The 288,358-nt window shown below is 36.7% G+C and overlaps 14 protein-coding genes and 2 non-coding genes across 18 annotated transcripts in view; 1 reads left to right on the top strand and 15 right to left on the bottom strand.

The window, feature by feature from the left end:
- Window positions 1-7,432, bottom strand: part of LOC149089819 (chymotrypsin-like elastase family member 1) — a 10,406-nt gene extending 2,974 nt beyond the window's left edge. Inside the window, exons 1-7 of the mRNA XM_089249491.1 lie at window positions 7,236-7,432; window positions 6,243-6,397; window positions 5,748-5,988; window positions 5,399-5,509; window positions 4,209-4,431; window positions 3,963-4,086; window positions 1,622-1,784 (exon numbers count right to left, since the gene is read on the bottom strand). Of these exons, the coding sequence (XP_089105617.1) occupies window positions 1,622-1,784; window positions 3,963-4,086; window positions 4,209-4,431; window positions 5,399-5,509; window positions 5,748-5,988; window positions 6,243-6,397; window positions 7,236-7,302 (1,084 nt within the window). The 5' untranslated portion in view covers window positions 7,303-7,432. The remainder of the gene's footprint in view (window positions 1-1,621; window positions 1,785-3,962; window positions 4,087-4,208; window positions 4,432-5,398; window positions 5,510-5,747; window positions 5,989-6,242; window positions 6,398-7,235) is intronic.
- A 9,490-nt stretch (window positions 7,433-16,922) lies between these two features.
- On the bottom strand, window positions 16,923-92,231 carry LOC149089817 (transmembrane protease serine 9-like). The gene is made up of 25 exons (XM_089234764.1): window positions 92,079-92,231; window positions 90,145-90,299; window positions 88,567-88,810; window positions 87,461-87,571; window positions 86,292-86,511; window positions 85,094-85,217; window positions 83,237-83,399; window positions 79,750-79,877; window positions 78,034-78,217; window positions 61,202-61,356; window positions 60,770-61,010; window positions 60,411-60,521; window positions 57,421-57,643; window positions 57,189-57,312; window positions 55,707-55,869; window positions 54,926-55,053; window positions 54,603-54,786; window positions 28,737-28,891; window positions 28,336-28,576; window positions 26,204-26,314; window positions 23,938-24,160; window positions 22,516-22,639; window positions 19,902-20,064; window positions 17,258-17,385; window positions 16,923-17,151 (listed from the first exon to the last, which is right to left on the bottom strand). The coding sequence occupies exons 1-25, from the start codon at window positions 92,137-92,139 to the stop codon at window positions 16,966-16,968; spliced, it is 4,050 nt and encodes a 1,349-aa protein (XP_089090890.1). The 5' UTR covers window positions 92,140-92,231; the 3' UTR covers window positions 16,923-16,965.
- On the bottom strand, window positions 35,971-49,514 carry LOC149089818 (chymotrypsin-like elastase family member 2B). Of its 2 annotated transcripts, XM_089249311.1 has the most exons (9): window positions 49,384-49,514; window positions 43,446-43,600; window positions 43,022-43,262; window positions 42,702-42,812; window positions 40,549-40,771; window positions 39,572-39,692; window positions 37,679-37,835; window positions 36,568-36,695; window positions 35,971-36,192 (listed from the first exon to the last, which is right to left on the bottom strand). In XM_089249311.1, the coding sequence occupies exons 1-9, from the start codon at window positions 49,445-49,447 to the stop codon at window positions 36,007-36,009; spliced, it is 1,386 nt and encodes a 461-aa protein (XP_089105437.1). In that variant the 5' UTR covers window positions 49,448-49,514; the 3' UTR covers window positions 35,971-36,006. The 2 variants fall into 2 exon arrangements, with proteins under 2 accessions (XP_089105437.1, XP_089105497.1); XM_089249371.1 differs by lacking the exon at window positions 35,971-36,192 and having other exon boundaries at window positions 36,572-36,695; window positions 37,632-37,835.
- A 7,834-nt stretch (window positions 92,232-100,065) lies between the features above and the next one.
- Window positions 100,066-109,332, bottom strand: LOC149089816 (chymotrypsin-like elastase family member 2A). Its single transcript, XM_089249120.1, has 9 exons — window positions 109,219-109,332; window positions 106,546-106,703; window positions 104,498-104,738; window positions 102,961-103,071; window positions 102,533-102,752; window positions 101,719-101,842; window positions 101,455-101,617; window positions 101,173-101,306; window positions 100,066-100,288 (listed from the first exon to the last, which is right to left on the bottom strand). The coding sequence occupies exons 1-9, from the start codon at window positions 109,289-109,291 to the stop codon at window positions 100,100-100,102; spliced, it is 1,413 nt and encodes a 470-aa protein (XP_089105246.1). The 5' UTR covers window positions 109,292-109,332; the 3' UTR covers window positions 100,066-100,099.
- Window positions 109,333-117,320: 7,988 nt separating this feature from the next.
- Window positions 117,321-127,327, bottom strand: LOC149089815 (chymotrypsin-like elastase family member 2A). Its single transcript, XM_089248734.1, has 9 exons — window positions 127,220-127,327; window positions 125,982-126,139; window positions 123,956-124,196; window positions 122,430-122,540; window positions 121,995-122,214; window positions 121,367-121,490; window positions 121,100-121,262; window positions 120,818-120,951; window positions 117,321-119,554 (listed from the first exon to the last, which is right to left on the bottom strand). Exons 1-9 carry the CDS (start codon window positions 127,290-127,292, stop codon window positions 119,366-119,368), a joined length of 1,413 nt encoding a protein of 470 aa, XP_089104860.1. The 5' UTR covers window positions 127,293-127,327; the 3' UTR covers window positions 117,321-119,365.
- Window positions 127,328-132,019: 4,692 nt separating this feature from the next.
- On the bottom strand, window positions 132,020-141,790 carry LOC149089814 (chymotrypsinogen A-like). The gene is made up of 9 exons (XM_089249226.1): window positions 141,607-141,790; window positions 140,648-140,802; window positions 139,088-139,328; window positions 135,686-135,796; window positions 135,203-135,422; window positions 134,851-134,974; window positions 133,254-133,416; window positions 132,986-133,113; window positions 132,020-132,867 (listed from the first exon to the last, which is right to left on the bottom strand). Exons 1-9 carry the CDS (start codon window positions 141,656-141,658, stop codon window positions 132,682-132,684), a joined length of 1,380 nt encoding a protein of 459 aa, XP_089105352.1. The 5' UTR covers window positions 141,659-141,790; the 3' UTR covers window positions 132,020-132,681.
- Window positions 141,791-148,792: 7,002 nt separating this feature from the next.
- On the bottom strand, window positions 148,793-161,443 carry LOC149089813 (chymotrypsinogen A-like). Its single transcript, XM_089248828.1, has 9 exons — window positions 161,275-161,443; window positions 159,566-159,720; window positions 158,353-158,593; window positions 155,901-156,011; window positions 155,428-155,647; window positions 155,066-155,189; window positions 153,640-153,802; window positions 150,599-150,726; window positions 148,793-149,355 (listed from the first exon to the last, which is right to left on the bottom strand). Exons 1-9 carry the CDS (start codon window positions 161,324-161,326, stop codon window positions 149,170-149,172), a joined length of 1,380 nt encoding a protein of 459 aa, XP_089104954.1. The 5' UTR covers window positions 161,327-161,443; the 3' UTR covers window positions 148,793-149,169.
- Window positions 161,444-163,868: 2,425 nt separating this feature from the next.
- LOC149089812 (chymotrypsinogen A-like) lies at window positions 163,869-181,435 on the bottom strand. The gene is made up of 9 exons (XM_089249005.1): window positions 181,220-181,435; window positions 179,645-179,799; window positions 175,774-176,014; window positions 172,730-172,840; window positions 170,889-171,108; window positions 170,502-170,625; window positions 166,971-167,133; window positions 165,832-165,959; window positions 163,869-164,641 (listed from the first exon to the last, which is right to left on the bottom strand). Exons 1-9 carry the CDS (start codon window positions 181,269-181,271, stop codon window positions 164,456-164,458), a joined length of 1,380 nt encoding a protein of 459 aa, XP_089105131.1. The 5' UTR covers window positions 181,272-181,435; the 3' UTR covers window positions 163,869-164,455.
- Window positions 181,436-186,947: 5,512 nt separating this feature from the next.
- LOC149089811 (chymotrypsinogen A-like) lies at window positions 186,948-206,496 on the bottom strand. The gene is made up of 9 exons (XM_089248891.1): window positions 206,338-206,496; window positions 204,053-204,207; window positions 200,225-200,465; window positions 196,900-197,010; window positions 192,434-192,653; window positions 192,155-192,278; window positions 189,885-190,047; window positions 188,851-188,978; window positions 186,948-187,674 (listed from the first exon to the last, which is right to left on the bottom strand). The coding sequence occupies exons 1-9, from the start codon at window positions 206,387-206,389 to the stop codon at window positions 187,489-187,491; spliced, it is 1,380 nt and encodes a 459-aa protein (XP_089105017.1). The 5' UTR covers window positions 206,390-206,496; the 3' UTR covers window positions 186,948-187,488.
- A 4,595-nt stretch (window positions 206,497-211,091) lies between these two features.
- On the bottom strand, window positions 211,092-220,080 carry LOC149089810 (chymotrypsin-like elastase family member 1). The gene is made up of 9 exons (XM_089248623.1): window positions 219,930-220,080; window positions 217,600-217,754; window positions 216,291-216,531; window positions 215,199-215,309; window positions 214,174-214,393; window positions 213,690-213,813; window positions 212,583-212,745; window positions 211,481-211,608; window positions 211,092-211,363 (listed from the first exon to the last, which is right to left on the bottom strand). Exons 1-9 carry the CDS (start codon window positions 219,994-219,996, stop codon window positions 211,178-211,180), a joined length of 1,395 nt encoding a protein of 464 aa, XP_089104749.1. The 5' UTR covers window positions 219,997-220,080; the 3' UTR covers window positions 211,092-211,177.
- A 4,033-nt stretch (window positions 220,081-224,113) lies between these two features.
- Window positions 224,114-242,025, bottom strand: LOC149089807 (chymotrypsin-like protease CTRL-1). Its single transcript, XM_089248505.1, has 9 exons — window positions 241,888-242,025; window positions 241,610-241,755; window positions 232,238-232,475; window positions 231,940-232,053; window positions 231,619-231,841; window positions 228,557-228,680; window positions 226,935-227,097; window positions 224,507-224,634; window positions 224,114-224,400 (listed from the first exon to the last, which is right to left on the bottom strand). The coding sequence occupies exons 1-9, from the start codon at window positions 241,943-241,945 to the stop codon at window positions 224,215-224,217; spliced, it is 1,380 nt and encodes a 459-aa protein (XP_089104631.1). The 5' UTR covers window positions 241,946-242,025; the 3' UTR covers window positions 224,114-224,214.
- On the bottom strand, window positions 228,274-228,345 carry TRNAA-GGC (transfer RNA alanine (anticodon GGC)). Its single transcript has one exon. It is a non-coding gene; the product is annotated as a tRNA-Ala (tRNA).
- Window positions 228,380-228,451, top strand: TRNAA-GGC (transfer RNA alanine (anticodon GGC)). Its single transcript has one exon. It is a non-coding gene; the product is annotated as a tRNA-Ala (tRNA).
- Window positions 242,026-250,231: 8,206 nt separating the features above from the next.
- Window positions 250,232-260,169, bottom strand: LOC149089806 (chymotrypsin-like protease CTRL-1). The gene is made up of 9 exons (XM_089248382.1): window positions 260,037-260,169; window positions 259,754-259,899; window positions 256,765-257,002; window positions 256,467-256,580; window positions 256,146-256,368; window positions 253,158-253,281; window positions 252,194-252,356; window positions 250,572-250,699; window positions 250,232-250,465 (listed from the first exon to the last, which is right to left on the bottom strand). The coding sequence occupies exons 1-9, from the start codon at window positions 260,092-260,094 to the stop codon at window positions 250,280-250,282; spliced, it is 1,380 nt and encodes a 459-aa protein (XP_089104508.1). The 5' UTR covers window positions 260,095-260,169; the 3' UTR covers window positions 250,232-250,279.
- A 2,536-nt stretch (window positions 260,170-262,705) lies between these two features.
- On the bottom strand, window positions 262,706-272,632 carry LOC149089805 (chymotrypsin-like elastase family member 1). 2 transcript variants are annotated; one of them, XM_089248275.1, is made up of 9 exons: window positions 272,545-272,632; window positions 272,263-272,411; window positions 270,015-270,252; window positions 269,718-269,831; window positions 269,370-269,592; window positions 266,332-266,455; window positions 265,427-265,589; window positions 263,039-263,166; window positions 262,706-262,932 (listed from the first exon to the last, which is right to left on the bottom strand). In XM_089248275.1, the coding sequence occupies exons 1-9, from the start codon at window positions 272,600-272,602 to the stop codon at window positions 262,747-262,749; spliced, it is 1,383 nt and encodes a 460-aa protein (XP_089104401.1). In that variant the 5' UTR covers window positions 272,603-272,632; the 3' UTR covers window positions 262,706-262,746. The 2 variants fall into 2 exon arrangements, with proteins under 2 accessions (XP_089104401.1, XP_089104408.1); XM_089248282.1 differs by having other exon boundaries at window positions 269,718-269,828.
- A 944-nt stretch (window positions 272,633-273,576) lies between these two features.
- On the bottom strand, window positions 273,577-287,544 carry LOC149089804 (chymotrypsinogen 2-like). Its single transcript, XM_089235407.1, has 9 exons — window positions 287,419-287,544; window positions 283,936-284,084; window positions 283,583-283,823; window positions 281,291-281,401; window positions 280,110-280,332; window positions 279,888-280,011; window positions 278,917-279,079; window positions 275,039-275,166; window positions 273,577-273,821 (listed from the first exon to the last, which is right to left on the bottom strand). The coding sequence occupies exons 1-9, from the start codon at window positions 287,474-287,476 to the stop codon at window positions 273,636-273,638; spliced, it is 1,383 nt and encodes a 460-aa protein (XP_089091533.1). The 5' UTR covers window positions 287,477-287,544; the 3' UTR covers window positions 273,577-273,635.
- Between the last annotated feature and the right edge of the window lie 814 nt (window positions 287,545-288,358).

Raw genomic sequence — 288,358 nt, 5'->3', positions numbered from 1 at the left:
TTAATAATACGTAATCATAATTATCATAATACGATATACCAATACGAGCTTAGGATTATACATAACCACGTATAATTGTCTCACGAAGACGAAGATAGTTTCCTCTAGATTTTTACTCGCCGCATTTATTCTTCGAATTTATCACCCTGAGCTGTAGTCTGATCGCCCCCCGCTCCCCTGTGAATACGCGTCTGTCTCGAAGTCACTCTTTGCGTCACTCAAATGCTTGCACACTGTTTTGTCATTCGCGTGCTTGTACACTGTTTTGTCATTTACATACTTGCGCACTGTTTTGTCATTCACATGCTTGCACACTGTTTTGGCATGCACATGATGGCAAACGAGCTAGTCTATTGCTGTCTAAGTCACTCTTTCGGTCACTCACATCCCCGTGCACCATTTTTGTCACAAACTCTCTAGGTCATTCTTTTTGCCGCTCACTGACCTAATCCCTTGCCCTCTTGGTCATTATTTTGATCACTTACATGTAAGAGCTACAAAGCAACAAATTGCAGCGCAATACAACTCAGCATCATCGGAAAGTATATCGGTGCGCTCTACAAGACACATTTTAAAACGAATCGGTTTTATTAGCCGGCGACTAACAAGGGGCCACTTAAATTTCGCTGCAACACCGAAGAAAACGGACACTTGATAAATGGAAGAAGGTTTTTCTGGTCTGAAAAGTTAATAGTCCTTCTCCAGGACGCTAATGGCAGGGTCCGTGTGTGGCGCAAGCAGCACGAAGCCATGGATCAGGCATGCCCCATGACAACTGTTCGAGTGGGTGGTGCAATCACTGTCTGGGGAGCATTTTCCTGGTATAGTCTTGGCTCCCTATTTCCATTGGAAAGAGGTCGTCCGAGTATTACGTCACTAAATTTTTATCATTCGAAAATATAATTTTTATGTGATGCTCATCCCCATCAATAAAATCAGCTTCTCTAAATTAGAAGATCCCATTGACCGATTCAACAACTGGGATATCTACAGCATTTCATGCCAATACGGTCAAACTAAATGCGTCCTTAAATACCGTTTGAACGAGCATAAAAGTTATGAGACTAACCGCTCATCCATGGCCCAGCATTGCTTGTCCTTTGACCATAAAGTCGAGTTTCCATTAGCCAAAATAATTCCAAAATGTTCCTCACACCGTTTCACTTAGACTTCTACAAATCATTCCACATCTACAAAAACTCAAACCAACTAATCAACCACCAAACTAGCACACCACCCTTCTCAGAAATCTGGCAACAGTTTCTACAAAAATTATTTTTTCTTCATCAGCATCACTATCACATTCTCGTCTGTGATTGGCTCCACCATTTTTCTTTCATCCTCTTTTCTCATGTTGCCGGTCACTTCATTTCGACTCTTTGTCTTGAACAGCGAGTGACTCCTATTATAAAGGAGCATTTCCCTTTCTACTATTTGTCTTTACTACTAAAGAAGGAACATCATTCAGTTCCGAAACACGTTTAGTTGTTGTTCTCTTGCAATTTTGGGTATGTTCTAACTATATAGTTAGAACAGAGTTTATATAGCTAGTGTAACAAGTCTGAAATTGGTTCCATTTAGAAATGGTGATCGATTCCCGATAGGCCTACCCAACACTTACCTCTGGTCTCGCCCCATCCAGTTGCTTGGCATTGCGTACCGATTTCTTCAGTGTAATTTTCAGGAGCTAGACATGCTGGCCTCACACCATCCGTTATTTCTACTGGTGCGTTGAGTTTCATCAGAGCTATGTCGTGATTCAAATCGATATTTTTTCCAATGAGCTGTGAAATGAAAGAATTTGGAAATACAAAAAAAATAATTGTTTAATATCCCACGTTTTGCAGAAAGTCTAATATTCAGCGGAGTGAAATTTATTTTACAAGATATACGGAAGACTGGATGTTGTGAAGATATTTATTATTTGAGATGTTAATTTTTTTCCCCTTCCTTACTTAAAAAGAAAATAAAAAAATTAACATCTCAAATAATAAATATCTTCACAACATCCAGTCTTCCGTATATCTTGTATTAACAAGTGAAGAGCGACATTCATGTCATATGAAATTTATTTTGTTGAAATTCTCCGTGCTTAAATGTAAAATATTCGAATATGCATCACAATCAAGACTATTTCACCACACATCAACTCCGTCCATATCGCTGTACTACAATGTACTACCGTTAGCGAGTTGGGCTAGAAATGAAGGCTCCATCTATCTTTGGAGCCAAGAGGCACCCAGTCCACATCGCCTTACGGCAATATCGGCCATTGCCCTTACGGATATCGGTACCTCGGTACACGTTTTATTCAATACATATAAAAATAAATCACTAGAATTACGGAAAGTGATGATCGATCAAATATTAATACTTGTATAACGATTCATTAAAATCACGTGAATTGGTTCATTTAAAGTGCACGACAGCAGAGCGTCCTTTATGCTGATTGAATTCTTAATTTTCTTATTGCTAATTTTAATCTAATTTAAAATCATCTGCGTGCGTACGTGCGTGTGTGTGTGTCTCAACTGTAAGTGATTATTTGATAGTCAGAATCTGTCAGGAACCATCATTAGGATGTAGCTTTAACAAAAATCATATTCCTAAGCTGGATCGTAACGACGTTGATGTACATTTCTTTGTCTCAACCAGCTTTTTTTATTCACTCCAAATCATGATTACAGCAGTCTGGATCTTCATCGTGTCATGGGCGGCGGCGCACGACTCATCTCTGATGTCATTGTAGATGCTGGAGATCACGTATGAGGGGGGCGAATAGTGTGGGTCTACATACGAGCTAAGAAAGTGTTAATTTGCGCACCGCCTTTTCTTGTTGTGAAGCCCATGAAGATTTTTCCATCATATGGTAGATGAGGTCTCAACTGTTTTTGCGTTTATTTGGCTTCTCAACGAGCGTTGTTTCCACAAGCATAAAAACGAAAGGATCTGAAAGCTTCTACCGCGGGACAAAATATAAATATTGCGTGTTTGTACACTGTTGCATAATGGAAACGTGAACATTTAGCTCCACAGACGCACCGATATTTGTTAGACTTATGGAGTCTGAACAGATATTCCGTAAAAGGCCCGTGCTCTCTTAAAACTATGATCTTCCCTTTTTGCCTTCTTAGTCCAATTATCTCTTCTTTCGATCTTGTACTCCTCGTTTTTGCGGTATTCAGATCCCAACCTGCCTGCCAAACCGAAATCAAATCCACCTTAACAATTTGCTTCCCAAAGCTATGTGGCAGTGGTAGTTCCTCCAGCCTGTCTTGAAATGAAACTGCTGCTTGTGCCAATGTATCGCCTTGTTCATTCCCGTGAATTCCAGCATATGCCTTCATCCATTTGAGCGACTGTTGACAGACAAGGTTACACAGATGTGACGTACATATTGATGTGAGGAGCGTTGGTTCAATATTACCCACAAGCTGGAGACACTATCCGTGAAAACTTCAGTTGTTTCCTGGATTCCACAGCTTGATCTACCGGTGGTCGCCTCAAGCCCGTTAGGAAGAATATATTATTATGTTACTCTTCCTATGGTACGAACCTGGGACCTAACGAAAACGTCCACGGTGGTAGACCAGCATCTTTCCACCACGTCACTTAGGCATGCAGCTAGGACTGGACAAATGTTAAAAAATGCACATGCTCGATTTGAAATAATACATGCTGGGCAGTATATTGTATACGCTAGTGTAGGTCACATGTGGGTGAAAACATTACATGCCCCGTCAAAATTTTCACATGTCTTGTGCATTTTGCACAGCATATTTGTCCAGCACTGATTGCAATGTTCATCGTATAATATAGTCGGTCGAAATTATACTGTACAAAACAAATCAATTTTTTTTATGAGTAAGGATTTGAGCTGTACAACATCAATCTCATAAGATAATCCATTTGTTGTTTCTTTATTTTTCAAGAGTTCTAACGACATTAGAAAACATACTCACATCATCACCTGTGTATCCAGGATACACCACGAGTCTCTCAACCAAACGGACTTGCTCATATCTGTCCTTTTGGAATTTGTGATGATTCCCCAAATGTATCCTCCAATATCTTGCCATAGCACCCCTGGTCGAAGAGAATCGAGATTTATTTCATTTCTATCAACAGATTAAAAATATTTTTCAAGAAATAAGTAAAATAATTTTTGGCGAACAAAAATGAAACAAATAACGAATGAATTTTTTTACGTCTGGAGACAGTGAGCGGCTGTCATCACCCACTGTGGATTGATTAATGTAGCGCCACAATGGTGACTATTAGGGTAATACAGTTCCATTTGCATGTCCGCTTGCCACGGCCAACTGTGTGGTCGGGCTTCGATACCACCGACTACTCGATCTGCACCGGTGTCAGAAAGTTCGATCGGTTGTATAGGGCCTGTGCCGCAAGTGTAGCTTGGTAATGGTCGGTCTAAATGAGAAGAAAATAAAACGAAAAGATTTTTTGAGACTCAAACGAACTACAGTGAAACCTCGCTACAATTATACTTGATATAACGATAAATCCCTCTACAACGATTTTTTTAAATATTGTTTAGAAAGAAATACAGTTCTATAGTAATACAATCTGTAGTCTCATGTTAAACTCCTCTCCATAAAACGATATCCTTTACGATAATAAATCTCTCTAACAATATGTTTGATATTTAAAAAAAAAAAACCCGCTATAACGATATTTTTAAATAATTTGTTTAAAATCGTTTTGAATTCGAATTTAAATTAGTCAATTGTTTTCGTTCTTCTGAATAATGTGTCTTATTACATCGGTATTTTGGACCACAGAATCATTGACAGCGCCAAGAAAATAATTATTATTTCTACTTTCTTGGTATCACAAGACAGTGAAACGCGGTAAACAACTTTGTGAGACAAATGCATCTACCGTGTTTCCCCGAAAATAAGCCCTAGCTAAAATCGCCAATGAAACGCATTTAGTATGTCGTTGCAACACATGGCGGATGTACTGAACTATATAAAATGATAAAATTTTTATTATATTATTTATCATTAAACAAAAATACAGTGAAACCTCCCTTAACTCTCGGACACTCTCGATAGCGGACAATAAAATCAGGCAAAGTCTAATCTCTTTTCTAAACTCTAATTTGTGAATTTTTATTCATAAATCGAGAATTTATCAATAGTAAAATAAAATTCCCCAAGAAAAAGAATTTCCGAAACCTGAATATAGGAGGACGGATTTTTCGAAACGTAGGAGGACGTTTGAAATTGTATCAAAAAATAGGGCTTTTGATATCCGTACTTCTAAATAAGTATGAATTCGGTTTGAATGAGAATTCAATTCCCATTTGTAAAGAATAGCAGTCAGTGCGGTAAAAGATATTGAAAAAAAAAAACACCACTGAGAATATACTCACTGCAACCAGCTTCATCAGATCCATCGAGACAATCATCTCTGCCGTTGCATTTTTGTTCTGCAGTGTAACATCTGTTGTTCGAACATTTGTACTGGCCCCGTGGACAAACCTCTGTTCATGTTGAGAAAATTCGAATTCAAAATAAAATCATATAAATAAATAAATATAACTGCAACCAAGTACAATTAATAGTATTGTTCGTGTCTTTGCGTTATTGAATCGTTTTGATAATTATGTTGATTGCATGAAATCGAATTTTAGACGTACGTACTATAGCAAAAATATATGCCATTTGGTATAAAACTATAAAAATTTAAGCTATTTGGAAATAAGTTGTGATGAAAATAACCTGATGGCAGAATAGCCTCATATCGAGCTCGGAAGCCTCTTCTCTGTATTTGCCTGTCGGTCCTGAAACTGAGATGCATTCCGTTCTTTGTGGAAACCACGGGGAATGGCGGAGGAACGGTGCCACAATAAACACCGAGATCTTCACCTTTATCTGATGGGCCATCCTTTATATAAACTTTATCCGCCCCACATGTATTATATGGTTCTATATCCATATCGATGAACGTCAACTTTATAATCTGGTTTTATAGATTTGAATACTATGAATTAGATATCATTAAATTATAATAACTATATCCTATTGGAGCAGAAAAATTGATAATCATCCTCATATCACATACATATTTAACTATGCTTGAAAAAAAAGAAGAAAAATCCTCCAGACATTAGAATTGTGGTACGAAAAATTTAATAATTATCCGAAAATCAGGATAATACTCAACTTTACATATGACACTTCACCTCCCGATATCATTAAAATCATGGTACTTACGTATCCCGGAGGAGCTTTGATGGTGTAGTCACACCAAGCGTGATTCTGATACTCCCCTTTCTCATAAAATGATGACGTTACTTCTCCCACAGGTTGCTTTGCAGCATCAAATACCATCGGGTAAGGATCATTATAAATACACCCAGGTGCTTCAACTGAAATTTCATAATCATTTGAAACGAAATTTAACGATTCGAACGATATACAACATAAAAGGTACGAATACCACAAATCTTTATTTTGATAATATTCACCGATTACTTCAATTTTCTGTGATTTTCAAAAAGTTTATTATCATGATTTCAACTGAACACTGAAAATAGTACTTGTTTGTAACGCAAACTTCTCCCAAGTAATTCATTATGTATTTTCACGATCGTACAACAATAAACAATGATACGTTCCCAAATGATGCGACAGTAAATACTCATAAGGGAACATACAGTAAAAAAAATAAGAGAGGGAAGGTACTCCTTTCTCAGATAATTTTCAACACATCTAAGAAAGAGGCTTCCTGGATATTAACTCCTTAAATGCGTTGCTTTGCATATAGGTCTCTGTATCGTAACTGGTCTCTGTATCGGTCTGTGTGTATAAAAAACGGGTCTCTGTATAGTTTTTTTCCTTCAAACTTTAGGGGAGACACAATAAAAGTCATCGCTAAATTAGAAAGAAACATCTTTTTTTCCATAAATTGCAACTGTGCAAAAGTGCATATAGCAATCACTTCCTTGGTTTTTTTGCAAGAATATACTTTGGTAACGTGTAATGGAAGCTATACGGAACTTATTCAGAGAAAAAACCAATTTCGCATAAATGTAACATGGACTCGCATAATTCGTCCGAATTTTTCGATTGGATAACACATTCCCGTCAGTTAAAATTACAAAATGTTTCATTCAACGTTCGCAATAATAACTAATTTGTTATTAATTATCACTGCGTTTGCATAAACTGCTTCATTATGATTCAATACAGTATATTATATCTTACCGCGAGAGGCATATGCTGGATTCCATGCAAAGAGGAATACCACTATCGTTGGCAATAGTGGCGACATGGTGATTAGAATGAACCAGACAGATCAGATTCCGAGGTCCACTGGCGGTTTTCGTCGTGTTAGGATCCTTAATAATACTCTTTTCGAAGGCTAATGTGCCCCTACTGCTGATTATTATTTTGTTGAGAGCGAGAGTGAAAAGGTTGGTATAGGAAAATCAGATGCGTGGGAAACAACCTAATGTTAGATTGTCTTATCATGTCGCTAAATTGATACCTTAGACAGTTTCCGTCGTCGTGGAGAGTATCTTGAGAAGAATTGTGGCAGATTGCGTATGATTTTCTAAAGGAACATTTTTTTGCCATTTGCGTTCTTATTTGTTATATTCTATTATTTATTTTTAATTTGCGTATGTAAAAAATATGGCCATCCAGTCACGAAAACATAACACCCAGAATGCCTGCATAGCAGAAAAACATGATATCAATAGTTGGTGATTATTTATATAAGAGAATGCTTATAACACCTTAACACTTACATCATTCCGAAGACTACCGAGAAAGGCATGACACAACAGTAAATGTGGATTTATTTTCGGACTGAAATAAGTCCCATAAGATTTCGGGTTGTCTGTTTTGAACTATTGTTTGGGAGTTTTCGGGGACATGGGGCCCCGGGACCTCCAACCCCGTGAAAAAATATTATGTTAATATTTTTCAAATTTATATTGCGTAATATCATTGATTTCAAAATTTCAGAATGCAATTTTCCACACGACAATCGAGTGACACCCCCCCTCTTCCTTCTCGGGGGGTCCCGTTAAGTTATAACTATGTGACTAGGGTTGTCAGACACCCCGTATATAAGGGATTCAATCAAGTAAGCGGAACATCATTAATAGCGAAAATGTTAAAGTTCGTAAGTTTGATAAATATGGAAGAAATCACAAGCGACCATAACTTCAATTCAGACACATATAAGCATTGCCCAACGTGGTTTGTGCACTTCACGTATTTTGCCATTGAAAATATAGGGTGGGCAAAAAAGTCTGTGAAAATTTTAAAAATTCATAAAAACCGGAAAAATAATCGAAATGAAAAACGGTTTGCAGGGTTAGAATCACTAGGTCACGGGAATAAGGCAGCGAGAAAAATAACTCAAAAACTGCCTGTATGTGGCACGGACATACACAAGTCAAAGAAATGATACTCAAATAAGGAACAGCATGCCTCCAAATCATTTATTACATTTATGTGTTCCACATGACCACCACCACAGGGAATAGCACATTGCAGGCGAGTCGCAAATCCAGCATCGGCAGAGTACCACTGGTCCACATACACGGTTTACAATGGTGAACTGCTTGTGGATTAGGAGCGCAAGTTCTTATAACTGTCTCATTTGCATATTTCCACCGAAGTCGCTCGTACCAGCGCCACCTATCGGCTGTTTTTTTAGTTATTTTAACCAACTGCTTTAGTGTGTGCCCCTACTGCTCCACTGGAATTAACAAGAAACATTTTTACGTATATTTTTCTTCTGCGATTAGGTTATAGCGCAGAGGATAACCCCCGCCCCTTTAAATTACAAATACAAGTAACTGAATTGGATAGAATGGTGTTGTTTGCATGATAGGTTACATCGGGTTGAACGGATAATTTTCTGATTGGGCAGTTGTGACAAGTGGAGTCCTCACAAAAGTGCCCTTGGTCCCCATAGACTTTATCAGCATTCGACGGGATTGTTAGAAAATTCGCAGAAGACGTGAAGTTACTGAGGCTAGTCGGAAACCCAAGCGAGAGGGAGGCGCTCCAGACGAACTTGCATATGATTGTAGCATGTGCTAATGAAAGAGCAGGACTTTTAGCATAGATGAGTGAATGGCCGCTCATTTTGTTTGGGAATTCTCATTGATAAACTGCTTTGGTTTTCTTGAACAATGTTCAGCGGTGGTTGCAAAAGCTAATAGAAAATGTTCGGTTTTATTTTTAACAAGGTCTATTTCCGTTTTCAAAAGTGATCCTTTTACTTTTCCGTATCTTAGGTCGTTCAGGGCTGGACTATGGTATACGGTTTTTTTTTTGGATACCATACCTACAGAACGATATAGAGGTCACCCCTACAGATGGCATGTTTGAAGAGGGGTGGAGCAGAGAAGAACCACGTGTGCTGTTGTTGATACACAAAGTCTGAGCTATGAGGACATACTTAATTTCTTCAGTATGTTTACATTGGGGGAACACTACTGTCTCTGGGGGAGATATGACGGAAGTGTCAAAAAATTTAAATGGATGGATGAAATGACCATGAGTTATTAAGAGGCCCTCCTCACATGGGGAAACTAGAGTCCTTCGACTGATAACAGAAACCGTAGTTAGAAGGCGAACACGTATATCGCTATGGAAACCCTCACACGACGAAATTGGCATATTGGTGATGAATTTTCCAACGCGACTCAGTCACTTGGCGATTGGCATGTTAGTCGCATGCTCACTTTTGTTCCGAAACCGCCTAGCATTCCTCCATATTTTAGTCATTCGAGTTGGGTGAAGATGGGTGGCCCAGCGTTAAATTTAAAATCCGTTTCGAATATTGAAAAACATCCTGAATAAATAATTATTAGTTCGAAAGATATTAAAAAAAAAAGAGATCACCGAAAAATTATTCATTGAAACTGCGACAGAATTTCAGCTCACAGGTAAATATATAATTTATTTTTTTAAATAATGAAATCGGGGCATAAATGTTTTATAATGAAATCAGGGCATAAATGTTTTATAATGAAATCAGGGCATAAATGTTTTATAATGAAATCAGGGGCATCGGAAGTGTTTCGAAACTGTGGGTGCTCGTCCTTAGTTTTAAATTCAGAAATTAAATTTAGTTTTAAACTTTAATTTCTGAATGAATTGTGGGTTTGCACGGATCCATGCCACACGTTACCGTGGGTACCTGAGCACACACGGCACCCACGGCTCCGACGCCACGGAATGAAATGGTAAACCAGGCCCGTCATTTCATGGGCCTGTGATAAATACAGTGCTGTCTTAACATATGGCGTCACGAAAATTAGATCTGGTAAAAACTTTCAGGAGTAACCAAGTTCATTTTCCAAGTAGGGCCTCAGAAAAAAATACACCGCTCTGGGGCCCATGATTTTCTTACGACAACCCTGGGGAATCTAGAAATTTTCAAAATACGGTCTACTGCATCTCAAAAACAGGGGACCGACGCAAAATATTTGTTCGGGATTTAGGCAGTCGCCGAATAGGCTTATTTCCGATTGGCACATAAAAATCGATAAGGTGAAGTAGATCGCAGTCATCGATTGCATTATTTACAATTTTACACAGAAAGCGAAGGTAACTTCTTCTTGTTCGGCATTATAAAGATTAAAAATGAAAAAAACATCGCAGGTTAGTTGTATTTAGGCCATTAATGTACACGTGGGAATTGCCTGTAAAACATGTAACGTAGAAATCTGTTCTGGACTCTTTCTAGAATCAGTGAGTCTAAATTGTTGTGAGAACTCCACATAATAGCGCAATATTTCAGTTTTAAGAGCATATAAGTCCTGAAAAGTGTCACAATCGTTGTTGCTCCTCACATCAAATTCTAGCAGTTTTAAGCATTTATTGATGAGATGATATATGTGATTGGTGAATACAAACTTGGAGTCTGAGAAAACACCAAAGATAGAGTTCTCGGACACATTGAAAGAAGAAAGAGTTTATAAAGTAGTGTCGAAGTGATTTATTTTGTCGAATGCCTTAGTGAAATCCATGTAAATGACATCTGCCTGCTTATTGGCGTCGATTGACTTAGCAAGATCGTAAGTGAGATGGACGAGATTTGTTTCAGTGAAGTAATTCGGCTAAATACCATGTTGAGAAGGATACGGTTGTACAATTTGCAATATACGATGCGCTCGAAGAGTTTAGAGACGGCGGATAATATAGAAATGGGTTTATAATTGGTGACTTCGGATACTTGACCACTTTTCAAAATCGGAATGACATTTGCGAGCTTCCAAGAAGATGGGAAAACATTTTTACGCAAGGAAAGATTAAAGAGAATTACGAGAGGTTCAGAAAAAATTATTCCACGTGCTTTGGTTATGTAGGCTGGAATACCGTCTGGGTCTATAGATTTGACAGATTCCATATGTCTTATAGCGCCAGTAGCATCACTTTCAGTTATTTCACCAATGCCAAAAATATCAAGTCTGTTACCTATCTGAGATGTGCACTTCTGCAGCCTTCCCAAGACATACATCACCTGAGAAGAGAATACACACTGGAAGTGCTCGGTGAATTTGTTTGCAATTTCATCATCCTACGAGAAAGTCATTCCTTCATAATTGAAGTTTCTCGGTGCAAGTTTTTGTCTTTGGGATTCGATGAGGTTCCAAAATGTAGAAGGATGCATATGAATATCACCTTGAATGCGGCGATTGTACGAGTCCTGGGCATTTCGTATCAGGGATTTAACGAGTGTACGTTGGCCATGAAAAGTGTTAAGACGCAAGTTACTAGATAGAAGTTTATTTCTAATTGCGTTTTTTTTTGCGTATTGCCTTGATTACGGAAAATAAGGAAAAGATTTTCGGGGCCACTTTTCCGAGGGACAAGAGTCAAATGCATCGAGAATTAAACTATAGAAACTAGTAAGAGCATCTTCTACGTATAGTGAGCTCGAAAGCAAGACGAGCCATTTTGATCCAGAAGATTATATAATAAGAGGAAGTCAGCGTTATGAAAGTTGTATCCACTGCTGATGTACTTTCTTGCGACAAATCGGGAACTTTTTTTTACACAAAAAATGTTGATCTCGAAACTGAGATGGTGGAGGTCGTCTCGAATGAATGCATCATCACATGACGCCACCACTATGTTGAGACGAAGAAGCTTCGCAAGGCATAGATCTAATGTCCAATAGAATTCGGGGAAGATATTAGTTGCTGAAAATGATGGTAATCAAAAAATGATAAAAATTAAGTTCAATGTCTCACAGGGAGCAATGTTGAGGCACGCTTCTGACCCAATTTATGAACGAAAGATTAAAATCACCAACTGTTATGCAGTCAGATTCATAGAATTCACGATTCTGGCCAATAAAAGAGAAACATGTCCGATACAACTCCGCGGAAGAGCCGGGAGGAATATGTATCACGCCGATGATGACATGGGCATTGACATTTCAAATTTCGACAAACACACACTCTTCAAGTGTCTCATCATGCATTATCCTTTTCGCACATAGAGAATTCTTGACTGCAATAAGAAATCCTCCTCCTGTTGATTTGTTTGTTAGCAAAAGGTTTCTGTTTGCTTAAACACAATGTATCTATTGTCAAAACGTTCCAAGTAAGAAATGTCATCTTGAAGCCATGCTTCGTTTAAGTAGATTATGTCATAGTTATTTGCTGAGGAATTTAGCCATAAATCGCAATATTTTGTTCGCAAACCATACCACATACATTTTGATAGTGAACTGTGTGCAGTGCCGTAGTTCCACAATATTTCAGTCATTACTGGAGACTCCTCGTTGGCGGACAAATGGGAGGTACGGGAGGACCATTCCCTTACCAGGCATAATATTAGCATAGGCTATGAAAAAAAAAAAGACGTGTGAAGATGGTGATCATGTTGAATAATGTTAAAAATTTTACAAAAATCAGATATGACCGATTAGAAATATATATTTATTTATGTATTTATTTATACAAGGTGCGCTCAAAAATTTCTGCGAATGTTCTCAGAAAATAAAGGAAACAGAAGATACAAACAACACACTCGTGTACAACATTAAGAGAATTAGCACATTATGCCGAAATTAGTACATTATGCGTCCCATACGTGTTCTATAGCGTTTAAGTCAGGAGATTTGGCTGGCCAATCCATAAGCCGAATATTCTCACTTTCCAGATAATCGTTTACCAGGTGAGCCCGATGTGGACGGGCGTTGTCGTCCATGAACAGGAACCGAGGGCCAACCGCGTCCGTGAAAAGTCGAACACAGGGCTCTAAGATGTCTTCTCTATACGAGTATCTCCTAGCACCTAGCAGTCACGGACCCTCTGCCAAACACATGGGGGGCGGGTTGTGCGGCCGTCGAACATGATGCCTGCCCAGACCATGACACCTCTATCACCATAGTGGTCCATTTCCCTGATGTGGGAAGGATGGTATTGGGTACCCAGTCAAGTGGTTACGACGGAAAATGCCGTTCTAACCACTGGGTTGCGAGGTGCGATAATGGTCCATATGCAACGTAATAATATAATGGCATATAATGGCAATATATGCACGTTGCCATAATGGTGGTGCCTATGACGGCATTTGCAGATGCGCAGACTTTTCAGTCTTTTTCACATAGATATGACGAAATAATTTGTCATACATGTGTTGCCATCTGTACAGCCATCCTTCTATGTACTTTATTATCTCATCACTAGATGCAGTTGAACAATTATATTTCAAGGTCTGAGATTATTATTAATATTATCTTTGTCAAGTTTTAAAAAGCTGCATCCCCATCGCTATTTTTTTTTTTTTTTTCGATTTCTGATTCCCTTGCGAAGAGGCATCTGTTTTATTACTTATACATCTTATAGCAAAGGATCAACCATTATGGTTCGACATAAATCCATCAACAGCATTTCTTTTAGTCAAAAGACAATATGATCCCCACCCCCCTTTTAGGGTGTCATATTACGTTTAGACACATTCGAGCTATAAATAAACATGCTATAAAAATATTTTAATATTTAAAACTTCCAAGAAAAGGGAAAAAAGGGGAAAACAACGCGCATCTTCAAATAAAAGTGGGCACTGAGGTTAACGCTCGGAGAAATTAATTGGACAGTTGACTGGGTACCAGGCTCTCTCCAGATGAGTGTACGTCGAGAATCAGTGTCCAGGCTGGATCTCGACTCATCTGTGGAGGGCACGGTGCTCCACTGAAGTCTGGTTCAAGGCTGACATTTTCTGCATTATGCTAAGCGCATGCCCGTGTGCTGCAGTTAGCGGGACGCAAACAGCAGGTATTCTGGCATAAAACCCTCTCTGAAGCCTTCGGGCAACAGTAAATCGTGAAACTCGAGTTCCAGTGGCAGCATGCAGCTCACTTGAGAGCTCTGATGCTGTAGCAGTCCTGTGGTGCCGCCCTCGAAGTGCCAAATGACGATCCTCATTGGTCGAGTGGTGGTCGCCGCTGTGGTGGTCGAGTGGTTATAGTGACGGACTCGCGATGCGAGGATCCGGGTTCGGACCCCCCAAGGGTGGTCGGCTGAAGTTGGTTTTCTGTGGTTCTCAACTTCGAAGCGCAAATGCGAGCCGATCTCCCAGTTAAAAAGTCTCGCCACAGAGAGCAACAGTCCTACAACGATAAATCATTCAATCATAACACTTCACACATAGTTTGAAAAACTGGTGGCAGATGGCAGCACTACACATAACAAGCATTACAGAGAAACACAAAAAACTTCACGTCAGGTTTCACTACACGTACACTCACATTCCTGCATGTACCGATTCGTTGGGGGTTCCGCGAGGGGGGGGGTGTGGGCGGGGGTGTGGGCGGGGTGCATATGTGGTGTAGCAGTAGTAGGTAGGGCCTCCAAAAAATGGCTCGGGGATCCATGATGGTCTTAAGTCAGCCACCTCGTTGGGCAATTTGCCTGTTGTAGCGTTGTATTTGTATTGGTCGTCGTGGCTCTTCGACCAACTTGTCCAGGTCTTCTCGATATGGATCCAGTGTCCGGAAACTGTTTCTACAAATTGCAGACGACACTGGACATAAAATCGAGCTCTGTAGACACCTGCATTTGTGATTGCCCTGCCTCCAATCTACCGACGATTCTTCATCTGATTCCGTCATCCATACGTTTGTTGCTACTCATTTTACCTGATATCTCATAAAATTTGCCAAACTCTCGCGAAAAACGCAGCGAATGTCACCGGGAACTACGAGTACACGAATTGTGGAAAACGCCTCATGCCCTTATCATCCTCTCCGTGGACACAGCTCCTCCCACAATCACGTGTACGTATTCGACACTGAATATTTGCATACTTCTTCGGTGGCGTTATTAGTGCCTTTGGTTCAGTAATTTCTTGAAAATAGACACAAATGTGCAAATTCTTTTAATTTTGCACACGATTGTATCTCTATTGGCCTTCAAAGTAATCTCAATCAGCTACAATACTCATATTGACAACGGATGTGAAGCTGATGAAAACGTTAAACAAAATATTTCTTTGGAATCTCCTGGAGCAACGATGTCACTCTTTCGTGGACGTCCAATTTGTCTACAAAGTGTAGGACTTCCATGAGTCGGGGGAACAAAAAGAAGTATGCAAGGGCCTTGCTACTTCCCAGTTTATCCGTTATCATTATTAAAATCAGCCGCCGACCATCCGATGCTAGGGAGCGCTCATTTATATGTCTGTCAAAGCGCATGCGTGTGCGCACATTTCTAACCCTCACTGATCTTTAAATATTGGACCATTCACCAATCTTTTTGAGCGCACATTGCTTATATATACAGTCGTAACGATCTTCTCCGTCCCGTCGAAAACGGTCGCTATTTTGGCAGGGTCGTTATATCGAAGGGAAACACAAGATGGAGATCGATGACGATTTTTGCTCATCATCCATCTCTACTGCCGCCGCCTAGAGGCCATTAGCTGAAGTTGAAGAGACTGCAATGTTTTTACTCATCAAGCCCTGCTACTATGCGTGTTTCAAGGTTTCAAGGAAAACAAATCGTCTCTCTGGTGTAATGATCAGTGTGCTTGCCCTGTATGCAAAAGGTCCCGAGTTCAATTCCCGGTGGAGTAGAAGCATTGCAGTCGGCGAACCGTAGTCCTAGAGGTACAATTCTGATTAGAAAAAGTATCCATATAACGTGTAGTACTCAGATATGTCCTTCATATTGCAAGGGATTATATAGTTATCAAAATATATTAAAAAAAAAATTTAGTCCGCCTCCGTGCACTCAAAAATCCAGTTAGAAAGATGTTGCCTCGCCTCTCCCGATGCTATCAAAAGGAACTCCACGCTTCTAAGTGCAATTCACTGAGATATTCGAATTCGAAAAACTGTGTAAAATTGGGGGAAAAAAACAGCACATTAAATGCGGTGTAAGTGTTGTAAAACATACAACACGCATTTAATGCGTTCACCGTTCTACCCGGTGCAATGCGGGTAGAACGGTGTTTCTACATTTAGGGAACTGCTGTTTCCCGACCACTTTACGATAAACTTTTTCCACAAAATGCATTGAAATTTCCCAATACCTTTGATTTTTATGAATTATCAAACTATTCGTGTGGAACCTTATAGATTTGGCCAAATATTTGGAATTCTAGTGCTATAGGAAATAATATTGAATTACATCCAAGTTAAGTTCTGCTTGACGTCTAGCCATACGGAAATGTAATAACTGAACTCGTTTGTATTGATTATTTTTGTTACTAAAATTATAAAAAATGTTTCAGGAAATAATTTTCTAGAACACTGAGGTAAACCGTACAAGGCTTTTCACGACAATTGGTAATTTTATCCTTTGCCTCATGATTTAACACTATAATAACCTCTGAAAATGTTTTTTTTCTTCGAGATGTAAATAATCATTTCTTAAAATAATCATGCGAAGCATTGTCCATATCACTAGCGAGACTTCATAAAAGTTTTATTGAATCATTTCAAATTTACATTTCAACTGAACTTTTCAATCATATGATTAATCCACGAAATTTTATTGGACACCCGGTTATAGACAGACATCGTTCCTCCAACCGAACAGAGTCCTGACATGAAATTTGTTTTCGTCACGAAACTTGCAACTCCAAGCACATGCCATTTATCATTAATTTTGCATTCCAAAGGTCCACCGCTATCACCCTTCAGAAGAAAAAAAAAATTACTCAGAAAACACGAAAAAACAAGAAAATAAAGTAAAAAGGGGGAAAAAAAGATTGAAAGTATTATTTAAAGTTCTGATACTAACGTGGCATACTCCTTGAAGACCCCTTCGGCTGTCCAAACAGATCGAGTATTGCCTCCTACCCGAAGGACAACTTTGCTCCGTTTGTACGTACATCTCGGCTTGCTTCAAAGCATCATCACTTCCTGACCCTTAACAATTTAACAAAATAAAAAAAAATTCATAGAAGTCAGTACACGCAGTGGAATAACGTAAATTAGTAATATAGGAAATGTGGGGCATGATCCCTTAGAGCAGTGGTTCTCAACCTGGGGCCATATGGTACTTTGGAACATTCTGGGGAGGGGGGGGGGTCACTATTGACAATCAGGTGAAAAGAGAACCCCGAATGAAATTTAAGCACTCACAGAGAGCTTTTAAAAATAAATAAATCTGTCGAGAGAAGTAAGTTTTAAAGACTAGTATAAAAAAATGTGACTAGTTTCAGAATCACACAGAAGCCTATAGAACCTGGAACCATCTGAACGCATGGGGCCAATCCAGACTTTACCTGAGGTCATCACGCCCATAGAGTGCCAACATGATGTGTGTGAGATCTGATACTAAAATCTTCACAAGAAAGTGGGCAAATATATCAACTGTTACTTCCCGCTAAGTATGGAATACCATAACACCACTTAGCCAGATTACTTCAGACATTGAGACGGCCCGAATAGAGCACTCACAAGATGGAACTGAACTCCAGCTTAGGGTAGAAACGGATGATCATCGGAAGGGGCGATTTATTGTGCAAAATCGGTGATAAAGATTTGTTGTAATGATTTTGTACATTCATCTCATCTGTAATAATCATCATTACTACTTGTTATTTAATAAATTTCCTGACGCACCTATCCTTCAAGAACGTTTTGATATCTCTCGGGGATGTGAAGCGAGGGTGTGTCCTGTCCTTTAATGTCCAAAGTGTAGTCTCTTTGGATTAACAAGTATTTTACAGGACAAATCAGTTTTATACGTTTATATGCGTCTTTTGGGAAAGGTGATCGGCCCCGTCTGGCGCCGCTTCTGGTCAAGAAGTTCAGATCAAATTTATTTTTAAAATTATTGTTCATTATAAATTTGTTTTCGATAAGTACAATTCAACAAGTGGAAACGACTTCGCACCTGGATGGGGGAGGGTTGGATAAGACAGAGGGATCACGGGGCTAATATATGGTCCAAAGGGGCCATGGGCTATAAACGTTAAGAAACGCTGCTTTAGGGGAGCATAGGATAACATAAAGGGATGAAAATAACAGAAAAATACTTATAGAAGTAATGTTGAATAAATTATTGAATGTTAAATTTATAAATTATTGCGAAATTTGTTATTAACTCCTGATCGGTCTTTGAATAAAGAATTCACTTTATCAAAAGCAGTTATTATACAGGATGGGCAAAAAGTCCCCAAAACCTTTACAAATGAATAAAAACCGGAAAAATAACCAAAATAAAAAACAGTTTGCAGGGTTAGCATCGCTAAAGTCACGTAGATTTTTTTAAGACAGTAAAAAAAAACTCAAAAACAAAAGCAGCCGATGGGTTGTGCTGGTACGAGCGACTTCGTTGGAAATATGCAAATGAGACGGTTATAAGAACTTGCGCTCCTAATCCACAATCAGTTCACCGTTGTAAACCATGTATGTAGATCTGCTATACTCTGCCGTTGCTGGATTTGTAAATCGCCTGCAATGTGTCAACCCCTGTGGTGATGGCCATGCTGAACACATACTGCTGTAATAAACGATTTGGAGGCATTCTGTTCGTTATTTGCGTATCTTTTCTTTGACTTGTGTACGTCAGCGCCACCTATCAGCTGTTTTTTGAGGGTTTTTTCCTGTCAAAAAAATCCCCGTGACCTAGCGATGCTAACCGTGCAAATAGTTTTTAATTTACGTTTTTTTTTCTGGTTTTTATGAATTTTTAAAGTATTTACGGACTTTTTGCCCACCCGTATTATTAAATAATATAAAGTTTAATGTTTTCTATTTCCGGACCATTACTTCCGTATGCTGAATTTCTATTCACGACAGGCATCCTCATCCCATGGCTCGAAGGCCAAAATGTGACCCTCCGAGCTTTTCGGTGCAAGAAATCCAATAACATAATTCCGGGGCTGTGTGGGAACCTTCTTTCAATCTCTTCTTTGTGCGAAACGTTAGTAAAGCTTCAGGCGGGGATTCACGGCTGAAGTAAAACAACTGCATCAATTATGAATTGCATATCAACTACATATCATTATGAAAGAGCCAGTAACAGGAAAATTCAGAAATGAGCTGTATTTTATGACTCTGATTTGCATATTTCGTGTGATTAGCTCTGATGCATCCCCCCTATCGAAAAAAAATTTAACTAATATTTTTTTCCCCGTCCTAAAGAAGAATCTCCGCCTTGTGCGAATGCGCTGATTTTAATCGATTTTTGAACCATTTACAATTTTATAGGATACCTGGTACTATATTAAAAGATAGATGAAAAGTTTATCAGTTTTCGAGTTTTACTGATGTGAACGAATATCCTGTAGGAAAAGTTCGTCGTTGGTGTCTGGAGATACAGCCGTTGCGGTTGACAGTAATTAACATCGAATGTGTCTAGCTAACACTAATTCAATATGTACGTACTTACTTCTATCTCGAGAAGGTAATTGATTACCGATATTCGTACTCACCTCTGCTCTCTCCCCATCCGGTCGCTTGACATTTCGTTCCGACTTCTTCGGTGTAATTTTCAGGAGCCAAACATGCTGGTCTCACACCGTCTGTGATCTCCACGGGTGCGTTAAGTTTCATAAGAGCGATGTCGTGATCAAAATTTATATGTTTCCCGATGATCTATCAAAGAAAACATTCAAATTATAATTAAAGTAAAAATGAGGAGCCGGATGCACACCTGCAACGCTACACTGACTAAAATTGCGGAAAACTGGTTTTGAGGTCTAACCAGGCCTCCACACGGGTTGCTAAGTTAATCTGTAACGTCATTAAGACAATCTAACACGTTTGCCACATTTTGAACTACAGCATCCTATTTCGTTTCTTCTTGTTTTGGCACAGAATCTTCCTGGTTCGCTCACCATTACCGCATGGTGATTGGATGTGGGGACGTAGGAATCGCCAATTCTGAGCCCGATCATTTCTTTTTCTCACAACGATGATACTAGAACGAGCAGGGATTTTTTTTCATTGAAAAATCTGAGGTAAAATGGACTACTTGCTGACGCCACCTTCTATCTCTAGGAAGTGCTGAACCAGGACAGCACGGGCTATTTTAATGGTCGATTTTGCGTAGTTGCACTTATAAACAGTTTTTACGCAGGTCCAAATCGTGTATTGCGGTGGAATATGATCCGGCCCAAGATTCATCGAAATCAAAATCGTTCGTGAAGCTACGGTTCAAACACCGCATTTTTTTTGGAAAATCTGCCCAAGGACTCATATTTCCAAATACGTTTTTGATCTCTTTTTCAGTGGTTTCATTTATTTCAATTTCTTTTTCTAAAAAACAGTGGGTACAACTAATGAAAACGAAAACCAATAATATAACTACTATGCAACATGAACATATCCCAAATAAAAATATTGAAACCTCCCGAGAAAATTCTGCGTACGCCTATGCTTCACACACACACAATTTAATACGCTATTAACAGTTTCCCACAATAACGATTGAAACAAAACCAGCAGCTTTTTTTGAACGGTATTCTTAAATATGAAACAAGTAATTGAAATAAACGTCACGGAACTATTTTGACGGGGGTGGGTGCACGCAAATTTACCGCACATTTTTTTTTTAAATATTGAAATGTGACAGAATTTTTGCATCCAACTGTGTGGGTGTTTTTGTTCTAACTGTACTAAAAGAGTTTTTTTTTTTTTTTTTTCAATATTTTAATATGAACTGCTCGTAGGAATTATACACGGTGCCCTGTAAGTGCTAATGCGGCTATTATCTCATCAACCGTTCGTCGTAGAGGCATGGTTACAATTTGAAAAGATGCTCGATAGGAGTTCAAAAATTACCCTGTGCCAGTTTTGGCAGTGAAAATACACAAAACGAAAAACAATAAACGTTTATACGGTCTTCCTTGTCCTCTAACTTCCAATAAGAAAGTAGTTGCCCTGTCTCTCCTGAAGAAAAAAAAGAAAAAAATTTCAAGTTTCCAAGTGGAATATTCGTCGCGATATTCGAGTTAAACAATCGGAAAAAGTTAGACAGGATAACATGAATGAGGGAAAGAAGCGTTGTCCGCTAGTTATGCTGTTCTTTCATAACTTTTCCCTAATTCAAATATCTTAGCGAATTTTGAAATTTGAAACATGACATTTTTTCTTCCTGTTGGTCTCAGAAGATACAAGGCAACAACTTCCTAATTGGAAGTTAGAGAACAGGGAGACCGTATAAAAATTTAGAGAGATTTCTTTTTATATGTGCACTTTATTTTTACTCTCAAAACTACTTCGCCCGCACACCGGTCATATATCGCTATACGGAAATTCCCAACCAGTGGAGTTGGGTGGAAAATGAAGACTCCATCCATCCGTGGTTGCCCCAGTCGGTAAAGAACTTGCTTATGACGTTCTATGCTTGGATTCGAACCCATGGACCTTGATGGTAACCTTCATAGTGGACGACGCGCATCTTATCACTGCGCGTCTCGGGCTACTCTCAAAACTGGTGTATATTAATTTTTGAACGCTTTTTGAGAATTTTTTAAGCGACACACACCTCTATATATACGCTTCATGAGATAATGGCCGCATTATTACTTACACGACACCTTGTATACGCAAATGTTTTCCCTTAGAATGCTCTTTTCTCAAAACTATGTTGTTGTTGTTGTTGTTTTTTTGCCAGATAAAGAACATTTCTTCAAGTACCACATTTTCAAAGTCCTTGAAAACTTGTGTACATCTTAGAACTGAAGTTATACGTGCTTTATAGCGAGGGAATTTTACTAATATTAAAATGATCAAAAAAATGAAGTTAAAATTATAAAGAAAAAACAGGACTGCAAAAAAGCTCCTGCAAAATTTGATGAAAATGTTCACAGATTTTCAAAAAAAAAGACGGAATATACTTAACAGAAAATGTTTCAATGCTTCTTAACGGCAGGGGGATTTTCTCATATAAAGGATAAGAAGCCACAATCGTACATAAAATTTCTTAATCAAATATTTCATGCACGTTTTCAATGAATAATAAATTTTTAACAAATTATTAAAAAATCAAATTATGTATAAAAAATAATTATTCTAGCAATTTCAAAGAGAATTTGTACTTACGTCTTCACCAGTGTACCCAGGATACAAGATAATCCTTTCAACCAATCGTATTTGTTCGTATCTGTCTTTTTTGAATTTGTGGTGATTTCCCAAATGTATCCTCCAATTTTTGGCCAAAGCAGCGCTGATCAAAAAAAATCAAGACTCATCTTGGAGTTCCCGTCATAAAAATGTGGTAAGTGTCTCTAAATAATGAGCACATCAAACACACAAGGACTCTCATGTTTTTGTTCATTTACTCTGCGTCTAAAATTATTTCATAACATAGTAGCTGCTGCATATTAGACTCCCAAATAATGTTATTATTCGGGTATTGTTATCGGTTTCACTACAGGCGGAATGAACCAATGTCATATTCGGGGGGGGGGGATTCTCCAGAACATCAATTGTATGTTAACAATTGTTTATTTGTTTTTGTCAAGTCCCCCCCCCCCCCGTATTTTGAAGGTAATGTTGAACCGGACTCATTTTTTGTCTATAATTTATGGTTATCAGTTTGCAAAACTATGTAGGAGATCAGAAGGCTCCAATGTTGTATTCAGTTCACCATGTCCAAACGGGCAGCAATAGCCTATACGATCCATCTACGTGTGGAGCTAGTTTTGTAATGATTTTACATTAGGGAAAGAATTTTACATTAGCGCAATTGAAAAAAAAGGGTATCTTTCTTCACTTCATGGTCAGTTTCTTTTAACTTACTACATTCATGGTTCCTCGGCCGTAAAACGTTTACAAAGTAATCTATAGAACGCACCGTGCATTAAGAAAAGTATCGTAATTCGTGATACAGATTAGACAAACTCTTCATAAATTCTGAATTAAAAAGGATTATATCTGGGGATCTCATTTTTTAAGATTGTTTATTACACTCGTAAAAGTTTTATAAAAAAAACCTCCCCAGAATTTTTATAATGTAATGCCGGCCTTATAACAATTAAAAATATGCACGATTTAACATTCTGGAGTATGTTATGGGGGAAAGAAAATCGGAGTTTTGGGGAAATCCAAATGGGATATATGGCTATCATTTTCAACGACTGAGATTCTTTTCGGATATGGATATCATAAACCCAGAGTTTAAATGCGATCACATTAAGCGACGTGCACTCTATTACTTACTTTTCTTAAAATTAAATCATAAAGAAGTGACTTTCAAGTCGCGTTCACATGTGCAAATATTGCGATAGCGTTGGGAGTTCTAGCACCCGCTTGACGACCTTTTCCCTTCGAAAAGAAAGGAATTGAGAGCGGTCATTGGTGAAAATTTTTGAAGCGGGTTTTAAACCCGCTTCAAAAATTTCCCATGTGAACGGGGCTTTATTGTGGAGGCTTTTATACACCAATATGTATTAGAAGAGAAAAAAAAAATTTTTTTTTCTGTATTCAAAACGAAAAGAAAACTAAACTTGCAAGTATTTTTACCCGGAGAGACAATGAGCTGCTGTCATGACCCACTGCGGATTGAGCAATGTACCTCCACATTGATGGCTATTGGGATAGTACAATTCCGTTTGCATGTCAGCTTGCCATGGCCAACTGTGTGGTCGAGCTTCGATACCACCGACTACACGATCAACTCCGATGTCAGAAAGTTCGATGGGTTGTATGGAGCCTGTGCCACAAGTATAGCTCGGTAATGGTCGGTCTAAATGTAAACAAAAAAATTATATTCAGACTCAAAAACGAACTATAATTGTAGTTTTTTTGTTTTTTCTTAGTTACGAACATGAACAATGGGATGGATCGGATGGACCATGAACTTTTAGTACACCGCCAATCAACTGCTTTTACAAGGGGACACCAGTATCGATTGGTGAGGGACAATGCAAGGTTATGGTGTCGCAGGGAATTTTTCTCTAATAGGGTTGTTAATAAATGGAATAGCTTACCCCCGGAGGTAGTAAATTGTAACACAATTGACACGTTTAAAAAGAAATACGATAAACATGTTGGGGTAAATCGAGAAGCTATCCATTCTTAGAATAAGACAACCATAAGTATTCTTTATGGGCATTGTATAATATTTTATCATGTGTATATATTGTTTATAATTTGTGTTAATTGCATTTTTAATGGGGTTGCTGTATTTTTGAAACATATGACATCCATATTTTTTTATGGGCATCTTTTTATCAGCCACCTCGTTGGGCATTTTGCCTGTTGTGGCGTTGTATTTGTATTTGTATTTGTATAAACTTCGGCTCGCTTAGAGGTTCTATCCACCCTGCCGCATAAATTCCGGTGATTCACTTCAGAGCATAAAAATTCCGAACGCATTGAGTTCAATTATTGTATTAACAACTTGAAGTAGTTTGTCAGATAAATACCGCGATGTTTGAATTGCTAGAAAAACATGTTTCTTTTTATCTCGATTGTACGACTTTTTGATCTTATAATAGGAATCATGGTAAGTATTAATTAGTTGACATGTTCTGTATTCAAACATTCAAACACCGCAGGGATAGATGCCTTTGTCGTACAAACGTTTAATTTTTTCCGCTACAGTCGTGGCTGTTTTAGAAAAATTTACGTTCTTGTTATTTGTGTCAATTGAGATAGATTGAATCTCTCTTCAAAACAGCATCGGAGACCACACTCATGTGTTGGTAGTTTGCTGTGAAGAAAATCTCTCCGGTGACCATATATGGGGCATCCAAATGCCTGTCTAGTAGTTATCTTCTTCGACACACAAACGTAATAGTTTTGCGTTTTTTTATTGAAAATGTTGGATCACATTTACATTGGATCACTCAAATTACATTCGTTGAAACATTAATTTTGGTGGCTGTTCTAAGTAGGATTACCACATTCGAAATATAAGAAAGGTGGAAACCTGCGTACGCACCCTTCATAAAGTAACTTTTATCAATTTTCGCAACAGATGATGCCACTATACTCACCAAATAAAGGGAATCATTACAATGATTCCCTTTATTTGGTGTTATTTATTTAGTTTCCCTACTAAAACAGGACCGCGAAAAAAAATCGGAAAAAAGAGCAAATACCCACCACCCTTCGCTTATAATTTATTTTTCCTACCGGTGAGTTATATTTTTTTGTGACCTTCTCCTGGAACGGCGTGGGAACCTTTCTTTTGGTTGCATTCATTGGCATTTATGAAAGCTTTTATAGCCTTGTATGGGAGAAGCACTATTTTACGAACCACAGGCAGTCTGCTACTTTTATATTGACCGCCGAAGCTCAGCCGTATTTCAAGTCGGCTTGTGTGATGTTTGACGTAGGCACTTTGCAGTTTGTGTCGATTCCTGGGGCTACCTGGACCACGGAAAAATAGCATCAGACCTGCTTAGAGACAACTTAGGTACTTATATCCTGGAAATTTCGGTGACGATTAGTCAAATCGTGTAAACGTGTGGAAAGAAAAATCACACAAAAACTCTCATATCAAAGAGGAGTTATATGTTTCGGAGTGAAAAAAAAAAAATTCCCTAAGAACAAATTTCGGAAACCTGTATAAGAGGATAAGAGGACGGATTTTTCGAAACGTAAGAGGACCCTTGAAATTGTACCAAAAAATAGGACTTTTGATGCCCCTACTTCTAAATAAGTATGAATTTAGTTTGAATGAGAGAGAGAGAGAGAGAGAGAATTCAATTCCCATTTGCAAAGACAAATTGCAGTCAGTAGGGTAAAATTTATTGAAAATAAAACCACACAGAATACTCACTGCAACCAGCTTCATCAGATCCATCGAGACAATCATCTTTGCCGTTGCATTTTTGCTCTGCAGTGTAACATCTGTTGTTTGAACATTTGTACTGACCTCGTGGACAAATCTCTGTTCATGTTGAGATAATTCGAGAAAAAAATATTTTGTATAAATAAATCGCACACAACGTATCAACTCTTTACCAAGTGCAATATATAATATTGGTCGTGAGGATTTCTTCATAAAGAGTGCCACGACACCTGAAGTCGATTTTCAAAAAATGACATTAGGAAAGATTTCATTCAATTGAAAATCAAATGCAAATAATTTCCTACCAATCATATATAATTTGTTGTTTGAAAACAAAAGCAAGAAGTAATAAATTATATAACGTAAATACATATCCAGGAAAAAAAAGCGTAATTTTTGTAACGTAATTTTAAACGAAAATTTCTCAGATTTTGAGCTCATTCGTGATATTAAAAAACAAAAAAAAAATACAACTACCACCTACTACACCAAAAGTTTTGCAGAAATGCTTGTTCAACATTTTCAGTTAAATAAATATCCAATTTTGCAATTGATCAATGAGAAGTATTTTTAGAACACGTTGAATGCAGATTTTTGAAATTTAATTTTTTTTTCCAGGCATTAAAAATCCATAACATTCTATTGAACAGTCAGATATTCAAGTACGAGACTCATTTTACTGAACACATGTGGAATATACATTTCTGAAAAATTTCAGACTTCTTGGGGCAGTAGCTTGTTTTGTTTGTTCTTCATTTTAATCTTATGGGATGAGATCAAAAGCTGAAATCTGAGAAAATCGCATTCAAAGTATTCTTTTCTTGTATACATTTACACTATTACTCATTAATTCTTTCTATTATTTTGAAAGAGTAAATTGACCGACTGTGCATGGGACAGGAAATCTCTTGCAATTGATTTGAAAATTAATGAAATATTTTCAAAATCATTCGGAATCCTGACAACCCTTAAATCACTTTGATAATAATACATTGTTGAACCTATGGAATGAATTTTTAGACGTATGGGAGTAACAATATATGCATTTAACAAACATAAAATTCAAAATTATTTGGAAATTGCAATTGAAAACAATGAAAAGCAATGAAAATGTCTGTTCTGTGAATCGCTGCTAGTTTGAAAATATAATCTTATGTCGCATTTTTAACTTTATTTTTCCAAAACTATTTTTAAAAATTGATTCCATTGTGCTCTTCATCCGCTTGCAATTGCTTGCATAATATAATGCTGGATGTATCTTAGCACAATATGCAGAATGCATAGGAAAGCCCTTTTATCCTGAAGCAATTCGTGAACTGTTGATCCTAGAAGCATGCTTCTCCACCTAGAAAACTTATCCAAAAATAAATAAAATGAATGTGGACCTTAAAAACGTCATTCACATATTGCGAAGGGCTGTATAGTTATAAAATAAAAATAAAAATATAAAACTTTTTTATTAGGTCACCCTGCCCTAAAAATCCTACGCTTTTAAGTACAATATTTGTAAAAGTCGCTGAAAATGAAAGAACCATTTTAACTAACCGTCAAGCTGTTATTCTACACTTCATATGATTTAACTTTTCTCATTTTCAGGATTTTTTTTTAATAACGTGATCAGCACATATTCCCAAGAGATATTTACGATCTGTCGAGGGAACTTGTTACTGTGTTAGTAGACATCCATGCCTGAACCGGGATTCGATCCCAGACATCGACAGTCAGAAGCTAGCTCCCTAACCACTGGACTGCCATGCGGCCAAATTGAAATATTCGGATATAGTTCAAATATCCTAATATATATTATACTCGCAATACATTGGGTGCTGGAGAGACAGGGCAACAGCATATAAAGATGGGTGTTTTTAGGATAAGATGACCAAATAAAAAGTTGATTATTTTTATTAATTAATTTTAATGCCTTGCAATATGAATGATGTAAACCAAATATACGCGTTATTTTTATACTTTTTCCAAATTGAAAGTATGCTCCTAGGATCAAAGGTTTGCGAGTTATTGCAGGATTAAGACCTGCAATACACTTTCATGCGCACAATGTATGTGTGCTAATTGATTTAAATTGGATAAATGTAATTTTTTTTCAGACTGGAAAATATCACCTGTTGGAAGAACAGCCTCATATCGAGCTCGGAAGCCTCTCTTCTGAATTTGGCCGTCTGTCCTGAGACTGAGGTGCATTCCGTTCTTGGTAGAAACTATCGGATACGGTGGAGGTTCGTAGCCACAATAAGCACCGAGGTTTTCACCTGATTGTGATGGGCCATCCATTATGTAAACTTTATCTGCACCACATCTACCATATACTTCCAAATCCATATCAATGAACGTCAACTTTATAACCTGTGAATGCAAATTTCATAACTACATATAAGCTGTTATTTAAATGCAACTACCTCCTACTGGAGTAAAAAAGTTTATAATCATGCAAAAATCACGATGATATTCACCTATACATGCCAGGAGATCTTACTTCAGAAATTTACATAATCGTGGTACTTACGAATCCCGGAGGAGCCTTGATTGTGTAGTCACAGTAAGCATAGTTCGGATACTGTCCTTTCTCATATAACGGTGACGTTATTTCTCCCACAGGTTGCTTTGCAGCGTCAAATACCATCGGGTAAGGATCATTATAAATACACCCAGGTACTTTAACTGGAGTTTCATGATGATTTGAAACGAAATTATATAAAATTAAACGATTCCAAGGATATACAACATAAAAGGTACGAGTACCACGAATGTTTATTTTGATAATATTCACCGATTACTTCAGTTTTCTATGAATTTCAAAAAGTTCATTACCGTGATTTCAACTGAACACTGAAAATAGTACTTGTTTGTAACGCAAACTTTTCCCAAGTAATTCATTATGTATTTTCACCGTCATACGACAATAAACAATGATATGTTCCCAAATAATGCGACAATAAATTACTCTATAAAGTGGGGGAAAAGTACCCCTTCCTTTCTCAGCCCATTTTCAACACATTTAAGAGGCTTTATGGATATTAACTCCCTAAATGCGTTTCTTTGAATATAGTGCAAAGCATTTCCTAAACTCGTGCATTAATAATTTTACGCATATTGAATTGAAAAAAAATGTAAGAAAAGGAAGTATGGCGTATAACACTCACTTGCACATTGTGTTTTGCTATTTTAATAAATATTGGTTTGCGTTTAACCCGTCCGTAGGGGTGTTCATTTTTCCAGTTAGGCACGCTGACCGAAGACTGTACACTGTTTCACAGTACTTGTGTGGACGAAAGTGAAAAACATCAGCTCAGTTATGATAACGTGAACATAAATAAACAAAGCCCAAAATATTTGCTCGTAATGCGAATCATCACTCGTTAATCAAATCAAAATTTGTTGGAAATTTTTGCTTTTCATGCGAATTGCTCGTCAACCGAACCGCTCGTTAACTGAAGTTCCACTGTATTGTGTAAAGGTTATTACTTTATTGATATAAATTACAATACTTGAAAAAAATAATCTCAACTTATGTTTCTGGTATTTTCAATTGAAGGAACCTGCCTCTAACACTGTGGCACTGAAGCGTTCGGCAAAACGACTGTCGTTTTTGTTTTCATCAAACTTTAGGGGAGACGCAATAAAAATCATCGCTAAATTAGGAGAAAAACATCTTTTTTTTCATAGATTGTAACTGCAAAAGTGCATATAGCAATCACTTCCTTGGCTTTTATGCAAGAATATATTTTGGTAACGTGTAATGGAAGGCATACTTATTCAGTGAAAAAAAACCAATTTCCATAAATTTAACATAGACTGTTATTCACTCGAACGCTTCGATTAGATTCCCGTAAGTTAAAATTACAAAATTTTTCATTTAACGCTCGCAATAATAACTAATTTGTTATTAATTATCGCTGCGATATTGCATAAACTGTTTCATTATAATTCAATACCGTACTAGTATTATATCTTACCGTGTTGGGCATATGCTGAATTCCATGCAAAGAAGAATACCACTATCGTTGGCAGTAGTGGCAACATGGTGATTAGAATGAACCACACAGATCAGATTCCAGAGGTCCACTGGCGGTTTTCGTCGTGTTGGGATTCTTAATAATACTCTTTTCGAAGGCTAATGTGCCCCTACTGCTGATTATTATTTTGTTGAGATCGAGAGTAAAAAGGTTGGTATAGGAAAATCAGATGCGTGGGAAACAACCTAATGTTAGATTGTCTTATCATATCACTAAATTGATACCTTATACAGTTTCCGTCGTCATGGAGAGTATCTTGAGAAGAATTGTGGAAGATTGCATATGATTTTCTAAAAGAAATTTTGCAATTTGTGTTCTTATTTGTTATATTCTATTATTTATTTTTAATTTGCGTTTGTAAACCAAAAATGTATGGCCATCCAGTCACAAAAACATAACACCCAGAATGCCTGCATAGCAGAAAAACATGATATCAATTGTTGGTGATTATTTATATAAGAGAATGCTTATAACACCTTAACACTTACATCATTCCGAAGACTACCGAAAAAGGTATGATACAACAGTAAATGTGGATTTATTTTCGGACTAAAATAAGTCCCATAAGATTCAGGGTTGTCTGTTTTGAACTATTGTTTGGGAGTTTTCGGGGACATGGGGCCCCGGGACCTGCAACCCCGTGAAAAAATATTATGTTAATATTTTTCAAATTTATATTACGTAATATCCATTGATTTCAAAATTTCAGAATGCAATTTTCTACACGAAAACCGAGTGACACCCCAACCTCTTACTCAGGGGGTCCCGATAAGGTATAACTATGTATATAAGGGATTCAATTAAGTAACGGACCACGATTAATGCATAATAGCCAAAATGTTCGGAAGTTTGATAAATATTGAAGAAATCACATACGACCGTAACTTTAATTCAGCCACATATAAACACTGCCCAACGGGATTCGTGCACTACACGTATTTTGCCATAGAAAGTACAGGGTGGGGAAAAAAGTCCGTAGAAACTTTAAAAATTCATAAAAACCGGGAAAATAACCGAAATAGAAAACGATTTGCAGGGTTGCATCGCTAGATCACGGGAATTTTTTTAAGAAAGGGGAAAAACCTCTTAAAAACAGCCGATAGTTGGCACTGACGTACACAAGTCAAATACGCAAATAACGATTAGAATGCCCCAAATCGTTCATTACAGCATTATGAGTTCCACGTGACCACCACCGCAGGTGATAACGCATTGCGGGCGATACACAAATCCAGCGACGGTAAAGTGCAGCAAGTCAACCTACACAGTTTACATCGTTGAACTATTTGTGGATTAGGAGCGGAAGTTCTTATATTCATCTTATTTGGTTATTTCCACCGAAGTCGGTCGTACCAGTGCCACCTATCGGCTGTTATTGAGTTATTTCTGTTCCCGTTTTAGAAAAATTCTTGTGGTCTAGCGATACTGACCCTGCAAATTGTTTTCCTTTTCCGTTATTTTTCCGGTTTTTATTAATTTTTAAAGTTTATACGGACTTTTTGCTGACCCTGTACATTAAAATAAGCGTTAAGAAGATGAAATTGTAAAATATTTTAACTTTTTAAATGTTTTACGTACATATTACCGATCAAATTTAACATCCTTGACTAAACTTAGGAAAAATGCTGGTTGAATGTGAATAATTCACGTTTCTAGTAAAAGCGATATATACAGTTGGCCCCTCGCATTCGCGGGGTTTTTTTCCTTTATGGAAATTATTTTTGCAACACTCAGAAATCATCATTGATGTGTTTTGTTTACAAAACTTGAGTTGTGCATGTTTAGAATGGCTCGCTAATGACATTACTGGCATCACTAGAGCCGTGGCAACTCCCAAGAGAGAAACGGTCACCTCGGGTTGGATTAACCACTTTGGCCACAATGTGCGCCAAAGGACACAACCAATTCTACAGAGCCAACTGAAGAGACATTGTCACGTTAGCGAAACAAGTGGGTGGAGAATGGTTCAATGATATAGATATAGAAGTCGAACAGCTAATTAATAGCAGTTCAGAGGTATTGATCGAAGAACAATTAATGTAGTTGACTGCTCCTGAAACTGAAGCGGTACCAGATGAAGAAGATCAAGTTACAAAAAGTAGAAGACAAGTTCACCGTGAGTAACATAGCGGAAGGGCTTCGCACTCTCAAATCAGCAATAGATTGTTTTCATGGTATAGATCCCTCTATGGTACGCTCTTCACATGTAGAAAAATTAGAAGAGGATGCCTTATCATCATATCCCAATGTTCTTTCAGAAAACATCGCCAACAATTTCTGCACCCTCTTTTACATTCCCTTATACTTCTGCGTTGCACTGCTCTTCTCATGCTGTTCAATAAACGAGATATACAAGAAAAAACTATGGTTTCGGTTATTCGCGGATTTCCCGTATTCGCGGTCCCCCCGGAACGTAACCCCTGCGAATACGGGGGGCCGACTGTATAACCGAATGTGATATATTATGACCACCAACTGCTTTAGCGTGTGTCTCTACTGCCCCACTGGAATTGGCAAGACACATTTTTACGTATGTTTTGCTGCTGCGGTTGGGATATAATGCAGAGGATAAACCATGCATTATATCCCAACCGCAGCAGCAAAACAGGGCAGGTGTGACAAGTGGAGTCCCTCACGAAAGTGTCCTTGGTCCCTATAGACTTTAGTAGCATTCTATGGGATTGTTAGAAAACTCGTAGAAGACGTGAAGCTACTGAGGCTAGTCATAAATCCAAGTGAGTTGGAGTTTCTCCAGACGAATTTTCATATGATTGCAGCATATGCTAATTAAGGAGAATGACTTTTAGCGTAGATGAGTGAATGGCTACTCATTTTCTTTATGAATTCTCATTGATATGCTGCTTTGGTTTTCCTGAACAACGTTCCAACACAGCGGTGGTTGGAAAAGCTAATACAAAATATTCGGTTTTATTCTTGATAAGGTTTATTTCTGTTTTCAAAAGTGATCCTTTCACTTTTCCAGCACTTAGGACCGTATCCAGAAGACGAACACGTATATCGTCGCTATGGAAGCCCTCACACGACGAAATTGGCGTATTGGTGACGAATTATCCAACGCGACTCAGTCACTTGGCGATTGGCATGTTAGTCGCATGATCATTTTTGTTGTGGAACCGCCTAGTATTCCTTCATATTTTCGTCTTTTGAGTTTGGACGATGACACAGCGTAAAATTTAAAATCTGTTTCGGAACTTGAAAAGCATCCAGAATAAGTAATTATTAGTTGAAAGGATATTCAAAAAAACGATATTCAAATCACCGAAAAAGCATTTAATAAAATTGCGAAAGAATTCAGCAAAAGTAAATATAGATTCTTTATTTAAACTGATAGTATTTGGGGAGGGGGCAGCAATAGCCCACTGACCCCCCCCCCAAATGGCTTGATAAACATAGTACTATCTAATCATATGGGCCCACTTGGGCACGGTCCCCTCGGAGGGGTATTTTGAATGAAAATGGGGCGTCACGAAAATTAGATCTGGTAAAAATTTCAGGAATAACCAAGTGAATTTGCCAAGTCGGGCCTCAGAAAAAAACCACATGGTTTGGGGGCCCATGATACACTTACGACGACCCTGGGTAAGCACCTCTAGGAATTTTCAAAATACGATCTACTACATCTGAAAAAGAGGGGACCACGGCAAAATATTTGTTCGGGGTTTAGGCAGGCGTAAAGTCCGCCGAACAGGCCAGTTTCCGATTTGCATAGAGAAATCAATAAGGTGAAGAAAATCGCAATCATCGATTACATTATTAACAATTTTATACAGAAAACTCGAAGGTTTCGAATCCTGGGTTCGAATCATGCAATCTTCGAACTACTTTGTTGGAATTGTGGTATGAAATACAACTTGGGATAATTTCAAATTCAAGGTAGCTGGTGAACCACATGATAGAGTTCTCGGACACATTGAGAGAACGGAGTTTATAGTAGTGTCTACTGATTTATTTTGTCGAAAGCTTTAGTGAAGTCCACGTAAATGACATCTGCCTGCTTGTTGGCGTCGATTGACTTGGCAAGATCGTGAGTGACTTGACCACTTCTTTTTTTGGACGGAATGACATTTGCGAGCTTCCAAGAAGATGGGAAAACATTTTTGCGCAAGGAAAGATGAAAGAGAATTACGAGAGGTTCAGAAAAAAATATTTCTACATGCTTTGATTATGTAGCCTGGAATACCATCTGGACCTATACATTTGACAAATTTGATATTGTTACGAACTATAAACAATAGATGGCGCAATTCTTTATCGCAATCTTCTGTCGGCAATGAGAGTTGACACCGGTTTCGGTTAACCATACGGATGTGCGATTGGTGGAGAATTGGCAGAGGTCGTGTAGAGAAAATTCCAGAGATTTACCCCCCAGACAGTGGCGCCACGAACCTGGTACTAGAAAATAGAAAGTTGTGGAATGTTTTTTTTCACGAAGTTTCTGCCAGGGTTATAAATAGTGTGGCGCTCACAAGATGGCAGGTTCGAATAGCGACAGACTCGATGAAAGGTCAGTTGTGATTGAACGTTGAGAGAAAGTTGTTTAGCTCTCTGATTAGCTTGTAAATACGTGTAAATTGCTGATCTGTAAATAAATCTGTGTTTGTCCGTCGAACCGCTTCTTATTTTGCAATCTCGAAGTCTTGTGGAAAATTATCCGGAACAATATGTCTTATAACGCGGTAGCATCACTTTCAGTTATTTCACCAATGTCAAAAATATCAAGCCTATTACCTATCTGAGATGTTCACTTCTGCAGTCTTCCCAAGATGTACCCTGAATCTGAGAAGAGAATACAGACTGGAAGTACTCGGTGAATTTGTTTGCAACCTCGTCATCGTCCGAGATACTCATTTCTTCATAATTGAAGTTTCTCAGTGTAAGTTTTCGTCGTTGGGATTCAATGAGGTTCCAAAATGTAGAAGGGTGCGTATGAATATTATCTTCAATGCGGCGATTTTACGAGTCACGGGCATTTCGGATCAGGGATTTTTAATGAGTCTACGTTGGTCATGAAAAGTGTTAAGATGCAATTGCCCATTACTGGATAGAAGTTTATTCCTAATCGAGTTTTTCTTGCGTATTGTCTTGACTATATTAGTGTCGAACCAATGAGGAAAATATTTTTGGAGCCACTTTTCCGAGGGACAGTAGTCAAATGCATTGAAAATTAAACTATAGAAACAAGTGAGAGCATCGTCTATGTTATAGTGAGCTCGAAAGTCAAGACCAGTTCTGTTTGATCCAAAAGATCAAACAGACTGGTCTTGCAAAGTTCCAGCCCGGAATGATTTTTGTTTCACAATATAAATTTACTGTAAATGGACCCAACAGAAGCATCCAGCCTAGGGACTCCGTCGAACATCGAGTTTCAATTCAATGTAATTTTCATTTCGTTTTGATATTTCACTTATTGCAGAATCATTATTCATGTTTATCCTTCATCAGTTTTCGGTAAAATAACTATACTTTTACGGTGTGAATCGGAAATTGAACTGTTACCCCATAATCGGATACTTCGCTTAATCGAATATTGTGTGCTGGAACCGTTCATATCTGTTTAAGCGGAGCTGACTGTATGCAGTTTTTCATTCTTCGAATCCTTATTGATGAAATTATATTAATGCTGTTTTTGACGTCCTAGTCATGAACTACGGATTCAGGTTTGTATACAGAAAAACAGACATGTGAAACATTGTCGAGCACTAATGAAGATTTGTTCATATTTTATTCCAATCTTACATTTCAGCTGAATTTCTCAATAACACGATTAATCCACGAAATTTTATTGGATACCCGGCTGTACACAGACATCGTTCCTCCAACCGAACAGAGCCCCTCCAGGCCAGTTACTCGCGTCACGAAACTTGCAATTCCAAGCACGTGCCATTTATCATTGATTTTGCACGCCAGAGGTCCACCGCTGTCACCCTTTAAAACAAAAAGAAAAAAAATATGATGAGATAATGGAAGACATACATACGTAGAACAACAAGCACAAAAAAAGACCGAATAATTCTGTGGTGTTTGGTCAGAACATATCTCCAAAAAATCGCTTTTTGATCTAAAAGTAGTTCTTGCTAATTATAACTAATTAGAAGTGAGATAAATGCCCAAATACGTGTCGTACGGCTGAACAACATGCTGATGTATGATATTTTCATTTATATTTGTGTGTGTGCTTTATTTTTAGTTTTTAAATGATAATGAAAATACTTATAACTGGAAAATGTGTGATTTTGGAGTTATCACGTTCTGACCAAACACCACAGAATTGAAAATGACATTCAAGATCCTGACACTAACGTGGCATATACCTTGATGACCTCTCCGACTTTCCAGACATATCATAGTTTGCCTAGTACCCGAAGGACATATTTGTTCGGTCTGGACGTACATCTCGGCTTGCTTCAAAGCATCGTTGCTTCCTGATCCTGTGCCAATTAATGAAATAAAATTAATATACAGTGAAACATCTCCTTTAACGGCCACCTACGAACAATAGCAATCTCTGAACAACGGCCACATTTTGTTGGAACCGAACGCGTCTCATAAACTTAATATTACAGGTAACCTCCGAACAACGACCACTTGGGCCACAGAGTCGGAAGAAAAAATTCGCATATCGTTTTCAGAAAAAATCATTTTCAAGCTAATTTTGACCCGAACTATATTGGGGGGGGGGGGAGGAGACTATGTGCGCTTTCTTTTTCTGAGTATAAATGCTAGATGGGAACATGAAGGCAGTAGAAAGGGGAAAAAGAGTAGCTGAAATGGTCTATAGTTGTTATCCATGGAATGATTAAGTGATCTGTAAATGTGCCATGATTCACTTGAGTGATCTGGAATAGCTTACTATTCTAGAATAGCGTTTATAGCAAAGCAATATAGTAAGGGATGTGTCACCCCTTTGAAGTTGCTCTTACCGCCTTGTCTCACTGGGCATGGTCTAAGATAAGTCTAATAACTAAAGCGCGACCTTGAAATACCAGAGTAGCCAATGCCAATTAATCGGTTCTGTCAGGGCGATGACATCAGCTGGTACCGACTCCGGTGAGTCACGAAACAGCCCTTGTTATACAGCACTGCTGTGGATGTGATTGATGAAATGTGAAAAATAACATATTTGCATAGTTGAAAGTATTTTTATAGAGAGGTTAATATTGATTTCTCACGATAATATACAATTGACTAGAGTATCAACTGTAATTTACAACTGAAATATGTCATATAAAAAATAAATGAAATCTTGAGTGCAGCTGGGGTACTCCACTACCTGCCCCACGCGTGAGCATTCGTGTCTAATCAAGTCCCTCCCGGATTAATCTGTTCCGGATATGACTAAACTAATCCAATATGTCTGTACGTACTTAGACTAATCTTGATATGGAAATAGATCCTCGATATTTGTACTCGCCTCTGGTCTGTCCCCATCCGGTTGCTTGGCATTTCGTGCCGATATCTTCGGTGTAATTTTCAGGAGGGAGACATGCTGGCCTCACGCCGTCCGTGATCTCGACGGGTGCATTAAGTTTCACAAGAGCGGTGTCATGAGCCCAATTTATTTCTTTCATCTATCAAACGAAATATCCGAATTATAAATTTGAAAAAAAATAAGAAAAATAAAACTTAAGATTCATTCAAATCAAAATCAAACTCGTTCGCAAAAAACTGCGGTCCTTATTAAAAGAAAAAACACAAACACATATCGTATTTTTCGAAAAACCCAAACAGACCCTTAAATTTTATTGCTTTCTTGAGATTATTGGCGATTTTGTTGTTTTTAGTTTTATTTCATTTCTTTCTGAATATATACATTTCGATTGTAAACATTAACGCGAAAAAAAAAACATGTGTTATATAAATGATAAACATGGCCGATTCAAAAATGAAAATATTTGTATAAATAGATTTATTTTTCGTTATTTCAAAGGGTTTTTGACAAGAACATTTTTTTAGAAAAAATACCAGGCATACCTCGGTACTTTAGAATGTAATACCCTAACTTTTTTTTCCTCAATCAAATAACACTGGCGCATTCTTGAACTGAGTACATGGTGTGGAACTGATATAATTCGAATTAAATCGAATTTTAATACAGTAAGGATTTTAGAAATATATCCTTTGCTTTCCAATTCAATTTAATGTTCAAATTACTTATTACATTTTAATTTCCTCTCTAATGGTTGAGATATTTCGGAGCTTGATTAAGATATGTCATATACGAAATGTCTCTTTTCTCAGAATTCCCTGTGAATTCCTTCAACTTTTGGTCATCTTTTTCTTTATTCTGTGGTTTACCGATGTTTTCCAGAACATAACATGTGGCCAATATTAAAAATAAACTACAATCAACAAAATCGGATTTTTTTTTTGTTGTGGCTCCAAGCAAGAGAAGCATTGATTTCGTTTCCAGCTCTACACACACACAAGATTTGGCTTTCGTCTTCCCACGGGCTGCTTGAGTTTTACCGGATCTTGGACGACTTCATCAGCTACCACTCAGAAAAAAAAATATGTGGGTGTGTGGGGATCAACTTTCTCTACAGACGGAATTATTAAAAGCAGGAATGTTGCAATCCCTGTGATTTGTGGAAAACATTTTGAAGATCCATGAATTTCTCTGGAATCATTTTCCATTATTTTGGAATATCAATGTAGCTTGGTAACATTTTTCTCCATGTCCAAACGAGATTCATACTATTGTTCAACTCAATAAAAAAGTTTGGTTGACTTGTAGATACGTTGACAGTATGAAATAAAGTATTCTTGAACTAAATCTTCGCATTTCTCGTGCAGAAGCTACGGGGCATGTTTAGATAAAACATTCCGCCGTTGAAGCTCCAAAAAAAAAAAAAAGAGCATCGTTTATTCTAATTCAACCTGAAATATTTTGCACAATGTTTAAAAGCATTCAGAAGAAAACAAATACAGATATTACAAATGAAGTAGTTTTTTCGCGATCACGTTCACGTTTCATGCGAATACTAACTGCAATAACTACGAGATTGACATAGTAACCGTGGGAGAGCGCAATTCATTTTTATATAATAACTTTTAAGAGTTTTTGTGAAAATCAAGTTATCTGGATGAATGGTGCAATTACTTTTTTTTAAATTCGAACTTTCTTCGCTGTCCCCTCGAGCTTTGAATTTGCCGAGTTTGACTGTATATATGCGAAAAATAATAACTACTTAAAAAAGAACGTTTACACAACTCGAAGCAAGGTTTGATTTTCAAACTTATAAAAAAAAGTACCACTAGTTATTCTTTAAAGTTTCAAAAGAGAGAATTTAGGAATTTAACTTACATCGTCACCAGTATATCCGTAATAGAAGACGATCCTTTCAACCGATCGTATTTGTTCGTAGCTGTCTTTTTTGAATTTGTGGTGATTTCCCAAATGTATCCTCATACTTTTAGCATCAACGCTGGTCAAAGAAAATACAAATATATTTTGTTTTCCTCGAAATATAAAAGTGCATTAAGCATTTCTAAATAAGGAACATTTTTCCAGGGTGCTCATGTTTTTGTTCATTCATTTTGAGTTGAAAATTATTTCCTTATATATGATGAAATCTCTACATATATATGTAAAATATCTCAGTGGCTCTTAAATTGAGCGTAACGGCTCCTAGGGGTGTCACCAAACTTTGTCAGCGGGATCGTGGTGAGCTGGCAATAATGATGCATGTGCCTGATCGATGCTTTGAAGGATTTTGTGTTAGTATATCCTGAGGAGTAGCGGATGAGATGCAACCGTTGAACGTCGAATAACGAAATTGAACCGCGGTAGCAAAAGTTTGATAACCATTTGTATATCTCATGGAACGAAGACACATTATTATTTGAAGAGTAGTTCATATGCAGGGCGATCCAAAAGTCAGTTTTTACTTTAAATTTCAATAATTCACTGAGTAATACGTAGAGGGATAGAAATCGACGCATATTCACGGGGGCGATTCTTCGACCATGCGACACGTAAGGCTACACGGGGTGCCGCTGAGAAGAAGCGCCTAATATCCGTGCAGAAAGGACTATTATTCCCAATGTGGCAGTCCGTCTTAAAGGGTTAAAATTATTTTTGTAATTATTTATTTGTATAATATCTTGGAATTATTTGTTAAGGTTTCAACGATATCCTATGTCGTTTCAGTATGTGAAAATTTTTTTTATCCTTCTACATAAATTATTTTTATTATTATTTACTTATTGTTGTGATTATTATTTATTTATTCTTGTGATAATAAGTTGTGTGCGTATGTCAAAAGCTGAAAATATATGTACCCCTTGGCACAATGAGCTGCTGTCATGATCCACTGCGGATTTAGCAATGTACCTCCACAATTATGACTGTTAGGATAGTATCCTGTAAATTGCAAGTCCGCTTGCCATGGCCAACTGTGTGGTCGAGCTTCGATACCACCGACTATACGATCCACGCTAGTGTCAGAAAGTTCGATCGGTTGTATAGGGCCTGTGCCGCAAGTGTAGCTCGGTAATGGTCGGTCTAAACGTAAAGAAAAGACAAAACATAGATATTCAGTCTTAAACGAAATAGTTGTAACTTTTATTATTTCTGTCTCTCTCATACTTTAAATAATCATAATATAAATATTAGAACTGTGATTTCCACGTCGAATAAAAATGTAAGGAAACTGCAGAAATATAGTTCCATAACTATTCAATTAATCACCACAATGTTAATTTATAGATTATATTAGTAAGTTAGTTGATAAATTAAAATTTTAAAGCAAGTGGCTACGTTAAAATGACGAGATTTTTGAAAATTGTCGCGAATGTGTTTTTGTCAATTTACTTGAAAGAATATTTTACACAGGATCCGAAACTACTTTAATCTTATACATGCAACAAGTCATGGCTAATTTAAAACATTTGGAACAATGATTTCAGAGGAAACAAACAATTTCCAAACGCGTTTTTTTTTTAAATTCATTTTTGCGTTATTTTATTCCACAAAAAACCAAATTTCTCAAACACTCATGAAATTTTTCCACAGTGTTTCGAATGAAATCTAACACAATTGACCCGTTTGAAAAGGGTGTGAAACTTCCATATTTGGTATGGGCAACTTTTTTCCAGCTACCTCGTTGGGCATTTTCCCTGTTGTGGTGATGTATTTGTATTTGTGTTGGCTGTGAAATAAACCAGAATCTTGGATATATGTTCAGAATGAAATATTTTACAGCTGTTTCGATAAAAATAGTTGCATTTTTTGTCAAAATTCACATTTTGTTTCATGAATTTTGTGTATTTTGAAATTTTTAGTCCATTGCACAGACGGCAGTCATAGCAATATACAGTACCAAAACTATTAGAATATACGCAGTAGTTTCCGGTGTACAATGTCTGTCGTGAGTATTGAAAATACGAACATAAATATCTGGAAAAGTTATAGAAATATTTCAGATATTTCACTGGATTTCCTTGTTTCATGGAGTATTTAACATCACACATGTTTTGTAAAAAAACCACACTGTTTCAAAAAAAGAAGTGACCCGCGCGTATATTCAGTTGTCTTAAATCACAGACCTGAAAAAACCTCAAGGAATTTTTTTATTTGCACTGAGCTAAATGTATTTCATTATAAAAATGAAATGTACGGGTTGTGTTGAAATCCTTTAATTTTTCTGAAGTTACTTCACTCCTCAAGAGCCGCTGTGGTGATCGAGGGGTTACAGTGATGGACTCGCATATAGCGGTGTCCCGGGTTCGAGCCCCACCGTCGCCACAGTGGTGGTCGGCTGAAGTTGGCTTTCAGTGGTTCACAACTTCGAGGCGCAAGTGCGAGCCAATGTCCCCGTTAAAATGTCTCGCCGCAGAGAGCAACAGGTTTACAAATATTCAATCATTCTACTTCACTTCTGAAATATTGCAGCACTGAAAAATCAGTGAGAACACTGCATACGCATTCAGACTGTTATGTACACACACACTTACACTTCCAGCACAACTCCCTGGGTAGTAAATTGCCTATGGCGATAACCATGAGTTGCGTTAGGTTTGAAAGAAAGGAAGAACTCCTCAAGAGAGCACCGTTTTTTTAATATACGGGTCGTTTCGATCTTAGTTATGGATTGAGTTAAGTTAATTATAGTTACGCGTTTTTTCTATTCAAATTGATTTGAATTCAATTATTTTCCTTAAAAAAAATTGTTCTCGATGGATCTTTAAAGTTGAGAGAAATACGATGTTGATGGGTATTCACCATTCCTACGGACTCTCAATCAAGGTGTAAAGAAAGTACACGTCTGCAATCATTCAGTACTATAATCACTGTAAATTACTGTAAGACTCATTACTGTAATTGCAAGTACCGCATTCCTTATTCCTTATAAGGAACTTATAAGGAACTATTATTACTTATAAAGTAAGTACTCTGTAATTGCTATAAGTGTAGATTCATAAAAAATACTCACTGCAATCTTCTTCATCAGATCCATCGAGACAATCATCCTTGCCGTTGCACTTTTGCTCTGCAGTGTAACATCTGTTGTTCGGGCATTTGTTCTGACCACGTGGACAAATCTCTGTTCATGTTGAAAAATTTGAAGCCAAAGTAAATTTGTGTTACGTAAGTCAACGTATCACGTCAAAAAGTACAAGAGATAATCTTGATCGTATCCATTTCTTCATTAAATCATTTTGATAATAATGTTGAACACACGAAATTTAATTTTAGAAAAAATATATTAAATATAAAAAAAATACGTTATTTAGGAATTGTAAGGAAAATAACCTGTCGGCAGAACAACCTCATATCGAGCTCGAAAACCTCTCTTCTGTATTTGCTTGTCGGTCCTGAAACTGAGGTGCATTCCGTTCTTGGTTGAAACTATGGGAAACGGTGGAGGTTCATAGCCACAATAAACACCGATATTTTTACCTTTTTGTGACGGGCCATCTATTATGAAAACTTTATCCGCACCACATTTATTATATGCTTCCAAATCCATGTCAAGAAACGTCAACTTTATAACCTGTTTTCAAAAATCTCAAAAACTACATATGAGAGAGAGAGATATTATATTAAATTACAACTACAACTTACTGGAGCAAAAAAAAAATAAAAAATAATAATAATAATCCAGGAATCTTGAATATATTCAACTTCAAGTGCCAAAATAATTTTCTTCAGATATTTATAAAAACTTGATACTTACGTATCCCGGAGGAGCCTTGATGGTGTAGTCACAGTAAGCAGAGTTTGGATACTGTCCTTTCTCGTAAAGGGCCGACTTTACCTCTCCCGTTGGTTGTTTCGCGGCATCAAACACCATCGGGTAAGTATCACTATAGAAACACCCAGGTACTTCCTCTGAAATTTTGTATTCATTTAAAACAAAATTAAACACTCTACAAAAAGAAATATTAATCATCATGATCATATACGAATATCACTACGAAGAGTTTTTCATTTCGATTTCTTATGATCTAAAAAAAGTTACTCAGAATGAGTTCACCCCGAAAATAGGAGTTGTTGGAACTTTCCCAAGGAATGCATTATGTATTTCCACGATTATACAGCAATCAATATTTAAAATTTTCTTGTGTGATAAATGTGATAAATACAGTGGGGAACCAGGTTATACGAGTAATATGTAATATTCATCTCCACAAATAACCAGTCTTTCGATGAATCTTGTATTGACAAGTGGGGAAGACGTTTCTATATGCAGGTTATACGACTTCCCACAGGCCGAGTCAAAACGTCGCATAAATGCAAAAGTCGCACAACTAAGACTGTTGTATGAAAATGACTTCCCAACATTACACACAACAAAACATTATAAAATCCAATGCCTTCAATTGCATCACCAACTGCATTATAACAAAATCGTTTTAATCATATTTGTGGGGAATAAATTGAATTTTAAAATCGCATTTCAAATCACTTGGAGAATAGAATTGGCACAAAATTACCTTTACTTATTTCAATAACTATTCCTTTCAAAATAATAGAAAGGAACGTTAGTTCATATACCGTTTAACACATCCAGCGAGCATAGCACCACATAGAAAGAAAATTCCACTGAAAATGATTGAAAGAACTCATACTATGTGTATGGGTATCGTATGTGTCTCATATTGTCAGACCTTTACCCAGTGCCGTCTGAATGCATGGGCACAGACCGGGGCCTCAAGTGCATAAAGGCCTACTTAATTCTAGTGATAATGAGATTCGGTTATATGATTTTCTAAAGAAACCATGGAAATGCACAAGCGGGTACTTTAAGCTATGTAGGGACCCCCTAATATGCCCGATGGCCCATGGTGTTGTTATGACGGCCTTGCCTGTACCCTCCACATACAATGGACTTTTCCAACTTCATCCATTTCAGTTTCAAGTCATACCCATTCCAAAAAAAAAAGGGAAAATTGTTAGCGCCATCTGCTGTTAACTAAAAACACTAATTTCTGATTTGATGCATATTTTAGCAATATGTTTATCTGTTCTTTTGGATGTATTCATTATTTCAAGATATCATTTTTACAAAATATATTACTCTTAAATTCAAATATGGAGAAATTTAAAGCAGTCTAATTTTAGTTAATATGTTGTTTTCCAAATTTTGCTCTAATTATAAATTTCCATTAAAATTTGTATCGTTAACGATGTATATGCCTGCTTATAGCTTGAATGGCGGCTGGGGGACGATTGGCCGCTTGTTCCGAGAGGAAAAATTTGTTTTGTTGTAATCCAGCTTCAATTTCGCTAATTCTATGTGGCAAAATAAATTTGTTTCGTGAAATCTATCTCTGATATTAGATACCACTTTTTTTATACCATATACGTATAAATATTGATCATATTTTTAGCGCATTTTAATCTTTTTCTTTACTGAAAAATCAGTTGATAATATTAATTAATTAACTTATTTCATTAATTTATAGAATAATTGATTATTTTGATAGGCAGTGCGAACTTATAATAATCGGATGTAGTGAAATATCGGTTAATAGGATGTTTCTTTGTATTCTTTTGCAATGTATTCTGTAGTGTTTATTTATTGTTTCGAATGTGAAGAAACCAGAGCTGAACAAATCTATTGTCCGAGGCTTGTGAAAATTTTATTTTTCCACCTATAGTTTTAGCATCGGGAAAGTTTTGGAATGATTTCCAGGAAACCTAATTTCTACTTGGATGGATTTTTCAAAAATATTTTCTCCCCTGCTTTTCGATTTTTGGCGTTATTGTATTGTACCGTTTTCTCATTTTCGTTAGCAGACCTGTTCAAATACTAACGATGTGGACATTCCAACCCTCACAACACCTTTCAAACAATGAAAGTCCGTTTCTTTGGGGCTCTCTGCGTCTGCGTATTCTTAGAAAAAAAGTAATACGCAGTGTGGACTTGAGTCTCCTTTCTAAGTGGTTCTCATCCAGTTCAACGACTATGCTCATATACGTCACCAATCACCCTAAAATTTATGGCTTTTTCGCTGACATTATGCAGGAAGACCTGTTTCAACAACGCGTTTTCGCTCTGCAGAGAAATTGTGCATATTTATAGGGTACAAATGAGTTCATAAAAAAGTTTATCGTTCAAATCGAAGTAATTACGTCGAATAATTGAGGTTTTGGGTGAAATAAATGAATTACTTCAACAATAAAATGCGTAGGAACCGACTGTGACCGAAGCCCAACGTTGCATAAATACGAAAGTAGTTTAACCGAGAGACGTATAATCGAGATTCCACTTTAGTTAACGTTTTTTTCCATAAGATGAAGAGAGATGTGTTTCATTTCTCTGCGCAGAACACATTAGGGGAAGAAACTTCAGGATACTAGACACTGATACTAGAAACTTTATAAATACAGACACTTTCTGGATACTAGACACATTCTGGATACTAGACACTTTCTGGATACTAGACTCATTCTGGATACTAGACACTTTTTGGTTACTAGACACTTTCTGGTTACTAGACACTTTCTGGTTACTAGACATCTTCTGGATACTAGACGCATTCTAAATACAGACACTTTTTAAATACTGCCACTTTCTGAATTCTAGACACTGATACTAGCCACTTTCTAAACACTAAGCCTCTTTCTAAATACTAGGCTCCTTTCTCAATACTAACCACTTTCTGGATACTAGACACCCTTCTAAAGACACTTTTTGGATACTAGGCTCCTTTCTCAATACTAACCACTTTCTGGATACTAGACACCCTTCTAAAGACACTTTTTGGATACTAGACACCCTTCTAAAGACACTTTTTGGATACTAGACACCCTTCTAAAGACACTTTTTGGATACTAGACACCCCTTCTAAAGACACTTTTTGGATACTAGACACCCCTTCTAAAGACACTTTTTGGATACTATACACCCTTCTAAAGACACTTTTTGGGTACTAGACACCCTTCTAAAGACACTTTTTGGATACTAGACACCCTTCTGAAGACACTTTCTAAAAGACATTTTTATTCAAAAAAATTTTCAAAAAATTCTCAAAATCTTTTAAAAAACACTTTCTAGAACCGGGCAAATTCTGAAAGACACTACCTAGATCAGGAACTTTTTTTTTGATGATAGGTAATTTTTGGATACTAGACACTTTTTGAATATCAGACGCTTTCTGGATACCAGTTAAATTGTGGAAGACGCCATCTGGATCAGGCATTCTTTGGTTGCCCACATTCTCAAAGCTCTCCCACTTCAACTTGCCAGCTTCTTCCTCTTCTTTCTTGCCCACAAGTCTTTTCCACATTTCTTTCGGAATCCCAGGCTGCGGTCTCCGGCCCTTATGTGCCACTGGGCGCACGTGCAATTTTTGTCCCTAGTCATTGGATTCAGTCACCCATTTTTGTCAAATGGCTTGTATGTTGCATTGGTTGATGGCTGTCTTCCTGGGGAGAACGACGCGAGTAATTCGAAACTTGCGGGCACGGGGCAAGGGGAGCCACCACTATAAATCTTTGCTAACTTTTCCGACACAACTCTGCTTCTTTTGAGGGAACGGAAGTAAGGTGCTTTGCATCAGTCCGGGGTTGTGAGCGGTTCTATCTATCTATCTGGTTGCCCAACACTTTCTGAATTCTAGGCACTTTCAAAAAGACACTTCTTGGATACTAGACTAGTGGTATTATTTAGCAGACACTTCTTGGATACTAGAAAGTTCCTGATACCAGGCTAGTGGTGTTATTTAGCAGACACTGTGTGAATGACACTTTCTGGATCCTTGACACTTTCTGGATTCCAGCACTTTATGGATACCTGATACTTTCTGGACACTAGGCACTTTCTGGATACCAGATACTTTCTGGATACTAGATACTTTCTGGATACTAGATACTTTTTGGATACTAGATACTTTTTGGATACTAGATACTTTCTGGATACTAGACACCCTTCTAAAGACACTTTTTGGATACTAGGCTCCTTTCTCAATACTAACCACTTTCTGGATACTAGACACCCTTCTAAAGACACTTTTTGGATACTAGACACCCTTCTAAAGACACTTTTTGGATACTAGACACCCTTCTAAAGACACTTTTTGGATACTAGACACCCCTTCTAAAGACACTTTTTGGATACTAGACACCCCTTCTAAAGACACTTTTTGGATACTATACACCCTTCTAAAGACACTTTTTGGGTACTAGACACCCTTCTAAAGACACTTTTTGGATACTAGACACCCTTCTGAAGACACTTTCTAAAAGACATTTTTATTCAAAAAAATTTTCAAAAAATTCTCAAAATCTTTTAAAAAACACTTTCTAGAACCGGGCAAATTCTGAAAGACACTACCTAGATCAGGAACTTTTTTTTTGATGATAGGTAATTTTTGGATACTAGACACTTTTTGAATATCAGACGCTTTCTGGATACCAGTTAAATTGTGGAAGACGCCATCTGGATCAGGCATTCTTTGGTTGCCCACATTCTCAAAGCTCTCCCACTTCAACTTGCCAGCTTCTTCCTCTTCTTTCTTGCCCACAAGTCTTTTCCACATTTCTTTCGGAATCCCAGGCTGCGGTCTCCGGCCCTTATGTGCCACTGGGCGCACGTGCAATTTTTGTCCCTAGTCATTGGATTCAGTCACCCATTTTTGTCAAATGGCTTGTATGTTGCATTGGTTGATGGCTGTCTTCCTGGGGAGAACGACGCGAGTAATTCGAAACTTGCGGGCACGGGGCAAGGGGAGCCACCACTATAAATCTTTGCTAACTTTTCCGACACAACTCTGCTTCTTTTGAGGGAACGGAAGTAAGGTGCTTTGCATCAGTCCGGGGTTGTGAGCGGTTCTATCTATCTATCTGGTTGCCCAACACTTTCTGAATTCTAGGCACTTTCAAAAAGACACTTCTTGGATACTAGACTAGTGGTATTATTTAGCAGACACTTCTTGGATACTAGAAAGTTCCTGATACCAGGCTAGTGGTGTTATTTAGCAGACACTGTGTGAATGACACTTTCTGGATCCTTGACACTTTCTGGATTCCAGCACTTTATGGATACCTGATACTTTCTGGACACTAGGCACTTTCTGGATACCAGATACTTTCTGGATACTAGATACTTTCTGGATACTAGATACTTTTTGGATACTAGATACTTTTTGGATACTAGATACTTTTTGGATACTAGGCACTTTCTGAAAAACACTTTCGGAATGCGAGCCAGTTTCTGGGAGACGCTTTCGAATTCCCGAGAACTTCTGAAAGAAGTTTGATCCTCCGTCGAAAATTCAATCCCGGTTCACTTGTTGCAAAGCGCCCCCCCCCCCCCGCACATGTTGTAAAGCAGTACACTCGACCTGACTATAACAGGTCTGGCTCCTGGAGGAGACTTCTGACTTTATCTTTTTTAAGTCTCGGCATTGATCTCCACAATGACTTTTTACTTGACTTTATGAAAATGATTAAAACTATTTCTTATCTTAGACTATGCCTTCACCATTCCTTCACCGAAATATGGACTTGATCATTGCGTAATGAAGTAAACAAACTCCCTTTGGTTTTAAACGCAAGAAAATGTTTTATTTAATGTTTGCAATAACTCAGATTTTCCATGATTTTCATCTCAGCCATAGCACAAACTATAATATTTTAATGAGAGTTAACATAGTAGTATATCTTACCTTGAGCAAATGTCGTATCCCATGCAAAGAGAAAGGCCACTATAGTTGGTAATAGCGGCAACATGGTGATTGGAATGAACCAGCCAAATCCGATTCCAGCGATCTACTGGTGTTTTTGTTGTAATGGTATCTTTACTAATACTCTTCAAAGGCTAATAGCTGATTATGATTATGTTGAGAGAGGAAAATAAAAAAGGTTGGTACACAAAGCAGATGCGTGGGAAACAACCTAATGTTAGATTGTCTTATCATATCGATAAATTGGTACTTTGTGCTGGTTCTATCTCGTTATGGTGATTATATAAAGAAGAATTGTGACAGATTGCCTATGATTATGTTGTTTTATTTTTCAATTTGTATTCTTTTCTTCCCATTCATTGCATTCAGTTATTTCTTCTAAATTTGCTTTTGAAAATCGAAAGCATGATAATTGAATCATAGCAATGGAACACTTGAAATATCTCTGCAGTACTACTTATCAATACATGCACCTCAAAAATATTCCTCTGTCGAATTCTTAACGAATCGGTACACGCAGGTACGTGTTGTGTGTGTGTGTGTGTGTATTAGGGTAGCCCTTAGCTGTATGTAATTTTCCAAACGTTACAATTTTGCTGCTCCCACACCCTAAACCTGTTCCAATCAACAAAGAAACGATGTGTGCAAAATTTCAGCCCAATTGGACAACTGCGAGGTGGCCCTAAAATACCTTGATGTTAGAATATAGAAAGCAAAGTTAATTACCTATACGCAATGCTTAATTCTGTTCAAAGCGGTATACTCTCCCTATCTTCACCATTTTTTTTCCTCTTAAAGAAATTTTTGAGGTAACGTCAAAGCAATCCCCGTCATTGTTTAAAAACTTTCTAAAGAAAATTTCCGTAAAAAAAGGAACTTTTTTAAATGCTTGTTTACGTGTCTAAAATTAAATGATGTCTAAAGCATTGATGAATTAGTTCGAACTATACTATATTTTCCGATATTTTTCTGTTTTAAAGAAATGCGCATAAATATTGGTTGAAGTAGAGAAACTTTGTGCTGCCACCTATTAAAGAAAAACAACACTATTTGTCTTAAAATCTCCAAGTAAAATTGACTGTTGGCTATGACGATTAGAACCGAAGTTACGCCCACTTTAGTGTTCTGTTCTTACATGCAAGTTATTAATACTCCAAATGCGTTCTAAGAAGAATATTACTTTCGACATTTTACTTGAGTTTGAAGGAGGATTTCAAAAAATGTATCAATTGTATCATTACAAAAATTTTAATGATATTTTGTCATATATTGTTAAGGTTATGAACTAAAATCTAGGCATGTCGCATGTATTTGTCTAATTGCAATATTTTATGCACAATAAGTTGAATAAAATTTAAAGAAAATTCGCACGTGCATCAACATATTTGTCTGTAACTTATGAGCATAACATACAGGGCGTTCATAATTAAAGTACCCTATTTCAAAGTAGCCTACAGGTGAAACCAGTCATCAGAAAAGTGTGAAAGTTTGTGGAGGACTTCATGAAGTGATGGGAATTTGTTTCAGGGGTAAAAATAGTTGCACATGTCGCCACCAGAGAGCGATTCAATTTGAATACCTGTAGAAAACATCTAAGTTTATGAGATGTTTTACAGCGACTGTTAAAAAACCTAGAAAAGCGGAGATCTTGTTTCTCAATGTGTTTTCTGTTCACAATTACGAGAGGTTTACGATATCGCGCTTTCTTGGTCAAATTAATTTACCGGAACAGCAATTCCGCAGTAACTGCTCTACGGAAATATCGGACTCAGAAGAGGATTCGAAGAGGACCAAAATGAATGTCAAAAACCTTCGGAGTATGATAACGAACTTTGAAACCACATGATTGTTGGATGTTCGTCCTAGAAGAGGAAGAAAGTCCGTTTCTATAGGCATAGTATAGGAGGTTTCGCTTCAGGTGGAAGAGGACAGAGCTTCAAATTCTCATGGTAGCACTAATGTAGCACAGGCGTTGGATAGGTCACGTTCTACTGTCCATAAAATCAAGCGGATCCTCCGATATTATGCGTACAAAATTTCACTTGTACAGCGGTTGCTTCCACATGAATATGACGCTCGACTCCGGTTCTTACTACAGTTTCTAGCTCGCGTTGAGGTCGTTTCAGAATGATCTGGACAGACAAAGCGCATTTTCACTTCGATGGTGCTGTCAATACTCACAACTACCGAATTCGGGAACCAGAAAATCCGCACGCTATCTAAGAGGTTCCGTTGCATTCACCTAAAGTGACGGTATGGTGTGGATTTACTGTATTATTTATTCTCCGTCCCTACTTCTACGATGAATTACGTTCTACAGGTCCAGTGATATGTTCGATCACCGGGAAGCGATGTGCATTGCTGTTACAGAACGAAATTGTTCCGGCTCTGCAAGCACGTCACTGCCTTGCAGGCACAATCTTTATGCAAAACGGAGCTCCTCCACACATTGCAGTGTGTGTTAAGAATGTTCTTAAACACATTTTACAGAGAAACGTGTTATCAGCTGGCTCTTCTCTAATTTATGGCCTCCCCGATCCCCGGACCTTAATCCATGCGACTTTTGGCTTTGGGGGCATTTGCAACTTCTGGTAATTCGTGACAATCCAAGAACTTTACCTGACCTTAAAGGCAGCGTTTCATGCCACGTGCTGAACATTTCCCCGCCCACACTTCAGTCAGTTGTGGAACATGCCATCTTGCGGTTTCACATGGTATCTGAAAATGATGGCCATCATACGCAATATCTTTTGTTGCAGTAACAATTGTAAAAGTGTTTAATAATTGAATAAAACGCCCTGTGGTGGTGACATGTGCAACTAATTATTTTCCCCCTGAAACAAATTCCCATCATTGCATGAAGTTCTTCACAAAATTTGACAGTTTTCTGATGACTGGTTGTAGCCTGTAGGCTGTATTATAATAGGGTCTTTTAATTACGGACGCCCTGTACAATCCTTCAAATTTGAGTTCATGATCTTAGTCATCATTAGCTGAATGTATTGTACGAATAACAAAACATTTAATTCATCGAATTTTTTTACAATCGTGTTTTGAATATTACGTGCCTATCGCTTATTATTTGACATGAAACCCAAAATTTGTTACTGTATTCACCATTTTAAGACACTTTGTATCAAAAATGTTATAAAAATTCCCTCCAGTACCATTTTATAGGAAAGTGGCAAGAAATGTAGTCGGATACCTTAAGAGAGGGTCAGAGAGATGACTTTTAAAACATCAGGGAAATAGATAATTTCTGGCTACCATGCCGAGGTGAACTCTGAAAAAGAAAAAAAAACAACAGTTCTTCTTGTCCTCGCGTCGAACCCAGGTACTCTGACAAATCCGACAAGTGCGCTACCCCATATACGCCAAAAGATCATCTCTCTTCCGCGACTTCCCGCCCCCTCCCCCTTTTTTTTTGCATTCGAAACAGTAAATTCTTTGCACAAACAGAAAAATTATGGATACACTCCGCCTATAGAGATAATAAGACTAATTATTTAGACTACACAAAGGGCTCCGCGAGTTGTTGAGAACCCTAACGTATTCATGTTGTCTGTGTCACGATTGTCTCGTGTTAGACTGGTGCTGCCATGTGTTGTTGTTTTTTTGTCTTAGACTAAATTGAATTTTTGAAATCAAGTATCAAAATTAATCTCATGAATTAAAAATTGTAATAATCATGACTCTAATTATCATAATTATAGTCATATAAATATATATGCAGCTCACATATTTGTGAAACATTTTCGTTTCCTGGTAAGTTACATTTTGACATCTAGTACCCATCGTTTGCAGGAATTAACGAATTTTCAGCAATTTTAACTATATTTAGCAATTTCACTCGCCTTTGACAATGCTTTGGCTTTCATTGGAAACTTTACCAACCAGGATTCCTCGAAAGACTGGTTATATTTTTAGAGATGATGATTACAACTAAGAAAAAATTCATCTCTGCCCTCCCCCTACATTAGTCTTGCCGGATGAGTGCTCTACTTCTCTGGTGCCCGTGGGAGCAGAGATGAATTTTCTTCCTTGTAATCGCCATCTTTAAAAATACAACCAGTGTTTCGAGGAATCTTCTATTAACAAGTGGAGAGGGCATTTCTACATACTTTACCAACCATTGACAATTTTCTCGGCTGTAACTGATAACTTTATTTGCCTTTAAAAACTTTTTTGGGATTCAAATAGCACTAAAACAATCACTTCTAGATGGCTTACTTAAAGTTTTTAGCGAAATTGGCTATTTTTATGAAAGGAATTTTGTCAGACCAAGTCTCTGTAGTGATTTAGGTATATTAATACTTTTCTACCTGAACAACTTTCACAGGCTGGAGGTTGTGCACTCCTGGTCTAGAGTCTTTAGCTCAGGACAAAATTCTGAAGTGATCTCTCACTGTCCCAAAATGCCTCTAAAATCTCTGAATATATTCGGCAATTATTTATTGTTTTTATTTATAACGCACAGTTTTTCAATTTCATTCTTGTGCTCCTTAAAGAATTGCTATTGGAATATAATTTATGTCAAAAACTCCAGCGAATCTGACAAAATCAGTGCCAGATTTGGAATTAGAGCACACCAAAATCATCTTAAAATCAGTGAAATATCTTTGGCAATGGTTTACTATTTTTGTTTATATTTTTTTAATTATGGAATTTATTTTTGTTAATTATGGAAACATCGTATCAATTTCAAGTTCGTTTTGTATTAAAGTTGCTTGGTGTAGCTTCTATGACTCCGATTGGGTGATGCACATTTGTATCTGACAGCTGAACAGAACATGATTGCACATGGATTAGGGGATTAGTTAATCAGTTTGAATGTTCTACAGTATACGCCACCCGTTTTATATCATTCATTTTTCATGATTCGTTTTATATACAGTCGATCCCACTTATACATTTTATTACCAGCTTATTACGTTTCCAAAAAATCGTCATGGAAAAACGTTATAAGCGGGAAAAAGCTTTAAACGGGAAATCTTAATGTGAATTAGTTAAAGTTGAGACTACGAAAATAAGCCGTTCTAAGCGGGAAAACGCTGTAAGTGGGAACGTAGTAAGCGATATCGACTGTATAACAGGAAAAGTGTTCTATCGAATTTCAACGCAGTAACAAAAGGCCTCTTATATATTGCCTATAAATTCGATTTATTCAAAAAATCCATTCCATTACATAGAATATAAATCTCAACTGAATTTTTCAATCATATGATTAATCCAGGAAATTTTGTTGGCAACCCTGTTATACACGGACATCGTTCCTCCAACGGCGCATAATCCAGATATGAAGTTCGTCTGGGACACGAAACTTGCAACTCCGAGAACCTGCCATTTGTCGTTGATTTTACATGACACTGGTCCACCGCTGTCACCCTATAGAGACAAAACGACGGCATAAATTGAAGCGATGATGACGGGGCACAAAAGATAAATGAAAAATTTAGATACTGGATCTATAAGAAAATAACACTTGTGAAAAAAAAGAAAATAACCAAAAAAGAAAAACACTCACGTGACATACTCCCTGTATACCTCTCCGGCTATCCAAACAGATCGAGTATTGCCTTCTACCTGAAGGACACTTTTGTTCTGACTGTACGTACATCTCGGCTTGCTTCAAAGCATCGTCATTCCCGGTACCTTTCATAAAATATTTAACACACAAGCAATAAAAGAAAACACACATGAAAACATAATCGATTACTTTAAAAATCGTCAACGAATAAAGGAAATACTAAAAAAATCTTAATGCATTTCGACACGCTATGGGTATCGTCTTCAGAGGATAAGAGTGACTCTTACACTCTTACCAGTCCAATCATAAGCGAAAAGACTTTGGAATTCACATGTGCTTCTGGGTGTGAAATCTTTCAAGCATTGCACGCGTATATTTTAGAGAAATTTGGTGTTTCCTTGGCGAATACTTGTACAAATAAACAACAGATTATTTGCTTCAAATATGTTAAATAAGTAAAACTTATCCAAAAAAAAGTTGAATACCTAATCGATAATTAATTTTAGTTGGAATGAATTATTTTTAAATTTAGCTTGATTCTTTTTATTATCTAGAGAATGTAAGTAAGTAATATTTTCCTTACAATCAAATTATACGCTTCAAGGAAAAATTTTTTAACGAATGTTAAAATTCGTAAACTCGGAAATTCCTTTACAAAAAAATTTCATTACAACGAAGTGATTTCTTCGATCCATTGGAGTCCGTTATAAAGGGATTCAACTATACATAGTTAGAAATGTATAGAAATTCATCTCGAAACGAGAATACTCGTACTTACCTCTGCTCTCTCCCCATCCTGTTGCTTGGCATTTCGTTCCGATTTCTTCTGTGTAATTCTCAGGAGGTAGACATGCTGGTCTCACACCATCGGTTATCTCTACTGGTGCGTTGAGTTTCATCAGAGCAATGTCGTGATTGAAATTTATGGTTTTCCCGACGAGCTTTCGAAATAATGAAACAAAAATTATATTATTTCAACACATGATGCAATGTTGGAAACAAGACTGTCTAATGACATGACGTTAATTCGATTAACCAGAATTAGATGATGTGCTGAACAATAGTCGATTGTTTCTTTTGAATCAATCAGTGCACTTCAAACACAACAAACAAGAACCAACTGTAGCAACAAAGACAAATAGTTAATTATATTTAACTCGGTCGTTGGATATTCTTTATTCTGTTAGTATTACACAAATTATTAAAACATTTCCTTATAATTTTTTTACGACTAAATTATTATTTAGACCAGGTGTGCACAACTTTTTCAGTCCGTGGGTCAAATATACGGTATTTCGGCCGCCACTCTCGGACCAGAAAAATATATAGAATGACCACAAGACCCGTATTTTACGGGATATTACGTTAATTTCGAAAATCTCAAATTTTTAAGGGAGAGGATGTTTAGTTTTCTTTTTTAATTTCCAACCAGGCTTACTTGAATTTTCGAAATCAAGAATTAAGATTACTTTCATGTCTTGTAAATGATATTATGATTATTATGACTGTTATAATTAAATATGACTATATAAATATATATTTTTCTCTCATTTTTTATACGTTTTATTATTTTTTTTTTGATGAATGACAATTTTTCCTGCCTTTGAAAATTCATTCGGTATCAAATGCCACATTACTTGCCTTCGATTTTTTTATTGACAATTTCTTTTGCCCTCTAATTAGATTTTGACAATATTTGTGACAGTTGGTAACTTTACTAAAATCTGACATGTTTTTGTTTTGTAATTGACAACTTCACTTGCCTCTACAATATTTTAGCGATAACGGACGATATTCCGCGTGAATCCCGATTTCCCATATTTCTATGAATAAGATGATATAATCACCGTATTTATCGCGTTTTGTTTTGTGAGTATTGATACTTCACTACCAGAATATACATTATTTTACGGGTCAGATGGAACCCATGGCGGGCGACAGGTTGTGCACCCTTAATTAAGAGTCTTTTCCGTGAATTTATTACAAATATATGCTCTTGATGATTTCATATCTTACTTCAATAATTACCACATATGTTAAAACCCGAAAAGTTATTATAATGGCTTTTCTTAATCGAAAGAAATGTCTGTAGGTCATAGTAACTGGGAAAAACTCAGATATTTCTATGATATAAATTTCTAATAAACACACATGAAAGATAAGTTATTTAGTACTATATAGCTCTATATAATAGATATAGGACTCTTTCCTTTCATGGCATCATTTTTATTATTTCCAAATTCATTCGAAGTGAACTTACATCGTCACCAGTGTATCCGGGGTAGAGGATGATCCTTTCAACCAAACGAACTTGTTCGTATTTGTCCTTCTTGAACTTGTGGTGATTGCCTAAATGTATCCTCCAATTTCGAGCAAGAGGGTACCTGATTAAGAAAAATTAAAAACTTTTTGGCATTTTATTCGACTGAAAGCAAAGATCATTAACGAGAAAAATATTCTTATATACGTTGAATGGCTAGATATGTTTTTACCCCATGAGACAATGGGCTGCTGTCATGACCCACTGTGGATTTATCAATGTACCACCGCACTGGTGACTGTTAGGATAGAAAAGCGACGTTTGCATATCAGCTTGCCATGGCCAACTGTGTGGTCGAGCTTCGATACCACCAACAACACGATCCGCACCAGTGTCAGAAAGTTCGATCGGTTGTATAGAGCCTGTGCCGCAAGTGTAGCTTGGTAATGGACGGTCTAAAATACCAAATACATATATATACAACTCGAGTGTATATTTAAAATATAATATTCAACAATTTATCCTTTATAACACTAGAAAGACGGATCGGGGGACTATACCTTGAAAGACTGGAGGGGCCAGTGTGACCCTATAGCTTTTGCCGGAAATTTTTGAATATTTTAATATTTTATAAAACATGTTATGGCACAATAGAGTTATAACACAAAGACATGAGGGTTAAACTGTTGTCTATTCATATATTTTTATTTAGATTTTAAAGCATTCTGTGCAAGCCTCTCTTGATGCACATTAGTTTGAAGGGAACTCAGACCTGGAAGATTTCTATTTTCAACCCGATATATAGAATTTCTGTTTTGCATCGTTTCCACTTTTGAATAGAATCAAAAAGTGTACATTATTCTTTTTGTTTTTCATAATTCACATGAAAAAAAGGCAAAATCAAAAGCATTTTGGCAAGGATCTTTCCAAAGAACTTCAACATATCTTGCCAATTTCAAAAAAAAAAAACAAAAACTCACATAACCCCAGTGATGTGAAATAAGCATCCGTAAGCAATCAATTTCTCGTAAAATATTTTGGAATCCTTGACCTTCTATTGACGAAGAAGACCACACTATGTTTCGTACACTTTCATGTATAGCAGTTTCTTCGCTATGAACCGACAGGAATGATATTATTGAGAACTCGAGTATTTATGGACATCAGTTGACGTCTGGGTGCAGTTATAGGTTGTTTTTTCTGATTCAGAGAGTGTGGTTTACGTTATTATTTCCAGCAGCATTTATTTTGAATTAGCTGAACCACCATTGGCTTCATTCTGATTTCACACGTCTATTTATCAATACTCTTGCTTGCTTCGTAAATGTTTTCCCTGGGTAGTTTCCATTCTTCCTCTGTATTCCCATCATCACCACCACTGGTTCTGGATTTTTCTTCAAGCAAGACTTATGAAGAAATTTCTCTCCGGTGAATATATGTCTTCTTATCATTTCTAGAGCAGCCATAATTACGTGCATATTTCTACTTTGCAGAACCAGCAATTGATCGGACAAAATAACGAAAATACTTGATAAAAAAATCTGAGACTCCTAATGCCCGACATCTGTAGAGAACGAAAGTGAAATAAGTCTCACGAATGGGGATTACACAGTATTAGATGCACAGAGAGACTTGTAGAATTTTCATTGTGTACAAAAATCAATTGTGACAATTTTGATAGACGGTGAACGTGTTCTAAAATATATGGGATTGCCGATGTGACCAATATCCCCCTTTCTAGATACGATATATTGGTTCGTATCTCCGTTGTTAAGAAATATAATGAAAAAGTTTTGATATATATAATAAGAGCGCTATGAATCAAGTAAAGTCCCGAAAGTTCAAAGTCCTCGGTTAAATCTTGAGATACGGGAGCAGGAAGAGTGCGTAGGGTACACAAACTCCGTCCGCCTTTCTACTGTTAATTTCTCATTCTGCTTTTTGAACAGTAGAACTAGCACGTACCAGAGAACCTCATACAGTTTCAACTTGTTGCCTATACCAGTGATGCACTATTTTTTCAGACCGGGGCCAGATATGGGATATTTCTGCTGCTTGCAGGCCAGAAACACTTGTATACGTATAGGAAGACCTGCATCTTTCGAGACAATCTCATTATTTTGGAACTGTTGTTTTTTTATATAAAATGATTTTTCCCTATATTATCAACAACGTTTACTTGGATTTTTGAAATTAGGATTATTTTAGTACCTATAAATAGTATTATAATAATTAATCACTCTATCATAATTAATTATAATCATATAAATATATTCATGTCATATTTGTCAAACATGCTCTTTTTTGGGGAACAACATCTTTTCCCATTGTGACTTGCTACCCTCGATTTTCCACATTCATCCTTTCAGCAGCATTGCTTGCCTTAGACAATTTCTTTTTGGCTGTAATTGATGATTTTACTCACCTTTGACAATCTTTTTTGGATGTAATTAACAAATTTACATGTCTTTAACAATTTATTGTTTTCGCAATTAATTGGCGATATCACCGTATGGATGTACATTTCCCGTATTTTTATGCACGAAATATGATCAGCACAGACATTTATCGTGTTCTGTGCGTTGATATTTTTTTACTGGAACACATTTCCGGCTCGCGGGCCACAAAGTGGTTCAATCCAGCCCGCAAGCCGGAGGTTTTGCACCTCTGACCTACACTACAGTTTTAAAAAAATCTGTTTTCTTGTAACTCTTTTGATTTGCCGCTGTGGTGGTCGAGTGGTCATAGTGACGGACTCGGGTTCGAGCCCCACCAACGCCACAGTGGTGGTCGGCTGAAGTTGGTTTTCTGTGGTTCCTAACTTCGAGGCGCAAATGCGAGCCGATCTCCCTGTTAAAAAGTCTCGCCACAGAGAGCAACAGGCCTACAAACAGTACAAATATTCAGTCACCACACATCACTCACTTCCTAGATATAGATGGCAGCACTGAAAAATCATGCACAACACTAGATACGCACTAAGACTGTTAGGTACACAGATTTACACTTCCGGCACAACTCACTAGGCAGTAAATTGCCTATGGCGATAGACCTGAGTAGTGCTCGGTTTGAGAAAAAAAAAAAAAAGCGCTTTTGATTCACAAGAATCGTCACGGATAATGGTTTGAATACGGATTAGGGGTTTTCACGATAAATATCGCTGGTTTTTGTTGCTAACAGATTGAAAAGTATTCAAGATGAAAATGATAAGAGATTGCTTACTGCAACCGGCTTCATCGGATCCGTCCAGACAATCATCTTTTCCGTTGCATTTTTGTTCCGCCGTATAACATCTGTTGTTCGAACATTTGTACTGGCCACGTGGACAAATTTCTGCTCAATACCGATAAAGAAAAATCATCAAAAACTGTTTTGTCACCATAAGTGTCATAAATAAAATTTTTCTTTTTCAAATTAAAGTATTGAAAATAATTAAAATATACTCAAAACTGCATAGTGTGTTAACTAATTCATTCAAATACTCTATAGAAATTGATTAAAAATAATAATTTTGCAAAGATGCAATACAAAATGCACCTTTTACAATCGAATATTGATTTCATAAATAAATGATGTTTCACCTGATGGTAGTACAGCCTCATACCGAGCATGGAAACCTCTTCTCTGTATTGTGCTATCAGTCCTGAAACTGAGATGCATTCCGTTCGTTGTTGAAACCACCGGGAAAGGTGGGGGATCATAGCCACAAAAAGCAGCAATGTCTTTACCTTCTTGTGAAGGACCATCGATCACATACAACTTGTCTGGTCCGCATTTGCCTGCTACTTGCATATCCATATGTAATAACGTAAGCTTTATGACCTGTAAGTTTTCATTATTAGAAGACAAAAAGAAATATGTATTAAGTTATTTAAATTGTAGTTGACGTTTACAATGCGTAAGAGAATGATTGAATAATTGAATTGTGTATTGTATTTTTTATTAACAACAATAAACCCATATAAATTTAATCAATTGTTTTTGTTTCAAATATATTTCCTGATCATACTCACATATCCTGGAGGAGCCTTGATTGTGTAATCACAATATGCATAATTCGGATACAGCCCCTTTTCAAAATCAGGTGAGTATATGTCTCCTACAGGTTGCTTTGCAGCATCAAACACCATCGGGTAAGGATCATTGTAGATACATCCTGGATTTTTAACTGAAATTTTATTTAATATTCTGATTACTTATGTTCTTGGATGGTGGTCAAATAAAATATACAGTTGAAAATTCCTTATTATGTTCCATTCCCATGTATTCCGCATGAAAATAGAGATTTCGTTGTGTGTGTGTGTGTGTGTGTGTGTGTGTGTGTGTGCGTGCGTGCGTGTGTGTGTGACCCATATAGTGCTGTTGGAGAAATATCCCGCCCGACATGATGTTTTTTGTTAACCGGCGTTCCGAGATATATACAAGTGATTCAAAAAACATCACCAAAATGAAATGACAATCCAGGTATAAGATAGGAATCCAAAATCACACACAGGAACATGGGTGAGTAAACGCCATCCAGAGCCGCTACATGGAATTGTTGCGTTACACACTTTTCAAGCAATCCCTAACACTGCATGCATAAGTCGCAATTCTGATAAAATAGTTAAGTTAGGGGCAACACATACACTCAGGACACACATTCCAGCATGTGCCGATTTGTTAGAAATTTTGCATGTTGTTCGTTAGAAATTTTACATGTTGTTCGTTAGAAATTCATGCTTTTGATACTATCACTTTTGACCGTACTTGAATATCGTACACATTCCTGTGGAACTTCTAACGAATCGATGCATGTCAGAATGTGTGCTCTGAGTGTATGTGCGTCCCCACCAACGTATTTTTGTTGTCAGAATTGCAACTCCATACTTTCCGAGGCCAGGGGTGGATTTAAAATTCAGTGATGCAATAACTCCCCGTATCTGCTTCGGATGACGTTTGCAGACCTATGTTCCTATGCGGTTTTGGGTTGTTATCGTATGCCTGGATTGGCAATGTTTATCTGAATCACTCTGTATATATACACTCTGTATATACACTCTGTATATACACTCTGTATATATACGGACGGTATTCGGGGACACTCTGTATATATACAGAGTGTCCCCGAACTCATGGGCCAATACTTCTACTGCTGCAACTGTTCATGAAACACCTAGCACGTTCGAAAGGGTACCCCAATCACTTGCTAGACGCTGCCAGTTTTGTATCGGTGTTTGTGGTGGCACATTTGAGCACTTACTGTAATTATTACTGTGAATAAAAAGTTTTCTTTCATTTCCTCACCATTTCGTGTTTTTCCGCTAACGATTTTCATTTCCGACCCGACATTGCTATACAAACAATGGTTTTTTTGGGTATTTTACCTTCCCTTAAAGTTTGACCCACCATGAGTTCAGGGACACCCTGTATACATATATATAGGGAAGACACAGGGAAACGTTTCTGTTAATCAGAAACGTTGTTGCTATTTCAACCATTATCTGTGGTGTTTCCCCCATGAAGAACCCAGAGATATCTCTCTCTCTCTCTCTCTCTCTCTCTTTGTTTCTTCAAATAATTTCTCCACTTCGTTTCGACTGAATATTTCAAATTACGTTCGTATTTTCTTTTTGCACTAAGCTACTTTGCTTTCAAATTTCATCTTCGTTGCTTTTTCAGCACACTATATATTCAGGCTGCTGTAGGCGCTACTATTGGTATGTTATTATGTATTTTTTGTTTTAAAAAATTATTTTATCTGATTTAAAATATATATATATATATATATATAACAAAAATTTCTCTTAATATTTCTAGTTTCAGATACATTGCTGATTTAATAATCTTCAATTACAACAACTTTCACGAAATCAACCAGCATGTCTATCCTAGCACATTAAATCTTAAAAAAAACTAATCACAACAATAATCAAACTGATTTCCTTTACTTAAAAATAAATATTACTAACAATATGGTCTTTACTGGTATCCACGACAAAAGAAAAGACTTTAATTTCAAAGTTAATTTTCTAACCAATCACAATTTAAATATCAGCAAATAGGTTTTCAAAAATATTGTGTTTTCTCAATTCCTCGCATCAAACATATATTTAATAATGCCAACGATTTTCAAAATTCATTAAATTATCTCAAAAAAATATTAATATCAACGGGTTTCCTCCTTACACCTTGGACTTGCTTCCTCCTCACACTAATAACTATAACTGTTCACTTTGAATACAACCCGCCACACCACACATATGACTAACACATGGTATGTACTTGCAACTTCTGTATCTATTTTATATATTTTTATATTGACTGCTACTTTGCTTTCTTTCAAATTGACAAAAACATTTGTTTTGCTTCTATTTGGATTTTTGAATTCAATGGTACTTCAGCAAAATGTCGGGGGATCGAGCATATATTTAGGATATGGAGGCCAAATGCTCTCAGAAACGTTTCAAGTTAAGCCAATGTCAGGGTGTCCCCCCTCCCCCTTGATGAGAGCCCTAAACATTGGCTATAACTTTTTTCATTTTTGAATTCCTATTTGAATTTTCACATTTTTTTGCTGTATCTTTCCAGTTCACTTAGCTTTTTTGCAGTATCTCATTTAAAATATAGAACTTTTACAATACATATATGTATATATATATATCTCACTTCCTTAAAACCTTCTAATTCCAGTGATGAGGAGCCCAGATGTGTTTTGTGGTCTTTTTTACAGTAAAATATGATTTCCATCCCCACAGCTTATCAGATCAACTGTCGATGGGCGGAGTCAGCTTTTGTTCAAAGTTTAATAACACAAGGAGCAGAGACCGTGTTTTATTTTCCCTTCGGAGTTGTATACCACTGCTCAAACGTACATGCACTTCGCCTCTGCAGAATGTATCAGGGGGTAGTATCGGAATATGCGTACAGTATACATAATAGAAAAAGGCAGAGTATTTCTCTTCCTTAATTTTAATTATTCTCGGAGTTGGTGGGAAAGTCTTCGCATCTGTACAAAATCGAAGAAAATATTATTCTTGAAAAAAAGATGTGACATTTTACAGAAGGTTTAGTGATTTCCACTGAGGCAGTTAAAAGGCGGATCTGGGAACTTAAAAAAAAAACTTGAAGAGTTAAATGATTGTAACAAGTCCCCGATATAAAAGTGCATTGTATATATATGTATAATGCACCTTTACATTGATAATTTATACCACTCGTACTCGATTGCACAAATTGAATAATAAATGCACATTTAATGTCATTTCATTTTTCTAATAGAGTACGGTTTGGTTTATTAGCAAATGAACACACACAATACATGGATACAAATATATATATATATATTCTTAATGAAAGTCTTCTTAACTCGCTTTTGGTATTAAGTATTGTTAATGCCTACAATTATTCATTCCATCGAAAATTTTCGCACCAACTCACAAAGCTTGATTATCACATTATTTTACAGTTAACTGGCATTGATTAAAGTCAACAACAAAAATTGAAAAAAAAAACCCCTTGAACTCACCTCTTTGGGCAGGTATCAAATCACATGAGAGGAAAAATAACAGAGCCGTTACGATACGCGGCAACATGGTGATTAGAAGGAACCAGTCAGATTCGTTTCCAGGATATCTACTAGTGTTTTACCGCGTGAGTATCCTTACTAATACTCTTTGAAAGCTAATCACTGATTATGATTATGTTGAAGGAAAAAAAGGAGGGTACAGTAAACGCAGATGCGTGGGAAACAACCTAATGTTAGATAATGTTAGATTCTCTTATCATATATCACTGCATTTGTACCTAATACAGGTTCTATCGTTATGGTGATTATATCTAAGTAGAAAAGATTGTTACACAGAATTCATATTATTTAGCATAGAGTTTTCTAAATACTTGTTATCTCCGTTATGTGTTAGATATTTCTATCTCGTTCTCCGTGTTGAGAATTACGCTTAATCTATCGTTACTGCAATAATACTTAACATTCAATGTTTCTAAGTTCAATATTCGTTGAGAAATTAGAACTCAGAAAACGGAGAAAAGAGTTGGGGTGGGGCGGGGCAAGCAGCATAAATGCGAGGCCGCTGTGGTGGTCGAGTGGTCATAGTGATGGACTCGCATCGCGAGATCTCGGGTTCGAATCCCACCGTCACCGCAGTGGCAGTCGGCTGAAGTTGGTTTTCTGCGGTTCCCAACTTCGAGGTGCGAATGCAAGTCGATCTCCCCATTAAAAAGTCTCGCCGCAGAGAGCAACAGGCCTACAACGGTAAAATCTTCAAACATTACACTTCACTCGTTCAGTTCGAAAAAATATATGGTAGATGGCAGCACTATAACAAGCATTACACAGAAACAAGCTCTCCCTTAGGTTCGCAACGGGGACACGCACATTCCAACACGTACCAATTCGTTAGAAGTTCCGCAGAGGAATATGGACGAGGTACATGTGTGTGGGGGGTTTACTAGTAGTAGTAGCATAAATACGGGTAAAATGGGTATAAGGGTAAGTGATTTGTTGTACGCTGCAAGCTATGCACCCTGTATATCGGCTAATAAGCGTTAACCAGTGCACATTCTCATGGCATGTGTCCTTGCTTAAATCGGCGAAAATAAAGAATGACATCACTGAGAAATTTCAAATTTTATAACTTTGTTTACAATTTTTTGAAAAGCACTGAGAGAGAGGGAGAGAGAAGAACAACGAACTCATAAAATAATTATTTTTTGTAAATTGGATGCAAATAATTTTATTATAAGTTGGAAGAAAAACAATGCAAATCATGATCGAATAAAAACGGTGTAATTTTTCTCTCAAATATTTTATTTGCTGTGGATATGTTCTCAAGTACACATGGAGACATTGCACGTTTCCAAACCACACAAAAGGGAAACAAATTTTTTTGCACGTTTTCATTTCCTATTTTATTTTTTATTTTGCTACACAATTTAGTCACTGTTCACCACCACCACCAAACCAGAACATGGCTCCCACTCTGTCCCAAGATAGGGATATAGTCACTGTTCACCGCTTGTTTTAAATGAAACCAGTTGATTGGTTGAGGAAGCTCGAGACACAAGACTCTCGGTTCGTTTCACTGTGACACTTCATCACCCGATCACTACAACCCATGTCTGCGTGTTAATGTCATCCTCGTTAACCAGTGCACATTCGATTTGCTCGTCACACTCATTGAGGGATCGCATTTACAATCAGAATGGGTTGTGGTCGTAGCGCGTGTTAATGCCATCCTTAATAACATTAACGATGGCATTAACACGCGCTACCACCACAACCCATTCTGATTGTAAATGCGATCCCTCAATGAGTGTGACGAGCAAATCGACTTCAAATGACGGAAGCCAAACTAGGGGGCAAACTGGGATGATGTAATTCAAGATAGCGGCTAAAATTGAATTATTCGTTGATTGATGCTTTTGGCACCAATTTTAATGTTTTGAGTGTATTGATTTGAAAAAGAAATAATTAATAACAGGTTTAGGTGATATCAAAAGGTTTTAATTGAAGTTTACATCACCAAACAATGTAATTTAATATCAATGAAACTTTCTCCATCAGAAGCAACACATTGTATTTGATAATAACAATTCTCTTTATATTGTAATTGCAAATGTGACTAGCACCCATGCGTGCGTGTTGATACCATCCTTCATCGCCCATCCACCATATCCCTTTCATGAGTGTAGATGTCATCCTTAAATCCGAGTGACGAACAAAATGACTCCAACAGAGAAACGAGACTTATGCTCACTTTCACTGTTTCTTTGTCAATGTTGCACTTGATCCGTTGACCACTAGAACCCATGTGTGCGTGTTTATACCATCCTTCATCGCCCATCCACCATATCCCTTTCATGAGTGTACATATCATCCTTAAATCCGCGTGACGAACAAAATGACTCCAACAGAGAAACGAGACTTATGCCCACTTTCACTGTTTCTTTCTCAATGTTCCACTTTATCGGTTGATGACTAGTACCCATGTGTGCGTGTTGATACCATCCTTCATCGCCCATCCACCATATCCCTTTCATGAGTGTAGATGTCATCCTTAAATCCGCGTGACGAACAAAATGACTCCAACAGAGAAACGAGACTTATGCCCACTTTCACTGTTTCTTTGTCAATGTTCCACTTTATCGGTTGATGACTAGTACCCATGTGTGCGTGTTGATACCATCCTTCATCGCCCATCCACCATATCCCTTTCATGAGTGTAGATGTCATCCTTAAATCCGCGTGACGAACAAAATGACTCCAACAGAGAAACGAGACTTTTGCTCACTTTCACTGTTTCTTTGTCAATGTTGCACTTGATCCGTTGACCACTAGAACCCATGTGTGCGTGTTTATACCATCCTTCATCGCCCATCCACCATATCCCTTTCATGAGTGTACATATCATCCTTAAATCCGCGTGACGAACAAAATGACTCCAACAGAGAAACGAGACTTATGCCCACTTTCACTGTTTCTTTGTCAATGTTCCACTTTATCGGTTGATGACTAGTACCCATGTGTGCGTGTTGATACCATCCTTCATCGCCCATCCACCATATCCCTTTCATGAGTGTAGATGTCATCCTTAAATCCGAGTGACGAACAAAATGACTCCAACAGAGAAACGAGACTTTTGCTCACTTTCACTGTTTCTTTGTCAATGTTGCACTTGATCCGTTGACCACTAGAACCCATGTGTGCGTGTTGATACCATCCTTCATCGCCCATCCACCATATCCCTTTCATGAGTGTAGATGTCATCCTTAAATCCGAGTGACGAACAAAATGACTCCAACAGAGAAACGAGACTTATGCTCACTTTCACTGTTTCTTTGTCAATGTTGCACTTGATCCGTTGACCACTAGAACCCATGTGTGCGTGTTTATACCATCCTTCATCGCCCATCCACCATATCCCTTTCATGAGTGTACATATCATCCTTAAATCCGCGTGACGAACAAAATGACTCCAACAGAGAAACGAGACTTATGCCCACTTTCACTGTTTCTTTGTCAATGTTCCACTTTATCGGTTGATGACTAGTACCCATGTGTGCGTGTTGATACCATCCTTCATCGCCCATCCACCATATCCCTTTCATGAGTGTAGATGTCATCCTTAAATCCGAGTGACGAACAAAATGACTCCAACAGAGAAACGAGACTTTTGCTCACTTTCACTGTTTCTTTGTCAATGTTGCACTTGATCCGTTGACCACTAGAACCCATGTGTGCGTGTTGATACCATCCTTCATCGCCCATCCACCATATCCCTTTCATGAGTGTAGATGTCATCCTTAAATCCGAGTGACGAACAAAATGACTCCAACAGAGAAACGAGACTTATGCTCACTTTCACTGTTTCTTTGTCAATGTTGCACTTGATCCGTTGACCACTAGAACCCATGTGTGCGTGTTTATACCATCCTTCATCGCCCATCCACCATATCCCTTTCATGAGTGTACATATCATCCTTAAATCCGCGTGACGAACAAAATGACTCCAACAGAGAAACGAGACTTATGCTCACTTTCACTGTTTCTTTGTCAATGTTGCACTTGATCCGTTGACCACTAGAACCCATGTGTGCGTGTTTATACCATCCTTCATCGCCCATCCACCATATCCCTTTCATGAGTGTACATATCATCCTTAAATCCGCGTGACGAACAAAATGACTCCAACAGAGAAACGAGACTTATGCCCACTTTCACTGTTTCTTTGTCAATGTTCCACTTTATCGGTTGATGACTAGTACCCATGTGTGCGTGTTGATACCATCCTTCATCGCCCATCCACCATATCCCTTTCATGAGTGTAGATGTCATCCTTAAATCCGCGTGACGAACAAAATGACTCCAACAGAGAAACGAGACTTATGCCCACTTTCACTGTTTCTTTGTCAATGTTCCACTTTATCGGTTGATGACTAGTACCCATGTGTGCGTGTTGATACCATCCTTCATCGCCCATCCACCATATCCCTTTCATGAGTGTAGATGTCATCCTTAAATCCGAGTGACGAACAAAATGACTCCAACAGAGAAACGAGACTTATGCTCACTTTCACTGTTTCTTTGTCAATGTTGCACTTGATCCGTTGACCACTAGAACCCATGTGTGCGTATTTATACCATCCTTCATCGCCCATCCACCATATCCCTTTCATGAGTGTACATATCATCCTTAAATCCGCGTGACGAACAAAATGACTCCAACAGAGAAACGAGACTTATGCCCACTTTCACTGTTTCTTTGTCAATGTTCCACTTTATCGGTTGATGACTAGTACCCATGTGTGCGTGTTGATACCATCCTTCATCGCCCATCCACCATATCCCTTTCATGAGTGTAGATGTCATCCTTAAATCCGAGTGACGAACAAAATGACTCCAACAGAGAAACGAGACTTTTGCTCACTTTCACTGTTTCTTTGTCAATGTTGCACTTGATCCGTTGACCACTAGAACCCATGTGTGCGTGTTGATACCATCCTTCATCGCCCATCCACCATATCCCTTTCATGAGTGTAGATGTCATCCTTAAATCCGAGTGACGAACAAAATGACTCCAACAGAGAAACGAGACTTATGCTCACTTTCACTGTTTCTTTGTCAATGTTGCACTTGATCCGTTGACCACTAGAACCCATGTGTGCGTGTTGATACCATCCTTCATCGCCCATCCACCATATCCCTTTCATGAGTGTACATATCATCCTTAAATCCGCGTGACGAACAAAATGACTCCAACAGAGAAACGAGACTTATGCCCACTTTCACTGTTTCTTTGTCAATGTTCCACTTTATCGGTTGATGACTAGTATCCATGTGTGCGTGTTGATACCATCCTTCATCGCCCATCCACCATATCCCTTTCATGAGTGTAGATGTCATCCTTAAATCCGAGTGACGAACAAAATGACTCCAACAGAGAAACGAGACTTATGCTCACTTTCACTGTTTCTTTGTCAATGTTGCACTTGATCCGTTGACCACTAGAACCCATGTGTGCGTGTTTATACCATCCTTCATCGCCCATCCACCATATCCCTTTCATGAGTGTACATATCATCCTTAAATCCGCGTGACGAACAAAATGACTCCAACAGAGAAACGAGACTTATGCCCACTTTCACTGTTTCTTTGTCAATGTTCCACTTTATCGGTTGATGACTAGTACCCATGTGTGCGTGTTGATACCATCCTTCATCGCCCATCCACCATATCCCTTTCATGAGTGTACATATCATCCTTAAATCCGCGTGACGAACAAAATGACTCCAACAGAGAAACGAGACTTATGCTCACTTTCACTGTTTCTTTGTCAATGTTCCACTTTATCGGTTGATGACTAGCACCCATGTGTGCGTGTTGATACCATGCTTCATCGCCCAACCACCATAGCCCTTTCATAAGTGTAGATTTCAGCTTTCATCAGTGTGACGAACATGGTGGCTCGAAAACCTAAGCGAAAATCACGCTCGGTTTACTGTTCACTCACACATTGGATCGCCCAACTACTACAACACATTTGTGCGTGTTGATACCATCCCTTATCGCCCTACCACCAGAACCCTCTTTCACGAGTGTAGATGCCATCCTTCAGTCAATGTGACGGAGTTGAGAAATGAGACTCTTTTACTCATTTTCAGCTTTTGTTTTTCACTGTTTACCTTCACAATTGATCGTCTGACTACTAACCCACTCTTGTGTGTGAACTTTGAATTCCACGTCTCCCATCCAACCACCCTTGTTTTCAGTTTTCAAACTGACTCTTCAGGAACTCGGTGAACATATATTCCAGGTGTTAAAAAAACCATTTGTTTTTATACTTTTTTTATTCATTGTTATAAATGAATGCTCTGTTTCTCTGTTTGAGAGAGCTGTGATTTGTCTAAACAAAGAAAAAAAGAACAATGATAAGTTTAACAATGCCGTTGAGATTTTGCTCTGTTGTAGTTTGCGGCAATTGAACACAGGGGAGTCCGTCGACGAACACTGTCATTGACGAAAGCAATTGAGTGATTGATTTTTCCAAAAAACTAGAATCTCCTACTGTGGAACATGACATTACATGATCTGAAATGACATGCACCTCATTTGCTTTATCTAACCGCTCAAAAATTTTCTCCTTTTCATATTTCACTGCTTGCCAATTAAAGGGTTATACCTATAATTGAAGATACACTTCGTCACCAGTATAGTTTAGAAAAATTACTATCGGTTCTACGTGTCTCATTTGTTCATTCGGATCCTTGCAGTATGTCTTGATTTCCGAGCGAGATCCTCCAATCACCTACCCTTGCATGCCTGTGTTGAATAGCGGACTTTTAAAGATAATTTACATTATCACCCATAAAATTTCAAATCAAGAAGATTGGAGGCATAATTGTGTGTAATACATAATTGTTCGTGATGCTTCAGAGCATTTTATGGTCACTGAAAACTCGACCGCGTTGTCCAATTACTTTATTTTGATAATTACCGAAATTAAGAAAACTGTGACATCGAAAGATATTATCGAAAATGGTTGGAATCTTCCCAAAATGTTGGTCATAATTTATTGTAGAGATAAACATAAAGCTCTTCTGATTGTTATTTATATAATTTCTTCAAAAGTTATATACAGTATATAGAATAGTATTTTTAATGATCTTTCTATTAGAACATATGGTTCTCACCATGTTAAAAGATGTAAGACCCCTTAATCGGGCTCGAGTGACAGTATAATTCTAGTGATCATTGATGCTGAAATTCACCTCACGACACGGCTGTTTTATGCTAATGCTTGTATTCATATCAACGAAAATGTTCGTTAGCCGAATCCGTGTTTGTCAGCAGAGGCAGAATAAGAATGAAAAATATTTATATCGTAAATCACAGGAGGTGTGCAGACATGGATAGCTTATCTGATTCACACAATTGTTTTTTTTATAAAATCGAAAAACCTTGCACCCGGTAAAATCTGCACTGATTTCATTGAAAAGAAAACCATATTTACCACACAATTTTTTTCCTCAGATTCATCACATTTAGCTCTTGAACTGTAGCAGTTATTGTTTACAGTACTTCAGATAACATCCTGGACAAGTACCTGTATGGAACTACGTACACAACACATAGGTTGCATGACAACATAATTCAATAGTAATCTTAACATACACACATGTATTCACAAATATTTAACCAGGTATTTTAAATAGTCTTAATGATTCTCCAATGACGGGTGAGAACTAGAATAGATACCCTCTTGAAAAATCCTATTCTCTACCCTTGATGGACTTTAAAATATATTGAATTATCTAACCTTCTGGTCGGGCAGCTTCGTATTCTGCTGGAAACCTCTCCTACTGATTATAGTTCGTTAGTCCTAAACTTGAACGCATCGCATTTCCACACGAAACTATCGCGTGATCCAGTAGAGTAGTACCACAGTACGAGTCAAGATCGGTGCCTCTGTCATTCGGGTCATTGTGAATGTACATCTTATCGTGGGTACACCGGAAGCTCGGTTGGAATTCCATTCCTTTGAAAGTCAACTTCATAATCTGTGAAAAATTGCCACATCAAATTATTCAAATTGCAATTTGAAATTCAACATAGAAATATGCTTTCTTTATCACACCAACATATCTTTATCATAGCCTCACGTAGCTTGGCGTTTGTTGAATACTAGCAACCTATAGGTGCAGCATACAATAATACATGTCATTTTTTGACAACAATGACATGTGTTTGTTCACACTGTCTATTGTTTCTACAAGCTGAAGATGTTATGATACTTAATATAATACAAAAATTATATCTTCAATTATTTTCTAAGGCTGACCACGTTCCATTGAGAATAATAATAAAAATAGTAATCCAAGATAAAAACGACATCCCCAAGCGGAGAAACAAATGTTTTCACGGCTGAAATCGGTAAAAATCTGCCAAAAATATGAAAAACTACTGCAAATACAGGGTTATTCAGAAAAGTTGGGAAAAACTAAGAAGCAATAGTATACACAAAAACAAACATTTTCACACATCAAAGAAAAGAAACATTTTCACATTTCATTCGATTTCTTCTTCTTCCCCAGGTTACATTTGCATATGCATGGTGCTCTTTTTCTCCTGATAAATTTCAACGGGAATGATGTTTTAACGTGTGCGGAGGCCGTTTTGAAACGCGCTAACGCGTTTGCGCTTCATGTTATTCCATGAGTTCTTTGATTACAATTGTTTGTATTGGTGTGTACTATCATCTCTCTTTCTGTTTTTCTTCATCTTTTCTGAATCATCCTGTATGTTCCAATCTATAGAAAATTGAACATCGCGAGTGTGTGAGATGAATATGAATATTTACAGCTATAATTATCGTAATGAAAATTAGGTGCAATGCAAATTATCTTCATCTCTGATTCCAGCTAAGATTACAAATTCACGTAAACTCCGTTGAAAATTCGGAAAATTGGGACATTTTTTTAATAAAAAAGTCGGAATAGAAAAATTGCGAAAAAATAAGAAATTATCTCTTAAAATACGGGATTGTATGCCCACTATATTCTTACCTGGCCAGGAGGTGCCTTGAGGGTGTATAATCTCAGTAAGCATTCTCGAAATACTCTCCCTCCACGTAGTCTGGAGATCTGATATCTCGTCTTGGTTGCTTTTCTGCATCCAGTACGAGTGGGTAAACACGGCTGTTGAAACATCCTATTCATTTATTATCTATCTAAAAACAAGAAACAAAAACTTATTTTCTGGCAAGATCTTTGAATATTGACGTTTCCCTTTTGATGGAACTTCCAAGTTTGGCGTATATTTGATGAACTCTTCATTTCCCATATTTTACACGTTTTCCATCAGCGCTTTTTTGTCGAGCATTATTTCATCTGAATTCGATAAGAAAAATATAAATGCTAAAATGAAACTGATTTTAAAACTGTTTTTTTTTCCTTTTCCCCCATTTTTTTGGGGTGAAATAGAAAATGGAGTTCATTTTATTTTGTAGGCTAAGTTTACATCTTTAGTGGGTATCGGGATTTATACGTTTGAGTATAGCTTCAACTCAGTCATGGTTTTGTAGCCGAAATGATTTAAAGGAATTCAATCTACTTTTGGCTGTACTCTGCCCATTTATTTCCACAATAACCAGTATCACAAAATTCATCTCCGTCTTCGATGCCTTTAAAGCGAAAACTCGAACTTCAGAAGAGCCAGGTGCCCGATTCTTTTGCGATGTCGGCTCCGTTATAATGTTTAGTGAGAACATACACGGGATTTAACATTCGTTTCAGTCATAAACCTATAGATTTATCTTCCAAGTATATAGTAAGTATTCCGCAGATAAAAAAAACCAAAAATGCGAGAGGAAAACAAAATCGAATCTTAAATTGTTTTATCGTTTGGTCACTTTCGATCTCGCTCATTATTTTATGTTCGTGAGGACTTATTAGATCGAAACCTTTGAGCTCTTGTGAATTAGAAACCAAGGTAAACAGGAAAACAAATCTATTCGAACACTACTGTGAAATCAAAAGGAACGAATTCGGTTTTTCATGATCATCATTTTCAGTCATCACTCTTCTCCAGTGACCAACCAACCACCCCGGACGCGTATGAACAAAGATTACATTCCTAGATGCATACCAGGGAAAACAAAAAGGAATTTAGTGTCTCGTGATTGGTCGCAATGAACCAATACATCACTTATAGAAAATTATATAAGGCGAAATGCTATTTTATACAAAATTAACGTGGTTTTTTTTTTGGTTTGTTTGATTTATTTAATTACATGAATTAGCTTGATGTCTGCTGTAATGTATGAGGTAAGTCGCTGTTGTGGTCAAGTGGTCATAGTGATGGACTCTCATCGCGGGGACCCGGTTTCGAGCCCCACCGTCGCCGCAGTGGTGGTCGGTTGAAGTTGGTTTTCTGTGGTTACCAACTTCGAGGCGCAAATGCGAGCTGATCTCCCAGTTAAAAAAAGTCTCGCCACAGAAAGCAACAGGCCTACTAACAGTATACGTATTCAGTCATTACACTTCATTCACTTCACTTCTGAAATATAGATGGCAACACTAAAAAATGAGACACAACAGTAGATACGCACTCACACTATTAGGTACACACACTTACATTTCCGGTACAACTCACTAGTTGGTAAATTGTCCATGGCGATAGAACTGAGTTGTGCTCGGTTTCAAAGAAAGAAAAAGAAATGTATACTAGGTAGAGTATAGGACTTTTACGACGAAGGTTGTAGGTTCGAAACCCGCTTAAAGTTGTTTTTTTTCTCTCTCCTTCCTTCCCGATCTTTCCGCTTTTTCACGATCTGTCTCTCTCTTTGACTTATTCTTCTTTATCGTATATTTTTATTTTTTTAACAGAAAAGCAATTTGGAAACTGACAGAAGATGAACGGTACTTTTTTTTCTTGAGAGTTTATTAGGAAATCTGAGAGTATTTTGATGTAAAAAGAGTTATTTGCATTGAAAAAACGAATTCACTTTTTTCTCTCTCTCTCTCTCTCTCTAAAGTGGTCAGTGCTGAGTGTTGTGTAACTCTAAGTAATCATAGAAACCATAATTTTCTGCGAATAATCCATTGCTGCTCGTCACTTTGAAAAAAAAAAAAAAAAAAACACGCACGCACACACACTCTTATTTATCATAAAATTCACAAAATGTCATCCATCAGCAATGAAATTTTGAGGAATTGAAGTTTTGGTCACGTTTTAATAGAGGTAAATGTCGATTTTTTCCCTTGAATTTGATTTTGTTTTACATAGAGGTCGCATTGATAATTATTCTTTATAAAGTTTTTTTTAATACGATATTTATCTTTCAACCTCTCGGCGCAGAAATAGTCAGCGGTAATTAATCTGCATCAAGATATTCAGAGATTTTTTCCACGTATATAAATATTTAATAAAGTGAAGAACTTAGCATTAAGTAAAAAATTATCATTTATTATTTAATTTATTTTTTTCTCATTATATGCAAGACTTTTCAGTTTCACAGTATCAAAGTTTGTTGTTCTAATTGCATTTTTAATTGGGTTGCTGTATTTTTGAAACATATGACAACCATATTTTTATGGGCATCTTTTTATCAGCCACCTCGTTGGGCATTTTGCCTGTTGTGGCGTTGTATTTGTATTTGTATTTGTGAGTTATTTGGCGAAACTGCGTTCCGGCAGAAATCCGCCTTCGTGACGTTTTGCTGTATTCTTTACAAACCACTGCGTGCTAATTCCTTTAGTACAGCGGCTCTCAACCGGTGCTCCGTGTGAAATTCCAGGGGCTCCGCGGCCACTCGAGAAAAATAAAAAAAAACCAGTAAATTTTAAAAAAATAATTATTAATATTTTTGAATAATAAAAATAAGTCGGTCATAACTTTGATGAATAAATAAAAAAATAGGCCTACTGTGCTCTGCCATAGAAATTACATACAGCAAAAGGCTCCGTAGGTCAAAAGGGTTGAGAATCGCTGCTCTAGTAGAACCAAGAATGCAAGCTTTGTAATTACGCAACTCGGACGTAAGTGTGCCAAGTACTATACAGCAAAAATGAGCAACCATAAAAAAATATCAAAAATTGGGGGAGGGGATTTCCGTTAGTTTTTTCTGTATTTCCCCAACTTTTTTCAGATTTTTTAATTAAAATATTTCTTCGAATATTGCACTTGGTTTTTCTTATATTTGTCGCAGGAGAGACAAGGCAATCACTTTCTAATTGGGCCTTTAAGCATGGGGGTGGCCGTATAAAAAGTTTTTTTTTTTCTTTTTATAACTGTACAACTCCTTGCAACATGCAGTATCTGAGTTCTACACGTTGTTTAGATAATTTTTCCAATTGAAAGTATGCCTGTAGGATGAACGGTTCGCTAATAATTTGTGGTGTGCCATGTGTTAATTATGTACCCTATGTACAGGGTGATCAGCGAATAAGCCCTTATTTCAAAATTAAATATCTCTACAACAAAGATCAATAGAATTATGCGGTAAACGGTACGTTTATTAGCAAAACTGTAAGAATGTTGTACAGAAATTTCGAAAATGTAGTTTTTTTTTTAATTTTTTAAAATTTAAAAAAAAAACAAAACTGGAGATTTTATGGTTCCGAAAATCCTCATTTGTGTGAAGAGAAACCGCTGCATTCGCCTTAAGTTACTGCATGGGCTGCGGTATGCGCGAGAGGCATTATCGGCCCCTTCTTCGTGCGAGAAACTATTACTACTGAACGTTACGTTACAATTTTGGAACAATTTGTCAGCACACATGGCGCATACCGCAGCCCATGCAGTAACTTTACGCTAATGCAGTGGTTCCTCTTCACACAAATGAGGATTTTCGGAACCCCAAAATCTCCAGTTTTGTTTGGTTTAGAAGTAATAGTCGGTAATTTCTGAACACCGTGTCAGATCGTTATTGCAAAACAACGTAAGGAAAAAAATGATTTCCTTTATATATAACTCTAGAATTTTTTTCCTTCATTTATTCTAAAGTTAATCGTTTTTTAATGTTTTGTTTAATGTTTTCAACAATTTTATTTTAAAAAATTGATCGCGGGGTGACACGACAAAAGCTCCGAGTGTCGGATGTGTTCCGCGGGTCATGCGTTGAAGATCCCCTGGTACTGGTACGATGACATATGCGACGGGAAGAAAAACACAGCAATACGATCAAATGGTTTTATAACTTTTTAATTAATCAACTTTATTGTATTAATTTCATCAAATCATGTGTTATAGATCCGAGAATAAATTCGTCAATATACAGAATAATTGGTCAGTTTTGTTCGATAAATTAATCAAGATGCAGATGTCAAAACTTATTTTTCGATTCGAATCAGCTTAGACGTAATATCATGTCATCGATCCACGAGGTTTTAGCGGAGACTTTATTATAAGCTGAAGCTTTATCGGTTACGGCGCACAAACCGGAGATCAGATTGCTCGCCCCTCCGAAACTGGTTATGCCCATGACATACCATTTGTTGCCGATCTTGCAATTCAGTGGCCCGCCGCTGTCACCCTGTTGAAAGAGAACATGGAAATATAACATCGAATTCGACAATTTTTGTGGGTGTATATTTTTATTTATAACATGATAATTTTAAGTTTTGCAATGGGATTTATTTGTAACAATGGAAAATATATGGAAAAAGTAGATTCTGGTCGGAAATAAATAAATTATTAATATAATTTTTGATGCAAGTTTTTCTTGAAATTTTACTGGAAATAATATGAGTTGAAATAATTGTTCATGTATATGTTATGGTAAATCGCGTAAATGCGGTTATTATGAACACTTACCAAGAATTTTTTAAGTTTGATAAATGTCTCTAAATTTATCACCTTTTCCTCGCTATTATGCATAGTACCCAAGCATTGTTGGTAAATTTAATATGTACTAAAAATTATCACCTTGAACGACATTTTATGCATAGTGCTCAAGCGCCGCGTCGTTGGTAAACATGATAAATCGTACTGTATGATATGATATACATATAGTTCATACATGCATTGTATCATTATATCGGGGCATGATCATAAAATTTGTTATCATTGTATCGGGGTTCGACTATATTCATCACACATATTAGACTCGGTAATTTTTCTCATATTTATCAAATTCACCAACTAGACTAAGGTATTATGCAAGTATTTATCAAATTTACCAACAACAATTACGCATAATCTCCGGTTAACGTGATAATTTTTTTTTTAGTATTTATCAAACTCACCAACGAAGCTTGGATATAATGCTTATTCACCGGAAAATATGGTAAATTCATCAAACTTACCAAGACGGTTCGTAAGTATGCATAATAATCGATTTGTCACATCTATTATAACATATATGTTACTGCCAAAACCTGATAGCGACCAGTTCTGAATATTGACCCGTCCAATGTTGAATTTTGACATTTGGCCAACCAGTTTGGGAAGTGGCCAGAGAGCCTTGGCCAAAGTACAATAACAGAAGACATGATTCGTATTCATTGCCAAGTTGGCGTATTGTTTCGTGATAATAATGCGCATGGTAACCCATCAAACCACCGCCACGATATGGTAACTTTTTTCCCTTCAAAATTTGACAGAAAAAACTATGTTCATATTATTATATGAATAGTTTTTATTTTTGAATTTCTATTTTTTTTTTCTCTCGTCACATGGAGCTAATCCAATACAGCTACTATATACCGCCATGCATCACACGTTGGTGACCACAAAAAATGCATTTGGCACCTACCGGACCGTCTAACATCAGCATATTTTACTACTGCCAGCGATCACTGACCACTTCATGTATTGGCCGGCAAGAGCCTGAATCATTCCTGGAAATGGGACTTTTTATATTTAAAAGTCATATTTCTAAGATTTTTAGGTCATAAAAATTCGAGCCTTACTTATAATATAATTTTCATTCCATTAGAATGAACCGAAGGAAAAAAAATGAGTATATTTTATTTCGCTATCACGCGCGAAATTAAACGGTTTCTCTGTGCAGCATGAGATAAAAAAAAATGACGTAAGAAAGAACAAAGAATTTGGCATTTTTACATGGCAGGTGTCCTGCGGGCTTCCGTGACTTCTAGCGCATATCATGGTTTCATTCCTGAAAGTCATGCACTTTTTGCCGGTACCCGTGTAAACCTCAGCTTGTTTCAATTCTTCGAAGTATCCAGAACCTATAGAGATTTGTTACATTTGTGGCACATTCAAATACACAAAATATTCCGAGGAAACTTCATGAAATATAAAATTCAGTAGATATATGTGGCAACAACGTTGATTTTTCACTTTATATGGTCTCCTACCTTTTAACATGATTAAAAAAAAAACCTCCTTATAAAGAAATATTATTTATCCATCTCAATTTATTTCAAATTCTTACAGCATGTATTTGGTCGCGTATGATATTCTATGTGCTGGTACAAAATTTCACACGTTTCCAATGATTAATGATTTTTAAATAATTTTCAGGAAAAACGCATTAAAAACATCTTGCGCGCATGATAAAATCACATATCATCAATGAAAATTCATTCAAAATGAAGAAAACTGTTCAATTCATAAAATTACGAAAAAGAGATTTGAGAGAAATCCATTCATAAGTTTTTTAGTTTTTTTAAATTTCATTTTAAATAAGATTGAATGCATTCCCAGTATCAGAGTTGAATGGAGATCTTAATATTTTTCATCATTTTATGAACTAAACACACGGTTTTCTTCATTAAATTTTTTTTCCATCTAAAATCGTTTCACTAATTCATTTATTTTACATATTTTGAATCAATTTTTATTCAATTACATTTATGTCATGTTATTTTATCATGTACGCAAGCTGTTTTTAATGCTTTTCTTGAAAATTTCCAAAAACATTAAGTATTAAAGATATGTGAAATTTTCTATTGGCATAGGATAGCATATACAGGGTGAAAAAATCTGAGAAAAACTTTAGGCGGTGGTAGTACACACCAATACAAATAATTGTCATCAAAGATTGCATGGTCTAACATGAAACGCAAACCCGCTAGCGCGTATCCAAACGGCATTCCTGTTGAAATTTATCAGGAGAAAAAGAACACTATATGAACACAAATATAACCTGGGGAAGAAAGAGAAACTGTATGAAAATCTGCGTCACAGCGAATAAAAGGCATGGATGCCAGCCCTGTTTGGCATGGATGCCCAGCGGCCGTTTTGAAGTGCGCTAGCGCGTTTGCGTTTCATGTTAGACCATGCAATCTTTGATGACAATTGGTTTTATTTGCGTGTACTATCACCTCTTAAAGTTTTTCATCCTCTTTTCTGAATCATCCTGTATATTCCAATCTACAGAAAATTGAACATCACGAGTGTGTGAATGAATATGAATATTTTTTTTAATTATTATTATTTTTTAATTAAAACGAACAAACAGCAAATTACACACACAATATACAAATACAAACATATAATATAAATACACACACACATATAATACATACAATACATACACTATGAAGTCCTTCCAGCAGGCCTATATGATTTTTAAAACATAATTTTCTCCCTCAGCAACTGCTCTTTTCTTCATTAGATGTATTTTAGTATATAATTAATATGCATTGGTGCCATAATTTATTTCAAAGCACTGCATTAATATCTGTGTTTTTGATCATAATAAATACATTGTAATCTGTATTTTTATTACTATTTGTGTAAATATACTAGAGTGGATGAAGTTCATTATTTTTGGTGCGGTGTAACAAAAACTTTTTTTGAAATGATGTTTTGTTACTTTTAGGCACTTGATATTTTTATATCTATTCGAGGTTCTATTTTCATATTTTACTAACCATTCTTCGTGTTTTTGATGATAAATTTATAAATTCTGTACATGTAGTTCTGTCTCAGTGTCAATATGTGGCACTGTATGTTATTGTTTTCTATCGGGACATTTATTAACTCTCTTAACTTATTGTAAAGATTGTCTAGATTGCGTATGTTTTCATAATATGCTCCTCCCCAGACACATATTCCGTAATTTATTTTCCGTAAACTTTTTCCCATCTTTTCTGAATCATCCTGTATAAACAAAAAAATGTGTAAAAATTTGAAATAACAGAGTAATTAAATAGTACTTTTTATGGTATTTCTATTATAGCATAGTTTTCGCCATGGTAAAAGGTTTGAGATCACCCCCTGAAATTTCAAATATATTATTAATAAAAATTTTAATTTAGTCACTAAAATTCAGCACGTACAAAGTTATTTTAACTTTGTTACATTGACAGCCGTGTTCTTTTTTTTTAAAATCCACAAATTAATTTTGTAATTGTCCTTTCAAGTTTCTGCATTTTTACATTTATAACTACTAATTAGTCGAAAATACTGATGTTATTAATTGCAAAAAAATTGAATTTTCAACAAATAGGCAATACACATAATTTCAATGGGGTGAGAGAAGGTAGATGAAATTGCACTAGGTTTTCAACATATATATATATATATGTGGAAGAAAGGTGAAGAAAGAGAGAGAGAGAGAAAACACTGCGTCAGATACACATACAACACGTTCCAGCATGCAGCAGATAATTAGAAAATTCACAAAGAAATGTTTATTAGGTTTATACGATATATGCAGTTTAGTAACAGTAGATAAAAAAGAATCGGTTTGGTGTGGAAGGCTAAAGGTGCCTGCATACGTAATTGCAAGCTTGACAAGCGTGTATCTCCAAACTTTTTGTACAAGCATGCATGAGCGTCTGGATGAGGATTTTGCGCAAGCAATTTGAGTGAATTTGATAATACATGCTTGTTCAAGCCCCGCGTTTACACATGCATAATTATGTGGATACCCGTATCAGTTTTGACCTTTTAGTGAGCTCTGCTTGTAAGTGAGTGACCAGCTGGGTGTCCAACTGATCAATTTAGCATGTCAGTGACACAGTGAGCAATTGATCAAGTCAGTGTCTAACTGGGCGTATGCCTGAGCAAATGAGCGAGTGAATGAGCAATTGATCAAGTCAGTGTCTAACTGGGCGTATGCCTGAGCAAATGAACGAGTGAATGAGCAATTGATCAAGTCAGTGTCTAACTGGGCGTATGCCTGAGCAAATGAGCGAGTGAATGAGCAATTGATCAAGTCAGTGTCTAACTGGGCGTATGCGACTTGCTCATTCACTCGCTCATGTGCTCACTTGGTCATTCACTCACTCTTTCTCGCCCATTTGCTCACCTGGTAACCGACTTCAACGAGTGGGTGTACTTACTCACTTAAGCTTGTTCAATTTCTCACTGACTTGTTCATTCCTTCACTCATTTTTTCATTTGGTCACTGCCTTAGTCAAGCGCTCACTCACTCGTGCCGAATTGTTTTTCAGTGAATTTTCCGTAAATTGCTCCAGTGTAAAATCTGTTGCTTGTGCAAGCACTGTGGAGACAAAAGGTTTGCATGTTTGCCCAAAAAGATTGAACATGCATGCTTGCCAAGCTTGCAGTTATGTGTGTGTAGGCACCATAATTAAAACAAATGGTTTCGCAATAGTTGGAAATAGTCAGTTACCTCTGCTTTCGCCCCATCCGGTCGCAATGCATTTAGTTCTGAGCGGCATGTTGTAACCCTGAGGAGGCAAACAGGCCGGTCGAACTCTGTCCGTGAATTTCACAGGTGCATTCAGTTTCATCAGGGCTATGTCGTGATTCAGATCAATACGCTTTGATAGAATCTGCAAATGGGAAACGTAATTACATAATAACCCTTAAATCAGGGGGTTTCATCGCATGGCCCGTGGATCTACATTTCACCATCTGAGTTTTTTCTTGTTTTGGCCCGTCTATCATTTTCATAAAATGCATTGAAAAACGATTAAGTCTAGTATTAATGAAATAAACAATTCAGGAACGAATTGGTAAAATCTTAGAATTAGAGGAAAACAATTAACTCCAGAATTGATGAAAATTCAGAACCACTGAAAGAAATAATTTTTGAACCAAATAATTTCAGAATTAGTGAAAGAAAAAACTTATAAATAATGGAGAGAAATAATTTCGTAATTTCTGATATAAATTATTTCACAATAAATAAAACAGTAATTCCATAACTATGGAGAGAAATTATTTTAAGATTTATTGAGAAATTTAATTTCAAGGAATTCGAAATAAATAAGTAAATAATCACTTAGTGATTTCAGACTGAAATTAAACACTGAATTAATTAATTTAAACAGTGAATAATCAAACTTTTCAGAATTAGTGAAAAGAATTATTTGAGAACTAATAGAAATTGATGCTTAACTAGAGAAATTATTGCATAAATATATAATTAAATGAAATTCATTATTTTTTCCCTGTTTAACTCGTGACTCCATTTGCCCCTTTCTACAGGGTGGGGGGGAGGAAGTCCATAAAAATTTTAAAAATTCATAAACCGGAAAAATAATCGAAATAAAAAACGGTTTGGAGGGTTAGCATCGCTAGGTCACGGGAATTTTTTTCACAGGAAAAAATATAACTAAAAAACAGCCGATAGGTGGCGCTGACGTACACAAGTCAAAGAAAAGATACGCATATAACGAACAGAATGCCTCCAAATCGTTTATTAAAACAGTATGTGTTACACATGACCACCACCACAGGGGATAATACATTGCAGGCGAGTCACAAATCCAGCAACGGCAGAGTGCATCAGGCCCACGTACACGGTTCATAATTGGTGAACTGGTTGCGGATTGAGAGCGCGAGTTCTTATAACCGTCTCATTTGCATATTTCCACCGAATTCACTCGTACCAGCGCCACCTATTGGCTGCTCGTAATTTCTTTCACAGTTTTAAAAAAAAATTCCCGTGACCTAGCGATGCTAACCGGTTTTTTTTCCGGTTCTTATGAATTTTGAAAGTTTATACGCGGACTTTTTGCCTACCCTGTATAAAGATGTACAGTAACTAAATTACATGAGTTGGTGTCCCACGGGTTTCGAGAGAAGTTTCAGTTCGACCCACCATGTCTGAAAGTTTGAAGACCAGCCTGCCGTAAATCCTACTATAAAAGCAAGGCCTTGACTGGGATTTTTGCCGCACGGGTTCAAACATTATTCCGCAATTCTTTGTTCCTATTAAAAATGCCACCCCTTTAATTTTCCGTCCGGGGTAGTTGCCCCCCTCCCCTAGTTCCGGTCCTGATAAAACAGTATGAATTCAGAAGAGAGGAAAGAAAAACTTGGTATTGCGTTCAATTTGAAATGATAGAATGAGATGATTCTTGAAAGAAATAAACTAAAATACGTGAAAAATCACTTTTCCCTTCTTTTTAAGACATAAATATCCAAATGATCTGGTTAGTGACTATTTTATTATCGTATACCTGTGAGCATTTCCCCCCCCCCTTTTTATATGATAGTAGGGAATATAAAAATTTCTCACTTCCTTTCCATAGTGTCCTGGGTAAATGACCATCAATTTCACGTATCGCATTTGTTGGTCCGGGTCCCTTTGATACCTTCGATGATGCCCGACGTACACTATCCAATCTTGTGGATAAGGACCCCTAATAAAAATATGAAAGTTACAAACTTTTCCTTCATTTCATATAAGTTATAGATACCCGATAACTGATATCTTATTCTTTTGGAACTTTTTTTTTTGCAACGATAAAATGTCACGTCAATGATACAAATTTGACTCGATTTATATGTTTTTAAGAGTGATATAAAAATCAATGGTTACCATGTCCGACAGTAGTAATTTCACTGGTCAAATTATTAATTTTTTTTAATGTTGTTTGCTACGTTGTTTTTATAGATTTAACTCAGTTTTTTTTTTTGTATTTCTACATTTTTGTATTTTTTGTATTGTTTTCCGTTTTGTACTTTTTCATTTGATCCAATTTGCATTTTTTTATTTGTTTTATTGTGCTTTTTTTTCATTTTTTCTATTTTGTATTTTCTGCTTTGTTTTTACGCTATAATATTTTTTATATATATATACATGTGTGTAAAATTCCATTCATCCACATTTGATAGTTTAATCTTTACAGCGGCATTGACGAGATATTTCGCCCGCTTGATGCCTTGTATTTCGGCAATTACGAGGTATCCCGCCTGCTTCAAAAACTCTTATTTCGGCTATTACGAGCCCAGCTATCTCTGTATGGGAGGCTTTGATCGTAAACATGCTTTTACCTTCCCCCCCCCCCCCAAACCTTCCAGTGGGCATAGTCAGCTTTTCTTCAAAGTTTGACAACAGAAGTAGTAAAGTAATACGCGCTCAATATAAATAATAGAAAAGCTAGAGTATATTTATCTTCCTTGGATTATTATTTTCGGAGTTGGGCGTGAAAATTTGTCCTTGCAAAAAGGTATGGCCTGCAGATGATTTAGTGATTTCCGCTGTAGCATTGTAGTGCGGATCAGTGAGATTTTAAAAACCACTAAAAGGTGTAATGAAGTTTTGTCCGACACGTGATCCCGCCCATACACAGGGGCAACGGCTAAAATTGGCTAAAGTCGATATAGACTTAAAAAAATGCATTTCGAGTTTCAACTGGTATTTCATCAGATATCTAATTGAAAGTCTTACAGGAACAAATGATTAATTCCGAGAATATTCTGAAATGTCTTACGCCATTAGACAATGGTGAGCAGTCATTACCCATTGGGCGTTAATGAGAGATCCACCACACTGATGTCCGTCAGGATAATAGCCTTTAGTATGAAGACTAACTTGCCATGGCCAACTGCCTGGTTTTGCTGCCGTACCACCAACTATACGATCATGATCCATTGCGTTCTCCAGAGGTAGAATACTTCCAGGTCCGCAGTCGACTTCGGGAAGTGGACGTTCTGCGAATTGAATTTTTTTTCTTTTGAAATACGTATCTAAAACTATTTAGCTAAGGCCACACTCGTGCCAAGACTGTCCTAAAAACGTTCCAAGGTTGGTCATGAGCTAGTAGTGTTTCCACTCCAACATTGACAATGATCGTCAAATGTTGGAGGGAGAAAGTATTGGAAGGCTAGTCCAAAAAAACGATCAGGACTTCGATTCCCCCAGAAAAGTCAAAAGGATCCGCCTTCCTTTCCGATGTTCCAATCCGTCTGACCACATATTGGTCGAAGAATACCAACTGTCATAACAAGCATCGGCCTATTAAATTGTTCTGCAGGCAAATATCCGCCAAGGAACATTGGGCCAAGCTGTGCCAGAGTGTTGCTAGCCCATGCCGCTTGTGCTTCTATGCAGTGGAAGAGAGGCAAATTGCCTTCTATGCATTGGAAGTAAATATTTGCGAATGTTTATTGGGACACGAGTGTGACTAACATTACTGAAAACGGAATCGATACATTTTTTTATTTTGTATCTTTTACGGCCAAAGCCCAAAATTGGCCAATTAACAAGAACATTTTCCGAAAGCGTGGATATAGAAATCCTTACAATATTCATATGATTTTCCCTAACCTATCGATGTTCCGATTCTTTTGATCGTTAGGGTTGCTATGAATAACCATAATTATAAATGGCCATAAATATCACATAAAAAATTTCACACAATAAGGCGATGACCCCAGAATCATGTCTGTTGTCTGGCCGGGGATACCCAACCATTTCATGAACAGGAGGGCCAAAGTTCGAAATTCGGACATTGGTCGTGCCAATAGGTCGGCCAGTTTGGGAACTGGCTGATTTCGGGCTTTGGCCGTGACTTATCTACACACAAAACATTACTTTTCTTCAAGTTTTAATTAAACATTTCAGGATTATAATCAAAATTAAAAATTAAAATTAACTCACTGCAGTTTTCTTCGTCAGTACCGTCTAAACAATCATCGACGCCATCGCACTTCTGGCTTGGACTGAAGCAGTTATTGTTGGTGCACATGCTGTATCCCCTTGGGCATACTTCTGGTAATATAGAAATAAATAACGAATGTTTTTTACTGATATATAGCATTAATGGAATATACAGTGAAATTCGGTAATAACGGCATCAAAGATTCCATGAACTTTTGTCGTTATACCAGAGAATTTTCATTATAACCAAAGTTGCCGTTTCCAGATATATTTGGCAGAAAATACAATCAGACACAATTAAATGCTGTGCATGAAGCTGTGCATGATTATTTATGACTAGGCTGACCATGCTTGATCGAGATAAAACGGGAAATCGTGGTCGTAAATACGAGATATCACTAATTCTCACCAAAAATATTATCAACTGTCAGATAAATTGCCAAATATGACAATCGTTAGCGTAAAATACTGAACTAAAGAATATGCAGTGATTTTAAATGTATTTCAGTGGGGCAAAAAATTGACAGCGCAAACAAGTGAAATCAGTATTTATCTAGTCATATTCATTTTTATGCAATTTCTAAATTATCAAAAATACCTTCATCTCAGATTCTGGTGAAAATTAAATATTGTAATAAATTTCGTCCAAAAAAAAACCTTGGGAAAACGGAGAGCATATTTGTGCGATGGAAAAAGTTAGAAACAGCAAAGTTCCGGTAAAATGCAGTCATGTCTCGAAAACGGGTCGTGGTGTTGATTAGGAACACGTAAATTATGAAAAACCCCTTAAAAATGATACCTTAAATGTATCGTATATCGAATTTCGTGGTATTTTCATCGACGTTATAAGCAATATTCCGTATGGGAATTAGACCAGACCACCAATTACCTGTTATAACCGAGGTGCTGTTACAGCTGGAGTTTAACTAATAATGGAGTTTGACCATACTATATATACATAATATAGGATATATATACCTTGAAAGAAAGACTATATTGGAAATTTAGAATTCAACACCAAATCAATATTAAAGATCTCGTGTCGAAACTACGATGGAAACTGTTTACGAAAGAATAATAATAACTTCATTTGCGTAGTTTCTCACCATCCGGTCTGACAGCCTCATACTGCGCGCGAAACCCTTTCTTTGTAATCATGTAATCTGTTCTGAACTTCAATTCCATAACGTTCCTCTTAGAGACGATGGGATGCTGTGGAGGCTCCAACCCACAATAAGCTACGGTCTCTGCGTCCTCATCCCGACTGGCACTGTCTGTAACCAGAACTTTGTCTTTGCCGCACATACTTCCAGGTTCGATCTCCATCTCCTTGAAAGTGAGTTTAATTTTCTGTGGACAGAGAGAAAATATGATAAATGATCTTTATAAGATGATCGTTGTAATCGACTATATTGTCTATATCTAGATAACTGTTGCTGTTTCCAATTAAAACCGATAAATTCCTTTATCTTAACTAAAAACTAGAAATAACTGATAATCCCATAAGGGGGAGGTTGCGAAATTTTGCTATTTATTGACTTCTCTGGCGAATATTAATAATCCATCGAGTATTTTTTTGGCTATTAGCTATTTATGTAGGGGCTATACTGTCGACCGTCCAATAATAACACACGTGATTCCTTGTAAAAAACTAATGTGGAAAAGTGTTTTCCGTTTTGGGATAAGATGAATACTAAGGGAGTTATAACGTTTTCAATTTTTGTGACGAGTGAGTTTTCTAACGATGTTACACGTCAAACATCCAACGAAAAAAAAATTTCACTAGACAGCGGGTTTCCGCTAATTGCAAATGATCTAAAATATTCAGCCTTGTTAAAAGCCAAGATCTGTTATTTTCTTTCAATATTGGCACTATTTCCTCTTCGTGCAATGTGATGTTAACCGTAATATTACGTGTTACCTTCGCTCCTCCATAATGGCAAATTTATCACCAAATTTGTAAAGCGGTAGTCAAAAAATATAGATTTAAAAAATATCTTTTTCCAAAATCAACACGTTTTGGCGAAAATGAGGTAATTATATTTGCTTCACTATTTAACTAGCTTCAAGTATTCCAAGTCAAATTTTTTCAGAGAAAGGACAAGGGAAAAACTAGTTAGCACACACTGCTTTTTATATATATAAGTATATATATATATATATATATATATATATATATATATATATATATATATATATATATATATATATATATATATATATATATATATATATATATATACATATATATACATATATACATATATACAAATGAAATTTTATCTTGAAAATTTCGTTTTTAAATCATCGTGTTGATAATTTCTGTGTCAGTTGTTTTAATATAATTTTACTAGTGTCACATTTTAGTACCGGGAACCTTTGATAAATTTCTAATACCCGTCCCATCGCATCACGGCCGACCTTATCTCCACGTTCCAACTTAAATTTTAAATTTTTTTAAGATCAAAAACAATAAAAATGTGAGGTCAAAATGGCTTGCATTTCGTCTTTTATAGAATTTTACGACACGGGCTAATGATTATATTTTCAAGCGTGACCCAAGTGTTTTACCACCTGCTTATATATCTTCCTTGAAACACAGCGGCAGGCCATGTCCTGGTTAGGAGGAGGCTAATGGTTATCATTTTATATTAGCGATATAAATTAGAACTAGGTACACTCACATATCCACGAGGAGCTGTAATTACGTATTTGCAATACGCCTGATCGGGATATTGACCTTCATCGAATCCTGGAGACTTGAACTCGCCTCTAGGTTGCTTCGCTGCGTCCATCATATACGGGAACACTCCACTGTTTAGGCAGCCTGTCATGTTCACTACAACGGGGGGGGGGGGGAATACTATGAAATAAGCAACACAGTTTATATACAACATTTTGTAGCATTTGTTGATTTTCACCCGATTTTATCGATAACTTTATCAGATATTTTGTTCTTTGAATTAATAAAAGAGCATGATATTCGATTAACCGGGGAACAAGGAACAATTCGACTGCCAATTTACGTCGTTAGTATATTCTGTGCATGGAAAACTGATGAAGGATTTCTATTAATAAAACTTGTAAAAAATGGAGTAAATTTCAAGAAGCATTAGGTGAAGCCGTGGAGTTTATGCAGGTACAGTAAAACCCCTCTTAACGGTCACCCCTCAGATACGGACACCCCTATTTTACGGGCAAATATAAATATCATGGCGAAAAGCTTATCTAAATAATATATTTGGAACCCCTGCTTAACGGTAACGGACATAATTTGCATTATTCGTTCCACTGGACAGAACCCCCTGTACGGGCAACGATAATAGCTATTTCGGTTCAAATTATGCTCAATAGATGGCAGCACAAATTCCGATATTTGATCTACTCTTTCAATGCAATTTCTGTTTGAGGTTTGTTAAAGTTCGACAGTTCTGATGTCATTTTTTGATTGAACTTATATACTTTGTGATTTCGTGCTGTTTAAAATGGTTAGCCTCTAGTAATCGTTGCTCTCTATCGCTAAGAGAAGAGGTTCCGCAAAGTAAAAATTGAGTTCCCCGAATACAGTGAAAAAAAACATGAAATTGGAGTTGATGTTGTTTCATCTTGCAAATGAATTCAATGTCAGGGGGACGCAGAAATGTTCCAATTGAAAACAATGGGAAAATTGACAAGAAAATTGGCTGAAAAACCGAAATCAAACTAGAAAAAATAAATTTCCGAAGACAGAAAAGCTCGCAATTGTGATCGTTTGAATCGTGATGGTCTTCGTGTGCGCTCCGAAATTGTATTTGAGAAATTCTGCGGTGGAATCTGCTGATTTCAAGTGTGCGAAGGATGGAGTTAAAAATTGCGAAAAATTATCGAGGGGGTATTCAGCCAATGATATATATATACCAGAGGTGGCCAACAGCTGGCCAATGTTTGGGAACGAGTTGGGATACTTCGCGAAACAAACGAAACATCGATTGATCAGTTTTTCGAGAACATGTAAATTCAGCATAATATTTATTTTGTAATTTTAATTGTGCATGCAATAATAATACTTTCATTCCTATAAACGCATGTTATAGTGTCAGAATTTCGTTCATTTGCAAATAAAGAACCATTTCAGTTATTGTTATACTGTGTCTTACAGTCAACAGAAACAACCCCCCCCCCTCCGATGTGGCCACCCCTGTTTTACGAATGAATTGTTTTGTCCACCTAGTGGCCGCAAAGGGGGGGGGGGTTTACTGTATTTCAAGATTTTTATTTTTATCGAAAAAGTTAGCACTTTCCATAGCGTGACAGCGGAGAAAAATGAAATAAAATTATTAAAAGCACTAAAAAAATGACAGCTTAGACACTGAGAAGTCCCAAGTATAAGTTTCAACTGGTTAAGTATTTCCTATAATTTCTATAATTCAATAAAAATATTCTATAGTGGCTAATATATATTTGAAGTTGTCGTATGGGAGTTACAATATTCGATTAGGCGGATAAACATTGTTGAAATTATCCCATAAAGCGGAAAACTCTAACATTGACTCTACAGGAGAAATTTTGATTCCGAATTATTTCATCCATTTGACCGTGGGTATCCATTATTCAATTGAGCAGGGACTATTATACTTACTTGCTATAGCGCACTGACATAGCGCTCCCAAAGTGGATGCTACAAACAAAACCGCAATCATCTCGTGGAATTTTAGAGATCTTCGAGAAGACCTACGTTGGAATCAACTTCAGCGCTTCTGCCAGAATTTCCGATGATTCGGGAAATCACCCTAATGATAGAGAAATTATGAGAAAGTGACACGCGTTGGTTGCTTTATCTGTTCTCTGCATATAATCTCGCTTCTGCAGAAGAATTATCATTCGTTTTCTCACAGGTGGAACTCGTGCTTTTTGTTTTTTCCCAATAAAAGTTTATTTGCATAATTGTGCAATTTGATGAACTCAATCTTTTTATTAAAACTCAATTTCAAAGTTTCTCCCGGTGATGAAATACATGCTGTCCCATAAAATTTGGACGGATTTTGAAAAATCGTAAAAATCAACCAATCGACCAGTGTACAATTTGTGTCTCTATACTCATCAAAGATTTGGATGTTTTGGACAAGAACAAATAAAAAAAAATGTTAAATTTTTTTTCCGATTTGGTGACACTGTTTGCTGTCACGTTAATACATAATACAATACAAAATACATAGAATAACATCTAGGTTTTTCAGAAGGCATTTATTTTTACTTGATAATGAGTACCATACTAATGTGTAAAAATAGAATGTGCATAAAAATATCAGTGTTATAATAAACATCACGGTCTTCGGAAAATATTCAGCAAAGCAATAATGCAATTCGGGTGGAATTAGTTTTCATTTAGGTTTCGCATTTGAAAAAAGTCTCTCGGCAAAGAGCAGGCGGACCTTCAGCACGATACTTACGTACAGGGCAGGAAGTAGAGGGGGGGGGGCAAGGGGCCACACTTCCTTGGGCAGAAAAATGTAGGGGCCGGCTAATTTCAGATTGAACAATTAACGCCGTTATAAAATTATCCAATTTTAAATTGGGTGGGGTGGCAAAGTAACACAAAAATGTTAGTTACAGGCCTGCTTACATAACATAAAAATTCACACATTTGCCATCTTTAGTTCAAAATATGGAAGGCAGATGAGATGGCAGTACCACTAGATTACGAAACAAGAATAAGTGTGACAATATGAACAAGTTAGGGATCACATATACACTCAGAGTACACATTCCGTCATTACCGATTCGTTATAATTTCCGCTAAGGAAGCTTACGAGGTGCATGTCTCTTTTAGTAGTTAGTAGTAATTCAATTCAAATACACTATTACCTCCAGGGAAAAAAATGTTCATAAGCCAGTTATTGATTCTCATCGTTTTATTGAAGGAATTAAAATTGCATATTATCAGGAAAAAACTCTGTTGCCCTATCTACTGGCAAAAACTCTATCTTCTTTTTTGTACTCATGTCGAAAAAATCAAATCTTTGGCAAGTCTTAGGGTACTTACAACACTCGGGTATGTTTAGTTGATTTTTTCAATGATTTTTCTTTAAATCCGTCACAATTTATTGGACAGTCTGTATATTCTATGTGAGAAGTGAAAACTTTCAAGTGCAAAAAACAAATTTAATAAACCTCCTTTTATGTTTAAGTTATGTTTTCCCCTTACAAGATTTTTCTGAATGCTGGTTATATTTTGATATGATTATTTTAGGAAGAAAATTCATCTTTGCCCCCATAGAGACTAGCAAGGACTAACTAGGGATAGATGGTCTCTGGTTTGCCGGACGATTGCTCTTCCCGTAAGCCATGGAAATACAAATACAAATGCAACGCCACAAGAAGCAAAATGCCCGACGAGGTGGCTGAGAAAAAGATGCCCATAACAGATATAGATGTCATTTATATTTCTAAACATCGACGCAACACAAAAACACAGAAGATAGACTATTTCTTCCTTGGTCCATATATACAACATATGTTGAATGGCTCCATACATGGATGGAAGCAGCAATCAGCAAATGGCTCGTGAATGACACCGTTACTCCATCAGAGATGGGGCACAGAAATGAATTTCCTTCCTATGTAAAATCCTAATGTTCAAATCCGAAAAATCTCGTAGTAACAAGTGTAGAGGGAGTGCATCGTGCTCTACATGTTTTCCTCTTGCTAGTTATACCTTGGAATAAGTATGAACTAGGAGTTGATAATCAGTATACTCAGCAACGTCAATATACAGGCATGTGCACCTATCGTTGTCGAGTGGGAACGATAGTTTTAGATGAAACGTCTTTCACATGTATGCAACATATCATACTAGGAGAAACTGAAGAAGAACGGTATATGTGCTATATGTAATTTCTGAGAAAGTGCCTGGATCACTGATAAGTGGCGCAAACATCAAAAAATGCACTGCTGGGTGTAAATAAAAGAGAAGGGTCATCCATAGTACGGCAGCATCGGGGAGGGGGGGGGGACAAGAAGACGGGGTTCAATGATGATTATGTTATCAAACACCCCTTTATGACATTGAACATTGAAGGACCGGACACACCCTGCTTCCCATCTCAGAGAGATATCGAAGCTTTCCCGGGGGATGGGTGTATCCGGAAATTTGTTCGTTTATATGAAAATAACAAACAACGATATACATATATACAATAAAGAATCTGGAATAAAAATTGTGATCATACTATCATCCACAGATAATCAGTCCGTAATCGTAATAGTCCTTATGTAAATAATCAAAGAATAATTTTGTTTTGTATGTGGTAGAATCTGTAATTCAGCTTATCCAATCTAGAATATACCACTCACATCAATCAAGCTGTAATGAGATATAAATTAACGTCCATATGGCCGGCACCTCCTTTTCACTCACACCCGCCGGAAAAGGATAAAACAGTTGACACTTGTCTTCTTAAATTATATCGATTATTAGGTGTCGGTGAAACAACCGATGCTTTTGTTCTTGGCCGTAAGTTATACTTTTTAATAGGTAATCGTGTTACCTCTCTTGTTGCCTCATAAGACGGGTCCTCCGAGCACGAATGTCCCTTGATTCAGATTTCCCTTGATCCCCCAGCTCGCGTCTTATTGTGGGTTAGATGTAGGTTACCGTCCAGGGCCCCTTTATGACAATAAGATATATTCTTAACCATATTTTTAATTTGTCTATTTTTGTGTATATTTGTTTATGTGGGCCCTCCTTGCGTTATAGTCAAGACCTGAAGTCCATCAAATTGCATCGATAGCTATATAGGAAGAAATTGCCATAAATTACTGAAATGGTTGTTTTAAAGCAATCATTCTGACACTGGCTGATTAAGATCTCTGGAATTTAGAGAAACTATGATGAAGACTAGAGTTCAACGCTCTGTAATTCACACGAACTAGCAAGGACATTCTGTACCACTCTATCAATTAATGCTCAGAACATTAAACACAAGCTAAAAAAATTGCGTGATCACTGTTCAGTTTGTTATCATGTGAAAAATAATGCCTCTGCGTTCATAGCAAATTTCAGAAGGGAGAACAAGAAAACTTAAAGGGCGGTGCACAATGAACTTCTTAGAGAGATGTTTTGAGTTATTAGCCTTTACACGGCATTAGAATTAACGGAAATTCACTATAACAACGAAAAAATGTATTTCCGTTCGGTATTTTAATTTTTTCAAAAAAATAATTGTTTGCATCAAAAATTGAATTTTAAATCAATTTGAGGGAGGGGCGAGCCCCTTGCGTGTGACTCTGATCCCAATATGCGGTAGGAAGGGGGGGGTGGCACATCTGACGCAATTTTGCTGACGTAACCTGATGACGTAATACTTGAGTGACCATAAAGTGCCCAATAAATTCCTCATTTATGCGAGGAGTATGTTAATAACGTCTTTCGAGCAGAAAAGAAAACCGCAATCTTTTTAACGCAAAACGCTTTTTTTGGACAGGAATATTAGATCAGAGGGTGCCAACGTAAAAGCTCTTGCGGAACATTTGGAGGATATGAGGGTTTTTTATATTGGACAACACATTATATCTATCAGCTATTGCCACCTATCGACAATTTTATCATATACACATCCATTGAATAAAAAAAAGAAGAAAAAATACGTGTTATAGAATTAATTTTGACAAACACATCTTGATAAGATATATGTTTTGATGACGGGGGGGGGGGGTTGGATGATGTTTACGTCATCAACCACCCTTTATAAAAATATGAAATATTCTTAATGGCATCTTACTCTGTGCGTCAAAAAGGAGAAACACCTTTCCCTAGTTTAAGGGAACCACACAGAGCCACTTTAGCGATCTCTAAATGTTTTGTGGATCCAAGTGATCTGGAAATGTATCAGGGCCGCTCAAGTGATTCGTAATTCTATGGTGTTTGGTCCGAACAGGCTATCTCCTAAAAACGGCTTTTTGATCTATAAAGTAAGTCTTCCTAATTATAACGAATTAGAAGTGAGATAAATGCACAAATATGTGCGTGCGCCTGAACAACATGCTGATGTATGATACTTTCATTTGCATTTGTATGTATTATTTTTAAGTTTTAAATGACAATGAAAATGCTTATATCTCAAAAATGTGATTTTGGAATTATTATGTCTGACCAAACACCACAGAATTATGCCGCAGTAACTTGAGTCATGTAGAACCGCACTGGAGCCATTTAAGTGATCTAAATCTTTGCTACATGTCACTCAAGGGATCTCTAAATGGGCCACGGATCACTTAAGTGTTCTGGAACTGTGTCGCGGATCACTTAAGTGATCTGGAAATGGGCCACGGGCCACTTAAATGCTCTAGTATTCTGCCACGGATCACTTAAGCGATCCGTAAATGCACCGCTTAGTTCATTTTTACAAAATTAGGTTTGGGCAGTCCCCCGACGTCTCTGATCTCACCAATATTCGTTAAGATGTAGGGGGGAGTGCTGACAAAAATTTTCTGACAAGGGGGAGGGGGTCGAAAATGGTTAAAAATTTGCTGACGTAATAATTGAACAGTTCATTAGGGAAAATAATGATTTTAGTCAAGATGGGAAAACACTCGGAGTCCAACACATGCGCAGTAGAAATAAATTAGTGGCATGCGCAGAGAGCGATATTTGAGTGCATGTGTGTTTTTGTTTCGCTTCACTAATGCTTTGTGCTTATAAATTTGTTGTTAGTTCGTGAATAAAAGTATCACAAGATTTATGTTGTATCCTAAACACAAACGTCCTTTATTGAGATTCCAGAGGAATGGATGGATGTTGTAAGAAACCGTCGTGTAAAATCATCTGCTTAATAGTGACTGACTGTAAACAAGAAATCTTTATAGCTTGGATAGATCTTTAAAGCCTATGTACCATAAAAAAAATGCACACTGCCGAAAAGGCAAAGCTGATGCCTACACGGAGATAGTTCTACACCACGCTGATCATTTTTCACTGCATAAAAGTTGGTGTTGCCTATTAAATTTTTCGAAATTCTGCTGTAATCGTAACCCCAAGAGCTACGGTTTCGTTTCGTTCCTTTATTTCGCATCCCAGGGCGCACGCATACTCTGAAATAAAATACCTAAACCTCGAGTTCAATACACATTCGTTATTCTTGCTGCCGCTAGGGGCTCGGGTATCGGCAAAGTTATTTCATGACTACACCTTTTTAAGAAGATAATTCTTTTTAACAAATTGAATATCGTATTTATCACTATTATTATTCAACAGCTGAATGCTTTTGACAAATTCCTAAAATTATCCTGGAAGTTCAGAATTAATGCGATCTTATTTTAAAAATAGATAAATAATGAAAATACAAAATATAAATATTGATGGAAGAATGTATTCTCAGCAGATGTCCGAGATTTTATAAAACCACAGTTGGCCTTCCTATTTTTCTGTGCGAACTTCTGATTCTTCGACGTAGTTTTTATTATTTTTTCAATATACTGTATACGAGTATAATAGATAGCTATACAGAACAAACTTGTTCAAAGTTCATTTTTGAAAACTGAAAGCGAAGTTCTGAAACAAAAGTTTTTCAAAAAGAACTCAATTTTTCCTATCTAAAACTAGCTATTAAATATGATTTTCACACATTTTGGGGATAAAAATCACACACAAATACAGTTTAACCTTATAAACGCAATCTAGTTTAAAATATGGAATTAAAACATTTTCTCTCATTTTTCGGTAAATACGAAATTCGGTAAGCAAATATTCTTGGTTTTTCTTAACTTTGTTTTAACGATGTTCGACTGTTACATGAAATTCGGTCATCATACAGAATCGTTTTCTTACACGTAAAATTTCTAATACACAATGCAATTTTTATGCACGGAACTACAGCTGAAAGCCAATTTGAAACTGCTTGTTTTTCAAAATTTCTTGTTGATGTTCAATGAGTATTAATGCGATGAAAACGTGCAACATTCAAGTAACACATGAATTGCTTTATTATGAATCACTGAGACAAGACCAATTTTTATCAAACTAGACCGAGATTTACCAAGGCAAAAGCTGTGGCAACTTGACCCAAATGAGTGAAAGTGTTGCAATAGAGATAATGCTTTATAGAAACATCTCTTTTTACTTTCGTGAAATAAAAGACTAACACCGAGTATTGTTGGAATCTACAAGCAATAAAATCGTGAATATACAGGGCGATTCCCTAACTCCTCCTTGCCTCGTTTTACTGGCGAACCGTGGGTTCTAGAGTCCCACTTCAAATTAGAAACAACATCCAAATAGCGTGTAAAGCTCAGATATACGTCATTCATGTTGCAAGGGCATTGTATATTTATTAAAATAAATAATTAAACTTTTTAAACAGACACCCTTTCCCGAAAAACCCAATTGAAACGTTGTTGACCTGTCACTCCTGATGTCAGCAAAAAATTTCCACGTTTTTAAATGCAATATTCGCTGAGATATTTGAATTCCAAAATTGGAGAAAAGTTGGGAAAGAAGCGTTGTCTGCTAATTTATGCTGTTCTTTCCAAACTTTTGTGCGATATTTTAATTCAAACATCTCAGTGAATGTTGCACTCACCAAAAACGGGATTTTTTTTTTTTTTTGGTTTTTGAAGACAGGGTCTCCCTTTAAAAAGTGTTTTTATAATTTCAATTTCTGTAAAATGTTGTAAAGCGTTTTCGCCAATTGGCCGTTGGTGCCTTGATGGCTGTTGCCAACACAACGGTAAGCGCACTCTGAGAGAAAGAAAAAAAACGTGTTTGGAGCAGCTATCGAGTTGACGGTTGCTTTCGGAACTTGTGGTTCCCCTCGTTGGGAGAGGTCGGCTCTGCGTGAAGTTACAGCATAATGCATTTATGAATTTCATAACCAACGTTATTAATTGGGAATGTCTATAAATAATGACCAGAAATGACTAAACAACCCCCCCCCCCCCAAAATGCATCGAGTAGAGTTGTTGGTGGCTCGAGACTTTTCACCGTCCAGACATTGCGGGTCCCACGCAGCTCCCGGGCCCACCATCACCGACAATCTGCAAATAACTATAGGAATGACATGTAAATTCAGTTTCATCTCTTCAAGGCCTGGTAACTCCATCACGCGCTTCAGTCATCATTCACCGTTAATCCTGATGATTGACATGGCCAACCGGTACGACATAGGTGACTGGACAGTATATCTTGATGTAATGGACCTCCTCCCGTGTAACTTCGCTCGTAGGTGACTGGACGAAAAGTGAAAGTATCTCCTGATGTAACGGACCTCTTCCACGTATTCCGGAACTCAGATATAATGAAAGCAACCAGGCCTGGTATGTTTAATATTAAAACCTGAAGAGCTCTATCTTTTTTTAAATGATTAACACGTACCGTAATGTAGTCACAATTGCATTTGAATGTAATGATCAGGGAGTATAATAAAATTATTAAGACCTTTTTTTCATCTCATCTCGCTTTGTGTATTCCCCACCCCTACCTAGTGGAAGTCTCAACCATCCACAATAACAACCCCTTGCAACATGAATGACGTATCAGAGTTCCACATATTATTTTTGACTGCTTTTTTCTCTCTTAACTGAAAATATGCCTCTAGGATCAACGGGTTGCCAGTAAAATGCGGCAAGAGGAATTATGAAACCACCCTTTATGGCTGATATTTAATTTTAACTGTAACGTTTGATCATGTCACGCATCCAGTCAGTCTTGGCGGAAACTTTGTTGAAAACAGTCCCCGCTTTCGACACAGCACATAGAGCGGAACCTAGAAGGTTGTTGCCTCCCCCGAAGCTAGTGATACCCATAACATGCCACTTGTTTCCAGTCTTACAGTTTAGGGGTCCACCACTGTCACCCTGTAAGAGAATACAAAGGTATTGATATTAATATTAAAACCATATCAATACTACAAAAATACACATACATAACTATTGTTTATTGTAGACTCTTTTGAAATCTGCTGAAATGGACAAGTTTTCGGTAAATTTGACCGGTTTTGTAGCTAGAAGAGTGTTTATCGAACTAGCGATTAAAAATTTCGGCAAAAACTCGATTTTGAACATCGCCAGTACTTTAGCGGTTACTGCTGGCCATTAACTCTAGATATTCTGATAGAATCGGTGTCACCTTACTGAGCATTTTCTGTGTTTTCCAAATATGAGCTTAGTTTGTGTGCATGTAGGCTCGCAGAAACTTCACAACTTCGGGTTTTTTCAGATTTGGTGCATTTTTCTTTTATAAGTTATTATCCACCATAACTCGAAAACGGTTCGAGATGAGACAGTGCTGTTAGGGTGTTTCATGATTCACTTGCATTCGTCTATCACACTCTTTTTGTTTGACAGAGCAGGTCACGCGTTCACCCTATATACTATTTCACCAAACACCAACTCTGGCCATATCGCTATTTACTGTCATTAACGAGATGGGCTGGAAATGTGGGCGCTGTCTATCGGTGGTCACCTCAAGCTGGTTAGGGAAAATATCTCAGGTTTGAACCTGGGACCGTGACAGCAACCTTCACGGTGGTAGATGAACATCTTACCACCACGCCACTCCCGCGCCACCACGTATTGACCATGCAGGGTTAACAACAATGATGTACGTGGGGTGATGTTTTGACATCCATATTTTTTATGGCCATCTTTCTTTTTCAGCCATTTTGTTGGGCATTTTACCAGTTGTGATCTTTGTTTTGCATTTATTAGTGTATCTAGATAAGAATTATAGAATATCTCACATGGCAAGCATCTTGTAGCATAGGCCCTTCACTCTTCACGCATATCATTGTCTCGTTGCTTTCCATATTGACGCATCTATGTTTCAATTGAGTGTAAACCTCGGCTTGTTTCAACTCGTTATGGTATCCGGATCCTATAACAAAAACGATTAATAGATCTGCATAGAGTTATACAATATTCACACAGGATTAAAATTCCACGCAAATTGAAATCGATACTTGCGTTCATCGGATTATTTGGATTCTGATAAAATATGATTGGAACATGCAATTAATTCTGACCTTTAGTTCGTCCCCATCCAGTGGTGAAGCATTTAGTCTTGAGTGGCATTTCGTATTTTTGTGGTGGGAGACACGCAGGTCTGACGCGGTCGCTAAATTTCACAGGTGCGTTGAGTTTCATCAATGCAATGTCATGGGTTAAATCAATCGGCTGGTTTATGATCTACAATGAGATAAAATCGGTGAGGGATACCCAGAGGAAAATACATGGGTTTTTTTTAATATTTGGAAAATGCTATAATACTTTTCAGGAATGTAGTTTACCTCATCACCAGTATACCCTGGATATATTACTAAAGCGTCTACATATCTCATCTGCTCATCGGGGTCTTTTTTGAATCGATCATGATTACCAACTATGACTTTCCAGTCACTTGCTCGTGAGTTTCTGCGTGGAATAAATTGTATTGAAATGCGTGACATCTTAGTGTATGAAAGAACATAAATAATCATTCAGAAAATTACACTGGCAGTAACGAAATTCGAACATGAAAATATGCAATTACGAACTATTGAACACGAATATTACCAGTTGTATTTATTATCGCCTCACTTACCCTTTCATTTTGGGTATGTTTTTCTGAAACGTCCTGTATATAGTTTTTTTTTCGATTTGTTTTCGATCTCTATTGTTTGTACTCACATATACAGTGAAGCCCGCTATAACAGACACTGGCCGTTCGGAGAAACCTCCAGTTATGGGAACTTTTGGAACAGGTGGAGCAGGAATTCATATTAGCTTTTGCTCACTAACTAGTGGACAAAAATTTCAGGTGGCCCATTTCTCATGAGTCTCGGTTATTGATTGAGATTCCACTGTGAATGATGATTATTGTTTTTTGTGATCGCACAAGCCAGCTTCCCCTAAATGTCCCGTATTTGAGAGATTAAATGAATAACATATCTTCTGCTTAGATTGTATTGACTAAATTGTGTATGAAGTTGAGTATACGTGTGGATATTATTATTTCTAGTTGCATACATGAGGATATAGCGTATTTGATAATCGGATGATAAAATATTCAGAAATGATGAAAACAGACATTGGATCAAATGAAGTTTGAAATTAACCACTCACCCGATAAGGCAATGGACCGCTGTCATCACCCACTGTGCATTTATCAATGTCCCACCACATGTATGGCTTTCCGGATAGAAGTTTTTGGTTTGCAGATCGGCTTGCCACGGCCAACTGCCAGGTCTGGCCGCAATACCTCCAACAATACGATCGGGAGATTGGTTCGATTCAATCGGTAAGATTGCTCCAGAACCACATGCAATGGACGGAAGTGGTCGATCTGGAAGTATGAGAAAAATATATATGTTTTCAAGAAACCAGTGTGTGTGTGCGTGCGACGATATTTTGTGAATAGACCGAATTGAGAATTTTAATTTCTTTATGATACCTGCTGCACTTTATTGGAATAGCAGTAATACATGTAAATTATTTTATAGTTTCTCAAAACTCTTTTGAAACTCTTTCGGTTCTAATAGGATTGTACTCACCGCATTTTTCTTCATCTGATCCATCTAAACAATCATCTTGGCCATCGCATTTAACTCTTGGATGGAAGCAGTTATTGTTCGTACACTTCAAATATCCCCTCGGACAAATATCTAAGTTCAGAGAAAAATTTAATAATGCTGAAATAGATTGAAATAATCATTTGTATCAGTCACCAGGTCATCGCCATCCATTCTCGAATGTTCATTGGATACTTGGATGTAATTTACCTCACCTCTCTACAACCAAGCTTTAAGTGTGTTATGCATGTTATCTAAAACATTAATCAGCATATACCTTCCCGTAGGGCCAGTGGTTCTCAATAATTGATGCGAAAAATACAGTTGGCTTTGGAAATGCACAAGTCCCAGGCTGAAAACACATCGTTCCCACAGTGGTGGTCAGCTCAAGTTGTTTTTTCGGGGTTCCCAACTTTGAGGCGCGTATGCGAGCCGATCTCCCCGTTGAAAAATCTCACCACAGAGAGCAACAGTCATACAACGATACAATTATTTAATCGTAACACTAAATTCACACTTCATAGTTTGAAACATTGACGGCAGATGGCAACACAGATAGCTACAGATAACGAGCATTACTCAGAAACAGACCCCAGGTTAGGTTCCCAACACATACCAGCACAGCTTCTAGCATGGCCCAGGTATACTATGGTTTTACCATGGCTCTATTCATTGAGACAGAGCGGTGTTCCATGAGCTGGTTGAGGGAGGAGGAGGAAATACACAGGAAGTAAGCGTACCTCCAGGGGTGTTTCAACCAATGAGTGGGGTTTGGTCTGAAGTCCAAACCTATAAAAGGAGCTATCTCATCCCCCATGACCTTCATTACAATTAATATCAACTCTATCAGACTTACAATAAGTCCATGATGTTGTTTAAAGGGTCCTGCTTATCTACACAAATTTCTATTCTGCTTACGCACACAGAGAAATACCCAGAAGGCTTACCTTATCGTTGGAAGAGGCTTGCAAGAATTCACTAGAAATTCATGGAAATCTTCCGTGCCCTTTGTACATTGTTTCATAATATAATATTTTGCATTTTGTTTTATTAATTCCTCGTGCATTTTTATCGCGTATCCCTAGGAATCCTTTCTTTCTTTCAAACGGAGCACAACTCCGATCTATCGCCATGCAAATTAATAACCGAATGAGATTTGTTGAAAGTATTCCTGTGCACTTAACAGTGTGTCTGAGTGCGTATATGGTATTATCCGTGGGGAATTTTAGTGCCGCCATCTATTTTACTAACTATGAGTGAAGGGCGATGATTGGGTATCAGTCCCGTTGTAGTTATGTTGCTCTCTATGGTGAGACTTTTTGACTCCCATTTCAGCACTATTATCCACTATTCTCCCATTGAAGCCTCTGGAAGATGAAAACCAACTAACCTTTGTCATATCGCGATGCGAGTCAGTCACTATGACCACACAACCACACAGTGGAATACATTCAATTTCCCATACAGATTGAGAACCACTGCCGTAGATCAACGTTGTTGAAAGTATCATTAGTCTTACCTTCTGGACGAATAGCTTCATAAACTGCATGGAATCCTCTTTTATTGATTATTTTATTGGTTCTGAACCGGACAAACATGGCGTTACTTTTAGAGATGATGGGATAACCGGGCGGCTCCTCCCCACAATACACACCAAGATCGGTGCCAACTTCACTCTCTCCATCACTGATTAAAATGTTATCGTTCGTACAGCGAGAACCTGTTTCCATGTTCATCCCTCGGAAAGTCAGCTTTATAATCTGTGTGGAATAAGAATTATAAATTATTATGCACAACCACTTATTATTTCTAACTAAATAGATCAACACACTCTACAACACATAATTCGCTCTTAGAAATGTGAGATATGATGTAGATGGCAACACTATTTTTACACATAACACTGGATAAGGACTCAGACTGCTTGGTGCATATGTTGCCATCAAAGCCCGAAGCGCGGCTAGTTCATGAAATCACTGAGAGTTTTGGCTACAGTCCGATTTGCAGAAATGATTTGGGCTTTTACCAGCAAATTCGTGAAGTGAATGAAGACTCCTGTTCTATGTGCTGATGTAAGTCGTCCATTAGTCCCTAAATTCATTTTTTTTTCATTGTGATACATTGCTCTATATAGACATATATATATATATATATATATATATAGTTTTTCGGAATCAAATCACCAGCCTATTTAAAACGAAATTGGCCAACCGATGAACTGGCTTATTTCGGGCTTGGCAAATACGCAAACATCACTGTCTTCTGGCTCAACGAACTGCTACTACTTAACCTTACGTGTACCTCGTACACATTCCTCTACGGAATTTCTAACGAATCGGCATATGCCGGAATGTTTGTTCTGAGTGTATGTGTGGCCCTAACGCGTTATGTTGTTGAGTTGCGCTTCTTTCGTGTTGATAATGCCATCTGTTTTCCATTTTCTGAACTAAAGATGGGAATGCTTGAACTTCCATGTTATGTCAGTATCGTGTTGTAGGTCTGCCTGCTCTCTGCGGTGAGACTTTTTCAAATAGGAGACAGACTCGCATTCGAGCATCGAAGCTGGAAAACCGCAGAGAGAACCAACTCCAACCGACCACCACTGTTCCATCAACGGCGTTCGAACCTACAACTAACTACTAAAATGTGATCATACGCTAATAAATTGCTCATAATGGCGGTAGATCAGGATTGTGCTCCGTTTAGAGCGGTGATTCCAAACGTGGGGTCCACGCCCCACTAAGACCTGGAACCTTCCCAGCTGCCTTCTATTCTTTGTATCAGTTCAAACTTTTAATTTTTAAACAATTCTCCCTCAGGGGCTTGACTAAGTGTTCTTATTGTTTTGTGTTCCACCGGAAATTTGTGTCAGCGAGATAAAATCCACGGACCTCCTTGTGCAAATAAAATGAGCAAAAATGAAGGTCACGATCTACATTAAAAATATTCTGGGCATTGCAATGTAAAAACAATGAGTTCATTGTTTTGTCATCGAAGCTCACAGACCCCTGAAGTCTCTCCAAGAAAAACTCCGATTAAGAGATAACTTGAACCGTGATTTAAAAAGTGATAAAAATTTAAACTCCAACTGTTTTGGTGGGACATAATCTAAAAAACGATGGGAAACACTGGTCTAAAGAGAGGGAGCTTTTCATTTTTTCAAACCGACCACACACACAACTCTGGTCTAAACCATGTTCAATTTATTACCGAATGAGTTGTTCTGAAAGTTTTCATGTGCACCTAAGAGTTTGAGTGCGCATCTAGTAGTGTCTAGTGTATGTACAGGAGATAGAGCTCATCTACTGATCTTCACAAATTCAAATATTAAAAATCAAAACTTGAATATTCTCAAATCACCTTTCGTATTCATATCACCCATTATTTTGTCATGTTTTGAATTAGAACGATTGCACCCGAAGAACACTTTAATAAACCACTGAAGACAAAAAAAACAAAACACTGCACTAGATCTTGTTCTGTGTAAAAATTGTTCTGCGAACCAGGTGTGCGTCTTTTTCTTTGCTCTCAAACTACATGAAAAACTAATTTTTCTGGAATGTTTACCTGCCCGGGAGGTGCCTTTATCACGTAATTGCAGAAAGCATTTTCTTGGTACACGCCTCTGTCGTAGCCTGGTGATTTGAACTCGCCCCTTGGTTGTCTTCCTGCATCGAATACAAGCGGATAGGAGCCGCTATAGATGCAGCCTGGTTCAAAATCTCCTGGTTTAGAAGGAGAGAGAATAAATATGACTTTTCAAAGTGTTTTCTCAACGCAATTGTCGGTTTTCTTCTATTGAATTTAAATTATTAAACAATGAAAAATTTAATATTGTCGTTCAACAAAAAGGTGACATATTTTATGTTTTAAATCATATTTTATCATCATGTTTTTAATTAATATTGCTACCAATACATTTGGTGCGTTAGGTGGCTAAACTCGTGCCCACATTATCGAGCCTTTTTAAGGAGTCCCCTACCTCCTAGTTTAAAACTATATTCTAGTAGAAATGTCATTAAAACATTATTCAACCATTCATTTGTATAATATCTGATGCACGTATTTTAGATAACATATGCTATCCCGGGCCATATAAATATACTGATACTATATACTTTATCGATATACTTTTTTTTGCAAACTTTGAAAAACTAATAGTTTTTAACTCCTTCCGTACATGATTAAATAGCATGGCACCAAGGTAAATATAAAAAAATGATTGAAAATCAAGCAAACTGCTCCGTTCATAAAATTACGAAGAAAGAAAAAGAGAACCAATCATAAATATACTAGGAATGTATGAAAATATTTAATTTTTTTAGTTTCAAAATTGAAAATTTACATATAAATAAGGTTGAATCACAATTATCTCAATTTTTTTCATCGTTTTATGAACTGAACAGTTTTTTCTATTTTTAATTAATTTTTATTCAATTAAAGTGATGTCATGTTATTTTATCATGCGCTCCAGATGTGAATAATGCATTTATTTTTCAATTTTTTTTTCAAAAAGAAAACTTTCAAAAAAATTAAGTATCAAGATCTTGTCGTGTATATCTGATAGCATATACAATCACATGTATGTTTGTGCAAAAGTTCAAATAAAGATGGTTAAATAATATTTTTAATAATATTTACACTGGAGCACATACAGGGTGATCAGCAAATAAGCCTTTATTTCAAAATTAAATATCTCTACAACAAAGATCAATAGAATTATGCGGTAAACGGTACGTTTATTAGCAAAACTGTAAGAATGTTGTACAGAAATTTCGAAAATTTAGTTTTTTTTTTAATTTTGTAAAATTAAAAAAAAACAACAAAACTGGAGATTTTGGGGTTCCGAAAATCCTCATTTGTGTGAAGAGAAACCCCTGCATTCGCTTAAAGTTACTGAATGGGCTGCGGTATGCGCCAGAGGCATCATCGGCCCCTTCGTGCGAGAAACAATTACTACTGAACGTTACGTTACAATTTTGGAACAATTTGACAGCACACACGGCGCCTACCGCAGCCCATGCAGTAACTTTAGGCGAATGCAGTGGTTTCTCTTCACACAAATGAGGATTTTCGGAATTCCAAAATCTCCAGTTTTTTTTTTTTTTTGTTTTTTTTTTAAAAACTAAATTTTCGAAATTTCTCTACAACATTCTTACAGTTTTGCTAATAAACGTACCGTTTACCGCATAATTCTATTGATCTTTGTTGTAGAGATATTTAATTTTGAAATAAGGGCTTATTCGCTGATCACTCTGTAGTTTCACCATGTTAAAAGGTAGGAGATCCCCTAATACATTTTTTTACGCATACTCAACAGTTGGTACAATCAGAAATAATTCTCGATAGAAACGTTTAACACAGATATAGTACAAAAATATAATGTGACAAAAGGACGGGTATTTCGTCCGGTCTTCCACTGGAAGCCACTAGCTATTACGAGCAAAAACTAGTCGCGTGTATGCTCATCAGTACTATAGCGAAAGAACGAAACTTTCCGCTAATTATATAAATCACAGATGGCTGGATACCAAGCAAAGATAATTGGAAAGAAGAGCCCCATTTTGCTGCGGGGAATCGAACCATCAACGTCGCACTTTCCAGGCGCGTGCTGTACTAGTAAGCTACAGAGGGTAGGTATTCTTTCCCTAAGAACACTGTTTCTTTGGGCTGAACGGGACTGCGCTATAGACAGCCTCACGGAAGTGCGCTCGAAAAGTGCGATACGTGCGGTTCGATTCCCAAAGAGGAATATGACATTTATTCCCAATTATTTCCGCTTTGTATCCAGTCATCTGTATTTCGTATAATTAGCGGATCAATCGTTTCGATGTGTGTCGCCATCTGGAGGCTAATTTCGTTACGAGCTGTTGCCGAGTAGGAGGCTGTTTATTGCGCAGTCACGTTCAGCCCAAAGGAACACAGTGTTCCTTAGGGAAGGAAAACGACCGTCTTCTGTAGCTTAATGGTTCAGCGCGCCTTTAAAGTGCGAGGTTGGTGGTTCGATTCCCCGTAGAAGAAGAATGTGACACTTTTCATTCCAATTATCTTTGCTTGGTACTCAGTCATCTGTACTTCGAGCGTATTGTTTTCGAGCGTTTTAGCTTCCACTGGGCAACTGGCTTTTATTTGGAAAAATTTCAAACATTGCGTTAAGAAAACTCCAAATAAATATTTTTATGACCAACAGCTCTCCAGCTAATATACAATATATTTGCAATCAGAAACAATACAACTTACCGTCAATTTCTGTGCCTTCCACAACAATCTGACTTGTTGCTAAAAGAGCCAATGCTAGCAAAAAGATCCCCATCTTGTTTGCTTCGGATTAAATCTCCGAATAATCGATTTTGCACGAACCTTAGCGTAAGTCGTGAAAAAGAAATATCTTGTGTAATAAGAGTTATAGAGTTATATATATATATATATATACTTGGGAAACATTCGTATGTTTCTACGATAAAGATATCAATTTATCTTCCAACGTAATAGTTAAAACAAAAACAAAAAAAACAGAAATTCCGTTCTCCGAATATAATCTGCACATCTTTTATACATGAAGGTGTTTATCAGCAGGCAGATGCGAAGATATGTTTTGGAAAGTGAGAAAATTCAACTGTCCGTGCGAGGAATGGAACCCAAATTAAAAGGACGTGGGTTCGAATCTCCCGCAAGGGCAGTTGAATTTTCTCTCTTTCCAAAACATATCTTCGCATCAGCCAGCTGTTAAACACATTCCTGTGGATAGCGGAGAGTGACATCATCCTCGGATAAGTTGCCATCTGGTGACAAGTGTGAGCAACTGTGAGCTTTGGCCTGAGTTAGGTCCGACTGTCCATGTACTGTCCCGTTCAGTGCACACGAGCTCCAAGGAAAGATTGAGCCCTCCCTTGTCAGCAACGGTCATCAAAACTTTGATTCCTCCCTTGTTAGCAAAATTCCGTCAGCACTGCCCCCTACCTCATATTGGCGGGATCTGAAACGTACGCGGGGGGCGGCATAAGGGGCTCATGCGCCCCCCAGATTAAAGAAAAATATGTAAAAACATCTTTAAAAAAATTAAAATTTCGAAAGAATATGCCTTCATATATTATTATAACCGATTACTGCTGATTTCAATGCTATTTGAAGGCTAAGAACTCAAACTTTCTCTTTAAGAAATTCATTGCGCGACCATCAGTCATATATGGTAGACCCTTGACCCACAGACGGTTATTAGAGAAAATGTATTTTTTTCAGTCGGAAAGAATGCACAATTTATTTGGTTTTTACCTCTAGTTTCTCCCCATCCAGATGTCACGCATTTGGTTCCAATTGGCACTTCATAACCCTGTGTAGGCAAGCAGGCTGGTCTCACTCTGTTACTAAATTTAACTGGAGCGCTAAGTTTCATGAGGCATATGTCATGTACAAAATCTATCCGTTTGCCGATGATCTGTGAATTACACGATAAAAAGAACATTATGTTTATTACTGTAATTATTGGGCAAAAATAAGATATATACACGTTTGTTTGAAAAAAATTACGACGTCTAAATTAACTCGTGAGCGCAGCTTATAAAATGCTTAATTTATCGCTGTAGTTTGCATTTCAATCTTCGAAGAATTTCCCTCAAGCATATCGGTGGCAAAAAATGTACGTAGTCATTCGAAAAATTACAAAATGAACTACGACGTCAACGTTTTCACACAAATGCACATCAACTGGATTTCGGCTATACTCATTAAATTTCATTGATGCTTTAGTGGATTCACAAAATGATTGAAGATTGTACTTGGTGATGACCTTTTTCAATAACCACTCTCTAACCTGTTCGAGATATTGTCTGATTATACTAGAACAAAATGCCATCGAAATGAGCTACAATCACTTTGGGGCCGTTCAAGTATTACGTAACTTAATTTTTAAATTTTTAGCCATTTTTGACCCCCCCACTTGTCAGCAAAAGTAAGCAAAACGTTGAACCCCCTCTCCCCCCCCCCCCAGTCAGCAAAATTTCGTCATCAGCTCTGCCCCTCTGAATCCTAACGCATATTGGTGGGATCAGAGACGTGCACGAGGGAGGCATAGGGGGCTCGTGACCCCCTCCCACGATCAAAAATTTATTTTTTTAATGCAAAGAAAATAATTTTTCTAAATTGAAATTTCAATAAGAAAATTTCAAATTAAATTGAAGAAACTACCTTTATATGTTATTATAATCAATTTCTGTCAATTTCAATGCTATTTGAAGGCTATGAACTCAAAATTTATCTTCAATGAACTCATTGCGACCCACCCTCCAAGCCATATAACGATAAATCACATAAAGGTCTTTGGCCCGCCGACCAAATATGGCCCTGGGGGTTATCTGACGCGGCCTGTTCTCTTTAGACCTAATTTTGTAAAAATGAACTAAGCGGCGTATTTACAGATCGCTTAAGTGTCCCGTGGTACAATTCCCGAACTTTTAAGCGGCCCGTGTTATATTTTCAGATCACTTTAATGACCCGGGACACAGTTCCAGATCACAAATGACCCGGGACACAGTTCCAGATCACAAATGACCCGGGACACACACAGTTCCAGATCACAAATGACCCGGGACACACACAGTTTCAGATCACAAATGACCCGGGACACACACAGTTTCAGATCACTTAAGCGATCCGTGACACATTTATAGATCCCTTGAGTCTAATGTGACCTATATTTAGAGCACACTTAAGTGGCCCCCAGTGTGGTTCTAAATCACTCAAATTATCCGCGGCACATTCTCAGATTATTTAAGTGATGTGTGGCACAGTTCCAGAGCATTTGGATCCGCGAAACATTTAGAGATCACTAAAGTGGTTCTGTAGGGCACTTATCAATAGGGGGGGGGGGGGATGTTACTTTAAGTGCCCTCAAACAATCGAAAGGGTTTCTCGTTTTTGGTGCACCGAGTAAGATGCCATTAAAAATATTTCATATTGTCATAAGGGGTGGTTGATGACGTAAGCATTATCCAAACACCCCTCCCCCTTGTCATCAAAAGTCAGCAAATCGGAAAGCGCCCCCCCCACATCGATGATGACGTAATACTTTAACGTCCCTTTACAACAGCAGCAATGAAAGACATGATGTTAGGTTCAATCCGTATACGTGATAAAAAGTTATTAATTCAATGCCTTGATGTAAGACACCCCATAATCAAGGTCAAAAGTGGCCATGCTGTAAAGTATCAATGCGATATGAGTACACGTTCTCTCATACTGTCAAACAAGTTTCAGGATGTCGAAGTGTTTGAAAATGAAGCAGAAGTGGGGGGGGGGGGTTATTTTGACATTTTAGAAGACTTCAAATTCAATTTAATTAAAATTTTTACCATCGATACATGTTTGAGGAGAATATTGAAATGCAAATTACAGCAATGCTGTAAATTTGGGTGTTATTACATGAATATTTTGTAAGTTGCCCTCACGTTTTTATAAGACGTGCTAATTTGGGAAACATACATGCATAAAGGTGAAAACGCAATTTCGTTTCAGCTTAAACGACTCGCAAACTGTTAGTTTTAAAGCCGTACATTTAATTACAAAAAGTATTAAAATAACGACAAACACATTTGAGATATACAATTTATTTTAATAGGGGCAGTATATGTACCAAGGAACAAATTTTAATTATTTATGCTTCCCCATTACTTATAATTTCCAATTGAAAAACTGTTGTCCCGTCTCTTTTGATCGAAAAAAAAAACTGTTTTGAAGTGCAAAATGCTTCATGTTTTTTGAGCGCTAAAAACAGGGTGGGGGGGGGAACAGCGTGTAAAGCATAAAACAAGCATATCCGTTATTATATTCTGTTATTTCCTTCATGCCTAGCGCTTTCCTTCAAGGCCGCGACGTTGCCGAAAACGGCGTCAAGGTAGCACCTTTCCTATCAGGCGTGTACAAGACCAATCGGGACTAGTCCGCGTCCGAGGGCAAGGCCCCACAGCTGAAGATGAACTCGAAACGATACGACGATGGATATCCTGATAGCAGGAGGAAATCCCCATCGAAACGGTTACAGTATAGGCAGGAAATGTCCAAGCAATCGGACTGGCGATTGTTTTCGTGTTCATTTGCCAAGGAAATCAACAGAGCTCCAAACCGGCAGCCGAAGACCGAAAAAGCCAACCGGCCAATTCCTCGACCGCCAACAACGGTGTGCCCAGGAATAAGGGCAGGGAAAGGTCATCCCCTTCGCTTATAACAGTGGCGCGCGCGACCACCACCCCATGAATTCTTGGGTGAACAAACGTTATTTGCCGTTCAAGGGTGGTATGGCCGCCTCCACAGCAGCTGCTGCTGCTCGCCTGCCGGATAGCGTCATGCGTGGCCCAGGGGGACCCGAAGTGATATGCAAGGTAATGCCGGCGCCCTGTCACGGTTGCCGTTGAGAAACTGTGTTCCGCACTTGAACCATCATCATCATTTAAAAAATGATCGATTTGCTTTTAGATGATGGGACGTGTAAGGTTCAGGAGAAAAGAGTGGAAAGAAGGCCTGGGAGAAACAGGAGTCGCGAGAGGAAGAAAAGACAACGATTTAAGACATTCGAAAAAGAGTGTAGTGTGAAATTTTGTACCGAAGAGACATGACGGTTTCGTGGGGATGTTGGATAATAAATGAAATAAAGTGTTGTTTCTTCTTTCGGGAACCTAAAACCCAGTCATTTCACCCTGAAATCGTATTTTGAGGTATGCGCTCAAGAATGATATGGAAAACAACAGTGTCACTCTAACAGTTACGGTTACAGTGAGAAAATTTCGAAAATATCAAATGGCAACACCAAGTTTTTTGTATTGGAATGCGATCTCCATACTAAAAAACACTAAATAGCGTTAGAATGGCACCTGTAGCACGAAATTCCCCGGAGCTAGGCAAGGGAAAAGTAAAAAGGACTTTGCCGTGCACCAGAGCATTAATGTTCGTTTCATTCGTCACACTTTGGCTGAGATCCCAGCCTGATTAGTCCTCCACAAGGTCATGTGGAAAATTTGTGAAACACAATAAAATGCTTTATTTTATGCTGCTTCTCTGTCCTTATTGGTTGTCCTCACTTTTAGCCTATTTACCGCCGGTGATTTTCATGCTACAGTTGCCGTTCGAACGCTATTTAGGGTTTTGCACAATGGAGATCACATTCCAATACAAAAAACTTGGTGTTGCCATTTGATATTTTCGAAATTTTCTCACTGTAACCGTAACTGTTAGAGTGACACTGTTGTTTTCCATATCATTCTTGAACACATACATCAAAATACCTTATGCCAAAATTTCATTCAGTTTCTGTGAATGGTATGATAGTTAGGGGCCCATATGTCGGGATAGTTTTTTTATAATCACCCTGCATATGTTGAATGGCTCCATACATGGACGAAGGCAGGAATCAGCATATATCTCGTGAATGACACCGTTACTTCATCAGAGATAGGGCACAAAAATGAATTTCCTTCGTATGTAAAATCCTAATCTTCAAATCCGAAAAATCTCGTAGTTACAAGTGAAGAGAACATCGTGTTCTACATCTTTTCCCCCTTGTTAGCTATACCTTGGAATAAGTATCAACTAGGAGTTGATAATCAGTATACTCAGCAGCGTTAATATACAGGGCGTGTGCACCTCATTCTGTACCACTCCATTAATTAATGCTCGGAACATCAAACACAAAAAAATTGTGTGTTCACTGTTCAGTTTATTATCATGTGAAAAATAATCAGGGCGCACGCATACTCTGAAATGAAATACCTATACCTCGAGTTCAATTCACATTCGTTATTCTTGATGCCGCTAGGGGCTCGGGTATCGGCAAAGTTATTTCATGACCACGCCTTTTTAAGAAGATAATTATTTTAACAAATTGAATATGGTATTTATCACTATTATTATTCAACAGCTGAATGCTTTTGACAAATTCATGAAATTATCCTGGAAGTTCAGAATTAATGCGATCTTATTTTAAAAATAGATAAATAATGAAAATACAAAATATAAATATTGATGGAAGAATGTATTCTCAGCTGATGTCCGAGATTTTATAAAAACACAGTTGGCCTTCCTATTTTTCTGTGCGAACTTTTGATTCTGCGACGTAGATTTTATTATTTTTTCAATATACTGTATACGAGTATAATAGATAGCTATACAGAACAAACTTGTTCAAAGTTCATTCATTTTTGAAAACTGAACGCGAAGTTCTGAAACAAAGGAAAAATTGAGTTCTTTTTGAAATTCTTATCTAAAACTAGCTATTAAATATGATTTTCACACATTTTGGGGATAAAAATCACACACAAATATAGTTTAACCTTATAAACGCAATCTTGTTTAAAATATGGAATTAAAACATTTTCTCTCATTTTTCGGTAAATACGAAATTCGGTAAGCAAATATTCTTGGTTTTAATATACACTTCGTTTTAACTATGTTCGACTGTTACATGCATTCTGTCATCATCTGTGTAAGAGCAAAAATGTAGATGTTGTTTACCTTGATTTCCAGAAGGCATTCGATCGGGTCCAACATGGTAAACTCTTGAAGTGTTTACACGAGATTGGAATTGGGGGCACTTTGCTGAATTGGATAGAATCGTGGTTAAGAGATAGGTCGCAACGAGTTATGGTGAACGGAAAATTCTCTGGTTGGACAGGCGTCACAAGTGAAGTTCCTCAAGGAGGTGTCCTCGGCCCCATACTTTTTTAACTTTTCATCGATAAACCCGATCAGGGTATCGATGGGATAACTAGCAAATTCGCAGATGATGTGAAGCTAATAGGGGTACTCGGGGATCAAAGCGATAGGGAGTTGCTCCAGACCAACTTAAACATGATTGCAGCATGGGCAAATGAATGAAGCATGACGTTTAGCGTTGATAAGTGCATTGTCGCTCATTTTGGTTCGAGCAACCCACGGTTCTCTTACGAGTTGAATGGTGTCACTATCCGGGATGCAACTAGGATCACCGATTTGGAAATTCTCATTGACGAGCGGCTTAGGTTTTCTGAACATTGTTCAGCTGTGGTCAAAAAAGCGAATAGAATGCTTGGTCTCATTTTCAAAAGTCTCTTCGCATTCTGTTAAAGTAATTCTTCCGCTTTTTTGAGGTTTAGTTCGTCCTGGACTCGAGTATGCTGTAAGGTTTTGGAGACCATACCTACAGAGGGACATAGACTTGGTTCAAGGGGTGCAGAGAAGAGCTACGCGTGTCCATATTGGAACACGGGGCTTGAGTTATGAAGAGAGACTTCATTTTTTGAATATGTTTACATTGGATGAACGCGGATGTCGAGGAGATATGATCGAAGTGTTCAAAATTTTCAATGGGATGGATAGAATGAACCATGAACTTTTAGTACACCGCCAATCGACTGCTTTTACAAGGGGACACCAGTGTCGATTGGTGAGGGACAATGCAAGGTTATGGTGTCGCAGGGAATTTTTCTCTAATAGGGTTGTTAATAAATGGAATAGCTTACCCCCGGAGGTAGTAAATTGTAACACAATTGACACGTTTAAAAAGAAACACGATAAACATGTTGGGGTAAATCGAGAAGCTATCCATTCTTAGAATAAGACAACCATAAGTATTCTTTATGGGCATTGTATAATATTTTATCATGTGTATATATTGTTTATAATGTTTCTAATTACATTTTTAATTGGATTGCTTTAGTTTTGAAATATATGACATCCATATTTGTTATGGGCATCTTTTTCTCAGCCATCTCGCTGGGCATTTTGCTTGTTGTGGTGTTGTATTTGTATTATGCAGAATCGTTTTCTTACACACGTATAGTTCCTAATACAAAATCCAATTTTTATGCACGGAACTACAGCTGAATGAATGAACGCCAGGGTCTCTGCCACCGGACTTATCCCGTTGCCGAGATCTCTTCCAGCCCAGCTTCGTGGCAGAGTCTGGAACAAAGTGAGTGTGTGTGTACACCTAACAGTCTGAGTGTGTAGCTAGTGTTGTGTATGATATTTCAGTGCTGTCATCTATACTTCAAATTGTGAGTGAAGTGTAATGATTGAATATCTGTAACGTTGTAGGCCTGTTGCTCTCTGTGGCGAGACTTTTTAACGGGGAGATCGGCTTGCATTCGCGCCTAGAAGTTGGGAACCACAGAAAACCAACTTCAGCCGACCACCACTGTGGGGTTCGAACCCGGATCCTCGCATCGCGAGTCCGTCACTATAACCACTCGACCACCACAGCGGCACGGAACTACAGCTGAAAGCCCATTTGAAACTGTTTGTTTTTTAAAATTTCTTGTTGAAGTTCAATGAGTATTATTGTGATGAAAACGTGCAACATCAAGTAACGTATGAATTGCTTTATTATGAATCACTAAGACAAGACCAATTTTTATTAGACCGAGATTTACCAAAGACAAAAGCTTTGACAACTTGACCCAAATGAGTGAAATGTGTAGCAATTTATTACAGAAACACTCTTTGCTTTCGTGAAATAAAACACCGACACCAAGTATTGTTGGAATCTACAAGGAATAAAACCATGAATATACAGGGCGATTCCGTAACTCCTCCTTGCCTCGTTTTACTGGCGAACCGTGGGTACCAGAGACATAATTTCAATTAGAAAAAATATCCAAATAGCCTGTATACCTACGATATGAGCCATTCATGTTGAAAGGGAGTTTTATAGTTATTAAAATAAATAAATAAACTTTTAAAATAGACACCGTGTCCTCAAAAACACAATTGAAAAAATGTTGAACTGTCTCTCCTGAAGTATACAAAAAATTTCCACGTTTCTAAATGCGATATTCGCTGAGATATTCAGAAATCTGAGAAAAGTTGGGAAAGAATAGTATAAATGAGGGAATTATGTGTTGTCGTTGTTAGTTTATGTGTTCTTTTCAAACTTTTGTCCCACATTTAATTATAATACCTCAGTGAATGTTGCACACACCAGAAACGTGAATTTTTTTTTCGGCATCCGGAAAGACTTTCTAATTGGGTTTTTGAGGGCAGGGTGTCCCTATAAAAAGTGGGGTTTTTTTTTTAATTATTGTACAATATTGTAGAGCTTTTACGTCAATTGGTCGTCAGCGCCTTGATGACTGTCGTTAACACAACGCCAAGAGCTGCCAGAGAGAAAGAAGAAACCTGTTTGGATAAGCTGTCGAGAGAGTGACAGTTTCTTTCGGAGCTTCTGGTTCTCGTCGTTGGGAGAGGTCTGCTCGAAGTCAGCTCTGCGTAAAGTTAAAACGTAATGCATTTATGAATTTCATAACAAACGCTATTAATTGGGAACGTCTAAAAATAATGACCAGAAATGACTAAACACCTCCCCCCTCCCCCCCTAATTCAACGAGCAGAGTTGTTGGTGGTTCGAGACTTTTCACCGTCCAGGTGATAGTGGCTTCGAAGACATTGCAGGTCCCACGCAGCTCCCGGGCCCACCATCACCGATAATCATTTGATCATTGATCATTTTTGTCGCACCACGGTCATTTTCTGCACACGAGGGCTAATTAGACCGGGACCTACAATTTATTGCCGATTCCGAACGGCAGGCTTGTTTTTTATACTCGTCGAGAGGTTGGTGCGCTAACCCCTCGATGGGGGACTCCCTGCGGTAGCAATTTTTGCTGCGGTCATGTCGCCATTTTTGTTGTACCCCTGTGTCAGGAAAGTTTTCTGACGAGGACGAACCGGGTATCGAACTCGCGATACCTCTAAATATCCTTTGGTACTTTAGGCGAGTATCTTACCGACCTGGGCTACCGCGCCCCTTCACCGATAATCTGCAAATAACTAGAGAGATGGCATCTAAATTCGGTTTCATCTCTTCAAGGCCTGGCACCTCCATCAGGCGCTTCAGTCATCATTCACCGCTCCTCCTGACGATGGTACTCCAACCGGTACGACATAGGTGACTGGACAGTATATCTTGATGTAATGGACCTCCTCCACGTATTCTGGAACTCAGATATATTGAAAGCAACCAGGCCCGGTACGTTTATTATTAAAACCTGAAGAGCTCCATTTTCTAAATGATTAACTACCGTAATGTACTCACAATTGCATTTGCATGATCATGGGGTATAATATCATTATTTGAAACTTGTTTTCTCTCTCATCTCGCTTCGTGTATGTATTTCCTATACGATTGCGATTCCCCCTTCCAAGTGGAAGGCTCAACCACAGAGTAAGAATAATATCTTTAGTCTATGGGCTCAACCATCCACAACAACAACCCCCTTGGAACATGAATAACGTATTAGAGTTCTACATGTTATTTGAAAGCTTTTTTCCCCACAACTGGAAGTATGCCTAGAGAAGCATCGGTTTGCCGGAAAAATGCGGCAAGGGGAATTATGAAATCACCCTTTATGGCTGATATTTAATTTTAACCGTAACGTTTGATCATGTCACGCATCCAGTCAATCTTGGCGGAAACTTTGTTGAAAACAGTCCCCGGTTTCGACACAGCACATAGAGCGGAACCTAGAAGGTTGGTGTCTCCCCCGAAGCTAGTGATACCCATAACATGCCACTTGTTTCCAATCTTACAGTTTAGGGGTCCACCACTGTCACCCTGTAAGAAAATACAAAGGTATTGATAGTAATATATTTAAAACCATATCAATACTACAAAAATACACATGCATAACCCTCTATTGTTCACCCCTATAAAAACGTATTGAGCGGTTTCTTTTTTTCTTCCCATTTATTCGGATGTAAATAGCTGCTGTTAGCATGTGCTGCGTGCTGTTAGTTTTTTTAATAGAAAAAAATGCACCAAAATGCATTTTAATTAATTAGAGCGATTTTTGTTTAATATTTTTTCATTTGCGTTTTTAGTCGTTGGTGCGCCCAAGTAATTGAAAAACACGCAGTTTTACTTTATTTCATACATGTTTAATGTCGTACTCGGAAAAGTTGAATGTAAGTTAAATTGAATTTTATTTTCAATTTTGTCCGATTTAGCATTTCAGCAGCGCTCAGAAAATTGACAAGGAATCAATTTCTCCTGAACCAGAACATCGATATATTTTATTGTAATTTCTTTCAAAATCTGGTGCAGTGGACAAGTTTTCGGTAAATTTGACCGGTTTTGTAGCTAGAAGAGTGTTTATCGAACTAGCGATTAAAAATTTCGGCAAAAACTCGATTTTGAACATCGCCAGTACTTTAGCGGTTACAGCTGGCCATTAACTCTAGATATTCTGATAGAATCGGTGTCACCTTACTGAGCATTTTCTATGTTTTCCAAATATGAGCTTAGTTTGTGTGCATGTAGGCTCGCAGAAACTTCACAACTTCGGGTTTTTTCAGATTTGGTGCATTTTTCTTTTATAATTCATTATCCACCATAACTCGAAAACTGTTCGAGATGAGACAGTGTTGTTAGGGTGTTTCATGATTCACTTGCATTCGTCTATCACTCTCTTTTTGTTTGACAGAGCAGGTCACGCGTTCACCCTATATACTATTTCACCAAACACCAACTCTGGCCATATCGCTATTTACTGTCATTAACGAGATGGGCTGGAAATGAGGGCGCTGTCTATCGGTGGTCACCTCAAGCTGGTTAGGGAAAATATCTCAGGTTTGAACCTGGGACCGTGACAGCAACCTTCACGGTGGTAGATGAACATCTTACCACCACGCCACTCACGCGCCACCCCGTATTGACCATGCAGGGTTAACAACAATGATGTACATGGGGTGATATTTTGACATCCATATTTTTTATGGCCATCTTTTTTTTTCAGCCATCTTGTTGGGCATTTTACCAGTTGTGATCTTTGTTTTGCATTTATTAGTGTATCTAGATAAGAATTATAGAATATCTCACATGGCAAGCATCTTGTAGCATAGGCCCTTCACTCTTCACGCATATCATTGTCTCGTTGCTTTCCATGTTGATGCATCTATGTTTCAATTGAGTGTAAACCTCGGCTTGTTTCAACTCGTTATGGTATCCGGATCCTATAACAAAAACGATTAATAGATCTGCATAGAGTTATACAATATTCACACAGGATTAAAATTCCACGCAAATTGAAATCGATACTTTCGTTCATCGGATGATTTGGATTCTGATAAAATATTAAAGGAACACGCAATTAATTCTGACCTTTAGTTCGTCCCCATCCAGTGGTGAAGCATTTAGTCTTGAGTGGCATTTCGTATTTTTGTGGTGGGAGACACGCAGGTCTGACGCGGTCGCTAAATTTCACAGGTGCGTTGAGTTTCATCAATGCAATGTCATGGGTTAAATCAATCGGCTGGTTTATTATCTACAATGAGATAAAATCGGTGAGGGATGCCCAGAGTAAAATACTGTACATGGTTTTTTTCATAATTGGAAAATGCTATAATACTTTTCAGGAATGGAGTTTACCTCATCACCAGTATACCCTGGATATATTACTAAAGCTTCGACATATCTCATCTGCTCATCGGGGTCTTTTTTAAATCGATCATGATTACCAACTATGACTTTCCAGTCACTTGCTCGTGAGTTTCTGCGTGAAATAAATTACATTGAAATGCGTGACATCTTAGTGTATGAAAGAACATAAATAATCATTCAAAAATTACACTGGACAGTAACGAAATTGCGTCAAACATGAAAATATGCTATTACGAATGAGTTTTTTGAAACCGGTGGAGCAGGACTTCAATGTATTTCGATTCATATTATCTTGTGCTCACTAACTAGTGGACAATCATTTCGGGTGGCTAATTCTCGTGGGTCTCGGTTAATGAGAGGTTCCACTGTGTATGATGATTATTGTTTTTTGTGGGGCTGATAAGCCAGCTTACTCTAAATGTCGATTAAATGAATAATTTATCTTCTTCTTAGAGTGTATTGATTAAATTGTGTATGCAGTTGAGTATACGTGTGGATATTATAATTTCTGGTTACATACATGAGAATATAGCGTATTTGATAATCGGATAATACAATATTAAGAAATGATGAAACCAGACATTGGATCAAATGAAGTTTGAAATGAACCACTCACCCGAGCAGGCAATGGACCGCTGTCATCACCCACTGTGCATTTATCAATGTCCCACCACATATATGGCTTTCCGGATAGAAGTTTTTGGTTTGCAGATCGGCTTGCCACGGCCAACTGCCAGGTCTGGCCGCAATACCTCCAACAATACGATCGGGGGATTGGTTCGATTCAATCGGTAAGATTGCTCCAGAACCACATGCAATGGACGGAAGTGGTCGATCTGGAAGTATGAGAAAAAATCTATATGTTTTCAAGAAACCAGTGTGTGTGGGTGTGCGTGCGACGATATTTTGTGAATAGACCGAATTGAGAATTTTAATTTCTTTATGATACCTGCTGCACTTTATTGGAATAGCAGTATAATACATGTAAATTATTTTATAGTTTCTCAAAACTCTTTTGAAACTCTTTCGGTTCTAATAGGATTGTACTCACCGCATTTTTCTTCATCTGATCCATCTAAACAATCATCTTGGCCATCGCATTTAACTCTTGGATCGAAGCAGTTATTGTTCGTACACTTCAAATATCCCCTCGGACAAATATCTAAGTTCAGAAAAAAATTTAATAATGCTGAAATAGATTGAAATAATCATTTGTATAAGTCGTCAGGTCATCGCCATCCATTCTCTAATGTTTATTGGATACTTGGATGTAATTTACCTCACCTCTCTTTAACCAAGCATTCACTGTTACCTAAAACATTAATCAGCATATACCTTCCCGTACGGCCAGTGGCTCTCAATAATTCATGTGAAAGGTACAGTTGGCTTCGGAAATGCGCAAGACCCGGGCTGGAAACCCACCCATTCCCACAGTGGTGGTCAGCTGAAGATAGTTTTTCGTGGATCCCTACTTCGAAGCGCGTATGCGAGCCGACCTCCCCGTTGGAAAATCTCACCACAGAGACAAACAGTCATAGAATGATACGATTATTTAAAAATCATTACACTACATTCATAGCTTGAAAAATTGACGGCAGATTGGAAACACAGATGGCTACACATAGCAAGCATTAAGCAGAAACAAACCTCTCGTTGGGTTCACAACACATACCTGCACAGCTGCTATCCAGGTTTTCTTCAACCACCTCCTCAAATCTCTTCATTGAGACAGAGCGGAGTTCCATGAGCTGGTTGGGGAGGGGGGCGTGGAGGTAATGCACAGGATGCTAGTGTATCCCTGGAAATTTGTAAAATGGTTGCGTTTCCCCAAGGCCGTTTCAACCAATGAGCGCGTTTGTTGTGAAGTCCAAACTTATAAAAGGAGCTATCTCGCCCCCATGACCTTCATTACAATTAACATCAACTCTATCAGACTTGCATAAAGTCCATGATGTTGTTAAAATAGTCCTGCGTATCTTCACAAATTTGTATTCTGCTTACGCACCCAGAGAAATACGCAGAAGACTTGTTAGCGTAATCGTTCGAAGAGGCTTGCAAGCATTCACTAGAAATATATGGAAATCGTCCGTGCACTTTGTACATCGTCTCATAATATATATACATTTTGCTTTTTTTTTTTATAATCATTTACTCGCTTATTACATTTTTCTCGTGTATTCCTAGGAATCCTTTCGTTCTTTCTTTCAAACACAGATCACAACTCCGATCTATCGCCATGCAAATTAACAACCGAATGAGATTTGTTGGAAGTATTCCTTTGTACCTAACAGTGAGTGCGTATATGGTATTGTCCGTGGGGAATTTTAGTACCGCCATCTATTTGACTAACTATGAGTGAAGGGCGATAATTGGATATCAGTCCCGTTGTAGTTATGTCTACGGGGAGATTGACTCTCATTCAAGCCTCTGGAAGATTAAAACCAACAAACCGTTGTCATCGCGATGCGAGTCCGTCACTATGACCACAGAACCACACAGTGGAATACCTTCAATTTTCCCCACAGATTGAGAACCACTACCGTAAATCAACGTTGATGAAAGTATCATTAGTCTTACCTTCTGGACGAATAGCTTCATAAACTGCATGGAATCCTCTTTTATTGATTATTTCATTGGTTCTGAACCGGACAAGCATGGCGTTACTTTTAGAGATGATGGGATAACCGGGCGGCTCCTCGCCACAATACACTCCAAGATCGGTGCCACCTTCATTCTCTCCATCACTGATTAAAATGTTATCGTTCGTACAACGAGCACCTGTTTCCATATTCATCCCTCGGAAAGTCAGCTTTATAATCTGTGTGGAATAAAAGTTATAAATTATTATGCACAACCACTTAATATTTATAACTAGAGATCAACAGACTCTACAACACGTAATTCGCTCATAGGAATATGAGATAAGATGTAGATGGCAACACTATTTCTACACATAACACTTGATAAGCATTCAGACTGCTTGGCACATATGTAACTATTAAAGCCCGAAGCGCGGCCATTTCATGAAATAACCGAGAGTTTTAAGAGAGGACTAAAGTCCGATTTCCAGAAAAGATTTGTCTTTTTTTTGCCAACCAATTCATGAAGTGAATGGAGACTCCTGGTTCGATGTGCTGATGTAAGACGTCCAGTTGTCCGTAAATTCATTTTTTTCATTGCGACATATATATATATATATATATATGACATTACGTACGCATTCCTATACGGGATTTCTAATGAATCGGTACATGCCGGAATGTCGGAATGTGTGTTCTGAGTGTATGTGTGGCCCTGACGTATTATGTTGTCGAGTTGCGCTCGAATTTCCATGTTATGTCATTATCGTGTTATTTGTCTGTCTGCTCTCAGCGGAGAGACTTTCTCAAATGGGAGACCGGCTGGAATTCGCGCCTCAAAGCTGGGGAAACCGCAGAAAACCAACTTCTTTCGACCATCACTGTGGGTTCGAAACTACAACTAACTACAAAATATGGTCATACGCTAATAAATTGTGCTCCATTTAGAGCGGTGATTCCCAACGTGGGGCCCACGCCTCACCATGGTGACAGTTCGATGTCAGGGGGGGGGGTGCAATTTGTGTTTTTTTATGAAGACCTGGAACTCTCCCAGCTCCCTTGTTTTCTTTGTATCAGTTCAAATTTTCAATTTTCAAACAATTTCTCGATGACTTCTTTCTTTTATTTTTCTCATTCAGTAGAACGGGTTTGCCTAAGGGTTTTTAATGCTTTGTGTTCCACCGAAAATTTGTGTCGGTGAGATAAAAAAAATCCACGGGAGCCCCCCCCCCCCTCCTGTGCCAATAAAATGAAGAAAAAGTCCACGAAGTCCTTTAAAGAATATTCTGTGCAGAGCAATGTAAAAACAATGAGTTAATTATTTTGTCCTTGAAGCTAACAGACCCTTGAAGTCTCTCCGAGGAACCTCGATTAAGGGATAACTTAAACAGTGATTTAAAAAATTATAAAAATGTAAACGCCTTTAGGAAATCAATTATCCACTATACAACATACCAATAACCACCAATAACATGCAACTTCTATATTTTAAATGGAAAATAATTAGCTTCAGAAACAATTTTAAAATTATAACAAAGTTTCCCCCCCACCAAAGCTTTGGTTGGACACGATGTAAAAAGGGTTGAAAAACACTGGTTTAGAGAGAGGGAGCTCCCCTTCCTTTCAAATCGACTCTGGTCTAAACCATGTTCAATTTACTACCGAATGAGATGTTCTCGAAGTTTGCATGTACATCTAACAGTTTGAGTGCGCATCAAGTGCATTTACAGGAGATAGAGCTCATCTACTGATCTTCGCAAATTAAACTATTAACAATCAAAATTTGAATATTCTCAAATCACCTTTCGTATTCATATTAGTTGTCATGTTTTGTCATAGTTTTGAATTAGAACAATTGCATCCGAAGTACACTTTATTACCACTGAAGACGACAAAAAAAACCAAAAAAAAAAAAAACACTACAGCAGATCTGGTTCTGTGTCGAAATTATTCAGTGAACCAAATGTGCGTCTTTTTCTTTGCTCTCAAACTGAATGAAAAACTAATTTTTCTGGAATGTTTACCTGCCCGGGAGGTGCCTTTATCACGTAATTGCAGTAAGCATTCTCGTGGTACACGCCTTTGTCGTAGCCTGGTGATTTGAACTCGCCCCTTGGTTGTCTTCCTGCGTCTAATACAAGCGGATAAGAGTCGCTATACACACATCCTGGTTCATATTGTCCTAGTTTAAAAGAACACAATAAATATGACTTTTCAAACTGTTTTCTCAACGCAATTGTCGGTTTTCTTCTATTCAATTTAAATTATTAAACAATGAAAAATATAATATTTCTCGTTCCAGAAAAAGGTAGCATATTTTATGTTTTAAATCATATTTTATCATCATGTTTTTAATTCATATTCATACTAATACGTTTGGTGCATTAGGTGGCTGAACTCGTGCCCACATTATCGAGCCTTTTTAAGGAGTCTCCTACTTCCTAGTTAGAAACTATATTCTTGTAGAAATATCATTAAAAAATTATTCAACCATTCATTTGTTTAATATCTGATGCATGTATTTTAGATAACATATGCTATTCTGTGCCATATAAATATACTGATACTACATACTTTATCAATATATTTTTTCTTGCAAACTTTGAAAAACTAATAGTTTTTAGTTCCTTGCGCACATGATTAAATACCATGGCATCAATGTAAATATTAAAAAAAAATGATTCAAAATCAAGCAAACTGCTCCGTTCATAAAATTAAGAAGAAATAAAAATAGAACCAATCATAAATATGCTAGGAATGTATGAAAATATTCAATTTTTTTCAATTTCAAAATTTAAAATTTAATTATGAATAAAGTTGAATCACAATTATCTCAATTTTTTTCATCGTTTTATGAACTGAACAGTTTTTCTATTTTTAATTAATTTTTATTCAATTAAAGCGATGTCATGCCATTTTATCATGCGCTCAGATGTAAATATTGCCTTTCTCTTTCAAATTTTTTAAAAATTTTTTCGCGCTTTTAAAGTGCGAGGTTGGTGGTTCGATTCCCCGCAGAAGAATGTGACTTTTCATTCCAATTATCTTTGTTTGGTACTCAGTCATCAGTACTTCGTGGTATATAGCCGGAGTTGCGTATATAAGCGAATTGTTTTCGAGCATTTTAGCTTCCACTGGGCAACTGACCTTTATTTGGATAAATTTCACACATTGCGTTAAGAAAACTCCAAATAAATATTTTTATGACCAACAGTTCCAGCTAATGTACAATATATTTTCAATCAGAAAGGATGTAACTTACCGCCAGTTTGTGTGCCTTCAACAACAATCTGACTTGTTGCTAAAAGAGCCAATGCTAGCAAAAAGATCGTCATCTTGTTTGCTTCGGATTAAATCCCCGAATAATCGATTTTTCACGAACCTTAGCGTAAGTCGTGAAAAAGAAATATCTTCTGTAATAAGAGTTACTTGGGAAACATTCGTATGTTTCTACGATAAAGATATGAATTTATCTACCAACATAATAGTTAACACAGAAAAAAAGATACAGAGAAATTCCGTTCTCCGAATATATTCTGCACATCTTATATACAAGAAGGCGTTTAACAGCTGGCTGATGCGAAGATATGTTTTGGAAAGAGAGAAAATGCAACTGCCCGTGCAGGGAATGGAACCCAAATTGAAAGCACGTGGGTTCGATTCTCCGCAAGGGCAATTGCATTTTCTCTCTGTTTCTAAAACATATTTTTGTCAAATTATGTATATTTTTCAATTAAAAAAAATGTGTATGTACAGGGGTGGGACAAAATAATATGAATACCTGTGAAATGAGACAAAATCTTTATTAGCAGGCTGTTGGCCCTCCTTTTGCATTAATTACAGCTTGTATCCGTCGTGGGATGGACAAATACAAGTAATGCACAACAGTCACAGAGATACTTAGTCACTCCTGCAAAAAGGCCACCTATTCAGAACGTGTCTTTGGAGGTGCAAACCTACTGCGCAGTTTAGCTTCCAAAATACCCCACAAATGTTCAATTATATTTAGATCAGGACCACACGAGCTGTTGCAGTTCATCATCGTGTTCATCAAGTCAGTCTCCGACAATCCTAGCAGTGTGAACGGCCGAATTATCTTCTTGGAACACAATTCGAGAATCAGGTAACAAGTATTGCACCATTGGATGAAGATGGTTGGCCAGAATACTGACATAAACCGATGCATTAACCCACCCATTCAGGACCACAAGTGGGCCGAGACCACGGTGAGACATCGCATCCCACAGTATCACTGATCCCCCCTCCATGTTTAAGAGTGGGAAGGAGACAATCAACATCGTAGGCTTGTGCTGGCGTTCTCCAAACGTAAGCACGTCCGTTAGTCTGGAATAATGTGAACGACGATTCGTCTGACCTGATGACATTCTACCATTGTTGTTGTGTCCAATTCTTATGTTCGTGACACCATGTTCGTCGTTTCAAGGCATTGCATGGTGTCACCAATGGTTTTGGAATAGCCGCTATACCGTGTATGTTTGCTGCATGCAGTTCACGGGCAGATAGTTTTTGTCGATACACCTTCCTGTAGATGTGTGTTCATCTCAGATGTTATCTGGAATGTTGTTATCTTGTGTTTTCCGGCCCCAATCCGCTTCAAAATCCTTCCTTCTCTATCGGTCATCTTCGACTTTCGGCTACTGTTATGCTTGGCAGATGATGTCTTTCCCTGTTTACTATCTTTCATTACTATCGACACGGTACTTCTCCCGAATCCAACAAAGGTGGCCGTTTACATTACTGTGGTCCCGGCAAGACGGGCTCCAACAATCATGCCTTTTTTTCGAAATTTGTGACGTCAGCCATAACGAAGTTTTAACGCCCAATATACATCGCATCCGAACGCTATCACTAGATTGATGTGTGGACATTCTGGCTAGGTGACACTCTTCCACACTAGAGTGAGGGAGTATGCGACGGGTTCCCTCGAGTGTTGTTTTTTTCACAGGTGTTCGTATTATTTTGTCCAACCCCTGTATGTGCGAGTTTCATTTTTTTTTTCCATATATAATTTTTATTTAATGCTTTGTTTATTTTAAATTTTTCGTCATGCATTAAGAACTGTCTTTTTTGTATTGTGAATGTTTTTTCGTTGTTGATATTTTTATCTTTACATTTTATTTTTAATTTGACATTGATGATTTTGTCTCGTTCATGTTGCATAAGTGTCTTTTTTTAAATGTTTCTGTTCATGTCGTAGGTTTTATATATTTTATTCCTTAATTATCATGTAAATTTTCAATCATCCGCACAGGCATCACAGCCTCTGGATGATGAATATGAATATGTTTTGCAAAACGAATGTTAAATCTCTGTATGTTGAGAATGAATAAATTTGATTTAAAAAAATTGATTAATAAGTTGAAAACAGAAATAATGAAAATTGCAAAAATGGTTGATAGCTATGCAGAATAGCTAGATTTATAAAGTTTCCATAAGATATAAGCAGGTCTGCTTTAGTTCCAGAGCTTTTCACCCACCCTGTGCTACTCTACGTTTGAATGTATTGAGAATTAAATTAAATCATTCAAATTCATAAATGCGAAGGAAATCCATCATTCGGAAAATTCCCGAGTTTTGTATAATATTTGCCAAATGTTAATGAATTGCATCAATTTTCTGCAAGTAAGCAAAGAGTGCGATGTGGCACACCTCCCAGGATCAGTTACAGCCAGATCAAACTCGTATGATCAAACTAATCCGTGCTTGCAGGCTGTCGAGGATTTTCATCGCAAAGAAAGGAAAAAGAAAAGATGTTGAATTTTAAATAGAGTTGTGTGATGATGTGACAAGTAAAAAAAATTGGGTGTTTTGCTGAAAAAAATCCTTCTTCGCATTCCTCAAATGATTATGTGGCCGCGTTATGAGAGAAGAACCAGTCGAAATACTCTAATGGTAAGCGGCATACACTGATTTCAAAAATGCCGAGAAACTAATAGAGCAGTGTTTCTCAACCTTCCTGAATCCAAGGACCAGTAAAATGTCTGAAACAATTCGACGGACCACCAGAAACATGACAGTTTCACGAGACTGTTAGAATGACTAGATTTTTGGGTGTTCCGTCTATTTTATATGCTTGTCCCGTTTATTTTCAATGGAACTTATTTGAATTTCTAATGCCTTGCTAAACTCGTGAATGATGATAATTTTTATAGCTTATAAATCAAGTCTGCCTGCGGATCAACTTTGGATCATAGGTTGAGAAACGATGACACAGAAGGAGAAAACACTATTACAAAATAAATTATCGTTGAATAAACGGTGGCTATGATACTTCCCAGACGTATGTAATGCCTATTCTGATGTACGGTATTTTGATGAAACTTGATATATACAATGGAATCTCCCGTAACGGATACTCTCCGTTGACGGGAACGTTTCTGATTCCCGGTCACATGGAATAAGGCTTCAATGTATTTCGCGCCCGTTAGCGGACACTCTGGATAGTGGACAGTAAAATCATGCAAACTAATTTCCAAACGCTGATTTATTAATAACGAATTTATCACATTTAACTAAGATTATGTTCCAAGCTCATGTTAGTTAGTATGATAAATCGTCAATTAATTACTTAATTAACTGGATATAACTATGCTCGAGGATGGTAAATATGAATGGTAATGTTTTTGTTTTTTGTTGTTGTTTCGGGCGAAGAAATTCAACATTACAAGACTGATAATGTTGTTATGAATGTTTTTATCTTCGTCACACTTATTTTAATTTAACTCACTTTTTATACAAATACAAATACAACGCCACAACAGGCAAAATGCCCAACGAGGTGGCTGATAAAAAGATGCCCATAAAAAAATCTGGATGTCATATATTTCACAAATATAGCAACCCAATTAAAAATGCAATTAACACAAATTATAAACAATATATACACATTATAAAATATTATACAACGCCCATAAAGAATACTTATGGTTGTCTTATTCTAAGAATGGATAGCTTCTCGATTTACCCCAACATGTTTATCGTATTTCTTTTTGTACGTGTCAAATGTGTTACAATTTACTACCTCCGGGGGTAAGCTATTCCATTCATTAACAACCCTATTAGAGAAAAATTCCCTGTGACTATTCCTAATGGTCCTATTTATCCCTTATATATTTCACTAAAACCAACCATGATTGCAATGCACTACTACACTTAATTCGCAGAGCGATGATGAAGGGAGTATGAGCTGCGAAATTCTCATCTACGGCGCTCCGATATACGACTGAAGGTTCAAGGTCAAAGTATATATATCTGATACCTATATATATATATACAATACCAAGTTTCACCAAAATACTTATATCGGAATGGGTGTTATGTACGTCTGAGTAGTGTCAGTTTATTTCTAAACAGGGCTGGTCCGATTTATCGGACAATCGATCGATTTAGAGAGATGGATGGCTTTTTTCTCAGCCCAAGATATCAAGGAAACATTTAATCTCTGTATATTATGCTGAGGTGAACTCGGAAAGAAAAGTCATCTTGTCTCCGCCAGGACTCGAACCCAGGACCTCTTGCAGACATAGAAAAAAGTCATCTATCTCTCTAAATCGTCCCACCTGGGGGCCATTTCTTGAAGTTAAGAGACTACTACTGCCTGTACTTGAGTGCCCTCACGCCACAGTGCTTGAAGTAAGGAAGGCAGGGTCGTGTCTCCAGTATTGTAGATGGTAGCATGCTTGCCCGGTATGCAAGAGGGCCTGGGTACGAGTCCCACCGGAGACAAGGTGACTTCTCTTTCCGAGTTCACCTCACCATGATATCCAGAGAATGAATGTTTCCTTGAAATCGATCGATTGTTAATCGTAGTTAAAAGATTTTAGTTGAGTTAAATAATTCGATTAAATTTTTTATTAAAAGTTTGTGAATTAACTTGATTTTTTTTTTTGAAAAGAAACCGATTAGATGTCATAAATCATGTTTTATACAGAACATCTTGGATAAGTGACCATATTTAAAATATTTTAATTAATATTTCCATTAAATTAGATTCAACAGAGCTTGATGATATCCGTTTCAAATTGAGTTTGACGGGTACTTTGGAAGACAAAACGAAAATTTATTGTTTCCACTATGAACAGACATTTTCCGTATTCTTCGAAGCATCAGCTCATCTCTTCATAAGTACCATTCGAGAGGAGTTTCTAGGCAAGCATGCAACAGTATAATCGAAAGTAGTTTCGAAATCAGTGAATGATAAAAAGAAATAACCGATTTCTTTTTGAAAAAACGACAAGATCCAATTGAAAAAATTACAGGTTTTGGCAATGATTTGGTTTATGTTCAGCATATTAAATTGCTTGAAGCGGGCAGCCTTAATTTCTTAACCTATTCCTATATTTGTTTACATGTACAGAATATATGAGTGATATCAATAAAATATATTTTTAATCTTAATATCATATGATCACAAAAAATATTCGATTAGAACTGAATTAATCGATTAAAATTTTTTGATTGATAAAAATTTTAATCGATTCCCAGTCCTATTTATAACCACGCTGTAAATGGAGAATATAGAAACTTGAAATATTTTTTAGTATGTCTAAAGTGTTGATGGAAGCAGAAAATAATAAAATAATAATAAATCAGTTAGGACAATTGGAGTACTCTTTTGGACAAAGACGGTATTGTATTTTTTCCTTCCACAACGCATGTTATAGAAACATTTATTGGTTACATCAACGTCAAATTACGACGCAATCAGCTAAAACGTCGGAGCATGTCATTTATCCACGTAATTTTAGCAGAAACTTTATTGTATACGGTCCCTAATCCTGAGACTGTGCAGATACCACCCATTAAGTTCGTGGATGAGGCAAAGCTGACGATTCCCATAACTTGCCATTGATCTCCAATTTTACAGCTTAAAGGACCACCACTGTCACCCTAGGAATGAATGAGGAAAAAATATATTTCAGCAATAAAAATGCTTTGGATCTAAGGCACGGAAGAAAACGAAATTTAGAACATATTTGAGTGAATTAGCAAAAAAAAAGACCCTCACGTGACAAGCATCTTGTGAATTCCCCTCACTGTTAGCACATATCATTGTCGCATCTTGAACGTTTCGGCAAAATCGAGAATGCTTCGTATAAACAGTTGCTTGTTTTAATGCTCTATGAAATCCAGAGCCTGAAAAAGTTAATTTAGTTAAGTTCAAAGTATTTCACCTGTTTTGTAAATTAGAGTAAAAGTAAAATAAATAACCCCTGTTATTAGAGGAAATGTATTTTTTTCAGTCGGAAAGAATGCACAATTTATTTGGTTTTTACCTCTAGTTTCTCCCCATCCAGATGTCACGCATTTGGTTCCAATTCGCACATCATAACCCTGTGTAGGCAAGCAGGCTGGTCTCACTCTATCACTAAATTTAACCGGAGCGCTAAGTTTCATGAGGCATATGTCATGTGTAAAATCTATCCGTTTGCCAATAATCTGTGAAATAAACGAAAAAAGAATAATATGTTTATCACCGTAATTACATGTCAAAAAGAAAATTCAGACGTTTCCATTAACCCGTGAGCGCAGCTTGTAAAATGCTTAATTTATCGCTGTAATTTGCATTTCAATCTTCGAATAAGTTCTCTCAAACATATTGGTGGCAAACAATTAACATTTTCGGCATTAGAAAACTTACATAAACAGACATTTACAGAAACAGACACGAACATTTCTAAGCAAATGGACGTCAACTCCAGCTCGGCTATACTCATTAAATTGTATTGATGCTTTGGTGGATTCAAAATATCTAAAGATTGAAGATTGTACTCGGTGATGACCTGTTTCAATAGCCACTCTTTAACCTGTTCGAGATATTGTCTTATCATATTAAAAACAAATTCCATCAAAATCAGCTACAATCACTTTACAACAGCAGCAATGAAAGACATGATGGAGATTCAATCCATATACGTGACAAAAAGTTATAAATTCAATGCCTTGATGTGTAAAGACACCCCATAATCAAAGTCAAAATTGGCCATGCTGTAAAGTATCAATACGATATGAGTACACGTTCTCTCATACTGTCAAACAGTTTCAGGATGTCGAAATGTTTGAAAATGAAGCAGAAGTGGGGGGGGGGGGGGTTATTTTGGCACTTTAGAAGACTTTAAATTCACTTTATTTAAAATTTTTACCACCGATACATGTTTGAGGAGAATATTGAAATGCAAATTACAGCAATGCTGTAAATTTGGGCGTTATTACATGAATAGTTTGTAAGTTGCCCTCACGTTTTTATAGGACGTACTAATTTGGGAAATATTGATGTGTAAAGGTGAAAACTCAATTTCCTTTCAGCGTGAACGACTGGCAAACTGTTAGTTTTAGAGCCATACATTTAATTACAAAAAGTATTAAAATAACGACATATTTCAGATACGCAATTTATTTTAATAGGGGCAGTATATGTACCAAGGAACAAATTTTAATTATTTATGCTTCCCCCATTAATTCTAACTTCCAATTGAAAAACTGTTGTCCCGTTTCTTTGATCGTGTAAAGCATAAAACAAGCTTGTCCGTTATTATATTCTGTTATTTCCCTGATGCCTAGCGCTTTTTGAACGGAAATATTTCGATTAAATTTGATTTACAAACATGGGATTTTGTATGTTGGGCTCAAAAGGGACGAAGCAACGATATTTTTTAAAAGGAAATAATTAGAGGATAATGGGGACCGCAATAAAAAATGAAATTCAACATATCTAAGATGTACATGTTATTTGAATACTTTTTGTAAACAAAAAAAACATATTTTTTTAATAACTCGCTGTTCACGAGTTATTTGCGGTGAAAAAGAATTGAGTTTTCACTCTATATACATAGTATAATACTAATAACTGTAGCGTAAACTTCAGAAACTCACCTCATCCCCGGTATATCCCGGATAAACAACCACTAATTCCACATTTCTCACTTGCTCATCCGGATCTCTCTTGTATCTGTGATGATTTCCAACGATTACCTTCCAGTCCTTGGCGAATGCAGATCTGGAACGTCATTATCTTGATTACGCATAATTTTCGTAATCCATACGGTCATGACAATATGAACAAAAAAAATCTATGATGTTAAATATAATCATAAAGATGAGATATTTTTCTTGGAGAAAGAATCGAAAAAAAATTCGCTCTATGTATGTACAATAATTAATTTCGAATTGTTGCATAGAAAGAAATTGTGAAATATGAATAATCTGGAGTTCAAAAACCGCTCACCCTCCAAGGCAGTGCATGGCGGTCATCACCCACTGAGCGTTTAGCAGCGTCCCGCCACAACTGTGAGCATTCGGGTAATAGCCTTTGAGCTGTAGGTCCACCTGCCAGGGCCAGCTACCGGGCCTGGCCTCAATGCCACCAACAATACGATCATTCGATATTGGAGATTCCAATGGTTGTATGCGCCCGTGGCCGCAAGGGATTTGTGGAAGCGGTAGATCTACAAAACAAGGAGCAAACACTTTTGTAAGAAAACAAAATCTCTGTGGTTAAATAGCTCATACAGCTTCTCTATAACTTCATACATCAAATTTTATCATTTTTGTTTATTGTAAGTAGGAATTGTGTTCGAAAATTTACAATGGAATCAAAATTTTTCATATCAATTGCTGTGGTTAACGATAACGATCTAATGTTATAATTTTGTTTTGTGAATTTACAGTATATCACTTTGTTATCTGTTATCTTATCAACATTACTCACTGCACTTCTCTTCATCAGTTCCATCTAAACAATCGTCTTCTCCATCGCACTTCTGCTGCGGACTGTAACAGTTGTTGTTTCTACACTTGTGGTAACCTCGAGGGCAAAGATCTATATAAGGAAGAATGCCATAGCATTTTTTTAGAGAGATTTTTGCAAGAAATGGTGCAAAAAAAAAGAAAAAAAACAATATGCACATCAAAATGTGTAATCATTATTTTTGAATAAAATGTTATTCAAGGAAAACGTGCCTAATAGAGCATCAATTTTGAATTTCCGTTCCCAAGTTGCCGTTGATCCTAGAGAAGTATCTAGGATCCTCCAATTAGAGCGTGCATCCATAAAACGTGTGTTACGTCAGAAACGAACTCAGATATGCTATTCATGTTGGAAGGGATATTGTGCAGTTATTGAAATGAAAAACAACTTTCCTTCTTCGTTAGATTCAGATATGTCAGTGAATATTGAACTCTGAAACTTGAATTAGTGTTTAGTTTGTGGGCCTCGTCAGAGATAGGTCAACAAATTTCTAATGTGGTTAATGAAATCAGGGTGTCCGTATCAAAAGTTATTTTTTTTTTGTTTTTGTTTTTTTAAAACTATGCAGGTCTTCGCAACATGAATGATGTATCTGAGTTGAACACGTTATTTGGGCACATTTTCTAATTGTAAGTATGGTTCTAGGATCAACGGTTCGCTAATAAAATACGGGAAATTGAGTAATACCCTTGCCGCACTTGCATATATAAGTTGCGATTTTAAAGGGGGACTTCTACAGTCTACAGAAGTCCTGTTCTATAATCATGTGGTTCATATGTTTATACAGGGTTTTGTTAAACATATGAACAGGTTCAGTAAATGAACCGACAAACTCAGAGGGTTAGTAGACGTCAAGAGGAACGAAAATAGCAATGCTGCAAAACAGTTGAAAAACTAGCAAATTCACGATGCTTACGTCAGATATGGTGAGCGAACGCATTCAGCGATCAACTTATCCAGCTTTCGTCTCCTTTGGACTCAGAGCCTGCATGCGTTTTTCATGATTTTCACCCTGTCCCATTGCAATTTTTTTGTTCCTCTTGATGCTTACTAAGAACTCTTGGAGGTGTGTCGGTCCATCAACAGAACCCTTTGTAGACAAATACAGTTATGCGTATATAGAAATGCCCTCTCCACTTGTCAATACAAGATTCATCTCCACAAATAACCAGTCTTTCAATGAATCTTATACAGTTATGTATTTTGTTTTCTAAAAATTATATCGATCTACAAAAAAAAATTGGCATTTGGAGAAAAAGTCGACCAACTTCGAAATTTCTTTCTTTCTGACAGTGTTCACACTATATTACATACATTGAGACTACAGAAATATTGCCTCACATTCGAAGTTTATAATGTGAAGTAGCTGTTTGAATTTGAAAAATGTTTCTTATCAGCTGATAAAGTAATTTCTATAACTTTCCAAAAATGCCAACGCTCAAAATCATACAAACTGAACAATTGAAAACACGAACAAACTCAGATTGGCATCTGCCTAATTTCTTAAAATAAGAAAAAAGTATTAAAGGAATATGAAAGTCACCCAGAGGTATCGTACGCTTCACTATTTGAATTAGAATTAATTCTACATCTTAAGTGTACATGCAACACGTACACAAATACAAATACAACGCCACAACAGGCAAAATGCCCAACGAGGTGGCTGAGAAAAAGATGCCCATAAGAATATGCATGTCATTATTTCAAAAATACAGCAACACAATTAAAAATGCAATTAACACAAGTTATAAACAATATATACACATGATAAATTATTATAGAATGCCCATAAAGAATACTTATGGTTGTCTTATTCTAAGAATGGATAGCTTCTCGATTTACCCCAACATGTTTATCGTATTTCTTTTTAGACGTGTCAATTGTGTTACAATTTACTGTCTCCGAGGGTAAGTTATTCCATTTATTAACAACCCTATTAGAGAAAAATTCCCTGCGACACCATAACCTTGCATTGTCCCTCACCAATCGATACTGGTGTCCCCTTGTAAAAGCAATCGATTGGCGGTGTACTAAAAGTTCATGGTCCATCCTATCCATCCCATTGGAAATTTTGAACACTTCGATCATATCTCCTCGACACTTGCGTTCATCCAATGTAAACTTATTCAAAAAATGAAGTCTCTCTTCATAAATCAAGCCCCGTGTGCCAATAAGGACACGCGTAGATCTTCTCTGCACCCCTTCAACCAAGTCTATGTCTCTCTGTAGGTATGGTCTCCAAAACCTTACAGCATACTCCAGTACTTCCAAATCCAGTACTCCAGAATTCCCAAATCGGTGACCCTAGTTTCATCCGGGATAGTGACACCATTCAACTCGTAAGAGAACCGTGGGTTGTTCGAACCAAAATGAGCGACCATGAACTTATCAACGCTAAACGTCATGCTCCATTCATTTGCCCATGCTGCAATCCTGTTTAGACTGGTCTGGAGCGACTCCCCATCGCTTTGATTCCCGATTACCCCCATTAGCTTCACATCGTCTGCGAATTTGCTAGTAATCCCATCGATACCCTGATCGAGTTTATCGATCAGGGTATCGATGGGATTACTAGCAAATTCGCACATTACACATTCCAGTAGAGAATTTCTAACGAATTTTAACGTGAAAGCGTCCTTAGCTACATCTCGATGAAAAAGCAATGGCCGCTTCAGACGAGTTTGTTCACATAAATAGTTCATCGAAACCTGGCTTGAATCAAACTGGGGGAAGAAGATCAGATATTTTTTGATTACACATCAAAACTTTTGTTAATTTACTTTATATTCGTAATTCGTAGCTATGATAAGTATTTGCTGAAAAATATTTCATGATCCTAAAAAAAATATAAAGTTTCATAGCTCAACACAACATATCCGCATTGTAAGCATGCGCATATGAATCAGCGACAACTCAGAGCTGAACTTATCTCATGAACTAGTAAATTGAGGCAATCACACCCAAGTTCTGACACCTGCATCATTTTGAAATTTAGGGGTAAAATATTAGGAACAGTAAGATATTAGGCCCGTTTACCCCTAATATGCTTACTTCCGTCGATGATGCAATAATTCAATTCTTCTAATGATGGAAGGGAGTATGAGCTGATATAGTCTCACCTGCAGCACCCCGATATACGAATGAAAATTTACGGTAATTCAACTCTAATGAACGCTTGTGGATTAAAGTGGTGATAAAATTCCGATAATTGATATAATTATGCATGGTATTTATTTTCCCACAATCTCCAAAGAAAATTTTGTGTATGTAAATGACGTGCTACATGTTATGACATAACATAACCTACGATTTAAAATCTTCGTACGGATTATTCAGGTGGACGAATGATCTAATTTTTTATACCCTCTGGTCTAAGAGCCTCATACACGGCATGGAACCCTTTCTTTGAAACCATATAGTCTGTCCTAAAAAGTATATGCATGGCATTCATGGAAGAAACGATGGGGAAATCTGGCGGTTCCTGTCCACAATAAGCTCCCAAATCTTTTCCTCCTTCATCTGGACCGTCCACAACAAACATCTTGTCCTTGGAACAACGTGGTGCTGCTTCAAAGTCCATTTCCTTGAAAGTCAACTTGACAATCTATAGATCGAAATCAACACGTGAATCTTTTGTTTTGTGCTATTATAATAATGAAGAAATCGAGGATAAATGTAAGAATGAATCCCATGAACTCCTTCCATGAGTTTTTTTTTATAAAAAAGGTTTAAGAATTCTCAAGTGATTTTTCTATTTTACTATTTGTTATTCATCTTTAACATACATAGCTAACAGCTGGTAGCAATTTATTGGCAAACCGTTGACAGAAGAGGCACACACACTTCCAATTAGAAAAAGTATCCAAATATTGTGTGAAACTGAGATACGCCATCCATATTGCAAAGGGTTTTACAGTTTTTATGAAATAAAATTAAAAGATAACTTTTCATACCCCTACATCTTGTGTTCGAAAACCCGATTAGAGAGTTGTTGCTCTGTCTCTTCTGAGTCCAACCATACAAACTCCATGATTTTAAGTGCAATATTCGCTGACGTATTGGATTCGCTAACGTATTCCGATAAAAATCGGAATAGAACAGCATAAATAGGAGAAAGCACATTTTCCGTTAGTTTATTTTGATTTTTCCAAACTTATCTCAGTAGTAGTAATTTGACTACTACTTATCCCCATTCCTTGAATTCTAATATCTTGGCAAATATTGGGGGCACGGTAGCCCGGTCGATAAGATGTTCGCCTAAAGTACCAAAGGATGTTTAGAGGTGTCGCGAGTTCGATACCCAGTTCGTTCTTGTCAGAAAACTTTCCTGACACAGGGGTACAACAAAAAACGGCGACTTGATCGCAGCAAAAATTGCTACCGCAGGGAGTCCCCCATCGAGCGGTTAGCGCACCAACCTCTCGATGAGTATGAAAAACAAGCCTGCCGTTCGGAATCGGCAATAAATTATAGGTCCCGGCCCAATTGTCCCTCGTGTGCAGAAAATGACCGTGGTGCGACAAAAATGATCAAATGGCAAATATTGCGCTTCAAAATTTGTGAATTTCTCTCAGGAGAGACAAATCGACAACTCCCTAATGAGGCTGTTTTTGATCACAGAGTGTGCATATAAACATTTATTTTAATGACTGTACAGCCCTTTGCAACGTGAATAACCACATGTTATTTGGATATACTTTTTCTATTTAGAAGTATACTTCTACAATCAACGGTCCGTCAATATATTGCGGTGACAGCTGTTAGCTATGCATTCTGTATAGGCTTCTTGTTTATTTTAATCATAATTTCGCACATTTAATAGAAAGGTGGGCAACACACACACACATAAAACAAGTGTCATCTTTCTATATTGAATATGCAAACTTTTGCTGTTGTATAATTCGAATGGATTGGAAAACTTACGTGTCCTTCTGGTGCTTTTATTATGTAAGCGCAATAGGCGTGTTCTGGATATCCACCTTCATCGAATCCGGGCGATTTGATTTCCCCTTTCGGGAATCTCGCTGCATCGATGATGTACGGATAATTATCCTGGTATATACAGCCTGTCATGTTCACTATACTCATGAAAAAGACAAAAACGAAATTTAACTGCTCAATTATTGATAAATAAATGAAGTCTACATTCACTGAATGAAATTGATGAACCAGTAAAAGGAGTTAAATGTGAAAATTTTATATATATAAACGCTTTGTTCTAGTTGTTGCCGGTTTATGAGGCCATTGTGTACGACTAAAATCTAGTATTTGAGTTTTTATCATTTATATTTCCGATTTTCCATGTCCGTAGCATTGCCAATTTTTTTAAATGTGTCACATAATATTCCAGCCACACTTTAATATTCCAAATGTAATTTATTCCCGTTTGACTTGAAAGAAAATAAAAATGAAACAATTTTTTATTTTTTATCTTAAACTTTGGTAATAAAGTCTATCAAAGATCCAATTTAATATATGAATCACGGGTCATTATTTTTCACGGGGTTCTGAAACAGGGACCCATGGATCCTTTGAAATCAATGGAAATGTTTTAGGAGATTGGTGAACTGGGATAAAAAAAATTTACTTATTTTTCTTACATAGGTATATGATGGATTTATAAAGGGTCCGGTGGACAGGGCACAAAGGTTTCGTGCAACGCAAAGGATCACAAACCCCAGTTAAAACAACTGTGAATGAAAAAACAAAACATAATAACGTAGGAATTATATTATAAATAACTGTGTGGATAAAAAATTCCTTGATTTTACTTTTTATTACGTAATGAAATTTTTGCTGAAAAATACCGAGAATTTCCTGCTTGAAAAATCACGGAATCAAAGGGTCATTATTCGAAAAAACGTAAGTAGTAAGTAACTAACCTGCTGATATGACCTGGCATAATGCCGAAAAAATAGCTATAATTGCAAGCATAATGTCGTTATATTTGTCTCAACGGGTTCCGGTATAAGAGTTCATCCGTATATAGCAAGCACCGAAACACGAGTCTTATGGTGTCTTGAGCCTTTCAGAAAATAACATTAGCGATTCCAGCTTAGGAAATACAGTTTTTTATTATGTGATTGCGGAGGGGATACGATACGTGGGAAAAGATACATTTGGTTTATTCGATTAGCTGCAAATATCTGTCTTTTATCAGACAAATGCAACAATTTTTTTCATTGCCCTATAGAAGAGAGATTAATTTGATAACGAGCAACCTTATGCTGTATTTGATTCGGACTTTCTTAGTCATTTTTTTAATTAGCATCAATAGTATATTTTTCTTCTTCTATCATTATCGTGTACACGGTAGTAATTAGTCTGCGATAGGAATTATTTCCTTTATTATGAAGAATACGAGAGTAATTTATTTTTTCCTATTTCAGTAAGATTGAAAAAATTTGGTTTCGGTATTTCGAATTATTACGAAAACAATTTAAACAACTAAAATTGAGCACTTTTGTAATTCTATTCTTCGTATATTGGGAATATGAAAATATCGGAATAGAGTTCACATATCTCTCAATATAAAATAGGCTATATGGTCGTAGAAAAAAGCATGCTCTTACCGTATACCCACACCGTCCCGAAACAAAAGCCCCATTTTCTCCCAGAGGAAGTGCGAGTATTATAGAATAATCGGTTGATATGGAAAACTGGATTCGCACGGTTTCCTAATATGACCTCCAATCCCACAGTGAAATGGATGTCGCTCAATTGCCGCCATCGTTACATCATTACACAGGAAATTTATTTTCAAACACTCAGAAATTATACGTTCGTTAGCCGAGTTTCACTGACTGCTTTTGTAAATTTCGAGGGGAAAAAAGTGATTATGAGGTATCACAAACTAGATATTTGGGGTTGAAACCGTAAATCAACCCATATTATTGGTTATTGTTGTTTTTTTTTTTTTTGTTTTTTTTTCGTAAAGAATAATAAAAATTCTGAAAAATAAGCACGTGCAGAAATAACTACAAGCAATTCAAAAAGCAGTCTTTAAATCTTTAAGGAATGCTCCCAGGAAAAATGTAGGTCTATCTATAAAAGATCGTGTCCGGAAAATTCACCGACCAACAATTCACCGAATGGGAAATTCATCAGTGGGAAAATCAGGGCCAACCTTACCAGATGCAGGCCCGGTGCAAAAATAATCGTTGGGCCCTGCGTGTGCCACAGAAATTTCTTGTCAATCGAGCCTAAAGAGAAAAATTAGGTGCTGTCAGTGCCTTCTTCTCCTCCCCAAAGAAAAAAATCTTATTCAGTATTAAAAAAATATGTAAAAATGTTGCTACATAAGTAAGTAATAAGCAGTAAACCAAAAAAATAAAATAAATAAACATATTCAAAATATAATACAATTTCTTACTGCTTCTTTTCAAATGCTTTTCAACAAAACTTAACACTAGAAGTGCCTGACTATACGTCATAGGTTATATATAAAAGGGCCGCTGATAGTCATTTTGTGACTGCTGCTTCTTTTTAATGCAATATATTTAATCACACTGAATTTTTATAATAAAAAACAACAAGAATTATTTCACATGGTCACATTGCATTTACATCATATCGTACATTGATCCATTTTGATGATGTACACATTTTTATATGTATACCACAGTCTTCCTTATTTCCTTCATTTAGTTGTTCGCACACGCTAATAGCGTGCATACAATGTTATGCCACTGTAAATTTGCACTAGCGAGGAAAAATTAGGGCACTATTAAAATTTCATGTTATAAATTAACTTATGAAGAATATACAATTAAAAAAAATCATCATTGTCTTTCTTTTTCGTCAGTATTATCTGATTCAGACCAGACACTTCCAGAATCACTACTTTCGGGTAGATACAGCAGAAAATCATGATATTCGTTGTCAGAGTTTGCATCGTAAGTCTACTCCTTTATTGACTCAGATTTATTGTCCGAAATATCATTCAGCGCTGATAACATTTGACTATTTTGTTCTCATACATCATTTTTCTAAGCGTCATTTCTACACACTGTGAATGAACCTGTTTCCTAGGAGGCATTCAGAGCAGGTGGTGGCATGAAGAGTTATGAAATGCCAAACCAAAACAAAAACTTATCTTGCCAGAAGAACGATCAAACCCACACAAGTAAAAGGCTTACATCCCGGAAGGGACAGAGCCCTGATCGTGTCTGGTCTGACAGAGGAGAACGATCTGAAAAAAAAGTTTCCTCAACTTTCATAACAGAGGCTATAGCTCAATAAGAAATACGGTTGTGATTGTAGATACATATGTCCCTGTCAAGACTCTTTAGATTGCCCAGTAACATGATGCAACGAATTTCATTATTGTATTTATTTTTTCTTATTGGTATATTAATATTACTCGTGAATATATGTTGTGTGTACTAGCAGGGAATGATAGGGAATAAACCTGAAACCAAAAGTATACATCACAGTAAAGGAGAAAATACACTCAATTTACATATAGCAGTCAAAATGACTGCTCTTGGCCGTTAAACGTCGGCCGTTTAAACGTCGATATCTCCCGAACAAAATCTTCAATGTTTTCACGTTTTTGTACACAGAGACAAGTACAGAAATAATGAGAAGTCACTAAAAATGGAGTGTGTACGTCAAATAATGACGAGATTATAGCGTTTTCAAAATCAAAAACTGTCAAAATGACTGCTCTGGCCGTTCTAGTGTTAATGGCTTAATTGTCTTAATTGAACTCGTATAACAAACATTTTATTTTTCTTGCTTTCACACCAACAAAGTCTTCTATTACATTATCAAAATTTATTTTATCCACTATGTCTGTTTTGACCTGACAATGTCGCTAAAGATGACAGTGTTCCTTGACTCACTGAAGATTTTACATACAATTTTATTTATTTTAAGCGTGAAAATCTTCCCGCACTTGCCACTGTTACTGGAACAGTATTTGGATCGTGTTCATGAACTTTAAAACGCACATAGCGGTTTGAATATCATCTGTTTATCTTACACACGAAGATCTTTGATTAGAATGATTCTACACCCAAATATGCCTACTCATATTGTCGGTGGCTGAAATTCCGGACTGAGTCTCCATTTTCTTGTGAAATATCACCTACACATATCTCTCTTTTATCTTTACCAAAAGAGTGAATTGAGAGCTGCAGAAATTTTTCAGACTCACCACATTGTGTGTTGAGATATTGTTTTCGCTTTTCCTTTTTTTTTAGCCTTTTCACTACCGAATTCGTATTTTAGGAATTTGTCAATCTCTCTTGATGACATTATTGCTACGATTGCTATGGGCATCTTTTTCTCAGCCACCTCGTTGGGCATTTGCCTGTTGTGGCGTTGTATTTGTATTAAGATAGCCCTAAAATCGGGTTTTCCTAGAAGCGGGTTTTCTGTGCCGCGTGCAACGTGAATCGCCCTACGCGACACGACGTCCATTCACCCATAGCAAAAGCGGTATGACTGTTCTTCTACAGAGCTCAACAAGCATTACGCCAGTGTGCCATTAATTAGTGTGATTTAGGATTTTGTATTCGAATTAAGATTTAATATGGAATATATAGGATTATATGCCTGATTTCCGATTGCATACGTAGATTTGTGATCTCGCAACTGATTTTATACTTAGATTATGATTTTATAGTTGTTATGATTGTTGTATATTTTATAATGTATCCTTTTTTTTTATGAATAAATTGCCAGAGGTATCCAGTCCGTGTGGACAATGAGCCGATATTGCCATATGGCGATGTGGCCTGGGTATCTTTCGGTTTGACGGTGTGAGGGGCCGACTGCTTATGGAGGAGTCAAACGCGTTGCACCGCATGTTTCGGCGATCACTCGATTTTTGTTGTGTTTTCTTTCCCTTCCCTTCATACCGGAGCTTGCAGGTGACAGAATAGTTGATGCCAGGTGCCCTATACTATACAGGGTGGTAATTAACGACCGCCCAATGATAACACGCGTGATTCCTTGTGAAAAACTGATAAAAGAAAAGTGTTTTCAGTTTTTTGATTTTTCAAATAATTAATGAGTTATGACGCTTCATAAATTGATGACGTCACTTTTCAAAATCCTGCCAAATTCACCGAACGAACACCAAACGTTTGACTTAGCGTTTTTTAAAACTGAAAAAGGATACAACCCGAAGAAATCGAAAAAGTAAACCAGTTTTTTTCCTCTTTTGTTGTATGTGTGTGTGAACTTTCCAAATTTTTACGCGGTTGTTAATTTTTACGGTTTTCCAAGATTGCAGTTTTTCGCCTCCTTTCCTGACATGACAAGCACAGTTATTTTTAATTGGTTATTTGTTTTGGCGCAGTTTGACCTAATTGGTCCATGCGCCACAAAATACATAATCCAATGCAATAAATACGCCCCAGAATAAACCTTCATCTGAAAAAAAAAATGATCAAGTTGTGCGCGAATCATGCAGGCTGGAAAAAATTTCACAGTAATCCAAATCTTTCTTGTGAAAGGTAAAGTAAAAATTTATTAATATTTCAGCGCGACAAAAATCAATTGCAGTCAAAAAGGAAATGAAAAATCTTCATTGCACACACATGTAGAAATCGGTATGAAAATGTGACTCGATGAGAATAATCGATAGAAAATATCAGAAACTACTAATTATTTTGAATACGTTAATTCATAAAATACCTTAAATGTTATTATTTTAATGTTTTTACAAGTCACCTTCGTCAAGGTACCATTTTAGCAATCTTCGTTCAAGTTTTTCACACGTGACTGTTTCGATGAAGTTTTAAAATAACAAAAAGATATTGCCCCGTTTCATTGAGCAAAATATTAATCTGATTAAAACGACAGCATATAAAAAGGATCGCGCAGTAAACACAACGCACTGTATGCACCTTCCCTCAGAAAATTAGACTTAATAGTGAAGGTAAAAAAATACACGTTTTGGCAAATAACAAATGATTTGGCTAAAAAAATTTTAAACAGACCTCATTTGGCTAACATGGTACAAATCTTGCGATAAATTTGCCTACATAGAAGACGGCGCTAACACGTAAGCGATACGTAATAGCAAAGTTATGGTATCACACTACATGGAGAGAAAATGTGCCAATCGTGAGGAAGAAGGCCGAACTTTGCTTCTAATGGGATTGAATATTTCAGTTCATTTTGAAGAAGTGACAACCCACTGCTGGCGGAGAAATGCACTTTGATTCGGTGTTTGGCATATAACTGACCGTTAGAAAATGACACGTCACAAAATTTTAAAAGCTTATAACTCACTTAATATTCGTCCGATCGAAAAACGGTAAACACTTTTCTGTATCAGTTTTTCACAAGGAATCACGTGCGAAATTATCGGGCAGTCGATAATTACCACCCTGTATAACCGAACTGAACACGTTTCTGCCGTCGCGAAATGGTCCAATTCGATTCAACTTGAAATCACATTCAAAAATTGATTATTACGCGATCACGTTCACGCGAGAACAGAAACGTAAAATCGCACAGAAACCCCCCGTTAGCGGATACTTTCGATAGTGGAAAGTAAAATTAGAAAAAAACTAATTTTTTTCAAACTCGAATTTGTGAATTTTTGTCCATAAATTGAGAATTTATCGTACTCAACGGTGACTATGTATAATCTCAAGCTCCTATTGGTGAATATGATAATCCATCAATTAATTGCTTTATTAGCTGAACATAACTATGGTCCAGGATGTCGATTCGGAATAATATGTTCCGAATAATATAAATGTTGGTTTTGTTTGTCCATGTTGGCACGTGTGAAGAATGCCAACATTACAAGACACACGTTTATTTCTTCTTCATACTTATTTTAATTTAATTTTTATTGAAAAATATGTGTAGTGCACGTACCATGTACGGGTAAAAATGATTGATGCGTTTAACGAAGAAGAAAAGATGTTATACGTTTTTCCATATTTATCAGACTTTGTTTAGGAATCGTGCGTAATCACCGGTAATAGTGATAAATGTAGTGAAATTTAATAAAACTTGTCTTATATCGAGACGATTGATGATTATGCATAACCACCGTTGTATCATTTTTACACACAATAGCATTCCAATAGCATGGAACCAATTGTCACCGAACCCAAACGTCGTATAGTTCTAAAAGTCATATTAACGAGGTTGTTCTGCGTATCGTACCTCCTCAATTAGCGAACAAAAGTTTTGGTCCCATGGGTGTCCGTTATCGAGAGTTCCTACTGTATCTTCAAGCGTTTCCGAGAATCGTTTATACGTCGTTGAGACTGTACAATGACGTCAGCGGCCGCCACTTCCAACAACTCTTAAAGTATAGTTGTAATAAGTAATCAAATAAATCTTTTTGTAGTTATTATTGTATACTTTTTGTCGTTCCAGGTTAAACTACGCGGGTAAAAGTATTACATATCGACACGGATTGGTTAAAATCCTGAATTTAACCAATCCCTGTCAATTTTCAATGCTTTCACCTGCGGTTGCAGTTTAAACTCTCTGTGAATACGGCAGTTACCAACACTAACTCCTCTGTCACTCACTAACTAATGAATCAATTGTTGAGTCGCTCATTCCTTGTCACTAGTACTACCTTACCGCACACCAGCTCCAGTCATATTGGGGCCATATGGAAATTTCCAGCTAGTGGAGTTGACTGGGAAATAAAGGTGGGTGGTCTCCTCAGGTAAAGAACTTTTTCCTGATGTTCCTTTGGCTGAATTCGAACCCATGGGCCTTGACGGCAACCATCATTGTGGAAGACAAGCATCTTACTACTACGCCACTCTCTACTACTCTCTCTACGCCACTACTACGCGCTCTCTTACTGGATCACGTCAAAATATTGTCGGTGATTTGTTGTCCATGAAGTTTTCGTAAACCATAAAAGAATGTGATAGACCCTTTTCTAGCGTAAGTAATGTTTTGCAAAATAATTTCCATGATATTTTAAACCTTGAGTCCTGCGGAAGAAGAGGCAGAGATTTCAATAATCTTCGATCTGATCCCACGCTATTCGAAAAGTTTGACGCAAAAATCTTCACCATCATCCCGTAAAAAATGGAATTGATTGTAGTGAGCTTTGGCCAAAGCAAGAAATCGATATAAAAACAGCATAATTTTTATTAGAATATTTTCATCGAGATATCTACAGAAATTTTATTTTTTAAAAAAAAACGAAAGTTACACAGATATTATCGTTAAAGAATCAAATCCTTTAAATCATAGAATACCTAGTCATAAAGTAACTAATAATGCCAGTTAAAGCGTACAAATCACTCGTATTCTATGACTTAACTACTGATTTCATTTAATAACTCGTGAAAGTGTGGAATTATTCATTTGTTACACATTTTAACTGACTTAATCAATTATTTCTTGAGATAGCAATATATTTTATGAAATAACTGAATTATAAACTTTTAAGGTAATTAACCGACACTGATTGATTACATCAAAGCTATACAACGACGTGATCAGCTTAAACGTTCTAGCATCTCGTTTATCCAGGCAATTTTAGCCGAAACTTTATTGTATACGGTCCCTAATCCTGAGACAGTGCACAGGCCAGACATCATATTCGTGGATGATCCAAAACTGACGATTCCCATAACTTGCCACTGATTTCCAACCTTACAGCTCAAAGGACCACCGCTGTCACCCTAGAAAGAAAAACAAGAGAAAAAACTTTTAATAATTGATGTACGTAGGTTGAGTTGCACGGGGGAAAAAAACTATTCAAAATATACAGTGATACTATAAGTGAACCTATTCTAATATAAGTGGGTGGCCACTTTATTATGACCACCGGACATTTTTAAGTAAATGAGCTATATACAGTGTTATTTTCTTCTGCAAGTTGGGGAATGTAAACTTAATACTCGAAATCTCACTTTATGAAAACTTGGAAAGATACCGGTGATGTAGTGAACAGTGATTTCAGTTATTTGCTGAAAGTAGCGGGGATAAGGAATTTTCAACAAATTAATAATTTGATTATTTTCTGTGAGTTGATTATTCCAAGGATAAGCCGGCAACATTAGGAGAATGAGTGAATACGCACGTCTGATAGTATATGAGAGAAATGCTTGAGCATAACCGACGTGTATGATGCCATATGAACAAATTTAAGGCGATAATCAAATGAAAGAAATATTCAAATCATCCATTTGTTGGAAATGCCTTTTCTTCCAGCTGCTCTCAGCAAGTAACTGAAATTACAGTGCTAACTGTATCGTCTACATCTTTCTGAATTTTCACACTATCTGTCTGGAATTTCTACATAAATTGAACTTGTAGCAATGGAATTATGAGAAATAAAAGTAGTAATTCCTGTTCATGAGTAATTAAAAGCAATTTCGTGAGTAAGTAAAAGAAAGTAAACTTTCATATTCCAAAGTTCAATTTGCGTGTGAGTTTCGTAAAAATTGTTTCAAAACTCAGCATGATATAGACAGATGACATGCGATAAGGATAATCATTGGAATTTTTAAACAAAACATTTGTATATATATTATTGAATATACTTGCTATTTTCACAAAAATACATACAAGAATTGAACAAAACAAATAAAATATGCTGTGAAAGTTACAAATCATTTGCAGTTTTTTATGATAAAAGGTTGATCAAAAACCTTTTTTTCTTCATTTTTTTTAATTATCGTCGGTCTCTTATTCAAGACCGAATCTACACTTGAAAGTTTGCGCTCAAGTATTATGTTTACATGCTCGAAACTACAGAAGACGAACAGTGCAACTAACGAACATACAAGTTGTATTAGAACAGTGTGACGTCATAGCTCATTTTGCTTAAAACTGTCCGGGGATCATAGTAAAGTGCTCATGCAGTGCAGTGTATTTCGGTGTTTTGAATAAGAAAAAAAAAAAGCAAGAAGCGACCCTTACGTGGCAAGCATCTTCTAAACTCCCCTGACTAGCAGCACATATCATTGTAGTTCTAGTAAAACTTGGACAGAATCGTTCTTCTTTCGTATAAACCGTCGCTTGTTTCAGTGCTCTATGAAATCCTGTACCTAAAAAACATAATACTGTATAAGCTGAGTAAATTCATGTAATAAACCACAATGACCTCTGCTTTTTGGAGGCCAAGTAATTTTTTTTTTAATTGAATTGTCGGGTTTAAGGCACTTAAGTGGGAAAATCAAGTTTATAAGAAATCGGTGGAAAGAATTGCAAGGGTGACTGATACCTATGCCCCAGTATATTCTTCACCTTTTGACTGCGGGGATAGTAGTATTAATAAACCATGCATATGCCTCGTCCCCATATTACTCTGTGGCATTTCTGACGAATTTTTACATGTTGAAATGTGGATATTCGAGTTGCGAACCTAACGTGTGGTTTGTTACTGTGTAATCCTTGTTATGTTTAGTCCTGCCATCTGTCAGCAATCAATTTTTCTAGCAATGGGTGAAGTTCAATGATTGACTAATTGTAACTTTGAAGGCCTAGTTGCTATGTGTGGCGAGACCTTTTAAAGGGTGGAGCAGCTCGCACTCGAAGCGGTGCAACCACAGAAAATCAACCGTAGTGGCAGTGGATTTCGAAATCGGGTCCTCGCGATGCGAGTCCATCACTATGAGCACTTGACCACCACAGTTGCAACTGCGGAAATAGTCGGGAAAAATTATTTTCTGCGGGAGACTAAAATGTTTTCATTTATTTTAATAGCTGTACAACCCCCTCCAATGATGTATCTGAGGTCTACACGTCATTTTGATACTTCAATTGCGAGACTTTTACGAACAACTGTTGTGTCAGTGAAACGGTGGCAAAAAGAATCAAGCGACCACATTATATGAGTGGTGGGGATTTCATACAATAACTACCTAATTTCAAGGTCCTATGTTTTCCCTCTCCCCCTAACCCGCCGCTCTCTCGATGAAGCGATATAAGCAATTGGATGATGAATATACATTCCCTGTGTCCGAAACATTAAAGCATTGCGGTTCGTGGCTGATGTAGAAATTGATCGAAAAAGACCCGGACCATGGTGGAGAATGTGCGTGATTGTATTGTGAACTTTTATATGGTCGAGTTATTTCCCCAACACAGAAGCAGGAGGGGATTTGTTTCCGTGTAATGTCTGTTATATCTGCCAAATTTTTTACACTATGAGTGAAATGAAATGATTCAAGAATTGTATCTTTGTAGGTTTACATTGCTCTCTGTGGCGAGACTTTTAAAGGTGCGTATACACCAGCACTCAGATCATGCAATGAAAACATTCGCAATTGGTTGTCCAGTAATCTGTATGGTGTTGGGAACGATTCTTGAGCTGTTTGAACTGGATCCACCTGGAATCGGTCTTTTCAATGAACAGAAAGGAAGTTTGTGTACCAACGAACGGATTAGAACTGCTTTAGAGGTTCGTACGTTGCAAGATCAGCGCACTATTGTATACGTGGAAGAGTTGATCAACTATGCCCCAGAATATTGAGAAGACACCAACGAATAAGGCAAATGCACGAAAATACAAAACTCCTAGTGCATTTCGACACCAATCGGTGTCGTCTTCAGAGGAAAAATATTTAACCACTTGTCATGCTGATCGAGTTTCCCACTTGGGTTGAATACCAAATCTTAAGGCTCGGTTGCTCAGCGGAAAAAGTACATCTGTTCACTTAACGTCAGGTCAGAATGAAGCTGTGAACCTGCGTGAGATACTAATGCAGCGTCCTGATTGGACACTTGGGGAATAGTGCTACCCGATTGGTCTATTCGAATTTTCTTAGAATTCCCACTAGAAATGAATTTAAGCCGTGGTGTTGCGATGGGGCGGGGGTGTAGATTTATTATCGTTGACGAAATAAGTAGGAAATTCTTGAAACCGACACGAGGAACCACTTTAGAAAATATTACAGAGAGGTCACTCAAATAAAGTGTTAGTCATGCCCTACGATCCAATACTCTCACTGAAGACCAAACCGATTCTTAAACAGTGTAATCTAACAAGCATAGATGTGCCCAGTAATACTTTGTTTTCATGCCTCCTAAAGATGCTATACCACTGAATAAACAATGGCGCATTTATTACATTCCATGTGGTGATTGCGCTCGTGGTTACATAAGACAGACAAGGAGACCCATGAAAGCACGATTAAATGAACACGTTCGCTGTGTTAAGAATCAGGAATGTGAAAAATCGAGCATCGCCGCTCGTACAGCACGGCGCATATATTCGGGCCTTCAAAAATATATTAGTAAATGATAATAAATCTACACCCCCGATCGCAACACCATGGCTTAAATTAATTTCTAGCAGGAATTCTTAGAAAATTCGAATAGACAAATCGGGTTGCACTATTTCGCAAGCGTCCAAAAAGGACGATGCATTAGTACCTTACGCAGGCTCACATCTTCATTCTAACCACGACGTTTAAAGTGAACAGACGTACTTTTTCCGATGAGCAACCGAGCGTTAAGATTTGATATTCAACTCAAGTGGGAAACTCGGGCAGCTTGACTAGTGGTTCATTATTTCTCCTCTGAAGGCGACACCCATTGGTGTCGAAATGCATTAGGACTTTTTATTTTCGTGCGTTTGCCTTATTCGTTAGTGTCTTCTTAATAATGCATACGTTCCTTAACAGGAGATCAGCTCATATGTTTGCTTCGTTGAGGGAACTGGCTTTTGTTGGTTTTTTTTCTTAACATTCACGTGTATGGAAGTATGGAAGAGTAGATTAAACTTTGCCAATGAAGATTAGAAATCACCAACAAATAGCGCAAATACAACACAAAAATACGGCAGTGTTTTTGCCTTATTCGTTGGTGAAGCGTACAGAGCACCCACGTGTGGGGCGACTCTTGGAGATAATACAGAGTGTAAAAAAAGTAATTTTACTATTTTCGGTCTTCAATCCGTTCTTAAATATGACGATAATGTTAGAAAGAATACACAGTATATAATATCCGGCGTTTACCTCTTGTTTCTCCCCATCCAGATGTTACACATTTGGTTCCGACTGGCATTTCATAAAACTGTGTAGGCAGACATGCGGGTCTCACTCTATCACTAAATTTCACTGGCGCGTTAAGTTTCATGAGGGTTATGTCATGTGTAAAATCTATCGATTTGCCGATGATCTGTGGAATACACGAAAAAAAAACAATGTTTATTACCAGAATTATTGGGCAGAAAAAAAATATACACGTATGTCAAAAAAAATCAGGGCGTTTCCATTAACTCGTGAGTGCAGCTCATAATATGCTTAAGTTCGCAGTATCTCTGTAATTTGCCTTTCAATCTTCGAAGAAATTATTCGAAGCATATCGGTGACAAAAAATTTACATTTTGGGCGTTAGAAAACTTACATAAACAGAATATTACTCGAACATTTCCACGCAAATAGACGTCAACTCGAGTTCGGCTAAACTCATTAAATTGTATTTATGATTTGATGGTTTCGTAATATTCTAAAAATTGTACAAGATGACCGACCTGTTTCAATATCCACTCTCTAACCTCTTCAAAATATTGCATTTTCGTACTAAAAAAAATACTATCGAAATCAGCATCAATTACTCAATCCATATACGTGAAAGAAAATTATTGATTCATTGCCTCGATGTAAGACACCCCATAATCAAAGTCAAAGTTGGCCATGGTACAAAATATTTGTACGATATCAGTACACATTTTTTCATACTGTTAAACAAGTTCCGGGATGTTCAAATGTTTTGAAGCAGAAACGGAGGGGGGAGTATTTTGACATAGGAGAAGACTTTAAATTCACTTTACGTTTTGCCACCGATACATGCTTGAGGAGAAAAGAAAGATTGAAAATTCCCCAGAGGAATATTAATGAGGTGCGTGTGGGGTTTAGTAGTAGTGTATTTACCAAGGTACAAATTTTAATTATTTATGCGGTCCCCATTACATCTAATTTACAATTAAAAACTGTTGTCCCGTTTCTGATGATCGAAAAAAACAGTTTTGAAGTGCAAAATGCGTCATGTTTTCTGAGCACTAAAAACGAGGGGGGAAAACCAAGCTTATCCATTAATATATACTGTTCTTTCCCTCATGCCTAGCCTTTTTTAAACTCAAAGATTTCGGCGAATATTAAATTTGGAAATATGCGATTCTTTTTGTTGGACTCAAAAGAGACGAAACAACAATTTCTTTAAATGGAAATAATTAGAGGGTAATGGAGACAGCATAAAAATAAAATTCAACATATCTAATTATGTGCATGTTATTTTAATAATTTTTCTAAACACGGTTTTTTTTTATAACTCATTGTTCCCGATTTATTTGAGCTGAAACCGCATATCGAGTGTTCTCACTTTATATATATAATACCAGTAACTGTATATAGCGTAAACTTGGAAAAATAGAATTCTCACCTCATCATTGACAAATCCCGGATAAGAAACTATTAGTTCCACATTTCTCACTTGCTCATCCGGATCTCTCTTAAACCTGTGATGATTTCCAATGATTACCTTCCAGTCCTTGGGATATACTGCTCTGGAATGGTATTATGTTGATATTTATTTTACACATAATTTTCGTAATTTCATATGATCATGACAATATGAACAAAAATTATCTACGCTGCTAAATAATGATAAAGATGAGATATTTTTGTTGGAGAAAGAATCGAAAACAAAATTCGCTTTATGTATGTACAATAATTAATTTCGAATTGTTGCATAGAAAGAAATTGTGAAATATGAATAATCTGGAGTTCTCTCATAAACCTCACCCTCTAAGACAGTGCATGGCCGTCATCACCCACTGAGCGTTTATCAGCGTCCCGCCACAATTGTGAGCGTTCGGGTAAAATCGTTTTTGCTGTAGGTCCACCTGCCAGGGCCAGCTACCGGGCTTTGCCTCAATACCACCAACAATACGATCATTCGATATTGGAGATTCCAATGGTTGTATGCCCCCGTGGCCGCAGGGAATTTTTGGAAGCGGTAGATCTACAAAACAAGGAGCAAACAACACTTTGGTGAGAAGACAAAATCCCTGTGTTTAAATAGTATATAGCCTCTATAACTTAGTACATCGAATTTTAAATTTTTCGTTTATTTTAAGTAGGAATTGTAGTCGAAAATTTACAATGGAATCAAATATTTTCATATCAATTGCTGAGATTAACAATAACGATCTGGTGTTATAAAGTTTTTTTGTGAATTTACAGTATATCATTGTTATCTTATCAGCATTACTCACTGCACTTCTCTTCATCGGTTCCATCTAAACAATCGTCTTTTCCATCGCACTTCTGCTGCGGACTGTAACAGTTGTTGTTGTTACACTTGTGGTAACCTCGAGGGCAAAGATCTATATGAGGAAGAATATTATAGTTTTTTTTTTTGAGAGAGAAAGATTTTTGCAAGAAATGGTGAAAAAAAAAACAATAAGCACATCAAAATATGTTCGAAAAACGAGCCTAATATAGCATCCATTTTGAATCTCAAGTTTCCGTTCACAAAAAAAGAGGAAATGATTGATGCAATGTATAAACAAATTGACTACTCAATGCCCCTTGTTTCATTTTATTGACGAACCGTTGATCCTAGAGGTATAGTTCCAATTCGAAAATCTATTTAAATAACGTGTAAGTTTCGTTAGATAACGAACAGATACGTCATTTATGTTGCAAGGGATTGTATAGTTATTAAAAGAAAAAAACAACTTTCCTCTTACTTGAAATATCTCAGCAAATATTACACTTAAACACGGGATTTGTTGTTAACTTATTTATTTTATTATTGTTATTATTATTATTATCATTTTCTGGGGACCTAAGGGTTTTTAGGACAGGGTGTCATTATTAAAGTTTTTTTTTTTTTTTTCATTTTGAAATCTGTGCAACCCCTTGCAACATGAATGATGCATCCGAGTTTAACGTATTATTTGGATACATTTTCTATGTGGAAGTGGGCTTCTAGGATCAAAAGTTCGCCACTAACATGCGGCAAGGGGAATCGAGTTCCTATAATGTCCCTACTTTCCACACTTGTAAATATGGATCGCTTAATTTTAAAAGGGGACTTCAAAGACCTACTAAAGTCCTGTTTTATAATCAATTGGTTCATATTTTTATAGACAAATGCAGTTATGGGTTTTCCCTCTAAAAATAATTTCGATTTACAAAAAAAAAATTAGCATCGAAATTTTTGTAACGAAATTTCGTTATAAAGAATTCTAGGTTTTTGCATTTTCCTATGTAAATTTATCTAGAGGAAAGTGTTCGTTAAAACTAGATTTTCGCTATAACGGTATTCGACTGTACTAAATTGCAGACGCTCACGCAAAGGACGCAGTGAACCGGAAAAGTTTTAGAACTACTGTTCCGGAATATCAAACGAATTGTTGTGCGCCGGATAATGTCATGTGTGTGAATAATATATTTTGGAGTGTCGGGACACTTTAATTGTTTGACGTGCTACTAACCATCTTCCGAATTGTAAGTCAAAATGGATTGAATATCGATTGAAATAATTTTTATGTTCATCGGATATCTATGCTTTCTGTGGAGAGACTTTTTAAAGAAATGCCTGCTCGAAGTTGAAGAACCTAAACAATATGAGCAGTTTGGGTTAAATAAATCCATAGGGACAACCAGTAAAAACAACCACAAAAACTCGCAGCTGATTTCTCAGCTAAATGGAGAGAGAGAGAGAGAGCGCGAATGCATACAAAATTACAGTTTTCTCTATATGAATCATTCCATCCAACGCACATTTACTGTACATAGTAATTGAATTTTACAGAAAAAAACGGTTTTTATAAATTTTTCTGCAATTATTTTAGCCTTAACCTCTGGTTTACCGTCCCTCCTATCATAGCTCCCTGTACGGCAGCGCGGCACGCACAGCCCGATACAGTCTCCTCTGCACGGGGTGCATTTCAGAACATAAGAGTTAATAAACCCATGCCTTATATAATCACAATAAGAACCAATTAATGAGGCAAATAAAAGCGAAAAACCATGACATTTCGAACGCGTTTCGACGCACAATGAGTGGCGTCTTCAGAATATAAATGCAATCACTATCACACTATCATGCTAACTGGGGATCTCACTGGGGTTGATTACGAAATCATGGCTCCCGGTCACTCAGTGGGGAAAAATACGCATGTTCGAGTAAGAAATTCTGAACTCGATGATTGACTCACAGAGACATTGTTTCCAACCAATGTAAACAATTTATAAGAAAATACCTGCTTTTCTTATAATACAACTTTCAACTTTATTTCTTATAATGCAAATTTCCAACAATTTGCACGTATTTTCTTTCTCTGATACAACATACTTCTTCTGCTACTTTTTAGCATGATTGTCATTGTTTTGACATATAGCCCAAGAATAATTTTAAACGATCCATGACTGTTATAAAGCAGTGTGTTGCAACCTGATGTAGGTAGGATGGCCATTCTTGTCGGATACCCCCCCCCCCTTCCAACCCTTGTCAGGCGCGCCGCTCTGTGGTGCACATTTTGAGATTTTTATAACTGATAGATATGTATTGTATTTCTTTCCTACAATCTCCAAAAAAAAAAAAATTGATATATAGTATATATAAATAACATGCTACATGTACTGATACGGCAAAACCAATGATTTAAAATCCTCTTATTGATTATTCAGGTGGACGAATAATCGAATTTTTTATACCCTCTGGTCTAACAGCTTCATACACGGCATGGAACCCTTTCCTTGAAACCATATAGTCTGACCTAAAGATTAAACGCATGGCATTCATAGAAGAGACGATGGGGAAATCTGGCGGCTCTTGTCCACAATAAGCTCCCAAATCTTCTCCTCCATCATCTGGACCGTCCACAACATACATCTTGTCTTTGGAGCAACGTGTTGCCACTTCAAAGTCCATTTCCTTGAAAGTCAACTTGACAATCTGTAGATCGAAATCAACACGTGAATCTTTTGTTTTGAGCAATTACGATAATGAAGAAACCGGGGATAAATGTAAGTAATAATCCCCGAATTCCTTCCATGAATTTTTTTTTTATAAAAAAAGGTTTAGGATCTCTCTCGTGATTTTTCTCTTTTAATATTTATTATCCATCTTTAACATACATATCATCTTTATTATTCATCTTTAACAGCTGGTAGCAATTTATTGGCAAACCGTTGACAGCAGAGGCATACTTCCAATTAGAAAAACTATCCAAATAACGTGTGGAACTCAGATCCGCCATTCATATTACAAAGGGTTATACAGTTTTTGTGAAATAAAATTAAAAAAAAATAATTTAAATGTACATCCTTTGCTCAAAAACCCAATAATAGAGTTGTTGCTCTATCTCTCCCGAGGCCAACAAAAGAAACTCCATGATTTTTTTGCATTTGGGTATTTAAAAAATGGAGAAAAATCGGAATAGAACAACTTAAATAAGAAAAAGCGCATTTTTCGTTAGTTTATTTTATTTTTTTCCACATTTATCTCCATTTATGGAATTCTAATATCTTGGCAATTATTGCGCTTAAAAATGTACAATTTATTTTGTTGGCATCAAGAGAGACAGACCGACAACTCCCTAATGAGGCTGTTTTTTTATCACAGGGTGTGCATTTTAAAAATTTATTTTAATGACTGTACAACCCTTTGCAACGTGTTATGACCACAAGTTATTTGGATACTTTTTTTCCATTTTGAGGTGTACTTCTACAATCAACGGTCCGTCAATATATTGCGATGACAGCTGTTAGCTATGCATTCTGTATAGGCTTCTTGTTTATTTTAATCTGAATTTCGCACATTTATAGACAGGTGGGCGACATACACGTATAAAAACAAGTATAATCTTTTTATATTGAATAAGCAAACTTTTTCTGTTTTATAATTCGAATGGATTGGAAAACTTACGTGTCCTTCTGGGGCTTTTATTATGTAAACGCAATAGGCGTGTTCTGGATATCCACCTTCATCGAATCCGGGCGATTTAATTTCCCCTGTCGGGTATTTCGCTGCATCGATGATGTACGGGTAATTATCCTGGTGTATACAGCCTGTCATGTTCACTATACTCATGAAAAAGACAAAAACGAAATTTAACTGCTCAGCCATTATGTGATAAATTAATGAAGGATACATTCATTGTATTCAGTCGATTAAACTGATGGAAAAATGAATGAATGAATGCCAGAACTTTGCCACTGAACTTATCCCGTTGCCAAAATCTCTGGAGCACTTTATTTTGAGTCAAAAATATAATAATAATTAGAAAAAATAACAAATATATAAAGTTTTTACAACGTATTTTCCCCCAGACAATTTCCTACTGTCGTGATAGACAAATTTTATGCGGATAACCGGTGAAATTTCGATTGGGAGTTGGAGAGCTCCGGGTTTCGTAAAGAAAGATTAATGTACATAAATCGGAATGAAGGTGTATTTTAGAAGCATTTGAAGGGGCCCAACGCCACCTCATCTGTTATCTTACACTTGTCATATTATATAGATAGGATACAACAAACAAGCAAAACGAAAATCGTATTCTATAATATTAAATATCCATTGGAGCGAGTAATCTCGCTTAACACTTTGTTGGTGAGTGAATGGGTTTGATAACTTGTGGGCTAGAAGCCAGCATCAGTTTTATTCGCTTGAAACTGATGAAACTGTAAAAAGGAGTAAAATGTTACCTGAACGATTTTTTCTATGGTAAAACGTCTATGAGGTTATTGCATACGATGGAAAGCTATTAATTAGGTTTTCCATGATTTATATTTTTGATTTTACATGCCTTAGCGTTGCAAACATTTTTAATTGTGTGACATGATACTCCAACACTCATATTCAAAATCTAATTTATACAAATACAAATACAACGCCACAACAGGCAAAATGCCCAACGAGGTGGCTGATAAAAAGATGCCCATAAAAATATGGTTGTCATATGTTTCAAAAATACAGCAACCCAATTAAAAATGCAATTAACACATTTTGTTCTCGTCTGAACATTTGTTCTCGTTTCAATTAAAAAAAGTAAATAAAAATATAGCAATTATTATATTTTTCATCTCTAACTTTGATAAATAAATCTTTAGCGAAAACTATCAATGATCCAATCACCTTATCAATCCACTCTATTATATCACGGGGTTCTCAAACAGGGATCTATGGATCCTTTGAGATGAATGGAAAGATTTCACTTGAATGAAAAACGAACATATTTTTCTTATATAGGTAAATGCTGTATGGTCTCTGTTCACGTCATGTAATTCACATTAAAATCCTGTTTACATGTGCAGTATTCATGTAGCATTGAGAGTTCTATCACGCTTGACGGGTTTTCTTTTTGAAAGCTTGACGCTTTTTATATTTCCCATGTAAACGAGGCTAAAGAGTTCGTGTGCAGCGCAAACGATTAGAACCACTGTTAGAACAATTGTAAATGAAACAACTTAATATAACGTAGGATTACATTAAAAACTGAACGTGTGAATTAAATTCCTGATTTTGGTTTTCATGCGGTAATTAAATCTCTGCTGAAAAATATCGAGAATTTCTTGCTTGAAAAATCACGGAATCAAAGGGTCATTATATTCGAAAAAAGTAAGTAAGTAACTAACCTGCTGATATGACCTGGCATAATGCCGAAAAAATAGCTATAATTGCAAGCATGATGCCGCTATATTTGTCTCAGCGGGTTTTGGTGTAAGAGTTCATCCGTATATATCAAGGACCGAAACACGAGTCTTATGGTGTCTTGAGCCTTTCAGAAAATAACATTAGTGATTCCAGCTTAGGAAATATAGTTTTTTATTATGTGATTGCGGAGGGGATACGATACGTGGGAAAAGATACATTTGGTTTATTCGATTAGCTGCAAATATCTGTCTTTTATCAGACAAATGCTGCAATTTTTCTCATTGCCCTATAGAAGAGAGATTAATTTGATAAAGAAGAAACTTATGCTGTATTTGATCCGGAATTTCTTAGTATTTTTTAATTAGCATCAATAGTATATTTTTTCTTCTTCTATCATTATCGTGTAAACGGTGGTAACTAGTCTGCGAAGCATATATTTCCATTATTATGAAGAGTACAAGCGGAATTTATTTTCTCTATGTCAGGAAGATTGAAAAATTTTCGTTTCGGTATTTCGAATCATCACGAAAACAATTTAAACGACTAAAATTGAGCATTTTTGTAATTCTATTCCTCGTATATATATTGGGAATATTAAAATATCGAATTCTATTCCTCGTATCTATTAACATCAGTCGAGACAGAATTTTCAACACATTGCAACAGATGGCAATTCGCATCCAAAGAACACCCGGACTCAGCAAGTACAAAGGCAAACTCTCTGGAAGACCAGACATAAACATTACCCCTCCACGACTCATTTGTGTGATTTCTGACCACAAGGTCCTGAAACGAGTCGACCATTCGACCAATGGAATTTTATTTGTCTTAAAAACGTGTCAATTTTTTCGTGCAAATCGTTCATCAATCTCATTTTTATGGTGGACCTGCTTAAGTGGACATCTTTAAAATGCACCTTTCTGTGGAATCTCCTCTGAACTTCAGCATTTGAACATTCTTTTATTTTTTCAGCTGTAAAATCCGCGTACTTTCTGCTCCAGAAGAGATCTTGTAATTTCGGGGCACTTTTTTGGTTTCAGATCTGCAAATAAATGCCCACGAACAGTGTCGCAAAACCATTTAATAAAAGAAAGTTGGTAAAAAGTGGTGATAACAATTATTTTTACGGTGACATTTGAAAATGTATAATTAAACATGTAGCTACGAGTTAGAACCTAGGGCTGAATTTCTTGCCGGGGTCCAAATAAATCCATTTTTATTTATCAGCACCCTATTCATTACCTATAAATTTTACTCTTGAAAGTGGTTCCCTATCTAGTTGCAACTATAAGTATTTTCTTAAGGACTCTACAGTGTGAATAGGTAAGAAACGAGGCGTATGCCATTTTTCTGGCGAACCGTTGATCTCAGAAGCATACTTCCAACTAGAAAAGTATGCAAATAACGTGTATTCCTCAGACATATTGTGATTCATGTTGCAAGAGGTTGTATAGTTATTAAAATAAAAAAAAATTCTTTTCATACCATCCCCGTGTGCCCAAAAACCCAATAAGAGTGTTGTTGTCCTGGCTCTCACCATGTCAACTAAAGAAATTCAGCGTTTCTAAGTGCCCTATTCACTGAGATATTCAAATTCGAAAAATGGAGGACAGTTGGATCAGTTAAAAAAACAGCAATAAATGCGGGTAAAATGTTTTCCCACATTTATTGCTGGTTTTTTTCGTAACTTTTCTCGGCTATGTGAATTCGAATATGTCAGTGATAATAGCACTTAAAAACGCGCAATGTTTTTTCGTTCGTAACAAGCGAGGGAGGGCGAAAACTCTCTCAATGGGGTTTTGGACTGCATAAAACGGTATAAAAAGTTCATTTATTAATTTTAATAGCTATACAACCCCTTGCAACATGAACGACATATCTGAGTACCACATGTTATTTGGATACTTTTTCCTGAATGGAAGTATGCCTTTTTAGGATCAACGATTCGCCAGTAAAATGTCATACGCCCTGTTACCTATGCACGCTGTATATGAAATATAAATATCTCTTTAACTTGCAAGTTACTGCAGTGTGTAGAAAAGTGAAGGCGAAAGTAATCAGTAGTTCTCCTTGGTGTTTTAAGAAACTTATCTTCAAATTTTAGCAATTGCTGGAATGAATTAATTAATTTTACTTAGAGACCTATAGGAAATCACTTACACGACTAATGAACGCTACTCCTGAACGAATTATCTTCGTCATCAGAGGTATCACTATAATTGAAAATTTCGAAAAAATGTGATTATGAGGTATCACAATCTGATCATACTTAATGGTTATCAATTTCTTGATTTTCGTAAAGAATAATAAAAATTATGAAAAATAAGTACGTGTAGAAATATAACGAACGACATTCTTTGAAACCAATGAATTCTTCTAGGTAAAATGTAGGTTCATCTATAAAACGCGATGAATTTGAACGCGTCTTTTGCACGTAAGGATTGCTTTCCAAGTAATTTACATGATATTTTACTCTTTGAGTTTCAGTCCTGCGCAGGAAGTAACAGTGTTTTCAATGATCTCCACTCTGGTCCTACGTTATTTAAAAAAGTTCAATGCAGAAATCTTATACATTATCACGCTAAAAACAGAATTTATTGTAGTGAACTTTAGCCACAAAGTATGAATCGATATATATATATATATAAACCACATTATTTTTATTTGAATATTTCCATATACAAATTTTATTCTTTTTTCCAAAACGTATGTTACATAGATGTTATCGTTAAAGAATCAAATCCGTGAAAGAATACCTAGTCATGTAGTGACTAATAAAGTCAGTTAAAGCGTACAATTCACTTGTATTCCATCATTTAACTACTGATTTCATAGAATAACTCATTAAAGGGTGGAATTATTATTAATGTGTTATCACACATTTTCACTGATTTTATCAATTATTTCATGACATAGCGAAGGTAGTTTTATGAAATAAGTGAATTATACAAATTTACGGTGATTAACCGACACTGTGATTAATTAATGAATCAATCAATTTACCTTAAAACATGTTGATAAAAGCGGAAAATTAAAAAATAATAATAACAAATCAGTTAGGGCAAATTACTCTTTTGGACAATGACGGTATTGTATGGTTTTTTCCACCACGCATGTTATAGAAGCATTCATTGGTTACATCAACATCAAATTACGACGCAATCAGCTAAAACGTCGGAGCATGTCATTTATCCACGTAATTTTAGCAGAAACTTTATTGTATACGGTCCCTAATCTTGAGACTGTGCACATGCCAGTCAACAAATTCGTGGCTGATCCAAAACTGACGATTCCCATAACTTGCCACTCATTTCCAATCTTACAGCTCAAAGGACCACCGCTGTCACCCTAGAAAGCAAAAAGAGGGGAAAAAAAGCAAATTTTAATAATTGATGTACGTAGGTTGAGATGCACGGGGGAAAAACCTACTTAAAATATAAACTGAGTGGTCACTTTACTATGACCACCGGACATTTTTATGCACAAATGACATTATTTCCTTCTGTAACTTCGGGTATGTAAACGTAATACTCAAACTCTCACTTTGCGAAAAATTAGGAAGATACCGACAATGTTGTGAACAGTAATTTCAGTTATTTGCTGAAAATAGCGGGGATAACGAATTTTCAACAAATTAATAATTTGATTATTATCTGTGAGTTGATTATTTCGAAACTAAGCGCACAATATTAGGCGAATGAATGAATACGCACGTCTGATGCTATATGGGAGAAATGTTTCAGCATAACACATGTTTATTGCTTCAAATGAACAAACTGAAGGCGGTAACAAATGAAAGAAACTAATCAAATCATCCATTTGTTGAAAATCCCTTTTCCTCCAGCTGCTCTCAGCAAGTAACTGAAATCAGTGCTAACTGTACTGCCTACATCTTTCTGAATTTCCATATTATCTGTCTTGAATTTCTACATAAGTTGAACTAGTGGCAATGAAGTTATGAGAAATAAAATTGGTATTTCCTGCTCATGCGTAATTAAAAGTAATTTACTTGAAATGCTCATATATATTTCATCGAATATAAAACTTTCATAATATTCTGAAGATAAATTTTTTGCGACTTTCGTAAAAAGTGTTTCAGAACTTGACATGTTATAAACAAAAGACATGCGACAAAATTTGGAATTTTTCAAACTAAACATTTATATATACTCCTAAATACACTTGCTATTTTCATAAAATACACACAAGAATTGCACAAAGGAAATAAATATGCTGTGAAAGTTACAAAACATCCGCAGCTTTTTATGATAAAAGGTTGATCTAAACCTTTTTTTCCTTCATTTTTCTAATTATTGTCGGTCTCTTATTCAAGACCGAATCGATACTGGAAAGTGTGCGTTCAAGTATTATGTTTACATGCTCGAAACTACAGAAGACGATCAGTGTGACGTCATAGCTCATTTGCTTAAAACGGTCCGGTGATAGTAGTAATTTTATCGTATATATATCGTATATATTTATCGTCGTACTTCAGTTTTTTGAATATGAAAAAAAGAAAAGCAAGAAGCGACCCTCACATGGCAAGCATCTTCCCAACTCCCTTCACTGGTAGCACATATCATTGTAGCATTAGCATAAGTTGGACAGTGTCGTTCATCTCTCGTGTAAACTGTCGCTTGTTTCAGTGCTCTATGAAATCCTGAACCTAAAAAAAATAATATTGTATAAGTTGAGCAAATTCATGTAAAAAAACCACAATTGTCTAAGTTTTTTGGCAGCCAAGTGATTTTGTTTTTTGAATTTTTCCGAAGAAATTAAAAAATATATGTACGAGGCGAAAAAATATACAATCAAATGAGGCAATACGGCGGTTAAATTCCCAACAACCCAAGTTATGCTGCTACCAATCGGTATTGCCATTCGTTTTTTACACTGAAGAGCCAAAAAAACTGGTTCACCAGCCTAATATCGTGTAGGGCCCCCGCGATCCCGCAGAAGTGCCGCAACACGACGTGGCATGGATCCGACTGATGTCTGAAGTAGTGCGGGAGGTAATTGACACCATGAATCCTGCAGGGATGTCCATAAATCCGTAGGAGTAAGAGGGGGTGGAGATCTCTTCTGAACAGCACGTTGCAAGGCATCCCAGATATGTTCAATAATGTTCATGTCTGGGGATTTAGGTGGCCAGAGGAAGTGTCTAAAGTCAGAAGAGTGTTCCTGGAGCCACTTTGTAGCAATTCTGGACGTGTGGGGTGTCGCATTGTCCTGCTGAAATTGTCCAAGTCCGTCGGAATGCACAATGGACATGAATGGGTGCAGGTGATCAGACAGGATGCTTACGTACCTGTCAGAGTCGTATCTAGACGTATCAGGGGTCCCATATCACGCCAACTGCACACGCCCCATACCATCACAGAGCCTCCACCAGCTTGAGCAGTCCCCTGTTGATATGTAGGGTCTATGGATTCATGAGATTGTCTCCATACCCGTACACGTCCATCAGCTCGAAGCAATTGGAACCAAGACTCGTCAGACCAGGCAACGTGTTTCCAGTCCTCAACAGTCCAATGTCGGTGTTGTCGGGCCTAGGCGAGGCGTAAAGCTTTGTGTCGTGCAGTCATCAAGTAATTTTTCTATTTTTGGTCTTCATTCCGTTCTCAAACATGACGATAATGTTAGAGAGAATACAAATTATATAATATATGGTGTTTACCTCTTGTTTCTCCCCATCCAGATGTCACACATTTGGTTCCGAGTGGCATTTCATAACCCAGTGTAGGCAAACATGCAGGTCTCACTGTATCACTGAATTTGACTGGCGCGTTAAGCTTCATGAGGGTTATGTCATTCTCAAAATTTAACTGTTTGCCTCTGATCTGTGGAATACAGGAAAAATGGACAATATATGAAAGATATATACTGGATAGCAAACAGGGGGGTCTGATATTTCACTGGTGAAACGTTAATCAAGACGTTAAGTGTAGTTGCAATTAGAAAAATTTCCAAAGTACTCAGATACGTCATTCCTGTTTCAAGGATAGTTAGTTACTAAAATGAAAAAAATAACTTTTTGAATACTCCCAATGTGCCCCAAAACAAAATTAGAATGTTATCACCCTGTCTCTCCTGATGACAAAAAAAATGATTCTCAGTAATCCAATATCTCAGTGCTGAATATCTCATATTCACTGAGATATTGGAATACAAAAAAGGGGGGAATGGGAAACAGCTCTAAATGCGGAGGACCGTTTTACTCGCAATTAACGGGTACTTAGAAACATTCTTATTGCACTGGGGTAATTTTGTTGGTATCAGGAAAGATAGGGCAGCAATTTATTAATTGGGTTTTCGGGTACACGGAGACTATAAAAAAAGAGTTTTTATTTATTTTAATAACTATACAACCCATTGCTACATGAATAACATATCTGAGTACTGCATATTACTTGGAGACTTTTTCTAATTAGAAGTATACCTCTAGGATCCATGGTTTTCCAGTAAAATGCCATACCCCCTGTTTGCTGTGCTTCTGTATATCGTAAGTATATGTTACTGCCAAACCCGAAAAGCTTCCAATTCACGAAAAGGTTTGGTCAGAGTCTGATTTACAAAAATGATTCGAGCTTTGGCCGGCCAATTCGCGAAGTGTCTGGAGATCCGGGACCAATGTCCGATGTGCTGATATACGACGGTCCGCTAGTTGACACATTCATATTTTTTTTTCCATCGTCAACGTGTAATATATGACTGTATAGTATATAACGTGTGTTGGATTAGTTCCATGCGACGAGAGAGAAATTCGAAAGAAAAAAACTATTTATATAATGGTATAAACATAGTTTTCTTTCTGTCAAATTTTGAAAAAGATATAATTACCGCATCGTGGTTGCGATAGGATTTTGTATGTTGTGTGAATCAATATAAGATTATCACTATAGTGAGAGCTGTGGTTGCTCTCTAAGGTCGTCCATGACTACGGAGGATTCCGTCTCGTCATGTTCGCAGTGAGGGAGTGACCCCCCTAAACCACCTCTGATTAGTGGTGTGATATTATAATTCTTAAAACACAAGCACAAAAATGAATTAATATTGAAACGTGATAATATACGATGGAAGCATGATAATAAATGATATTAAAGATTTAAAAAGAATATCGTTACGGTTGCTGTACATAGTCAACGTGGTGATATATATTTATATATATCCCCCCCCCCCTCTCGAGAAAATACGACATCTTAGCGATGACACCGAATCATGGATTTCGCTTTCGGACTTTGGCCAGAGATCACCAGCTACTTCGCGAACCGGCCAATTTTTTGGTTTGGCAGTAACATTTATATAGTAGAACTTGATTAATTTGAATGTGCTAAATTCGATCTATTACCAACTCCCTTTAAGTTTTCTACCTAATTTAATGTTAAAATTTCTTGTTTTATTTCAGTGTTTTTTCGAATGTTTTGGATAATTCGAAGTTGGTGGAAAAAATCATGATTTCTGTATGAACGGAATTCGTTTGGAAAAATCCTAAGAATTTCAGATTTTGCTTTTCTCGACCAAATCTTTTTAAAATAAATAAAAGTTTAAATATTCTGTTTTTCTCTTTACTGATAATTTAATGCCTATTTCAAAGTTGTTCAGCTTGTGTGCATCGAGAATGTTCACCACTTGATATCGATTATGTTGTTCAATCTACGGATCAAGTTGTAACATTCAATATCTGATCTTTTTTGTCGTCAAGTATAAGGAAAGTATCGGTAACAGCTTTGGTATAAGGGACACGCCAAATTGGCGACTTTTCTTCCGGCGATAAGTTGCCATCGTTGGCGCGCTCTGGTTTGTTGTTGTTCTGCTGGGTTGTCGTTGTTCCAGAATGTTCGTTGAATTCTGCCAGTCGGTGGCGCTGACTGTTGTTTTTCCGTGTTCTTAGCGTCCTAGCGCGTCTTTCAAACGGGTTTTACTGCCATTTTGAAACTGGTTTTCTCTTTTTCTCATTCTATCCTCTCTTTTTTTCTTCCAAATGACGTCACTTAATAGCCGCGGCGTTTTGAAAAACCGTTGGGATAGTTCTTCATATTTTCTCTTCCTTCCGTATATATGTTGTAGTGTGTGCCGGATTAATTGGAATTATTTTGGACATCTTTTCCCTCAGGTTGTACCTTTAATATTTTCCAATATTTATTCTTTTCTACATGCAGGATGCCCCTGCATCCTTTTTATTTTATTTATTTATTTATTTTATACCGTTGATTATTTAAAAGAACCTGGTTTCTCGGAAAGAGAGTCCGGGTTTTTTATTTATAATAAATAGAATATTTTTATTTATACAACATGCAGGACCGTTGATTATTTATAAGAACCCGGATTCTCGGAAAGAGTCCGGGTTTTAATTTATAATACATAGAATATTTTCATTTATACAGCAGGATCGTTATTTATTCACAACGGTCCGGGTTTTATTTAAACCCTGATTTCATTTTTTTTTATCCAGTTTTATTTTTTAAATACTCCACAGCTTATTTTTGTTTATGCCATTTGTTTTTACTGTTTTCTATGCTTTTTTTTCTGGCGCACGTAGTGTCTGGCGGCTTTTTCTCGGGCCGTCTGACATATTTGGCGCCGGGAAAAAAAAGTCGCCGAAAATCGCCAACCTGTCCCTTATACCAAAGCTGTTCCATTTTTTTAATACGTTAATTAAAGTATATGTCCTCGATAGTTTAAGAACGATAAACAAAATCTGGGAAATAGTTTCGTAACCAGTGATCATGAACTGTTTCCTTAAATCGGGCATCGGACATGGTCAAGAAATTCTGCAGTGATACTGAAGCCAGAACAGGGGAATAATGTGGCAGCTGAAATTAATTATTTTAATTATAAATTATTAAAATTTTCGAAGCAGTTTCATAACCGATGATGAAATTTTAATACTTGATAATTATTATCCTTTGTCAATGTTGATGATTAATTTACAATTCGCCGTCGTTTCGCTGATCTAGGGTGGGTTAACTTGATAATTCGGACTTTTTCAGCGACTTTGCACTTAGAATTAACCAAGTTCGACTGTTATACAGTAGAACCTCTCAATAACTTCGACCCTCGGGACCGAAATATTTTCTGCCAGTTAACGTAATTAAAAAAAATCGTGCCTTAGCAGGTGTCTACTAAAAGGGAATGTCTGTTATGGGAGGTCCCACTGTATCTAGCATAACAACTATAACTGTAACTTGTGTGGAAGTTAGAAACTCACCTCGTTCCCAGTATATCCCGGGTAAGCGACTATCAATTCCACGTTCCTCACTTGTTCACCCGGATCTCTCTTATATCTGTGGTGATTTCCAACGATTATCTTCCAGTCCTTAGGGCGATCTCCTCTGAAACGCAATTTTCTTGACATTTATTTTACGCACACTTTTTGTGTTTCATTAAACGTGACAAAATAAAAATTAAAAAAAGAATCGACCATTTTCAAATGATTTCTAATACCATAATGGTGCAGTCATAAAGATTAGTCATTTTTGAAACACAATCGAGGAAGAAAATTCGATCAAATGAATGTATTTAAATTTCTGGATTGGAGATGAAAAAGGAATTGAGGAAAATAGAAAGAAAAAACGTGAAACTCATCAAAACTCACCCTCTAAGGCAGTGCATGGCGGTCATCACCCACTGCGCGTTTATCAGCGTCCCGCCACATTGGTGACCATTCGGGTAATAATTCACCCACTGAAGGTCTACTTGCCATGGCCAGCTACCGGGCCTGGCCTCAATACCACCAACAATACGATCCATGGATATAGGAGATTCCAGGGGTAGTATGCGACCGTGGCCACATGGAATTTGTGGAATCGGGAGATCTAAACGCAAGGTGAAAAAAACAATTGGTTAGATGACGACATTTGTGAGACAAAGGAAAGGCGTTCCAAAATTTACAAAAGCACATACAGGATGCATAAAACGTAGGTTTTCAACTGGTGTTCCGCGGAAGCCATTTTTGGGTTCCGCAGGGTCACACCCCAAGAAAACCCTAAAAAATCGTGAACCCCGCAGAGCTTTCAAAGAACACCTTCTTGTTACTAATATAACTCTCAAAACTGTTGTTTATTTTACATAATTTTAACGAGATGGTGTCTTACATATATCAGACCACCCCCCCCCCTCTTGGACAACTCACCGACTTAGGAAATAATAACGTGACATTTTTGTTCCACTTCGAATTCTCGAACCAGAAGTCTCAGAAGTTTACGAATGTGGTATTTTCCATTTCGTGAGAAAATTATAAATTGTAAAAGCGATGCTTTATGGGAAATTTTCTATGCACTAGTAATAGAGTGAGGATTATTGAATAGCAGAATCACGCGTTTACTTTACGGGGCATCCATGGCCAGCTTACGCATGAGTCTAACCTGGTCACGGCAACCTTATTTGCATAGAGGCTTCTCCGATAAGATATGACACAATGATTTATAACAATAAATGTGTAAATTAAGACGTTGTGCCCAAGCCCTCTTCTTATTTTGCCTTGGGACTATGAGATGAAAGTAGGGGCTCAATGTTTTTTAGATAAATGTCCAAAAATTTATTTGATTTCCGTGGAAGAGCCTAATTATTATCAAGGGTTCTGCGAGAAGTTTTACGTTGAAAATCTCCAAGATATTTGGAATTGGAAATCTCCAAATTCTTCAAGATATGGTCTCAATACTTACAGTTCCCCCTTCCAGCGATCCATCATCGATACACTCCGTCTGACAATTGTAAACGTTTCATCATTATCATCATCTTTTTCTCGCCATCATCACACCACGTGTTACCACGATCCGTGTAACCACGTGTTTTTATTTTAGCGAGAGTGACCTGCGCTATAACAGATTTTTCACTTTCATTTCATTTTCCACTGACGAAAAGGCTACAGTAGCTCCGAAACATCTGTCTGTGGCGTCCAATTCCGTATATTTTTAGCTAACATCATTGGATTTTTTTGCGTTCTGCATTGCTAAAAATATAATTCCATTATGACTTTATAATGGTTTGCCATTTCTTTAATGTTGCAAAACTAGTCGTAATCACGGAAATAATATTAATAGGTTCTTTAAATACTGCAACAATTCTGAACGAAAATCATTTATCCTTCGGAGAACCCGTGATTATTTTGGCACCAGCCCAATCCTCTGGTAAAGGTATCCTTTGAGTTTAGGTACCTAGGTAGCCATCCTTTAACGTAAACATGTGCAAAATACCTGAGCTTTCAGCCTTATCGATGTCATAGGAACTACAAAAAAATGCAGGTAGTTTGAAATTTCAATAAAAAACTATAAAAAATATTAAATAATAAATTACGGGAAGAAAAAACCGGACAAACAAGTGTCCTAAAAGCATTTTTCGGGACAGTGAATTTATTGTTAATCTGGGACTGTCCCTGGGAACTAGGACATCTGGCCGCTCTATTTTTATCTAATACCATCAGCATTATACACTCACTGCATTTCTCTTCATCAGTTCCATCTAAACAATCGTCTTCTCCGTCGCACTTTTGCCTCGGACTGTAACAGTTGTTGTTTCTGCACTTGTGGTAACCTCGGGGACAAAGATCTATATAAACAGAAGAATATTATATGTTTTTTGCTGAAATGTTTGCTAAAATTATGCAATAGACCCATATTATAAACAATGATTACTTAATCCTCCTTGTCACATTTCACTGGCGAGCCGTTGATTAGATCTCCGATACATCATTTATATTGCAAGGGGTTGTATAGCTATAAGGCAATAATAATAACAATAAACGCTTTTCATATGGCCTGTGCTAAAAAAAAAAAAATAGGAAGTTGTTGTCCTATCTCTCCTGATTCCAACAAAAACCTCCAACGTTTCTAAGTGCAACATTCACTGAGATGTTAGAATTTAAGAAGCGCAAGAGGTAGTTAGGTGAGAACAACATAAATCAGGGAAAGAAACGTTGTTCGTTACTTTTCATGGTGTTTTTTCCGCGATTTTCTGACTGAAAACACCAAACATGGACCCCGGTCTGTCCCTTGTGGGATATAAGCACGCTACCTTGCGGCTGGGCCATGCTGGAAAAAAAAGAAAAGAAAACAAGCCCCGCCAGCCATCAAGACCACGGGCCGACCTCCGATCCACGCAAAGAACTACAAACACTAACACCAACTCGCCGGCAGGCATCCCCGGCCCGTAAGCTACAGGACCCAATCCCGCCGAGGCCCCCATCGCCTCCGAATCACGGCAATCACACACCCCCAAAGGCCCCGGAAACCCCCACCAAGGAGCCCGGGCGGATCAGCCGCAAGAGACCAACGAAAACATTCCGAGCCACCCGCCTTCATCACTGTGTTCTGTCCCCAACCATCAGCCATTCTGCAAGACCAACTTCTCTCATCTTGTCTTCTGTTGGAAGGGTTTTTTCATAGGTCCGAATCTCTGAAAATAGAACATGAAAAACAGGATACGTGTACAAATTCAGGTCCAATGAACTATAAATATGCTAGTGGGAATTATCGATATTGATCAATTGCTGGTATTAATAATATCACAAGACTGAAGGAGCCGGGGGACTTTCCATTGCCAGTTAGAGACATATTTAGATATGGATATTATAGACCTAATGACGAGATCACACAAGTCCGGAGAAAGTACAAAGTTCACTTGAACATACAAGGTTTAGTTGCGCACTAGTGGATTCACCGGCGATATACATTCGAATACATGAATATATTGATGAAAAACAATAATTATGGCGTTTCGTATAGCAGTTGAGAAAGTATATATAATGTGATTATAAGCAGGTGTCCAAGTGCAACGTCAGAATTTTTATAACAGATGGGCTCTGGGAATGATCTAGACAAAAAGCGATGCCACGAAACGTAAGATATATAGCGTACATACATGATGATACGATTTTCTGACTGAATTATCTCATTTTTGAACGATTTTTCCGCGATATTATCATTTTTGATTAAATATGTATGCGAACATTGCACTCCGGGACGTGAACGGTTTTTTTCCCTCCGTCTCAGAAGTGATAGAACAACAATATTCTAATCGGTTCTGGAGGACAGGGTGTCCGTGTAAAATGGTTTTTTTTATTTTATTTTGCTAACTGCACAATCTTTTGCAAAATCAATGCCATATCTGTCTGAATTCTACACGTTATTTTGATACTTTTTTCAAATTGGAATTATGCCTCTAGGATTGCCAGTAAATTGCGGCAAGAGAAAATAATTAATCACCCTGTTTATATATATCCAGGCAGAAATTGTTTTTAAAGAAATAACTATTAGATGCAATAAATTAATGGTGATCATAACAAACCAATATCAGCGCTCAAGGCGGCTGATATATAGCATGATATATATTCCCAGATTATTAAATATTAATTACTAATTCCAAGATTATTACATAAAGTTCCCGTGTACTTTAGTAGTTTTTTTTTTTCAAAAACTGATCATCCAAATACAGCCAAATTTTTAGGACAACGTAATGAGACCACGGAAGAAAGATTTATGACATAAAACAAAAATGTTCAATTTTCGAACACCAAGTGAGAAGTTGGAGCTTTTTTTTATTGCATTTTACTTTTTCCCATGGTCCATATAGCGTATGTACCAAGTTTCATTGGGATATATCTACCAGAACGTGTGCTACAAAGGTGTGAGTAGTTTCAGTGTACTGACCCTGCTCAGACCAATATAGCACCCGTCACATACACAGTCTACTCCGACCTACTGTAGCGCTCGTTCTGATGAACGTATTTCATTAAAACTTGGTATATACGCTGTATGGACCATTAATGGCCTTGGTATAACGTTTTACGGTAAATATAGAAAGCAATAGAAAAAAGCTCCACTTTTTCACCTCGTGGTCGAAAATTTATGTTTATTTTTTTTAAATTTCATAAATCTCTTTCCGATGGTCTCATTAAGTTATCCTAAAAATTTGGCTGTATCCGGACAAGCATTTTGTGACAAAAACTGCTCAGAGTACGAAAAGTTTAGTTATAATCACTTTGTATATAGTATATGCAATATAAATGCAATATACCGATCCATAGCATATGAGGAGTTTTACTTATGGAAGTGTAACCTATATAAGTACTTTCATCTGGTTGGACCACTCACCACAACTTAAATGTCGCTCTAAATGTGGAGTTCCGAACAAGGAATCCGTTGCTAATTATCGTTATATTATAATTATTTTAGGGAGATTATAGCTTTCTTATTCAGTGCATTTAAATGACCCTTGATATTATTACAAAGATTTTAATTTTTGATGTGTTTAAAAAAAATAATATTTTCCTTTTTGTTATTTGTGTGACACGCAGAAAAGATTTTAAAAATTAAAACTCAGATTTTAAATTAATTCCAACTCTAATATAAGTAAAAGGATGTTGGAAATTGTTATTTTGTCTCAAACAAATTTCTTTAATGACATGCTACGTGTACTGATATGACATAACCTACGAACTAAAATCTAATTATTTAGAATGCTAAAGATCTAATTATTTATACCCTCTGGTCTAAGAGCCTCGTAAACGGCACGAAAACCTCTATTTCCAATATATTGAAGAGTCCTAAAACGTAGGATCATGCCGTTCTTAGAAGAGACGATGGGGAAATCTGGTGGTTCCTGTCCACAGTAAACACCCAAATCCTCGCCTTTTTCACCTGAACCATCTTCAACAAACACCTTGTCTTTGATGCAACGTCCTGCCGCTTGAAAACTCATTTCTTTGAAAGTCAACTTCACAACCTGCAGATGGGAATAAATATGCGAATATTTGAGTTAAAATGTAATCCTTTGTTTTTTGCAAACACAATAACGAAGAACTTGACTGTGAAGCAAATTGAACTGGATATCCTATACCAATTTCTTTAATAAATTTTCACAAAGACTGATAAGGAATTCAAGGTTTTTCTCTTACTACTTACCTATTTTATCGTTTATTTTAATCTGAATTCATTTAGTTATACACTGCTCAAAACAATTAGGGGAGCACATGGTTATAACAAAATTACGCAAAGATGTATACCGATAAGTAACATAAAATGAATCATCCATAATTTAAAGCCTAGCAGGAAACGGAAGAAAACTTCATGTGCAAATCATTCATGACGGCATCAAAGACCAGAAAAAGGAGATAAGGGCAGAAATCGGGATGTTGCAGAAACGTCTGTTTTACTGCCGTAACTGTGAAATTCGATTGCGCAGTATTTTTTTTGAGACAAGGTGACTTGAGAATGTCTCAACAACCTGATTTACTGGCATCCATGGCATGGCGTGTTATAGGCAGACTGGAGTCCGGGCAAACACAACGTAGTGTCGCGGACGCTGCTGGAGTCGCCAGAAGTGTTGTTGCAAGGCTGTGGAATCGATTCCAAGAAACAAGAAATGTTAGACGTTGACCAGGGCAAGGTCAGCCACGCGCCACTACAGCAACTGATGACCGGTATGTACGGTTAACAGCCCGTCGAAACAGAACAGAGAATGCTACGCAGCTGCAAAGACGGTTGCTCTTGACAACAGGACGAAGGGTGTCCAGCCAAACAGTATGTAATCGGCTTCATGAGGGAGGGCTCTATGCACGTAGGCCAATGGTCTGCATTCCGTTGACCCCACGCCACCGTGCGGCCCGAAGAAGATGGGCTGCTGAACATCGAGATTGGGAGCAACATGATTGGAGCCAAGTGCTGTTTACAGACGAATCCCGATTCAGTCTGGAGTGTGACACCCGACGTGTTCTGGTATGGAGGGACAGGGGCACTCGAAATAACCCCGCATTCGTTCGTGAAAGGTCACAATACAGACGAGCTGGTTGGATGGTATGAGGTGGAATCAGCATAGGCGGACGTACGGACCTGCATATCATTCGGAATGGCACTCTGACGGCCCGAAGGTATGCAGACGAGATACTGCGACCTCATGTCATCCCTTATGCTGGAGCCATTGGAGATTCATTTGTTTTCCAGGATGATAATGCCCGACCGCATAGAGGTCGTCTGGTGGAGAACATGCTTGAAGCTGAAACAATACAGCGTATGGAATGGCCAGCGTGTTCTCCTGACCTGAATCCGGACGATGCATTGTCCGCCTGTTACTGTCCGAGACTTGCAGATTGCACTTCTTGAGGAGTGGAACAGTATTCCCCAAAGTCTGATCGATAACCTCATCGCATCCATGGCAAACAGGTGTGTAGCAGTCTTAGCTGTTCGAGGAGACCACACCCCCCTATTAAAACTCATGCATCATGTCTAAACAGTACTTTTTTTATCGTTTACATGTAAATCATCTTTTCACGTTTTTTCCATATTTTCAAAGAATTAAAGCTTAATTCCAAATTTTTTTACGTCTTATTTCTGTATTGCGCATTAATACGCGTGTACTATCCATTGTATGCCAATTCGTGGCTGTCTCGCACGGTTTTCTTCACTTTTTTGCTTGCTCCCCTAATTGTTTTGAGCAGTTTAGAAAGGCAGACAGCAAAAAAAAAAAAAAAAAAAATTCATAACATCTTAATTTGATCGGTTTTTTTACCTGAGTTTACACCATCCATCAACTGCTTCGACAAGGGAACGACAGCATCGATTGGTAAAGGATAATTCTAGGTTGTGGTGTCGCAGTGAGATTTCCTTCAATTGGGACCGTAATAAATGGATTGGCTTACCTCTGGGGAGGGGGGGGGGGAGGTCGTGAATTCTAACACATTTGATACGTTTAAAAAGAATTGCAATAGGCATAGTGGGATTAATCGAGAAGTTATCCATATACTTACATAAGGCAACCATAATCTTTTTTTATGGGCAGTGTGCTATATATTATTAAGTGATCATATTCTTTTGGTGATACAGTCGACGGTCGATATAACGACATCCTTCGTCCCGTCAAAAACGGACGTTATATGGCAAGGGTCGTTATATCGAAAGTAAAACAAATAAATAGTTGTTCTAGAAAACATTTAGGACTTTTCCTACCAGTCTTTGTAATGAAATGGTCACTATAATGTGGGGTCGTTATAACGAGCTTCGACTGGATGTGCTTTTATATTGGCTTGCTGTATTCTGGACTAGATATCCTTATTTTTTTGGAGATAATTTTTTCAGTCCTCAACGGGCAATTTGCGTGTTGTGGCGTTTGTATTTGTATTGATATTGAGTTAACAAACTTTTGTTGTGGAATAAATTAAGGCTAGAACGACTAGAATTTCGAACTGTCCCGAACAACGTAAAGCGGTCATTTGGACCGCAATAGCAAAAATTTAACACAAACGTTTCCTTTACCGAAACTGCTTGAAGCAGTATATATTCAGTCTCTACGACTTATTTTTGTTAAAGGAAGCTCCTGTTTGTATACCACATTTGGTGTTTTTCCTTTTTGGAATTTCGGGATGCTTTTTATAACAAACACTAATCTTGGGTTTTATTGAGTTTTTACCGTCCTTCTTTCAGCTCTTGTGATTTGCCGTTTCATTTCATTCGGCAACCCACTGAAAAGGATTGAATTATAATACGGTGGAAAATTTCATGAAGAGAATTGCATTTGTGCAGAATAGCAAAGCGTAAATAGCTGTCATATCCAGAACATTGAATAGGCTAATATTAGGATTGGTCCAAGTAATTAATTAATCGTGTCGGTTATTCGATCAATTATTGTAATTGCAGTGGGAAATTGCAGTTGAGTTATTCGACTCGATCTATTCGGTCAAAATTCGATTAAAATTTTCATTGGGTGGGGGGGCTGTGGTTCCTAAGATATTTGGCTGGAGCCTGAATTTTATTTGTCAAGCCCGATAAAGAGTTTAATTTCTGCGAAAATAATCGCCATTTTTAATCGGGTTGTTATTCTATAAATATATGACATCCATATTTGTTATGATCATCTTTTTCTCAGCCACCTCATTGGGCATTCTGCCAGTTGTGGGCTTGTATTTGTATTAAATAGTTTCAAGCGGGCGCGACCTTTATTTCTTAATCTATTTTTATATTTATTAATATCATTCAGTGAATAGATGCGTGAAATGAATAGAATATATTTTTAACATCAATTGATATTATATAGCTACCAGCACAACGTTTGCTTTAAATGAATAGCATTTGAACATTTTTGATTAACCAGTTAAAAAATTTAATCGATTTAACGCCCTGTGTCCAAACGTTTACTAGCACAAAGTATAGTTTGTGTAGAACTTGTTTGTTCATCACCTGCATCCCTTTCCTGAGCAATATCCTACATTGTGTCTGTAACTATTATCCTCCCACAGACGGCGATGTTGTTCATTTTATGAAACATTGAATTCCATCACCTGTATTTGGTGATTTCGCACCGGAATCGATCAAAATGATGGGGGTCAGTCGTTTCAGTGGTAAATTTAATGCGACAACTTACGTGTCCTACTGGTGCTTTTATTACGTAAACACAATAGACGTGTACTGGATATCCGCCTTCATCGAATCCGGGCGATTTGATTTCCCCTTTCGGATAACTCACTGCATCGATGATGTACGGGAAATTATCCTGATACATGCAGCCTGTCAAATTCACTAAATTAATGAAAGGAAAAAAGAAAACGATTTGAGAAAATCAAAGAGATCAATAAATGTACATTCATTGAGTTCAATTAATGAACCAGAAAAATGAGTTAACTGTTCAAGCTATATATATACAGGGTGTCCTGCAAGTCCTGTTTCTGATCAACCGTTCGTTCTAGTGTAATGGTTGCAGTTTAAAAATGCTCAAATTTAGTTTAGGTATCAAATGGTATCAGTTTTGAGAGTGAAAACATAGTGTGTCATGGAATATGAAATCGGAATTTTGTACGATCCCTCGTCCTCTAACTTCAGATTAAGACGTTGTTGCTCTGTCTTTTCTGAGCCAAACAAAAAAAAAATTCGATTGGAATATTCGCTAAGATATTTTAGTTCAAAAATCGAAGAAAAGTTTGGAAAGAACAGTATAAATGAACAGATGTTTTGTCTGTTAATTTACGTTGCTCTTTTCTAGCTGTTCTCAGATTTTTGAAGTCAGATATCTCAGCAAATATTTCTCTTAGAAACATGGAAATATTTTATTTGGGTTCCTGAACGACAGGGCGACAGCTATCTAATCGGATGCTGGAGGACAGGGCGGTCGCATACAATTTAGATTTTTTTTTATATTTTAAAACAAAGTTTATTTTCACTCTTGAAACTGGTACAGGGTGATTTCTGAATACATTTTGAACATTTGTTAAAGTTGAAACCATACTTCTACGAAGAACGGTTGATGAGTTAAAGTCTGAATTAGGAATTACAGGACACACAGCATAAACGGTTTTGTCTAGTTATTGCTCAAGCTTGTTACTGGTCTATGGGCTCATTATGTACGGTTGGGCTTTCTATGATTTATGCCTCCTATTTTCCATTCCCATAGCATTGCAAACATTATTTATTGTGTAGTGTTATATTCAAGCCCCACTTTCATTTCAATTACAAAAATCAAATCTAAACAATATTTTTATTTTATTTTCAACATTAATAAATAGAGCTGTAGCAAAAACTACCAATTATTCATTCATTATACCAGGGGTTCCTAAACAGAGATGCAAGCATCATTTGAGATCAATCGAGAGATTGCACGGGATCCATCAGCTTGAATGAAAAACAATTAACTTGTTTTTTTTTATATTGGTTTAATATACTGAATATCAGTTTAAAAATGGGTCTGTGAATCGCATGTTGCTGCCTCAGAGGGTCCTCGGAAAACAAACGATTACGACCCTTTGATCCGAAACAGTTGCAAATAAAACAACATGCTATTACGTAGGATTATGTTAAAAAAATTTGTGGGAAGTAGAAAATATAATGAATGAATTTTTTTTATGATGTAATTGAATTTCTCTACTGAAAAATACCAAGGATTTCCTGTATGAAAAACCGTTCAACCAAATGGTCATTAGTCACAAAAAAAATATTATCAACTAACCTGCTGATATGCCCTGGCATAATGCAGTGAAAATAGCAAAAACCGCTAGCATTATATCGTTATCCGTGTCTCAATATATTTCGGTATAAGAATTCATTCGTACGTAGAAAACACCGAAACAGGAGTCATACGGTATCGTGAAGCTTTCAGAAAGTAACTTTTGAGATTCCAGCTGAGGAATATTGTTCTAATTATGTTGTCACACTGGGGATATGTGGGAAATGGTACATGTGGTTTCTTTGATTAGTCACGAATATCTTTCTATTATCAGAGGGCACTCTGTTATCTATCCTGACGTGAAGAGAGGGTGTGTCCATTTCTTCCACGTCTTTTATCATTTAAATGCCACACATTTTTACACTTTTCATCTTCTAGAAGATAGATTTTTTGGATAAAGAAAAGAACATTCTATATTCGATTTGCACACTTTGGATCTCTTTCAATTTGCGGCAATAATAGTATGCTCAAGATTTTTTTCTTTTACTATTGGATCCTCTTCAGCGATTCCAAACTTCGAGGCGCAAATGTGATCCGATCTCCCCGTTGAAAAGTCTCATCACACAGAGCAACAGTTCAACAGTGGTACAAATATCCAATCATTACTAGAGCTCAGAAAACGGTGTGGGCACTAGAAACGGTCGAAACAAACAGGCACAAAAAGAAACTAAAATGCACGAGAAAAGTACATTTAGCATAACTGGAAAAATGGAAAAACGTAAAAGCTATTATATAACGGGTTTAAATAGGCTAATTTTGACAGCACTCACTGAATCTGCTATTTCAATAATAGATTATAATAACTACATTGCTGACTAAGTTGATGTTATTGTGCCAAAGAAAGTGTTTGTGAACTTCCAAGGTTAGTTCGGAGTTCGATTCAATCTAATACTTATTATTAAATTTTCTGACATGCAACATAATGCTATGCTGGATCAAATTTAAGAATAATTACATAATAACAACAGCGTTTAAAAACATTTCCATAATGACACATTGCCGCTGTGGTGGTCGAGTGGTTATAGTGACGGACTCGCGATGCGAGGATCCGGGTTCGAACCCCACAGTGGTGGTCGGCTGAAGTTGGTTTTCTGTGGTTCCCAACTTCAAGGCGCAAATGCGAGCCGATCTCCCCGTTAAAAAGTCTCGCCACAGAGAGCAACAGTCCTACAACGATAAATCATTCAATCATAACACTTCACTCATAGTTTGAAAAACTGGTGGCAGATGGCAGCACTACACATAACAAGCATTACAGAGAAACAAAAAAAAACTTCACGTCAGGTTTCACTACACGTACACGCACATTCCCGCATGTACCGATTCGTTGGGGGTTCCGCGGGGGGTTGTGGGCGGGGTGCATGTGTGGTGTAGCAGTAGTAGGTAGGGCTCGTAGGTAGGGTAAAAAAGGGTTCGGGATCCATGATGCTCTTAAGTCAGCCACCTCGTTGGGCAATTTGCCTGTTGTGGCGTTGTATTTGTATAATGACGTTGTCCTCAATTTTTTTTAAATTTTAAGCTTTGTTTTCGGTTTTCATCGATTGGAAAAAAAATATCTCTCGAATGCTGGAGATGATCTTTCCATACTAAAAACCGCTTGCTATAGTTATTTGAAATGCATTTTAATTTCAGGGTGAAAAAAAAAGCATGGACTCTATTGCTACAGCCCCAGTTGTAGTCATGCCGTTAACTGATGGGCCATTCGGGCAGCCATCGGTCAGCTATTTCTGTGGATATGAAGTTCGTTTCCATTGAGCACAGGAAAATATTGATTTTTCTATTTTAATTATAAATTAATAAATATCCGAAAACGAACGAATTCAAAACGTATTAAATACTGTGAAATTCCAGTACATTGAAATGGGCGTAAAGTAGTAATGGTTTTTAGTGTCTCTGGCTCACTAAGGCAGGAAAAACAGAGTATTAACTGATATTTCACTGTATCCTGCTATTTCATGACTGGGCACTTATCAAAACGATGAATTATTTTGTAAATTATCGATAAATTGCTTTCTCCGAAGAAAAAAAAGTAGAAAGATAAATAAAATATTTTTTCCCAAAATTTATACGTATAAAATTAGCAAATTATATTTTAAAGTCAAAGATAGATGGCGCTAAAAACCGAAACTAATTTATTTTGGTACGCTTAAAATCGAAACTTAAATTGTCTCAAAAGGGAATAAAATTTGTCCACTACACAAAAAATATAAAAATGCATTAATCGATATTTGACTACATCAAATTTCGCCATAATTGAGCTCAATTCTAACATATTTTGTGAAATAATGACTTTTAATATAAAATTTCTCAAAAAAAGAAACAAAAATATTTTCATTATTTGCAACTGTTCAAAACTTAGTCTTAAATCAACAACAAAGAACGCCAGTAAAAACATTTCTTCTCTAGCATACGCATTTCTGATCGGCCCTCTAACGTCTTCAACAAATTGCACATAATTTTTGCATATAACTGCTGATTACTGAGGACACGTAAATTTCGAATTTATGAAATAGATGCGAGAAATTCGAAAATTTGTGAGTTTTGACGAATGAATGAGACATGACAAAATAAACTTTGATTTTTTTACTATTTCTCTGCGAAAATATCGATGGTTTAATTTCTTAACAACAAAAGTTTGACATAATTTTGCTCAGTACTGGATTTTAGTTTTTTGCTCAGTACTTTGCCTCACGTCCCATTATTTGCTTAAAGGCCAATATATTCTCTGGCATATACTATATCACCTTGTTGCATGCTGTTGTTTTGCAACATATGGTCCTGGCTTAGATAATCTTCTAAGTTTTTAATAATCTTCAGTTTTTCTCGCTCTTTTACGGAAACAGGTTCACACAGTTTTCAAATGTAAGTATTTCAGATTCAAAAGTATGTGTGTGTGTGTTACATAAGAAAAATTATGATCCTGAATTTATGTGTACGAAAACCGAAAACCGCGTAACACTGGGCAACAAAATTTCAAAAATATTCTGCTTCCGAGAGGAAAATAGCCATTTCCTAATTAGTTCAATGTACTGAATACGGATATGACAAAGAAAAGGTTGAATTGGCTAAGGTTTTTTTTTGTAATGTATACGCATTATCGTTAAAAAAGTATATTAATGTAATATTACACTGCTCAACAAATTTTTTTTTTCATGTTCTTAAGAAATTTTTAATGGTTTTAGGGTATGTGTTATAGGGCAGATACTGAATCTGCATTGTTTTTTTTTTAGATTCGATGTAGTTTTTGAGATAAATCAAAAATCAAATTTCAATTGTAATACATAAGTAGCATACAAATCACATTGAAACTGCGCATAATAAATAAATACAGTAAATCATTGGCAAATATATTTCAGTAATTAAAGAGTCATTTTGCGAAGCTGATTCCGAATCTGGCATTAGTTTTGTCAGATTGGCTTTAGTTTTTAGATAAAGAGAAAATTAAATTTCAATAGTAATGCATAAGCAGCGTATAAATCACATTGTTCAGAGTATCCATTATTTGAAAAACTAGTGCCAATTCGAAAAACCAATGATAGATTCGGAATTAGCGCTTCAAAAATATCCTAAAATCACTGAAATATCTTTGGTAATCATTCACTATATTTTTTTATAGTGCACAGTTTTTCAATTTGATTCGCATGCTGCTTATGGTATTACCTTACAATTGAAATTTAATTTTCACTTTAAGTCAAAAACTAGAGTCCATCTTCAATTTTTATTGTCAGATTCTTGTTCAGCACCCTCTAATTAGTAATATTTGGCTACTATGGTTTGTGAAGTGGAATTGGTGATATAGGGTTTCCAATGGTAGTTATAAGCCATCAAACCCCCTTCATCATTATATAGCAGAAATGCACTTCGTCATAACAGTTATAAACAATAAATCAATATGTAGGTTCACTTAACACCTTGGAAAAGTTTAGCATGATCACAAGGCCAAACAAGATTTGCGGATAGAAAACTTCCCAGGGGAACGTGATTTGCATGAATGTAAAATTTCGATTAAATATGATTAAATGCGATTAAATATAATTAGATGCGATTAACTGTGTATAAATATGACATTTATTTGTAATTTTCCACCTTTAAAAATTATAATTTGAAGAAACGTGCGAAATATACTATGTATATATGAAATGTTTTATTTGATTTTGTCGCATTTCATTGGCAATTTACTAAAAAAAATTTGAAACCGTATTAAAAGATTGACTTCAGGGGGTTGCGATACCCCTTAATCCTTTTTATAGCGGTAATACTTGACTGCGTATTTTCATCATTAGATGACAGCACAACCGTAATGAATTTGTGAGGAAATACACTTAAAATGCCTGATTTTTAAATAAAATTTTAGAGCAATTTCAACATGGTGCTTCAGTTTTTTTATATTATGTAGAATGTATTTCTAACCTTCCGAGAGAAATTAGTCTATTTTAGTCTATGAAACTGATGAAACTGTAGAAAGGAGTAAAATGTTATATGTACGATTTGTTCTAGTTGTTACACGTCTATGAGGTTATAGTATACGACGGAAAAATATGAATTAGATTTTCTCTGATTTATATTTTCTGTTTTCCATATCCATAGCGTTGCAAACATTTTCAAGTGTGTGACATGATACTCCACACACAGCCAGGCATTCATATTCCAAATTTAATTTGTTCTCTTTTCCATTAAAAAAAGTAAATAAAAATATAGCAATTATTATATTTTTCATCTCCAGCTTTGATAAATAAATGTTTAGCAAAAACTATTAATGATCCAATCACCTTATCAATCCACTCTATTATATCACGGGGTTCTCAAACAGGGATCTATGGATCCTTTGAGATGAATGGAAAGATTTCACTTGAATGAAAAACGAACATATTTTTCTTATATAGGTAAATGGTGTATGGTCTCTGTTCACGTCATGTAATTCACATTAAAGTCCTGTTTACATGTGCAGTATTCCTGTAGCATTGAGAGTTCTATCACGCTTGACGGGTATTTTTTTTTTGAAAGCTTGACGATTTTTATATTTCCCTTGTAAACGAGGCTAAAGAGTTCGCGTGCAGCGCAAACGATTAGAACCACTGTTAGAACAATTGTAAATGAAACAACTTAATATAACGTAGGATTACATAAAAACTGAACATGTGAATTAATTTCCTGATTTCGGTTTTCATGCGGTAATTAAATTTCTGCTGAAAAATACCGAGAATTTCCGCTTGAAAAATCACGGAATCAAAGGGTCATTATTTGAAAAAACGTAAGTGATTAACCTGCTGATATGACCTGGCATAATGCCGAAAAAATAGCTATAATTGCAAGCATGATGCTGTTATATTTGTCTCAAGGGGTTTTGGTATAAGAGTTCATCCGTATATAGCAAGCACCGAAACACGAGTCTAGAAGAATTCACTTCGTTATAATGAAATTTCGTTATAAAGGAATTCCAGGTTTTTACATTGTTCTTATGTAAGCTTATTTGGAGGATCAGAAAAGTGTTCGTTGAAACGAGATTTTTGCTATAACGGTATTCGTTAAAACCGGATTTGACTGTAATTCACATTATATTTTAATCTTTGAGTTTCAGTCCTGTGGAAGAAGGGACAGTGTTTTCAATGATCTTCAATTGGGTCTTACGTTATTTGAAAAGTTCAATGTAGAAATCCTATTCATTATCAGAATTTATTGTATTGAACTTTAGCCAAAGTACGAATCTCTCGATATAAACCGCATTATTTTTATGGGAATATTTCCATATAGAAATTTTATTTTTTTTCCAAAACGTATGTTACATATGTAGATGTTATCGTTAAAGAATCAAATCCGTTAAATCATAGAATACCTAGTTATGTAGTAACTAATAAAGTCAGTTAAAACGTACAATTCACTTGTATTCCATGATTTAACTACTGATTTCATAGAATAACTCATTAAAGGGTGGAATTATTATTAATGTGTTATCACACATTTTCACTGATTTTATCAATTATTTCATGACATAGCGAAGGTAGTTTTATGAAATAAGTGAATTATACAATTTTACAGTGATTAACCGACACTGATTAATTAATGAATCAATCAATTTACATCAAAGTAATATTACGACTTTTTAGTATGTCTAAATTTGGTCAAAGAGGAAAATTTAAAAATAATAATAATAAATCAGTTAGGGCAATTGGAGTACTATTTTGGTCAACGATGGTATTGTATGTTTTTCTTCCACAACGCACACATGTTATAGAAACATTTATTGGTTACATCAACATCAAATTACGACGCAATCAGCTAAAACGTCGGAGCATGTCATTTATCCACGTAATTTTAGCAGAAACTTTATTGTATACGGTCCCTAATCTTGAGACTGTGCACATGCCAGTCAACAAATTCGTGGCTGATCCAAAACTGACGATTCCCATAACTTGCCACTCATTTCCAATCTTACAGCTCAAAGGACCACCGCTGTCACCCTAGAAAGCAAAAAGAGGGGAAAAAACAGCAAATTTTAATAATTGATGTACGTAGGTTGAGATGCACGGGGGAAAAACCTATGACCACCTATGAAAAACTTTATTATGACCACCAGACATTTTTAAGCACAAATGACATTATTTCCTTCTGTAACTTCGGGTATGTAAACGTAATACTCAAACTCTCACTTTGAGAAAAATTAGAAAGATACCGACAATGTAGTGAACAGTAATTTCAGTTATTTGCTGAAAATAGCGGGGATAAGGAATTTTCAACAAATTAATAATTTGATTATTATCTGTGAGTTGATTATTTCGAAAATAAGCGCACAACATTAGGCGAATGAATGAATACGCACGTCTGATGCTATATGGGAGAAATGTTTCAGCATAACACATGTTTATTGCTTCAAATGAACAAACTGAAGGCGGTAACAAATGAAAGAAACTAATCAAATCATCCATTTGTTGAAAATCCCTTTTCCTCCAGCTGCTCTCAGCAAGTAACTGAAATCAGTGCTAACTGTACTGCCTACATCTTTCTGAATTTTCACATTATCTGTCTGGAATTTCTACATAAGTTGAACTAGTGGCAATGAAATTATGAGAAATAAAATTGGTATTTCCTGCTCATGCGTAATTAAAAGTAATTTACTTGAAATGCTCATATATATTTCATCGAATATAAAACTTTCATAATATTCTGAAGTTAAATTTTTTGCGACTTTCGTAAAAATTGTTTCAGAACTTGACATGTTATAAGCAAAAGTCATGCGACAAAATTTGGAATTTTTCAAACTAAACATTAATATATACTCCTAAATACACCTGCTATTTTCATAAAATACATACAAGAATTGCACAAAGGAAATAAATATGCTGTGAAAGTTACAAAACATCCGCAGCTTTTTATGATAAAAGGTTGATCTGAACCTTTTTTTCCTTCATTTTTCTAATTATTGTCGGTCAAGACCGAATCGACACTGGAAAGTGTGCGTTCAAGTATTACGTTTACATGCTCGAAACTACAGAAGATGAACAGTCTGACGTCATATCTCATTTGCTGAAAACGGTCCGGTGATAGTAGTAATTTTATCGTATATATATCGTATATATTTAGCGTCGTATTTCAATTTTTTGAATATGAAAAAAAGAAAAGCAAGAAGCGACCCTCACATGGCAAGCATCTTCCCAACTCCCTTCACTGGTAGCACATATCATTGTAGCATTAGCATAAGTTGGACAGTGTCGTTCATCTCTCGTGTAAACTGTCGCTTGTTTCAGTGCTCTATGAAATCCTGAACCTAAAAAAATAATATTGTATAAGTTGAGCAAATTCATGTAAAAAAAACACAATTGTCTAAGTTTTTTGGCGGCCAAGTAATTTTTTTTCGAATTTTTCCGAAGAAATCAAAAAATATATACGAGGCGAAAAAATATACAATCAAATGAGGCAATCTCCTCTCCTCTTTATCTCCTCTGTAGCTTAGTGGTCAGAGCACTCGTCAGAGGCAGAGATGAGTTTTAATGCCGCTGTGGTTGTCGAGTGGTTATAGTAACGGACTCGCGATGCGAGGATCCGGGTTCGAACCCCACAGTGGTGGTCGGCTGAAGTTGGTTTTCTGTGGTTCCCATTTTCAAGGCGCAAATGCGAGCCGATCTCCCCGTTAAAAAGTCTCGCCACAGAGAGCAACAGTCCTACAACGATAAATCATTCAATCATAACACTTCACTCATAGTTAGAAAAACTGGTGGCAGATGGCAGCACTACACATAACAAGCATTACAGAGAAACAAAAACTTCACGTCAGGTTTCACTACACGCACACGCACATTCCCGCATGTACCGATTCGTTGGGGGTTCCGTGGGGGTTCAGACTTTTTAATTGGGAAATCGGCTCGTATGTTTGTCTCTGAAAACGGACTGGCTATTGTTTTTTTTTTTCTTACCACTCACGTGTATGGAAGAGTAGATAAACTCTGCCAATAATACTCAAGAAATCACCAACGAATAAGGTGAATGCAAGACAAAAATACAGTCGAGTATTTGCCTTATTCGTTGGTAATTTCTGAGCACCCACGTGTGGGGCGGCTCTTGGACATACTTCAGAGTGCAAAAAAGTAATTTTTCTATTTTTGGTCTTCATTCCGCTCTCAAACATGACGATAATGTTAGAGAGAATACAAATTATATAATATATGGTGTTTACCTCTTGTTTCTCCCCATCCAGATGTCACACATTTGGTTCCGAGTGGCATTTCATAACCCAGTGTAGGCAAACATGCAGGTCTCACTGTATCACTGAATTTGACTGGCGCGTTAAGCTTCATGAGGGTTATGTCATTCTCAAAATTTAACTGTTTGCCTCTGATCTGTGGAATACAGGAAAAATGAACAATATGTTTGTCTTCAGAATGATTGGCAGCTGAAAGATATAAACAAGGTGCATAGTGAAACCTGTGTGTATAGCACACAGTGGTTGTGATATTTTACTGGTGAAACGTTGATCCTAGGAGTGTATAAAAGTTCATTTATTCACTTTAATAACTAAACATCCCCTTACAACATGAATGTTATTTGGAAACTTTTTCTAATTGGTAGTATACCTCTAGGATCAACATTTCGCTAGTAAAATGTCATACTCCCTGTTTACTATGCACCTTGTATATCGTTTGTGTCTTTTTACTGCCGAAGCCCGAAAAGCTGCCAATTCACGAAATAGCAGATAGGTTTGGTCAAAGTCTGATTTAAAAAAAAAAAATGATATGAGTTTTGGCCTGCCAATTCGTAAAGCGGCTAGATATCCCTGGCCAATGTGCTGCTATAAGGACTAGGTCCGCTAGTTACCACATTCGTATTTTTTTTCGTCGTCAATGTGTAATATATAACTATATAGTTTACAGCATGTGTGTTGGATTAGCTCCTCCATGTGACGAGAGAAAAAAAGCGGAATTCGAGAGAGAAAAACTATTCATATAATGATGTAATATAGCTTTTTGCTGTCAAAGTTTGGGGAAAAAATTATCGCATCGTTATTGCGATATGATTTTTTATGTTGTATGAATCAATATGAGATAGAGACTATAGTGAGAGCTGTGGCCGATAGGTTAGGCATCCATTATTACGGAGGATCCCGTCTTGTCATGTTCGCAGTGAAAGAGTGACCCCCTAAACCCCCTTTGACTAGTGGTGTGGTATTATAATTTTTGAAACACAAACACAGATGAATTAATATTAAAAAATGATAATATACGATGGAAGCTTGATAATAAATGATATTAAAGATTAAAAAAAAATTAAGCAAGCATTATATTATTTGTGTGAGAAATATCAATATTCCGATTCTTCTGATCTTTAGGATTGCTGTACATATTTAATCTGGTCTTTTTTTCTTCGGACTTTGGCCAGAGATGAGCAGCTACTTCACAAACTGGCCAAATTCGGGTTCGGAAGTAACATTTTTACAGTAGAACCTGATTAATTTGAATGTGGTAAATTCCATCATTGGATAATTCGAAGGTTTACCAACTCCCCTTGAGATTTCTACCTAATTTAATTTTAGAATTTTTCGTTTTATTTGAATCTTTTCTCGAATGTTTTGTATAATTCGAAGTTGGTGGAAAAAAATCATGATTTTTGTGTGAATGGACTTCGTTTGGAAAAAGCATGAAAATTTCAGACTGCGCTTTTTTCGACCAAATTGTTTAAAAATGAATAAAAATTTGAATATTCTGTTTTTCTCCACTGTTTCTTTGACAATTTGATGCCCATTTCAACATTGTTCAGCTGGAAAACACACACACGCGCGCGCACCGAGAATGTTCACCACTTGATATCAATTATGTTGTTCAATCTATGGATTAAGTTGTAACATTTAATATTTGAACTTTCTGTCATCATTCGACTATGAAAAATATCGGTAAATCAATTTTTTTTCTAATACGTTAATTAAAGTATATTTCCTTTAGCTCACCAGAGATAAACAAAATCAGGCTTTGAACATGGTCAAGAAATTCTGCTGTGATGCTTATGCCGCAATAGTGGAATATAATGCAGCAGCTAAGATTAATTATTTTAATTATAAGTTATTAAAATTTTTGAAGGAGTTTCATAACCGATGATGAAATTTTAACACTTGATAATTATTATCCTTTGTCGATGTTGATGATTGAGTTACAATTCGCAGTCGTTTCCCAGATCTAGGGTGGGTTAATTTGATAATTCGGACTTTTTTCAGTGACCTTGGACTACTGTACGCAATAGAACCCCTCAATAATTCGCACCCTTGAGACCGAAATTTTTTCGGCTTACGGGGAGTGTACGTAAATAAATAGGAAGATACATTGAAGTCCGTTGACAAAATTCAAAAAAGTCGTCCGTGAACAGGGGATGTCTGCTAAAAAGGGAGTGTCTCTTATGGGAGGTCCTTTACTGTATATAGTATATATAACAACTGTAACTTGAAAGTTAGAAACTCACCTCGTTCCCAGTATATCCCGGGTAAGCGACTATCAATTCCAAATTCCTCACTTGTTCACCCGGATCTCTCTTATATCTGTGGTGATTTCCAACGATTATCTTCCAGTCCTTAGGACGATCTGCTCTGAAACGAAATTTTCTTGATACTTATTTTACGAATACTTTTTGGGTTCCATGAAACGTGACAAAATAAAAGTTAAAAAAAAAAAAAAAAAAAAAAAAACGGCGATTTTTTTTTCAAATGATATCTGATAAAAGCGTGAAGCTCATTAAACTCACCCTCTAAGGCAGTGCATGGCGGTCATCACCCACTGAGCGTTTATCAGAATCCCGCCACATTGGTGACCATTCGGGTAATAACTCACCCACTGAAGGTCTACTTGCCATGGCCAGCTACCGGGTCTGGCCTCAATACCACCAACAATACGATCCATGGATATCGGAGATTCCAGGGGTAGTATGCGACCGTGGCCACACGGAATTTGTGGAATCGGGAGATCTACACACACAAGGGGAAAAAAACAATTGGTTAGATGACGATAATTTCTGAAGCAAAGGAAAGGCTTTCCAAAATTTACAAAAGAACAGGATGAATAAAACATAGGTTTTCAACTAGTGTTCCGCGGTCGCTTTTTTGGGGTTCCTCAGGATCAAACACCGCGAAAACCCTTAAAAACCAAGAAATCCGGAAAGCTTTGAAAGAACACTTTCTTGTTATTAATATAATTCTAAAAACAGTTCATTTTTTAAATAATTTTAACGAGATGATGTCTTAAAAAAATGTATATCAGACTCCCTCTTGCACAACTCACCAATTGAGGAAACAATAATGTTATATTTTTCTTTCACTTCGAATTTTCGAACCAGAAGTCTCAGAAGTTTACAAATGTTTTATTTACCGATTCATCAGAAAATTATAAATTGTAAAAGCGATGCTTTGTGGGAAATTTTCTATGCACTAGTAATAGAATGAGGATTATTGAATAGCAGAATATCACGCTTGTACTTTACGGGACATTCATGGCCAGCTTATGCATGAGTCCAACCCGGTCACGGCAACCTCATTTGCATAGAGGCTTCTGCGATAAGATATGACACAATGATTTATAACAATAAATGTGTAAATTAAGAAGTGGTGTGTAATCCTTCTTTTATTTTGCCATGAGACGACAGTAGGAACGCAATGTTTTTTGGATAAATATTCAAAAATTTGAGTTCCGTAGAACAGCCTCATTATCATCAAGGATTCTGCGAGAAGTTTTACGTTGGAATTCGCTGACCTAGTGTGCAAGAATGGGAGTGACGAAAACAGTATACAAGTATGTGAGTAATCAATAGAATAACCTAGTGGGTGAGGGACGTAAAGTCACACCTAGACGGTGTGAAAGCATATGAACGACCAACAGAGTGATTTAGACTCAGACACATAATTACGGTGTAGGATGGAGCTAAGAGAGCTATGGTCCAGGGAAGCTATTTTCGAAGAATGAAAAGTCAAGAAAACTAGACTAGATTGGATGTACGGTAACGAATTTCGTACCTCCTACAGGCGATAAAACCATAAATCCGACTCCGGGGTGATGACTTATACAAATACAAATACAACGCCACAACAGGCAATTTGCCCAACGAGGTGGCTGACTTAAGAACATCATGGATCCCCGAGCCATTTTTTTTTTGGAGGCCCAACCCGCTACTGCTACACCACACATGCACCCCGCCCACACACCCCAACCCCCGCGGAACCCCCAACGAATCGCTACATGCGGGAATGTGCGTGTACGTGTAGTGCAACCTGACGTAAAGTGTGTTTCTGTGTAATGCTTGCTGTGTGTAGTGCTGCCATCTGCCACCAGTTTTTCTAACTATGAGTGAAGTGTTATGATTGAATGATTTATCGTTGTAGGACTGTTGCTCTCTGTGGCGAGACTTTTTAACTGGGAGATCGGCTCGCATTTGCGCCTTGAAGTTGGGAACCACAGAAAACCAACTTCAGCCGACCACCACTGTGGGGTTCGAACCCGGATCCTCGCATCGCGAGTCCGTCACTATAACCACTCGACCACCACAGCGGCCAGGAGGTGGGTGGGTTTGAACTTACGTGAATCTGAACTCTTCCCATCTCTAACCCCGTATCTTACCAACCCACCTCTACAGCAGTTCAAACCCGTAATCAACGGGACCCTAAACATATGTGTCCTTTATCAATTGATCGAATTTCCTCGTGGTGAAATGATGAATTTCAAAATGAACCAAGTAAGCCTGCTATAAATCATAGCACCTGACCCCATTATTGTGGAGTGCCCTATGAACCCGACTCATGCCTGGCGGACCTGGAGTAATTCACTAAAGAATGAACAATCTTTTCCTTCTTCAATTCAGAAAGAAATGAACAAAATAGGTGAAACAACACTCATTGTCTGATAATTAATAAATATCCTCTGTTAGACAGCACCGTTTTAAAAATGTATGCATATTGAAAGCGGTTCTGTGTTTTTGTTGGAAAAAGTATTGTCGCGTTCATTGATGGTTTATAACGGATTGTCAATTTTTAGATCCTCTGGTACAATTGAATAAAAACCGGCAGTGACGTGTATTATAGCTAGTAATAAATAATATTGTCACATTGAAGCTCCTGCTGACATCTATGAAATATAAACATCAGACTGTACACAAAAACCCCAGACATGAATAAAAATATATATATTTCAGTGGTATGAAAATGCACAAAATTAAGATATCATATGCAAGTGATCCTCCCCACCCCCAGATAGGCACCACATTCTCGTTTACTTCACCTGCACTGACCTGGAGCTTCTGTGGGCATAACATTTTGGTATCTGTGTGATGACATAGTAACATGCTGCAATATAAAATATAGGGGATTTTGTTCTTCTCAGCAATATAAATCCGTATACAAAGGAGCGTTCTCAGTGATTTTCAGGCTAAACACGTTCATACTTTGTGAAATTCACCATGAAAAAATGGTGCTTGTCTTTGTAACTATTGTCCAAGACGAACGAACATATATGTTATTTTATCAAGAATAAAAATGTGGACACATTTTACTGGTAAGTATTTACCGATTACAAACTGTTAAAATTCAGTAATTAGTGTAAGTAAACGTAACAATTTATTTAATATTATTGTCTCATAAAATAGGTTTTGATATTTTATGCTGCATTGATTTTTTCTATGTGTTAAACAGTTCAAAAACCAGTCAACGATTCCAATTGAAAAATTGTTACAGTTTTACTTGATAGGTGGCAGAAAAAGAGGTTCTAGTTCATTGATGTTTCTCACATGCAGAATACACGCTGAAAACAAAGATTCTTATTTTCGATGGGATCCTCCTGGAACGGGTCATGCTGATCGCTTGGAAATGCGTGAGAGAATCACGTTTATATTAAAAACAGTAATATTTTCTGGAAGGCACGCAAATTTATTGATAAAATTTTATTTTTAACAGTTATGGTAATTATGAAAAATACGAACGTTTACAGACAGAATGAGAATGCTGAACGTTTTAGAAGAATGTGAATACCGAGTACTAGTTGTTGTTGTGTGTGTGAGTGCATAACATTAACTAATATCGCAACTATTACATGTAAAAACAATTCTGTATTGTGTAAAACTAAGCGTAATCACAGAAATGATATTAATAGGTTCTTTAAATAATGCAACAATTTGAACGAAAATCATTCATCCTTCGGAGAACCCGTGATTATTTTCTGACCAGCCCAATCCTCTGGTAAAGGCATTCTTTGAGTTTAGGTACCTAGGTAGCCATCCTGTAACGTAAAGATGTGCAAAATACACATTCGGCCTGAGCATTCAGCCTTATCGATAACATAGGGCCACCGACGATGCATCATTTATAGTGACTCTTTCAGCGCAATGCAAGTACTGTGTTCCTGTACATTTCTCACTAATCCATGCTATTTTTCATGAACTGCATCACCACCACAGTAATTTTTTACTGGGTACCAGGTCATGTCGGAATACCGGGCAACGAAAAAGCAGACACTGAAGCTCGAACAACAACTAACATTGACTAACATAACCTTTTGGTACCTGCCAGTGACCACTTCTCAATCCTCCGAGAATTGATGCATCGCGGCTGGCAGGATCAGTGGAATAACCAGGTAAATAATAAACTGCATGCCCTTAAGCCCACATTTGGCCATTGGCGTTCGAGCTGCAGGACTAACCGAAAGGAGGAAGTTCCCGTTTACGCATAGGACACAGTCGCATCACACAATCATATATTTTACTGCGAGAGAGTCAACCGCAGTGCCCTCATTGTCAAAGTCCATTTACCATTGCTCATGCTTTTACTTGTTCAAACCACCGTCATCATTTTACGACCGCTTTTGGTCAGAATCATCTTTCACTTCGTGACATTCATTTCATTCATTTTTTCATTCATTCATTTCATTCATTTCAATCATTTTTTTTGGCGCATTTTGGCTTTATTGGTCATTGCGCCATTAAACCCAAAATCCAATCCGATGTCATAGGGACTACAAAAAAAAATGTGGGTAGTTTGCAATTTAAATAGAAAACAGTAAAACATATTATCATAAGTTGATTTCACTGATTATGCGAAAAAAAAAACCGGACAAACAAGTGCCCCAAAAAGCCTTTTTCGGGACGATTCATTCATTGTTAGTCTGGGACTGTCCCTAGAACTGGGACACCTGCCGACCACCCTATTGTTATCTAATACCATCAGCATTACTCACTGCACTTCTCTTCATCAGTTCCATCTAAACAATCGTCTTCTCCGTCGCACTTTTGCCTCGGACTGTAACAGTTGTTGTTTCTGCACTTGTGGTAACCCCGAGGGCAAAGATCTATATAAGCAGAAGTATATTATATTTTTTGCAGAAATGTTTACGAAAAATGATGCAATAGACCCATATATAAACAATGATTACTCAATCCACCTTGCCACATTCTACTGGTGAACCGTTGATTCTAGAGGCATACTTTCAACAGGGCCGTCTTAAGAGTACTGTGGGCACCTGGGCCAAGTGGTTTTTCGAAGGCCCTACCTGGTAAATCCGAGAAAATTTCAACCGGATTTTTCATTTTTGTGAGGCGCGTCTTCTCTTGAGGCCATGTCTGGGGGGGGGGGGGCGCATGCGTTAAGACGGCACTGACTTTCAATTAGAAAAATTAACCAAATAACGTACAGATCTCCGATACATCATTCATGTTGCAATAGGATGCATAAGGTAATGATAATAATCATAAAACTTTTCTTATGGTTCTGTAATCAAATAACCAATTAGAAAGCTGTTGCCCTGTCTCTCCTGATGCAAACAAAAGAATCCCACGTTTCTAAGTGCAACATTCACCGAGATATTTGAATTTAAAAATCGGAAGATAGTTATGTTAGAATGAGATAAATCAGGGAAAGAAACGTTGTTCGTTACTTTTTATGGTGTTTTTTCCTTCAACTTTCTTCTGATTTTTGAATTTAAACATCTATGTGAACAGTGCACTTGGGAACGTGGATTTTTTTTTCTTTATATGGTTCAGGAGAGATAGGAGAACAACATTCTAATCGGTTCTGGAGGACAGGGTGCCCATGTAAAAAGTTAGTTTTTTTTTATTTTGACAACTATATAATCTTTCGAAAAATTAATAGCATATATGAGTTCTACACGTTATTTTGATACTTTTCTCTAATTAGATTTATGCCTCTATTATTACCAGTAAAATGCGGCAAGAAGAAATAATTAATCCTCCTGCACATACATATATATATTCAGGCAGAAATGTTTTGCAGAAATAACTATTATATAGATTTAATAAAATATTGTTGATCATAACACACCAATTTCAGAGTTCAAGGTAACTGAAATATGGCATATGTTCCAATATTATTAAATTAATTAAATTCCCATATTATTACATTATAAATTAAAGTTGCCGTGTCCTCTGAGTAGATTTTTTTTCTTCTAAAAACTGCTCATCCGAATACAGTCAAGTTTTTAGCATATCTTAATGAGACCATGGAAGTGAGATTTATGAAATGAAAAAATAGCTCAGTTTTCGAACATTAGGTGCGAAATTGGGTTTTTTTTAATTGAATTTTACATTTTCCCATGGTTCATATAGCGTATATACTAAGTTTCAATGGGACATGTCTACCAGAACGGGCGCTACAAAGTTCTGAGTAGTTTTAGTGTGCTGACATATCTCAGACCAAGGTAGCAGTTAGTATACCGAGATTACTCCGACCTTCTGTATATAGCGCTCGTTCTGAAGGACGTATTACATTAAAAGTATATACAGTCAAACCTCGTTAGTGCGTCACCCGGTTACGGGGTGACGAGTAAGCGAGTGACGTTAACACGTCACTCCGCTTACCGGGCCAGTTTTTGGAAGTCCCGATTGTCCTCATGCAGGAATTGGCACAGCTATGACTTACTTCGTTTAACGAGTCACTCCGCCTACTAAGTCATATTTTTGCTCTCCCAAGAGTGACTCTTTAACGAGGTTTGACTGTATATATATACACTGTTCTGGACCATTAATGTCCTAGGTATATGCGCTATACGGTAGATGTAAAAAGCAATAAAAAAACTCAACTTTTCCTCCCTTTTTTTTTAATTTTTTATCACAAAGACATCTCCCTACGCACCACACAGTATAACATAGGGCCATATATAATGGCACAATAAGCATATTTACCGTGGAGAACAAAGAAAAATTAGAATACTTAATACAAAGGAGAAAAATGGTTTGCAAAGAAAATATAATAATAAAATGATAATAAAAAAAAAATGAAAAGAACAAAAATAAACAAAAAAGATTAGAAAATAATAAAAATTAAAAAATAGGAAAAAAATAAAAAAATAGAAAATAATAGGGGAAAAAATATATATATATATATAGAAAATATAACAAAAAAATAATATTTCAAAAAAAATAATATACAAATAAAAAAAGAAAAGAAAAGAAAAAAATAATAAAAACAAACAAAAAAAAACAGAAACAAAAATAATAGAAACGGAAATAAAAGGAGAAGAGAAAGAGAAGAAAAAGAAAGAAAAAAGGTGAAATTATGAAAATACCTAAAAATATTATAAAAATGCGTATAAGAAGAAAACGAAAATAAAATATGCACATATAATACAAGCAACACGGAAGAAAGAAAGCAGAAGCTTCAGTTCTCAATGCTATGTACAAATCTTCGAAGGGCACACAGAGTCTCTTTTGAGTACACCAATTTCGATGGTATTAGTGGCCACTGAATTGATAGCTTCCGTAGATCACGTTTAAATACAGTTCTCTGAATTGTCGCATTTAAACACTCAAAGATCAGATGTTTTGGATCCTCCTTTCCCTTTCCGCAATGTCACTCTGCTAAGTTGAATCTTTTGAGATAAGATTTGAAATTGCAGTGTCCAGTTAAAAACTGGGTGAGAAGGAAATCCATAAAAAAGTAAGGTTGCCTTTACCGATAATGCACTGTTGCCGTATTGGATTTTAAAAACTTGTGTTCAAACTTGTGTCGACTTCTTCGCGGTAGAAGCGTTTCCAGAACAAATATGGAGGTTTGCATACTTTACCAATTCTTCGGAGAGCAGTGGTGGATTTGGCCAGTTCATCTGCTCTCTTGTTTCCGATGGTGCAGCACTGACTCAAAATGAAAAATCTATAACTATTTCGTTATTGAGACAGCCTTTGGCACTATACATCGACAATTAATTTTTCACTATTCAATATGCCTTGAAGGGCAAGAATAGAGGAGAGAGAATCACTGCAAATAAGAAAATTAGAGCCAGGGAATTCGATAATTTTTTTCAGAGCGAGATTAAGACAAAGGAGTTCCGCTTGGAAAACCGAGCAGCCATCACAAATGCTATATTGATGATACGAGATTTCAATCCCTTGTTGATAGAAGACAAAGGCCAATCCAACTTGTAAAAGAAAAGAGAGAAATTGTTATTTTCTCCCAAATAAATTTGATTAATGACATGCTACGTGTACTGATATGACATAACTTGCGATTTAAAATCCCCGTACGGTTTACTAAGATCTAATTGTTTATACCCTCTGGTCTAAGAGCCTCGTATACGGCACGGAAACCTTTATTTCCAACATATTGAAAACTCCTAAAACGTAGAATCATGCCGTTCTTAGAAGAGACGATTGGAAAATCTGGTGGTTCCTGTCCACAGTAAACACCCAAATCCTCGCCTTTTTCACCTGAACCATCTTCAACAAACACCTGGTCTTTGGTGCAACGTAATGCCGGTTGAAAACTCATTTCCTTGAAAGTCAACTTGACAACCTGCAGATTGAAATAAACATGTGAATATTTGAGTTAAAAGGTAACCCTTTGTTTTTTGCTAACACAATAACGAACAAACTGACTGTGAAGAAAATTTAACTGTATCCTACCAATTTCTTTCATAAATTTTCACAAAGACTGATAAGGAATTTGTGGTTTTTTTTCTAACTGCTTACCAGTAAGTTTATATTCTTTATTTCAATCTAAATATTTATTTACTTATAGCAAGGCAGACAGCAAAAAATTATTTTTAACAACATCTTACTTTTATCGTTTTTTTTTTTTAGCTGAGTTTACACCGTGAATGAATTGCTTCGACAAGGGGACGCCAACCTAAATTGGTAAGGAACAATTCAAGGTTGTGGTGTTGCAGAGAGATTTCCTTCAATTGGGTTCGTAATAAATGGAATAGTTTATCTCTGGGGGTCATGAATTATAACGCATTTAATACGTTTAAAAAGAATTACAATAGCCATAGTGGGATAAATCGAGAAGTTATCCATATTTAGATAAGACAATCATAATCTTTTTTATGGGCAGTGTTATTATATATTATTAATAAATAATATTCTTTTGGTGATACAATCGACGCTCGATATAACGACATCCTCCGTCCCGTCAAAACGGACGTTATATCGAAAGTAAAACATATACGATAGTTGTTCTGTGAAAACATTTTGGACTTTTCCTACCAGTCGTTGTAACGGAATGATCGCTATAATGTGACGTCGTTATAACGAGCGTCGACTGGATATGCTTTTATATTGGGTTGCTGTATTCTGGTTATTTGATATCCTTATTTTTTATGGGCATAATGTTTTCAGCCACCTCAACGGGCAGTTTGCCTGTTGTGGCATTTGTATTTGTATTGATATTGAGTTAAGAAACTTTTGTTGCTGAATAATTAAGACTAGAAAGACTAGAACTTCGAACTGTGTCGAACGACGGAAAGCGGCCACTTGGGAAAATTTAACATAAAGTATTTTTTCTTTACCGAAACTGCTTGAAGCAGCATATATTCAGTCTCTACTACTTATTTTTTGCTAAAAAAAAGCTACTGTTTGTATACCATTTTATTTTTTTTATTTTTGGAATTTCGGAATGCTTGTTATAACAAACACTAATCTTGGGTTTTAATTATGTTTTATCGTCGTTCTTTCAGCTCTTGCGATTTTCCGCCTCATTTCATTCGGCAATCCACTGACAAGGTTCGAATTATAATACGGTGGAAAATTTCATGAAGAGAATTGCATTTGCAGAATAGCAAATCGTAAATAGCTGTCATATCCAGAACATTGTGTAGGCTAATATTAGGATTGGTCCGAGTAATCAATTAATCGCATCGGTTATTATATCAATTATTATAATCGCAGTTGAAAATTTCAGTGGAGTTATTCGACTCGATCTATTAGATCAAAATTCGATTAAATTTTTTATTAAAAGTTGAATTATAAACTTTATTTATGTGACTAAACCGATGTCTTGAATTATGTTCCTACATAAAACGTTGCAGATAAGTTTGATGCATAATATTTAAATCAATATTTTGATCAAATTTTTCGACATGAGGAAACACAAGTCGATACAAAGAAAACCAGCGATGATTTGTAAACGACAAGATGCAAGTTAAGAAATTCCAGGATATGACAAGTGTGCATATAGAAATGTCCTCTTCACTTGTTAATACAAGATTCATTAAAAGACTGGTTATTTGTGGAGATGAAGATTACAAGGAAGAAAATGTATCACTGCCTCACGGGGACCCCACTGGCAGTGATAAATTTTCTTCTTTGTAATCTTCATCTTATTTAACAAGTGGAGAGGACATTTTCATGCATGTGACCATCTGATGGTCTATGCCATTCACGAGCAATTAGTTGACTGCTGCCGCCGTCCATGCCTTTCAACATATATACGCTCCAAAATGTTGAAATATGCTACCTGCTTCCATAGCTTAGATGGTAGAGTACTAGTCCGGCAAGTGAGAGACCGGGGTTCAGGTTCTCGTGGGGGCAGTGATGAATTTTCTTTCTTGTAATCTTCATCTCCACGAATAACAAGTCTTTGAATGAATCTTGTATGACAAGTATGTTCAGCATATCATTCCTTTTATACCAAATTTTCACTTTTGGGTTTATCAGTTGGTTGGATCACTCATTTTACTATCTGAGTTTTATCAGAAACACACATGTGTATCCCCTATTGAAACGCATTTTAAAAACATTTTAGAAGAACAACTTTCATAGAGTATCGTAGGTGGAGTAATCGTTCAAAAGTTATTTTGCAAGTTGTCTAGGAAGTTACGCATTCATGTTTATGGCAAAGGGGAACGATTTTAAGTTGTACTCTTAGAATGTTTGGAATTTATATCAGCATATCTGCCAACATGAAAGAAGGTCAATAAAGATGTCAAAAGAATTGTTTTAGACCATTTTTACTCCAGTTAAAAAGAAATATTGACACCTAATTTTCTTTTTCTGGCGCCAAGACTTTTTTGCGATTCGTCTAGCCCTGCCTAAAGACAATGTTTCTTCAACTTTTGCTACTTGTGGCTTCCTTGGTTTGTCAGTTTATCGAAAGCTTCTTCGAGTAGTGTAGAAACGAACCACTTCACAGAACTAATTGGGCAGACATCTCAATTCACGAACTCGTCCCGATGCCCCTTGGAGCCACGACACAAACTTTGAGAGTCATCGCTTTAAGAACAGGACTTGATAAATCCTAGGTTACAATGGCGACTAAAAATCGGAATTGACGTGCCTATTTCATGCATTAGTAATCTGGCCAGTGAAGTCTGAAGGCAATACAAAATTTTCGGAATTTGTGTGTGTCTACCAACACGAAAAGAAATCAAGTAGGCTACTGGGACAACTGTAATAAAGATTATTTTGGGCCAATTTTCACAGGGAGGAGGACTTTACTTCCTAAGATATTTGGCTGTTGCCTAAATTTTATTTGTCAAGCCTGGTAAAGAGTTTAATTTCTGCGAAAATCATCGGCATATCTTTTTCTCAGCCACCTCGTGGGCATTTTGCCAGTTGTGGGCTTGTATTTGCATTTGAACAAGTAGCTTTAAGTGGGCGTGACCTTTATCTCTTAATCTATTTCTGTATTTGTTATCATTCAGTGGACAGATGCGTGAAAAATGAACAGAATATATTTAGCATCATTAGTATTATAGCATCAATTGATATTATATAGTTATCAGCACAACCTTTTGCTACGAATGAATAGCACTTGAAAATATTCGATTGATGGATTAAGAAAATTTTTGTGTGTGTGATTAACCAGTTAAACATTTCAATCAATTTAATGCCCTAGTTAGTTGCACTGCTGTCCAAAAACTTAGTTTCAAAGTATAGTTTGTGTAGATTATATTTTCTCAAACTTTTTTGTTCATCGCCTGCATCTCTTTCCTATGCAATATCCTACATCGTGTCAGTAACTATTATCCTCCTGCAGCGGGCCATATTGTTCATTTTAGGAAACATTAAAGTCCATCACCTGTATTTGGTGATTTCCCACCAGAATCGATCAAAATGATGAGGGACCGTCGTTTCAGTGGTAAATTTATAGCGACAACTTACGTGTCCTACTGGTGCTTTTATTACGTAAACACAATAGACGTGTACTGGATATCCGCCTTCATCGAATCCGGGCGATTTGATTTCCCCTTTCGGATAACTCACTGCATCGATGATGTACGGGAAATTATCCTGATACATGCAGCCTGTCAAATTCACTAAATTAATGAAAGGAAAAAAGAAAACGATTTGAGAAAATCAAAGAGATCAATAAATGTACATTCATTGAGTTCAATTAATGAACCAGAAAAATGAGTTAACTGTTCAAGCTATATATATACAGGGTGTCCTGCAAGTCCTGTTTCTGATCAACCGTTCGTTCTAGTGTAATGGTTGCAGTTTAAAAAATGCTCAAATTTAGTTTAGGTATCACATTGTATCAGTTTTCAGAGTGAAAACATAGTGTGTCACGGAATATGAAATCGGAATTTCGTACGATCCCTCGTCCTCTAACTTCAGATTAAGACGTTGTTGCTCTGTCTTTTCTGAGCCAAACAAAAAAAAAATTCGATTGGAATATTCGCTAAGATATTTTAGTTCAAAAATCGAAGAAAAGTTTGGAAAGAACAGTATAAATGAACAGATGTTTTGTCTGTTAATTTACGTTGCTCTTTTCTAGCTGTTCTCAGATTTTTGAAGTCAGATATCTCAGCAAATATTTCTCTTAGAAACATGGAAATATTTTATTTGGGTTCCTGAGAGACAGGGCAACAGCTATCTAATCGGATATTGGAGGACAGGGCGGTCGTATAAAATTTAGATTTTTTTTTTTATTTTAAAGACAAAATTTATTTTCACTATTGAAACTGGTACAGGGTGATTTCTGAATACATTTTGAACATTTGTTAAAGTTGAAACCATACTTCTACGAAGAACGGTTGACGAGTTAAAGTCTGAATCAGGACTTACAGATAATGATTCTTGTTCTGAACATATTTCGATACATTAATTTGCAAATATTTCGTTGTTTCAGTCTTCTGGTGTTGTATCACGAGTAACCTTTGTCAAAGTTTTATTGGAAAGTGATTTGAATGTGATCATGTAGCAAGTGTAATTCTCAAATTTTAGTCCGAGTTTTGTATACTGATTTTTTTTATGTCCGGGATCAATCTTTCATCATATACATATAAATCAAATGTTTTGACTTTTTAGACGACTTATTTTCTTTCTTTTCTTTTAATTTTTAATTTTGTACGTCGTATTTGTTGCATCTATGATCACCATGTATCATTCGCAATTCTTTTGTATCTTTTCATAATTGCATTGTTGTCTATATATGCCCATATATGTATAAATATATAACTTGTATAACTAGTTTTCGTGGGACCCACTCGTGGCCTGCAGGCGATGTGCGTCTCTGCACCAGCCCATGTTCCCCCCATATCTTTCTATTGATGTACAACAAGTGCGGAAGTGTGTGTGGGTGGGGTGAAGTTGTATGAGCGAACCTGCTGCTGGTTGGCTTGTGGCTTGGTGTGGGTGGTTTGCTGGTCTTGGATGTCATTGGATTTTTCCACCGTGGCCTACGTCTCCTGAGACGGACCAGCTTATATCCTCTAGTGGGACAGACGGGGGTCATGGTTGGTCGGGTGGACTTAGACACACTGTATAAACGGTTTTGTCTAGTTATTGCTCAAGTTTGTTACTGGTCTATGGGCGCATTATGTACGATTGGGTTTTCTATCATTTATAACTTTAGCATTGCAGACATTATTTATTTTGTAGCGTTATATTCAAGCAACACTTTCATTTTGATTGTAAATTTTTCTCATTTCAATTAAAAAAGTCAAAAAATGGCACAATATTTTTCTTCTTTTTTCAACAAAATAGAGCTTTATCAAAAACTACCTACTATTCAATTCATTATATATACCAGGGGTTCCTAAACAGGGATTCATACATCATTTGAGATCAATGGAGAGATTCCAGGGGGTCCGTGAGCTTCAATGAAAAACAATTAACTTGTTTTTACATTGGTTTAATATACTGAATATCAATTTAAAAATGGGGCTGTAAATCTCATGTTGCTGCGTCAAAGGGTCCAAGGAAAACAAACGATTACGAAGCTTTGATCCGAAACTCTTGCAAATAGCTTGCAACCAAGCTTGCAAATAAAACAACAAGCTATTACGTAGGAATTAGTAAATTTGTTGGAATTAGAAAATTTCATGAATGAATTTTATTTTATGATCTAATGGAATTTCTACTGAAAAATACTAAGCATTTCCTGTATGAAAAACCGTTCAATGAAATGGTCATCAGTCACACAAAAAATATTATCAACTAACCTGCTGATATGCCCTGGCATAATGCAGTGAAAATAACAAAAACCGCTAGCATTATACCGTTATCCGTGTCTCAATGTATTTTGGTATAAGAATTCATTCGTACGTAGAAAACACCGAAACAAGAGTCATACGGTTTCGTGAGGCTTTCAGAAAGTAACTTTTGAGATTCCAGCTGCGGATTTATGTTGAATATTTTTTATTATTATCTTGTCACGAAGGGGATACGTGGGAAATGGTACATTTGGTTTCTTTGATTAGTCACGAATATCTTACTTTTATCAGAGGGCATTCTGTTATCTAGCCTGACGTAAAGAGGGGATGCGGTCATTCCTTCCATGTCTTTTATCATTTAAATGCTACACATTTTTACACTTTTCATCTTTTAGAAGATAGATTGTTTGGATAGAAAAAAGAACCTCATTCTATATTCGATTTGCAAGTGGATATCTTTCAATTAGCGGAAATAATAGTATGCTCAAGATTTTTTTCTTTTACTATTGGATCCTTTTCAGTAATTCCAAGCTTCGAGGTGCAAATGTGACCCGATCTCCCCGTTGAAAGTCTCACCACAAAGTGCAACAGGTCAATATTGGTACAAATATCCAATCATTACTAGAGCCCAGAAGTTTGGGCACTAGAAATGGTCGAAACACACAGGCACAAAAAGAAACTAAAATGCACTAGAAAAGGGCATTTACATTAAATGAAAAAACCTAAAAGCTATGATATAAATGGTCCGCAAATAGGCTAATTTTGACAGCAGTCACTGAATCTGCTATTTCAATAATAGATTTATCAATTTAGCACTATTATCAATTTTTTAGTTACATGATGACCTGATGCCTAGGATTTAGCTTTGTTATAGAATTGTGCTCAAGGAACAGGAGAAAAGTATCATCATACAGGATTTATCGTACAATTTATTAACACAATGAAAAGTGTACTGGTACTAAAAAGTAATACTGTTACATAAGCGATTATTATTGTAGAGCAGCGATTCCCAACATAGGCGTTAATGCCTCCTGGGGGGGGCGATGGAATGTCCCGGGGGGAACGGTAGAAGCTAAGGGTATGACACAGGATTCTATGGGTTAGATTGCGTTGGGGAAAAAAATTTCTGAAAGAGGGGACAAATTGGTACAGCCCCGGTAGTAGTCATGCCGTTAACAGATGGGCCGTTGGGGCAGCCATCGGTCAGCTGTTTTTGTGGATAGGGAGTTCGTTTCCAGTGAGCAGAGGAAAAATATTGATATTCTATTTTAATTATAAATTAATAAATATCGCAAAACGAACGAATTCAAAATGTAATGAACACTGCGAAATTCCAGCATATTGAAATGAGCATAAAGTTTTAATGCTTTTTCTAAAATCTGGCTCACTAAAGATCAACATGGATTGGTTAAAAACTTGAATTTAACCAATCCATGTGGATCTCATATCAAAAAATTGTGACTATAGTTTAAACTATGTCGGTGAATACCATCCAAAGGCAGGAAAAACATAGTATTTTAACTGATATTTCACTGTATCCTATTTCATGAGTGGGCGCAACTTACCAAAATGGTGAATTATTTTGTAAATTATTGAGAAATTGCTTTCTCCGATGAAAAAAAAAGTAGAATAAGAAATAAAATGTTCCCAAAATTTATACGTATAAAATTAGCGAATTCCATTCAAAGTCAAAGATAGATGACGCTAACTATAATAGATGAAACTAATTTATTTTGTTGCGCACAAAATCGAAACTTAGTCTTGAAAGGGAATAAAATTTGTCCACCGCAACAAAATAAAATAAAAATAAATTAACCGATATTTGGCTAAATCAAATTTCTTCATAACTGAGCTCAATTCTAACATATTCATTAAATTTTCGCCAAAAAAATAAATATTTCCATGATTTGCATCAACAACAGAGGGCGCTAGTTAAACATTTTTTCTGTAGCATACGCATTTCTGATCGGTCCTCTAACTTCTTAACCAAATTAAACATAATTTTTGCATATGATTGCTGATTACTAAGAACACGTGAATTTTGAATTTATGAAATAGATGCGACAAATTCGAAATTTGTCAGTTTTGACGAATAAATGAGACATGACTAAATAAACTTTTGGTTTTTACTATTTCGCTGCGAAATACCAATGGATCCTTTTTTTTTAAAACAAAAGTTGGACATAATTTTTCTCAGTACTTGATTGTAGTTTATTTACTCAGTACTTTGCCTCGCGTCCCATTATTTGCTTAAAAGGCCAATATTCTCTGGCATAGACTATATTACCTTGTTGCAACTGTTGTTTTGCAACGTCGTATGGTCCTGGTTTTTAGATAATCTTCCGTCAGTTTTTCTCGCTCTTGTACGGGAAGAGGTTCACAGAGTTTCCAAATGTAAGTATTTCAGAGTCAAAAAGTTACATAAGAAAAATTATGATCCTGAATTTATTTGTACGAAAACCGCATGATTCTCATACATTTGTATGTAGCATACACATCAAATTGAAACTGTGCATAATAAATAAATATAGCAAATCATTGGCAAAGATATTTCAGTGATTAAAGAGTCAAGATTAAAGAGTTTTGGGGAGCTGATATTGAGTCTTACATTAGTTTTGTCAGATTGGTTGTGGCTTTTCAGATAAAGGAAAAATTAAATTTCAATAGTGATGAAATATTAATGCATAAGCAGCATATAAATCACATTGTTCAGAGTATACATTATTTCAACAACTAGTGTCAATTCGCAAAACCAATGATAGACTCGGAATTAGCGCCCCAAAATAATCCTAAAATCACTTAAATATCTTTGTCAATCTTTTACTATATTTGTTCATAGTGCACAGTTTCAATTTGATTCGCATGCTGTTTATGGTATTACCTAAAAAATGAAATTAAATTTTCGCGTTATTTCAAAACTGGAGCCGATTTGGTAATACCAATGCCAGATTCAGAATCAACGCTCTAAAATCATTCTAAAAAAATCACTGAAATATCTTTGGCAATGATTTATTATTTTTGTTTGTAACGCACAGTTTCAGTGTGATGTGTACACTGCTTATGCTATTACCATTGAAATTTAATTTTCACTTCAACTCAAAACTAGCGCCAATCTGCAATTTTTATTGCAAGATTTTTGTTCAGCATTCTCGAATTAATAATATTTGGTTACTTTGGTTCCTGAAGCTTTTTGGCTGTAGATCAGCGGAATTGGTGATTCCGGGTTTCGTATTGGTAGTTATAAACCATCATTACTCTGCTGAGATCCATATAGCAAAAGTGCACTTTGCCATAACAGTTATATGTATATAATATTGGATGGGTGAATACGTATATAGATTCACCTAACACCCTAAAAGGCTCTTTTTTTTCTTAAAAGAAAAGTGTAGCATAATCACGAGGACAAAGAAAGAAAAATTCCCAGGGGAACGTGAGTTACATGAATGTAAAATATCGATTAAATATGATTAAATGCGATTAAATATAATTAGACGCGATTAAATGTGGATAAATGCGGCATTTATTTGTAATTGTGTAACTTTGAAAATTATACATTTTATAATTTTAATTATATATAATAGTCACTTTCTAAAAATAATAATGTGAAGAAACGTATGAAATGTAATGTTTTGATTTTGTTGCATTTTGTTTGCTATTTTATAAAAAAATTAAAACCATATTAAAAGATCGACTTTAAGGGGTTGTGATACCCCTTAATCATTCCCGTAGCGGTAATACTTGACTGCGTGTTTTGATCATTATGACAGCATAACCGTCATGAATTTGTGAGGAAATACTTAAAATGTCCCGATTTTTAAATAAAAATTTTAGAGAAATTTCAACATGGTGCTTCAATTTAGTGGGTTTTGAAAACAGGGGAATGTATCTCTAACCTTCTGAGCAAAATTAAAGACTTTTTGGTGTGATTATATTAATGCGGTTTCCTGTTCATATCTACAAAAGAGACCCAGGTTTATTTGGAAAATAAAATGTTTTAATTGGTACTACTATTAAATTAGCTTATTACTAAAAGCTTTTTTTTTTTTAATCTCTGTTCAGCATCATCCTTTTCACCTCTCTTTTCCGTGGTTTTATAAATTTCACTGATCCGCATTATATATGCCACATTAGAAATAGCTAAACCAAATGCAACTTATACCACATATCTTTTGAAAAGTATTTGAAGCGAGGTTATTCCCGGTATTGAACAATTAATTTGTGTGGATTTTTTAATATGGTTAATTTAGGGGCTTAATGTATATAGCTTGCCTTGCTTTTAATGTTATCTATTAGCAGATCAAATCTTGTTTAGCAAATTTGAATAACTTCAATTTTCTTTCTAAATTTGATACAATTTTATAAACCTCTGAACGCCTAAAATTTCAGCTGCTTTTAAAAAATAACACCAACAAGGAACCTGCTCTTTCTAGTTGAAATTATTGTAATTAAATAGCTGAATTGCGTACGGAAATTATACTCAAAGATGTATTCTCGAAAATATGAAAAAAATGAGAAAGTAATTGAAGATAGAATCAATGAGAAAAGAAATTGGTATTATAGGTTTTTGACCATATATTTACTATGTATGTATATTCAAATGTATACGGGACCATAGACAGTTACGTAAGTAAGACGTTTCAGTAGAGTAAAAAAAATATGGTGTTAGTCAAAATATTTTGTGAATGCCACTGAGAACATTGATTAATGATTTGCGTGTGTGTTGAATGCGCATTGATTAAAAATAATAGTAATAATCATGACCTCCAATATTTCCAATCAGTATATTTTACTTCGAGACTTACAATATTCGCGTAGAAACGATCGTGATCGAGCACATATTATAACATAATCAGCCATAACGTTGGATCATGTCATTTATCCACGTTATCTTAGCTGAAACTTTATTGAATACAGTCCCTAATTTGGAGACCGTGCAGATACCAGTCATCATATTCGTGGCTGAACCAAAGCTAGTGATTCCCATTACTTGCCACTTATCACCGATCTTACAGTTCAAAGGACCACCACTGTCACCCTAGAGGTGAAGAAATTGAAAGTAGAAGATGAATATATACAATACAAATTTATTAAGAAGAAAAAATTAAGCGTAACGCATTTGAATATTTTTACAAGGAAAAGGAAAAACCATTACATGGCAAGCATCTTCCAAGCTTCCCTCACTTTTCACGCATATCATAGTTTCGTTGGTGAAACTGGTACAGAATCGAGGATGCTTCGTGTAGACCGTTGCTTGTTTGAGTGCTCTATGGAATCCAGAGCCTGGAAAAATAAAATTTCAAACATGAGAGTTCATAAAAAAAATGAATTTAATAACTCATTTCTGGAACATGCAGCGTGTCCAGGAAGTCTACCAAGAATTTTTAAATCTAAACCGTCCGTCGTAGACAAGGACCAATTGCTAAAATGTTTTAAATGACGAAAGCATTCATACTATATTGGAAATTTTTAAAAGAATTTTTGATTAAAAAAAAATAACTCCTTATATATTTTGCCTTATCCCCCCCCCCCCATAGTTATAATTACAAAAATTTTCACATGCTTTCGAAATATTTTCTTATGTAACAAACGAAACAAGTTTCATCACCGTACCGAGTGATTAGTGTCTGAGATATTAAATTTCATTGTTTCAAGGAGGATTCAAGGACTGGTAAAAAAATAAAACAGCGAACTACATGAATTTTTAGTTCACCAATAATGTTACTTATCCACTAATGAGATATCTGTTTCAGACAAGTCTCTGCTGTCAATACATTGAGTGGTTGTAATTGATATTCTACAGTTTTGGGGCGGAAAAAAGTAAAATGAAAACAAAAATATGTTTGCAAACACGTAACTAATTACGTTTATTAATTAATTTTGTCATACAAAACATATAGGAAAATTGTTAGAGAATTTCACTCAAGGATAAATTACAAACGAGGTGTCACATTAAAGAAGGGAAAAAAAGCGCCCTGTAAATATTTTAATTTATATTTTTGCACCGACCCCTAATTGACAGCAAAAGATAGCTTGCAAGCACCAAAGAGAAACTTCGAATTTGAATATCTTGCGCAATTTTATTTCGTACGGTGATGACACTGTTCTGTGTTATGATCACGTCTTTCCGGCCTGCGGCAAATAAAAATTTTTGAATGAAGTATTTTTTTTTTAATCCAAAAAGTACCTTAATATGAATATTAACTACATTCAAGACATTTTTTCAGTTGGAAGTTTTTGTCCACTATGAACATTACCTCTAGTTTCTCCCCATCCAGTTGTTGTGCATTTGGTTCTCAATGGCATTTCATAACCCTGAGTAGGCAAACAAGCAGGTCTCACTCTATCGGTAAACTTAACAGGCGCGTTTAGTTTCATGAGGGTTATGTCGTTTGTGATATCTATATTTTTATTAAGGATCTAGAAAATATGAAAAAAAAACAAACAAATCTTAGTATTTTTCTCTTAATAAATTGATTTTCAGAGATTTTCTAACATGTGTATATACACACATACATTTAAAGACATTGCAAATGTGTATCTATGCTGGATGTAAAAAGAACCATCCGAGGAGGATGTCACTCTCTGCTACCCATATGAACAGCTGTCTGATGCGAAAATATATTTAGGAAAGAGAGAAAATTCAACTCTGCCTTTGTGGGCAATCGTACAAACGTCCTTCGTCCTTTCACTTGCAGGGTGAGCATCCTGAACCACCACACCATAGTTTCCCAAACTTTTTGTTCCATCGCCCCTTTCATCAACATTTTTTTTCGTCTCATCACACCCCCCCCCCCACCTCAAGTGAACCCATAGGATCCCATGTTAAGTCTAGAGCTCTTGTATCGCCCCCCTGGACCATTACATCATCCACCAGGGGGGGGGGGCGATATTGCCCACTTTGGGAAACACTACACTACACTATCCCAATCTGTCCGTACAGCTCGTGTGCACGGAACGGGACCATGCATGAACTATTGGACCTAATTTACAGTCGTGAGCCAAAGCTCACGACTTCTGACACTGGCCGGGGGTGGGGGGAATGGAAATATGTGTGGTAGCAGTGTAAATAAATATAAGGCATGACTTAGGTCCGACCGTCCATGTACGGTCCTCGGTTCAGTGAACACGAGATCTAAGGAAAGATTGATTCTCGTTGCATTTGTAGTTTAGTGGTCTATTGCGCTCGCCCTGCAAGTGAGAGAACGTCGATCCAATTTACAATTGAATTTTGTTTCGTTTCTAAATTCATCTTCGCATCAGCCAGCTGTTGAAACGTTCGTATGGTGCCCTCTACCTCCGGCATACAGGTATGTAACACATATTTTCATAAATCATTATATTCTTGTGCTAATATAACTCACTTCCTCTCCAGTATATCCTGGGTAAACAACCAATAATTCTACGTTTCTCACTTGTTCGTCGGGATCTCTCTTATATCTGTGATGATTTCCAACTATTATCTTCCAGTCTTTTGCATATGCCGACCTGAAATTAAATATACCGCATTCTTATGTGCATAAGGGGAACCCTCCCCGCATCCCGATTTTTTTAGCTTAAAATCTCGAAAAAAATGTCGAAAAAGATTTATCTACATTACTATAAATGTATAAAAAAAACCTATTTTTGGCAAGAAAGGAATTCCTTATTTACGTTAAAATACGGTAAGTTACCTAAAGCTTATTTATACGATGTCAGTCATTCACAAGGATATGACAAGCGGATTATCGAAACAGCACAACAATAAGAATCATGTTTTCTCTGTTGATGAAACTTTGTTATTTCCTTGTATATTTAGCATCAACTTGTCAGATAGGTAGTTAAAATCTGAAAAATGAAATAACTCACCCCATCAAGCAGTGCATGGCGGTCATCACCCACTGAGCATTTATCAGCGTCCCGCCGCAATGGTGACCATTCGGGTAAAAACCCTTGAGCTGAAGGTCTACCTGCCAAGGCCAGCTGCCGGGCCTTGCCTCAATGCCACCTACAATACGGTCGGTGGACGATGGAGATTCGAATGGTTTTATACTGCTGTGGCCGCAAGGAATTTGTGGAAGTGGGCGGTCTACACGGGGAAAAGAGCGATTCAATACTTTATTCAAAATATGAGATAGCTTACGGGAAATAGAGACTCGATCTTTTTAAAATTTTTCGATTTTTTGATACCCAGTGCAACAGAATAAGAATTCTCTAAAACAGAATTTATTTTGACTCTTCAGCTGGGTTATTCAAATTTCTTGGATTCTTCCCAAGTTTCTTAGAGATTCGTTATAGCATTAGAGAATAAGTGGTTAATAGTGTCTTCGATTATGGCTGATTGATTTGATGTGACTTGCCGTTTAACTTTCTGAGTTTGAGAGAACCGCTACTCGGTACTACAGACGTATAATAGAGAGGCTATCAAGCCGGATCCACAACCACAGTGCCACAGACCTTCAACAAGTGGAAAAGCTGGTTGTGAGGTGTGGCTAGCACAGCGCGGGCTATTTCAATGGCTGATTTTGGCCACCCTTCTAAAAATCCAGTATTAGGCAGGCCGTGTCAGGGAAAAAGTTGACCCAGCTTTATACTCCCATTTTTTCGGGAAAACAGGTCTTAAGGGGGAAAGGGGAAAGAAATTTGGTCTTCTAAAGAAAATTCACTAAGAAGTTTAATAAAAAAAATTCAATGACTGGAATTTTTGGTACTCAGATTTTCAAAACCATTAACTATATAGAATTTATGATAGATTTTTCACCCTTTTTTACAAATAAAGGAAAAGAAAAAAAAATACCGTGTGAAGCTATTGCGATAAAACGTTGTGATTGAGTGTTTGAAATGTTACATAATATTTCTGCTGTTGTATTTTTGTGAATATCAGTATTACTCACTGCAATTTTCTTCATCGGTACCATCTAAACAATTGTCTTCTCCATCGCACTTCTGATTGGGGCTGTAACAGTTGTTGTTATTGCACTTCAGGTATCCTCGAGGGCAGAGATCTACATAGATATATCAAAATTAATGTCATTTTCTGTAGTTGGGCTAGAAATTACGCAGAGGAATCGTGAGCACAATGGAAAGGAACAGAGGAATCGTGATAAACATAAACATTTATAGAGAGTACACCGTTTCTTTTTCGATTTATAACTAATTATAACTATAACTAGATTATGACTAGAATCAGTTGCGTCGGAGCCGGGGGTGCTGTGCTCGAGCACCCACGGAAGTTTGTAGAGCGGGTTCGAGCACCCACAGAATTGATTCAAAAATCGAAATTTCCTATATGAATCTCAAGAAGGGCACCCACAGGTTCGAAACAGTTCCGACGCCCCTGACTAGAATTATAACTAGAATTATAACTAGAACTAGATTATAACTAGAACTAGATTATAACTAGAACTAGATTATAACTAGAACTAGATTATAACTAGAACTAGATTATAACTAGAAGTATAACTTTTCCCGCTAATTGTGTTCATTTATATTTATTTTCAGAGAAGATTCATCGGATTTTTTTATTTTGAAATTTTAACAATTTTTGCATGATGTTAAATTATGACAAAAATATTTTATTGTCCAATATTCATGATATCACGACAGAACCGAATTAGATATTAATAAGGATTTTTTTTTTTTACAATTGAACAAAAGACCAATGAATGCGCATCGTTTAATTTCCAGATTCGACTTCACAAAAATGTGAAATAGGCCGTCGGTATCATTAGTTAGGTAGGCATCGCTCTGAAACATTGATGTATCAATAACATGAGCGAAGCATTTGGCCATCTATGATAGAGTCGAATTCGGCACACAAGATGTCATGGCTATATTTCATTGTTAATTGCAATAAATTCGCAGAAGCTTCCAAAACATATGTTTTACACCCTCAAGAGATATTGTTATCATTAGATGGCATAAGATATGATTTCAAAGCCCTGTATACGGTTATTCAAGTTGACAAGAAGATGTACTATCCTCACCCTCAGGTCTAAGAGCCTCATAAACGGCGTGGAATCCTTTTCTTCCAACCATGTAGTCTGTCCTAAAAGTGAGGTGCATTGCATTCAGCGAAGAGACGATGGGATAATCTGGGGGTTCTTGTCCGCAATATGCTCCCAAATCCTTTCCTCCTTCAGTTGGGCCATCCACAACAAACATCTTATCTTTAGAGCAACGACCTGCCGATTCGAAATCCATTTCCTTGAAAGTCAACTTGACAATCTATGTAGATCAAAATCAACATCAGAATATTATTTTCACTGACTTGCAAGCGGTATTATTTATTTATTTATATTATAATACCGTAAATATTATTTTCACTGGACAGTTGAAACTCTCGATAACGGACACTTATGGGATCGAAATTTTTTTCCCGCTAATTGGGAGATACGATATCTTGTGGAACCTCGTTTATAATACTTTCACATTTATACGACGTTTGGCTTCGGTCGCATTTGGTTCCTATATATTTTAATGTTAAAATGTGCATACATGTTAATGTAAAAGTGATACACCGGTGGTTATATGCATAACCCCCAATCTTCTCGATAAAGAAAGTTTGTTTGAATTTCAATACATTTATCCAGCTTCACCGGCGATTATGCATAATTCTCAAATACAGTTGGAAAGTCTGATAAATACTGAAGAATGTTACCCTTTCTTTTCTTCATTAAACCTAATTAAACATATTTTGCAATGAAAATTAAATTAAAATGAGTGGGAAGAAGATAAAACATTCACATAACAACATTATAAGTCTTGAAATATCAGCCTTCTTCACACGTATCAGCAAACAAAACCAACATTACCATTCGAATTCACCATCCTGTTATGTTCAGATAATTAAGTAGTTAATTGAAGATTTATTTACCAACACGAGCTTGTGATTAAACATAATCTCAGAGGAATATGATAAATTCTCGGTTTATGACCAAAAGTTAATAAATTAGAGTTTGGAAAAAAATTGATGTTCGTCTGATTTTACTGTCCGTTATCGAGTGAGTCCGCTAACGGGAAGTGAAATGCATTGAAATCCTATTCTACGGGACTGGGGATCAGTAAAGTGTCCTTTAACAAGAGGTGACTGTTGAAAGAGTTAAGGGGAGGTTCCACTTACTATATTAATGTCTAAAAAATAAGAAAACAAAGAGGAATAAAAGAAAGATTTATAACTCTCTAACACATTTGGTATCGGTTTCAATACAGGTACCGTATTCTAACGTGAATAAAGATATGGATAAAAGCCTTTATAGCAGTGCGAAATAAGCTAGAAATAGAAGGAAAACTTACGTGTCCTTCTGGTGCCTTAATTATATAGACACAAATTGCATTGTCTGGATATTCACCGTCATCAAATCCAGGAGATTTTATTTCACCTTTCGGATATGCCGCCGCATCGATAACATACGGATAATTCTTCTGATATAAACAACCCGTCATGTTGACTGAAAAATAATTTGAAGGAAAATTGTGAAATGGTATATAAAGCACGAGTGGTTAATAGACATCTTCTGTGATGTCGAACTGGTTTTCTAGTTCCACAAATGACATCATTAAATGTGAATTTTCTTTTGAAGTTATTGTTAACTATAACTATAGGAAAGAAAATATGAACTGAAAGAAGAAAGTATACGAAGTGCATAACCAACAGGAGTTTACCGCATTTAACTGGTGAACCGTTGATCCTAAAGGCAGGACTGTAAATAAGGGGATGGGGAGCAGGGTGGCAAAATTTATGGGACCGTAATTTTAGGTGGGAACAAAGAAAACCGTTATAAAACTATCGAATTTTAAAGTTGTGGGGACGGCGAAATAATGTTTGCCCCTGGCGGCAAAAATCTTAGTCACGTCCCTGCTTAGAGACATACTTGCAATTAGAAAAAATTCCGAAATAACGTGTAATACTTAGATGTGTCCTTCATGTTGCAAGGGGTTGTTGTACTTATATAGTTGTTAAAATAAAAATTAAAATTAACTTTTTATACAGTTCTCAGGTGCTCAAAAACTCAATTAGAAATTGGTTGCCCTGACTTTTGATACCAATTAAAACAATTCCACGTTTCCAAGTGCAATATTTACTGAGATATTCGAATTCAAATAATGGAAGAAAGTAGGAAAAAACAGAATTAAATGCAGGCAAATCGTTTTACCCGCACATATATTTAATGTTGTTTTCCTCAAAGAAATTCATTTTCGGAATTTTTGCAAGGGCTTTGGAGAGATTTTCAGCACCTATGGTAGATGCTGTGCAGTCATTAGGGAATCGTGAAGGATTTGCAGTACGAGGACTTTTGTTTGAATCCCATCGGCCAAACACCGGTGGTTTGTTTTTTCTCGTTTTCCAGCTTCAGGTCAAATGTGAGTCGATCCCCTCGTTAGAAAAAATATCCCAACAGATCTTACAACCAGAGCCGCAACAAAACACTAATGTCACGTAGCTGTTTCGTGATTCCTTTCTCATAAATTTGGACGCTTGAGTAATTTCAGTTACAAATACAAATACAACGCCACAACAGGCAAATTGCCCAACGAGGTGGCCGACTTAAGGACATCATGGATCCCCGAGCCATTTTTTGGAGGCCCTACCTACTACTGCTACACCACACATGCACCCTTAGCTCTACTTGTGCGTGTGTGCCATTCCTCCATTGAAAAAAAAATAATCTGCTCTGACAATGAATTGGCTTTGTCCTTGAAAGACCTTTATTCTTCACTATCTTCAGTTAGAAATACTTTTTAGAAAGGGTAACCACTTCCAAGAAAATTCTACACCCCTTTTTTCGTATAGAAAGTACGTTGGGTCAAAATAACCCAAACCGCGGTTCTATGTATAAGTGCTTATAACTCAACGCAATGTGAAGATAATAAAATTTTCGTGAATTAATATTCATATCATATCATGAAAAGTCACGAAATTTGTTTAACATCTGCTAATAAGTTTTTGAGATAAATGAAAACGAAGTTTGATTTGGGTCAAATTGACCCACTCCGCGGTTCTAGTGTTAACGTGCAGTAATATTGCAATTCAACTTGAGAAGCAATCAACGAGATTGCAGAAACTACACGGTAGCTGGACTGCTTCATGAAAGTCTTATTAGAAATATTGCTCCATCTGGTAATTTCTCCCGAATTAAAAAATAGAACCTTTGAGAGTAGTTTCTTCAAATAGGTATTTAGAAAAAACTAAACAATTGCAGTTTTTTTTAAACATTTGAAATTTCATCTCATAAAATTCAGTGCGATTCTAGACTTTTACAAAAAAACAGTAGTTGTTATACATAAAGTTGGGCGTGGCCTTCATTTGAATTTTTTAACGTTTTTGAGAGAATTTTAATTTAAGAAGTAAATTGATGAGATTTTTTGTTCATTTCTTAACTTGAGAACATGAGAAATAATAACTGAGAAAAAAATGAAACAATGGGAAAATTTTATATTTTCATATTTTTTAGGTCATAAATGCTTCAGTGTTTTTAGGTCATAAAAATCCGAATTCTAATGATGATGATATCACTAGATTCCGGTATTGATATAAATATATGTAATGAGATCTATATTTTCTAATTTAAGAACTGTTAGAACAGATGGCCATCAATGGGAAATGAGATAATTGAATTACTAACCTGCTGCTGTACTATGACATAACGCCAAAAAAACAGCGAAAGCCGCGAACGCACTACCACTCCCCATGTCGTTAATGCAGCTCGGTCTAGGGGTTCATTCGAAAGTACACAAACACTTGTATTGTTGCGTTGCTTTCAAAGAATGACTCCTAAAATCCCGCGGAAAAATATCATTTTATATTATGTTGCCTCGATGTTACGTGGGAAACGCTGCATTTGTTTTCTTCGCGATTAGCCGAGGATATTTTACTTTTTATCAGACATGGAATACAATTTTTCTCCGCCATACGAAAGAAAGATTAGTTTTACAGAAATTATATTACGACTGTTTTGATCGCTCTGGCATCTTCCACCCGTTGTTCGCGAGCAGCACGGTGCTCCCTGAAGCACCCATAGTCCTCGATGCCCATGTTCTACTTCGTGTTCGCGAGCACTCTTTAACAACGTTCCAATTAAACGCCTTATAGAAATAACATTCAAGGACTTAAATCATCCTGATTTCATGCATTTGTATGTCAAACTCGCCGTAAGGGTGCTGTTCTTTTGATGATGGGTTCAGGCAGTGCTCACGAATAGAAAAATGTTGAAGACCCCCCCCCCCCCGCTTAAAGTGATACCAATGCTATCATGCTTGCGGTTTTTATATGCTTCAAAGTTCATCTCATACTGATAATAATCATTATATAACTATTTCTACTTGACTATATACATGCACCTCGCACACATTCTTCTATGAAATTTCTAATGAATTGGTACATGCTGTAATGTGCGTGTACGTTTTGTAAACCTAACGTGATATTTGTTTCTGTGTAACGATTGCTATGTTTATTCCCGCTGTCTGCTATCAGTTTTTCTAACTATAAGTAAAACGTAATAACTGAATAATTGCATCGTTGTGGGAATGTTGCTCTCTGCGGCGAGACTTTTTAATGGAGGAGATCGGCTCGTACTTGGGAACCACACAAAACCAACTTCATCCGACCACCACTGTGGCGTTCGAATCCGGAAATTGTATAAGTATATATAAATCTATATATATATATAACTTTCTTTCTCTCAAACCGAGCGCAATCCCCGGTCCATCGACATGGGAAATTTACTACCGAGTATGTTTTGGCGGAAGTGTAAGCACCTAACAGTCTGAGTGCATATCCAGTGCTGTGTTTCATTTTTCTCAGTGCTGCTATCTATATTTCAGAAGTGAAGTGTGATGATTGAATATTTGTACCGTTGTAGAGAGGCCTGTTGCTCTCTGTTTCGAGACTTTTCAACAGGGAGATACGCTCCTACCTACGCCTCGAAGTTGGGAACAGCAGAAAACCAACTTCCGCCAATATTATATAACTACTACTAAACCACACATGCACCTCGTCGATAGTCCTCAGCGGAACTTCTAATAAATTGGTACATGTTGGAATGTGCGTGTTGTGTTTCTACCGTGAAGTTTTTGTTTCTGTTGTAATGTTTGTTATGCGTGGTGCTGTCATTTGCCATCAGTCTTTCTAATTATGAGTGAAGTGCAATGATTGAATAGTTGTTCTTTTCGAACCCCCATTGCAGTGGCCAGAGCTGTTTCAACAATTTTTTTTTGTTTTTTTTTTGAATTTCTGAAAAATTATATAACTACTTCGCCAACCCTGGCTATATCGCTATATTGAAATTTACTGCCATTAATGAATAGGGTTTATATAATGAAGGCGCCATCTATATGCGGTCACCTCAATCTCGTTAGGAAAAAAATATCTTACCTATATAAGTCCCCAGGTTTGAAACGGGACCGAGATGGAAATCTTCACGTAGTAGATGAGCATCTTACGCCACGCCACAAGAGCGTAGCATTATACAGGGTGGGCAAAAAGTTCGTAGAACGTTAAAAATGCATAAAAACCAGAAAAATAACCTAAATGAAAAACGGTTTGCGCAGATTTAGCATCGCTAGGTCACGTAAATTTTTTAAGACAGGAAAAAGAAAATAACTCAAAAACAGCAGATAGATAGATTTTCAGACAGAGAGCTGCCATCTATGGGGCCATTCAAGTATTACGTAAGCAGATTTTCTGCCATTTTTGATCCCCCTCCCTGTCAGCAAAAGTCAGCAAAACACTGACCCCCCTCCCCAATGTCAGCAAATTTTCGTCAGCAGCTTAGAATATTTCATATCTTCAAAAAGGGGTGGTTGATGACGTAAGCAGCCTTCAAACCCCCGTCCCCACGTCATCCAAAAGTCAGCAAATCCCAAGCCCCCTCACCCCCCCCTCGATGCTGACGTAATTCTTGAATGACCCCCTATTACAGAAACGTAGAACGTAAACCATATTGTGTATACTCACATTTCAGGCATCTTTCTATAGAGATGGCACTACTTCTTCATACTCAGTCGAAGTGAATTTAGGCGGTGAAATTTTTACACTGAAGTCGGTGTAAAATGTATATCTTTTAGAAAATACTCTCAACCACATTTTTTTTTTCAGATAACGTTCTGTTAACTCACGTCTTAAATTCCTCAAGGGGTCGTGCACATATGGAAAATAGAAAAATTAACTTTTATGTACACCCTTTGTGTGCAAGTTAGTATATTTTGAATGCAGCTTTGTGTGAGCAGTCGTTTAGTTACATATTTTTTAAATGCAATATCAACGGAGATGTTGAACTTTCAAGTTTTCGGCATTTGCCGCTGAGGATTGAGGATTCGCAAATTGCGGAACGTAAATCATAATCAAAGTTTTGAAAATTCAAAATCATTGTCAAAAGTTTTTTCTTAATGAGAACAGGAAAAATAACAGAGTTGAGTTCATTCCGTAGTCGTGTATAATCCTTAAACATGACAACATGGCCCGGAATGGCCGAAACATGCAACTCCTTTATTTGTAACACAATTGACACGTTTAAAAAGAAATGCAATAGGCATGTTGGAGTAGATCGAGAAACTATCCATACTTGGAATAAGACAGCCATAAGTATTCTTTATGGGCATTGTATAATGTTTTATCATGTGTATATATTGTTTATAATTTTTATTAAGCCACCTCGTTGGGCATTTTGCCTGTTGTGGCGTTGTATTTGTATAAAAGAAAACGAGCCATCGCAGTGAAAATTGTCAAAACACAGTGATTTTATATATTTCAATACCTCGATGAATATTGCATTTAAAATATGAAATTTTTCAGACAAAAAGAGGATATTTTATTCAGGGCTGGATCTATATTTCAACAATTGAAAGCTTTACCACACAGGGTCCGCATTAGAAAGTTAATTTTTCTATTATTTCACTCTACGACCCTTGGGATATTTAAGACATTTTGACACTTCATTTTAAAACTTTTTGTAATTGAAAGCATGTTTCTAAAGTCCACGGTTGCAGAAATATCTGCTGCGCGAACAATTTGGGACAACTTGTTTTGTGCGAGTATATCGCACGTATGTAGATAATGTGTGATTCAACTGCTTCGAATTGGGTACACCAGCTGATGTTACTTTACATCCTGACGGTACTTTTAAGTACTAGGTTGGATAATTTGTTTTGAACTAACTAATTGTTTCAAAAACATTGTTTTTTTATACAAGATATACAGATAAACTGGATAACTTTGTAGAGACGCTGATTTTTCGACAATTTTTATGACTTCCCCTACCGGGACTCGAACCGGGTCCCTCCAAAAATCAGTATCTCCACAAAATTAGCGAGATTTTCTGTAGATCTTGTATTATCAAGTTGGAGAGTACATCTTTCTCTAAATACTGTTTTTTTTGTCTTCAATCAGAACTAAAACGGCCTACAAATTAATTTACACGGTAACTATTCATTATTATCACTACATTTACACTTTTATTTTAATTTATCATAATTTTCTTCTTATTTTACTTAGTATAAAGGGCTTCTTTTGCAGTAGGGTTGCAAATGCATGGAATAGCTCACCCAATGTTGTCGTGAATCCCTCCACGAAAGGCATCTTCAAGAGGAAATGTGATAAGGTGGGGAGAGTAATCGAGAAGCTATGCATGAACTTAAATGTATAACAACCATAGTTTTATGGGTAGTATATTTCAGCTTTTTGGTTTTTCTGATGATTTAGTGCTATTGAGTTAATGTATTTTGGGGATGTGACAACACCATATTTTAAGAGGTTTTTGTCTCATTTATTTTTTTTAATATTCATTTTTATTATATTTCTTTATTTAATTTTAGCCAACTTGTTGGACAATTTGGCTATAGGGGCTTCTGATTTTGTATTTGTGGTACAAAAAAATAACTGTTTTATAATTTATTGAGCATTCAACAAAGGAATCAGCTGTATTTTTCGATGATTTCATTGATCCATTCAGTCTTGGCAGCGACGCGATTGAAAACAGTTCCAGTCTTCCCGAAAACGCAGAGGCCTGACATCATATTCGAAGAGATGCCGTAACTTGTAATTCCCATGACATTCCATGCATTTCCGAACTTACAGACCAACGGTCCTCCGCTGTCACCCTGGAGATGCATAAGGAATAATTATTGTTATACTGATACAGCATTAATCATTATTCAAGCTAAGTAAAAAATCTAAGATATTTTTCAAAATTGTTGTCGAACTAACGTGGCAAGTGCCTTCGTATCCCTTCATGCTCTTGACGCATATTTTTGTGGCGTTGTTTGCAACTGCACACACTTCCTTCGGCTGAGTTGTGAGGTCGACTTGTTTCAGTTTATCACTGGATCCGCTACCTGCGTATCGAGGAAAAAGAGGAAATATATGTAAAAACCAAGATAAAAAATAAATAACGAGACAACGAAGAAATTTACTATCTCGTTTTATAAAAAGAGTACCACCCATTCTCGATTTAATGACAATAACATCTATTTTCTATTTATAAATTTGGAATTAGCGATGAATAAATTACTGATATTTGCCTCACTGAAGGAAATCAACTAAAAACGGCAAATTAAAAAACAAAAATTCCTATCGCATTTCAACGCAAGCATTAGTCGTCATCATCAGAATATAAATATAACCATTATCAGGCTGACCGGGGATCTCACTAGGGTTGGTAACAAAATCTTCTCCTCCGGGTGGTCAGCGGAAAAATACATCTGCTTAAGGAAAATATTATGGTCAGAATGAAGCTGAGAGCCTGCATGTAAGTGTAAAGCTACGTTATGACTCGTTTCTTGAGGAATGAAGCTGTTGGATTTTGTCTATTAAAATTTTCTTTAAATTTACTACCGCTCTTAATGGATCTAAGCCATGGCGTTGGGATCGGTGAAGTGGATTTATTATCGTTGAGTATTCGTATTTTGAAAAGTACGAATACATGATCAGTCGCAAAAAGTGACCCTTGCCACATATACCCTTAAAAAGTGTATTAAAACAAACAAAGTTCCATGGATTTGAGAACCTGATTATTTTTTATTCAAACACTCAGCAAATGTGGTTGTCTTTCTGATAGCGATGAAAGTGATAACACAAAGCGGCATATAATTTGGTGCCGGCATATAAATCAATTTTTTAATTGATTTTGTGTGAATTTCATGTGCTGGGAACAAATATCACATTAGTTTTTGTTCATCAGCTCTTGTTTGTGAGATATGGCAATATAATTATTTACGTTAACACTTCAAATTAGGCTTATGGTAAAGGCATTAAATTAGAAAAAAAAAATCCTTGAGAAATTTTGTGAAACATTTTATAAGTTGAAAAAAAAGGACAGCAACACTCCTGTAAATCTACAATAGCCTAATGTAAAACTAGAAATGAGGAGAATCAAATAAATACCAAAAGAAAAAAAAATGTTATTCTGTTCAACTCCGAAAGTTTTTTCCTTTGAAATTCTTGAGTGAACTTTGTTTACACGGTCTCTCAGCAGATTCCAACAGTAATCTGCCGTCATAAGAGTATACAATCTGCCCTCGTATCGGTCCTTACCTTGTTTTCACTGGTATCGCCAAGAATCTCCGGGAAAACGGCTGTGCAAGTAATCAACGAATGAGGTCCCCGCCTGCCGCTCTGAATCCATAAAATGAGGCTCGTTTATGAGCTTTTTGATTTGAGGAACACATCAGAAATTCCAGCTTAAAATTTTTCTGTTCTTATTCCAGGCATTTTTTTCCTGTGTATGTAAAGCAAAGGCTGTCCTGATGAAGAGCTTTTAGGAACTGCTCCATTAACTCTAGCTTGATATATGCAACGGAGGCAAGATGATTCTGTCCCGTCCAACAAAGGGTTCACTAATGCAATTCCTTTCTCCACAACAGCCATGTTCTATCTCTCGTATTCCACTCATTTCTTATCCTGTGGTATGGCTCTGCTATCCCATAAGCACAAGAATCGAAGATTTTTCTTGTTTCCCCCTTGCTGAAAAAGGACAAAGTTAACCATTTTCAAGTCCACACAAATTACCTGTTAATGTTCGTGAAACATAATCTTTTCGATATGACTAAAGCTTAGTATCATTCTCTTCTTTCATATTGTTTGAGTGACCAATGGATATTGCAGAGGCTTAATCAGGATATGTCCACCTGCTGTGGTTATTTCAGTTTATGCAAGTAGTATTCACAGTACAAAAATAGCACACATCAAAGTTGACGTTCCCTCCAACCATTGGAACACCAAGTTTTAAACTCCTTCTCTACCTATTAGTACACTGCCTTAGATGTTCTATACATGCAATCAGCTGATTGTGGTGCAGGAAAAAAAAATCAGGAACCAATCCACATAAAAAAAAAACTCAACCACTACTCAATGAGTTGTATAGTCAAATATAGCAAAATGCAGCTACGTTGAATCTCAAAAAAGTAGAGCTGATAGAGAAAAACTGTTTTCATATACGAAATCAGCATACCGAATATAGCAAAAATCTTTTTTTTGTAGAGCTATGTAATCACTAGCGATGGATAGTGATAATCATTAGCGATGGATAGTGATAATCATTAGCGATGGATAGTGATAATCATTAGCGATGGATAGTGATAATCATTAGCGATGGATAGTGATAATCATTAGCGATGAATAGTTCATTTATATTTACCTCTCGTCTCTCCCCAACCTGTTGCAAAACATGTGGTTCCCAATGGGATTTCCTGATCCTGTTCTGGTAGACATGCCGGCTTCACGTAGTCCGTAATTTTCACCGGGGCGTTCAGTTTCATTAGCGTGAGATCGTGATTCAAGTCAACACTCTTGCCTAAAATCTTGAATACAAGACAAAAAAAAATATCTTCATGAGTTATGACCTAGATAATATTAATTAGCTTAAGTAAGAATGATTTTGCTCACTGGTACACAACCTCCATTCCGCGGCCAAATGTCGCCCGTCAAGGGGGTTCTATCCAACCCCGCTAAAGGTGTTCGGGTAGAAAAGTATCAATATACACAATATGAGAAATATCTTGGTGTGCGACCATATTTCCACCATAAAAGCCACTCTAAATCTGAATCGATGCCGATAATTGCCAATTTTCATCATCAGAAATTTTGGAAGGCAAATAACATTATCAACGTTGATTGGAATTGCTGAAAAATCGTAATTTGCGGTAAATACAGGGTTACTGCACGTCGCAGTAGGTAAAAATGTAATTCACCAAAAAAAACGTATATGCTTCACTAATATTGGTGATACAAATACAATACCACGCCACAACAGGCAAATTGCCCAACGAGGTGGCTGACATCATGGATCCCCGAGCCATTTTTGGAGGCCCTACCTACTACTGCTACACCACACATGCACCCCGCGGAACCCCCAATGAATCGGTACATGCGAGAATGTGCGTGTACGTGTAGTGAAACTTGACGTGAAGTTTTGTTGTTTCTCTGTAATGCTTGTTATGTGTAGTGCTGCCATCTGCCACCAGTTTTTCTAACTATGAGTGAAGTGTTATTATTGAATGATTTATCGTTGTAGGACTGTTGCTCTCTGTGCAGGAGTGTAACGAGGAGATCGGCTCGCATTTGCGCCTTGAAGTTGGGAACCCCAGAAAACCAACTTCAGCCGACCACCACTGTGGGGTTCGAACCCGGATCCTCGCATCGCGAGTCCGTCACTGTAACCACTCGACCACCACAGCGGCGAAAGAAAGGAGATGCATTTTATATATATATATATATATATATATATATATATATATATATATATATATATATATATATATATATATATATATATATATATATATATATATATATATATATATATATATATATATATATATATATATATATATAAAACTGTAATTAAATAATGAAAAAATATTATGACATGAATGTCGCTCTCCACTTGTTAATACAAGATATACAGAAGACTGGATGTTGTGAAGATATTTATTATTTGAGATGTTAATTTTTTAAGGAAGGAAAAAACTCATCTCTGCCTCTACCGGGAGTCGAACCCGGGTCCCTCGATTGCCGGACGAGTGCTCTGACCACTAAGCTATAGAGGAGATATATACGCTCTAGCGAAGGAAAATATCTATCTCCTCTATAGCTTAGTGGTCAGAGCACTCGTCCGGCAATCGAGGGACCCGGGTTCGACTCCCGGTAGAGGCAGAGATGAGTTTTTTCCTTCCTTAAAAAATTAACATCTCAAATAATAAATATCTTCACAACATCCAGTCTTCTGTATATCTTGAAAAAATATTAGATATTGCTCACCTCTTCGTCGGTGTATCCTGGATACATGACAATTCGCTCTACGTAACGTATTTGCTCGTGTGGGTCTCGAATAAACTTGTGATGATTTCCGAGGTGGATTCTCCAAGCTCCAGCGTAGGGGTTCCTATAATTACCAAATTAATTTACAATTATGGACAGTATTTTTTGAATTGTGTGAATATTATATGTGAGAATATCGACGGCCCAGTTCAAAACTTCCTACTCGGCTGATGTGCTCCCCTGATATAATTAAATCTGACTTGAGATTCATATTTTGATTCATACAAAGTGAGTCTTTAAAATGAAGAACTCTCAAAACATGCACATTTATGTTCACTCAAAATTGTAACGTTTTTGGAAAGTATTGAGTAGAAAGGGCTTTCCCTCTGAAGATTGGCTTTCGATTGAAGTTGGAAATTTCAACTTATAATATTATGTAACTGTTTTCTCTACGATGATTTCAGATTTGACTTTTTTCAAATGGCAAGGTGACAATAGATATGCATCCATTGTTGAAAATTGGAACTTCTTATCAAAGACGTATAAAAACTATCACCCTCCGAGTTAAACTACTAAAATACAGAGAGTAGTATACTACTCTAAGTATACTCTTAGTATACTTCTAAGTTACTAAAATACAGAGAGCCGTTTTCGGCGTAATATATAGGGATTAATACATGAATCGTTTGAGAGCCCATGTATCCAAGCAAACTAAAAAGAGTACTCAAGCGACTAAACGTATATACTAAGGTATAGCACGCACAGTTAATGTACACTACACATGCTTACTCGCTTTGACTGGTGATAAATAAATACGCCTACCACAATTGTTTTTATTTTTTTTCCCCAAATGCACACACCGGTTGCGATCGCAATGCTACAGCCTTCACTATATAAAATCCAAGAAGTGCAACGCAAATCTTTTTAATGTTCCGACAGTGTATAGACAATCGAAAAGTATGACTTTGTGTAAGCATAAATAGCTGTAACAAATCATTCTATTCGCAAACTAGAGCTCGGCAAATAGCTCAAGGCCAACGCATAGCGTCAGTGTGTAGACCTACCTATTGTACAGAACAGAACGGGCCGAGTACGATCAGGCTCTGTCGCTTTCGCGATATAAACTCGATGCCCTGGAGAGCATGGTCGTTGCGTGGAAAATTCTGAGTTACAAGGTGAGGAAAAATAATTGGGATCTATCATGGCATGTAAATGACCCCTAGTTGTGTATGTACATCCATATGCAGTTACAAAATGGCATGTGCGAGGTCGGAGATAGAACGAAGATAGTCAGGTTACGATAGTCTCATGACTACGGGGGGGAGGGGCTTACTTAAGGGGTACCTAGAGTATCCTTGGACAATATGCATTAAAAGACGAGATCCAAAGTAACATGTACTAGTATAAATATATTCACAACAAAGCGAACAAATAAGTAAAAAAAAAATCGGGGAACCCTGGCATTGGACCTAAAGGATTCCGAGTCATGTTCCTTCGGATACAATTTCAAAAACCATGCGCGATTTCAGGCATAACAAAAATAATCAGGTTATGCAAGGAGTTCGGAGATCCCCTTTGACCTTTTTTACAGTTCGCTGAAACGTACCTTTTTTGCACAACTCTCTGGGAAGAAAACACAAGCTGAAACTAAAAAGTTAGGTAAACAGCCCGTGTCATTATGTGTCTCGCGTTTGCGTCTCTCATTTTCATCAACATTTTCGGTAGGAGGTTATGGTTCTTATGGGGAGGAAACAAATTGGAATGAGTTATCTGTAGGACGAATAGGATTTCCACGATTCCTCAAGTCAGACTGATATGGTTTCAGAGCTCCAGGATCACTCCTATCATTATAATGAGCCTATTATTAGATATTGTGAGAGAAACCGAAAAAGATCAGTCTATATCCTTTACCCGATAGCCCTCTAAAGACTAGGGACCCCCTTTCCAGTATATGTGACACCCTAAATACTCCTCCCAAGATCTCTTTCTGCGTTGAGGTTACATAGGATGAATATAATTAAATATAATTCTCAGACTGTGTGATTACGTTGAATCTCGGAAGTTTTTCTGGGATTGAAAAATGTTGTATTGCTCGGGTGGAGCGTGAAAAAAAAATAATGATATTCCCCACTTGAAAGAGATGACTACGAAATACATGAAAGTTATATGCAAGGTTTTCTGTTAATGGACCGACAAACTCAGAGGGTTGTTACTGGACATCAAGAGGAACAAAAATTGCAATGGAACATGCTATCGCAAACCACGTTGAGAAGGTGAAAATCGCGAAAATCGGTGGATGTCAGTTGATCGCTGAATGCGTCCGTGGGTTCACTCACCATATCTGACGTAAGCAGCGTCGCGAAACGCATGCGCTGGGGTAGGATCACGCGCTGCGAAAGACGTAAATAAGCGTTATTGCGGTAGTAAGCACGTATAGCGTTTAGTTGTCTGTTTCAATGATTATCGTGATAGCTGACTACACGAACGGGGATTATGCTGCTTTGCATCTGATTTACGGTCGAGCAGAGATGGCAATGGACACTTAGCACAGCCTCCACATTTTTCCCGCCAGGTGCGTAATCATCTCGATGTTACACACCCAAGGAGGTGTACTGGACAATCGAGACACCTTGCTTGGTCTCCACGTTCGCCGGATCTCAATCCGTGTCACTTTTTCCTATGGGGTCACCTTAAATGACTCGTTTATGCGACGCCTGTGGACATAGCGTGGATTGTCGTCGCTGAGGCAGACATACTTGGTATCTTCGAGCGTGTTCGGGAATCGTTTTCACGTCGTTGTAGACCTTACAATGACGTCAGCGGCTGTCACTTCCAACAACTCTTGTAATTATTAATGAAATAAATATTTTTGTAGTTATTATATATTGTACTTTTTGTGGTTCCAGCGTGACGTTGAAACCTGTATGCATTTTGCGCGATTTTCACCCTTTCAACATGGTTGAGACACCATGTTCCATCGCAATTTTTTCTTCTTCTTGAAGCCTACTAACAACTCTCTGAGTAGCACTGATGACAGAGATAAGTGACACAAAACGTTTTACCCCCTCAAGCAATGCGTTGCTGTCACAACCCATTGAGGGTGAATGAGAGTTCCTCCACACACATGCCCGTTCGGATAGAAGTACTTGGCCTGCATGTCGGCCTGCCAGGGCCAGCTGCCTTTTCTAACCTCGATTCCACCGATGACTCTATCACGGCCTTCAGATGAAGGCTCCACAGGTTTCACGGTGCTTATTCCACACGTGGTTCTTTGCACGGGTAAATCTAACGAATAAGAGTGGATAAAAAAAGACTCTCATTCCATACCTTCTACAGTTTTCTGAAATAAGCTCTCAGATATAAATAATATTTATGACTCTTACTGCATTCTTCTTCGTCAGTTCCGTCACCGCAGTCATCATTGCCATCGCACTTGAGCCTTGAATCATAACATCTCTTGTTGTGGCACTCGTTATATCCTTGAGGGCAAATGGGTGCTGGAAAGAAGCGTTTGTCGTAACTTTGTTGCATCGGTTATGATTGAAAATTCGTAAATAAATAGTAGTATCCAAATGCAATTTAACATTCGAATTTTAATAAAGTTCAAATCAATGGAATTAGCTTAATTAAAAACGGCAATGTTTTAGTAACAATAGCCTAATATCGAACGCGGGATCTTACCATCTCGTGGTATGGACTCGTACTGGATATGGAAACCTTTCCCTCCGACGAGGAAATCAGTTGTGAAGAGAATGTACATGGCGTTCCTGCCGGAAATTATAACATCTGGAATTTCAGTTCCACAATAAATCCCGTAAAGAGGACTAGTCGTATCAGGACCGTCGAATATGTGTACCTTATCAACATAACAATTTTCAAAAGGCTGGACGTCAATGTCTTTGAATGTCAACTTTATTTTCTGGAAGAGAAATTTAAAATTTTTAATGAAAAATCTATTCATGAGCAGTATCATACATACAGTGCCGTAACTAAGCAGGTGCAACCTGGTGAACCCTCACAGGCCCACTTGCAGGGGGTAAAATGGGCTTAAATGTTGCATTCTGAGCTATGGATATCACACGGATGTCTGTCCACTCCTATTACTTATCCAGCAAACAAATATAAATAGTACGAGGTTAGACATGACTTCCAAATTGTTTTAAATATTGTCATTCATCTACCAACAAGCTATTCAAAGCGTTATTGTAACAAGGATTAGGAGCGTCGTATGTGTTTTACCTTATATATCTTTCACTACGTTTATAACTTAGTTGTGATTTGGATTGCTTCGCTTTCAATAGGAAAATTGGTTTAATTTTCCTTCTCCTTTTCCCTTCTTAAATTAAGTGATAACGACCCCCCCCCCTCCTGCGTAAGACAACCAACAAGCCCCCATAATTTTCAGCTTGTTTTGCAAGGTGTGACGTCCATCGAATCCTACCCCTTGAACTTATGTGGACTGTCCCGGCGGGTGCAGACAAAACATCTGCTGGTTGTAAACACTTGCTCCTGTAGAAGTAGTACGCCGTCGTCTAACGAGAGATAAGAACTTAGGCAGAGAGAGAGACGAACCGAGATAGTGAATGGATGTGCGACCAACGTGGTCGACACTAAAGTATTTTAACTAAAATGTAGAATGTACATATATTGTTATTTAAAATTAAAAATCATTTAATCAAGAATAATGATTTGTTATCTCATTGGCAAAAATGAGTTCACCACTACGCTACAGCTAAAAATTTGGTGGCAGCGGTTTGGATGCGTTTCACGTCGTTCCGATGTTCTTCTTCGTAAAAGTTTTTGACTGTTGATGTCTCCAACAGGAGTTTCGAATTCGGCCACCCGTGCCGTCGAAAGATTTGGTCATCAGTGCCATTGAGAGATCCGGCCATCCGTGCCGTGGGGAGATTCGGCCATCCGTACCATCGAAAGATTCGGCCACCCGTGCCGTCGAAAGATTCGGCCATCAGTGCCATTGAGAGATCCGGCCATCCGTGCCGTGGGGAGATTCGGCCACCCGTGCCGTCGAAAGATTCGGCCACCCGTGCCGTCGAAAGATTTGGTCATCAGTGCCATTGAGAGATCCGGCCATCCGTGCCGTGGAGAGATTCGGCCATCCGTGCCGTCTGGATAAATCTCGGAACTCTGGAGGAATTGGGTCATCAGCTCCGTCAGGAGAACAATAAGTGCCTTGAAGTAGAGTAGTGTGTAAACAGCAGTTTCACCCAGTGACTTTTGCGACAGTGATAGTTATTGTTGGATCATCAGATCATCTCGTTAGGTTCTAAGTCTCTCCGAAGTCCGAAGGGGTAAGTGCCATGATTAAGGCAAAATCTTTTTTTTTTTTGAAGCACAGTATTGTTTTAAATGTACCGCAGTTGATTTTATTTATTTGTGGTGGATTGTATATTTTGATTATTCTTGAAAAATAGCTGAATTACTTTTATTTTGAAGTTAGTTTGTATAACTAATATTATCAGCTATGGCATTCCTTGCAAAAGCTAGAAAAGAAGATTTGAGGTTGTTAGCGGAAGAGTTGGGGGAGAATGTGAATGATAGGATGAGAATTTTGGATCTAAAAAGACTGATTATGAATTCAGCAGATTTTGAAGAAGAGTTTGTTAAGGGGCAATTTTTTAATATCGTCGAAGAGCGAGAGGCTAGGGAGGAATTAGCTAAGAGAAAACTTCAGGAAGAAATAGAAGAGAAACAGAAAAAAGAAGAATTCGCGAGAAAACAAATGGAGGAAGAGGCAGAAGAAAAAAGAAAAAGGGAAGAACGGGAGTTCGAATTAGAGAAACTACGCTTAGAAGCAGCAATAAAAAACGAGGGTCGAGGTTGTTTGGATTTCGATATAAAAAGCGGTGGGGGAAGTTATGAGCTGACAAAGTTTGTCCCCAAGTTCGATGAAAAGGAAATGGATATCGCGTTGTTTCTTGCTTTATTTGAAAGGCAAGCCAAAAGAGTGGGGGTAGAAAAAAAAATGGGTATCAGCCATGTTGGCTCTTTTACCACCCGACGTGGTACAACTTATAGCAAAGGAATCCGAAGAAAATTTTGATAACTTTGAACACATCAAAATGGTTCTCCTAAACAGGTTCAAAATGACCCCAGAAAATTTTCGATTAAAATTTGTCAAACATCAGAGAAATTTAGCCAAGCCGTGGCGGGATTTCGTTTTTGAACTTTCTAAATATTTTGATGAGTGGGTGGAAGGTTTGCAAGTGACTGATTTTGAAGGGCTAAAAAAATTGAAGGTCACAGATCAAATAAAAAGGCGCGTTCCACCGGAAATAAGAGAGCATTATATTGATGAGTGGGCGAAAATTATCACTCCCTATGAATTGGCCGAAAAATTGGATGCGTACGAGAATGTTAGAGAAGGGTCGAAAAACCCTCAGGACAAAAAGTATAGCAATAATAGATGGCAATATGTAGATAAAAAGTTCCCTAATAAATCTGCTCACTACGAGAAAAAAGATCTACAAAAACAAGAACATAGAGAATTTGAGAAACGTAGGTCCCTTAAATGCTATCAATGTGGTTCGCCATCGCATTTACGTCCGAACTGCCCAAAATTGAAGCGGACATCAGAGGGTACAGTTAATTATGTTAATGATGGGTCAAAAGATCTTTTAGACCCATATACAACCCTTGGTAGAGTAAATGGCATTCCTATGAAAATTTTGAGGGATTCGGGGGCCACAATAGATATAGTTTGTGAGAAGCTTATCACTCCTGATATGTTGACAGGTGAAAACATATGGCTTAAAACGCCGTTAGATCCTGATCCCAAGTGCCTACCCTTGGCACATGTTGAATTATGCGGTAGTTTTGGAAAAATATGTACCAAAGCAGCAGTCATTAGAAACGAATTGAATCAGGGGCGGTATCTCTTAGGAAACCGTACGGCGGAATTATTGGAAGGGTGTGAGAAGCCTTGTCTTTTGTCCCCAGAAGCGTTGAATGCCGTAGAAACAAGGGCTCAAACGAAAGCAAAGTTTAATAAGGGGATCATCCCAGAAGAGAAAAATGTTGAAGTTCTCGGGGAGAGTTGTTTAGGCGCGCAAGAAAATGAAGAGGCAGGTGATGATCGTCTGTTATCAGATATTATTGTTGACGAAAGTGATAATCTTCAATTGCCAGAAATCAGTGAAGGGGCTGAGGAATTGTCTTTGTTGAAGGTTAGTTCTAAGAAACTATCTAAAATGCAGCAGGACTGTCAATCCTTAAGCGAATTAATTGCATTGGCCCAAAAGCCTGTAAATCCTACTGGGAAGAAAACATATGTTTTTGAAAACAACCTGTTGTTTAAGATGCATGAGGACCACCTCGGAAACATAACAAAACTACTACTAGTACCGATGGGACTCAGAAATAGTGTTAAAGCACTTTGCCATGAAAGCACTTCGGCTCATGTAGGAGTTACAAAATCAAAAGATAAGCTTTTGAGATATTTCTTTTGGCCTGGGTGTTATAAAGATATGGAGGAATATGTGCGTACTTGTGACCAATGTCAAAGAGCGGGAACACCTAACGAAAAGAAGAAGGCACCTCTCAAATTGGTTCCCATTATTCAGGAAGTATTTTCAAAAATTAACATAGACGCTTGTGGACCTCTTCCAGAGACTCCAACTGGGAAACGGTACATCATTACAGCCATGTGTCTATCTTCTAAATACCCAGAAGCTATACCGGTCGTTGATATTAAATCAGTGAGTGTGGTCAATGCACTACTCGAGATATTTAGCAGGACAGGTTTCCCGAAAGAAGTACAGTGTGATCAAGGGACGTCGTTCACGAGTGCTCTCACTTCGGAATTCTTTCAGAGATTTGGGGTTAAGGTGAGTCACAGCTCCGTGTATCACCCACAGTCCAACCCTGTGGAACGGTTTCACAGAACCATTAAACGTTTGTTGCGGTATCTGTGTGAAGAATCTGGGCCCGATTGGGAAAAACACCTTCCGCTAGCATTGTTAGCGTTACGTACAGTTACACACGAAAGTACAGGGTTCACTCCTTCAGAACTAGTTCACGGGAAGAATCTAAGAACTCCAGAAACATTAGTGTATGAACAGTGGACACAGTCAGAGGATGAGGAAAGTCCTGTTACAGAATATGTTCTTAAACTCATAAATAGGATGAAAAGGTGTCAGGACTTGGCAGTTAGCAAAATGGAAGAATTACAGATAACTAGAAAAAAATGGTATGATAAAAATTCTGTGAAAAGGGAATTTAAGCAAGGTGACGAAGTACTAATTTTTGCAATTTCTAAACAGAATAAGTTAGCAGTTCAGTGGACTGGTCCCGGTGTAATTCAAAATAGACTGTCCGAGACGAATTACATTGTTAAGCTTCCGGATAGAAAAGAACAAATATATCATGTAAATATGCTAAAACCGTATTACAAAAGACCCGAGAGCATTAATTTCTTGGATTGCGTAGGAAATGATGGGTACACGGACAATGATATAGATTTTCCCCATTTGGATACCAATCCAAATATTTTCAATTTTGAAGACATTGCCCAGAAAAGCAACTTTCTTGAACGTATAGATCCCCAAAGAATTGAACAATTGCATAAACTGTTGAATAAATATTCTGAGATGTTTTCTAACGAGCCAGGAATGACCCATCTGGTTGAACATGATATCACGTTGATAAATGATAAGCCCGTCAGAGCTAGGCCGTATAAGATTTCTCAACGACAGAATGGTATTTTAAAAACTGAAATTCAACGAATGTTAGATTTGAAAATAATTGAAGTAGGGGAATCAGATTATACCTCACCAATGATCTTAGTTGAAGCACCACATAAGGATCCCAGACCTTGTATTGATTATCGCCGGTTAAATGAGGTGATACGCACCGAATTTTTTCCATTGCCAAATATCGAAGAAAGGCTTGAATTAGTTTCATCAGCAAAATTTATTACCTTGTTAGATTTATCCAAAGGATACTGGCAGATTCCATTGAGTCCCACAGCTCAAAGATTTGCCGCTTTTGTTACCAGTTTCGGAACGTACAGGCCACTACGCATGCCATTTGGTCTGAAAAATGCTCCATATTTCTTTAGTAAACTTATGGCAGAATTACTAAGAGAATATGAAAATTTCGCTGTACCATACCTCGATGATATAGCTATATTTTCTGAGTCATGGGAGACACACCTGAAACATGTCGAATTAGTGTTAGAACGCTTGAAGGGAGCTAAATTAACACTAAAACCATCAAAATGTCGTTTCGCCCAAGATCATGTCAAATATTTGGGTCATATAGTTGGGCAAGGGTATAGGAAACCATGTGAAGCGAGAATAGAGGCCATTGAAAAGTTTCCTACTCCAGAAACCAAAACTGAAGTCAGAGCTTTTTTAGGATTGGTAGGGTATTATAGTCATTACATTCCTATGTTTTCGGTATTGGCTGCACCGTTATCAGAAGCTTTAAAAGGGAAAGAAAAGAAAGGAGAAATCATCTGGACTCCTGAGTGTAATGCGAGTTTCACTTGTTTGAAAAACAAGTTAATTAGTCAACCAGTGCTATAAGCACCAGATTTCTCTAAGCAATTTATTGTGCAGACTGATGCGTCAAATATGGGAATGGGTGTAATTTTAGCTCAAGAGGATAGTGCAGGAGAAGAACATCCTATACTTTTTCTCAGCAAAAAGTTTTCTCAGGCAGAAAGAAACTACACTACTACTGAGAAGGAATGTCTGAGCATTGTTTTTGCTGTTAAACGTTTACACTATTATCTAGATAGTCAAAAATTCTTGATTGTCACTGATCATAATCCTCTCGTGTGGTTACAGAAGAATTGTAGCACAAACCAGCGTCTGATGCGTTGGGCATTGTCACTCCAACAATATGACTTTCAGATACAGCACAGACCTGGTCGCAAAAATAGGAATGCTGATGTGCTAAGTCGTAATATTCCCGAATGACCTGCAATTTGTTGTATGTTTCGAAAATTTTATGTATGAATGCTTTAATTTTTCTTATTTTTTGTGTTATATTATTCCATTATAATTGCAGAGTTTAATGAAGAATTGTGTTTTTTTTGTGTGTTGTTCAAAAATTATTTTGAATTCGGTTATATATAAACCCAGAAAATTCTACGTATCATATTATTTTTTTTTATTTTTCAAATTTACTTTTCTGTGATTTAATTGCGATGTATCGCGAAAAATGTTTTTTTTAAAATTTTTTGTGCCTCAATTTGCCTGATATGGTACTTGAGTGGTAATATACCCCTATATAAGTGTTAATATAATTTTATTGCAATCTTCTTATAAGCTTATTTGTGGTTAATTTAGATTGCGAATTTCCATTGTGAAAATCCCAATGGAAATTTCTTTAAGGGGGGAGGAAGCTGTGACGTCCATCGAATCCTACCCCTTGAACTTATGTGGACTGTCCCGGCGGGTGCAGACAAAACATCTGCTGGTTGTAAACACCTGCTCCTGTAGAAGTAGTACGCCGTCGTCTAACGAGAGATAAGAACTTAGGCAGAGAGAGAGACGAACCGAGATAGTGAATGGATGTGCGACCAACGTGGTCGACACTAAAGTATTTTAACTAAAATTTAGAATGTACATATATTGTTATTTAAAATTAAAAATCATTTAATCAAGAATAATGATTTGTTATCTCATTGGCAAAAATGAGTTCACCACTACGCTACAAAGGGATACAACGACATTCAGTCCGTGTTTCGAATTAAATTCATCAGGTCACGCCTGGTGGACACAATCCGAGGATCTCTTTGCTTGCATTCTGATTGTCCTGCTTATCCTATTATGTTGTCTTCATTGGTCATATTGAAAGAAAATTAATTTCAGGTTCTTATGATTATTAAACATGGTTCTAAAAATTATGAACAGTCATGAAATACCCAAATTACTTAGCACTTGAGCCTGACTTCATCCCTTCCATGAAGCCTTAATTATGCGCGTTCCTAAATAAACTCTATCGAATAATTTTTTTTTATGTTTTAGAGTTTTAATAGTATTCTGCATAATCCTACCATAAATTCACATTGAATAAGAATTAATTACCGCCATCTTTAATTAAACTATATTTGTGAAAACACTTTCAATTCTCCCAAAAATAAAAATTTTGAGCAAAAGCTCACCCTCACCCAAAGCAAACAAATTTCAGCTACACGTTTCAAGGAATATCTTACTTGTGCTTTACATATGTCAAGGTCAGGGCAGTGCACACAAGTGAGTTAGCGCTACAAACATTATTGCATTTGTCAAAAGTCTTTCCAGCGTTACTGTAGAACATAATATACAGAATGCAAGCTAAGTTCCCTTGCCGCAAATTACTGGTAAACCATTGATCCTAGAGGCATATTTCCAATGGGAAAAGCAACCGAATAACATGCAGACCTCAGATGCGTCATTCATATTGCAAGGGGGCGTCATGTAGTTATTGAAATTAAAATAAAATTAACTTTTCATACGAGCACACTATCTTAAGGGAGAAAACCATATTAGAATGTGCCCAAGAGCCCAACAGAAAAAAAATCCCATTTGCAAATGCAATACATATAGTGTATATTCACCGAGATATTATTTATTTATTCATACAATATTGTTTACTCTGGGGGCCTATACAAGAGGATGCGATTGAAAATGGCAAAGATATTGTTTTATATTGCACAAAAAACTAGTCATAATGGGGGATTCGAAAAATAGAGCTTAGATCCATATTTTTATGGGCATCTTTTTATCAGCCACCTCGTTGGGCATTTTGCCTGTTGTGGCGTTGTATTTGTATTTGTATTTGTATTTGGGAGTTTGTTCCATTCACCAATGATATGAGGAAAAAAACTGTATTTAAAACAGTCAGCAAAAGTAGGTTTTATTTTAAGGAAATGGTCGAGTCTCCTAGAGATGTAGGATGCTTTAGCTAAGATACCAGAAGTATCTATGTTGAATTTACCATGGAAAATTTTATATAACAATGTTAATCGAGAAATGAGACGAAGAGTAGAGAGAGAGGGAGGAAATAAAGTTCGTTTTTGAGTTCGGACACGGAAACCAGCAGTCGTGAGCAAATCGGGTGGATTTATTTTGGTTTGATTCGAGTTTGTCTATATTATACGAGGTGTAGGGGTCCCAGATTTTAGCGGTGTAAGAAAGAACGGGGGAGATAAAAGTCTGGTAACAGAGCAGTCTGATATCCCTAGTGGAGTGTTTAAGGTTGGGCAGAGGAAGAAAAGTTTGTTAAAACACTTCTGGTAAACGTAGTCAGCATTCAGTCGACCAACGTAGGTCGGCTGAGATTATGACACCGAAGTATTTGAGAAACTTCGGATATTTGAATTCATTTTTGAATTCATCTGAAAAAAAACGTGAGGAAGAAACAGCGTCATGAGCTTGTAGGTTTGTTTATGCCGTTCTTCCCACGTGTTATCCGATTTTGAAATTCAAATATCTCAACAAATGTGGCACTTAAAAATATGAAAGTTTTTTTTTTCCTGGTGGGATTAGACATGGTAACAACTTCCTAACTGGGCTTTTTAGAACATAATAACCGTATGAAGATGTGGAAGTTTTAAAACGTCTAACAAATGTATGTGCAAGTAAAGCACCAGGACCAGATTTCATAAATATACTGGGATTAATCGAGAAGCAATCCATACTTAGATTAAGGGAACCATAATATTTTTTATGGGCAGTGTGTTATATATTACCAATCATTCGTTTTTATTTCGTGATATATATATATATTCTTATATTGTGTTGCTGTATTTTAGTTGTATTTGACATCCACATTTTTATGGACATTTTTCATCCACCTCTCTGCGCACTTTGCCTGTTGTTCTTTTTGTGTTTGTATTAATATTTGTATGAAAAGAATTATTTTTCTTATCTCAATACCTACGCAACCCCTTTTAAAAATGAATGACGTATCGGAAGTCTATACACGTTTCTTAGATATTTTTTTTAATTGAAATTATACCCCTAGGAACAACAAATCACGGGCAATTTGCTGCAAGGTGGCTTAACTATTCACCATATAGCTATGCTCTCTAACAGTACGTACCTTTCCGGGGGGAGCCTGAAAGTGATATTGACAATAAACACGATCTGGGTAGCCACCCTCTGCATATCCTGGACTATATAAATCTCCTTTCTGGGATGTGTCGATGTAATATGGAAGATCCGAAGCGCACCCCGTCATGTTTATTTCTGAAAGAAAATTACTAATTTAAATTAAACTCTTTCTGCTCAATTTATATGAATCGATTTAAATTTGAACTAACCCGTATCCTAAAAGAACGACATGCAGGATAATTTAAAAAAAAAACCCATTCATCTTACCAGCTTGCACATATTGGAAACATAAAGCTAGAAGAATTCCGGCCGCGTATAACATCATTTTCAAGCTTTAAGATATAGATAGATATTCAAATAAATGGCCGTTCACGTTGCAAGCTACGACCCAATGGTACAGATGTTGAGAAGAAATTGTTTTTATTCTATCAATAAGTAGTGACAGATGCATGGGAAAATTATTTTTCAAACAATGATAAGAAAATTAGATTAAAGTCAACATGAGATTATGCGAAAGTAAAAATGAACTTTTTTTTTTCTAATATTTTAAGTAGTATAAATTTTCAATATGAAGTTGACGCTTCTTATTAGAATCACGGATAATGTTGTCATATTCGGATATTTTTCTTCTTTTGCAAAGAACGCAACTGACCAATACGGGTATGGAAAATTTTCGTTTGTAGTTATCGGGACTTTTGATAATGTATTTTTTATTTTTGCGCATTCTGAAAATAAGGTTCAACCAAAGATAATCTTTCCCTATGAAGTTATCGTTATCAGGCTGCTTTGTAGAAAATAAGAACGTGTTCTCTCCCGCACTCTTATTGACAAAATATTTCCGTACATGATGTCGCAATCAGTCAAAGCCGCTTGTAAGTACTCTTAATGCAGCTTTGCAATCAGTACAAGCAGCAGATAAACCGCATCACTGTGATCCATGTACGTGTGGAGCTGCTTTTCCAATGACCTTCCTGTAGCGAAGGCAGATGTATGACAAAAACATCAACAATTTTCTTCAGTTCTTGATCAGTTTCTTTCAATTGGCCAGATTCAAATTTCTTTCCCCCCGGAGACTTTCTCAAGGAATATATGAAACGTATTGTGCATTTAGAAAAATATCGTAATTCTTCATATACATCAGACTAGATGGGCAAACCACGGCCCGCCTAGAGGTTCTATCCGGCCAGCAGCAGATTTTTTTAAATTATGCTGTAGTAAGAAATTTTCAATGTTTAAAAAAAATCATTTGAGGGATTTTTCCATTTTTTTCCATATGCAAAATTCAGGTGTGGGAATTTACTTAGGAATTGAATCGAAAATTTTTCATATATAAAAAAATAAAACACACCTAATAAATACGCAAAGAGCTATTAAATTATAGTTATTAATATTGTGCTAAAAATATGTGAAAATTAATTATTGGTAAATTAGTAAATAAAATGTATTAAGAATTAAATAAAATGTATTAAGAGTATTAAAGAATTGATAAAATAATATTTTTCGAGTCTTTATTGACTTATGTTATACAAGGTGGGCAAAAAGTCAGTAGAAACTTTAAAAATTCAAAAAATAACCGAAATAAAAAATGTTTTTCAGGGTTAACATGACTATTATAGATCACGGGAATTTTTTTAAGACGGGAAAAAAAAATCAAAAAACCGCCGATAGGTGGCATTAGTACCATCAACTTCATTGAAAATATGCAAATCAGACGGTAATAGAACTCGCTCTCCTAATCGACAATCAGTTCACTGTTGTAAACCGTGTATGTGGACCTGCTGCTCGCTGTCGTTGCTGGATTTGGGACTGCAATGTCCTGTGGTGGTGGCCACGTGAGAAAAAAAATGCTTTAAAAAAATATATATAATTATATTTTAAAGCATTCAAACTCGTATAAAAATTGAATTTTTTATTCCGCCACCATTAAAAATTACTTATACAATTTAGGTTTTCTTTAGTGTTTCAAAAGAGATTTACCGACAGTAAAAATTCACCAAAATATTGGTTTTTTTCCCCTTTTTTGCCACTTTTTGTTAGCTATCCTGGCTCATACTGAATTGGGTAATCCTTTGGCAACTTCTCACTTAAGAAACGATTTCGTCATTATCTTGTGAAAAACTAAATTGCGTTGCAAAAATTAAATTTGGTCTCAAACGGATATCAACCAATGAAATTGAATTTGGTATCAAAGGGATATATCAATCAATAATTAGCCCCCATAAACTTTCATGTTATACTTGTTGTTCACTTTTATATTATTTGTGTAAAGTGTATTTAAATTCAGTGCGACTACCAGTAGCCATTTTCCCATTTTCAACATTTTGTCAGCCATTTTAATTATAATTGACAAATTGTTCACGTTTAGCAATATTTTTTTAAGGGAATTGGTGATGTGTCATACTTTTCAGTATATTCACAATCTTCGTATTTCTCGTATTTTCCTTCGATTACATATGGTCACCCAAGTTGTATGTATTTATCGAGCGAGAGAGCTGCCATCTTCTCTAGAAACGTAGAACTAAAACGAAATGTGTTTAATTCGTATTTCAGACAACTTTCCAGAGATGGCACTACATCTCTATATTCAATCGAAGTGAATTTAGGCTGTGAGATGTTCCTAAAGCCTAAATCCTAAATATGACATAGTGGCCTGTGGGTTCCGACTGAAATTGGCAATCAGTGCATACCCCTGAGTCATTTCTTAGCCATCCTGGACTAGTAGTGCGATTTTCGCAATGGTTGTATATGTTTTATTTTTAAACTACTTAGAGTTTAATATTACCCATATTGGGTTATTAATCTAGGGGGAAAAGAAAGCTTAAGTAGGCTGGAGGAGAAATAGAAAGCAGAAAGTGTCACTCAACAAGGCAGTGACAGAATGTCACTTCATCAGCCTGTTAGGACGTCATTAAGTTATAATTAATGCTATTCTTTTAACATTAATCATTCATCATAATGCATATATTACCTAATCTCATTTTTATGTTCAGCGTTAACTATAGATCATATTAATAAGTGCGATTATATGTTATTAAATGCAGTTAATTATGATTATTTGATTAAATATATATTATCTACAAAATTTGATATTTTGCAGTTGGTCTAATTATTTACACTATATATAGTTGCTTATATACATTTTTCACAATCCCGGTACCTCCGGTCTTTTCATAACCAGAAAGTTTTTGGGTCTGGAAAAAGCTGATATCTGATCTTTTGGGTAAGTGGATATTTCCCTAAGATGTTGGTATTCTGACTGTTCAAGAGTTTGGAAGAGATTATTAGCCAGCTTTTGAGCAAAGGCGTGTATGGTGGGCATTCCTATATCGTTTCTTATACTTCTATTCCTGATGAACCAATTGGCTCCCAGCATAGCTCTTATTGTTTTGTTTTGATATTGTTCTAATTTAACCATGTGTTGATTGCTCGAGTAGAGCCACACTGGTGCAGCATATAAAAGTATGGATCTGATAGCCATTTTGTATACATTTAATTTGTTCTTGATTGTCAATGTTGATCTGCTTGCAAGTATGCGTTTTAAAGTGTGTTTTGCTACGTCTGCTCTTCGTATTACATAATTGCGTTGTTGCACAAATGTCAATCGTTTGTCAATTATTATTCCCAGGTATTTAGTACTTATAACAGGTTCAATGAATTTCCCCCCAACCACTATTCCGGCATCTGGGGGTAGATCTAGTTTTCCTGTGATCCACATAAATACTGTCTTGTCTGCATTAAGTTTAACTCTGCTGTTTTCGCACCATGTTTCGACTTGATCAATTAATTCTTGTAAATTACTTAATGCCTTCTGTGGTTTTCTATCTGTACAAATTATCATTGAATCGTCTGCGTACAGCGCAGTAATACCCTTAATTCCCACTGGAAAATCATTCATGTGATAATTGTGGAGGCAAGGTCCTATAACACTGCCTTGCACTATAGATGATCTAATTCGTCTAGTTGTAGATATTGTGTCATTGATTTTTACATAAAAAGTTCTTGCTGCAAGATAATGACGTACAATTTTAATTATGCTGAAGGGTAGGGCCATTCTAATCATTTTATTGAGCAACCCCTCATGCCACACTTTGTCAAATGACTTACTTAAATCCAACAGTGCAACTGCAGCTGTATCATGATAAATTCTAGCTTCTTGGAGTGTTTCTATAACTCTTAATAATTGTGTGGTTGTAGAATGACCGTCTCTAAATCCATGTTGTTCGGGCCCAATTGTTGGATGAGACTTTTCGTAAGTGTTGATACGTGTTACCACAACTCTCTCGAATAACTTTCCAAAATTACTAAGCAATGAGATGGGTCTCCAATTGCTTGGAAAGTGCAAATCTTGGCCAGCTTTTGGTATAATTTTAACAATTGCTGTTTTCCAGTTAGATGGGAAATATTTGAGCTCCAGCAATCTATTAAAAATTTTGACAATATATTCTAAAATATTATTGGGCAAATTCTTCAGTGCCATATTTGAAATTAGGTCATGCCCAGATGCTTTCCGAATTTTCAAATGTTTTATTATTGTTTTTAATTCATATATATCTGTTGGAGTGAGAGCTGTTTGTGTTTCAGGTGGAGGATTATCAAAATATTCATTAATAGTTCTAAGCACTCTCTCGACCTGAACATTTGAAGTATTAGTGTTTGGTGAGAATTGCAGTTCAAAGGTATCTGCAAATACTTCTACCTTATCTTCATCTGTATATACCAGTCCATGCGGGCCATGTATAGATGTAAGTCTTTGGCTACGGGGTTTTTGTGCTCTATAAATTTTATAGAACGACCCATCCTCACAATTAGCATCTTCTAGGAACCTTAGAAATCGTTCACTTGTAAATTGGGCAATTTGCCTGTTGTGGCGTTGTATTTGTATTTGTATTTGTATTTGTATAATTCCCTGATTTCTGGACGTGTATTGTTTCGTAATGTTGTATATCTGAGCCTATGTGTAGCATCTCTGGTTCTTTGCCACTATCTTCTAGCTCTATTCTTTTCTCTTATCATTTCCCTCAGATATCTGGGAAGTGCTAATGGGTTGTTTTCGTTTGACCTTTCCCGAGTGGAATTATTAACAGTGTCCTGCAATTTTTGTGTTAATGAGTTTATTTCATTTTCTATATCTATGGTACACTCACTAGCATTATCTGGTGTTTCAATTCCTGTATGCACTTGCCTATATAGTGGCCAGTTTGTAATTTTTTTGATTTTTTGTTGTATGGGAATTTCGAAATCAACATCAATAATTGTTGGAATGTGATCTGATGTAAGTGCAGATATTACCTCTACTGCTAAAGGAACATTGAGGTTTTTGACCAGTGTAATATCTAGGACGTCTGGTGTTCGGTTGCTGTCATCCGGATAGTGTGTCGCAGCACTTGGCCCGTATGTAATAATATTTTTATTTCTGCAATACTGCTCTAATATACGTCCTGCTGCATTGTAATTATTTGAATTCCAAATTGGTGATTTAGAATTTAAATCACCGCTAAGAATTGTTGCATAATTGCAGTCAAATATATGATTTAACAGAGAGATATCAAATTGATTATTTGGTGGTTTGTATAAAACACAAATTCGGATTTTTCTAGTGCTAGTGAGGTGCAAATCCACTGCCAACGCTTCGCAATCTCGGGAATGTGGGAGGTCAACAATGTCATAATTTAAATGCCTTTTGATATATAAGGCTACTCCCCCTCCTCTTTCGTGCGTTCTATCTTTCCTTATACAATCATAATTTGCTATCTTAGCTGTATAACATGGTTTTAAAAATGTTTCGCAAATTAACATCAGATCAAAATCTTCATCTGCAACAATTTCTCTAAATTCTTGGAGATCACGAATAATACCTCTGGCGTTCCACGCCATGATCTTGAGATATTTTATTTGTTGTGAACTATTATTGAACATTGGTGAAGTTTACCGATAATAGTTTCATAGATATTTCAGTAAAGCTATCAATAAATACTGAGTATTTTTCTTGATATGTCTTAGCTTGTAATATGTTATTAAAACATTTTCTCATTAGACCCATTAACTCCTGTAAGGGGAATGATATCTCATTATTACCGGTATTCACAATCTGGGACACCTCCCCATCTATCCTGTTGGGAGGGATCTTTGCGGTTACCTCATTATTTACACTTTCCCTACGTTCAACTGCAATAGTTAATGTGGGTATAATTTCTGGTACAGAGTATACATTATTGTTTGTTTCAGTCATGTTAACATCTTTTGATGTCATTGTGTTTTTGTTAGTTTCTATTTTGTTATTTTCCACCTCTTCGTGGACATTTGCAACTTTTGCATATGTCTCATGCCTTCTTGTAGGTCTATTATTTACTTCTGTTGGTTTTTGCTGTTGAGGTAATTCCTCAGCTTGAATGTCTATTTTCTCAATTTCATCCTCACTTGAACTTGTGACGGAAAAAAGCCTGGGCTTTGGTGGTCTAAGTTTTTGTGACCCAGTAACTGCTTTAGGACCAGATTTTTTAAGGTTCCCCGGGTACCTTTTACATCCTCGGAAACTCGCCGGATGATTTAAGGAACAGTTTATACACACTGGTAAGTCCTTGCCCTTTACCTTATCACACTGTGATGTGTGATGTTTTTCTGGACATTTGACACAGCGGGCTTCGTTAAAACAATTTCGGGCTGTGTGCCCATTCCAGGCTTGGCAGTTGTAGCACTGCGTGTACCCCTTCCTTCTTTTGTATGTTTCTACTCTTATCTTTAAGTAATTTAATGAAGATAATTGATATATTTCCTTGCTTTTATCTGTCCTGGGCAAATCAATGAGCCATAGTGGTATTGGGACCATAACCTTTTCACCATCTTTATGACGGAGGCTCTTTAGCTGTACCACGCTAATAATTGTGTAACCCAACTCCTCGAGAGATTCTTTGATCTCATCGCAAGATGTTGTTGTATCCAAATCCCTAATAACCACTCTTATGTTTTTGTCTGACTTTAGTGTGAATGTGCTAAAATTTACTCCCTCTTTTTCAAGCATTTTAGTCACAGCTCTATGATCATTTTCTGTTGTTACGTGTAATTGCAATGTTGTGCCAGTTTTTTTGGCATCAAAATTTGATTCACAAACACCCCTAATTTTAACTGAGAGTTCTTTCCAGTTCTTGTATTTTGTCAAATTTAATGGTGGTATTCTGACTTTTTTCTTCTTTTTTTCAACCAACTGCCACTCATTTGTGTTAGTGGGATCTGGATCATTTGTATCTTCTTTTTCAACATTTTTACTTATTGACTTTCCATTAGCCCTGTTGGGCAAACAATTATCAGGTTGCTTAGATGGGCCAGCCACCTGATCATCTGCTATGATTTTTGTTTTTTCTTGTTGAGTGTTTTGGGAAGGCTGGGATTCATCCGCAGTCCGTGTTTCCTTTTCAACAATTACCTTTTCGTTGACAATAATGCCAGGAGTTACTTTAGTTTTCTTTTTACTTCGCGTCCCTATCGGATATTTTTCGTCATCCCTACACTTACTTAAATACAATCCACATTTCTGGAAATCACGATTGTATAATTTTTTCATACTACAAAAAATTTCGGTACTAATTATTTTATCAGACGCAGCATCTTTTGAATTTTCGTAGTCTCCAACTAATTTTATAATGGTACGTAAGATACCATTAGTTTCACATTCACTATCAATTTCACATAGCCATTCACTGAACTTATTATGATTCATGAACTCTTGAATAATTGGATCCAGTTCATAAAAAATAAACTCTATAGTGTCCTGAAGAGGTAGCTTTTCATCATCTACAGTTTCTTTGATCTTATCAATTATATTACTAACATTTAACTTATCATTATTTAGCAATACACTATGCGCAAAGCATACCATCATCTTATTTTTACCAACCATGGTCCGCGACATTTGCACTACTATTCACAGATGAAACTCGGCCAAAAAGAAAATGACAACAGAAGCAGCACTTACCATTTTGTCGCCACTAATACAGTTATCCATTCATCTAGCCGATATATATCCAATAGGCACTAAATGTCTCGGACGTGAAATCCAAAGTATCAAAATTTGCAGAAATACGTTGGTCTCGTTAAGACCTTCCCGCGCAAACACTTTTCCCTGTGAGATGTTTATACTGAAGTTCCGTCTATGTTAATTTTTACCATAAAAAGAAGGTGCTCCCCACACCCTAAATTTCCACACTCGCAATTTTTTGTCTGGGTGAAACTTGCCAACAGTGTCCAAGTTGCCAAAACATACTGATTTTTTTTATATGTTTTATATCTCGATAAATATTGCATTTAAAAATATGAAGGTTTTTGCACAAATGAATTATATATCCGAACACGGAATGTACTTCTCAATAATCGGATAAGATACACGCGTTTTCCACATATATAGTGAATTTATTAAATTTTTTATTTATACGACCCGTAAAATAAATTTTGAGACTTTGAGTAACTGCACGTCGTATAAAAAATTTTTGTAATTGATAGTATATTTCTAAAATCAACGGCTGCAACATCCCTGTGCAAACAATCCGGGACAGCCTGTTTAAGTGGGAGGTTTACGTACGTTTATGGGTGATGTGCAAAAAAACTTTGACGGAGATAATTGATGTTTGAAATTTCATTTATTGAGAGAGGTCACTTAACAACGATATCAGCTGTATTTTTCGATGATTTCATTGATCCATTCGGACTTGGCGGCTACGCGATTGAATACAGTTCCAGTCTTTCCAAGAGCACAGAGGCCGGACATCATGTTCGAAGCGATACCGTAACTTGTAATCCCCATTACGTTCCATACATTTCCGAACTTACAGACCAACGGTCCACCGCTGTCGCCCTAGAAATACATAAGGAATGATTACGAAAGTGAAAAAGCATTAATCATTAGAAGCTAACTAAACATTTCTAGGTATATTTTTTTTCGAAATAGTTCCGGAACTCACGTGGCAGACGTCTTCGTATCCCTTCTTGCTCTTGACGCATATTTTTGTTTTGTTGTTTGTATCTCCACACATACTCATTGACTGAGTTGTTAGATCGACTTGTTTCAGTTTTTCACTGAAGCCGCTACCTGGCAATAGAAGTAAGAAGAAATATAAGAAAATTATGAAAAATCACAAAATGTCACTTACTTACTTACTAACCGAAACGGCGACCCAGTCCATATTACGAAGAATTTCTATCCGATAGGTCACCGCCGGGGTAAAGGTAAAAAAGAGCATGACAGAGGCAAGAAGAGTCAAGAAGATCTGAATAAACAAAGTGTCGAAAAATACACGCGTATAGTTAAAAGCAAGGGCTGCAGGAAAAAAAAATTCACATTACTTACAAAATTGGGTACGCATGGCACCACCGGAAAAGGGGGAAAAGTGCGTGACATATTGTACAAAAAAAACTTACACCATAATAACAATCAAATGTTAGGAAGCCTCTGATTTTTTGGTTCAAAATTTGGAGCAAAATAAAAGTTGAAAAAGATAAAAAGGTGTATCTATAATGCTATCCAACATGTATAAGAAACCCCTCCTACTTTTGAGACCCAATTTTTTGCAAAAAGGGGTTCCTGATACACGTTAAGAAACGGTATATTTCACTCGAGAAGATTTCATATCAGATACGTGCTGTCATCTATCGAATAAATGCAAAACGATTTGTTATTGTCTTCACGAAAAATCCGGTGTTATTTTTGAAATGGTTTTTCTCCTGAAAATGAAAAACATTAAGTATAGTATATCTAAAACGTTTATGATGCACTATAGTGTAAATTTCATACGCCATATCACCGGTTGATAGGTGTTTTGCATTTTCTGCCGTCCTTCAGTAATTATAGTGTCAGTGTAAGGATAATATTCTATATTATTTCAGACGAGAGAAAACGATTTGATCTCTGCTGCCGCCTATCAGATTAAAAACAAAACAATCTCTTATAATTCTGGAAGTAAAATTGGTTTTGCAAGTCAAAACCGGTGCAAAGCGTCAAAATGGACAACTGAACACCATATGGTTGGAAGCCATAAATATTGTTCATTTTAATGCTGCATGTAAACTGGTGTAACTCTTTACCTATTCCTATGTTTTATGTTTGCCGTAAAATTTAAGCAGTTCTTTTTTTTTGGTTGCTGAATATTAGTAATTTTTTCCATTTACACTCATATATTGCGGAAAATTTATTGCACACATGAGGAAAAGCTTAGAGCTGGGACCTCTCTTGCTAGTTGACGTTCCCTCCAACCATTGGAACACCAAGTTTTAAACTCCTTCTCTACCTATTAGTACACTGCCTTAGATGTTCTATACATGCAATCAGCTGATTGTGGTGCAGGAAAAAAAATCAGGAACCAATCCACATAAAAAAAACTCAACTAAACTCAATGAGTTGTATAGTCAAATATAGCAAAATGCAGCTACGTTGAATCTCAAAAAAGTAGAGCTGATAGAGAAAAACTGTTTTCATATACGAAATCAGCATACCGAATATAGCAAAAATCTTTTTTTTGTAGAGCTATGTAATCACTAGCGATGGATAGTGATAATCATTAGCGATGAATAGTTCATTTATATTTACCTCTCGTCTCTCCCCAACCTGTTGCAACACATGTGGTTCCCAATGGAATTTCCTGATCCTGTTCTGGTAGACATGCCGGCTTCACGTAGTCCGTAATTTTCACCGGGGCGTTCAGTTTCATTAGTGTGAGATCATGATTCAAGTCAACACTCTTGCCTAAAATCTTGAATACAAGACAAAAAAAAATATCTTCATTAGTTATGACCTAGATAATATTAATTAGCTTAAGTAAGAATGATTTTGCTCACTGGTACACAACCTCCATTCCGCGGCCAAATGTCGCCCGTCAAGGGCGTTCTATCCGACCCGCTAAAGGTGTTCGGGTAGAAACGTATCAATATACACAATATGAGAAATATCTTGGTGTGTGTGGCCATATTTTCATCATAAAAGCCACTCTAAATCTGGATCGATGCCGAGAATTGCCAATTATAATCATCAGAACTTTTGGAAGGCAAATAACATTATCAACGTTGATTGGAATTGCTAAAAAATCGCAATTTGCGGTAAATAGAGGGTTACTGCACGTCGCAGTAGGTAAAAATGTAATTCACCAAAAAAAAAACGTATATGCTTCACTAATATTGGTGATAGGAGATGAATTATATATATAACTGTAATTAATTATGATAGTCATAATTATCACTATATAATTTATAGATCACGAAATTTATCTTATTCCTTGATTTCGGTAATTCAATTAAGCTTTGTTTAAAAACTAGGAGAAAAATGAGTTTTTACAAAAAATCCAAAATAACGGGAAAGTCTAATAAAATACCGGATGTATGGTGACCCTATACATACATGCTGCTGGCCCGCGAGCAGTAGAAACACCGCATACGTTTCCCGTGAATTGAATAGGTTGTGCACCCCTGGTTTAGCACGTATTTATTGCAGAAAGCCCCGCGTGGAATCTGTGGCAATTAATAAGGTTTCCTATGAAAAAATATTAGATATTGCTCACCTCTTCGTCGGTGTATCCTGGATACATGACAATTCGCTCTACGTAACGTATTTGCTCGTGTGGGTCTCGAATAAACTTGTGATGATTTCCGAGGTGGATTCTCCAAGCTCCAGCGTAGGGGTTCCTATAATTAGCAAATGAATTTACAATTATGGACAGTATTTTTTGAATTGTGTGAATATTACTTGTAAGAATATCGACGGCCCAGTTCAAAACTTCCTACTCGGCTGATGTGCTCCCCTGATATAATTAAATCTGACTTGAGATTCATAGTCTTTAAAATGAAGAACTCTCAAAGCATAGAATTTTGAGTGAACATAAATGTGCAACGTTTTTGGAAAGTATTGAGTAGAAAGGGCTTTCCCTCTGAAGATTGGCTTTCGATTGAAGATTGGCTTTCAAACACGTTGGAAATTTCAACTTATAATATTATGTAACTGTTTTCTTTACGATGATTTCAGATTTGACTTTTTGAAATGGCAAGGTGACAATGGATACGCGTCCATTGTTGAAAATTGTAACTTCGTATCAAAGACGTATAGAAACAATCACCCTTCGAGTTTTAAAATACAGAGAGCCGTTTCCAGCGTAATATATAGGGATTAATACATGAATCGTTTGAGAGCCCATGTATCCAAGCAAACTAAAAAGAGTACTCAAGCGACTAAACGTATATACTAAGGTATAGCACGCACAGTTAATGTACACTACACATGCTTACTCGCTTTGACTGGTGATAAATAAATACGCCTACCACAATTGTTTTTCTTTTTTTCCCCCAAATGCACACACCGGTTGCGATCGCAATGCTACAGCCTTCACTATATAAAATCCAAGAAGAGCAACGCAAATCTTTTTAATGTTCCGATAGTCTATGGACAATCGAAAAGTATGACTTTGTGTAAGCATAAATAGCTGTAACAGATCATTCTATTCGCAAACTAGAGCTCGGCAAATAGCTCAAGGCCAACGCATAGCGTCAGTGTGTAGACCTACCTATTGTACAGAACAGAACGGACCGAGTACGATCAGGCTCTGTCGCTTTCGCGATATAAACTCGATACCCTGGAGAGCATGGTCGTTCCGGAGGAAATTCTGAGTTACAAGGAGAGGAAAAATAATTGGGATCTATCATGGGATGTAAATGACCCCTAGTTGTGTATGTACATCCATATGCAGTTAAAATGACACGTGCGAGGTCGGAGATAGAACGAAGATAGTCAGGTTACGATAGTGTCATGACTACGGGGGGGGGGGGGGCTTACTTAAGGGGTACCTAGAGTATCCTTGGACAATATGCATTAAAAGACGAGATCCAAAGTAACATGTACTAGTATAAATATATTCACAACAGTGGGAACAAATAAGTAAAAAAAAAATCGGGGGACCCTGGCATAGGACCTAAAGGATTCCGAGTCATGTTCCTTCGGATACAATTTCAAAAACCATGCGCGATGTCAAGCATAACAAAAATAATCAGGTTATGCAAGGAGTTTGGAGATCCCCTTTGACCATTTTTACAGTTCGCTGAAACGTACCTTTTTTGCACAGCTCTCTGGGGAAAAAACACAAGCTGAAACTAAAAAGTTAGGTAAACAGCCCGTGCCATTATGTGTCTCGCGTTTGCGTCTCTCATTTTCATCAACATTTTCGGTAGAAGGTTAAGGTTGTGGAGGGGGGGGGGAGGAAACAACTTGGAATGAGTTATCTGTAAGACAAATAGGATTTCCACGATTCCTCAAGTCAGACTGATATGGTTTCAGAGCCCCAGGATCACTCCTATCAATATAATGAGCCTATTATTAGATATTGTGAGAGAAACAGAAAAACATCAGTCTATATCCTTTACCCGATAGCCCTCTAAAGACTGGGGACCCCCTTTCCAGTATATGTGGCACCCTAAATACTCCTCCCAAGATCTGTTTCTGCGTTGAGGTTACATAGGATGAATATAATTAAATATAATTCTCAGACTGTGTGATTACGTTGAATCTCGGAAGTTTTTTTGGGATTGAAAAATGTTGTATTGCTCGGGGTGGAGCGTGAAAAAAAAATAATGATATTCCCGACTTGAAAGAGATGACTACGAAATACATGAAAGTTACATGCAAGGTTTTCTGTTAATGGACCGACAAACTCAGAGGGTTGTTACTGGACATCAAGAGGAACAAAAATTACAATGGAACATGCTATCGCAAACCACGTTGAGAAGGTGAAAATCGCGTAAATCGGTGGATGTCAGTTGACCGCTGAATGCGTCCGTGGGTTCACTTACCATATCTGACGTAAGCAGCGTCGCGAAATGCATGCGCTGGGGTAGGATCACGCGCTGCGGACAACGTAAATAAGCGTTATTGCGGTAGTAAGCACGTATAGCGTTTAGTTGTCTGTTTCAATGATTATCGTGATGGCTGACTACACGAACGGGGATTACGCTGCTTTGCATCTGATTTACGGTCGAGCAGAGATGGCAATGGACACTTGGCACAGCCTCCAGGTGCGTAATCATCTCGATGTTACACACCCAAGGAGGTGTACTGGACAATCGAGACACCTTGCTTGGTCTCCACGTTCGCCGGATCTCAATCCGTGTCACTTTTTCCTATGGGGTCACCTTAAATGACTCGTTTATGCGACGCCTGTGGACATAGCGCGGATTGTCGTCGCTGAGGCAGACATACGTGGTATCTTCGAGCGTGTCCGGGAATCGTTTTTACGTCGTTGTAGACCTTACAATGACGTCAGCGGCCGTCACTTCCAACAACTCTTGTAATTATTAATGAAATAAATATTTTTGTAATTATTATATATTGTACTTTTTTGGTTCCAGCGTGACGTCGAAACCTGCATGCGTTTTGCGCTATATTTTCACCTTTTCAACATGGTTGAGAAACCATGTTCCATCGCAATTTTTTGTTCCTCTTGATGCCTACTAACAACTCTCTGAGTAGCACTGAGGACAGAGATAAGTGACACAAAACGTTTTACCCCCTCAAACAATGCGTTGCTGTCACAACCCATTGAGGGTGAATGAGAGTTCCTCCACACACATGCCCGTTCGGATGGAAGTGCTTGGCCTGCATGTCGGCCTGCCAGGGCCAGCTGCCTTTTCTAACCTCGATTCCACCGATGACTCTATCACGGCCTTCAGATGAAGGCTCCTCAGGTTTCACGGTGCTTATTCCACACGTGGTTCTTTGCACGGGCAAATCTAACGAATAAGAGTGGATTAAAAAAGACTCTCATTCCATACCTTCTACAGTTTTCTGAAATAAGCTCTCAGATATAAATAATATTTATGACTCTTACTGCATTCTTCTTCGTCAGTTCCGTCACCGCAGTCATCATTGCCATCGCACTTGAGCCTTGAATCATAACATCTCTTGTTGTGGCACTCGTTATATCCTTGAGGGCAAATGGGTGCTGGAAAGAAGCGTTTGTCGTAACTTTGTTGCATCGGTTATGATTGAAAATTCGTAAATAAATAGTAGTATCCAAATTCAATTTAACATTCGAATTTTAATAAAGTTCAAATCAATGGAATTAGCTTAATTAAAAACGGCAATGCTTTAGTAACAATAGCCTAATATCGAACGCGTGATCTTACCATCTCGTGGTATGGACTCGTACTGGATATGGAAACCTTTCCCTCCGACGAGGAAATCAGTTGTGAAGAGAATGTACATGGCGTTCCTGCCGGAAATTATAACATCTGGAATTTCAGTTCCACAATAAATCCCGTAAAGAGGACTAGTCGTATCAGGACCGTCGAATATGTGTACCTTATCAACATAACAATTTTCAAAAGGCTGGACGTCAATGTCTTTGAATGTCAGTTTTATTTTCTGGAAGAGAAATTTAAAATTTTTAATGAAAAATCTATTCATGAGCAGTATCATACATACATTGCCGTAACAAAGCAGGTGCAACAGGTGCACCCTCACAGGCCCACTTGCAGGGGGTAAAATGAGCTTAAATGTTGCATTCTGAGCTATGGATATCAACACGTTTATGGATATCACACGGATGTCTGTCCACTCCTATTACTTATCCAGCAAACAAATATAAATAGTACGAAGTTAGACATGACTTCCAAATTGTTTTAAATAGTGGCATTCATCTACCAACAAGCTATTCAAAGCGTTATTGTAACTAGGATTAGGAGCGTTGTATGTGTTTTACCTTATATATCTTTCACTACATTTATAACGCAGTTGTGATTTGGATTGCTTCTCTTTGAATAGGAAAATTGGTTTAATTTTCCTTCTCCTTTGCCCTTCTTAAATTAAGTGATAACGCCCCCATAATTTTCAGCTAACGTTTTGCAAGGGATACAACGACATTCAGTCCGTGTTTGGAATTAAAATCATCAGGTCACGCCTGGTGGACACAATCCGAGGATCTCTTTGCTTGCATTCTGATTGTCCTGCTTATCCTATTATGTTGTCTTCATTGGTCATATTGAAAGAAAATTAATTTCAGGTTCTTATGATTATTAAACATGGTTCTAAAAATTATGAACAGTCATGAAATACCCAAATTACTTAGCACTTGAGCCTGACTTTATTCCCTCCATGAAGCCTTAATTATGCGCGTTCCTAAATAAACTCTATCGAATATTTTTTTTTTTTAATGTTTTAGAGTTTTAATAGTATTCTGCATAATCCTACCATAAATTCACATTGAATAAGAATTAATTACTGCCATCTTTAATTAAACTATATTTGTGAAAACACTTTCAATTCTCCCAAAAATAAAAATTTTGAACAAAAGCTCACTCTCACCCAAAGCAAACAAATTTCAGCTACACGTTTCAAGGAATATCTTACTTGTGCTTTACATATGTCAAGGTCAGGGCAGTGCACACAAGTGAGTTAGCGCTACAAACATTATTGCATTTGTCAAAAGTCTTTCCAGCGTTACTGTAGAACATAATATACAGAATGCAAGCTAAGTTCCCTTGCCGCAAATTACTGGTAAACCATTGATCCTAGAGGCATATTTCCAATGGGAAAAGCAACCGAATAACATTCAGACCTCAGATACGTCATTCATATTGCAAGGGGGGGGGGTCATGTAGTTATTGAAATTAAAATAAAATTAACTTTTCATACGAGCAAACTATCTTAAGGGAAAAAACCCTATTAGAATGAGCCCAAGAGCCCAACAGAAAAAAAATCCCATTTGCAAATGCAATACATATAGTGTATATTCACCGAGATGTTATTTATTTATTCATACCATATTGTTGACTCTGGGGGCCTATACAAGAGGATGCGATTGAAAATGGCGAAGATATTGTTTAATATTGCACAAAAACTAGTCATAGTGGGGGATTCGAAAAATAGAGCTTGGGAGTTTGTTCCATTCACCAATGATATGAGGAAAAAAACTGTATTTAAAACAGTCAGCAAAAGTAGGTTTTATTTTAAGGAAATGGTCGAGTCTTCTAGAGATGTAGAGAAGTATCTATGTTGAATTTAATATGGAAAATTTTATATAACAATGTTAATCGAGAAATGAGACGAAGAGTAGAGAGAGAGGGAGGAGATAAAGTTCGTTTTTGAGTTCGGACACGGAAACCAGCAGTCGTGAGCAAATCGGGTGGATTTATTTTGGTTTGATTCGAGTTTGTCTATATTATTGGAGGTGTAGGGGTCCCAGATTTTAGCGGTGTAAGAAAGAACGGGGGAGATAAAAGTCTGGTAACAGAGCAGTCTGATATCCCTAGTGGAGTGTTTAAGGTTGGGCAGAGGAAGAAAAGTTTGTTAAAACACTTCTGGTAAACGTAGTCAGCATTCAGTCGACCAACGCAGGTCGGCTGAGATTATGACACCGAAGAATTTGAGAAACTTCGGATATTTGAATTCATGTTTGAATTCAAAAATCTGAAAAAGAAATGTGAGGAAGAAACAGCGTCATGAGCTTGTAGGTTTGTTTATGCCGTTCTTCCCACGTCTTATCCATTTTTGAAATTCAAATATCTCAACAAATGTGGCACTTGAAAATGTGAAAGTTTTTTTTTTTTCCTGGTGGGATCAGACATGGTAACAACTTCGTAACTGGGCTTTTTAGAACATAATAACCGTATGAAGATGTGGAAGTTTTAAAACGTCTAACAAATGTATATGCAAGCAAAGCACCAGGACCAGATTTCATAAATATACTGGGATTAATCGAGAAGATATCCATACTTAGATTAAGGGAACCATAATCTTTTTTATGGGCAGTGTGTTATATATTACCAATCATTCGTTTTTATTTCGTGATATATGTATATTCTTATATTGCGTTGCTGTATTTTAGTTGTATTTGACATCCACATTTTTATGGACATTTTTCATACACCTCTCTGCGCACTTTGCCTGTTGTTCTTTTTGTGTTTTTATTAATATGTGTATGATAAGAGTTATTTTTCTTATCTCAATACCTACGCAACCCCTTTTAAAAATGAATGACGTATCGGAAGTCTATACACGTTTCTTAGATATTTTTTTAAATTGAAATTATACCCCTAGGAACAACAAATCACGGACAATTTGCTGCAAGGTGACTTAACTATTCACCATATAGCTATGCTCTCTAACAGTACGTACCTTTCCGGGGGGAGCCTGAAAGTGATACTGACAATAAACACGATCTGGGTAGCCACCCTCTGCATATCCTGGACTATATAGATCTCCTTTCTGGGATGTGTCGATGTAATATGGAAGATCCGACGCGCACCCCGTCATGTTTATTTCTGAAAGAAAAATACTAATTTATATTAAACTCTTTCTGCTCAATTTATATGGATCGATTTAAATTTGAACTAACCCGTATCCTAAAAGAACGACATGCAGGATAATTTTTTTCAAAAAAAAAACACATTCATCTTACCAGCTTGCACATATTGGAAACATAAAGCTAGAAGAATTCCGGCCGCGTATAACATCATTTTCAAGCTTTAAGATATAGATAGATATTCAAATAAATGGCCGTTCACGTTGCAAGCTACGACCCAATGGTACAGATGTTGAGAAAGAATTGTTTTTATTCTATCAATAAATCGTGACAGATGCATGGGAAAATTATTTTTCAAACAATGATAAGAAAATTAGATTAAAGTCAACATGAGATTATACGAAAGTAAAAATGAACTTTTTTTTTTCTAATATTTTAAGTAGTATAAATGTTCAATATAAAGTTGACGCTTCTTATTAGAATCACGGATAATGTTGTCATATTCGGATATTTTTCTTCTTTTGCAAAGAACGCAACTGACCAATACGGGTATGGAAAATTTTCGTTTGTAGTTATCGGGACTTTTGATAATGTATTTTTTTTTTTTTTTTGCGCATTCTGAAAATAAGGTTCAACCAAAGATAATCTTTCCCTATGAAGTTATCGTTATCAGGCTGCTTTGTAGAAAATAAGAAAGTGTTCTCTCCCCCACTCTTATTGACAAATATTTCCGTACATGATGTAGCAATCAGTACAAGCAGCAGATAAACCGCATCACTGTGATCCATGTACGTGTGGAGCTGCTTTTCCAATGACCTTCCTGTAGCAAAGGCAGATGTGTGACAAAAACATTAACAATTTTCTTCAGTTCTTGATCAGTTTCTTTCAATTGGTCAGATTCAAATTTCTTTCTCCCCAGAGACTTCCTCAAGGAATATATGAAACGCATTGTGCATTTAGAAAAATATCGTAATTCTTCATATACATCAGACTAGATGGGCAAACCACGGCCCGCCTAGAGGTTCTATCCGGCCAGCAGCAGATTTTTTTAAATTATGCTGTAGTAAGAAATTTTCAATGTTTAAAAAAATCATTTGAGGGATTTTCCCATTTTTTTCCATATGCAAAATTCAGGTGTGGGAATTTACTTAGGAATTCAATCGAAAATTTTTCATATGCAAAAAAATAAAACACACCTAATAAATACGCAAAGAGCTATTAAATTATAGTTATTAATATTGTGCTAAAAATATGTGAAAATTAATTATTGGTAAATTAGTAAATAAAATGTATTAAGAATTAAATAAAATGTATTAAGAATTAAATAAAATGTATTAAGAATTAAATAAAATGTATTAAGAATTAAATAAAATGTATTAAGAATTAAATAAAATGTATTAAGAATTAAATAAAATGTATTAAGAATTAAATAAAATGTATTAAGAATTAAATAAAATTAAATCGACAATCAGTTCACTGTTGTAAACCGTGTATGTGGACCTGCTGCACGCTGTCGTTGCTGGATTTGGGACTCGCCTTCAATGTCCTGTGGTGGTGGCCTCGTGAGAAAAAAAATGCTTTAAAAATATATATATAATTATATTTTAGAGCATTCAAACTCGTATAAAAATTGAATTTTTTATTCCGCCACCATTGAAAAAGACTTATACAATTTATGTTTTCTTTAATGTTTCAAAAGAAATTTACCGACAGTAAAAATTCGCCAAAATATTTGGTTTTTTTTCTTTTTTGCCACTTTTTGTTAGCTATCCTGGCTCATACTGAATTGGGTAATCCTTTGGCAACTTCTCACTTAAGAAACGATTTCGTCGTTACCTTGTGAAAAACTAAATTGCGTTGCAAAAATTAAATTTGTTCCCGAACGTATATCAACTAATGAAATTGAATTTGGTATCAAAGGGATATATCAATCAATAATTAGCTCCCATAAACTTTCATGTTATACTTGTTGTTCACTTTTATGTTATTTGCGTAAAGTATATTTAAATTCAGTGCGACTACCAGTAGCCATTTTCCCATTTTCAACATTTTGTCGGCCATTTTAATTATAATTGGCAAATTGTTCACGTTTAGCAATATTTTTTTAAGAGAATTGGTGATGTGTCATACTTTTCAGTATATTCACATTCTGTGTATTCCTCGTATTTTTCTTCGATTAAATATGGTCACCCAAGTTGTATGTATTTGTCGAGCGAGAGAGCTGCCATCTTCTCTAGAAACGTAGAACTAAAACAAAATGTGTTTAATTCGTATTTCAGTCAACTTTCCAGAGATGGCACAACGTCTCTATATTCAATCGAAGTGAATTTAGGCTGTGAGATGTTTATACTGAAGTTCCGTCTATGTTAATTTTTACCATAAAAAGAAGGTGCTCCACACACCCTAAATTTCCACACTCCCAATTTTTTGTCGGGGTGAAACTTGCCAACAGTGTCCAAGTTGCCAAAACATACTGATTTTTTTTATATTTTTTATATCTCGATAAATATTGCATTTCAAAATATGAAGGTTTTTGCACAAATGAATTATATATCCGAACACGGAATGTACTTCCCAATAATCGGATAAGATACACGCGTTTTCCACATATATAGTGAATGTATTAAATTTTTTATTTATACGACCCGTAAAATAAATTCTGAGACTTTGAGTAACTGCACGTCGTATAAAAAATTTTTGCAATTGATAGTATATTTCTAAAATCAACGGCTGCGACATCCCTGTGCAAACAATTCGGGACAGCCTGTTTAAGTGGGAGGTTTATGGGTGATGTGCAAAAAAACTTTGACGGAGATAATTGGTGTTTGAAATTTCATTTATTGAGAGAGGTCACTTAACAACGATATCAGCTGTATTTTTCGATGATTTCATTGATCCATTCCGACTTGGCGGCTACGCGATTGAATACAGTTCCAGTCTTCCCAAGAGCACAGAGGCCGGACATCATGTTCGAAGCGATACCGTAACTTGTAATTCCCATTACGTTCCATACATTTCCGAACTTACAGACCAACGGTCCACCGCTGTCGCCCTGTAAATACATAAGGAATGATTACGAAAGTGAAAAAGCATTAATCATTAGAAGCTAACTAAACATTTCTAGATATATTTTTTTTCGAAATAGTTGCGGAACTCACGTGGCAGACGTCTTCGTATCCCTTCTTGCTCTTGACGCATATTTTTGTTTCGTTGTTTGTATCTCCACACATACTCATTGGCTGAGTTGTTAGATCGACTTGTTTCAGTTTTTCACTGAACCCGCTACCTGGCAATAGAAGTAAGAAGAAATATAAGAAAATTATTAAAAATCACAAAATATCACTTACTTACTTACTAACCGTAACGGCGACCCAGTCCATATTAGGAAGAATTTCTATCCGATAGGTCACCGCCGGGGTAAAAAAGAGCATGAGAGAGGCAGGAAGAGTCAAGAAGATCTGAATAAACAAAGTGTCCAAAAATACACGCGTACAGTTAAAAGCAAGGGCTGCAGGAAAAAAAAAATGCACATCACTTACAAAATTGGGTACGCATGGCACCCCCGGAAAGGGGGAAAAAGTGCGTGACATATTGTACAAAAAAAACTTACACCATAATAACAATCAAATGTTAGGAAGCCTCTGATTTTTTGGTTCAAAATTTGGAGCAAAAAAAAAGTTGAAAAAGATAAAAAGGTGTATCTATAATGCTATCCAACATGTATAAGAAACCCCTCCTACGTTTGAGACCCAATTTTTTGCGAAAAGGGGTTCCTGATACACGTTAAAATACAGTATATTATACACTCGAGAAAGAGATTTCATATCGACACGTGCTGTCATCTATCGAATAAATGCAAAACGTTTTGTTATTATTTTCACGAAAAATCCGGTGTTATTTTTGAAATGGTTTTTCTCTTGAAAATGAAAAACATTACGTATATCTAGGGTGACCATACATCCCGTATTTCCCGGGACAGTCCCGGTATAAAATGGAAAACTTAATCGATGAAAAATTTTTGAAAGACTTATTTTATGCATGGATTTATTCAATTATTAGTTTTGCAATTTGTGTTCGGGGTGGAGCATACTATGACAATTTCCGGAAATTAGATAGCATGTATGGCAGAATAAGATCTCAAATAATAACAGACAGTACGAAAATACAGCGCCACACTATATCTCTAAGACAAAACTATATATATAGAATAATAAAATTTTCACAAGTAAATGGAAAATATTTAACAAAAAATCGAAATAGAACCACAGGTAGATATAATAGAGTATGTATGTTAGGTACCGAAGCCTAATAAAACACTATATAAAAAGAGCTTTTCCTACATAGCCCCAAAAGTTTTAAACTTATTTTATACTGAAAATCAAATTAGAAATAGAAAAAAACATAAATCATATTGTATTTCACTTTGTTAAAAATAATGATTATGAAATGATTTTAACAAATACGCTATAATCAGATATAAAAATAGTTTTGTGCACTGTGTACGAAAAGAGAAAGAAATTGTAAAATGATGAACGGATGTATATGGTTGGTATTGTGCATACCAACCAAGTATAGATAGATACATGTATATGTATGGTGTTACATGTAATGTACTAACTGATATTTATAATACATAATTTAATAATATAACCGTGATTATGATTCTCAAAATGAGAAATCTTTCATCTTAACGTATACCGTAATCGTAAATATAAAAATACAATATAACATGTCTAATATTTATAAAAGCTGTTGTCTGAAACATGTGTGATTATAACCCCCTTTAGACCTGCTGGAAGGACTTTTAAGTCCCTTGGATTCACACTTGGATTCACTTGGTGTTTTTATGTTTGTACCTATGTGTATGTTTGTATTTGTATATATGTCTGTGTTTCTGTGATTTATTAAAAAACAAAATTAATTTCTAAATATAACGGGGTGTTGGGTTTAAACCGGTATGCAGCATGATTTTTTTTTCTGGTATGGTAATATTTGTATCAAGCTGCACACCGGAGTGAATTACGTGCGCCGAGACAAGAGTTACTATGGTTTCCGCAGAACTCCAGCAATTACTTCTCTTGTGCGGCAAATTCAAAAAAAAAAACTTTTGGTGGTTGCACATGCTCTGCTCCGTAGTGAGGAAAAATTTTCATACGTGGCTCCACAGGGTTGTGATATAGACCGCTGCTTCTATTCAATTCCTCTGTTCGATTCTTATTACTGACATGGCATACATTGTTTTTCTCCACATAAATAGGAATTACAAAATCATTCTTCTCACCCGAAACAATGCAACTCCCCAATTATGTAGTGACTTTAAGAACTTTTCGCGAATCGGCACCGGTCCATGGACCAGCGATTGAGCACTGAAATAATACTGCTTCGAACGACACATACTACATAATCAGAAATTGACCATCTCGTACGAAAAATTCCAATCGAATCGCGTTTGGTTTTATTGACCCATTTTGTCAATTTAGTTCCGATATTAGTGGTATTAAATCGGTTTAAGTATTTTCATTAACGTCTACTGATATTTATGTTACCTCTCGTCTCTCCCCATCCTGTGGAAATGCATGTGGTTCCAGTCGGGATCTCCTGATCCTGTTCTGGTATACATGCCGGCTTCACGTAGTCCGTAATTTTCACTGGAGCGTTCAGCTTCATTAGCGTGAGATCATGATTCAAATCAACACTCTTGCCTAAAATCTTGAATGCAAAAGGAAAAAAAATTATTTTCATACGTTGTGGCTCAGGTCATCTTAATACACCCCAAGAAAAATGGTTTCGCACTTTACCGAAAATCAGAAATACGTAGCAATTAGTCAGATTAAGGGGGAGCGGGGTCGTTCAAATATTACGTAAGCATGAATTCAGCCATTTTTGAACCCCCCCCCCCCCGTCATCAACAATAAGCAAAGCTCTGAAACCCCCCTTCCCGACTCCTCTTTTCAGTGAAATTATGTAATCTGGCTAAATTCTCCGAGATTCTGATGATGCCGATCTTAATCTATGAGTCTTCGACTGCTACCCCCACAGGATTACGCGGGGTATCCCTTTAGCTTAAGGTTTCATTTCTGAACATTTTTCAGCGAAGTGGTAAGCAATGATATGCTGTAATTTACTGAGATTTTTCCGAATACTAATGATTCATGAATACAGCAAAAATATTGTACCATTGATTTAAGATTGCGGCAGACATCTTGAACTGTTCTCACTGTGAAGAAAACATTTGATAATTCCATTGGCTAATTATGTTTCTAATAAAATAATTTCCCATTTTCATATTTTCACACCCAGTTGCTTACATAATCGCCATTCAATCCCCTTTCTTTGCACCTAGCCATCAAAAGTAAGCGAAGACGATGAAAACACCTTCCTCCCATATTGGCGCTTACGTAATATTTGAATAATCCGTTACTATGAAAAAATATGATTATGTGTCGCTCACGTCTTCACCAGTGTATCCTGGATACATAACGATCCGCTCCACGTGACGTATTTGCTCGTGTGAGTCTCTAATGAACTTATGATGATTTCCGAGGTGGATTCGCCAATCTTCAGCATACGGGTGTCTGTAATTAGCAAATAAATGTAACACTGGGCAAAATTTTTCTGATATACAGGGTGGCAAGGAAAGAGTCGCTAAGGCATAGTTTACTAGTGAACCGTTGATCCTAGAGGAATACTTCCAATTAGAAAAAAGTATCCAAATAACGTGTAGAACTTAGATATGCCATTAATATTACGAGGGGTTGTATAGTTATTAAAATAGAAAAATTAACCTTTTATACGGATATCCTATCCTCTAACTTCCAGTTATAAAGTTGCTGCTCTGTCTCTCATGAGCCCAACAACGTTTCTAAGGGCAATATTCACTGAAATATTTGAATTCAAAAATTGGGAAAGAACAGCATAAGTAAGGGAAAAAAGGTGTAACCGTGCTTGCCTGCGTAGCCTGTTAGTTTGTGCTGTTCTTTCCCAACTGTCCTCCGATTTTTCAATTCCAAGATCTCAGCAAATATTGCTCTTACAAAGTACCAGTTCTTTTGTTATCCTCAGAACTGACAGGGCAATTACCTTATAATTGGGTGTTTGAGGATTATAATAATTGTACAACCCCTTTCAATATGGATGACGTACCTAAGGTCTACATGGCATATGGATACCTTTCCGTAACTAGAAGTATCCCTCTAGGATCAACAGATCACCACAGTAAAATGTGGTTTAGCAACTTACTACCCTGTGTATATATTGTAGTCAAAATATGTATCACAAAAGTGTTAAGTGTTTATTTGGCGTAAAGAAAATTATGATCTCTGTACTCTTGAACTCGAATATTGACTCGAAATTTTCAAATGTCTTCTAATTCAAGCCGTACAAAAGTAATTGTTTACTTCACGGTAATTTTTGGGTTTATTTTTTTTTTTCGCATAAAAATATTTTCACGCGCACGCATTTCTGAAACTTCAAAATATCCTCCAAATATATATTTCTCCAAAATATATATAAATATATCCAAAATATATTTCTTCCAAAAATATTTCTCCAAAATATCGCTCCTTAAGTTTAAAAATACGACGCATCCTATTTCAAACGATAATTTATCCAAATATGCCATCGTTTGAGACGACGTGCATCCAAAGAAACTAGAACGATTGCTCAAATGTGTACTTACCGTAATTTCTGTGCATGATGTTACTGTTTAAATGCACCGTTATTAGAAAGAGTGGGTAGCACTGTGGACAGAAAAAACCCCGTAAAACCTAAAAGTTTGATAAAAATACAATACCGTTGTATATAACCCGCTTCTGTGGAGCTTTGACCTCTTTTTCTCCCCGACAATAATATCGGTAAGATTGTTTTTTAAAATCATTCCATAACCAAATCGTTTAACCATTTCTATAGCCCAAACATAAGTTAGGGTGTTAGGCTGCCAACATTATAGCTCTGGACCCTTTCAGTATTCTCCTTGATGTTTATTACATTGTAAATGGTCTAGAAAAAGGTATTGCAGGGCCGTCATTTCAACTTTTTCCGGGGGCAAAGAACATGTACTCAATGTATGTATATATATATATTTGTATATACATACCATTATAGTGTATTTTAAAAAACCGGGGGGGGGGCACCGGACTCCCCAAATGACGAGCTGAGCTATGGAAAATATCCTGAACCTGCTAAGGGTCTTTGCCTAGGGTACATATTCAGGGTTGTGAGATCTTGACATTTCCTCCAAACCTCTTTTTAAGTTGAGGCTATGAAGAATGAGTAAGAATTAAATGGGATTTTTGGGTTCAAGTTTTTAGGCGTGATAAGTACTGTTGCATTGCCCCACACAGCGTGGAAAAAATATCGTGGTAGTTCGCGGGTTATATAAAAAACGATTGTTGAATATAGAGTAAGGTGTCGAATGGTAATATGGCCATGTTGGTAATATGACTAATTTTTCAATTTTTTGCTTTATTTGATGTTCTCATGCTGGGTAGCTATTTGTTTGGACAATGACTTAATTGTTTTTTGTTTTTTTTTATTTGGTGATGCGTAGTTTCACGGCAGTTTTCCACTTTATGTCCATTCACTAGTGCCATTCGCACAATCGCGTTTTTATTTTCTTAAGATACGTTTGTATTTTTTCTTAAGATACGTTTGTATTTTTTCTTAAGATACGTTTGTATTTTTTCTTAAGATACGTTTGTATTTTTTCTCAAGTTCCACTATTCCATAACTTTAGTTCGTTAATCATAACACGTGGAGTATTTTGATCATTTTTCAACTGCATTCATTGGAATTTAAATCTGTATTGATTTCTGTCTGTCAATGTAGGCTTTTTTACAACATTCGCCAGGTTTTATGGCCAGGCACGTTATATTCACTGCGCATATGTGCGAGTACCAAATTTTTTGTCAGAAAGTTCATGTGACAAGGTCTCGCGGGCCACCCCTTTATTCAATTTCTATTCACTGAGAAGAAAGAAAAATAACTTTTCTGTCCGAAAAATGCGTTTCTTAATTCCTTAAAAAAAAATCCAACTATTGATTCCCTATTTCAATTTAGTTAATTCTTACGAAATTTATTTTCTAGACGAAGCATATTTCTTGTTGTATTTAGAAGTTTAGAATTAAAAGTTTGCTCCGTTGAAAATTTTTTGTTTTTTAAATCGATAAGATCTCGTGTGAAAAAGTATGTTAGTTTTTTGAAATATTTACGTTGAGGACTTCATTGGCCATATTACCTTCACCTGTTGGGAATATAACCAAAAGGTAGACTTTCCGAAAAAAATGTTTTTCATGTTTTCCGTCTAGATATACCGTGGATAATAACTTTTTGTCTTTAAACGATAAAAAGTATGTTTTAACATTATCTGTTTTCTGAATAAGTCTTACAGGACTAAGCATAAATTACCGAAGCTTAGCATGGCCATATTATCTCATTTACCTTATGTGTGTACTTACTACAGACAAATAAATAATAAACGAAATGTTTTACCCCCTCAAGCAATGCGTTGCTGTCATCACCCATTGAGGGTGGATGAGAGTTCCTCCACACGAATGCCCGTTGGGATAGTAATACCTTATCTGCATGTCGGCTTGCCACGGCCAGCTGCCTTCTCTAACTTCAGTTCCACCGATGACTCTATCGCGACTTTCCGATGACGATTCCACAGGTTTCACTGTGCTTATCCCACACGTGGTGCTAGGCACTGGTAAATCTAAAGGATAATAGCATATTTAAAAAGCTCATTTTATGCTTTTCTTAGTTTTATGCGACAAAAGCTCATTTTCAGACAAACACAAGCTTATATACTAACATATAAATTGGGTTTATCAGTCTTACTGCATTGTTCTTCATCCGTTCCGTCACCACAGTCATCTTTACCATCGCACTTGAATCTTGACTCATAACATCTCTTATTTTGGCACTCATCATAGCCTTTAGGACATATCGCTACTGGAAAACCGTATATTAATGCTGCCTCAATAATCAGTGCAGATGCATCAAAAATATCAACGTGACATTCAAATTTTGTAAAAATTCAAAATTAATGAAATTGGTTATATTAAAAACGGCAGTGTGTGTGTATGTGTTGTTGTTGTTGTTTCATTAATAACAATATCTGGAACGTGATCTTACCATCTCGTGGTATGGACTCGTATTGAATATGGAAACCTTTCCCTCCGACGAGGAAATCAGTTACGAAGAGAATGTACAAGGCATTCCTACCAGAAATTATATCACCTGGAACTTCAGTTCCGCAATAAACACCGTAAACAGGACTTCCATTATCAGGACCATCGTATATGTACAATCTATCTTTACCGCAATGATCAAAAGGTTGGACGTCAATGTCTTTAAATATCAGTTTGATTTTCTGTAAAAGAAATTGAGAAGTTTCCTTAAAGAATCATCTATGTCTGAGCAGCATGACACACATAATTCAAAATTTAATTTTCACGCAAATCTAGACCAAGAATCCTAGGTGGTATGGATACCAATGTTTATGTACAGGGTATCCACTCTTAGGGGCCATTCAAGTATTACGTCATCATCGATGGGGCCATTTGCTGACTTTTGATGACAAGGGGGGAGGGGGGGGGTTGGATAATGCTTACGTCATCGACCACCCTTTATAAAAATATGAGTTGGATTCAGAGGTGATGATGAAATTTTGCTGACCAGGGGGAGGGAGGGGGTCAGCGTTTTGCTGACAAAGAGGGGTCAAAAATGGCTAAAAATTTGCTTACGTAATACTTGAACGGCCCCTTACCAGTGTCCAGTATAGCTAAATTCTAAAATAGTACGAATAGAGATGACTTCCAATTATTAAAAAACACGAATTATTTAAACGGTGTCACCCATCTGCCTATAAGCCATTCAGATTAAACGAATTATTTCTCAACAAGTCACGAAATTATAATTATAATTTTATTTAATACCTAAACCTTGCTCCCATCACTTTTGGACGATAACCTTATAGATGCCCATACACGTTCCGAAAATCCTCTGAGGAAAAACTGTGCAGTCCTGGACTTCGGTATCTCCTGAATGTGTATGGTAGAAAACTGCGCAGATCTGGTGAAAAGTTTAGTCGGTCTGATGAGAAAATAGCCTGATCAATAAATGATTCTGAATAACTGCGCAATCTCGAACTGTACAGGCCGACCGGAGTGTGTGTGGTGCTGTGTCCGTTCAGTTTGGTTGCGGCCGCGACTCAGTCAACGTGAGCAGGGAATTTCTCGCGTCCATCATTCACCAGCGAACTGAAAGGTATTCCGAAGAGTGGGTGGCGGAGGAAGTATTCATGCCTAATCCCGAAATCTCGACCGGACGACCTGATCAATTTTTCCTCAGAGGATTTCCCTAACGTGTATGAACTCTATACACATTCTGGAAATTCCCTAACGAAAACTCTGCAGTCTTGACCTTTGGTATCTCCGGAATGTGTGTGTATTGAAAAACTATGCAGACTTGGCGGACTGTTCAGGCGACATGATGAGAAAATGGAATGATGAAAAAACGGTTCTGAATAACTGGTCTTGAACTATACATGCCGACAGGATTATAAATGGAAAACTGAAATGGGGTATCCTGCGCTGAGTCAGTTCAGTTTTTTACTGAGGCAAAAACTAAGACATTGACGCTCTAATATTTAAAAAAAAAATCTAAAATTATATAGCTGGTGCGTGAATTTGCGAAATTTTGTTTTGTAAACCAGCTGTTGAAGAACACTGGTCTAAAAGACACCAAACTGACGCACTTCGCGAAAAAGAAGATTCGTGAAGAACCAACCCCAACATGAGCGGGAAATTTCTGGAAGAGTTTATAGTTATAAATTTGAGTTTGCCGTAGCTTCTGCAGTTTCCAAAAATCAATGTCCCCCCCCCCCCCATACAAGGATCGGGCTGACAGCGCTCCAGCCGTAGGACCCGGGACAATTACATTTTTTTTTTCTCATGCTTGTGAAAAATCTGGCTTGGGACACCGCCAAACATAGGATGTGGGGGTCATGCAGAAATCTTAATGTCGCCGTAAACTCCTCGGGTGATGAAACAGCCATTCACAAGGGAGTATCGTGTGCTTTACTAAAAAGTCTAAAAAGTCAGTCATAGAGATTTTCATCTATAAAAAAAGATATTCATCTATTTTTTTTTTTTTTAATAAAAATTATACATTCTAAACTAAGAAGAGAGTGTTTTTCTTCTTTGCGCGATTCTAATATTTGTATAGCAAAACGTTAAATGACTTCTAACATGATTAGTGGCAATATTTGAAACTTTTTTATTGTAACTATCCTCCAATACGAGCGGTTTAGACATTAGCTATTGGATAACGATAAGTTCGAATACCATAGTAGAGAGCATAATATATTCGTTGTACATACATTTCCAGGGGGAGCCCGAAAGTGATATTCACAATACGCATGATTTGGGTATACACTCTCTCCATACCCTGGACTGTATAGATCTCCTTTCACAGATGTGTCGATTTGATATGGTGGAAGCCTTGACGTGCATCCCGTCATGTTTATTTCTGAAAGAAAAATGCTAATTAATAGAACTTCATTTTTTCCCCATTATTAAATAAATTTATAATCTAATATATCCGTAACCTAAAAACGCGATAATGATACAACGCGGTGAATTTGCAAAAACATTTTGCTTACCAGCGTGCACATATCGGGAACATAAGGCAAGAAGAATTCCGGCGGCGTACAACACCATTTTTGTGCTTTAGGATTGATGTAAAATGAACGGCCGACGTTGTTGAAAAACACTTTGATCCACTAGTTTTTATTTTATCATTATTGCGACAGATGCTGGAAGACTTATTTTTCAAACGATAAGAAAATTAGATTAAAAGTAACATGAGATATATAGAGATAGACGGGTTTTTCTCCGCACAATGCATCAGGGAAACATATTTTCTGGATTTTATGCTGAAATTAACTCGGAATGTCGTGCAGCGGAATATACAGTGTGCATAGATAACAGGACGTATGACATTTTACTGTTGAATTGTTGATCGTAGAGGCATAATTCCAAATAGAAAAAGTATCCAAATAACCGTGTGTTACTCAGATATGTCATTCATGTTGGAAGGGGTTATATAGTTATCAAGTAATCAAAAAAAAATCTAACTCTTTATACCGTCCCCGTGGGCCCAAAAACACAGTTTGAAAGTTTTTGCCCTGTCTCTCTGCTTTTCTTGGTGGAATGTTCACTGAGATATTTAAATTCGAAAAAAGAGGAAAGTTGGGTAAAAATAGCATTAAATGCGGGAAAACCGTTTTACCTGTATTTAATACTGTTTTCCCCAACTTTCCATAGTTTTTTTTCTTTTTCGAATTCAAATATCTCGGCGAATATTGCACGCAGAAACATATTTTTTTTTGGATTCAGGAGAAACAGGGCAGAAACTTTCCAACTGGGTTCTTAAGCACAGGGTGTACATATAAAAAGGTAACATTTTTATTTCAATAACTATAAAATATATACCTTGCAACATGAATGACATATCTGAGTACTACACGTCATTTGGATACTTGGATACTAACTGGAAGTATGCTTCTAAACGGCTGTAGTGCGTGGGCCCGGACCCATCAATAGTTTGTCAGGAAACTTGAATAGTTTGACACGGAATCACACTTCACATTGAAATCAGGAGAAAAAAGTAATCGAAACTTGAAAAAAAAGAATTGAATTTAGATCTTTACTAAAATGAGAGCCATATTTTTTTTTTGTACACGAGATCTGCTCAATTATACTTCGTTATCATTTGGTTTATCCATTCGGTCTTTTTTGCAACCGCATTAAAAACAGTTCCTGCTTCCCCGACAGCACATAATCCTGACATGAAGTTTTCAGAGATACCGTAACTGGTGACGCCCAAGACATTCCATACATTTCCGAACTTGCAGACTAACGGTCCACCGCTATCACCCTGCAAAAAAAGATCGTAGAAACTAGAAACATGCATTAAAAATAAATGATTTATTTCATTGCATTTACTACTTTCGAGTAAGCAACATAAGGCTCACATTTTTAAATATATTCAGTATAATAGTTGATAAGGTTTACGCGGCCATCATTTGATGAAAATTGTCTGTTCGGGAACGTAGACCGTCGTCCGTTTGAGGGGCAACTGTGGGTCGAACGGACGACGGTCTACGAACCCGAACAAACAATTTTCATTATATGAAGTATATTTTAACTACTCCCCCGAACTCCAACTCCGGAGCCATATCGATAAATTGCAATTTGCTGCCTTTAATGAGTTTGGTTGGGAATGAAGGTGTCATCTATCGGTGGTCACCTCAAACTCCTCAGGTAAAAATATCCAGAAAAATGTTGAAATATTCCCAATAGAGCAGTGATTCCCAACGTGGGATTTAACGCCCCCTTGGGGGCGATGGAATGTTCCAGGGGGTGATAGAGGATACGGGTATAACATAGGATTCTATGGGTTAGGTTGTGTTGGGGGGCGATGGCAGAAAAAAGTTTCTAAACAAGGGGGCGATGGGACAAAAGGGGTTGGGAAACTATGCAATAGAGGATGCTGCTTCAAAAGAAATCCTTTTTTTAGGAAGGCTGAATTCGAGATGTACATAAAGCTCCAGCTTGTGAGTGGCTGAGCAAAAACAACTCTTCACCAAAGTTCTAAATATCGATCATAATTAAAACCTTATGGTATCGCCACCAACACGAAAATTTAGAAATGAGTTGTCAATCGTACCGACTGCAATTTATAGGACTGATTTGCATATTTCAGTGATTTTATTTCAAAAGCAGTACCCTTTTTCGTCAAAAATCCTCCCTTCACAAAATAACTTTCACGCAAACCGCATTGAAATTCACCTCGTCCTAATTAAATCACGTCCCACCACTATGTCTCAATGAAGGGATTTTAGCAGGTGTCCGAAAAAGACCTGAGCCATGCTGAAAGCTGAGCATGCATATGTTGTGAACCTAGCATGTAGTGCTGCCATCTGCCGTGAATTTTTCTACGTATGAGTGAAGTGTAATGATTGAGTAATTGTATCGTTGTGGGCCTGTTCATTCATTCAAATATGCAAATTTCTTCAATTATTATGAATTTTCAAACTCTTTACGAATGTATGGAATAACTCTTTTTTCTTTTTCTTTGTAATTAATACTCACGTGACACACGTCTTCGAGTCCTCTTTCGCTCTTTACGCATATTTTAGTGATATTGTTTACACCTCTGCACACATTGATTGGCTGAGTTGTGAGATCAACTTGTTTCAGTTTATCACTGTGCCCACTACCTAGTCGTAAATGAAATAAAACTGCTAATGAAAATGAATAATGCAAAAAAAAAACAAAAAACCAGGTAACAGTCTATATCAGCATCATTTCTCTGCAATGTTATTATTCTACATAGTCAGAAGACATATAATCGTTTGCAGGAAGATAAAAGTTACAATGAGGATGAATTTTATTTTTCTATTGGAATGCAAAAAGCAATTAACGAGAGCATGTAAATATAAGAAGAAATGATTTGCAATTTTTTACATGGAACAAAAGCATTGAAAAATATAAATATCGTTTATGCTTTTCTGAACAGTAAAAACTGTTTTGTGTCCAAGTGTGTGACTCTCCTATGAACTATTTTTCATTGTTTGCAAAAAATAATTTTGCAGAGCTTTAGTGATACAGTAGAATCTCGCTAATCCGGCACATATCAGGCCATGGTGTGCCGGATTATCGAAATCGCCGGATTACCGGAATGTAGTAGGAAAAGCCGATTTGAATAACGCAGTAGACTCCGCTTATTAGAATCACGGGAAATATTGTCGTTCGAGTATTATTATGACTTTTGCAAAGCACGGAACAGACCAATACCATAACATGGGGGAAAAATTGGTTATAGTTATCAGGATTACGGTTTATGTGTTACCTTTTTTTTGTGTCTAAAGTTTTTTTTTTGCATATTTTGGCGCTGAAGTTGAATCACGATAAATTATCGTCGTCAACCTGCAAGACTATGTAGGATGTCAGAAGATGTACTCCATTTTTTTTTTTTTATGTTATCAAATAAATATACAAGCATACATATACAAATAGAGACAACTCTTCATCCAAGGTGAGCATGACTGTCACATACTGGATGATTGGTTATTGATTAAAAAAAATACAATGTCTGAAGGGGGAAAATACCTATTTATAAACACAAATGTAAATGGGGAGGGAAATTGATAGTTAAATATCAAATAATAGATGGGTGAAGGGGGGAAAACAAAAAAATTAATAGTGACATCACCGTGGCAACGCATGGTGGGTGCATTTTAAATATCAAATTTAGAGATTATAATATGATTTGAATAATTGAGCTACTGTCAGAAAGGCAAAATATTTCAAATGTAGATAAATATAATGGGAGAAAATCAATTACTTTAATTAATGTGAGGGGCAATTTCTTTAAAAGAACAAAAGACTAAAAGTGCACGGAAATATCATCAATAGACAATAAATATCTTTTAAGGTACTTCTTGTACGTGTAGAGAGAGGAAGCATTCCTAATTTCAATGGGCAGAGAGTTATAAAACTTAGGTATTAGGTAAGAGAAATGATTTTGTTTTTAATGTTTTTGTGAACAATTGGCAAAGAATATGTAGCGTTACGCCTAGCAGAAGATCGAGTGGATATCAATGGTAGAGAGTATTGACGTTTAAAGAGAAGTAACAAGGATTTATAAAAATATACATTCAAGTATCTAAGTGAATTTCTATACTTTCGAAGAGAGTGATGGAAGGAGTATAATAGCCATTAAAAATTAGCCTTATAATTTTCTTCTGTAGTGATATAATATGTTTTAAGTTAGTCAAATAGTCACTACCCCAAATAGGTAAACCGTATAAATTTACGTTTTTATACGGTAACCGTATAAATACATACATTTTCCTGCCGACAATCGTTTTCATACTCGGTTCACAATGCCCATACATACCATAATCCATGTACGCATGAAGTTACTTTTGCAATGGCCCACCTATAGTGGAGACAAATATAATGTAAAAACAAAAGACCCTTCCCCCTGTTCTTGGTCAATTTCTTTCATTATACCCGATTCACAATTACTCGGTCGAAATATTTTCTCAGAGTATCTATGAAGCACACCGCACATGAAAAAAAAAATTACATATTTCGTAAAACATATCACATGATTTCATTCAAACTCCACAAAATGACTAAATGATAATAATAAATGCAGAATTTTAGCTCAAAGTAGAGATAACTTGTTTTCGAACAAAATGGAAAAACAAAACGGCACAATTGAACATATATTTCGCAACCAGTTGGGTGGGAAAGAAAAACCGAAGACACCCGTTGTCATACGTCCCTATGGATTAAAATGGAGTTACGGTCATCGTATTTGCTTTTTCACTTCTTCCGGATATAGTTATCAATCGGTTTTGTTATCAAAAACCTTGATTCTCGATGTGATCATATTAAGCGGCCTGCAATGTATAAATTTTTGCGAACAGACATGCAGCGACGTTTTCCTCTTCTGTGGGGCTGGAGGAAAATAACGCGGGATTAGCAAACGGCCAGATTATCGAGAGTCTACTGTAGTTCAAACTGAACTACCGTAATGTCCCGTATCAAAACTGCATCTTATATTTGATCTTCAACTCTTGCTGCTAAGCCATGGCCTATTCAATAACCTTTTTCATCTGACATTCGCTCTTCGAGCAATGGATATTTATAAACATTTCTGTATGTATTAATTTTCATTTTAATCAAATAAAGTCGTTTTCACACTACACTGATGTCTAATGTATAATCAGTAATATTGTGAAATTCTGAAAGAAAATTTAAGCGGTAAGGTAAACATAAAGAATCAAGGTATATATGAATGATAGTATTTTTTTCAGTTCTTTGAAAGAAAATAATGCGCGTCCTATATATGGAACCGCAACGTGTAAAACCCATCTCCATGAAAACTTTTTCTTCTCTGTTGGTCATTGTTGGAAATGTAATCGCACTAGTTTATGTTATATATGTATGTGTATAGATGACGCTGCATGTCCATCAACCGGCCGTTTCTAGTTATCTGCGTAGGTGTGTGTGTGTGCTTGTATATTGTGTCCTCTCTTGTATAATAAATAGTCTTCTTTCTGACATCGCCTCGTTCGCACCTCTCTCTTTAACAGTCATTTTCATATCTGGACATTTTTACATTCGTGTAAGCGGCTTATACAGAAATTTAGTTACCGAAAATTGCGGTAATCATATCAAAAATTGTGATAATGACGTTTTCAAGCCAAATAATTTGCGACTTGTGATATTCCCCGGGGCATTCGTCTAAATCATTGTGTTACAACCTGTGGTTCATCGATCTCCGGGTCCATGAAACAGTTTTGATTCACTAAAATTACATGAATGGGACATTTGCTATGAAATTATGATTTTTTTCATATTTTTATAATTTGCAAGTTCTACTGAAGAAAACAAGCGATTTTGGATTTTATGGGATGCGGCGGGGTCTAAATTGACATTCTGGTGGTACGGGGTGTCGGCGGAGCATTAGCCAGGATCCTCGGGGCTTTCACTTTCACCACGGGGGAATCCACGACATCAAAAACGTTGGGAAACACTGGTCTTAATGGACATCTTGCATTTGAAGTTACAGTGATAATATTTCTATCAGTCAGCTAATCAAATAACCATCAAGAAAACGTAGATTTCTTCAATGTCCGTCTATAACAGTGTTTATTAACAACCTGGCCGCTGTCCAGTGCCGGGCTGTGAGTTTATTCCCATTAAATTTCCATTAGTCATATGTATAACCGGGCCTTCCACTAAAAAAAAAACCCAAAAAACACACGTTATCAACCGTGCCGCTAGCATCCAAAGGTTGAGAACCACTGATCTACAAGATCAACCCTCATTATGAAATAATGTAATTTAGTTATCCACATCCAACCACATGGGGTAAACCGATAGCGAGTTTTACCAGTATTGACAATTTATTCCTTTTTTAATAAGTTAGCAATATATATTCAAGACTGTACCTCTGGTTGTTCCCCAACCGGTAGCTGTACACTTGGTTCCGATAGGGACCTGCAAATCTTGCTGCGGGACGCAAGCTGGCACGACGTAATCCGTGATCGTTACAGGGGCGTTCAGTTTCATCAGCGTGAAATCGTTATTAAGGTCAAAACTCTTGCCAATTATCTAGCAGAAAAATATTGAAGAGCAAGCATTTAGTCAATGAAAGACCATCGGAAATACAAACAGTGCTACAATACTCTGTTGAATAACAGTACCCACATTCGTTAATAATGAAAACACTTCTGTTTTTTTTTTTTTTTTTTTTTTTTTGTTGCAACTAGAAAATAATGATTTGAAGCTTCCAAATGTTTTGTACCTCAAAAACGTGGTTGCGTCACACGCAATGATAATGAAGGTTTATAGAAAAAAATCCACGAGCTTTTTTTCTGAAAAAATGGGAGCAAATCATGTGTTGTATTAAATTCGTGTTGTTTTTTTCTTCTCTAATTGCTTTAAGTACCTAAGGGGCTAGGGCTTAAAATGGCATATTTGAACAATAAAAATCTGATACTGCTGCTGATTTCTTTCTTCGTTTTAAGGAGAGAGCTATTGAAACCAAGGTGTTGAGTAGAATTTTCTCAATCCTCGAAAACGTGTGTTCGAAATATAACATCAGAACTTCCGTGGGTTTTTTTATGTTGAATTCTATATTTTTTTCAGTTTTAAAAACAAATTCTGTGGATTATCCATGGCGTTTCACTGTCGTTACTTGTGACACTATCTCGTTTCAAATACATAACACTTGTCGTATCCTTGTGAAATTGGGTGTATAATCACTCTCATAACTCGTGTGTATTGTAGAAGTAAAGTAGGATCGAAATTCATTATCAATAAGCAATGCTTAAGAAAATCAAGCTGATTTTATTTTAACGTCAAAGCTCTCAGCATATGAATTTAATGGAATAATTTGTAAAAACACGCATGCACATACGTCTTCTCCAGTGTATCCGGGATACATAACTATGCGCTCGACATAGCGAATTTGCTCGTACGGGTCTCTTTTAAACTTATGGTGATTTCCGAGGTGAATTCTCCATTCAGAAGCCACTGGGTGCCTGTAATTAAAATTTACATATTACCAGAGTTTATATGTCTGTATCCCCCTCATACAAAAACATCACGTGTATATTTTAACCGAGGGATGAATAAATACCCTATCAAGCAGTGTGTAGCTGTGATTAACCACTGTGGATGAATCAGAGTTCCACCACACGTGTGACCGTTTGGATGATAGTAGTGGATCTGCAAGTCGGCCTGCCACGGCCAACTACCTGGTCTTGCTTCGATCCCGCCGACTACCCTATCGAGGCTATGGGAAGAACGTTGGATGGGCTGTATGGCACTAACTCCGCACGTGAATCTTGGTGCAGGAAAATCTGAAAATGGAATGCATAAAAAGCGAATGATTTTTGTTGACTGATTGCAGTTTGAACATCATTCATGGTATTGATTAAGTATTCAATGAATTGCGAACCCTTAACTAGCGTGACGGAGTAATTTTGTACCTCACGCAATGCTCATCTTACCACACCTTGAGAAAGAAATAGATCTGGTCCATGATTTTATTAGTATCTATCAAGCTGTTTGTTTACTCGTATTTCACAAATTTATGACGTTTCTATACTTTTTATCGCTTTATATCATTGATCAAAGTTCCTTGGGGGGGGGGGGGGGGGCTCATAATACCACTCGCACAAGGCTCTTTTCGACTGACTGCCGATTGAAATCGCATCTCGGAAGAGCGTTAGTCATTTCAATAACAATTTCAAATTAATTATGAACCGTTGGGTATCGGAGATTGAGCCTGAGGATAATGTTGTCAGTGAATCGCACCAAAGATCTGTGTGTTCAGCATGTGGCAGTGTTGTTTGCAAGAATTGTGTTTTTGACTTCGTATGAACACCAACTTTGCTACTTGTGAAAATACGGTAAATATTTGAATTTGTAAATTTTATTTTTTGAGTATATTTAAAACATGTGTTCACATGCTTATTTTTTAACATGAAAATTGCATTTGAAAAAGTAAATATGTAATTTAGAAAAAAAGAAAAAAAAAATACAAAAGTCACGTATCCCTTTATTTCACTCGCATGCATGAATTAAGTAGTAAAATATCGTTTTGAGGAAATAATTAAAGAAAATTATTTAGTGGTTCTATTAATCGATGAATGAAGTCATGTAAGAAACCCATTTCTTTTGTAAAAACTCTTTTTTTTTGTTGATTTTTTAAATGAGTCAATACTTGCTGGAGTACGAAACGTTATCACGACACCAATTACGCATAGAATTCTCACAACGCCAGTTAAAAGGTTGATTCATCAAATGTAAACTCACTGCAACGTTCTTCGTCAGTTCCGTCTCCACAATCATCTCTACCATCGCACTTTCGGTTTGACATGTAACATTTGTGATTACGGCACTGGGAATATCCGTCAGGACACGTCTCTGTGAAACAAACAAAAGTTATTATAATTCATATCTTACACCCAAAGAGAAATATCCAGTCGGCAATATCGTATCCGAGATTTTTTTTCCTCCAGCCTGATCTCACTAGACTACAACAGAAACAAGAGGCGTATACACTGCTGGCCATCTAGAACGTAACACATTGCTTGCTATATGTTTGAAATTTTACCAGAGGAACTAAACATGTACTTGAGTAAAAAAATGATCACAAAATCAAAAGTAGAGAGAAACGTGCTTTAATTAATGTTTCACTGAGGGCTCATTCCGTAAAAAATTGACCAAAAACATCAAACGTCAATTGCATGATCGACTCGGATTTTCTTCAAACTCGATACACGTACAAGTTCTGTCAAGATGTGAAAAAATATATATACAACCAAAGTTTTCCAACGACCTGCTCCAAAATGCTAGAGCTGCATGAATTTGTGGCAAAAACAAAACTTTTTTTTTGGTTCATGTAGCTCCACAAATACGTTGAGCTAGTCATTGAAAAACTTGGAGTATTTTCATACCTGGATAGCACCTCTACGAGTACCGAATTGGAAGAAAATCTGTGTAAAATCTAAGTAAAATGTTTTTGATTGATTTTTTTATAGAATAAGACTTCAGTAAAACATGAAGTAAAGCATATTTCATTTCGATTTTGTGATCATTTACACATCTACGTGATTATTATTTTCTCTGGTTAGAATTTTTTTTTATTTATTTCGCAAATACAAACATGTAATACACAAAGTCAGACATGTGTTACGCGAATACAAGCATTCAGTACCCAAGTCTAGACATGTGTTACGCAAATACAAACATATAATACGCAAAAAAAAAAGTGAATGCACACATATTAAAAACACTTTGTAGCCTCAAGGGACAGAAAAGTCCTTCCAGCAGGCCTAAAGGAATAAGCTATAGAATAATTTTTTCTTTCTCTTGCAACAGCATTATTATATTCATTAGATATGTGTTCAAATGTATTTTCGCTTACCTATATATCTGAATAATGTTCGCAATTAAGTTGCTTTTCGTGAAGCTCAATATAATACAACCATCGAACACGACTTCTCTTCTTTATTATTATACTCTTTTGCTCTTTCAATACTTTCATCTGAATGGTTTCGTAATCTATGCGTCTGACGAAGTCAAAAATCACATGATTTATGTTTTTATTATTATTAAATTGATTTTCAGTGTGAAAAATGTTTAATACCTTAGGAGCAATGAAGGAAAAGCTCTTTTTATATAATGTTTTATTTGGTTTTGGTACTTGATAAACTCGATTATATCTATTTGTAGTTCTATTTTGATTTTTCGTTAAGTAATTTTCATTTAATTGTGAAAATTTTGTAACTCTGTAATAAAAGTTTTGTCTCAAAGTTAGAGTATGGCATTGTATTTTGGAACTATCGATAATTATTTGAGATCTTATTCTATTCTATTATATATATTATCTATTTTCCGAATATTCTCGTAATATGCACCTCCCCAAGCACTGATTGCATAATTGACAATTGAATATATCCATAATCTTTTAAAAAATGTTCATCAATCAAGTATTTTATTTTGTAAATGATCTCTGCATATTTTCTAATCTTTTTCATTAAACTATCACAGTGCGTGTTCCATTTAAGATCATTCTGTATTGTGATACCTAAATAATTGTACTCCCGAACAATATCTATTTCTTGGCAAAGGCATTGATTGTTCTCCAGGCACTGACAATGATTATGTATTCTTAGATGTATGTTTGTGTTATAATTTATGTAATTTATCACATTATATAATTAAAAACATACAGCACAACGTATTCAAGGAATTGCATTATTGATAGCCAGCCGTCTATGAAAACACTGCTGGCACAATAATCACTGATCGAGGGAAATGCGATCCGATTACTCAGTTAAAAACTCTCGCCACAGATAGCAACGGGTCTACACATCGGTAGAGTTATTAAATCATTACACTTTACTCATGGTTAGAAAAATTGATGGCAGACGGCAGCACTACACATAACAAGCAATACACAAAAACAAAAACCAACTTCACGTTGGTTTCACAACATGTACATGCATATTCCGACATGTATCAATTCGTCAGAATTCCCTTAGACGAATATCTACGAGGTACATGTCCGGTTGAGAAGTAATAGTATATAAAAACACTTACTTTCTCCTTGAAATAGCTCATACTGCATATGGAAACCCCCTTTTCTGTTCAAAAAGTTCGAAGCAAAGAATACTATGTAAAGTGCGTTTGAAGTGGAAATGATAGGTTCGGGGACCTCGACTCCGCAATAAATGCCGTACAAGGGACCATCATTATCTTTTCCATCATGAATGTACATCATACCTCTACTACACTTATCGTATGACTCGACATCAATGTCTTTAAAAGTCAGCTTGATTCTCTGTAAGAAAATAATTTACCACTCACATTCGAGATCCCCTCAAACATTCATAACTTTTTGCAAGTTCATAATCACATATTTTGACGATATATCTGTTCCATACGATACATACGCGGCCCTCAGGTGCCCGGATGAGGTATTCGCAGTATAAATGATCTGGATATCGTCCATCTTCATAGCCTGGGCTGTATATATCGCCTTTCCGAGATGCGTCCACGTGGTATGGTGGAAGACTTGACGAACATCCCGTCATATTAATTTCTACGGTTTAAAAGGAAAGAAAATATTATGGTTTGTGTTTTTCAATACGTGCATAATCATAAATATATTTACGGTTCATTATCAGTATGCGTAGGCGATTTCACATGTATTGAGCATTGAAGGACCGGACATATCCCGCTTCCCATCTCAGAGACATTTCACATACTGCAAAATATTTTGAACGTACTGAACGCGTCCCAAGAAATTGCGTAAAAATTAGTGAAGCGTATTTTATTTCACTGTATAGGGCAGGAAATCTTAACTTTTATTTCCTATCCCGCACAGCTCCAGTGCAATATGATCTAATTTCCACTCTGTCTTGGATAATGCCTTTTCTAGTTGTAAAATTTAATTTCCTGTAACAAATTGCAATACTTAGTTTTCATAAATTATTTAAAATAATTTTTACTGCTTCTTTGGCTCATGGTTGATGGTTTCAAAATTTATTTATTCTTGAAATTAATTCAAAAATTAAACTAAAAAATATTAGTTTTTAACATTCTTCGAAATTTAAGAGGAAAAAAGATTCTTCACTGATTGATTCCGGCGAGAAAAACAATATTGGTAATTTTTTTGACATTTTTTCCCAAGTAATGTTCCAAATCTAAGTGAAGCGTGCTAATAACACTAGGTAGGAATGTAAACAAACTGCAAAATATTTTTGGCAAAAAAGGTTCGCATCGGGAACTTCACAGGGCATATTTCTGGAAAAGGGAAAGCTAAATATTGAGGTTGTCAAAAGTTTGGTATAATTCATATTTTTCAAAAAAAAAGTTCTCAAAAATCAGTTCAGTTCTTAGAAAAGTCATTCAACACGTTAGTTTTTTTTTTCCATTCCCATCTCGCAGCACCAAAAATGCTTTGCCGCACCCCCGGTTAAAAACTACTTCTATAGGACCCAAAAGTCATATACAAAATTTATCTTTTGAACCAGTTGTGAAAGAAGCAATCTTAATTACATGAAGTATTTTGAATAATGTGGCCATTTTAGGTTTGTTATTCATTTCATGAGGTCCTGTCCCGTATATGCGCTGAGATACAAAATTTACGTTCTTATATGACCCTCCTGCCATGTAATTTTGAATGAAAATGTTGTTGCTTTGTGTTTCTTGAGCTCCACAAAAAATTCTATAATGTAATATTCAATGGCATATTGTTGATGGAAATTTAAGGAGGCTTGCCAAAATTCAGAAAAGTTTTAATAAACTGCAACTGTGTGTGTGAAAAAAGTTTTATTTTTTTTATCGAGTTATAGTTTCTTAATATATGCTCTGTTCTTTCCCTCATTTTCAGCGATTTTCGAACTGAAATATATCGGCTAACATTTCAATTTTAAGCGTGGGATACTTCTTTCTTGGGCTCAGAAGAAACAAGGTAATAACTTTCTGATTCAGAGGGCAAGGTTGACCGTATGAAAAATGGTTTACTGCGGCAACGCACAATTATTTACGCGCGTACGCGAGCTTAAAAGTGTATGTTTGGCGGGGAAACCCCTTATAGCTTTACGGACAGACAATTTCATTTTTCTCGTCGCTGCCCAGCCCGATGAGGCTACCCTGAGACTTACAGACTGCTCTCGCTAGCTATGAAGGGGGTTATAGACAAGTTTGTGCGTGTTCGTGTAGATGTGAAGTGCTTGTAAGTTCATAGAAAGACAAAAAAAACATGTATACACAGTCCGATAAATGCTACCATCAGAATAGTAAAAAACACAAAGATCAGCCAAACTTAATCAAAATGTTACTCTATGCAATAGAGTTGATCAGCAAAATCAATAGTAGTAAAAAAAAAAAAATTATGCGGTAAATACAAGTATTATAATGTAACAAAAGTGAAATCACTTATGTACAATTCACCAAAATAAAAAATGCTACATAATGCATTAATGAGAAAATAATAACAATGAAAAATAAATCGAACATACAAAAGAAGTAATAGAAAAACAAGTGTGTTAGCCGAAATTATACAAATTGGTACAATGCAAGATCACTCATGTGCATTTGACCACAATGTTACTCTATGCAATAGAGTTGATCGATAATTTCAATAGCAAGATAAAAGTACAAATTTATTATGATATATTGCCAAAGATTATACAGCTCAGTAATTCAGACCCTAACGCACCTGACCATGGCACGTGCAGCACGTTTTACCCACGTGCTACTGTTCGGTATGATAATGCAGATTCACTGCAAGCCTCTCGCAGTTTTTGTGACAAGTTGTCTTGTTTTGTTCCTAATTTGGAAGGTAGGTGGCAGCATTTTTGAGAAGCAAATTTCACGTTAGTTTCTGAAAACATACATGTGCATTTCAATATGTATTTATTCGTCAGAAATTCCATAGAGGAATATGGATCATGTGCCTATGTAGTTTTGTAAAGGCCCTTAGTGACACCGTCGTTTATTGTGAACTCCAGCACGTTAAATTGTTGAATAATTCCTCTTCTCTCACTTCGAAAATATTGCGACAATATTGCGACCGGCTCGTCCAGAACTGCACTAATCCTGCTATCACTGCGCACGAACATGGAGAGAGGAGGGCGAGTTCATTTGCTCTAAGGAAGGTTAGGCTTTTAACTAACTTGACGTAAAACATGACATAGTTCCGTTTCACGGCGTCACTACAACACTGTTGCCGCTGCTTAAAAATCAACCCATATAAAGTCATTCTTATACACCCTTGTGAAAGAAGCATACTTTTAGATATAAGAACTACGCAAAAAACGTACGATTTTAGATGTGTCATGTATTTTACTAGAGGCCGTCTATGTACCGACTAACAAGACGGAAAAATTAATTTTTATAAGCTCCTCATGTCTTCTAACTTTGAATTATCAAGTAGTCTTGAGACAGAGTGACGGGCTATGATCTGGTAAAGAAAAAGAGGAAGTGTCTCACCTGCGCACAAGAAAACCCAAAATGTGAGCCTTGAGTAAACATGCGGCTCCTACCAGAAGAAATTTCTCTGTAATGGACACATTATCGGGATACTTTTTAAAACTGAAGATATGTTTGTATCACAAACGGTTCAAAAGAACAAGGGTACATAAGGATATGACTTTATACCCTGTATATTAAGTAGGATAGCATCACACGAGTTGATTCTACTTACCGTCAAACCGAAAGATACCCAGGCCACATCGCCATATGGCAATATCGGCTCATTGTCCTCAAGGACTGGATACCTCTGGCAATTTATTTATAAAAAAACACACATTACAAAATATACATTACAATCATAATCTACGTATAAAATCAGTTGCGAGATCACAATCTATGTATACAATCGGAAAGCAAGCATATAAACCTGTATTCCATATTAGGATTCTACTTACCCGCTTTTGCATGTTGAAAGTATAAAATGAAAACGATTGCGGCCGCGTACAACATCATTAACGTGGTTTGGCAGTTGCTGATTTTCCTACGTGGAAAATTGCGACAAATTGATGCGGATCTCGAGCTCTAATCTCTCTTCTTTTATCATTACATATACGACATATTATGTGGATAATACTTTTTTCGGACGTTGATAAAACATAATGTGTGAGGCGAGGAATAATAGATAATTCACTTAATACTACTACATTCCGGAATTTGTTTTTATTGCGGAGGAATTAGTATAGACATAAAACTCGTTTATTTAGTGTTTCCTTCGAAGTAACTACCCTGTGAAATTTTGCATTTTTGCAATTTTTCATATAAAGATAAATGCTGGTTACAAGCCTTCGTCGTAGCTCGCTGCGCCTCTTTGGAACCTTGATAATCGTTTCCTCTTAGCCTTTGAAAGGCTGGTGTCCCAGCTGTTTTACATGTTTCTCTATGGGTTTTGAAAAATGTTTGCACTTCAAAGAGTGAAGCGAATTCTTAATCCGAGGGAAAAGGAAAAATTCAGGTGGGGGAAGATGAGAGGGAATAAACTGGTTTTGAAAGTATGGGAATGTGTGATGTTTTTTGATAGGTAATCCGAGACTTGGAGGGACCTGTGAGCCACGCATTATCGCTAGCAGCGATTATCAGGATCCGAAGAATTGCAGCGAACAGCGGCGAAGACACTATAAAATGTGGCAAAAAAAGCCTTGCAATCATGGTCCGATTTCTGCGTGGGCAACATCGGCATATGCAAATGCCCATATTTGAAGGGCCCCCAAATAAATAGTAGTATATATTTTAATAAAATTTATATAAATTTTATTTAGTAAAATTTTGGAAAATCAAAGAATTTTCCATCTCACATCCACAAATTTACAAATTTTCACATTTACTATTTACAAATTA

Source organism: Pholcus phalangioides, unplaced genomic scaffold (assembly GCF_987345545.1).
Source record: "Pholcus phalangioides strain wild (caught in Gottingen) unplaced genomic scaffold, Ppha-v1.0 ptg000001l_1, whole genome shotgun sequence".
Taxonomy (NCBI): domain Eukaryota; kingdom Metazoa; phylum Arthropoda; class Arachnida; order Araneae; family Pholcidae; genus Pholcus; species Pholcus phalangioides.
This window is presented reverse-complemented; position numbering and strand designations above follow the sequence as displayed.

Excerpts from the sequence above, each read along its gene's own strand:
- LOC149089807 (XM_089248505.1), bottom strand. The coding sequence starts at position 241,945 with ATGATGTTATACGCGGCCGGAATTCTTCTAGCTTTATGTTTCCAATAT. Across the intron at positions 231,842-231,939 it reads AACTGACGAAGAAGAATGCA|ATTTACCCGTGCAAAGAACC; the intron begins GTAAGAGTCATA and ends CTTATTCGTTAG. Across the intron at positions 227,098-228,556 it reads CAGGATACACCGACGAAGAG|ATTTTAGGCAAGAGTGTTGA; the intron begins GTGAGCAATATC and ends CTTGTATTCAAG.
- LOC149089812 (XM_089249005.1), bottom strand. The coding sequence starts at position 181,271 with ATGCTAGCGGTTTTTGCTATTTTCACTGCATTATGCCAGGGCATATCA. Across the intron at positions 176,015-179,644 it reads TAAAAGCACCAGTAGGACAC|GTTGTGAAGTTGACTTTCAA; the intron begins GTAAGTTGTCGC and ends TCCCATCTGCAG. Across the intron at positions 170,626-170,888 it reads GCCATGCACTGCCTTAGAGG|AGGAGATCGCCCTAAGGACT; the intron begins GTGAGTTTTGAT and ends ATTGCGTTTCAG.
- LOC149089815 (XM_089248734.1), bottom strand. The coding sequence starts at position 127,292 with ATGACGATCTTTTTGCTAGCATTGGCTCTTTTAGCAACAAGTCAGATT. Across the intron at positions 120,952-121,099 it reads TGGATGGGGACGAACTAAAG|GATCCGGATACCATAACGAG; the intron begins GTCAGAATTAAT and ends TTTTTGTTATAG. Across the intron at positions 119,555-120,817 it reads TGCTACAAGATGCTTGCCAT|GGTGACAGTGGTGGACCCCT; the intron begins GTGAGATATTCT and ends ATTTTCTTACAG.
- LOC149089816 (XM_089249120.1), bottom strand. The coding sequence starts at position 109,291 with ATGGGGATCTTTTTGCTAGCATTGGCTCTTTTAGCAACAAGTCAGATT. Across the intron at positions 104,739-106,545 it reads TAAAGGCACCTCCCGGGCAG|ATTATAAAGCTGACTTTCCG; the intron begins GTAAACATTCCA and ends TATTCCACACAG. Across the intron at positions 101,618-101,718 it reads CAGGGTATACTGGTGATGAG|ATCATAAACCAGCCGATTGA; the intron begins GTAAACTACATT and ends ATCTCATTGTAG.
- LOC149089814 (XM_089249226.1), bottom strand. The coding sequence starts at position 141,658 with ATGCTTGCAATTATAGCTATTTTTTCGGCATTATGCCAGGTCATATCA. Across the intron at positions 140,803-141,606 it reads ATGCCAGGTCATATCAGCAG|TGAACATGACAGGCTGTATA; the intron begins GTTAGTTACTTA and ends TCATGAGTATAG. Across the intron at positions 134,975-135,202 it reads GCCATGCACTGCCTTGGAGG|ATCTGCATTCGCCAAGGACT; the intron begins GTGAGCGGTTTT and ends ATGACGTTCCAG.
- LOC149089811 (XM_089248891.1), bottom strand. The coding sequence starts at position 206,389 with ATGCTAGCGGTTTTTGTTATTTTCACTGCATTATGCCAGGGCATATCA. Across the intron at positions 197,011-200,224 it reads CGAGGCTCTTAGACCAGAGG|ATCTTTGCCCTCGGGGTTAC; the intron begins GTATAAACAATT and ends CTGCTTATATAG. Across the intron at positions 188,979-189,884 it reads TGGATGGGGAGAAACAAGAG|GTTCAGGATTTCATAGAGCA; the intron begins GTAAACACCATA and ends TTATTTTTTTAG.
- LOC149089804 (XM_089235407.1), bottom strand. The coding sequence starts at position 287,476 with ATGATGTTGTACGCGGCCGCAATCGTTTTCATTTTATACTTTCAACAT. Across the intron at positions 284,085-287,418 it reads CTTTCAACATGCAAAAGCGG|AAATTAATATGACGGGATGT; the intron begins GTAAGTAGAATC and ends TTTAAACCGTAG. Across the intron at positions 283,824-283,935 it reads TCCGGGCACCTGAGGGCCGC|AGAATCAAGCTGACTTTTAA; the intron begins GTATGTATCGTA and ends ATTTTCTTACAG.
- LOC149089806 (XM_089248382.1), bottom strand. The coding sequence starts at position 260,094 with ATGATGTTATACGCGGCCGGAATTCTTCTAGCTTTATGTTTCCAATAT. Across the intron at positions 250,700-252,193 it reads AGGTTGGGGAGAGACGAGAG|GTAGCGGCTTCAGTGAAAAA; the intron begins GTAAATATAAAT and ends TTCTATTGCCAG. Across the intron at positions 250,466-250,571 it reads GATACGAAGACGTCTGCCAC|GGCGACAGCGGTGGACCGTT; the intron begins GTGAGTTCCGGA and ends ATGTATTTCTAG.
- LOC149089818 (XM_089249311.1), bottom strand. The coding sequence starts at position 49,447 with ATGTTGCCGCTATTACCAACTATAGTGGCCTTTCTCTTTGCATGGGAT. Across the intron at positions 43,601-49,383 it reads GGATACGACATTTGCTCAAG|AGGAAGTACCTGGGTGTTTC; the intron begins GTAAGATATACT and ends ACAAAATTTCAG. Across the intron at positions 39,693-40,548 it reads GCAGCTCATTGTGCCAAGGG|CGTTGATGCTAAAAGTATGA; the intron begins GTACATATATTT and ends TTCTTTGACCAG.
- LOC149089810 (XM_089248623.1), bottom strand. The coding sequence starts at position 219,996 with ATGGGGAGTGGTAGTGCGTTCGCGGCTTTCGCTGTTTTTTTGGCGTTA. Across the intron at positions 216,532-217,599 it reads TTAAGGCACCAGAAGGACAC|ATTGTCAAGTTGACTTTCAA; the intron begins GTAAGTTTTCCT and ends TGATCTACATAG. Across the intron at positions 213,814-214,173 it reads GCCATGCACTGCTTGATGGG|GTCGGCATATGCAAAAGACT; the intron begins GTGAGTTATTTC and ends ATTTAATTTCAG.
- LOC149089805 (XM_089248275.1), bottom strand. The coding sequence starts at position 272,602 with ATGGTGTTGTACGCCGCCGGAATTCTTCTTGCCTTATGTTCCCGATAT. Across the intron at positions 266,456-269,369 it reads GCAACGCATTGCTTGAGGGG|ACACCCGTATGCTGAAGATT; the intron begins GTAAAACATTTC and ends TGCTAATTACAG. Across the intron at positions 263,167-265,426 it reads AGGATGGGGAGAGACGAGAG|GTAGCGGGTTCAGTGAAAAA; the intron begins GTAACATAAATA and ends TTCTATTGCCAG.
- LOC149089813 (XM_089248828.1), bottom strand. The coding sequence starts at position 161,326 with ATGCTTGCAATTATAGCTATTTTTTCGGCATTATGCCAGGTCATATCA. Across the intron at positions 158,594-159,565 it reads TAAAAGCCCCAGAAGGACAC|ATTGTCAAGTTGACTTTCAA; the intron begins GTAAGTTTTCCA and ends TTCGATCTACAG. Across the intron at positions 150,727-153,639 it reads TGGATGGGGAGAAACAAGAG|GTACAGGATTTCATAGAGCA; the intron begins GTAAACGCCGGA and ends TATGTTTTTTAG.
- LOC149089817 (XM_089234764.1), bottom strand. The coding sequence starts at position 92,139 with ATGATTGCGGTTTTGTTTGTAGCATCCACTTTGGGAGCGCTATGTCAG. Across the intron at positions 86,512-87,460 it reads TACTGACGAAGAAAACTGCA|AACGTCCACTTCCCGAAGTC; the intron begins GTGAGTTAATTT and ends TTCAATTCGCAG. Across the intron at positions 17,386-19,901 it reads CGGATGGGGAGAGAGCAGAG|GGTCAGGAAGTGATGATGCT; the intron begins GTGAGTACGAAT and ends TAAATTGTTAAG.